Here is a 287,398-nt window from a genome sequence, read left to right as displayed (position 1 = left end):
TCTTTTCCCTCTTGTTAGTATTATATCTATCATAATCTAACATATGTTGAAGCAACCTTATTCGCTGATGCAGCTTTAGTGCAATTACACACTTTGAATATTCACTAGAGACTCAATAGAGGGTATTTGGCAAGGTTTGCTAAGCATCAAAGCATGTTTAAAAACGCAAGTCTGATAAGCTTTTAGAGCATGTGTGGGTGAAAAGAGCAAGCAAGTCCTTGTATTAGAAAAGTTTCCTGAGTTTTTTCCAAATGTATTGTAACACAAGTATAAAATCCCTATCACAATTTAAAATCAAAACAAGAACATGGGGGGGGGGGGAACCATGAAGAAACAGGAGCAGGAAATACAGAGCATAACTGTGCTGCTTGTCTCCAGCAAGAGACTGTAGTAATGCTAAATACTCACGTAAGGTGAGTACAGCTCTCCTGTATCAGTAATGCCTCCAGCCATGTTGAAGCCGATGAGAGATGTCAGTTCCTTTTGATCCAACCACTGTTAACCTGAAAGAAATTTTATCAGCTATTTACAGGAGTCAACAAAGCAAGCGGTAACTGCAGTTCATCACTGTGCATTAATGCAAGTCTAGTAGTACTGCTGCCTACCTTCTCTGGAAAGAAAAGTAAACAGATTTCCCCAAATCAGCTAGTTTGAATTTGAAATCAGAATTCTTCACTTGCATTGCAAATTGCATAATTATCACTAAAGTCCATAATCCTTTTAGAGAATCTAGTGAAATACCAGCCACATCAAAAACAAGGATCAAAACTAAGGTTCTCCTGTCACTCTAAAAGTATAAAATCTAGCCAGATGATATAGTAACACACTTTAAGGAATTTCATTTAGAATGAATGGATTATAATCACTAAGGGGTAAATAGATTTAAGATCTCTTATTTAAATTAAGTCACTTACTTTACAATTTACACATCTCCTGAACAAGCATTCATGACAATTGGTTGCTAACGATTAAATATAATTGTTAGATGTTTTACTTGAAGGCTACAGTTACAATCATATGCATAGTTATTTGAAAGTGCAACTGAACCAAGTGGGACTTAGTTGAAAGAAAGCCTGCTAAGTCTGGTGCCTTCCATAAATTTTGTACTGGGAGTTATGGCCTAAATATTTGGACAGCACTAGGTTGGTGAAAGCTGTGTTACAGGGGTTCAAAACTTTCTGGCAGCCTTATCCTCCATGAATTTGTTTAACCTTTTTTAAAGCCACCCAAGTTGGGGGCCATCAGTGCCTTCTGTGGGAGTGAATTCTATACTTTAACTATGTGCTGTGTAGAGAGTAACTTTCTTTTCTCTGTCCTGAATCCTCCAATATTCAGCTTCAGTAGATGTCCACAAATTCTAGTGTTAGAAGTATATAAAATTATGTATGACATGGAGAACTCCTATCATGTTGCCTCTTACCTTTGCTCTAAACTAAAAAGCCCTGAATGCTTCAACCTTTCCTCATACGAGAGGTGCTCCATCCCCTTCATCATTTTGGTTGCCCTTTTCTGAACCTTTTCCACCTCCACAATATTATTTAAGTGGTGAGGCAACCCAAACTGTACATGCTATTCCAAATGCAGCTGCAACAGAACTTGAAAGCTTACTTTTTGTGCCATTTTTATTGGCCCTAATAAAATCTCCACCCAAACAGAATTATAGTATGCTACTGGAGCAAGGCTTAAATAGGCAGGAAAACCTCACAGTCTACACAGACCTTTTACAACAATGAGGAAAACACCATCCATAACATGCTACCCCACGTGATGAGTTTCTTCATGCAAGTGTGCGTGCTGAAAAATTTCTAAATGTTTACATGGGGGGGACCGACCCATACTGTACTGTATGAGTTGGCACTAAGATTCTTATCTAACACATTAGCAATTCCACTGAACCAAAAAGAGAACGAGAGAGTCAGAAAAAGTTACAGGCAAAGTGTAAGTACCATGGAAGGCACTGCATGTGCCTGAATACAAAAAGCAAGGATTTCCAAGGCCCTGCTTTCTTACACCATATCATTTACTCACAAGTCCCCTTCTTTGGCTGAGACTGGGCTCTTTGTTGAAGAAACCACTCTGTCCTGAATTTCCTAGCTCCTACTCCTTTTGCATCTTAGTGCATGGCATAGGAAAGTTTTACCTGGACTTTATATGGCTACTCACATTGGATGTATGCAATTACTGCCGTGAACAGAAAATACTATAAAGAGGGCCTCTTATCAGAAGACACTCAGAATGTACTCCTAACCCTTTCAATCTCTGCTGCTGGAGGAAGAGGAGGATAAGGTAGAGGGGACCCTCCACCAGCTCCTGCCAGCCACCGCTGCTATACCCTGAGAAATAGAAAGCTACCAACAGTGATTCTACCACTATAAGCCATTAGAGAGCTCTGAAATAAGGCATTTTGAGGCAGGGCCTGGCAGCTTGGAATCTTCTGGTTCCAAAGCCCTGCAGGTTTCAATTCTTGGGCACTCTGCTGAGCCTGCCTGGAGCTTTTATAGCCCCCCCCCCCAGCCACCCACCACTTTTGATTCTAGTCACTATAAGCAGTAAAGCTTGGGATGAAGTGGTTGAGCTGCTGTTCTGTTGCTCCCTGCAATTGGTTAGGATTGCTCCATCAGTTATTTGAAGCACAAGACTACAAGGAGCAGACAAAGCAAATGTTAAGGAATGATATTTGGAGTCAGTGTCATGCCAGAAAGCCTGATTCAAATATAATGACAAAGTAAAATCCGCACATGTAACTGTCCACTTAGATAGTTGGGGGTGGGTGGGGGTGGAATACCACTTGTATTTTTGCTCACTGGCCTAAAGGCCATAGGTGAGCAGAACCTCTATGAAGGCATGTGAATGGGTGGGGAAGGGGGATTGGTTTCCATACTAACAAAAGAGGAAGTAAGAATGTTTCCTTCACAATCAGCAAAGAAATGTAGCAAGTAAGCATAGTGGAGATGAATCACTCCAACCTTTCTTCACCATTCTGCATATTATTAGTCTGCTAATAGGAGGGGCTGCCCCTCCTCCACAGCCAGCCTGGAAAAGCACCTCACTAGCCTCTTAGTAGGTTAATAAGAACATCTGCAGGTTAGTAATTTTTGTGGCCTTATTTACAAGGCTGTGTTTCATCCTAAAAAAAGACTGGAAACTACCAGCTTCTGCTTTACTTCAGAGGCTTCTTACTCCACCAGTACACTATGCAGCTGCCCCTCCCCCCATAAAGTAAAAAATAAAAATACTCAAAGTAGAAATTGTAGGGAGATTTTGACAGATTTTTTTCCTGAGCACTTGGGGTCAAAAGAAAGCAATTTAAAGCAACGGTTGTTGGGACATTTCATTCCAAATCTGCTAGACAGAGCCAGCCAGCCAGAGGATGACAGGTGGGTGTCCTGCCACCCACCCCCACAACATAAATCCTGGCTACGCCCATGGAGAGAGATGCACCCACAGGCAATTGCATGGACATTTCCCTCTCCCCATATATGCGTCTGTGAATTCACACACGCACACGTGTACTGGGTCTCCGAGCAGATACAGACAGCCGCGTGACCACCGCCTGCACCTGATAGGCAGCAGATCTTCCTCGCTGTTTGGGAAGATGCTCACGCCGAGCGGAGGAGGCACTTCTGTAGTCCTCTGCGCGGTCTCCTTCAGGGGGGAACAGCCCAGAGGCAGGCAGAACAGTCACACACAGCCTGCGCCTATTTAAAAGCCTCCTCCGGAGAGCCACGGGAGAAGAAGCGTCGTCGGGAATGCCACGTCTTCCCCGCCAACCCTTTCCCCGGCCCGCCTCAGGCCGCCAGCCCGCTTCCCCTTCTGTCGCCATACAGAACTTCGCCCCGCCGCCGCCACCGGAGCCCGCTCTGCCACCCACTCAAAAAAAAACCCCTCCTCACAACAAGCCTCTTTACCCGCCACGCCGGCGCTCCTCGCTCGGCTCCACGGCAACGTCCGGCCCAGCAACTCCCAACCGTCGTTTTCCCTCATTACCGGCGCGAGCAAGGGGAACCCGCCGACGGCGCACGCGCGCAAGCGGAGTCGCTGAGGGAGAGTAGGCGGGGCAGTGGGGAGGGAGGGAAACAGAGCTTCTACGCCAAGCAAAAAGCCGCCAACAGCCGAGCTTTCCGCGCGCGTGACCACGACTTCTCGAATCGCTTTCTACGCCGATTGGTCCCTTCTCTTGAAGGCACGTGACCACGGGGGCGGGGTGTGTGGCTGTATGCGTCGGTCGGTGGTTGGGAAAGACGCTGGTCGGATTGAGACTCGGCGGCTGCCGTAGCGCGACCGGGAAGGAGAGTTTGGCCACTGCGCGTGCGTGCGTGCGGCTTGTGTTGGGATGGTAGAGGAGCGAGGTAAATAGGCGCTCGCGTGGCTTTGGGTGGGTTTAAGGTGGAGCTTGTCTTTCTTTCTCTGGTTCAGGTGTAGATTGCGGCCAAATGCTGCCTGTCTGGAGATTAGGAGTAGTATGTGGGGGAAGATCTCTTGCGAAAGTGGCTCCCTGATTGAAGCCTCTTCAGTGTTGCCTCTGGAGAAGTTACATGCAAAGTCTAATTCCTTTTTTTTTGTAACTCGCTTTGAGGTTTGTTTGTTTTCTTCAAGTGGTGTATAAATGTTATGGAATAAATTCCATGCAGTGCGCAAGCAAAATTGTGGAATTTATTTCCAGGGAATGCTGTCGGTGTGGTTGCACCCGGACACTCAACCACCTCCTGTTTTAACTTCTGAATCCTGGGTGTCAATTATGAACTGCTGTAATTATCCTGTGTTTCAATCACAGTGTAGCAAATGCTTTATAGCTGCATGACTAAGTAGTCCGGACCTCCTTTGCAGTTGCTTCATAATTCTTGTACTACCACTGTAGTTTTTTTCTTTGTTATTAAACATTGTACCATTTCTAGTGGGGGTGGGGCAAAGAGAAATATTAAATAAGTAGGGTTTTCTTGCAGTTCATCAGCTTCAAGATACTCTCGGCAATTGTTTTGGTCAAATTACAGATTATATCTCTCACAAATGAACCATGGTAAACGACATTTTATGTACACAAATATATTGCAGCTGCCCTTTAAATTGTGTATCTTAAACTTTATTGTATATAATTGGACCAATTGTATATTAAAATTGATATGTATGATTTCTCTGTATAGCATTGTTATATTTTGCTCTCATTTGTTGTTGTTCATTCTTATTTCAAATCTGAACCAATAACATTTATTTTGAAAAAGTGTATCACTAACATAATCTTGTTTGTTGCAGGCTTGGAGCTATGAGAATTAACCAGAATACTGTACTGCAGGGAAAGAGGGTGACCCTGGTGCCATATACCTCTGCTCATGTACCCAAGTATGAAACAGATACTTTGCCAAATCTCCAGTTGGGGGGGGGGGGACATTGACTTTAGAGGTCTGGAATGTTAAGTCATCTTTACATATTTCTTTGCAAAAGATTTTTTTATATATGTGTGTTTGTAATTGTGTTTGTTAATTTGCATTCCAAGTGGAACAAACAGATAAACTGCTTGAGCCATAAGCACTGAAGTTACCTGTAACTGCTCTGATCTGCAAGTATTAATGGATCAGTTTATTGATATTAATTGGGCATATATGCAAAAGTTGTGGGGGATTTTAACTTTTCTTTTTTAAAAAATTCAAATTTTCACATATGTTCATAGGAATATTTTTGATAACACCTCCTACATTTTGAGATAACAAAACTGCAGGTATGTCCAGGTCTGAAATATGCACAGGTGGGCAAAATCAATCATCTGTGCTTGGGGGCGGCGGGGGGGGGGATGATGGTAATGGTAACCTCTTGTCTAGACTACCAAGAACTTATCACTGCTGTCTGGTGCATGTTTACTGAGATGTACATTCCACTGAGTGTGGTGGAGCTTACTCCTAAACTAGTATGCATTAAGATTACAGCCTTAATTTTTAACTCTGCAGGCATTTGGAAACCTCATTTGTAAGCAGTAAGAACAATAAATTTGGGAATTATTAGAAATGGACATATTTACTGCTTACTGGTAATATATCTGTCATTACTACATGAGAGATATGTGTATATGGAAGGCAGGGCCTGGGGCACCCTCTCAGTAAAGATCAGGAATAGAGGTTGTATTTTGTCATAAATACATTATCTCCAGGTGCAGCTCCCATCCCCCATTCAATAGCAGCCTAAATACAAGTGGAATGAGAGTTAAACCTTGGTGAACCCAGCCATTAAGAATAATGTCTTCTGTCTGTGCGGTGCCTATTTCATGTTGTGAAGAAATAAAATAGAATGTTGGTATTAGTTTGCCTGGACCAGTCATTTCATGCCTCAAATGGATTCATGGTGGAGATCTTGTTTACCATTCCAACAGAACATAGTAGGCAATGTTCTGAAGAGGAATATATTCCCTCTCTGGATTTTCTCACCAGGTACCATGAGTGGATGAAGTCTGAAGAGCTGCAGCGTCTGACTGCATCAGAGCCATTAAGCCTTGAGCAGGAATATGAGATGCAGCGCAGTTGGCGGGAAGATGCAGACAGTGAGATTTTTGAATATTTGTCAGGATTTGAAGATGGGGGTAGGGAGCACATATGTTTCCTAGTTTATTTAAAGGTCCATTCATATAAAAGTGATTCTTCCATGTTAAAACTTCAGCTGCTGATCAGTTCAACATGGTAATAACTAATACTGATAATTTGGACTGTGTAGAAATAGATGGCAACTTTATTCTGAGCAAAATTAAATCTTGGAAGGTACTCCGGGCCAAAACCGCAGAATACACAAGTACCCAAGAATCACATGGGTAAAGATAAAGGGACCCCTGACCATTAGGTCCAGTTGTGACCGACTCTGGGGTTGCGGCGCTCATCTCACTTTATTGGCCGAGGGAGCCAGCGTACAGCCAGCGTCATGCGGCCAGCATGACTAAGCTGCTTCTGGCGAACCAGAGCAGCAACGGAAACGCCGTTTACCTTCCTGCCGGAGTGGTACCTATTTATCTACTTGCACTTTGACATGCTTTCGAACTGCTAGGTTGGCAGGAGCAGGGACCGAGCAATGGGAGCTCACCCCGTCGCGGGGATTCGAACCGCTGACCTTCTGATCGGCAAGCTCTAGGCTCTGTGGTTTAACCCACAGTGCCACCTGCGTCCCTATGAAGAATCACATACCAGCTACCTAAACATGGTATCTATAGTTATCCACACTTAGATAACTTTCCATGCAATGTCCTCTGGATGCTGTGGAAGTTCTGCTCTTTAGCCCAATACCTGTGGTTAGGTACACAAGAACTGAACTATAACACCCTTCTTACTTATGGCTACCACATAAAAATTCAGATGGGCCTTTTTTTATTTCCTGCGAAGGGGAGCGGAATAGGCCCACCAAACACTTGCCCATTTGGTTTGACCCAAATTGACATTAGGTGAGATTAAATTCTTCCCAGAGTTCTGTATTTTCCTAAGGGCTTGAGGGACAGGAAAAGAGTTGCATTGGCTTTTGCACCCAGCCTGAAGCAAGAGAGCTCTCATTCCAAGTCAAGGAGGAAGCTTTTTACAACGTGCTGGTTGCCATTAATTACTGCATTAGTTGACCCTGGTTTCATTTAAAATGGTTTTAAATGTTCTCCATTGGGCCTGCTTCTTTTTTAAAAAATTCCCCAGAATGCACATTCATAGTGCTTGACACAGATAAGTGGTCTAAGCAGACAACCACGGAGGAAGACTGCATGGTGGGCGATGTGAACTTGTTCCTCACAGACAGTGAAGATCCAACACTCGGAGAGATCGAAATCATGATTGCAGGTAACCTAACACTTCTGGGCCCATCAATATTTCAGCCTTTAGCAAGTTACTTCAAAAGATTGTCTCTTCAGCAGAAGTGACCAAAGCCAACAAAAAATAAAATAGGTTATAAACAAACATCCTGTGCACAAATGTCTGGCACAACTATTGCAACCTGACCTAGCGTCATTCCTTGGTAAGTCAGTGCAAGCTGCCAGGGTTGTATTTTGTCAGTCCTGAATTTTTCAGAAATGAAGCCTAAATCTTAGTAATTGTGCAAGAAAGGAGCCTCTTCTTCTTTTTTCTGCACCTATCCCTGTATCCCTTTAGCCTGATTGATCTTTCTGTAAAAAAATAATGTTGCATATCTTGTACCTTCTGGTCTTAAAAAAGTGCCTAGAATTAGGAAGATTTTAGGGTGCGTGAGAGATACCCATTCCAAATTCTAGACCCTCCTGTTGGCCAAAGGTTCCCCACCCTTCTTCTAGATGAACCTGGAAACAGATAGACTTCTTAATTCTCCCCTGCTCCTCTCTTTCAGAGGCCAGCTATCGTGGCAGAGGATTTGGCAAGGAAGCCACTCTGATCATGATGTCCTATGGTAAGAGTGTCTGGCGTAAAGTTGGAAAGTGTTGGAGGTGCTGCATATGCATGGAGGAATAACTTCCATGTACATCAATAGCAGTAGAAGATTTCCATTCCAAGACTTTGAAATTCTGCCATAGAGTTTTAAGATACCTTGCTAATGAGTTTACTTTTCTGCTTATACAGTGGTGCCTCGCAAGACGAAATTAATTCGTTCCGCAAGTTTTTTCTTCTTGCGAGTTTTTCGTCTTGCGAAGCACGGTTTCCCATAGGAATGCATTGAAAATCAATTAATGCGTTCCTATGGAGACTGCTTGCCAGGCTGGCGGTGCGGAGAAGGGCTTTTCTCCCCACCGCAAGCCTTCAGGACAGGTACGGGAACAGAGGGGAAGACGCGCAGCGCTTCTCCTCTGTTCCCGGGGCTTGCGGTGGGAGGAGGGTTTTTCCTCCCCGCGCCAACATTCAGAACAGCATTCTGAAAGTTGGCGGTGGGAAGGAAAACCCTCCTCCCACCGCAAGTCTTCAGGACAGCCATCCGAAGGCTGGCCCGGGGAGAAGGTCTCTCCGCCCCACCGCCAGCCTTCGGAGGAGCCATCCCAAGGCTGGCGGCGGGAGGAGGGCTCTCCGCCCCACCGCCAGCCTTCGGAGCAGCCATCCCAAGGCTGGCGGCGGGAGGAGGGCTCTCCGCCCCACCGCCAGCCTTCGGAGCAGCCTTCCCAAGGCTGCCGGTGGGGCGGAGAGACCTCCTCCCGCCGCCAGCCTTCGGAGCAGCCTTCCGAAGGCTGCCGGTGGGGCGGAGAGACCTCCTCCCGCCGCCAGCCTTCGGAGGAGGTCCGAGGACAGTGGGGAAGACGCGCTGCGCTTCTCCGCTGTCCCGGAGATTTCCCTATGGGCTTTCGTCTTGTGAAGAAAGCCCATAGGGAAATTCGTTTTGCGGAGCACCTCCAAAACAGAAAACCCTTTCGTCTAGCGGGTTTTCCATCTTGCGAGGCGTTCGTCTTGTGGGGCACCACTGTACTTGGAACACAGAGCCTTCAATCGCCTATAATAGTAGAAACATAGGAAGCTGCCTTATACCGAGTAAGCTCATCACTTCGTCTCACTTAGTATTATCAACACTTGCTAACAGTGGCTCTCAAGGGTTTCAGACATTTCCAACCTTACCTGGAGATGCCAGGGAGAGAAAATGGGACATACTGCATGCAGAACATGTGATCAACTTTCCCAAATGAAATTGACAAGAGTAGAGACAGTAGCTTATTTCTAATCTTCTATCCTGTAGGAATGACTCGCCTGGGACTAAACACCTTTGAAGCTAAAATTGGATTGGAAAATGAAGCCAGTATTGGCATGTTCAAAAAGATTCATTTCAAGGAGGTGCGCTAATAAGTATTCCTCATGTAGCAGAACCATCTTTAGTTGACTCTGTATTTGTGGCAGACCCTAAAGTTAACTTGGATTATTATCTTGTGCACTCTCTAGGTGGGAGTAAATGTCGTCTTCCACGAAGTAACACTCAGACTGAATGTGGATGAGCAAGAAAGGCAGTGGCTGCTTGAGCAAACCAGCCACGTGGATGAACAATTTTACAATGTAACGAAGCTACAGAATCGAGTTTGTGACAGCTAATGAGGCTTAGCTCTCTTTATACAGACTCCAGAAGCATGGGATCTCTGCCTCCAAACTGCATCATGGCCTGGATCTATGGTGTTAGGGACCAACCGCTGGAGTAGAAAACGCTGCAGGCTCTGTACTGGGTCAGCAGTCGACTTGCTGTTGCCCATCATACTTTTGTAATGTCTACTGCAACTAGAACAAACTATCATCTTAGGGAAATGGTTGCTATTGGTGAAAATGGCAAAGTGTGCTGTATATAGAGCGAACTGAATGTGTTTGGGCTGCAGTGCTACTAAGGGACAGGAAAGTTAAGCTTGTCTCCTCTGTTACAAACTGACAGTGTCATCATTGCCTTACTAGGGTCCTTGATTAGGGCCTGTTTCTACCAAAAACAAACTACAACCTACTCTTATTCCAAGGGAGAGTTAATCGGCAGCAGTCCTAAAACCAGGTGGTTAATGTTTGGTTGAACTGAAGTACTAAATGGGCTTCTCTCAAAGCATTGCAGGCTCCCATACAGCCTCTCAGTTATTCAATGAGACAGCTCTTTTCTCACTGGCACACACCAGGAAGTTTGTATGTTTCTCTTTACTAAGATGAAATGTGAAAACATAAAAAGTGTATACTCTTTTCTCTCACTGCCAGTATCTTTTCTGGGCTCAGGTCTTGCTGTGTGTGTGCCCCCCCCCCCATTTGCAGAAGTATAACAGATGTAAACCTACGATGAAGGGTTCATTACCGGTGATGCCATTATCTCCTGTATGTGAAACTACTTACAGGAACTTGATGAAAAATGCTGATTGCATTGTGCTATTACAAATGCTCCATCTGCACAAGCATATCCGCTTCCTCTATGCTGTTCTGGAAGTCCTTGCCCCCAAACCCTAAGCCAATGTCAAGGAGAGAAGGGGGAGAGGCCCTTTGTGCAAGGCTTCTGCTGGCTCCTGCCCTCAGAGGCTAATGAAGGACTTGGTAGTAAGCATAGTATGTTGGACGTATGTACTGTTTTAATACAGACATGACAAGTTCTCAAAGGCTGTGATTACAGATGTATTTTTGCAGCAACTTCAAGAATGTAATGCTTAATGTAGCTAGCTAGAAGTTCTGCTCCCTTAGACTGTCCCATAGAATACTGACACACACACATCCTCTAACCAGACAAGCAAGAGGCATTAAAGAATGCATTTCAGTCAGGCAGAAATATACAGGAGTGCAGCAGGGCCAGGGAGGGTGGGGAGTTGGTAAGGAAGATGTGGCTTGGAGAGAGTTTGAAAAGCCTGATAAAGAGGCCTGGAGGCTGCATTTGGGCCCTTGTCCTGAGGTTGCCCATGCCTGTCCTAAAGCCTTCCTTGCAGGTATTTCATTCCAAACAGTAGTACAAAAATACAGTAGGATTGCACAAAGCTACTGTGCTAGATTGTAAATAATGTACAGTGGTACCTCGGGTTAAGTACTTAATTCGTTCCGGAGGTCTGTTCTTAACCTGAAACTGTTCTTAACCTGAAGCACCACTTTAGCTAATGGGGCCTCCTGCTGCCACCGCGCCGCCACTGCACGATTTCTGTTCTCATCCTGAAGCAAAGTTCTTAACCCGAGGTAATATTTCTGGGTTAGCGGAGTCTGTAACCTGAAGCGTATGTAACCCGAGGTACCACTGTAATACACTACAAAGTACTTTACATGCACCATTATAATTCTAATTTTCCTGTGCAGAAAACTTAAGGCGTTCTAGGCAGAGTTCACCCAATCTGTAGTACCCTGAAAGATAGCAAAGGTAAGGAGGTTAATCAGGACCCTACTTCTCCAGTGAGTTGCATTATGTGAGTGAAGCACGAGGAGGGAAAACAAACGGGTACCGGCTCTTTTGCTCAGTTAAACCCACACAGAGGTTGTCTACATGTCACCTGTTCCTTCGGTCTGCCAGGCTCTCCTCTTTAAAGGGATCTGTCTCTGAAGCACGTCGCAACACGGATATCCCTGCCCTTCCTCACTCCTGGGTCTCTTTTTGAACAAATGGCCCTGCCAGGGAAGAGTGCTTCGGAAGATGTGGCCTGAAGCTGGAGGGTTGCCCACCAGAACCTTGTATCGAGTTGAGCTTTGCTGAGATACAGCATCCTCCGGGTGCTGCTTGCCCCCTTCAGTGGCACTGCAGCTGGAAATCCTGACATGGTGAGCTCTGAGCCTGGCTAAGGCAGACTCTGAGAAGGTGCTGTAAGTTCTTGGCAGCCCTAAGCTGGTACTTGAGGCGAGTGTTGCTACCTTTTCCATGGGATGGCTTTTCTGCCCCTTCTTCTTCTTCTTGCAAATTCTCCTCTGAGTCTCCTCTAAGCTGGTCTCAAGATGGCACACATCCTCCATCAGCTTTAAGACCCTGTCAAAGCCGTCCAGGAGATTGTTGACTGCGGATGGCAGGTGCTCCAGGTAAAAGTCTACATTGCAAGGATCAGGGGTGGGGCTCTCAGGAAGCACCAGCTCTTCAGAGCTGAAGGAAGAAATGGTTGCAGTAGCACAGTGAAAGTTGGTGCCCGGAGAAGGAAGGCGAGAAGGTTTGGAGTTTCCAGAAGAGTGGGAAAGCAGGGAGTCCATCCCTTCAAATTTCACCTTGTGGCGAAACTGAAAGGCAAAGAGGTCAAAATCTGTTGCAAACTCTTTTTCCTGTTGTCTGGGAAAACTAATTCAGCCATCATGGGGACAAGCTAGGTTGCCATTCTTTATATAGATTGTGGTGTGAGGTATAAAGGTCTCTCAAAACTGATTCTGAAATCAAGCTTACAGAGTTATCATACTCAAGTCTATTTAGAGGAGAACAGCTCATACAAAAGAGACATTCAGATGGTCATCATATTTATGTAAACAGCTGTTTACAGCTGGAAAGCTGCTATGCATTAATAGTTCAACCCTGTGAAGCTGCCTTCATGTGGCTTGTATTGCAAGTTACCACCACATCGTAAGTGGTGATAGGGCAAGCATAGAATAGCACCACAGAGCAGCCACATTCTCACTTTCCATCTCTTCCCCTTGAGACAGGACTGTGCGGAAGAGTGCTGTATTCCCCATTCCCTTTTCCTTCCTTTCTTTTCTCCCCACCCACCACCTCTATTGCTTTGGGTGTTTTATCTCGCTTACCTCTTTGGTTTTGCTGAGTCCTAGCCACAGCTTCAACCTTTTCACCAAAAACTCAATCATCTCGTAATCCTGAGGCTCAATAGCTGGATGGTAGATCTCAGAATGGACAGTACGGTAACTGTTAAGGACAGAGGCACAAAGGAAGCTCTGCACCATCCAGAGCACGCCAGCTCCATAGCTTAGGATGTATGTTGTCCCCAGGATAGGGGAAACCTGTATCAAAGACTGGAGGAAAGTGATCTTCCCACAGAGAGTGGAAAGCAGAGCTGAAAAGGCACAAGGGAGTGTCCTGAACTCTTCCACAGTTGAAGAGAAGGCCTGAACAATGAAGAAGAAAAGAAAAAGGTTGTGGAGATTATATATATATATATATATATACACACACACACACACACACACACACACACACACACACATATACATATGCATACACACACACACACACACACACATATATATATATATACACATACACACACACACACACACACACACACATATATATATATATATATATATATATATATGGTAGGATCAGTGTTTCCCCTCCTCCCCCTATTTTGGGGTGGGCAGGAGAAACCTTAGAATAGCATGCATCATTTCCCCATGCACTGACTTCTCATTCTCATTCTCCCTCATTCTTTTTATAACCTACTAAACAGCCACACTTGGCACAGATGAAAAGGAAGAAGAGGAAGATGAGTTTGATAGCCACTAGCTCCCTCAAGGCATGCTGGAGGGTTTTCCCAAACACAGACCATCTCCGGACAAAGCGCAGCTGTTGCACCATCTAGAAAGAAAAAGAAGAAGCTAGTTCAGAGACTTGCCTCTTTGAAGGGAAGAAGCCGTTGAGAACACTTTCTCTGTTCCCTTATCACAGGAAGAGAGCCAAGGAATATTATCGCAAGGCTACATCAAGATAACAAACAGCAGCCATCATCACAACCATAAGCATTGGTCAAGGGAAGCAGCTCTAATGCTTGGTGTCATAGTCCAATAAATGAGAACCTCAAAGGGAAGATTCTCAAAACTAGAGAAGCCATTTTAGCTAATAAGGCCTGGTTGTTGGTTTGGAATATAAACGTTGAGTGTCACATCAGTGATAGGAGTGAAAATATTGTGGGTACAGCCACCTGAGTTTCTTGTGTATGTGAAGGACCTAAGGAAGTTGGCTGCTTCAATTTAAGGACATAAAGGCTTCTTTGGGGCAAACAGCAATACTGTTTGTTGGAAATTCCCACCCACGAAAATTCTCAGCTCCCCGACTGTCTTTCCTGCTGACTTCACAGCCGAAGCTTTGGGCAGCCTTTATTTATCTGCTCTGTGTGTTCCTTCATTGTTCATTAAGGAAACAAGAGGCAGCAACAAAGCTCTAATTCGAATACATCCAAGCTTGGATGGAGCAGATGGGTCTCCCTGTGCAGATTCATTAGGCAGCACATGGAAAGGAATGGCACCAAGATTATCCCTCGGTAGCAGCTTCAATGACAATTATAAGGTCATTACAGCATCATTTAAGAGGCACGTTAACAAGAACCTATGCATCATTGTGATTGTTAATAGATCTGGCTCGGTGCTTTCCAAAACAGACATTTTGCTATACACGAAGGGGACCATTTTAATAAATCTTCTCTTTTATAAGAGACGGAAGATGTATTCCGAAATTGTTAACCAAGTGGTTGTGGCCAAGAGGAGAGAAGGACGTGTCATGGTGAAGGGAAAATACATGGTCATGCTTGCTCAGGTGTCGAAATTCAAACAAAGGCTGCAATCAGTGGCACTGTTTGTGGGTGGCCTCTGGGGCCCAATTCTCAGCTCTCTGCAGTGAGCTTTATATCTCCTTTTTCCTTTTTCTGTTTTGTTTATTTATTAATTAACAATATTTTTACTTTGCTTGCAGGGAGGCTAACCATGCCTATAAATTGTTATGTGCTAATTTGTGTTGATCTGTATCTGAAATCTTTTAAGTACCTCACAATGTTCCTGGCTACCATCCTGGAAATAGTTATTTCCGGGATTGTCCTGCTGACTTAAAAAGGGACAACATTAGGCTCTACATTACAGGACTGCAGCCAGAGTTGCCAACCAGTCTGTCTGGTTTGGGGGAGAAAATTAACCATTTCGTCTATCTATATAAAGCCAACTCCCAACTTTCTGAAATATACTCTGAGTTGAGAGTGGATTGCATGCTCTTTATTCAGCTCATAGTGGTGAGGAGGAATGAATGTCCCCTCAAAGTATCTGCTTTATATACATTATTTACACAATGGGCTGTACATGATTGACTAATTCCGGAATTCTCCTGTAGGCCAATCAGGTTGTGGATTCATTTCCATCTGGAGCCGGATTGGGTGGCTCCTGCAGACCAATCATACTGCTGCATTGTTCTAGGACCAATCAGACTGCTGCATTTTGGATCCTATTGTTCTAAGACCAATCAGACTGCTGCATTTTGGATCCTATTCACTCAGTACATAACACTTTCCATTTCGCAGTATGAGGAAACAGAACCCAAAGTGGAGCTATGTAGTGAACGAGCAGATTCAATTCTCAGTAAGCAGGGACAGCTTAATCCCCATATTGAAACCAGTTTGTGGGGGGGGGGTTCCCTCCCACATATTTAGAAATAAAAAAATTGGTTGTATTTAGTTTTACAGTAGGAGGTCTGATAGAACAGTGTGTTGTTGCCTTAGATTGCTATTAACAGTTTGTGTATATGCACACTGTCTCTAAACTCTGGGAGAAATAAAGAGGACAGTCACATCATAAAGATCATCTTCTTCACCAGCTTCACCAAATTCTGGTTCATTTCCAGGCTATGTTCAAAGTGCTGGCCATTAACCTTTGACTTTTGGTTAATGGGAACACATAACTGGGTCCCTCTATTGTCACATCTCGGCCATGGAACAGCCTGCTCTAGAATATCTATTGGCTTCCTCCCAAAGAACATTTCATTCCAAACTAAACTAACTTTGGCTGCCTGGCTGTTTTATGGTGCTTTCTGCCTGACTTCCACTTTAAAAATATTTTATTGATATTATCATTATCATTTATTAAAGATAGTAATAATATAAGATACATAAAACAAGCATAAAATATACAGGCAACCCCCATTTGTGTGGGGATTGCAGTGGTGTAGCGTGGGGGGTGCAGGGGGGGCCGGCCGCACCGGGCGCAACATCTGGGGGTTAGGGTTAGGGGGCGCAAATCCACGGGTTAGGGGGTGCAAATCCACGGGTTAGGGGGCGCAAATTACTTGCCTTGCCCCACGCTACGCCACTGGGGGAGTGTGGTCCAGGTCATCGTGTGCAATGGAGGAATGCACATAAGCCAATCCCAGCTTCTGTTTGGATCCCAGAATGTGCTGTTATTGGCCTGGCCCTCTGGTGCGAGTTCAGAGTGCCAGACCAAAAGATGTTCGCTCTGGTGCAAGCCAGCTCTGGCATGACCCTGCTGACAAGCACCAGAGCACTGGATCGGAAGGAGCACCGCCCCTCCTGACATCCCAATTTGGGGCACAAAAATGTTGGAAGGTATGCATTCATGTGTGTGCCGGATGGAGATGGCCTTGGGAAGATTTCTGTTCCCCCTCTGCTCTTCCTCACCTTCAGCATGGTGATCGTCAGCAGCAGGGCGCAGAGGATGGCTTCTATGCGAGCCAGCACTGCCACTTCGTAAAAGCTGGTGAAAGCCTGACGGTGCTTCTGGGAATGCAGCAAGCGTGCCTTTGCTAAATGGTTGTTGGTGAAGTGCAAGGCAGCAACAGTGATGGAAATCAGGGCCAGGAGCAGCCGGAAGCGACTGTGGCTCTGCCATGGGCATGGCGGCTTTTCTGGAGGTGTGAAGGACAGCTTTGGTAGGACAAAAGCTCCACTGAAGAGAAGCAGGCATATCTGCAGCAGAGAAGGAAAAACCACAGGTTTTGTTGGTAAATTGTTGGATTCCTTGCCTCCAGATAAGGCGGAAGTTGGTGTCATGGCCCAAAGTGACTGGATCCAGTATAGTAATACAGTGGTACCTCGGGTTACATATGCTTCAAGTTACATACACTTCAGGTTACAGACTCCGCTAACCCAGAAATATTACCTTGGGTTAAGAACTTTGCTTCAGGGTGAGAACAGAAATCGCACGGGGGCAGCAGGAGGCCCCATTAGCTAAAGTGGTGCTTCAGGTTAAGAACAGTTTCAGGTTAAGATCAGACCTCCAGAACGAATTAAGTTCTTAACCCGAGGTACTTTGAATCCTAACAAGGTTAGTGCCAGGCTATCTGAGATATCACCTCCTCCCATATGAGCCCACCCATAAGATTTTTATCTTCTTCTGAGATCCTTTTTTATGCCTAAAGTGACTGAGGAATCCCATTTTTTGCCATCTTAAAGAGAAGGTTGGTGTCTGTCAGGTATGATTTGTAGGACACCTATAGAATATATTAGGTATTTGTTTAGAACAGTTTCCCAAACCTGGAGCTCCAGCTGTTTTTGGACTACAGTTCCCACCACCCCTGACCACTGGTCCTGCTGGCTAGGGATGATGGGAGTTGTAGTCCAAAAACAGCTGGGGACCCAAGTTTGGGAAACACTAGTTTGGAAGGTATTGAAGGCCCGGTTCTATGAGTATGTGTGACATAGTAGTCAATGTGATATACTAGGATTGGGGAGATTTAAGTTCAAATCATTGCTCAGCTGTAAAGCTCACTAGGTGATCTCTCTCAACCTAACCGACCTCACATGGTCTTTGTGGGAGGAGGAAACCTTGTTGACTGACCTGACCTCCTTGAAGGAAGGAGATATTATAAATGTAATAAATATATTAAAATAAATAAATAGTGACCCCAAGCCTACAGGAGAGGAAGATGTGATGTGTATGTACTTTTGCCACGCCACACTGTGTACTGAGTTCCCTTGTGCCAAGAAGTAGCCCCAGAGTGCGCTTATCAATGCAGGATACCTACCATCATGACAAGGCGAAGGTCCACATTGTGACCTGACTTTAACATTGGGAAGGGGAATATGGACACTGAAGCAATTGCCGGCCTGTCCGACGAAAACTCAAACAGGAGCATCACAGTCACATACAGATTGACATCAGCATTGTACTGAGTGAACTCGACAAGTAGAGCTTTAGTCCTGTCATGAAAAGGATGCAGAGGAGAGAGATCTGTGAATATCAAGCTGAGGAACAAGCTATAGAGAAATGGTTTTTTCGCTAACAGGTAAAGATTGGATTTTGGAATATGGCGATATAAAATTGGTTAGATTCCCCTCCCCTGAAGGGTTTTGACAGACAGGGTCCAGAAACTGAGAGGGAGAAGTGCTTTTTCCCTGACCGCCACCATCCCAAAGGGAAGATGACAGTATAAACATTAACATCAGGCATGCCACATATCACACTACTTTACACTTAGGACACAACCACATGACACATTTGATCCAGTTTCAGACCTGGTTAAGTGTCACGGCTTTCAATTGAGTCCTGAGAACAAGCTAACAACCTCCTTCCCTTGCAAAGCAAGAGCAAAAGCCCCACAGGGAACTGATTTTGTTTCTACTGGAAGACTTGAGTTTCAAACAAAAACAAAAGTCTTGGGCAGCTTACCTTTTGTGAACCCAGTTGCTTGCTTGTAGGTCATGCAATATCCTCTGAGCTTCTGCAGAGGTGTTCCCAAGCTCCTTTGCGCAGCCATCATTCGCATGGTAAAATCCTGCATGACCCCAGATCCAAAACCTGCCGAAAGAGCCACATTGAAGGAACATGAATTTGAGAGTGTCAGAATGCCTTGGGGGCAATGTAAACCTTCTCTTTTCTCCTGTAGCCTTTTCTAATTCCCTTTGGAACATCCTCTACCACATCCTTGCACTTGGAACAAACAGTCAATCCAAGCTAAAGTATAGTCAAACTTTAAAGCAATGATCTGACCACATGACAAAGTTAGTGTAATGGTGTGTGTTTTTTTAAACATACCTTTGCAAGCAAAGCTTTGGTCATAACTAATGATTAATTATTTAAAGCAACAAATTATCTGAAGCAACAACGGACAACTTAAAAGATTGCAAAAACACACAGTTACATATCAAAATGTTACATTAATACAAAGTTGCAAATACATAAAAATCAATATCAAGTCATTTTCCTTCTGACACACCCTCCCTCTCAGCCTCCAGATTCTCAGTCCAACAAACTCTCAGCTCACCCACAAAAGTCTCACAGTGAGAAGAATTCCTGGAAACAGTGGACATTACCCTAGTCTCTCACTCTAGACTTGCTTTTCATGGGCAGGCCCAAGATGCATAGTACATCCTCAGGCTGTGTCCCATTCAGATGCCCTCTCCACACCCAGGTCCAGGTCCTGCAGGTTTTGTTGTTTCCCTGGGGATCCAAAGGATGGGAAATGGGCCCCCCTCCACCCGCAGTTCTTTCTTCACCCTCTGTCTCTCCTCCTCCTCAGCCTTCTTAGATGATAACTGCCCAATCCACAGAGACATCCACGTGTGGCATTGCCATTCACACAACTGGTTCAACCTGTGGCAGCCTGTCTGGGCGTCAGCACAGATAGACTGAAAGCTGCCACATGCTGATAGGGGTTGTGAGAATGGGTCTTCAGAAGAGAAATAAGAAGGAACTACAAGGGAGAAACCCAGAGGTAAGCATCCCCACATCAATTCATACCTAATAGAAGTGTGCTCAGTTGTGCCAGGGGGCATGCATGCGTTTTTATTTGTATCCCTAGGAGCTTCTGATCTGGACCCAGACAGGTGGCACAGAGGACAGGGGCGGCTGGCAGTACTGAAGTGGTATATCTGAGATGCAATTCCAGGCCGGGGAAGTCCTAGGAGGCACAGAAAAATGTACAGGCAAAGCTTTTTTATTATTTTAAAGAATCTCAGATGCCACTTGCTAGATATTATGCCTTTCAACATGTACAAGTGATTTTCTACAAGCTCACACTCTCCAACTTAGTAGCCCAACCTATATTCACCCTATTTCTCCTTTAAACCCCTGGCATACGTTTGGGGGTAACCTTATTGCAGTCCCACAAAAGTCCCTCCCACTAGTTCAGGTTTAATGTACAGTACATGTCACCTTGGGGCTTGGGGCTTCTCTCAGATCCGGGTTACATTTCCTCCCCCCCCCCCCGCATCCCAGCTCACTTTCATATTTTTAGGGCTTCGCCTGAATGTTCCCAATTTCCTCTTTTCATTGTTTGTCAAATGTGTCCATAAAACCAAGCCTGACTACATTAGCTCTACTGAAGTCTCAACCCTGACATTTTTTAAAAACCCAACTTTGTTATTTTGTTCGTTCATTTGTTTTCTTCTTTTGGCCAGACACAATCTCTTACTGCCTGTTTGTCACTTTACCACCCAAGAGAAAAAGATGATTGTAGAAGAATTCACACCTAGATCCATCATTTGGCTTGCGGTGGAGCTTTGTAGCTGCAGCTGAGGCACTCCTACTATTGTCAGCTTTGCGTTGCCATAAAGGTATTTCAGTAGCACTGTGTCAATCCATTCCAATGTGTCGGAGTAGCTACAAAATAAGAAAAAGGAGAGAAAAAGGACCAGTGCAGTTCTTCAACCAAGTGGCCTGTTTTTAAAGCAAATCACAGTAAAGAATCCCTTTGCAATCCTAGAATTCTCTGACAATGAAATCCATCCCTTTGTAAATCAAGAAAATTTTTAATAAAAATACATTTTTAAAAAATCCATCCCTGCTACAAAAATGCGGGTGAGACGAAATAAACTGATTGCAACTGAACACATACTGGAAAGTTGTTCTATAGGAAATAAAATTTCTTGCCACCCCTGTATGATGATTTCACCCATCAATGGACTAAGGAATCCATCTGTGGGTGCAGCCAGCCAGTTCCAGTTTGCCTTTACAAGGAGGTATTCGCCACAAGACCCAGAGGAACACTGAGAACAACCTGTGGACTCCCCTTGGCCTTCAACCATCAGGGATTTGAGGCTGCTCTGGTCTCTGAAAGTCTTAACATGAACAAGGCTCAGGGTGAAATAACTAGGGCAGGAGTCACTTAATGAACATTGTCCATGGAAGCCATGTGCAAAGGAATTTCCCCCATGCCCCACAAAACTGGCCCAGGAGGGTGTCAGAAGAACCTCCAGAACAACACACAGCTGGAGGAGTGAGCAGTGATCATTCTGAAATACTTGCATGGACGATGTGTGTCATTAAATTTCCAGATGGATAATGAATGCTCATTTTTGGGTGCCACACAATGATTTTACTGCAACAGCCTACTACAGCAACGTTCCAGTCAAGAATTCAGTGACCCTTCCTTGCTGGAGAGCCTTCAAGCACTTGCTGGGTAGAAATCTCTCAGGGATCCTCTGTCTTCCCAAACGGAGCAAGGTTTGGACTAGCCAGCCTGACAAGGCCACCTCAGCTCTTATGACTACAAGAAGATGGAAATGCTGCATTGTTTTTCTATTTTATCTCAGCTTGCAGGATGCATTTGCAGCAGGGTTTTTTTTTTGGGGGGGGGATTAGTAGCACTTTTACAATTTGAAGAACTTTTAAAAAATGTAAGGTGCTTTGTGTTAGAATGCCTTCAAGCACTTTGGGGAAAAAACGGCACACACTACAGTACAACAACTGCTCTAGTGTGAATATACTGTATGTAGCATCTGGCAACAATGACTGACACAGACAGAAATCTGGCAAGATGGACAAGCAGTTGGGCCATGTCTGATTGTATTTGCAGCTTTGTTCGAAGACAACTTACTTGTTCTTTGACACATTTGACTATTTGGTCATGTGGTGTCTTCCTGAAATATACTTTTTATTATATTTCTCTAGAGATGGTGAGCTGCCTCCTCTGTCCATGTCCCCCCCCCCTCTCTCTGGAGAGCTCACCTGCGCACAGAAGTGAAGTTCAGTCCTTTGTCGTTTGTCACAGAGATGGCCTGTTTGACAGCAGCATGCAGGAGGTGGACGTTGTTGTCATGGAAGCATCTCTGGTAATTGATAGTCAGCACAACCAGAAAGAATAGCATATGAGTGAGGCAGTTCTGGAGAGGAGGAGGTGGGAGAAGAAAGCAACAAAAGTGATGGAGCATGAACAGGGATGTCAAGTACTGCCAATAAGAGAGTGATCAAAAACCAGACTGCAAAGAGGTGAAAACCCCAGTAATTGCTAATGTGCATTTATTATTTAATTTAAACACAGAAAGATGTAGTGTTTTCCAACTACCTAACACTACCATTGAGTGACAACAACAAAAGGATTTAGGTTGCATTACTATTTATTTTTATTATTATTATTATTTATTTATTTAAAACACTTTTATGCTACCCTTAAATTCGATTTCCGTGTCGTTTAAAGTACAAAACAATATTGGTCAGATCAGTTCAAATCCAGCCAGGCAGAAATTATCCATAGAATGGAATATCCTATCCTATAAAACCAGTCCAGAACAGCAGCAGGATAACTAACTTCACTGAAGCCCTGGTCCAGCCATATGAACTTGTCCCTGCGCAAGACAAGTCGCTAATGTTTAGGTCAAAGCCACAATCTTATTGGGCAAACGTTTTTCAGAGAGTTGAAGGTGCTACACATCAAAGCAGCCTTTGCCATCCTGGTGCCCTCCAGATGTTTACGGCTACAAACTCCCATCAGCCCTAACCAGCATCCCTATGTAATGCCAGGGCTAGTGGGAGTTGTAGTTCAAAACACCTGGAGGGCTCCAGGCTAGCAAAGGCCAAGTTCCATCCAGGATTGCTCTTGAGGTGGACAGTTATTTCTTTTGCCCTGTTATCATCTCTGGTCAAACTGGTTTGGCAGAGCTTAGGGGCACCACAAGAAATCTACATACCTGTTTGAATCACTGATGCACTGCCATCCTAACTTTCAACTTCAAATTATAATCGGTCTCCAACCTTAGCTGCCATTATCAATAAAGTTGAAATTTAAATCTGTTCTGACACCTAGTGGTCAAAGAAAATCCTCACACTTGCAATCTCGTTTTTTCTAATTCACTGATCATCACCAGCTTGTGGGTCAGGGACCAGGCCCACTGTTTGGTTGTAGCCTGATGTAAACTGAGAACACAAAATAGATAATAAACCAAAAACAAAACAATAACCCCCCCTCCCACAAACACACTCCTCTTACCTTGATTGCCACTACCTCTGGCCACTGAGAGAACAGGATACAGCACTAGATCTAATCTAGGAGGGGTCTTCCTGTGTCCTTAGGTATCTTCTTCCTTTAGCCATCTTTATTCATTGCTCCATTGCTTAGAGCGGCCTCAGTCCAGTATAGCGTCTCCACCCCCATCGTTCTACCCGGACACTGAGGTCCAGCACCGAGGGCCTCCTGGCGGTTCCCTCGCTGTGAGAAGCCAAGTTACAGGGAACCAGGCAGAGGGCCTTCTTGGTAGTGGCACCCGCCCTGTGGAACACCCTCCCAGCAGATATCAAAGAGAACAACAACTACCAGACTTTTAGAAGACATCTGAAGGCAGTTCTATTTAGGGAAGCTTTTAATGTTTGATGCATTACTGTATTTTAATATTTTGTTGGAAGCCACCCAGAGTGGCTGGGGAAGCCCAGCCAGATGGGCGGGGTATAAATAATAAATTATTATTATTATTATTATTATTATTATTATTATTATTATTATTATTATTATTAGAGCGTCATTGCTTAGAGCCTAACTGAATGTTCTATCAATTGCACCATTCTTCTTTCCCACCTCCATCATTTGTGCGGTTCCTCAAGCCACCCATTCCAACATTTTGCACAAGGGAAGAAGTCACTTACCCACATCAACCCTTTGAGAGCTCGGACTTTCTTGGCCTCTTCCTTGGCCTGCAGCAGCCCATAACCACAGGGCACGCGCACCTTCCCAACTCGTTCGGGCATCTGCTTCACCAAGGGCTTCTCCACCAGCCCATCAGCTTCGCTCTCCACTGGCTTGCTGATGAGAGCGGCATGCAGAGCCCCAAAGAGCACCTGAGAAAGCAGGTATATTCTCAAAGGCATTGCTGGAGGGGCAGAGGAAACGGTCTTCTGCCAAGTCAGCCCATTTAGTTAAGCACTGTCAACACTAATTGGTGCCAGCTTGCCAGCGTTGCACCCCAAACCCCCACCTACCAAGAGTCTTTCAATCCCTGGAGATGCCAGGGAATCCTAGTACAGTGGTACCCTGGGTTACAGACACTTCAGGTTACAGACTCCGCTAACCCAGAAATAGTACCTCAGGTTAAGAACTTTGCTTCAGGATGAGAACAGAAATCGTGCTCCGGCGGCACAGCAGCAGCAGGAGGCCCCATTAGCTAAAGTGGTGCTTCAGGTTAAGAACAGTTTCAGGTTAAGATTGGACCTCCAGAACGAATTAAGTTCTTAACCCAAGGTACCACTGTACAGAATGTGTTAATTCAATACACAAAGCTGTTCTTTCAAGATTTCATTGGCCTTCTCTCTAGACTTATGAGTGGATATCATGGCACTTCTTGACTCTGACCAAGAATATACTTCACAGGCAGCCTTTCTGCTGATTTCTTTTTTTAAAATTCACTAGTTTTTCTTCCCAGCCTTTTATTAGCAGGCCAGTTGTACAAATAGCCCTTACTTTGGTTTAGAGGGAAACTACGCATTAAATTGAAAAGTCATTAGATTTCCCATAAGCAGGGGAGGGGGATTTTGGTCAGGAACATATAGAATGGGAAAGAGACTGTTAAATGCACATCCTTCCCAGTGCCACTGCTTAATCTAGGAACTATCTCATTAAAAAGAAAGCATTAAAACATCACAGATCTCCCACATCATGCATAGTTTGGCCAACTGTGTCTTAAAAGAACTTAAAGGCTTACAGGCTGATTACAGAGTTGTTTGCAATAAAGTTTTTTGGTTTAAACATTATCTATACAGTGGTACCTTGGTTCCCAAACACCGAAAACCTGGAAGTAAGTGTTCCAGTTTTCGAACGTCTTTCAGAAGCCGAACGTCCGATGTGACTTTCGGCTATTGTTTCCGGGGCACCTGCACCAATCAGAAGCTGTGCCTTGGTTTTTGAACATTTCGGAAGTCAAATGGACTTCCGGAATGGATTAAGTTTGGCACTTTTGTTTTTGCTATTTATTTTGCGTTTTTGTTTTTGAGGCTTTTTAGGTTAATTTGTTTTTGTGACTGGGTGGTACCCAGTTCAGCTACTGATTGATTGATTGATTGTGTGACTACAGAAATGGATAAAAGGCCCCCATCCAAACAATGACCATCATCGGTGCAGGTAAGATTTTTTTTTTTTAATTTTAACTTTTAATCATCTACAATACTGTCTTATTTATTTTACAGTACATTGATTATTGCTTTCATTTTATGGATCAATAGTCTAGTTACATAGTAAAATTCATGTTAAATTGCTGTTTTAGGGGGTTGTTTGTAAAAGTCTGGAATGGATTAATCTGTTTTGCATTACTTTCTATGGGAAAGCGCGCCTTGGTTTTGGAACACTTTGGTTTTGGAACAGACTTCCGGAATTTGAGAAACTTCCTTAAGTTTGAGAACCAAGGTACCACTGTAAATATATAGCAGGTGTGACCGTTGAGAAAATTCCAGCAGTGCCAATGAATTTTGTTGTGCTATTACCTTCATTGGCTCCAAAAAGATGAAAGATGTGGCGAAAGCAAAGGCAGAGGAGATTAGCCACATCAAGGCAGTGTGGTCAAGGAAGGAGGAGCCATATAAGATATTGATGGAGAAACAGCCAGCAAGCAGCAAGAAGATGGCTATGTAGATAGCTGGGAGCATCCTGGCAGGGAAGAGCCATTCCTGGGGTCTTCGGGGCACCCCTAAAATGAAGACAACCAAGCACCTGGAGTTACATCCCTTTTATTTGGAAGAATCCTAGGATCCTTCCTCTTCTCAAGAGCTATGATTTCATCTGTATGAAAGCAGCCATGGGCATTTTTATCTCTTTTAGGTGAACACGGCATTCATCTATTATATCAATCCATCCGAGCAGGGCAAAATTACCCTTGCTCCAAGTACTTCTAAGCCCTGTATCGCCTCCTCCTAACCAGAAAATGCACCTTGCCCAATTTAAGAAAGCAATCTCATCCTCAGTGCCTCATGGTCCATAAGGGGACATCACTCAAGTGAGACCATATTCATTCTGCATTTCCACTTTAAAGTGTCCAATTTATTTATTTTTTAAAAAGAAACAAATAATATTCCAAAACAATGTATGTAGCATAAACACACAGTGTCCAACAGTATTAACGCCAGTGTGTTCCCAACAAAATAAATTCAAAACAATAAAATCATGTAAAATCACAAAAGAAGAAACAATAATATACTACTTTGGGAAAGCATATACAGTTGTACCTTGGTTGTCGAACTTAATCCGTTCCGGGAGTCCGTTCAACTCCTGGAACTGTTCAAAAACCAAAGCGTGCCTTCCGATTGGCTGCACGTGCTTCCTGCACTCAATTGGAAGCCACGTCGGACGTTCGGCTTCCGAAAAATGTTTGCAAACCGGAACACTCACTTTCGGGTTTGCAGCTTTCGGGAGCCAAAACATTCAAGTACCAAGGCATTCGAGAACCAAGGTACAACTGCATGAATACAGAAACTCAAAGCAACCTCCTACTGCCATTTATCTGCTTTTTACTTTAACAGTATGCATAAATAAAATTGTTTTCACAGAAAGATATTATGGAAAGGGGCAGATGATCTTCTCTGAGGAGAGTATTCCAAAGTCTAGATGCAACAACAGAAAGGGTTAAGTTGTCAGGGGTAAAATTTGACCAGGATCAAACGCTGCAACATCCTATCCTTTGTCAGCCCTTAAGAGTGCCATGAAAATGGCATGTCTTTTTGTTGCACAGGAGTCCAGGCATTATCTTCACCTGGTCAATGAATTATGTGAAAAGAAAAACAGACTCTGTTTCTCCCCCCCCCCCCTGCATTAGTTAAAAGGTAAAGGTAAAGGGACCCCTGACCATTAGGTCCAGTCATGCCCGACTCTGGGGTTGCGGCGCTCATCTCGCTTTATTGGCTGAGGGAGCCGGCGTACAGCTTCTGGGTCATGTGGCCAGCATGACTAAGCCGCTTCTGGCGAACCAGAGCAGCGCACGGAAACGCCGTTTACCTTCCCGCTGGAGCGGTACCTATTTATCTACTTGCATTTTGACGTGCTTTCAAACTGCTAGGTTGGTAGGAGCAGGGACTGAGCAACGGGAGCTCACCCTGTCGTGGGAATTCGAACCACCGACCTTCTGATCAGCAAGTCCTAGGCTCTGTGGTTTAACCCACAGCACCACCTGCGTCCCATCCTGCATTAGTTAATCCAGAATAATTACCGTATTTTTCGCCCTATAGGACACACCGTCCCATAAGGCGCACCTAGTTTTTTTGGGGGGAAATAAAGGGAAAAAAATTATTTCCCCCCCCCCAGGCGCGGGGCTGGGGCGGGGGAGGCCCGAGCTTCCCCCGACCCCAGTCCCCAAACAGGCAGCTCTCTGCAAGCCGTGGGAGCCCAGGGCTGGCTCCCGCCGCTTGCAGAGAGGTCCGCGAAGCCTGGACGCACTGATCTCAGCGGGCGCAGGCTTCGGCATGCAGGCAACTCTCCGCAAGCAGCGGGAGCGCTCCCGCCGCTTGTGGAGAGGTCCGCGAAGCCTGGACGCGCTGAGCTCAGCGGGCGCAGGCTTAGGTATGCAGGCAACTCTCCGCAAGCAGCGGGAGCGCTCCCACCGCTTGTGGAGAGGTCCGCGAAGCCTGGAGAGTGGGAGGGGTCTGTGCGCACCGACCCCTCTCGCTCTCCAGGCTTCATCGAAAGCCTGCATTCGCCCCATAGGACGCACACACATTTCCCCTTCATTTTTTGAGGGGAAAAAGTGCGTCCTATAGGGCGAAAAATACGGTACTATGTCCCAACTCAGAATAAAATTCTGATTCTGCCTTTAAACAACTGTGCAAAAGGTGGAAGAAGCAATTTAGCTGCCTTGATCATATGTACAAAAGAGAAATTAAAGTGTGCTAAGGGAAATCTAATCTATGTTACGTCATATTACAGGTGCCCCCTGTCCCAGCACTGAGGCTCCCATAATACAAGTCTATGAGGACATATCCCATTAGTGTTCACACATACCAATCCGGGTAGAAAGCGAGGAAACAGTAGCAGGCGGAAGTTCCAGGTCAGAAAAGAAAGCGCTGCCAATATTGGTCATAGCAGAGACGTAAGAGAACGACTTCCGTAGTAAGCCCCAGCTGCTTCCATGCTGCACAATCCCATCGGACCAGCCACTACTAGAACTTTCCATTCTGCCAGACAAGGGAACAAAAGAAGAATGTGCCAGAATTAGAGGCGAAGGATGTGTCTCAGCCACCAGGGAAGGTACAACAACACATAGGAGCCATTTCAGAAGGGGGGGGGGGGCTACAGGCAGCTCACAGCCCTGTCCAGGCTAGGCTGGCACAGACATGTCTAATTTTCAGGCTAATGCAGGTTTGCTGCTATTGCACCAGGATGAGTCTGAACTTAGGGTCGAATAATATGTGTTATAATAATATAATATAATATAATATAATATAATATAATATAATATAATATAATATAATATAATATAATATAATATAATATAATATAATATAATATAATAATATAATATAATATAATATAATATAATATAATATAATATAATATAATATAATATAATATAATATAATATAATAATATAATATAATATAATATAATATAATATAATATAATATAATATAATATTAATGACATATAGAGTTTTAATTCTATAAACGATCAAATCGTGAAGCTGAGGCTCCAATACTTTGGCCATCTCATGAGAAGAGAAGACTCCCTAGAAAAGACCCTGACGTTGGGAAAGATGGAGGGCACAAGGAGAAGGGGATGACAGAGGACGAGATGCTTGGACAGTGTTCTTGAAGCTACCAGCATGAGTTTGACCAAACTGCGGGAGGCAGTGGAAGACAGGAGGGCCTGGCGTGCTCTGGTCCATGGGGTCACGAAGAGTCGGACACGACTAAACGACTAAACAACAACAATTCTATCAATGTTTCCCTGTTGTTTAATTATTATTTTCTGGTTTTGGTGGTTTTTATTTGGTGGTATAAATAAATATATAATAATACTTTAAATATATTATTTTTTAATAATAATAATAATAATCAGGCTTAGCTTGTTCAGACTTCACTTTGAGATACACTGTGCTTGGGGTGCAGTTACATGCAATCTAAGTGCAGCAGAATCAGTTTGAACACAGCCTCTCTGCCTAGAAAAGCAATGCCTCAAACCACTTTCACCACATATTTGTCTGTTTCCATTAACCAAAATATGCTTTTTTAACTGAAAACAACCCAGATGAGAATGAATGACTATATTTATGTGTATAACTCAATTGATCGAGATATTAATTATTATGAGTTTGGGCTGTCCATCCATTTACTTTCTTAAAGGCCTTGTTCCCTCCGCCCCTGCGAGCCCCCATCTCTTGAGTTGAATGGCTGCTCAAGGCAGCAGCAGACCAGGCAACATACCCATCATAGATGAGATCTGCTTCAACTTGAGGTGAAAACCGGCCACTGTCAGATGTGACACAGTCAGAGATGTTCTCCTGAGTTCTGTCAACAGCACAGTTGAGCAAACCTTCCGCTGTGGGGACAATAAGAAAAACTGAAGTTATAAAGTAGGCCCTACTGGTAAGCCTTCATGCAGCTAAGCTTCCTTTTCACCTTCCCAACCCCATTTCTGAAGCCAATTCTCTCACCTATTTTGCAGCCCTGCTTTGCACCCCACTTTCCACCTTCATCCCTATGTCCATTCCTCCTACCGCACAGTACAACTACTAACCACCTTTTTCATTACAAATCCTCCAATGGGGGGTCTGCGTGATGACAGCCTTACATTTTTATGTATAGAGGAAGAAGTAACTCATTATGAGGGAGGCCAACTTTCAAAGTTCCTTTTCAGAATCAAAATAGCATAAAAAGCAAACAAACAAGTGTACCCTAAACCAGCTAGAAATTGCTTTCACTTATGATTGGCCCAAATTTATCAGTAAAAGGATGCAGTGCAATCCTACACATGTTTACTCAACAGCGAGCCCTGCTGTGTTCAGTGGGACCTACTCCCCTAGTGAGTATTACTTAGGATTGCAGCCTAGGTTTGGTTCATTTTTTTACCACTGCCAAACTTTTACTCATAAACAGGAGCGAATCTATGTGTGAGATAGATTGAGTGCAAGGGAGATATAGTAGGGAAAATGTGGTAGGAGATTACCAGAGTGATGGCCACAGCTTGACCTCCTACTGTCCTCAGAATCTCTGAATGAAAAGGACAGGGGGTCATCATCAGAACTGGACATGGAGTCAATTCCCAACTTTGCCATTGCCTTCTTCCTCTTGAGAATCCGACTTCCATTCATCAGGGGGTCAGAGTTCAAAAGGTCAGGAATATCAAAGATGCTGTTGCATGAAGGCCATTGATTGGCAGCCCTGCAGATTTTTGAAAAGGCACCTGAATAAGGTCAGAACCTTGGCCAGTAGGAAGCTCACACCTTGTTTAACTAGTTGAGGGTGCTTCAACTGTAGCTAGATAATCTGAAACAGACTTTCACATCCCTGACCATTGCCCCTTCTCGCTGGGGCTGATGAGAGAGCCAGCAACCAACATCATTGGTAGGAACTGGGTTAGGGAAGGGTGTTCTAAGGTGAGAAAAGATTCTTGTGCCTCAAGAGTCTGCTCAGACAAACCTACCAAAGCCAGGATGCTACTATAGCTAAGTGATTGGATATGCCAGCAAAAATCCAAGGTTCCACTCAACTAAGAAGGTTGCTGGATAGCTGTAAGCAAAGTCATAATTTCTCAGGGTTGTTTTGTGGCTAACTCACCACTAAGGGCCAAACTAAATGTGAGATTTATTATATGCTTTGTCCCAATGCGTGCACACCCACCCACATGAGATGAAGCAACATCATGGGAGAGCTGTTTCTAGGACCAAGGTGAAACTGTCATGCTCCCTTGCTATTTTTGCTATTGCCATGCAGTATTGTAACAATACCTGTCGTTGCCTATGAAGTTCTTCTGGTTGGAAACTGGCTTTCTACTAAAGAGGGATTCCTGTAAAGGACAAAATAAAACAAATAAAAATGGTCAAATGGGAGGGAAATACCAAGTATGGATGCCACATAAAACCAAGAAATGTAAACCTCAAAGGAACCTTCATCCCGATTACCATTCAGGGTATATAAGTAAACTAATCTCTCTGCTACTATGTCATATTGAACGGAAGTCAAACTGAGGGTGACTAGATGAAATAGATGACAGGGCACCACCTTTTATAGTTATGTAGAACATAAAATAAAGGTGGATACTATTTTTCTTTACTCCTGCAAATGTATCACACGACCTGAAGAATTTATTCCAGCAAAGCAGCTCTTTTAAGATGGAAGTGGTTGACAAAGGCATCACAACAAAGAATTGTATTTTGTAAAAAAAAGAAGCAGCAGCAGCTTTGAAAATGCAACATGTCCTCTAGATACCCTTGGTAGCCAAATTCCTTGCAGTGGGATGAGGAGGCGGGAGTTTAAACCAGGAAATCCAAACCTCTCCTCAACTACAAGCTCACTAGCTGGTTTTAGGTATGCCACAGTTTCTCAGACTCAGCTCCTGCATTTGCAACATGGGGGTGATGATGATGTTGATGATGATGATAAGAAACAAGCAATCAAACTACCTCACAGGGTTCTTGTAAAGGCAATCAAGATAATATATGCATAGCACTTTGAACATTATATATTGATATAAATGCTTTTTAAAACAATAGCTCAAGCCTGGGGAGGTTGCTGGTTGGTTACAGGATCTCATGCAAGTTCGGCATTTGGCTGTTCCATATAACACTGTGGAAATTCTTTCTATTGCCACTATGAGGCCCACAGAATAGCTCTACTCACACTGCCAACAGAACCCATATCCACAATGGACTCCATTCTTCCCGGGACAGATAAGAAGGAGGAGCTACCCAAGTTAGAGCAGTCAAGAGACACATCCATCTCCACAGTCTGGCAGTCCTGAGCAGGCGGGTCAGGATCTTCTATTACGATCTGTTGGACAGAGGGGACATGTTCACACACCCTAACCAAACGTTCAGTGGGGCCCTTGTCCTGCTGCCACCCACTTGAAAGGCTGGTGCTCCACTCAGCACTTGCTTGGCAATTTCTAATTCAGTTCACAATGTAAAGGAAACGATTCATGACTCAGCGGTCCCTTCCATCTCTAACATTCTATAGCATTTGTATTCTTCCCATTCTTATCAGTTATGTCTGTTTTTGTGGCTTTCCTTCCTTGGTTCCTGGTTAGCTTTCTCTCCATGTTGCCTTTATGATTGAAGGAGGTACCTTACTGCGTGTTTTCTGGAAGAGAAAACTGAAGAGTAGATGTATTGGGTAAACCACGACTGCTGCAGTTATTCCAACCACAATGCTCTCTGCAGTCAAAGAAATCTGTCTTCCAACAGGATAGCTGCAGGGGGGGAAATGTAGATTTAGCCATTTAGCCAGAACCTAGAGTAAGTGAGCAATGATCTGAATAGTGTCATATTTTATGTGGACTCCTTTCTGAGGGCACAGTTTTTAGACCACACACACAAACATGATATGCATGCATCAGATGGTCAGAGCTCGAAAGGAGCCATCTGATTATAACAATACAGCTAAAGCATCTCACTCTCCTCTCCCCCAGGCATCCTGGGAACTGTAGTTTGTTAAGATGCTGGGAACTGTAGCTCTTCAAGCTCTTTGGCCATAGGTCTAACAACAACAACAACAACAATTTATTATTTATACCCTGCTCATCTGGCTGGGTTTCCCCAGCCACTCTGGGCAGATTCCAACAAAATACACTGGTACCTCGGATTAAGAACTTAATTCGTTCTGGAGGTCCGTTCTTAACCTGAAACTGTTCTTAACCTGAGGTACCACTTTAGCTAAAGGGGCCTCCTGCTGCTGTCACGCCGCCACCGTGCGATTTCTGTTCTCATCCTGAAGCAAAGTTATTAACCCGAGGTACTATTTCTGGGTTAGTGAAGTCTGTAACCTGAAGCATCTGTAACCTAAGTGTCTGTAACCTGAGGTACCACTGTACTAAAATACAATAATTCATCGAATAGTAAAAGCTTCCCTAAACAGGGATTCCTTCAGATGTCTTCTAAAAGTCATATAGTTGTTAATTTCTTTGACATCTGGTGGGAGGGCATTCCAGAGGGCGGGTGCCACTACCGAGAAGGCCCTCTGCCTGTTTCCCTGTAACTTCGCTTCCCCCAGTGAGGGAACCGTAAGAAGGCCCTCGGCGCTGGACCTCAGTGTTGGGGCAGAATGATGGGGGTGGAGACGCTCCTTCAAGTATACTGGGCCGAGGCCATCCCCCACCCCATGATTTGGGGGGAAGAGAGAGTCATGTGTTTTAAATGGATGGTGTGTCAGTAACATTCCACTGAGCTCATCCTTCCTTTCTGCTTGCACCTGTTGCGCATTCCCTCCCTTGCTCCCCGATATGCTCACCTGTGGCCCTTAACTCCAACTGCACCATACCAGACGGCGCACGTAGCTAGGAAGAGCTGAACCATGAGCAGGCAGCAAGTGAGCCTCTGTACCCGGGTAAAGCGGCTGTTAGGAGGACGGCTCCAAACAGAAAGCCAGATGTGCCAGTCGGAAAACCCAAGGTGCATCTGTGCAGGGAAAATTCGGGAAAAGCATCTCAGTTCCTGTGGACCTGTAAACAATAACAGAAACCAAATTCACTGCCTCCTAGTTGCTGCCGACAGCATCTCTTCATACTGAACCATCCTTATTTCCTCTAGCCAGCATCACCACTGTCATAATTATTTAATTACTGGACTTGTCACTAATTTTGGGCACCTGTTGCCTTGTCAGTGGTGCACAAAACTTTTCATATATGAAAAATTGAAGAATATCATGCAAAATGTCACAGTGTTTTTCACAGAAACATCCCCCCCTGACCTTTTTCATTTACTCAGGCCTTTGGTAATTAAATAGGCCCCTATGGTGGTGCCTATCCTTTAATGGATTGGTTAGGACTTGTCCTTATTAATATGTTATTGGATGAGCATTTTGTGTATTTTTGCATTCATTGTTTTAACTTTTCCAGTTTTAATTGTTTTATCTGCAGCATTTTATCCTGTTAAATCATTCTAAGAGTCCCCCCTCCTTTTGTATAAAGTGACCAACAAAATTAATAAACAATAAAAACACAAATAATAATAAAAACATTCCAGTTCCGCAAAACCCACATTTTTTATTTTATTTTGTGAGGGAAAGGAAAGTTTGGCTGGGATTAAAGCCCCCACCCAGGCTCTAGGGACAAGAATAGCTTCTGAGGCAGGCTGAGGTCTAGCGATAAAGACGCCACAAGTCACCATGTGATTGATGAATAGATGCAACAGACTGAGAAAGAGGAAGTAATTTAATTACAAGGAAACTCAGAAGGGAGGGATTTGAGGAAGTCAACCAAGATGTTTAAAAGGTTGGATTTCTGAAGAATTAAGTTTGTTGTTATTGTTTATCTGTTTATTGTTCCCTTCGCCCCCTTTCTTTTTCTTTTTTTGTTTTTGTGTATCATTTTGCTTTGTGGTTTGTGTTATCATTGTGGAAAATCTAATAAAAAATTATTTTTAAAAAAGAGAAAGAGGAAGTAAAGTGAATGAGAAAGCGCTCCAAGAAAGTAGTTCAGACAAAGAAGAAAATGAGTGTGTGCGTCAAAACAGATTTGGCTTTAAAACGGGGTGGGGGCAAGGTGCCCACATGGTTGGCTCCCATGATTGGTCTCTGCCCTGTTAGGCTTACCTGTTAGCAGTGGCAGACTCTGGGAATCCACCAACCATCTAAATTACCCACAATCCCCCTCAATAGTGCAATGATTCTCAGACCAGCTGCAGCCAAGAGAGTGGGTGGTCCCAGCAGCTGCATGAGGGTGCTGATGCTGGTCTTAATATTAAGAAACTGCCCGGTGTTCAAGGCAAGATGTACGCTATGTCAACTCATCATTACAGTCGTACCTTGGTTTTCGAACAGCTTAGTTCTCGAACGTTTTGGCTCCCAAATGTCACAAACCGGAAGTAAGTGTTTTGGTTTGTGAACTATTTTTGGAAGCCGCATGTTCAACGGGTTAGGGTTAGACTTCCAAGGTACAACTGTATAGTACTTTGCTCTGGAAATGGCAACTGTTTTTGTAAACTGCATTGAGGGTTCTTTTTTTTTACAATCAAGCGGTGTATAAATTTTATGAAATAAATAAACGAGGGCCAAGAAGGGTGGACTAATGTAGGATACCAGAGACTTGATATCCCATACTGGTTTGAACTACCCAGCCAATTTTCTAGTCCCGTGGTTACCAATACCTATGAAAACTTCAGTGCTCAGGACACTATTCCCACAGGCTATCAACTCACATGCTGCAAGGACCTCTTTTTCCACCATTCCCTCATTCTTTTCATTTTCCACAGACAGCCAGTCCTCCACTAGGAAGAAGTACATATTGTCTGTCTGCTTGTCCCATACAATAACGTGCTGCAGGTACCAAGAGGGGTCCAGACCTGGTCATAAAGAAAGATGGTGAAGCGAACAACCTCCAAACAACTAGCTGAATGACAACTGTTCAGGACTGTGGCAACAGGGGGCACCGGAGCACACAAATGGGTGGGTGCCCAGAGATGGGCTCCCAGAAACTTTGCTCCTCCCTGGTCCCTTTTGACTGTTTTTTTTTTTTTTTTTTTGGATTTAGTTTGCAGTTAAGGAGGAAAGAACTTAATCCCGAGTCCTGGTTCAGAAACCACACCAAGCCAAACTTTGGCATAGCACAGCGCAGCAGCTGAAGGGAACAGGGAAGAGCATAGCAATTGTGAGCTCCTCTCTGGAGTCCTTTATGTTCACACAGCTTGGCTTAGCATAGTGGTTCTCAGACTTATTTCTCTGGGTCACACTTTAATATAAATTTGCTTGTGCCACACTGAATTTTTTATTGATAAGAAATACATTTCAAAATACAGCTAGTATCCTCAGTATCACTTGACGCTCTTGCTCTCATTTTGAAGATATCTATCCATATTCTGCAAATAAAATAAAAAAATTCTTTGATACTACACTATACAGAAATGTTTAAATGTTTCTTTGATTGTCCTTGAATCTTCTTGCCACATTTGTGGTCTTCTCCCTTTGAGAACCACTGGGTATAGTGTAATCAATTTATGGCAAGCAATACTACAACATTTGATGATGGAAACTAAACTTAACAAATTCATGGAAGGAAGATCTATTAAGGGCTATCAGGCTGCATAGACACCATTCATTTAAAGCACATGGCTTCCTCCATAGAATCCTGTGAGTTTATCCCTCAAGGAGCTACAATTCCCAGCACTTTTAGCAAACAAAATTCCCAGGATTCTTTGGGGGAAGTCATGTGCTTCAAGTGTGCTTTAAATTTATGGTGTGCATGCAGTCTTATGCTGAATCGTTACATGAAGCAGAATGCCAGACTCAGGGACAAATAACCAGGGAAAGCCAACACCATCACAACCTGCTTGTGAACACTCAAAGGTACCTGGCTACCTAGAAATTCTGCTGTCCATAGCAAATTCCAAGACTGGGCTTTCTGGACTGTGGGCACCTTGCTTTTTGCTATGCAGTGTAATGTAGTGGTTAGATCACGGGTAGGCAAACTAAGGCCCGGGGGCTGGATCTGGCCCAAACACCTTCTAAATCTGGCCCGCAGACGGTCCGGGAATCAGCATGTTTTTACATGAGTAGAATGTACAATGGTACCTCTGGCTGCAAACGGGATCCATTCCTGAGGCCCGTTCGCAGCTTGAAAAGAACACAACCCGCGTCTGCGCACGCGCATGATGTCATTTTTGCGCATCTGTGCATACGCAAGCGGTGAAACCCAGAAGTAACAGTTTCCGGTACTTGCAGGTCGCCGCGGAACACAACCTGAAAACGCGCAAGCTGAAGCAAATGTAACATGAGGTATGGCTGTATTCTTTTATTTATAATGCATCTCTGGGTTATTTGTGGGGCCTGCCTGGTGTTTTTACATGAGTAGAATGTGTGTTTTTATTTAAAATGTGTGGGAAAATGATTGCTTGTACATAAGAGCATGAGCAAAGTTCTTATTATTGCAGGGTGATTTCATAGCTAAAAGCATCCTTGGAGCATGATCAACGCGTGAATAGCTCGTGCTGTCCCAAATGATTGGTCCACGTAACATAGCCTGATCGTCTACGTGGTCTAGTGCGATGGCCCTTATCTGCTAGCTGAGGCAAAGTTTTCTCCTTGAATTTGTATCTTTTCTTCGGCACACAATAAAGGTTGGGGCTGCAGCAGCTTCGAGAGAGAGCTGCGGCCGGATTTCTGCAACCCATCTTGGTGTGAGACTGATTATTTACGGATGGCGAGCAGGTTCTCGTCAAAAATGCACCTCTAGGTTATTTGTGGGGCATAGGAATTAGTTCATAATTTTTTTTTCAAAATATAGTCCTGCCCTGCTGAAAAAGATTGCTGACCCCTGGGTTAGAGTGTTGGACGAGAACTGGGGAGACCTAACCACTATCTCTTAACCTAAGGGTGAAATGGGAGGCAGGGGAATCATGTACATTTTCCCTGAACTCCTACGAGGAAAGGTAGAACATAAATGTATTTTAAAAATTTTAAAGCACAAAAAGAGCATTGATTGTCAAGTCATACCCGTGTTATCATGCCAGACGTGGATCTTCCAAATCTCTCCTAGGTTTGCATCCGTTTCTATTTGGAAAATATCCTGGCTGTTTCTCTGGAAGGCCCAGCCCTTGTCCAGGTGGCGAGAGCCGCTTTTGTTCAGCCCATATAATCGGATCCCTATATGGGCTGTGGTACCTTCAAAAGATGCGCAGGATAGCGGAAGGTAATGTTAAATTAAACTCCTGTGAATCATTAGCTCTTTACAACAAAGGGTCTCGTAGCACCTTAAAGACAAACAAATTTCTCAGGAGTGAGTGGAAGGTGCAAATACCAGGGGAAAGGGCGAGTACGGAAGCATGTTCAGTGGTGAAACGGGCTGTCAGAACAATACCCTGACTCTTCCCATCCATACCTGAGCCTCTTTTCCAGCCTGTCTTCACTATCAGCCAGTACTTGTACCGTCCAGGCTGACCACACCGAGGGATGATCCCTACCCGAGTGATGTCAATGTCGTCCAGCTTGTGGGATATCAGTGCTATCCCCAGGTAAATGGAGAAAAGGACGGTGCAAGTGATCAGTGCCAAGGGACTCTGCCAGGGATGCTTCCTCTGAAAAAGATAAAGCAGACTGGGATTGGTGTGCATAGCGGGGGAGGAGGGGAAGGCTCCAGGTTAACCAACCAGTGGAGAAACGGTGGTTCTCTGCTACACACACACACACACACACACACAATTTCAACATATCAAAACATATCATATTCATTATTTTTTCCCTTCCCCCCACCTCCCCAACGAACCCTCCCTCCCCCCCAAGACTTCTCTCAGTTCCTCTCTCTGATTTCTCAACACATATTGTTCTCTGCATACTGTAATATTGTATAAATCCTTATATTGTCTATCTACTATATTAACCATCAATAAATTTGTGTAGGTTTATTCAAAACCTGCCAAGGAGTCCAGTTCATTTTGTTGTCTTTTTAGATAGTTTCATTATTCTCTGAAGTCACAGTTGTCCTTATCTCGAAGTTTGTATGTCAGTTCAGCCAGTTCTGCATAGACCTTTATTTATATATTTGGGCACTTAATATACCACTCACATTTAAACAAATCTCTACATGGTTTACACACCACGCAATTCAACAGGAGTGAAATGCACCGCACCATCCTGCCCCCCCCCTCCCCAAGCCATCCCTTGCTTTGCTGATCTCACATTAAAGCCAAGCAGATGATGCTTCTTACCCATACTCTAAAGGAGACAAGGCTTTCTGTTTCCAAGTCATTGTGGATCATGCATTACAATATATCAGGCCACAAAAGCTGCAACGTAACTGTTTGTTTTCTGCTACTCTAATAGGCTGCACATATGTTTGATCTTCCAAGCTCCACAATTATTATTATTATTATTATTATTATTATTATTATTATTATTATTACTACTACTACTACTACTACTACTACTACTACTACTATTATTATTAAAGGTATCCTGCAGGTGTTTTATTTAATTCTTCCTTTGGATTAGTGTGCTTCATTGGTCATCCTAATGGATGTTACGTCACTTCATGCTTGACGCCTGAAGTTTGTTGTGTTTTGGGAAAACTGATTAAACAGCTTGTGATGCGCACACAACTCATACCAGCCACAGGTGATAGCTCACAGGTACCACAGGTAGAAGCACCACAGGTAGTACCACGAGTAAAGAATATATAAAATCCTGGGCATTTTGGCTTGCTTGCCTGGGACTGCCAAAACAGCATTTGGTGGGTCTCTCTATACATGGCTGGAGCCTGATATTCAGTGAGGAGGATCCCATGTAGCGCAGGCCTGGAATATCCTCCCCATTAGGGCCATGCATATCTCAAGAAGATCAATGTTAACAAGATGTTGCCCACCGACTGATGGGAGTCTTGCCCACTCATCTCCCCTCTGCATGCCAAACTGAAAAGGAAGTTCTTACCGGAGGCAAGAAGACAACACTGTGAAGAGGCACAAAGAGGCTACCCCCGAAGACAGTGAGATGCTCCGTCAGGCAGACAATCTCCTTGGGGCTGGTGGCAGCTGTTGGGGTCACTCCATCTGCACTCCACTGCATGCTGGGAAAATGGAAGTACTGGCAAAGGCTGGCAAAAACAGAGACGCTGGCACGGACGGGGGAATGGCAGAAGCGACTGGTGATGTTGATGTAGTATTCCTGATGAGTCGCACTGAGATGGTGACTGGATGGAAGAGGTCGACAGCCACAAAATTAGCAAAAGGGCATAACAGTGAAGTATCTGTAGCTACCTCTGGATTAACTAACACTACAGGGAATGTAAATAATCTCTGCAGCTTTGATCAGAGGGGACAAGGAGCACTGCCCCAAGGAGAACATGCTTTCATGTACTTTGAATGCTCGATATGTGACAAGTATCTGCTCAGAAGCAGGACCAGATTTAGGTTTGATGAAGCCCTAAGCTACTGAAGGTAATGGGGTCCTTTATATGGCCAGCTGTCCTTTGTCAACAACAAATTGTCGCTTTTTTTTGTGTTGAAGATATGCTATATGGTAATTTATGGACCTAATAGGTATCTAAAGCCATTTGCACATAACAAAATATGTATTTTATCAAAGCAATTGTTGAACTGAAATACAATTACAGGATCAGGTTTAAGGTGCTGCTTTTAACCTTTAAAGCCGTATACGGCCTAGGACCCTCGTACCTACGGGACAACCTCTGGCCCGGTGGAATGCTCTCTCACAAGAGACCAGGGACGCTAGGAGATTTGACATCTTTTCGCAGGGCCTGCAAGACAGAGCTGTTCTGCCAGGCCAGGGTTCAGTCTGACTCATTATCTCTTTGTATGAACAAGTACAAAGGAGGTTTCCCAGCCCACTCACAGGTCCTTCTAATATCAGTGGAAATAGTTGGTCCTGGCAAGTATTAACAGCTTTCAATCTTAACTTGAGGATGGCCATTTGTCCAGTCTCCCCACTTTGGCTCGAGGGTTCAACAGTGACAGCAGCTCAAGGAATTGGGAATGGGAACAGCCTCAGGGTCAGACATGCTAGGTCCATGAATAACCATAGTTTAGAGGTCCCAGGCCCTAAGGAAGTCACACTATCCTCCACCAGGGGCAGGGCCTTTTCAGTGATGACTCCGACCTGGTGGAATGCTCTGTCCCATGAGACTAGGGCCCTTCAGGATTTAACCTCCTTCTGTCGGGCCTGTAAGACAGAGCTATTCCGCCTGGCCTTTAATTTGAATTCAGCCTGATCTTTTATTTCCCTTTTCTTCCTTCCCCCTCCCCTTTTATGAAGATCACCCACTCTGAGACCCCACAGCTAATTCTCCCCTGACCTCCTTGCTGGGCCAAGTAGGACCAATTCAGCCAGCTAGCCCTGGGGATTATTTAATTGATTTTTGATTTTTATTGTTATTCATGTTTTTATACTGTATTTTATACTGCTTTTATAATTAAGTGTTTTAAAGTGTTTTAAGTTTGTTGTTTTCCACCCTGAGCCCAGTTTTTGAACCAGGAAGGGTGGGGTATAAATAAAAAAATATTATTATTATTATTATTATTATTATTACTATTATTATTGTTGTTGTTATGAGAGAATTTGAGAGAGAAAAGGGGTGTCTGGATAGGCAAACAACACTTACAGAGGAGAAATTAAGAGGGTGACGTCCCTATTGCGGTTTTCCTCCAGACCATTAGAAAAGGCAATTTCCTCCTTCAAGGTGTAGTGGAACTCATTGGGAGATGGAGAATTATGTCCGTAAAGATAAAGGGAGGGAACCTTCTCCTGGCTGAAACCAAAGCCTGGAAAGAAAGGATAGGATCGTTTCAGTCCACTTGCACGAGCTAGAGAAAATTAAGTATGAAAGGAGAGATAAAACAGGTTTGGAAGAGGAAGTGCCACATTGCTGCTCACCAATGGAGTATAAGGACATTGTGAAAAAAACTCCTGAGTCTCACTTACCTGAGCATTCTCCACTATTCCCCTCCAACTTTTCGCTGCCGCACTTACCCTCCATCACAGTGAAACTGACATGGACGTGTGTCCCTGTCACGTTGCTGCCTGATGCAACTTTCACAGTGAAGTTAACAGAATCTCCTGGTGCGATGACCAATAGTGTTTGGGGCAAGTCTTGCAGCTTCTGCTGTCCAGCAGGTAATCGCAGGCTGATGGCTCTCTCCTTAGGCAGGTTGGCAAGTGAGATCGGCGCACCTGCTGGAGTGGTGAACTCCAGAAGTGCAAGGCGGGTGGATATGGCAGAGTTGGTGTAGTAGTTGAAAGGGAAGGGGTTGATGGCAAGGTCCATGGTGACCTGCACCACCTCCTGGCTTTCTGCCAGCTGTTTGGCAAGTGTCCTGGGCACAGAGAAGAGGCACTCCGCAGAGGGGATCGTGCACAGCAAATTGCTGGCATCTGCCCTTTTCCCCTGAACGTGGATATCGGAGACGGAGAGCGACAGAATCTCCTCATTCAGCACTCGGGACTTCATCAAGGACCTCATCAGAGCACGAGTGAGATTGAAAGCCAAGGAGACCCAATTCCTGAGGGTTGGTTCCTTCGACACGCGGTCGTTCGCCACCATGTGCAGTCTCGTGTCTTCAGTAGTTAACATTATTCCTAGGAGCAACATGATAACATATCAAGAGATGCAGTCCTTTATAGCCGCTCACTCCTATACCTGTTTTCACAAATCTCCCTTCAAGAGATTATGTTTGCTTAATGACCTGAGAGAAGGGCCCACTCACAGTAGGTTTTCATTGTGCCTTGAAATATGCTTGGAGTCGAGAGTGGATTTCATGCTCTTTATTCAGCTCATAGTGGTGAGGAAGAATGGAAGTTCCCTCAGAATGTCTGCTTTATATACATTATTTACACAATGGGCCCCACAATTGGCTAATTCCAGGATTCTCCTGTAGGCCAATCAGGTTGCGGATTCACTTCCACCTGGAGCTGGATTGGGTGGCTCCTGTGGACCAATCAGACTGCTGCATCCTGAATCCTATTGTTCTAACACCAATCAGACTGCTGCATTCTGAATCCTATTGTTCTAGGACCAATCAGACTGTTGCATTTTGGATCCTATTCAACTCAGTACATAACAATCTTCTCTGACAAGTCTGCCAGAAAAGGTAGCTTTTCTTCATACCAACTGCACATAAATAATAATAAAAAATAAGGAAAACAAGAAAGGCCAGAATTCTTTAAGTAGCTCCCAGAAATCCATGTGCATATCGTCTGGCAAGAGACCATTGCTCAGCATGGGTGTCATGGCCATTGTTCACTGTTGCTATGTAATGTAATGATACGACTTAGGTATTTGACTTTTTGGAGTCAGCCCTTGGCGTTGATAAGGAAAACAGATGCTTATCCTTTCTTTAAGGGGCAGCGTGAGAACAAAGGCAAAGGATAAAAGGAAGCCATGGGAGAAATTTCTTATTAAGAGTTGGTAGAAGAATAAGTTGTTTATACACAACAGAAATATAATTTGGGAATACAGTGGTACCTCTGGGTGCGAATGGGATCTGTTCCGGAGGCCCGTTTGCAACATGAATAGAATGCAACCCGCAGCAGCGCATCTGCGCACGTGTGGGTTGCGATTCACCACTTCTGCGCATGCCCGTGATGTTATTTTGCACCTCTGCACATGCGCGAGCGGCAAAACCCAGAAGTAACCCTTTCCAGTACTTCCGGGTCGCCGCGGGACGCAACCTGAAAAAACATATCATGAAGCAAACGTAACATGAGGTATGGCTGTATTCTTGGAAAGAAGCCACACCAGGAGAAAGTTCTGTCCACTTTTTTCCTTCTGCCCTATTATGAACAATTTGATGAGTAGAGGGGAAGACAGGCCATGGGTATAATGTAGCTTGACCTGAAGTTTTATAACCTACAAAGCCCACCCTAGTCCTTTAGGTTTGTGGTGCCATTTTAAAAATCTAAATAAAGGAAGCCAGCAAGTTGTTTTGCTTCTGTTGGCTGCAGGGGCTAGAAAGGGGAGGACCAGGGGCAGGAGTGGAGACAGAGATTGAATCACAGCTTCAGTACAGCCCAAGTGCTACCCCTGTAGTTATGGCAGTCATCTGCCCTTTGTTGCCTACCCAGGATTGCCAAGATGTTGTTGCCAGCGGAGGTGGGGGTTTCGTGACCTTCTTTTGTCTCGCTGTGGATAACTTGGATCATTCTCTTGGCAGCTTCCAGCATTTGGGTACGAGATCCAAGGCTGAGCTCTTCTGGGAATGCCTGGTGTTGCAGGGGGGAAAGAGGACTTCTTCACTGCTTGCCCAAACACACAATTGCTCTCTTTGAAAGGACACATCAAGTGAGCCTCCAGCTCCCCCAGACCCCATTAGTTTCCTTCCATCACTCAGAATGATTTGTTTGTTTGTTGCATACTAAAATAAATCAATCAATAAGGCTCTAGGCATCTTACAAGCGGGGTTGTATCCCATGGGACTTCCCCTTCCTCTCTTTCTCTGTTCGCGAAATCTGCTCTGGTCCTCCAGCTGGGTGTGTGTCAATGTGTACATATGTGCAGGTGTGCAAGTGAGAGGAGAAGAGGAGAGAAGTTGCATTGCACAAGCAGAAGTCTGCTGCATGAGCAGAATGGCAGCACTGGCGAGAACCAAGAATGATAAGATGCTGCGGGAGGCAGATGGTTGCTCTTACTCTGAGTGATAATTTTTTCTCTTCTGCTTAAGGAAAGAGAGAAAGCTCCTGAGATGGGCAATGGCATGTCAAAACTAACAGCTCAGCTTTAGCTAGCGAGGGAGGGAGGAGAAATTCAGCATTTAAAGCTGAGTCCATCAAATCCACACTTTCTAGAACAATATGCAAACTGAAACACAAATATCCAAAATTCAGTTCTCCAAATTTTGTGATGCACTTCTCCAAAGAGTGTTTCCAAAAACGGATATTTATGGGGAAAGTGTACATAAACATGAATATGTCTCTGAAAACAAGATATGAAACTGCATTAAATTAGGAAATGCATCTTGCAAAAATGTCCACAGTCAAAACTACATATATAAACATGTTTATTGGGAGAAATTCACACTAAGGGCTAATCCGGACTGCCTCTTGCCTCTCTACTTTCCTCTGGGGAAATCCACACTTTAGCCCTCAGCTGGAGCAAACAGCAATTGTCAGGTGGGATAGCTCAGTCAGTAAAGCGTAAGACTCACAAGGTTGTAGGTTCGGGCCCCACGTTGGGCAAAAGATTCCAGGGACTAGGAGAGTCTGGTGGTCCCTTCCAACTCTACAATTCTATGACTCTATTTTCTAATTTAGAGCTAAAGAGTGGGGTTTTCCTGGGAAATGAGGGGGTCAAGCAGAAAACCACTCAGCCTCATGCTTTCTAGGCATGGGGCAAGCAGAAGTGTGGCTGAGACCATGATAACAGAGGAATTATCACGCATCACTTTCTGCAGGATTTGGGGATATATCACAAAACGCTGTGAAAAACCTGAATTTAAGATTGGGAAACCAACAGATCCTTTTATATCACTAGCTCCAGCACAGATTTCTTGGGGAGGGGATTACTATGAAAGGACAGCAAATAGCACTAGTCAGCTTATTGTTATATTTACTGCCATTTGGATTTTCTGCCACAGGGTCCCAAATATTGTGGGCCATCATTGCAACACCTTCTTTGACTCCAACAGAGCAATGACAAAACATCTACTGGAGGAGTCCTACCACACAAGCCCTCAGTGCAGCACTAAGCTGAGCAACATCCTTCACACTGGAGATATTCAGGGAGGCCAGAGCTGCTGTGACATTGCTGCGGATGGAAATGCGGTCCCTCAGCTCCTTCATGCTATACCCTCTTCCAAAGTCCTGGAAAAAAACCACATGTGGCCAAATCATAAATAAAGTGCTTTTTATTATTAATTATATTTTCATATCACCCTTCCTCCCCAAAGGATATCAGGGCAAAGTAGAACATGGCCTGACAAAACTTGAATAATTCAATCGACAGTGAAGATACAAAAAACAGCACACCAGCCAATTTCCATATCACAACCTCATTCACTGTCGGGCGCCAAGTTCACTCCATCCCCGCAAAGCTAGGGGGAATGTGTCTTCGGCTGGCACCTAAGTGTTAACAAAGAAACGGGCAAGTGCAAATGGAGGGAGTGCCACAACCGGGGTGCCACGGTGGAGAGCACCCTTTTTCCTAACTCTGCACAACAGATCCTAGCTGTGGATGGGACCGTGAGCAGGGCCTCCCTTGAGAATCTCAAGTTCCTGGGTGTGCAGGCATTGTTAACCTGTACGCAGATATAAAGCATTCTCCCCCACCAGCAAGTGCTTACGTGATTCAGCAGGCTGATGAGAGCCAAGGAGTACGGAATCACCTCCTGTGGGTTTCCTTGCTGGACCACACCCCACAGCTCCGACTGGCTCTTCTTCTTCAACCAGCTGGTTATGGTGTTGAATCCTGAAGGGAGTTCAGGCATGGTGAGAGTCAGGGTTCTGAAAGGGAGAGTGGACAGAATTTGCAAATACACTTTTAAGTGCAAACACATTTTGCAAGCATCCCTCCCTCCTCCCTGCCCGTGCAAACCACACTTGGAAAGGTTTTGCTACCATCCTCAAGTACTGAATGCCATAAAGGTAAAGGTAAAGGGACCCCTGACCATTAGGTCCAGTCGTGACTGACTCTGGGGTTGCGGCGCTCATCTCGCTTTATTGACCGAGGGAGCCGGGGTACAGCTTCCAGGTCATGTGGCCAGCATGACTAAGCCGCTTCTAGCGAACCAAAGCAGCACATGGAAATGCCGTTTACCTTCCCGCTGGAGCGGTACCTATTTATCTACTTGCACTTCGTGCTTTCAAACTGCTAGGTTGGCAGGAGCTGGGACCGAGCAATGGGAGCTCACCCCGTGGTGGGGATTAGAACCGCCGACCTTCTGATCGGCAAGCCCTAGGCTCTGTGGTTTAACCCACAGTGCCACCCACGTCCCTCTGAATGCAATAGTAACCTCATAATCAGGAACTGTCCTCAAGGAAGTAACACAATGACTGCAGCTTTAATCTCTCTCCAGGTAGAAATAAGTCTTGCAAAAGCAATGCTGTCTGCCAGTGGCAGTGCTGTGCTGCCTCCATCTTGACAGCAGCATCACTGCCGTTTCCTAGAACAGTACAGGGGGCAGATGCTAGCAAGGTTAGGGCTGCGTGGGTGTGCTGGAGGGAATGCCAGATTGGCTCTGCTTGTGCATCAAGGCACCCCAGGCTTTGCCACCCTCCCCCCATACTGTCCTGGCAAGTGGCAATGATTCCACTGTTAGGACAGCAGCACAGCACAGCACAGCATGATGTCTTCTCCTGCCTGTTCTTTTTTTCTTCCTGAGTCCCTGGAAGTACAAGGCACAGAGATCTCCTGCTTGGCCCATCCCAAAGAGGTCCCACATTTACTGGTTCAATGCCAAGGTCTTTGCTCCCCGTGAATCCTCCAGCTCAACTAGGATGTTGACGCTGGATTGATTGCCAAGAGCGCCTGCGGGCAGGAAGATGCTGAAGGCAGACTTGACCCCTCGGTACAGGCAGGAGTTCCAACAATGGCTGCTGTGAGGGGAGCACATTTCGGCAGTCAGGGTGTAGATCAGCTGCTGCTGCTGCGTTGGGCTGCTGTCCTCATCCATCCAACCTGAAAGAATCAGAGCAGGAGATGCAGAAGGATATCTGATGGAGGAGGTGTAAAGGTATACATCACTTCAGCTTGGTCACATGAGAATATGAATCAATCTGGCTCCAACACAGCTGTATATGCCTGAGCCATGAACGAATCCCATGCAATGCTAGTCTATGTCTATACTCACACACATATACATAAATTACTGTCTAGTGGTCTGGCAGGCAAAATTACACATGACCCAGGTACCTACGGAGCCTAAATGACAAGACTGCCCTCCCTGCCTGCAGCTTCCACAAAAGTGGAGCTCAAACAGCTTCCAAAGGACAGCTCCTTGAGTTGCAGCTGTTCCAGTTCTTTAAAGGCACTGAGATCCCCACTGGGGAAATCTTGTTGCGTTACTTACCCATGCACTGAAATCTAACCGGCGTCTCCAAGATGTAGATATCGTTTTCCGGTCTCAGAATGCAGAGCCCTCCCCTGGGTGGGTGGTTTGGGGTGAGGGTGATGCCGGCTTCTCCCCAGAGCTGTCCTCTAGGCTGAGTGACCAAAACGGTGAAAGTGTAGTTCACTCCATCCTGCAGGACCCCCTGCCTGATCACCAGGTCCCGATTGGAGTCCCCAGTGGAAGTGGTCACATTGTCCAAGGTCAAAGGCTGGCCATCAGAACTCCAAGCTCTCCAGCTGTACTGCAAGGGCCAGACAGCACAGATCACAATACATCAGAATGGCGCCTCTTTTTAAGCGCAACTAAGCCCCTGCTGCTCTATAGCCCTGGAATCAGAAGAGAGCATCTCACCAGCGTTCCATTGTCGCAGCTTTCGCACCGTCCAGACAGCGTGACATGGATGCTGCTGCTGACCTCGTAGCTTGACAAAGCACTGCAGGAACGGCACTCCAGGGTCACAGGCAGGATCTGGCTAGATGTGATCGAAACCTGCTGGTGGACACCAGAGTCAATATTAAAGTCAGCCCCAAATCAAGACACAGCAGGCTAGTTGGTACAAATGGAGCAACGCGACCCTACAGAAGAGGAGCAAGATGTCCAGCAATGGAGGAGTCCCTTGGACCTCTCCCAGGCAACGTAACAGAACTGTGGTGGAGGGTCCGTCAGAATGTGGACAAAAGCCAGTAGAGTGTCTAGGGGGTTTGCCCATACTGCACTTGTCCCTGAGCACTAAATCCTAACATTTGGTCTCGACTGGGCTTGCCAGTTTCATAGCAAGCATATGTACATTTGAGTGTTATTCCAGGGCTCGGTGCTTTCCTTGCCATTTGGCATCCCTACGTACATTATGTTTCTTTGTCAAAGAGAAAAGAAGAGGTCATTCAGCAAGGCAGTCTTTGATCTACCGTATTTTTCGCCCTATAGGACGCACTTTTTCCCCTCCAAAAATGAAGGGGAAATGTGTGTGCGTCCTATGGGGCGAATGCAGGCTTTCGCTGAAGCCTGGAGAGCGAGAGGCATCGGTGCGCACCGACCCCTCTCGCTCTCCAGGCTTCAGGAAGCTATCCGCAAGCCTTGGGAGCCCGCGGGAGTGCCCACCAGGCTCGCAAGGCTTGCCGGCGGCAGCCTGCAGCACGAAGCATGGGGCACGCTCCGGAGCGCACCCCGGGCTTCGAGCAGATATCAGGCAGCCCCACAAGCTCGGGGGACAGCGGGGAGGTGGAGCGCCGCCATCCTGCTATTCCCCGACCTGGTTTGGAGGCTGGCGGTGGGGAGAAGCAAGCAAGCTTCTCCCCACAGCCAGCCCCACAAACTCGGGGGACAGCGGGGAGGCGGAGCGCCGCCATCCCGCTATTCCCTGACCTGGTTTGGAGGCTGGCGTGGGGAGAAGCTTGCTTGCTTCTCCCCACCGCCAGCCCCACAAGCTTGGGGGACAGCGGGGAGGCGGAGCGCCGCCATCCCGCTATTCCCCGACCTGGTTTGGAGGCTGGCGGTGGGGAGAAGCAAGCAAGCTTCTCCCCACTGCCAGCCCCACAATCTCGGGGGACAGCGGGGCAAGCTGCTGCCCCACGGAGGCTAGGGAGGCTGCCCCTGTCCCAGAAGAGGGAGATGGAGCGCTCCATCTCCCTCTTCTAGCTTGGGGATGGCTGTGCAAAGCCTCTGCAGGCTGGGGGGGGAATCAAATTTTTTTCCTTGATTTCCCCCCCAAAAAACTAGGTGCGTCCTATGGGCCGGTGCGTCCTATAGGGCAAAAAATACGGTATGTCTTTGATACAAGAAGACAGGAACTAACTGTCCAAGTCAGCTGGGAGGGATCACTCCCCTTCAGGAACTCCCTAGTGTAGCTGAGGGGGCTGGATGGAGCGGCTTGCATTGAGACTGTGTTCTGTGGAAAGAAAGAAAATGCTCTGTTTTTAAGCAGAACTTTCTCTTTCTTTCTTTCTTTCTTTCTTTCTTTCTTTCTTTCTTTCTTTCTTTCCAGAGGAAGTGTTTTGACCACAAGGCACTTTTACGCAGAGGGTAAAATGTTTCACTTTTAGGAGCATTTCCCCCTCAGCAAACTCTTCAAAAAGACTCCCTATAAGCAACCACCAGCGACTGCCACATACTTGTACCTGCACTACATGTTCACTGTGTCCGTCTGTCTGTGTCCGTCTGTTTCTATCAATTTATATGTGGGGAAGTCAGAGTGGCCACGTGAGACTAGAGAAGGTAAGAAAGCCAAGCTCACCGTCTGTGTCACCCAACCAGGATCTTTGCCAGGCTTCCTCACAGTAAGGTTGAAGTGGTAAGTTGCTCCTGGATTCAGCACGGAGTGTGGGACAATCACTCTGTCCAGGCCTGCCATAGCAGGGAAGCCACATAAAGTTGTGGACACATTAGGTGCCTGTGGCAGAGAGAAGTTCAGTTAAGGGCCTTTTGAATTAACTGTTTCAGCTCTGATGCTGAAATTGAGGCTGCCGGGGGGGGGGGGAGGAGTGTAAGGGCCCTGGTGAAATCTTATGAAACAACAGACTTTTGAAAGCTGGCATACAATTAAAGTAGAAAGTTGTGAGAGCTGAGCCTGGCCTTATGTTCTGAAGTACCTGGAGGCTCTTCCTCCCAGGTTCTCTGTCCCAGTGCCCAAAAGTTAGGACAACTCTGCAGGCCCCTGTAAAGTGAGGCTCAGTCTTCTCCCTCATACAAAAGAAGTGAGAATGGACAAGGGGAATGCTCTCCTGGTATAACAGCTTTTAAAGGGCAGGAAAGCAAAGGAAACAAAACAGGTTCTAGGCAGGTAAAGCCATAGCTCCAAATGCAAAATGAACTGGGAGCATACTCAAAGTACACTGTTGTTTCTTCATTTCCAGCTGCTAGAAATTTGGTGCCTTCTGAATTTGACATAGAGAGGCACCAAATTCACAAAGTGCTGAATTCAAGCCATGGCTGCAAAGTTTGAATCACCAAGCAACGTGTGACGGCAGGTGACTGACAGGTGGGCAACTCCTCCCACCTGTCAAAGTGGCCTCTGGGGAATCGGTCGCTTCTGGATTTGGCCCTCCAGCAGAATCCTGTTTCACCACCCCTGCATTAAAGTCTTCATATAAAGGAAACCCCACCTTTTCAGGTTATGCTTTGCATTAGTTAATCAGCACCAGGGTTTCCCAAACTTTTTGGACTACAACTCACATCATCCCTAGCTAGCAGGGTCAGGGATGGTGGGAATTGTAGTTCAAAAACAGCTGGAGACCCTAGTTTGGGAAACCCTGGTCTAAACAATGTGTCTTATTGCTGCCATTCCAGGTCCTCTTCTTACCTCCAGTTGACAGTCCCAGTGGTACGCCAGAGAGGAGTTCCCACCCTTCTCCACATCAGGGTCATATGACTTGCTTCCATCTAGAACCAGATCCATTTTGGCTGTCCCTCTCCTCCAGGATCCTCCTTGGATGACTGGAACTAGCTTGCTGGAAAGCACAGTCAAGTCGCTGCAAGTCATCTGGGCCAAGGGTGTGTTCTCCAGAGAGATAGTGAAAAGCAGGCAGTGAGGACCAACGTCCAGGGAGAGCTTGGGGAGCACAAGGCGAGGAGTTAGCACATCTACATGCGGTAACGAGACTGCATCGGTCTTGGACAGAGTATCACAGTTGCAGCTGCGAAATATCTCCCACTGATACAACGCCCGGTAGGCTGTGCATTGTTTCAAGTCCACATCAGCCTCAAAGTAGGTCGTGTAAGATTTGGAGATCACAGAAAGAGGCTCAACCAGCTTCAGAGTAGGGCTTTCACAGAGCAGCTGCTGCACAGTCACTTTTGACTGGGCCAAGACAAAACTGACGTTGTTGTAGACTCTCACTTCTACCAAGAAATCACCAGCTTGGCGATATTTGTGAAATACTCTCTGATCTCCTTCACTGGCAAAGGTTTCGGGTGAGTCCCCAAAATTCCACTCCATGTGAAGGTTGCTGCCGCTAACTGCTATCACATCAAATGTCACGGTTTGATTGACAAATGTCCTGGAGCCATTGCTGGACAGGTCTACAGTCACTACCGGCACCTCTAACGTTCTTACCACCAGGAGAGTGTCTGCACAGAAAGCATTGGTGGCCTCAATCAGAATGGTCAAATTGTCTTTCCCAGAGGGGGTATATGTCACCTGCTGGCCTGTGACATTATAGTTGGGCAGCCCAGGGAGCCGAAATGCCCAGGAGAAAGCAATGTTCTCTCCAGCTTGCACGGCTGCTTGGAGTGTAAGTTCTTTGTTGGCTTCCAGAATGGGCGGGCAATCATCTAAGAGATGCAGCCCCTTCACCTTCTCCAAGACCTTCACCGTGACAGTATCTGTCTGATTACTAACGTTGTTGTAAGCAGATGCCAGCACCTGGTGGTCGCCTTTCACTGGAAAAGGAAAGTGGAAGATCCCCGCAGGGTTATCCACCTGAATCCCCAGCAAGGGGAAGTAGAGGGCAAAGGTCACTCGCGAGCCCTTCAACACACGGAGTGTAAAAGTAACCTCATCATCTGTGCACACTGTCCTCTTGTCCACTGTCACAGCCAGTCCAGCCACAGGGTCTTGGATGGAGATGGTACCCAGAGCTGTACTCTCACTAATGTCATTCCAGACCCGCAGAAACACTCCGTAGTCTCCAAACTGCTCAAATCTGTGAGAGATGTTCTGCCCACAGGAGAGGATCAGCTTCTCCTCTTCCCCCTTCTGTAGCTGCCATTCCCATGCAAGGTCAGATCCTGCATCCACCATGCCCAGAAGCTCTACTGAGGTGCCTGACTTCAGGAGGAAGGGCCGCATGATTCCTGCCATGCTGAAATTTGCCCCAGAAACAGGTTCCTGCACTCTGAGTTCTGTGGAGCCATTGCTGAATCCCAGGGCATTGTAGACTGTGACAAAGACAAGCTTGGAGCCCAGGGTGTTATAGATGTGCGAAAGGGAGGGTGTGGTGGTAAGCAGCAGCTGTGCGTCCTCCTGCACCTTCCACTGATAAAGGAGATCGGTTCCCGACACCACAGAAATGTTCAGGTCCACTGGCTTTCCTACTGCAACATTATCAGTGGCCGATTGAACCTTCACACCATGAACTCTCTCCAAGACTTCCAGGGTAAGGCTGGTGGTGACTTCACCCAGTGCATTCCCAGCCTTCACCTCCACCAGGAGCTCCCCACTTGTATTGGGGCAGAATAAGAACAACTGTCCTTCAGAAGTAAACAGCGGATGCTTTCCTTTCAAAGCTGCCCAATGGAAGGTGACATTGGAGCCCTGAGCAACCTCGCTGGAGAGAGAGAAGGCTTCTGCAACGGCCACATACTTGTCCTGCACTACATGTTCACTGTGGATTTTCACCCCTTGGACTCTTTCCTGGACCTCTACGGTGACGTTTGCCTTCTCCATGCTCACAGCATTCTCAGCTACGGCAAACACCACAAAGGTGCCAAGAGTGGGGAAAGTGTGAGTGAAAATGGCCGCTCCCTCTTGGAATCCAGTTGTTTCACCAACAGCCCAGCGATAGCGAACACGATCCCCTGCAGCTAAAGAAGATCTGAAGGTGACTTCCTGCCCAGCCTCGCTCACTGGTTGCTCAGCATGTAGAGTCAACAGCTTGACTGGAGTAAGCACCGTCATGGTGAGTGTCGCTGTCCTGTGACTGACCAGATTCGCACCCACCACCACGATGGTAAAATCTCCTGCTTTCTTATAGGTGTGGGGGGCTCTTTGACCCACCTGATGAGGTGAGGCGTCTCCAAAGTCCCACTGAAATGCAGCTGTAGTGTCCCAGCTGACTTCAGCCACAAAGTCGTAGGGAGTGCCCACAGCTAGAAAGATGCCCGTTTCACCGCTATGGTGAATGGAGATGGTATTAATGGCCTGCTGAGCTGTGATATTTACCGAGGCATTTTGTTGGCTGACCATGTTCCACACAGTCACAGTTACCATATACAACCCAGCCTCCAAGTACACAAATGTGATTTCTGGAGTTTTGGAAGGCACTGGGTCTTCACCGATGCCAAAATCCCAGTGGTACCTGTACTGGTGCTGAGGGTCGGGTCCTGGATCTACCTCAGCCAAGAAGGAAAGCGGTTCCTCTAAGGCTACAGCAGACATTGGAGCCAATAGCTTAACTGAACTGATTTTGTCCTCTACACAAACGGCTAGTTGACGGGAAGCGCTGCTCATTGTGCCATAGACAGTCAGATTCACCTGGTAATTCCCAGCCGCCATGTAGCTGTGAAGGACCGTGGGGTCTCCATGACGAACAGTGGGAGGGCGGCCATCTTGGAAATCCCAGCAGAACATAACCCCTTTAACTGGCCCTGTCACAAAAGCTTGGAACCGGGTCAGCTCCCCACTGGAGAGACAACTAGGAGCCAGGATGCTGCTAATACGCAGTTTGTAAATGTTGGCTATGGTGGATGCCTCGGTATAGGCCGCAGCACTGTGAACTGTCACTGTTATTGTGTATTTTCCTTCAGCCGCAAAAATGTGAGAAACAACACCGTGTGACAGATTTCTGTAGATGGATCCATCTCCCATGTCGAAAGACCACCTGACATCTGTGCCAGAGGTAACTGTGGCATTGACAACTGTGACTGAACCGAGTTCACTGGGCCCACTGCACACTATGTGCAGGCCCATAATTCCTTCCCTGACAGACACCGATGCCCATGATGTTATGTCACTGAGATTGTTATTGACTCTTAGGGTCACATTATAAATCCCAGCCTTTTCAAAGGAATAGCGCACAGTAGAATTTGGTCCCTCCTGTACAGGTGACCCATCACCAAAGTTCCAGGAATACCATATGCCATAGAGGGAAGGAGAAACCAAGGCCTCAAACTGAGTAACCTCCTTAACCAACGGAGAAGCTGGACTGGGCAGTATGGTCACCAGGGTTATGGGAATGACAGCACAGACTCTGGCCACTTGGTGAACTTGCTCATACTTGTTGAGGGCTTCAGCTCTAACAGTGTAGTCACCTACAGAAATAACAATGAGTACGTATCACTCAGGAGTGGTAATAATTTTAAATCTAACCCTAGAAAAACCACAAAAGCTGTTGAGGTAGATTGAAGTGATTGGCAGGTGACAGCCAATTTAGGTGCAGGGGCCTCAGGTTCCCCGCGGCTGCCACACAGCAGGAAAGCTCCTTCCTCACTTTACAATGCACCTCATTAGCTTTGCTTCCCTTCCCATATGTGCATTCCCGTCTTGGTCTCAATCTCCTATGATGCTTTTGCCTCACCTGTTCTCTTCTGGTCTCCTAGATTTCAACCTGCTGGTTCTTAGTCAGCCTATCCTGGCACCTATTTTCCCACACCATTTTTAACCTCTCCCCACATAGCTCTCTCAGCTGCTATCTTCTCATCCATCTATTCTCCTCCTCTTCATTTCAGGGAGAAAGGCGTGACTTGAAGCTCCTTGAGCTCCCTAAGTTATCTCCTAGTATCAAACCCATTTTCCCACCTGGCTGAATAAAGGCATGGGTCACCCTTGCTGACACTTGAACTCGTTCTGTCTGTGGATCTGGTCGTGGCAGCTGAGCATCGTAAGGAGGAGCCAGGTTGGTCTCTGCCTCTGGGCTGCCATCACCAAAATTCCACCTGCAAACAGAAATACAGACCACAAATAATGTATTGGATATACTGCGGGCAACCGGCAGAGGTCACAATGAGAGCGGCAGTGTTTCCTAAAGCATCTGCACAGAGTGACAATTTGGCACAGAATTTCTACCAGTGATGCCTGTTGACCTGCCTTTCCATGAACAAAGGAAATCTGAAGGGAGACTCCAGCATGAAACTCTCTGAATTACATTTTATCAGGAATTCAGTTCTATCATCTGTGACTTGAATCAAGATTTTTATCACACTATATGTGTTTGCTAACTTACCAAGGCCAGGAAGTTTCTGTTATCACCAACACAGCTATCCTAATTGCCACTTTAACTGTTTTATTAGATGTGATTATTACTCTCCATTCTTTTTGCAATTTGCTTCCCTTTGATCTCAGTGTTCTCCATTCCCATACACTTGTGTCCACAGGCCAAACAACACAGGAGAACCCATATATTCCCTGTTAATTAGGGATTATAATTCTTGTTGCTGGTGAATTGGATTCTGGCCCATAAATCCATAGCAAATTTGTTAGTTGCCAAGATGCCGCAAGATATGGAGTACTGAAAACAAGACCCAGAAAGTTCACCCTATCTCTGCCTGAGATTGGACTGGACTCAGCAAAGGCAATGATAAATTCCTTCCCAGAGTTTCTTCAGTGCCCCTTATCACATCACCCCCTCTGGTACATCTCCCACATTACTTATCACCACCTTTAGCCCCTGCCAAAAATTCTGTTTTCCACAAGATGGATACAATGTTTGCTGCCAAAGGTCTGGAAGTCAAGCAATTTGCAAGTCCTGGTTGCACAATTTGTTATTTCAACACCCCAAATGTCTTTTCACTATATTTATTCCTTTTCCAAAAGCCATCTCTGGCATAGTAGTTCTTGCTTGTGGGGTACACTAAAGTGGGGACATTACAGGTACCAACAGAGCAGGTAACTCCAGGGTACCTTGAGAGAGCAGGGTGTTGAATTAGAGTACAGTGGTACCTCGGATTAAGAACTTAATTCATTCTGGAGGTCTGTTCTTAACCTGAAACTGTTCTTAACCTGAAGCACCACTTTAGCTAATGGGGCCTCCCACTGCCGCCGCGCCGCTGCTGCACAATTTCTGTTCTCATCCTGAAGCAAAGTTCTTAACCCGAGGTAATATTTCTGGGTTAGCGGAGTCTGTAACCTGAAGCGTATTTAACTTGAAGCGTATGTAACCCGAGGATACCACTGTATCCTTTTTAAAAATTTTAAGTTCAGTGATTCTCCCAGGCACTGTCATGTTCTGACTCTGACTTATAGTTCGATCAGAAACAGCTTTCTCCAGAGCAGATGAACTGGTTATTCTGATTTTTGTTCGTCTGCCTTCCCCTGAAATAGGTGACTTGTCTTGCTTACATTATTTTAAGAAATTTGCTTTGCTGGCCCCTGTAACACCCCCCATTTTAGTGTACCCAGTGGTGGTCTACTGTGATCTGAATTGGACTGTTGCCCTGCAACAGCCTGGTTCTTGGGTATCTTCTATGCCTCGTGGTTCATTTTCTACCAAACCAGTGTGGCTTTCATGCACAGGCAAAGTCACAGATGCAGTTTACTACACCTCCTGAACATCTCCGAATGTGCCAAAAAAGAGGGAAGGGGGGAGTACTACGAATTGTCATATATTTAGGGGAAGATACCAGGTCAGACTGTTTGTGCATCTATGCATAGGATGAGACTGAGTTGGTAGCTGCTAACTGAGCCATTACATGAGTTAGCGATTCTATACTAAAAGCTAAATTGGGATGGATTTAGCAGAAGTGTTTGTAAGTCAGCTCAAATGAGGGGTTTTTCTGCAGAAAATGATGGTGTGAATTGGCCTTGAGTAGATACACTGGCTGTTCCCAAAGAGTTCTTCCCTAAGATTGTGTGTTCCTTGCAACTTGGATTTCGGTGATGGGCAATCACTTGAAAGCACCTATCCAGACTTCCTTGTCTTGCTTCTTACCTCACCATGACATCCACGGCAGTGTCTACTTCCACCCTGAATATCATAGTCTGGGGAACATTGACTTCCACAATTCCAGGGAGTCCCAGCAATTCAGGGTGAGCCAAGGGGTTCATGGCTTCAGCTATGAGCATCAGTTCCAAAGATTTGAAGCTCACTGGGTTCTTTGCTGTCAACTATGAACAAAGAGGAGAAAACCAAGAAACCTGTGATCCCAAACCAAATAAACCACCCAAATCCCATAAGTCACTGAAGCATCTTCTGATAATGCTCATAGCTATGCATTTGCTTCTGTAAGGTAAAGGTAAAGGGACCCCTGACTATTAGATCCAGTTGTGACTGACTGGGGTTGTGGCGTTCATCTCGCTTTATTGGCTGAGGGAGCCGGCGTACAGCTTCCGGGTCATGTGGCCAGCATGACTAAGCCACTTCTGGCGAACCAGAGCAGCGCACGGAAACACTGTTTACCTTGCCGCCAGAGTGGTACCTATTTATCTACTTGCACTTTGACGTGCTTTTGAACTGCTAGGTTGGCAGGAGCAGGGACCGAGCAACGGGGAATCGAACCGCCGACCTTAAGATCGGCAAGCCCAAAGCTCTGTGGTTGAACCCACAGCACCACCCGCGTCCCTTATTTGCTTCTGTAGAGAGAAACAAAAGAGAACAGCTTGAGTCAGGAAGTCCCTGGCTCAAAGGAACTCACAGATAAGCTGGAGGCAAGCCCCCCTCTCTGTTATGTTACAGTCTCTCCCCCGCCTCATGTCCTCACCTTTCTAGTCTTAGTTCAATTTGCTTACATCAGTTTGTAATTTTTAAAAAAATCAATCCATGCAAGAGTGCACACAGTTTCATTACATATATTCATTTTTGTATGCAATTTTCACATTCTGACATGTAATGTCTCCTAATAAACTGGACTACCTTATAGAGCTGTTGTATGACATACTGAGATAACAGATATAAATTGCTGTACAAATACTACAGTACTTCTATTCCTTGAAATGCCCACATGCGCAATGCTCTACTATGGGGTTGCTGTTATTGCTGTTGTTGTTGTTGAATGGCTTTGGTTTCTCACCTTTAGCTTATACGTAGCAGGTCTCTTAAATGTGACACTGTAGCTCTGACCATTGTAGGCAAAAATATCCATGTTATCAATCACCCAGGTGTAAGAGACAGAGGACCCCTGGCTGATCTCAGCAGTAAATACCTGGTTAAAGCAAAGAAGTTGCACGATGAGAATAACCCATATATTGGCTATAATGGCTGAACTTTGGGCTAAGTATTGGGGAGCAGTAAATGAGTCTGGCTCTGGGTAGGATACTTCAGTGACCTGGGACTGAGGGGTCTGTGCACTGCCTAACACGCCAATAACTCAATATCATGACTGCATTGTTTCCTAGTTCAGAGGTACAGTCCTTGCCAATTCTGCAAAGCCACAAAAATCAGTATAGGGTATGCATCTATGTACAATATATTTTTTTCATATAAGAATAGCTAGTTGTGCCCTGGGGTCACTCCAAAAACAATGACAACCAGTTCTTCTGTAGCTTACCAGTTGGAAAGATGCCTCTTTCATTTGCGGTTTCCCCCCTTGTGATGTTGTTGCTGGGGACTGTTTGGTTAACTGGAACGGCCAGAGTATCAGAAGGTCCCTGGACCACTATCCTCAAAACATGACACCAGACATCCCTCACATAAAACAAAGAGTTAACTTTGGAAGGAACATCATAACCCACCTGTGACACATCCACTAGCATCCGGCATGGTCCAGGAGGTACCACCCTGAGTCCATCAATGGCATCATGTGACTGGATCTTCACAGACAACTTCTGGGCACTGACCTCATTGGAAACAAGGATGTCTAAGATCTCCTCCTCTCTTGGTTTATCCATGACAAGCTTCACCGAGGAGAACCAGGTGTCTGTGGTCTCTCTGTAGCAGGAGGGGACACGCAGCACAATCCCTGCTGGACAAGCGGCCACAAACGGCACCCCAGCCATGTCCACCGGGGACATCCAGTTAGCCACAGCCTTGCAGCCGGAGGTGATCTTGACGACCAGGAAAATCTCCTGCTTTGTGGGTATGTTGAGCTTTCCGCTGAGTGGTGTGGGGTAGATAAGCTGCAGATCGCTGACTTTTGACTGCACTTGCACTGAGCAGCTGGCCTGTGAGCTGCTGACAGCATTTCTCACTGTGGCGGTGTAGGTGTAGGTACCAGACTCCAGCCTTTGGGCCAGCATTGGAGGGTTTGCCAAGCTCTTCATTGCTTGAGCAAAGGTCACTCGTAGGTCACAAAGCATGCTGTCCACCCAGGTAGGGTTGGGCGGCCCAGGGATACCTCCTTCCCACCAGCCCTCCTTCATGAGGCTGATGTAACTCTGTCGCCAAGGGGAATGTGTGTGGGGATGGCACTGCAGGAACGAGCCCCTATCAGCGCTGTGCTGTATCCCTATGATGTCACCCGGATTGACAAAGATCTCTTCTTCTGGCAGGAGAACCTGAAACGCACAGACAGCTGAAGCTAATCAGAATCATTGGGAGGCAGCCTCCATTTAAAGTACACACACCTGGTCATTCAACTCCTTCCTACAGTTGTGCACAAGAAGCAGAACAGTGTACCAGCAAGTAATGCTAATCCATATAAAACATCACAAGACCACCACAATCTGACCTTTTAACATATGTGGTGGAACTGTAAGGTATTAAAAGAATTCTGGGAAATGATATATATAATGAATTGAAAAAACTGTTTAAAATAACGTTTGTTTTTTTAAAAAACCAGAAGCCTTTTTGTTAGGAATTGTAGGTGTAGAATTACCGAAGGAACAGAAAAGACTGTTCATGTACACAACGACAGCCTCCAGGATGCTGGTAGGCCTGGAAAGAAGACAACATCCCTACCAGATTGGGATGGCAGACCAAACTGTTGGACTATGCAGAAACGGCAAAAATGACCGGGAAAATCAGAAATCAGGAAGATCAAAATTTCAACAAAGAATGGGGGGAGACCACTGTAAACATTTGAACTCTTTCACAGGTTTAAAATAACTCTTGTAATGTAACAATGACTTTGGACACAATGGGCAACTTTAAAAATTGGAGTGTCTTAAAATGTGTAGTAGAAAAGTTTAAGTAAAGAAACCATGGAGAGGTAGAGGGAAGTCTAAAGATTTGGAAGAATCTTGTTTATTTGTTTTTATCTATGATTTTGAATGTAAACATTAATTTGTAAAAACCAAATAAAATTTTAAAAAGACCACCAAAATCTGAGCAGCACGTATCGGACTGAAAACAGGGGTGCCATGTAGCTTCTCCTTATGACTCATTTGTAAAAGCAGATCTGAACAAAAACATTTTGCATGGCTGCCGAAATAGCAAGGTGGGCCAGGCTAAAAAGAGGCTCTCAAGGTGAAGAGGTCCCATGACCTGGGAGCTATCACAGCAAGTGTTTTCCATGTGGAACCGCAGAACCACTTCCTGTATACCTAAGGCAAAACAAGATATGTGAAGAACCTCAAAGCATAGAGCAAACATTGAACGAAAGACAAGGGTAAGGCTTGTTTACAACCCCAAGGCAACTCCTGAATACACTTACGTGAATGTGGGTGTTTTCATTGCTGGGGGCGAGCAATAAAGGCAGATCAGCCACTATGGAATAGAATGGTGAAGCCCAATTGTACCGCGGAGGGTATGGGAAGGGCTGGGTGTGAGCAGTTGTGTTCTCAAAGGCATATGAGCTGCAAGGGCTGGAGATGTTCAGGCAACGATCCTTCAAAGGGCACCACTGTTGTCCACTTGGGCATTCACCCATGGCATTGCAGAGTGGCTCAGAGTGGCAGCAGGCAAAAGGTGAATGAAGCCGTTTGCACCCTGAGGAACAAATAAAAGGGCACCGAATCGCACAAAAGATACAAAACCAAAAAGCCATATGTCATTTCTATTTTAGGAGTGTGCATCAGCTCTGTAACATAAAGGTAAAGGGACCCCTGACCATTAGGTCCAGTTGTGGCCAACTCTGGGGTTGTGGCGCTCATCTCACTTTACTGGCTGAGGGAGCCAGGGTACAGCTTCCGGGTCATGTGGCCAGCATGACTAAGCCGCTTCTGGCGAACCAGAGCAGCGCACGGAAACGCTGTTTACCTTCCCGCTGGAGTGGTACCTATTTATCTACTTGCACTTTGACATGCTTTCGAACTGCTAGGTTGGCAGGAGAAGGGACCGAGCAACGGGAGCTCACCCCGTCACGGGGATTCGAACCACCAACCTTCTGATCGGCAAGTCCTAGGCTCTGTGGTTTAACCCACAGCGCCACTTGCGCCTGTACGGGGGCTCAAATAACAAGGCAAATTGGGATGATTTGCAAATCTTTCCCCCTCCCAAGCTGATGTCCAAAAGTCGCATGTTGCCCTATCACTCTGTTCTTTCTAAGCTTCTCTTTATCTTATAGCTCTAATTTTTCCTATATTTTTTGTTTCTCCAGGTCCGTGGACTTTGCAGTAAGTGAGGCTGCTCAAAGTTTTGCCAGTGGCACACTGAAGACTGAGTATTTTTTGCTAAAGCAGTTTTTTTAAAAAAGAAGAAGTTAAAAACTTCATTTAAGGGTTTTCTTTAAAATCCTATCTTGTTCTGCTTTAAAACAAAAGACAGAGCTCTCAGGCAGTTTTACAGATGGTCTCATGCTGTCAAGCCTATCAGAGGAAACAATCAGTCACTGGAAAGCAAAGACCAATGCAAAGCTGCAAAGTTTTTTGAAATGTGCAGGGGAGAATACACCTGGCCACATCTTAGTTATTTTAAAGAAAGAGCAAGAGGCAAACATGCTCCCTCTTCATTATGGGGGAAAGTGAATCACTTTTATTTACCCCACAAAAAGCCCCTGGATCAATCTGTCGGCAATTTGGCAGGTTCACTGCACTCTGGAGGGACTACTCTGCCAGTAAATGTCATCTACCTTGGTGAAAAACAGGGGGAAGTTATAACATTTTATATTATATATGGTAGCAGATGGGGAATACAGAGTTTTATTTTTTTAAAGGGTAGTTCAGAACCTAAATTAGAGATCGAAGCAGAGAGAGTACAGAATGACTTAGAAACAGATCAATATCGTTTTAAACCACGCAGATATACAGATGCAAGGTGAATGTTTGGGCCCACGCACACACTTTTATCAAATTTATTACTGTGATCAGCATATGCAAAGGTTGTAACTTAAGTACCGCATTTTAGAAGAAATGAGTGTGACTGGAAGGCAATTCCAATTACAAAAATGAATTAAATGGTGGAATTAACAAAGGGGGGGGGGGAGAGAACTGTAAAAAATCTGCAGCAAAGCCATTTTCCTCAGCTGAAAACAAGATGTTGCTAGGGAGAAATGGCAACTTATTTTTTAATTAAACTGGTTTAAAGAATAAAGACAGAATCTGTTATTCTTTGACCTAAGGGATTGCAAGGAAGGGAGCAGAAGGGGTTTCTCCCTTACCTGGTGGAATCAAATGTTGACTGGGACTGCAATATGGACGGAAAATCTGGAAACGGGCCTGGATTGGCTTATTTGTTGCTTGCATAGCAAAGTCTAGGGAGGCGACTGTTCCATTGTGGCTGAACCAGAGGCCTGGAAAGAGCATCAGCTGCAAGACAAAAGCAAGTCAAGGGTAGCTGGGGGGCAGTATAAGATGGGTAGAGGGTTTAGGGCCTACAGTGAACATACTGAGCAACAATGGCGCCACAGTTGGTTTTTTTACATATGAGGTAAGCTACAAGAGACACATCAGATTTGGAAATCAGGGTTTCCCATGAACTTCTAATACTGGGCTTTCTGGGCAATTTTCTACTTACATAGATGTTGGATTGTATAATGCTGAGATCACTGTCAAAAAGCAGCAGATTTCTCAAGGTCCCCCAGCAACATCTTGTGGAATAGAATATGTATTTGAAGCATGAAAACAAATCAGCCCTGGAAATACATTACCTCCACTTTGCTGCCCCCTAAGAAAGGAGCTGCTTTTCTGGTGCTGACATTCTTCACTTCATAGATAGTGCTAAACCTTGGCATTCCCGTCAGGAAGAAGTTTGGGCTTGGAAGCGCAGCTGTAATCACAGAGCACATAAAAAGGAACTGACAATGCAGTCCTATAACATCCAATAGCGAGGCAGGGTGAGGCTGTGTTGCTCTGCTTGCTTCCCAACACTGCCTGTTGCTGCTGCTTACTAAGACGGTATGGGGAGCTCAGAATATAGCAATCAGGGTTAGAAGCTAGACTTGGCTGGCCTCTTGGCAGACCCTGCTTTCCGCTTCCTTTCAGCTCTCTCCTATTTCCTTTTTGTGTCCACCTTCTTCACCATTCAGTACTTCCTCATCAGCAGGAGCTCGCATTCAGTTTCATCATTCTTCCCACATCATGGACTAGAAGGCTCGTTTTCAACCCCTTGCAGGAGGAATTATTCTAGTCCATTACAGATGACCCATCGGTCTCTAGAGCAAGTTCACTGAGGTTTTTTTCAACACAACCTGCATCTGTCCTATACTCCGGGCTGTGTCTCCTAAGCTGCCTATCTTTCCCTGTTCTCTGCTCCTTGGTTTCCTCCACCAAGTTACCAACTCTGTCATCCCATGACTGCAAAGTTTTCTTATCGACCTTCGAAAAGAGATTTCATCACAAGAATTTCGAAAGTCCAAGTCTCTAAGGCTAATGGGATTGCCCCTTACAACTTTGCTCCAAGCTTCCTGAACAGATTAGAACTACCTGGTTGTCTTTCTCAGCTTCCTTCTAATGAATCTTCCTCTTTTGAGAGGAGTGATCTCATTCGATGAATAATAAAGATCAGCCTATTCATGTTTGTTTCTGCATTTATTGTTTAATTTATATGCCACCTCACATCAAAATAGGCTTCTAATCTGTTTGCAAAGTACATAAGCTGGTTACACAGACATTACAACATAGACACCCACAATGAAAATACACAGTAATACCACCCCATCAAAACATTTGAGAAAAAAAAACTCCATTAAAATAACAGAACACAAACTAGAATGCCTCCAGTACCTCCAATTGTCTTTTCACAGATGAATGGTGATTTCTCAGAGCATGGGTTACATCTCCAGTACCCTTTTGAATCCGCTAGAAGCATCTTCACACACATTTCCTTCCCTCCCTCGGGTCGGCCTGAGGACATCCAGTTCTGGAATGTATCTGCGAGGCCCCCGTCAACCCAGCGCATCGACCCAGAGGAGCCAAGGTCATGCAATCCAATCCAAACGGTGCCAGCACTGCTAATAAGAAAGACAAGGAAAGGCAATAACTCTGGTAACACCACAGACTGGGCCAATATTTGGAGACAGAACAGGATGAAGCCAGTGGTTTTCAACCAGTGTGCCGTGGCACCCTAGGGTGGCTTGAATGATGGTCAAGGCAGGCAACACTGGCCTGTGTCCCTCTTTCCTTCCCTCCCTCCTCAGGGAAGGGAATGGACAAACAAGTCACAGGCCCCTGTGGGGCAGTGTGATGAGGAACCTCTATTTGGGGCAGGAGGGGCAGCTCAGAGACCAGGGGTGGCAGCAGTGGCTGCCCAGAGGACTCCAAGGAGAGGGGAGGCTGAGGAAACATTCCACAAGGGAGGGTGTTTGAAAAAAGGTGAGAGGCTGCCAGTTCTTCAGGCAAGGGGTGACATAATTGGGCTCCTGAGCCCCACAGGGGTGCTGCAGAAAGAATATAGTTTATCAAGGGAGCCGTGGACTCAAAAAGGTTGAAAACCTCTGGGATGAAGCCATTGATCGTTGTCATGCTGCTTGACATTTCATTGTTTAGCTTGATTGCACTATACTTGCCTGATGCTAAGGCAGTCTGAGAATATTTTGAACAAACAAGAAACAAACAAGCTATGGTTGGTTTAAATAACCCTCATACTAACTTTATGGAAACAGCTGAACAATGGCTCATTGCTAAGCAAAATGCAGTTTGATCAGCAAGCAGACAAGTGTATCGGCTTCAAGTAAAGAGGATCAGAAACAGGATTGATTAATCTGTCCCTTTTGGTTCTCTGTTTCTCATTTTTCCAATCAATTTCAGGTCTTCACAGTACTGCATATATTTTTTTTGTTTTTTGTTTAAATACCCTCACAAAAGTTCTTCAGCATATTGGTGCATGTTTTTGTTAATAAACACATTTTTGTATGCAGTTTTGAAATACACATATTTTTGCAAGCAATTTTCTGTAATATACTGCATTTTTGCCTGTTACTTTCACTAATAATTGAATCTATAGGCACACTTTACCATAAAATACATTTTGGTACACGTAACATTGTTGGAGAATGGCACTGAAAAATTAGGAGAAAGGTGAATTTTACAGGATGGTTGTGTTCTGGTTGTGAATTAAATAGGTTCACCTTTAAATATGAACTAAATCCAGTTGTCCTCAGTCCTTATGCACAACCCAACATGCTCATCCCTCAGGCCAGCTATTGCTACCACCTGTCTGTACCAGTGTCCATTCCTTGGCCTAGTAAACATACTTGGGAGGGAGGCAGCCATGCTCAGTCTGTGGAAAGCAGCTTCCGCAGTTGCCACCATCTTCATTTCCTGGAGTGGCACCATGGTGGCACAAGAGGGAGGACAGAGACCATCTTGCCCGGGGCCACCTCAAAACTTGGCATCAGCCCTGGCAGCTAATCTGAGCATTAGTTGCTGCTCCGGATGTACAATGGTATGTTGGACCTTCTGGACCAACTGAGCTTGTGCAGCAGCTGGGACGATGGAATAAAAACTTGCCTGCAATATCTTCGCTTATATTTATTTTAAGAAATAATCAAACAGCTGCAAAAACACCCTTCTCACCACTCCACACTCCCCCAGCAGAATACAAAGCATTTGGTCAGCTTAAATACAGTTTTCAAAATAATCAGTTACCCTGTCATATCGCTGCATTTGGTGCAGCAGGTAAACTCCACCTCTAATTAGTTACATTATTAAGATACAGGTGTGCTGAAATGTCGATAGCTCACAGGTGTGCTGCCATGCAAATCATTATTACAAACACATACCACTGAGTAGCACTATTGACCACACCAATGTCAAGAAAAACCAACATGGTATGGTCTGTTGGACCATCTAATCTCCAGGTGAATGGTTTTAGAAAGTATTTCAGAGACCTGGATCACGCATGCCATATTACAATACAACAAACCTTCTGTCCCTGGGGCAGGGTAGTCTAAAAAAGGTAAAGGGAACCCTAACTGTTAGGTCCAGTCGCGGATGACTCTGGGGTTGCGGTGCTCATCTCACTTTACTAGCCGAGGGAGCCAGCATACAGCTTCAGGGTCATGTGGCCAGCATGACTAAGCTGCTTCTGGCAAAGCAGAGCAGTGCAGGGAAACGCCTTTTACCTTTCCGCCGGAGCAGTACCTATTTATCTACTTGCACTTTGACGTGCTTTTGAACTGCTATGTTGGCAGGAGCTTTGACGTGCTTTTGAACTGCTATGTTGACTGAGCAATGGGAGCTCACCCCGTCGCAGGGATTCGAACCGCCGAATTTCTGATCAGCAAGTCCTAGGCTCTGTGGTTTAGACCACAGTACCACCCGTGTCCCTGGCAGGGTAGTCTATGCATTAAAAAAAAGAAAGAAAATCCTTATGATGCATGGAGTTGGGAAACGTTTACAAATGAGGCACATGCTAAAGTTACTTACTTAGAAAAAGATTTCTGGAGGTAGCTCTGTACCTCCAGGGACCTCACCACCACCAGGTCTCCTCCAGGTACACCCTGGCAGAGCTTCCTGGCATCCTGCCATGTCTCCTTTGTCTCACCAAGCCAGTAACAGTTCAAGTTCTGCAAATTGATTTGTCCACCTCGTGGGCAAGAGGAAGTATCTGAATTAAAACAACAACAACAACCACTCAAGCTTAAGAGAACACCAGAACATGCTGTCTTGAATTGCAGAAGCCTCACGTGTTTTTAATGCTATAAGCATTTTTTAAAATAAAATAAAAAGTTGGGCTTTTTCTTTCTGTTGGTGAAGAACATCTAATATAGTATGACAAGGGTATTTGTTTTAATATTATATACAGTATTGGAATAGAGATTTCTAATGCGAGACCATATTGATAGCAAAACCCAGGCCCCCAAGACAGCTAAAGTAGGTTACAACTCAGCCGTTGAAAACAATAAAATAAATTAGTCATCCCTGATTTAAAACCCATTGCTACAAACACCATTTTGATTTTGGTAGGAGCAATTAATTCCATCCTACACAGGCGTTATAGATTCATAGAATTATAGAGTTGGAAAATGACCCTGAGGATCATCTAATCCAAGCTGAATATGCTGCAGTCTCATGCAGGGATCGAACTGGCAACCTTGGGGTTATCAGCACCACACTCGAACCAACTGAGCTATCCTTAAGCGGAAGCTATATCATGAGATCCTTCAGAACGAAAGGAGCCCTTGACAGAGCCCATGTTTGGAATTATAATCTGCAGAAAGCAGATCTGGCAACACCAAGCCTGAGCACCAATATCCCATCCCTAAGAATGCATGCAGGATTAAAAAAAAAAAAAAGTTTAAAGAAGAAGTTACAACCCTTCATTAATAATTGTTTTTGTATAATGGACACACACTTTTCCTCACAAACCCAACTATCTTGGCAACAACAGGAGGCTAGTTGGCAGCCCGCTTGAAAAACTCGTTGTCATGACAACCTTAAACAAAGTCTGATCCATTGCTGACCCCATAAATCCTCCCAACTATACAAATCAATTTTTAAAGGCTCCCCACAGCTCTCCTTTAGGTGCTGGCATTCAGGTGTCCAGAAAAGGGCTTTGTTTGGGTCTTTCAGCCCTCCCAAATGCTGCCCAGTAAACTTTGTTACTGTTTCTATGGAGCCTGGCTTTCAGTTTCTGCCATCTTTTTCCAAACGAGAAGGGGAAGAGGGTGGTTTATAAACAGGTATTCTATGGTGGGTAGCTGTCTCAAGAGGAGAAGCATTAACAGTGCAGGCCTATGTGTGTCCGCTCAGAAATAAGAGCTATTACGTTCAATGAGACCTGCTCTCAGGTAAACATATTGGATTGGATGGTTGGGTGGGTTTTAAACAAGATTTGAAATCAGGGTTTGAAGTAAATTTACAGGCCCTTCCTAAGTGGGAAGCTGAATAGTGCTATTAATTGGGACCAGCATCAATGCTGATCTAACACTGAACCATGGTTAAGTCTGGGAAGAGGATGGAGCACACATGCACATGACCAACTCCCAATTGCTTAACCAGGGTGTTAAGAAACATGGCAGTGTTACTGCTGACCATGTCAAAGAAGCTTCTTAAAGGTGAACACAGAAAGCAAAGTTTTGGGCCTGACAGGCAAGGATGCTCAGACTTTCCTTACATCTACAAGGAGCATCCACACAATGTCTTTTAATTGTGGCTAATTCATTCAGACTGATAACATCTCCTCACCCTCTTCTGACAAATACTGTACTAACAAAGATCAGCTTCACCCTTCTGCTCTTTAGAGTATGATCTCTGAAATGTATACAAAACAGCTGCATTAACCATGCCCTGTGTATTTTAAGGATGGATTCTCCACGCTTTTTAGTGCTTCTTGACGGGAATGAGTTTGAGCATGCGTGAATGAGTTCTACATGAATCCTTCTCTTTTAAGAATAATTTGCCTGGAGCATTTTTCCATAGTCAAAATGGGTTGGTGATTGCTTTAAAGCGCCATTTCTAACCAAAACGACCCCTTCTAACCATCCTGATCTAGTGAACAGAAGGGTGGTTAAATCATGCTGAAAACTGACAAACGCATGCTAAGAGATCTAGCCTTGTCATCCCACTGCAGCTATGCTTTTCCAACACAGAACTCCCACTTTGTAGAAACACTGCTTCGCCTACCTGTGTCCCCTTTGCCCAGCAGTAGGAACAACAGCCACCATGGTAGAAATCCCTGGGATGCCATCCGCAGCAGAATCTTGGGGGTGGGGTGGGGAAGAGGGGAAATGCTGCAGCTCTAGGTGAGGTTAGCAGCTGACTTCTCACCTTCTGTCCACCATCACAGCATCCAGGCTGAGACAATGGCAACATTAAGAGTGACCCCTCTCACACTCATAGCATCAGACGGACCCGACAGTGCTGTGTGCCTTCTGAGATCAATGGCTGATATTGCTGGCTGCCTCGTGCTGCTTCCCTGGCTTCCTGCCTCCTCTCTGGTCTTTTTATAAGGGCTCTGCTGCTCTACAACTCTCTCTCTCTCTCCCAGGGGGAAAAATGCCTTTTTTCTAGCTGCCCCCTAGTCTCCCTGGTTACACATCTGCTGTTCCCCTTCAGCCTTCTGTAAACTGACAAGTTCGCTTTCTCTAGAGCCTCTGCTCTGCTGCCTTGTCCCTCTTCCTTCCATTTTCCTAATATCCTAACATGAAGTCCAAGTGTCCCCATCATGCTTGCAATAACCTCTCTTCCCGCAAGGTCAGTTTCTCTCATAGACATGCTTCAGATCCTGTGAGATTCCAAAGGTTTGGTGGAGCCACTTTAAGCCAGCTTTAGAGCCAGTGTGGTGTAGTGGTTAAGAGCAGTAGACTCGTAATCTGGTGAACCGGGTTCGCATCTCCGCTCCTCCACATGCAGCTGCTTGGTGACCTTGGGCTAGTCACACTTCTCTGAAGTCTCTCAGCCTCACTCACCCTGTGACAGAGTGTTTGTTGTGGGGGAGGAAGGGAAAGGAGAATGTTAGCCGCTTTGAGACTCCTTCGGGTAGTGATAAAGCGGGATATCAAATCCAAACTCCTCCTCCTCTTCTTCTTCTTCTTCTTCTTCTTCTTCTTCTTCTTCTTCTTCTTCTTCTTCTTCTTCCACATCACCTTAACTCCAGCTCCTCCCTTATCCACACTTAAATAACCTTGATCCACTTCAGATTGTCTCCACCATAAATCCTGCACCTTTTGTTAGGGGCCATATACTACTTATTTGCTCTGATCTCCATTTTAGACAGCTTCCAACTTTGCATAACATTTAGGAGAACACTTCCTTTGAGGTTGGTACCAAAATTTTAATACCTTGGAAGCTTTATTCAAAAATACACCCTTGACAAACATACCATGGTCTTCCGCTTCCACAAGGGTAGGGAACCTTCAGCCTGCAGACTTAGTTAGGCCTGACATAGGTCCCAGTTTGGCCCAGGAGGCCATTCCCAACCCACACCCTCCTGCCCCACAATGGACATCAGATAGTGATGACAGGTGATTAACAAGTGGACAGGACTCACCCTCCTTTCAAAAGAGCCTATCGAAGGTGGGGTAGGCCAGAATCCAGCACACCAGGATGGAGGGGATGGCACGCTACTTAAAGCATCCATGCTTAAGTCTACCTTTGACTCAAAATAATGGCCAGCTTCCCCACCCACCCAAGTGGGACACAGACAGACATCTCTCTGAAGAATCACTTATCTCACCAAGAAGTTCCTGGCCTCCTGGATCCTTCATTTTCCAGATGACAGACAGATCAGTACCTTCTTGGACATGGATCCAGATGTCTATGTTGTTCTGGTGTCTTACCACAACCTTTGGACACTTAAGGATTACTGCTTTCACGGGCAGGACCATGTGAATAGTAGCTCTGTGGAACAGACTCTTTCCAGCAGTCAGGGCCTCAACCATCACCATATAGGTACCAGGAAGATACGCATGTAACACTCTTGGGTTTGTGGTGTTGAGACCTCCATCACCTCCATCTCCAAAGTCCCAGATGTACAGAATGCCAGGCAGTGAGATATTGGCAGCGAATTCAACAAGTTGCCCATGGTGTTGCCGTGTGGTGAATGAGAGTTTCACCTAAACAGAAAGAGCAGGTAGGAAGGTTTGACTCAGGTTTAATTTCCCTTCCTCCAACCCAAAGCATAAATAGGATGCAGGTATAATTTTATGTGGGTTAAACCACAGAACCTGGGGCTTGCCGATCAGAAGGTCAGCGGTTCAAATCCCCGTGACGGGGTGAGCTCCTGTTGCTTGGTCCCTGCTCCTACCAACCTAGCAGTTCGAAAGCACGTCAAAGTGCAAGTAGATAAATAGGTACCACTCTGGCGGGAAGGTAAATGGCGTTTCCGTGTGCTGCTCTGGTTCGCCAGAAGCAGCTTAGTCATGCTGGCCACATGACCCGGAAGCCGTATGCCGGCTCCCTCGGCCAATAAAGCGAGATGAGCGCCGCAACCCCAGAGTCGGCCACGACTGGACCTAATGGTCAGGGGTCCCTTTACCTTTACCTTATAATTTCATGAGAAGGGGATAATGTCCCTCACTCATTAATAACATCAGGTTATTCCTAATTCCTGCAGCTTGTACAGCACTCACCTAGAGGCTGTGCAGATGATAACATTTTGAGTAGTATGAAGAGGAGATCTAGATCAAAGGAGTGCTGTGCATTAACTGTAACTGTTCTCATAGTACTGCAGCAACAAAAGGTACAGAAGTCCTGTTTTGGATGAAGCATATTTGCCAAATGTCTGCAGCAATTAAAGACTCAAAGACACTTTTGAAGACCAGGCATTCCAGAACAAGCATGGACTGGTTACAGTCTTGCATGGCCTACTTAATTTTTCAAAAAAATTAAACTCCCAGTAATGGTCCAGCAATGAGTTTTAAATTTACAAAGTGCAATACAATACAATAAAATATAATAAATAGAAGAAACAATAAAAAATATGAATATGAGTATTTAATGTACTGAATGAGCCATCTCCCATCTTCAGCCACAAATCCGTACAAACACACTGTGGACCATCTGAACAAAGCACAATTTGGGAGCCCCTGTTCTAACTCTAAAATCAGTGACTGGGTTTGGGAGAGACAAGGTGTCCAGCTTACGTTTATGGAGATCAAGGAAGAGGAACTGTTTTAGAACTTGAGCTTGCACTGCCAATTTTAAAGTGGCCTTTGCCCCTCACCACTGACTCTTTTTATTTTCCATCACTGGCAGGGGCGGCTTCCATTTCCCAGGACCCTTTACAAACCCTCTAGAAATTCCCTCACCATCTGATGTGAATATGTGAAGTTGCTGAGTTAGAGACCACTAGCCCATCAAGCCTAGTTTTGTCATGTCTGATTGGCAGCAACTCAAGTTCACTAAGGTCCCAGTTCTCTCATCTGAGATCCTTCATTAAGCTAGAGATGACAGGGATTGAACCTGTTGTAGACAAAGGACGTGCTCTGCCAAGAATCTGCTCATCACCAGCATCACTTAGTAAAGAAGGAGTAGCTAACCTGTGGCCCTCCAGATGTTGCTGGACTACAGCTCCCATCGTTTCCTGAGCACTGGGCTATCCTGGAGTCCAACAACATCTGGAGGGACACAGATTCCCCATTCTTGTAGGGAAGTAATGAGCTGGATTTCCTAACCACAATTCCCAAACACGAAATTGGGCAGAAATGCTATTAGAACTGATTCCATTACCTGAATTGGGTATGCAGCATGGATGACTGTTTTATTGCACACTTGGCTCTGGATTTCATTGGAGCACACCTTCGGACAGTCCACCTCCACTTCACTGCCTAAAGATCCACATAGGCAACGATCCAAAAAATCCATTGCATAATAGGTGTACCCTTTGCTATAGCAGAGTTCAAGGCAGGACTTCTGTGTGTGGATACCAGTTGAAAGGTAAGAATAGTGCAGGACTGCATCACTCCTGGTCAGGGTGTCCTTCACACAGGAGATAAAATCAACAGCTGGGAAGGGAGGAAGAGAAAACGCACAGTAAACGTTTGTGTTTTTTTAAAAAATAATTTTTATTAACTGGCCAATCACATCAAATTAAATCACATCACATAAATTCCAAATTACAAAGCCAAATTTTTAAATTTTGTTGGGGGAACCCATACTTCAAGATCCAAAGGGGGATTCAAATCATCTTCTTATTACTGCGTTAATGTCCAAATCAGTCCCAATCAGTCCAGACAAAGTTCATAATTCTATCCAGTCTTATCTTGGTGTTTCCACATCATATCTTGTTCATATAATTTCTCTTTTTCTTTTACGATCTCTTCTGTTAGTCTCCTTAAGCCGATAAGCAAATATAATAATCCTGTGTGAATTTCCCGTTCTTCCAATCTAAGTCCAGATGGTTTCCATATATTTCCTTCGTAGATAACATCGCTCTTTCCATCATAAATTAGGCATTTGTCACTCTTAAGTCCCACTGAGGAGTTAATCCACGATATGTAAACAGCTCTATTTCTCTCTTTCTCCTCCCAGACTCAAGAGCTCCAACAATGCCTCCCAAAATGGCGACGGCATTTTTAACTGCGTCATTCCAAAACTCTTAACTTTCCAGCGTCGTCTTGAAACATTGCTTTGGTTCGAAAGTTTATCTCCACACAGCCTTAAATCCACAGCTTAAGTCCTTAAAACAACATTTCTGACTCGTTAGGGGAGGGGATTCTTGTTTAATCACATAAGAAAAGAGGAAAGTTTTTTTTCCCCTCCCCCCTCAGTAATTTGCCATACCGTATCTTGACGTATCTTCTCATATTTTATTCTTGTCTTGTTATCAGAGATCTCTTCTGTCAGCAGTCTTTACTCCCCCTCCTTCCTTGAAGTATGTGCAATTCTTCTCGTCCAAATTGTTTCTTTTGAAGATTCTTGCAACTAGAGGCGCGAATCAGAGACGGCGTCCAGGAGTGCCGGAATCCCACAGGAGGGCTTTGTGCCTAGTGCCCCCACCCCCACAAATTCGGGGGTGGTATAGGGCACAGCAGGCAAGGGCCATCCCCCCCACAATCCTGGGGGGGTTAAGGAGGCTAATTACCCCTATCATCGCCTCCAAATTACCTCGTGTGGGTCGGAGAGATGTTATTGTCAGCCATCTTCCGATGCGCCACCTAGTGGCCCCCGCACAGTAAACGTTTGAACCACTTATGGACAGATGCTTGAAAAACTCTGTTTCGGTTTCTGTTTGCACAGCTTTGTTTGTTTACACTTTACAAACGATTCCAGCAAAACAGACAAGAAAGCTCTCCACATTTTGCAGAGTAAACACTGAGATGGATGCAGACACAAGCAGAGTCCTGCTGAATCAGTCCAGAAGCAACATTCTGTTCTTGCAGTAGCCAGTCAAATGCCTTTGGGAAGCCCAGAAGTCGGACCTGAGAGCAAAAGCACTCTCCTGCTTGTGATTGCCAGCAATGGATATTGAGGCAAGCTGCTTTTGACATTAGCGTGCTGTACTACTGAGCTAGGTTTTCTCCTGAAGTACAAGGCCAGGAGTCCAACAGAACTGTCCACAACCTCAACCAGACTCCAGCTCCAGGATTCTTTGGGCAAAGTGATATGAAACTGATATAAATATGTAGTCTAGAAGGAGCTACCTCAGACAACAGTCATTTCCAATTTGAGTCTCTGGAGTGGGATTGGGGAACCTCTGCCCTTCCAGAGGCTGCTGAACGACAATGACAACTCCCATCAACCTTGCCCATTGGCCATTCTGTCTGGGGCTGAAGGGAGTTTGAGTGCAACAAGATTCAGAGGGCACCAGGTTCCTCACTAGGACCACAGCTTTTGTCAGTAGCTTGTTTTGTTTTGGTTTATTTTACAATGCAGATTTTGTGAGAGTAGGCAGACATCTGATAGACTAACAGTGCACGTCTAACCACAGTGTTGGCTTTTACAGAGGAGGAGAAGAAAGCTACTGACACGCAGGGCTTTGGATGAAACTAAACTCCCTTCACCAGCAATTGGTGGGGTGGGAACTCCCAACAATCACATATTAGATGGATTCCTACCACAGCTACATCCATAAGGCACACCTGAGATGCTCCACAGGGCCCCGAGGTGAAAGAAGAAGAAAAAGCATTGAAGGTGACAACAAACTCTTCCATCTGGCTGGCCAAAAAGGTATTTTACTCACTGTGGGTCAGTGATAAGAGATCCAGTGGTTTGGCGCTGCCAGCAGTGGCTTCCGGGATGCATCGGAGCAATTCTGTGTTGCTTATGAGAACGTGCCTCTCTTGTGCCCACGTCATCAACCAGCGTAAGGAACAGTCATATGTGAAACTGTTGGAGATGAGGTTGCTGTCAGGAAGAAGGGGAAGGAATTAGGGCAAGAAAGTCAGTCACCTACCTCAGGCTGTATGGCAAACCTGCTGCCACAAAACACACATACCCCCCAAAAGAGAGCGGTTGCCACCACATTAACTCTGCTCCTTTAACTTCCACACCATTTCAACAGATCATTGTTTAAAGCAATCAGAAATCTCTGTGTTTACTTTGTCTGTGTAAATAATTCAGTAGGTGAGATGCATTCAGTGACTGCTGTCTAAGGATAAATGATCATGTTTGTACCAAAGCCCCAAATCTTCAATAAGTCCACTCGCTTGTGTATTTGCCATTTGGTAATATTCCTTTTAACAATATCTAAATGTGGGGTGAGACACAAGTGCCCCTGGTGGGCCTAGAGAAATCCTCCACCCTAAAATGGAAAAGAAAGCAAGATCTCCACCTTTGAACAGGGCACTACCAAGTCTCTGTTCAAAGCTTTTTAAACAGTGGGCTATATCAAGATGAATATATGTTTGCTGTTCCGTAGGTACAAGTGACACCCACAACAAAAAGCTGCAGCACATGGAATGCTACTGTTCAAGATCCCTGCCAGCGTTGCCCTTTTCCCAAAATACCCCATTCCATTTTTTGTACTTCTGCAGACCTTGGGCTTCCCCTGAGCCTGAAGAAACCTCCCTCTCATGCATGGCTAATGTTGTTAGACTGCAACTCCCATCATCATGGACCACTGGCCCTGCTGGCTAGGAGTGATGGGACCAGTGTCCAACAACACCTGGATGACCACAAGCTCCTCACCACTGAGCTAAACCTATCAAGGCAACTACTAATAAGGGAACAAATCTGCTTGACATCTTTCTGTAATGACGCCACCAGGGAACCACTAGCTTTCCAGATGTGGCTGGCGGCCATCATACCTGGTCATTGGCCATTATCTGGCAGGCCAAAGGGTTTCCGCATGTGGTTTTAGGCAGGGTGTGAGGGTTAGGTAAAGGGGGAAGATTCATAGAAGAGATCGTGCCAGATAATGGTACGTACAGAGTCCTCAGTTTGCCCAGGTAGTGGAAGGCTCCCTCCTCAGTGGTGTGGATGCAGTTGAAGCTCAGGTCCCTGCAGAATTTAGAGCACAAAGAAATGTTGGAAGAAATTGCAAGGTCCAGAGAAAATGTCCATCAGTGCGAAGCACCATGATGATAATCAGAAAACTTCAAGTCCTGTTTCTTGGTGCAGTAAACTCCAAAAGAGAGTTACTGTGACTGAGTACACACAGTGCCTTTAAAGAACATACACACACAGCTCAAAGAATTCTGGGCACTGTAGTTTGTTCTGCACAGAGTTACAATTCCCAGCAACCCTTAACAACCAACTAACAACCAGAATTTAGACATTCTGTTAGCCGCCAGATTTTGTAATTAAGACTAAATTGGAAAATCATTTCTATGATTGCAAACCTACCAAGTTCATTTCAAACTCTACAGTTTGGACTCTATTATTATAAGTAGGTGTGTGGAACCTGTAGCCCTCCAGGTATTACTGGACTTCTATCAGCCCCAGCAGGAGCCCCCAGTGGGAAGGGGCGAGGCAGTGGGGAGGCTGGCGTAGTGTGAATGAACCAGCACCTGCACTGAGCCAATCTCCCCACCAGCTGTTTCCCTGAGCCTCAGCCAGTGCGACCAATGTTCAGGGATAATAATCCAACAACATCTGGAAAGCAACAGCCTAGGCACCCTGGATTATAGAAGCTGAAAAGGAAAATGGTTTTTTTGGTGCATATTGACATTTCTTGGGTATTTATAATCCCCATATTCACACAGTTGGAATGGGGACAGTAATCTTGGGATTTCACAAATAGGGATGGTGTGGCAAGTGATTTGCAGCACTATGCTGGAGGAGTTTTGTGCAGGAATTCACTTACAATGTTTGGATGTTGGGGTAGCCAGCAAGCTCCTCTCTTCGGACTATGCTCAGGCGGTTATGTGAAAGATCACTGCATTCAAAACCAAGAGTGACATTTGTTAACAGCATCTCACAAGCCACGTCTGGCAAACAGCAGTTTGGTTCAATACAGTACCATGCCACATTGTTCTCCATGGTGATCAGTTCACAGTGCAAACTGGCTCCCTATTGCTGAGGCATTCCTTCCTATTCTTAACATAATATGAACCCCAGGTGTTCCCTTAGATATGATGAAGAGAGACTGTCAGCCATGCGGATGTATGAGAATCATCTGATTAGTATCATATAAAAGCTGGGAGGCTAGGCAGCTCAAGCAGGACAAAGTGGAATTCGTGGAAGCAACGTGGGCATGTGAAACAAGCCCCGCAATGTCAAGGCATAGTCCTGCCTTAAGAGAACTTTAAACCAGGCCTCAGTCCTGTATACCTGAAGGATCATCTCCACCCCCATCGTTCAGCCAGGACACTGAGATCCAGCGCCAAGGGCCTTCTGGCAGTGCCCTCATTGCGGGAAGTGAGGTTACAGGGAACCAGACAGAGGGCCATCAGATCTCAAGGAAATAAGCAGCTATCCTATTTTTAAAAGACATCTGAAGGAAGCCCTGTTTAGGGAAGTTTTTAATATTTAATGCTGTATTGTTTTTAACACTTGATTGGGAGCTGCCCAGAGTGGCTGGGGAAACTCAGCCAGATTGGAGGGGTATAAATAGTAGCATTATTATATTATAAAATGCTGAGTGGATGTGATTGTGCTGGTAACCCAAACTGTAAATCACACAGCATCCCAGATCATCAGAACTGTACAGATACCCTCCTTTGACTTTGATTCTGGCCCTGTACATGTGATTACAGACCTATAAATGAGTGGATGTGGGATTCCCTTGTGAGGTACACATCGGGGCTTTGTACACCCTTTCAAGGGTGGTTGCTCAGTGGTAATTTGCCTCAAAAAAATAACGATGGCTGTTTTTCCCCCGGTCCCTTTCCCTGAGGGCTCTGTGCCTTGAGCCAAGGGGTCAGGAGCCAACACATGCAGTCAGAGGAGCAAGCATTCTTTGGCAAGCTCCTAGGGTCAGCTCCATCTGACCCAAACATTCTCGCAATGCTTACTCCCATGAGACGGCACCACTCAGCACCAGTGAACATGCTTCAGCTCCCTCCCTGTGAGTCATCACAGGCTCTCAGGGAAAGGAGCATCTACTACAATCTCTAAAGCATCCCCCCTCCCCCCCTCCATACACACTGGATATCGCTGAGTAAAACCATCCCAGCAGCTTACTTACAGGATTGTTTTGTTCAGTGAGCAGGGATCTTCTGTTGGGATTTCCAGCAACCCCAGATGAGAGCAGTTCACCGTTGTGACTGTGCAGGCACACTTTGCTGGGCACAGGACTGCCAAGGCCTCTTCCTTCTCCTGTTGGCATCTGGCTCTTAGCGACAAGGTCACCCTCTTCATTCCTCCAAAGCTCTCTGAAACCTGGTGCCTTTCCTTTTCCCTCAGCCCCTGGCTTCGGCCTTTCCAAGGATCTACTACCTTGCATTTAGCGGAGCTCCACTGCTTGAGTGGCTTTGCCTTAGCTCCTGTTTCCGCTGCTGCTGATGGTGCAACACTGTCCCCTGGAAACGTTGACATTTCACCTGTGCAAAGACTGCAAAGCAGTAGGGCCACACAGAGGAGGGCACTGGAATGGCAGAAGATAGCCCTGTGGTCAGGCGGCCTACTGGCTACTGTTTCTTTGGAAGGCCAGAGCTTATTTAGTGTGGTGAAGCAGTGCAAACCCATGGTGAGCAAAACCAAACAGCGCAGAAGGAACACAACACCCAGCGTTTTTCAGATCTGCCCCACTGCTGCCAAGCTACTATTTCCAAAGTATTTCTGGCTTAATTCGCAATGCAAACAAAAAGCCTTGCTTCCTCAAACCAATGGTCTCTCTAGTTCCCTGCCCTGTTTCTCAGGTAGGGCGATATATTGGATGGCACTGAGTTAACTAAGCAGAAGGAGGAAATCAAACAAAGGATCACTTTGCTGTAATTTGATTTCTCGGGAAATCCATGTAGAGAAGGCTATTAGATTTACAGTAATTTTTACCTTCCTGTTGGCCACAAATGTACTTTGCTACTTTGCTCTTTTCAAATTTCTGCCAGGTGGATTTTCTACAGCCCTCCGCTGCACAAATGTGTTTAATCTCACTCTCTGCTTCAAATCATTTTTAACAGAAGCAGGAGATAAGAGGCAGGGAAGGAAGTCAAGCAAGTCGCAATGAGTTTACTATAAATATGACCAAGTTGTGCCCAAAGCATGGCAGGTGCCTTGGAATAGCCACTTCATCATATCCAGACCCATTTGGCTTCTTCTCATCTACAAAAATGATGGCTGTGTTGGCATACATTCAGCAGTGCCACAAGTTGCACACTCCTTGCAAAGCGTCTTTTCACCACCTGGCATGCCGCCATGAAGGACTAATGTGGCAAACAATATGTCACACATATGCACAAAGTGCATTAGCTGAGACTGCCTTCCAGCCTGTCGACCCTGTTCAGCTCACAAAAGCAACAAGAGAGGAAGCTGTGATCCAGCTTGACTGCTCCATTTACTTCGAAAAAATGCGGAGAAATTGTTATTTCCCCCACAAAGGTGGGAGACAACTTCTAATGCTGTTTGTTGACTTTTCATCAGCTCAGGAGTTTAGATTAAGGGAGTCCTGCTATGCACAGATGCTCACACCCACCAAGTTATACCTTATAAATCCTTTTTCTTCCTCATCACCTCCCTTCCCCAACCGCTGTCATCCGTTGTCCTCAGTTGGCATGGCAGCATTATTGCCATCCTGCAGTTAAGCCCAGAAATTATATTGCATTCCTTCGATGCGTTGTCCTGGTGCTCTAGTTTAAAAGAAAAGAGCCTTCCAAGAATTAAAAGCACACTTTGAATCCTCCATCTAGACTTGGCTTGGCTACATAGTGGAGATGGCCTGGCTGCTTCGGGACTTGCAGCAATTCCCAGGGAAGGTCAGCAAGTCTTGTAGGAGGTTGTTCCTGATGTGCTGGCTTTGGTGTCCAGGTTGGAGCTGTGCAGTGGCTGACGATGAGCCAAAAGCCTTTCCTCGCACAACTGCTTTCTTTCCATCAGCGCTCCCTCTCTTTATCCACACACACCCACACCCCCCACACACAGCAGGGGCCTCTCAGAAACTCCTACACGCTTTGTCCAGCTACTTTCAGACCAGCCAGCGAGAGCTTCCAAGAGAAGTGTAGCCTATTCACTCCCCTGCTTAGCATCTCTCCCTCCCTAGCAAGCAGACAAGCAGTTTCCAGCATACAGAGCTGGCAGAGAGAGAAGAGGCAGGGGGATTTGAAAAGATTCATTGCACGGAAAAAAATTCCTTGATGTGTTTGAGACTTGACCTTGCACTCGCTGGCCTGAGGATATCATTGAAATCTAAGGAGCCTACATCTAAGCAGCAGGCGTGCAGAAGATCGCACCACCGTCCTCTTAGCCGGCAAGTTACTTTTACCTACAAAAGACAGAAGTTTAGGGCAGGGATGAGGAGCCTCAGGCCAAGGAATGTGGCCTTCCAAACTTCTTTCAGTGTTTTTCCCTAGCTAGAATGTGTCTTTGAACTCTGATCATGCCTCTCACTTGCCTTGATGGAATGAATATAGAGGGGGTTGGTTGTGTGTATGTGTCCAAACTAGCCTGCTGTACAAAGGTGAAATTTGTATTAATTACTCCACCCATGTTTGCCTCTGGTCTTGCCTACCCATTGGCATGCAGCTCCCAGAAGATGGCCCCTGGGCTGCAAAAATGTTCCCCATCCCTGGGTTTAGGAAGGGCCATTTTTAAAGTTGTGAATGAAGCCAAATGGTTCACAACCACTCTTTGGCTGTGTACATGCACAGTGCCAGCTTAAATCACAGCTAAGATTCCCCCCCCCCCAATTGTGGAAAAACACATCAAAATGCAGTATTTCATAAGAAATAACAGGACAGGTACAGGAGAACTATGGATTGTGGCTAATGTCATAAATAGGCCACTTCCCAAACTAGCAGTGAGACTGCACTGGTTGCAGAGTAAACAGGAGTGTGTACACAGCCTCTAACAGTGCAAATGTGTGTGTGTGGACTTGAGAGTCAGTGGGACTTGCTCTCAAGTAAATATGAATAGCATAAAAATACTTCCACATGTAGGATTTATTGAGGGGTGTCAGGCACAACAATTCATTTTCCTAGCACCTGACACTTGCTGCCCTCACAAGGACCAGGCTGACCTAAGAACATTTGCATAATACACACAAGAATTTCTACAGTAGTTAAAATTGTTAGCAGGATTGGAATATCACTTGTAGTTTAAGGGTGAATTATGGACACAATGGAGATGTAAAAGATTTGGATCATCATAAAAGATGCAGGAGGAAATAATAGGACCGACAAAGGGGAGGATGGAAGTCCAGGAGATTCCTTGGAATCTTGTTTTTATGATTTATGTTTGCTATATCTCTGTAAAATTTTAATTTGAAAAACCAAATAAAAAATTTATATAGAAAACAGAATTTCTACAGTCATGGGTTGTGTTGCAGAAGGAAATGATGTTAAAGCTCTGGGGTGTGCCTCCTCTTACTACTTACTGGCTATTTTTGCTTTTTAAGAAACGGGTGTTTGGAGACTTAGGGAACTTAAGCAGGAAAAAAATAATAATTTTACAACAAAATTGGTAAAATGAACGCTGTGTTGGGAAATAGAATGCTTTCAAGAAAGTGTGGTTGTTGTGTGTGTGTGTGTGTGTGTGTGTGTGTGTGTGTGTGTTTTCACTCACTCACTCACTCACTCACTCACTCACTCACTGGTTGTCACAGGCTTCTAATTCTGAACAAGATGTTAAATAAACCAGTGTTTCCCAACCTTGGGTCCCCAGCTGCTTTTGGACTACAACTCCCATCATCCCTAGCTAGCAATACCATTGGTCAGGGATGATGGGAATTGTAGTCCAAAAACAGCTGGGGACCCAAGGTTGGGAAACACTGAAATAAACAACTTAAGATTTTCTCCAGAAAATCTATCCCCCCCTCAGGCTGAATGGAGACCCAAGTAAAGTGTTCCCTCACAACTCCACTTCTCCTGCCTCAAATTCAGCTTCCCAATTCTCACTTGTCTGTTTACTATTAAAAGGCACTATCTTTCACTCTAAGCTTAGAGGGTTCTTTTTCTGGCTGTAGATATTTCCTCAGGGCGAATTACACACACACACACACAGCTCAGAAGCTATACTCTTATCCCTCTTATCCCTCTTGAACCCCAAGAACCAAAAACTCTCAGCTGCCTTTTCTTTTTCCCTCACGAAGTGCTTGTCTCCACCCCCTTCTAGCTAGCTGTACCCACAGCCAATCAGAACGAGGCTCTGGCCCAGTACTTTGTAAGCTACATCACTCTGGTGGGATTCCATGGCACTGCACCACCAACCAACCTCTGGTCTACTTGGCACTTTCCGTCACAGCAATCCTCAGGAATAGGAAAATGGCCCTGGACAGTTGATGCTCTCACCCCTGTGCACCCTCTCCTGCTTAGCAGAGTCCTGTGAACTCCCTGGAGTGACATGCTTGCTAACCGAAGACTCAGAACATCCCCACTAAACTGGGATTGTCCTGGCTCACTAAACTGAAGCAGCAGCAAATTGCAGAAACAGATATTTAATTGGGTAAATAGCAACCCCAAATGGCTACAAATCCAGATAAGAAACAGGTTTGTAGAGGCAGTAGGGAGCAATCTGTTTGTACCAGGCTGAATAGGCTCACTTGTTGATGCCATCTCCTGACCCAGAAGCGAATTCCCTAAAAAAAATCCAACACTGCTGCTATACTCAGGTCCCACAGTTAGTGGCCTGGAAAGCCCATTTGTTATGTTTCTGCAACCAATAGATTTGGGAACCACCAAAGATTCCTTACTCCTGAGAGCCGGTGTGGTGTAGTGGTTAGGAGCAATGGACTCGTAATCTGGTGAACCAGGTTCGCGTCTCCGCTCCTCCACATGCAGCTGCTGGGTGACCTTGAGCTAGTCACACTTCTTTGAAGTCTCTCAGCCCCACTCACCTCACAGAGCGTTTGTTGTGGGGGAGGAAGGGAAAGGAGATTGTTAGCCGCTTTGAGACTCCTTCAGGTAGTGATAAAGCGGGATATCAAATCCAAACTATTCTTCTTCTCCTCCACATCTACTTGCATTTGCCAAAATGCCAGTCGAGGATGGCTTCCCCCAAAAGAATCTTGAGAAGTAGAGTTTCCCCAGGAAGTGGGATTGACTGTTCAACCACTCTGAGAATTTCAGCTCTGTGCAGGGAAAAAAGGGGTCTTCTAACAACTCTCAGCAGCCTTAACAAACTACAGTTCCCAGAATTCTTTGCAGGGAGCCACGGTGGTTTAAAGTGGTACGATACTGCTTTCAGTGCATAGTATCAAAGAGGCCTTTATAAATATGGGCCAAGCACGTGCCACAAGGTGGCAGCCGTGGAGCAAGATACGTGTTCCAGCTCCCAGGAGGTGCTACTTTAAGGCAAGGGGAGGACAAATAATGCCATGATTAATGACTAATTTATATATAAAAAAATATGAAAGCAGCTGCAAAATATTTGGGGCACACAAAAAAGTTTCATAGAGATGCTTGAAAGTCAAAAGCAAGGATGCCTGCTTCATTTCTGCTGGAAGAGTGCTCCACAGCATGGGACTTGCAAAACAAAGTACCTAGCAGACCAACTTCCAGAGCACAGAGACCAAGCCAAGACTGAAGATCTTCTGTGGAAACCCTGTTGGTCACTCTGTGGCTAGTGGACTGTCACTTGGCAACAATATGTGAGTGGGATTTCTTCATGGAACAATGCTGAATTGCCATTTGTTCTGATTCAGTGTTAAGGAGCAAGTTTTTGTGGGGAAAGCAGCACTGGGTAAAAAGAAAAACAGCGCTTGGACACTGCTTTAAAGCGCAGACATGTGCCTAGAAAGCAAGGGGCAAAAAGTGGTATGAGCCCTAAGTTGGGTGCATTAATTTCAGTAGGTCTATTTTGAGTAAAACTTCGTAGACCACCATCCAGAGTTACCCTGTCTACTTATCAATAAAACATCCCTCAGGACTGCCCAGCTCCCCCACTAAATGTCAGCCAGCCAGTCCAATTTTATTGTTGGGCGAGAGTGGTTAAAAAGACTACAGATGCAGTTAAGAGACAACACCACCCTAGATCAACACAGCAAGAATACAAATGGTTTGGCCCACGCCAAAACAAACCGATGCATTGCACTTGCAGATTGAAAGTCCACAAAACTTATCCATAAGATTGCACAGACTACATCATCTGAGGAACATGACCCTTATAGGTTTTCCCTGCTGCAAGTTATGCGGCTTTCGGGACAATCCTATGCACATTCCATTACTCAAAAAGAAGTTCCACTGTCTTCAGTGGGGCTTACATTCAGGTAGAGCATGCACAGGAATATAGGCTTTGTTGGGAGCACTCTGTGTATACTCTTGTCCAGTCAAATCCATCAAAGATCTTTGTGCTTTTTATTCTACGGTTTATTCACACCCATTGAAAGCCATCTGTCTTGATGTGCTTAATCTGGCAGAAATGCATTTTCAGCCCCAATGTATATAAAACCCTGATGGGCATCTACAAATAGAGATCATCTGCTTCTGGAACAAGGGCATTTAGCTACTCTCTACAGAGAGCTTTTCTCCTGATCAAAATAGCAGCAATGGGGGGGGGGGCAGAAAACCCAGATTGGGGCCACGGATGTTAGGGGGGAAATTGTTAAACCCAGTCTTCCCTGCTGCACCCATGATATGGATTCAGATATGGAAATTATCAACGGGACAAGGGAAATGGATTTTCCGTGCCCTAATGGTGGCCAAGAGATTGATATTGAGGAACTGGAAAAATAAAGATATGATACCCTTCAATCAACTGACTCGTGATATGACATCACTGGCAGTTTATGAACTGACTGTTTACAGGCACAGACTCTGTATGGATAAAATACGATAACATTTGGAATGAGTTTATACAAAATGTAGCAGGCTATTAACATTTGCATAAGCACTAGGACAATAACACAATTCCACTTTATACAGGAATGTATGGGAATATCATATATTGCTCTTTTTTGTATATTTTCGCTTTTAATAAGTAGCCTTGTTGTTTTTCTCTCTCTCACTTTCCTTTTCTGTATCACTCTTATTTCTTTTAACTGAAACCACCTTAATAAAATATAAATGATAGGGATTCAAATATGCACACTGATGCTATTTATGTTTTATTTTAAAATGATACAATTACTAATTATTAATTGCTTGTAATCATTAAAATTATATTGTTAACCGTAATAACTTATTCACCACAATAATGAATTGTGTGATTATTGCCACATTTGTTATGGTCCCAAAGAGAACTGTCAAACTTTGTTGTTTTTTTAAAAGAATGTACGGTACCTATTGCCTCTCCACCCACCTATAGTGGACTCTCAATATATGCCAGATCTCTCAGCCCTTTTGCACCACAGAGTTGCATTTATCTATAGTTGGCCAGCCATCATTGTTCAGTGGGGCGGCCACATTCCTAGACAGGGCATTTTGCGGGGAGGTCCCTACAGAGCATCTTGTGACGCCAATAGAGTTGTGACAGCTTGTAACCGATGCCTCTCATATTGTCTTTAGGAGCAAGCATCCCACGCTAAGACTCTCTCCGTGCTGCAGGGGGAACGCACTAGAATGATCAGTGGAGCTTACGGGAAGAGTTCTCTGGGGAGCTATCCCAGTCAGGGAGAGATTATAGAGCCGATATAGCCAACCTCCCTCCCCTTTCCTAACCATGGGGATTAGAGCGCTTTAATAATCCACAGACATTATTAACCCATGGAAAGGCTGGCTGGGCCCCCTCCAGCCCCTGCTGTTTTTGTGACTGAGGCTAATCACCTTGGGATTAGCATTCTCAAGCAATTATTCTGCATCACGTATAAATTTCGTCTACAAAATCAAAGGCGGAAAGGGTAAAATGATCCCGTTTTGTCGTTATGAGCTAGGTGGACCAATGGTACATATAGAAAGCTGACCATTGGTCCATCTAGCATGGTCTGGCAGCAGCACTCCATGGTTTTCTGACTGGATCCCCCCCCCCCAGTCCACTTGGGAGATGCCAGGAATTGAACCCAGAACTTTCTTCAGGAAAAACTGGTGCTCTACCACTTTGCTATGACCCTTCCCTGAATAGAATCGTAGAGTTGGAAGGGACCTTGAGGATCATGTAGTCCAGCTCTCTGCAAATATGCAATTGTACCGTACGGGGATTGAACCTGCCTCAGTACAAGGGAGCTTCCTTGTGCTTCTACAGCAGGGAAAGGCTAGCCAGTCAGAAGCATTCTCATCTGGACCAGTTGAAGAGTATTGGTTTGCTTCCACCTTCTGCAGAGATATTCAAACCTTTCAGCTTACTAAAGGACTCTCCTAAACTGTGACTCTCAGCTGGGAATGAGGATAGGAACCTCTTGGAGTAGTTTTTAGTCTTTTGGACTAAAACTTCCCATCAACCCCAGCTAGCACAGCCACGGTGTAGCTCAAAACATCTGAAGGACACCATTACAGAATGAAAATCCCCTTGAAGGTAAAAGAGACAAGTGGCCAACACCAAAAGGTCTGTCACCTCTTGCAGGGGATGGAGGAATTGGAAAATGGGCCTCAGAAAGATCTTAAAGAGGCAAGTTGATGTGAAAGTAGCACTGGCATTTTGAATTCTGCTAAGGAACAGACCTAAGGGACGCAGGTGGCGCTGTGGGTTAAACCACAGAGGCTAGGACTTGCCGATCAGAAGGTTGGTGGTTTGAATCCCAGCAACGGGGTGAGCTCCCGTTCCTCAGTCCCTGCTCCTGCCACCTAGCAGTTCAAAAGCACGTCAAAGTGAAAGTAGATAAATAGGTACCACTCCGGCGGGAAGGTAAACAGCATTTCTGTGCACTGCTCTGGTTTGCCAGAAGCGGCTTAGTCATGCTGGCCACATGACCCAGAAGCTGTACCCCGGCTCCCTCGGCCAATAAAGCGAGATGAGCGTTGCAACCCCAGTGTTGTCCATGACTGGACCTAATGGTCAGGGGTCCCTTTACCTTTAAGGAACAGACCAGGTGAAGGTTTTTAAACAATGGTCAGGAAAGGTTGTGCTACTGGTTTCTCCCCCCTCTTCTCTGTGTGCTTAAAGTGCTGCCTTTTAACATTGCCAAATGCTGTGTGGATTTGTTTTAACTTACTTCCTAGCATCCTTCCTGTACATAATATTGTTCCCCACTTCTGGCTCAGGGAGCAAACAAATGTAGGGTGCCTTTGGGCACCAGCCTCACAGTGTGTCCTGAGAAATCACTGGGTCAGCACTTTGTAACTGGAATGCTCTCTATTTTACGGCTTCATCTGTAGCAAAAGAGAAGACCTGGCTCTGAACTGTGGTAGGCTCCACTGCAGCTTCACACACTTGAATCAGGGTTAGACAGTGGCAGAGAGAAATTGCTGTTCACAATCAGGAACCTGCAGTGATACTTTGGAGGGGAGGGGAACACACACACACTAGCAATTTTTAAAAACTCGCACCTATATGGCCTGCAGTAATTTATTTCTTAAAACATCCAAGCTGTTAAAAGTATTCTACAAATTGTCCCTTCCCCCTCCCCTTTTTTAAAGGTGCCAATGAGAATTTTGCTTGGTTGGTGCTTTTATTTTATATTTTCAGTCATTTATTAGCCATGCATAGCACAGAATTAGCCATTCGGTCTCCAGAGCAGAAGAACATGTTGATGCTTTCAGCAACTCACAAGTGGCCTCTTGGCAAATTTGCTTTATGGTCTAACCCACTGTGCACTCTTTGCAACTGTACGAATTTACCTGCCAGTTCTGCCGATTAGGCAGCCTTTTGGAATTGCCAGTTGCTCTGATTCAGTGGTAAAACACAGGTTTTCCCGGGGAAGGTGTGGGACACACACACACATGGAAAACCCAGACCTGTTTCCTAAAAATGCAGCACAAAAGGAAGTGTGGAAGAACCCTGAGTTTCTTATTATAACAATTTATTATTACGGTCAGAGACCAGCTTGAGCCTGATTTTCCTGGGTAACAGCTGCTCTTGAGCTCAAAGCACGGCATTTTACAGCCCACTGGGTTCTCTTTGTACAAATTTGTTGTTGTTGTTATTAAAGAAAGAAAGCTGGTCAAGTTCTACAGAAGCTGTTGGTTCTTCTCTGTACAGCAACAAACAAGTTCTCAGCTGCAACAAAGGAGCAGCAGTGTAAAAGATTCAATAGCCACTGCGGCTCTCAAGAAACCCACTGCTTTTAAATCAGTTGGCGATCCCACAAATGCAAATCCGCCTCTGGACAAAACAACTCCATGCCCCCCAGTGAGCACATGAGAAAAATGGGTGGCACGGGATTGGGTGGTAAGACAGCTCCCCCCCCCCCGGTGCATTTCCTTGCCAAGGCTTTTCCTAATGGCCACCCTAACGATATGGCTTCGGCCTGAAATGCATGGCTGTTGCAACAGCGAAACTGTGCATGCCTTCCCCCAGGGGAGGAAAAAGTGTTGCAAAAGCAAAACAAGCTTCTTAGGAAGGGCAGGATATAAACTGAAATAAGAATGGTGGTGCCGATTGTGATTGCTATGCTTGGAGATTGGTATAGATTCCAACCCACTCTCAGAAACATCCCCACTCTCCATCTCCACCCTGACCTGCACAAATGGACATCGTAAGTTGAACCAATAAAGATTCTGCTGGAGGGGTGGGTGGTGGCATTATTGTACTGGAGTTCATCCTGTTGACATGAACCAGCTCCTGGTAATGAATTGAGAGCTATGGAGAGCAAGGCTGGAAGGTAAGGAGGGGTTGACCGCTCACATGCTGTGCTGAGCTTTCCCACAAGGCTCTGAAACTTTACAAAGATTTAAACATAAAATAAGCACACGCACACACAAAATCAAGGTGACTTTTTTCCTTCTGGTAAACAGGGTTCTTTTTTTTTTTTCTTCTCTTGCATTTTTCATAACAAACAATCAAGGAAAACAAGAACAAAACACATCCGTAGAGGAGGAATAATTTCCATAACATACACAACAGACAGAGGAGAAAGAGAGCTATAATTAGAAAACATTCCAGAAAATGAAACAGTTTATATATAAACTGTTAATTAAGCATTATCATAAAAAAACCAACCCTGATTGGCTCCATCTCCAGGAATGAGAGTCGAAGACAGGATATTATTTCCTGGCTGCTTTCAGTTGCTGTATTAGACCAGAAGATTCCCCCCTCTCAGCCAAAACAAGAACCACACCACCCCCCACAGGATTCCAGTCAGAGCAGTTTCCAAGGGTTCCGTCTTACTATCAGAAAGCTTTGAAATACATACAGGAAGTGGTGCAACAAGTTCATGGGTCTTGCTCCATAGATAATTTTACCATTGATTGCTTTAAAGAAAATTCTTTTTAAAAATAAAAATAAAAATGGAGTGTCAGGGACAGACATTCCAGTCAAAGGAAAACGGTTCCTTGTGAAGAGGAGAGGACGTGTGCTCACAACCCCCACCCAATGGCTGTTGGAAGTCAAAATTAGGGTTTTAAGCACTCAAATTTAATGAAAGGCTCAAGTCAGCTTCCAATAGGGTATCTCTGCAATGAGAACCTACATGGGGCTATTGGTTTTAGGTGGCTGGTTTCAGATACCACTTTGAATTTAGGAAGGGCTAAGCACCACAAGTTTTTCTCCTCAATCCCCAACCCTGGCAACCTCAAAAACCTTATTGTGAACATGTGTTTCCCACAAAAAATCCAATTGAATTGGGGGTGGGGAGAGAACAAAAGATCAGCATGTTTCTCCTCAGACCTAACGGGCCATAGTACGCTCTCCCTCCACCCCCTCCATGGGCTCAATATGGACACCACATTAGTTTCAGGCTCACAGAAACCCTCACCACAAACTCACATGGAACTTACTCAGCTATTTATAGACAGTGTATAAAAGTGTCTCGTCATTCTCTTTTTTAAAAAATAGAATTGCTTCTCCAGAATTGTGCAGGAGTAGTCATGATGCCATTTTGTTTTTCTTCAGATTACAGAGGACAGTGTACGATCCTGCCCCTATTTCCCTGGCAAAGAGAGGGGAAGAGGGGAGTGGGTGGGTGGGTGGGGGAATAAACCCCTCCTCCAGGGGGGGAAAATGGAGGGGCAGGAGAAAAAGTTGGCCAGGTTGGCTGGGCCTTGCCCCTGCACCACCTCCTCCCGTCTTGCGGGATGGGATACTTCACAGGTTGCTGAAGAGTTCGTTTTTCTTGCTCCAGTCCATCTGCGGCGCCCTTTTGCTGGTGCGTTTTTGGTGAGCTCGCTCCTTGGCCACCGCCAGCGGGATGTCCAAGTCAAGAACTGGGTCGGATACGGAGCTGTGCTTCTCTCCCTTCTCTTGAGAGTTGAGCTGCAAGGGTGACTGGGCAGCAAAGAGAAAAAGCAAGAATAAGTTGGCCAGGAGGAATCTCTGCGGACCCCACCTAAGCTTCCACGTACAACTCAAGGCCAAGGCATCCAAGGTTTTTTTCCACACAAGTTTCTAGTTTCCTACCACTATTGCTAACAGGGTTGTTGTTGTTGTTGTTAAATTAAGAGCATTAGATTGGATCAGGCCAACGGGGGCCCATCAAGGCTTAGCATCCTGCTCACACAATGGCCAACCCAATGCCTCTGTGAAGGCCACAAGCAAGACCTAAATGCAACAGCCACCCTCCCAGTCTGTGATTCCTAGAAACTGGCATTCAGAGGCATGTTGCCTCCCAGGAGTGGAGGCACAACGTATTTAATAGAATGACAATTAAATTGTGTTGTTTTTTAAATTAATTTTTTTATTGACGTTTTTATCTCTACAAAATAACAGAAATAATAATAAGCTGTGCGTCCTAGCCATCCCAACTGCACCTCCCCCCCCATACACACCCAAGTCAGAAAGGAGTATCATGCCACAACTAGTTAAAAGCTAGAGTAAGGAGGGGGTGGACACGAAAGGTCTGCGTTGAAATAAGTAGGTCCAATAATTTACACTTGGTTGCCTGGCAGAATTAAAAGTGGACCAGCCATGCATATTCTGCTCCAGTCACCAATGAGGAAATCTTGTCCAATGATGTGGATTTCCACACACACACACACACACACACACACACACACACACACACACCCTGGCTCTCTCACTTGACCTAGATCTAGCAAAAGTTCCAGAAAACCTCTAACCCGCTGCTCCGGTTAAGGGGCTGCAGGTGTCCTTACAAGTGCTCAATGAAACATGTAGTTCGCAAAAGTCACAGGATATATAAGCCCAATGTAGATGGTTGCGTGGAGTGTTATGTTCAGCGTCTCACAAGAATTCTCAGGGGGAGAAGGCCACAGAACTATTCCAGAGAAGGGACTGATGTAATTCAGTGTTGATCATTTGTTCTGTATTTAATTATGTTCATATGTTGCAATTAAAGCTTGTGTTTTCACAGGCTGTTGGGCTAGATAGGGCAAGAACTGGATGTACACCCAACAAAGGTGATTAGAAAAGTTCTGCTGGAGGCCTTGCCTTCTTTTCTGATCCTTCCCGCACATGTTACCTGAGCACTGCTTGGCTAGAGAAGACTCCCCTATCCCAGATTCTATGCTGCACAACAGACAGAGCAACCCAACACAAGCTCCTAACAGAAACCAATGGGATTTGCATTTAACTCTGCGGTTTGGTATGCCTAAATCTCATTGAAATTACTAAATGGAACTTGGTGTGTGTGTGTGTTGTGTTGCGTATGCAAAACTTTTGACTGGACCTACTTTGATTCCTATGAATGCTGAGGACAGTGTTTAGTTTCTTGTTTTCTCCTTTTACCCCTTTGCTTGAAGACTGCCCTTCACCAAATTGCCCCATATTAAAACCCTAACATTAAAAACCACAGGCCTCACACAGTAACAGAACTAACAGAGGAGTGATGAAGCGGGCGGTTGTTGACAGAGAGCCCTCCTACACAAACCCGACACTTGAGGCTGCAACATTGCACAACAGCAAACAAGGAAAGGTGTCTCCAGACCCATTAACATGAACAGGGTTCATTTTGCAGGATCAGTCCCTGCTCCTCCTTCCTTTCCCTCCCCTCTCCATACACCGGCCTCATGTATGCTGCAGTGGCGTTGTCTCCAGCTGCCATGTCCAGGACACTTTTCTAAGAGACCAGCAGCACAGCCTGGCTTGCAACACAGGCCCTTGTGCATAACTCTATTGACCCACCAGCCTTTTGTGTGTTCATATGAAGTCTAGTTTGCCTGGAATTAGCAGCAATATGTCCCTCCCTTTGGGTTCCTTGCAAATGGCCAGTAGGACATCTGTTTCTATAAAGGAAGCCATCAGAATTCAACATCTTTGACTAGAAACGTGTCTGGTTTTTTTAACTGAGAGGCTGACATTTCTTCCAATTAAACCCCTGTGTTGCAAACAAATATCAGTAGTATCCAAAGGCAACACGATGACCAAATGCAACAATGCGATGTCAATATAAACTCTCTATATAATCTATACAGAACATTGAACAATATGAAGTATATGAAATATGCACTCTCTGCAAAACCAAATAAACAGAAATCTTCTAAATCTCTGAAAGTATAAAGAGTTTATATTGACATCGCATTGTTGCATTTGGTCATCATGTTGCCTTTGGATACTACTGACATTTCTTCCAGGCAGCCAGCATCACAATTGCTTCAGGGTCAAATTATACATTATTCCAACTTTAGAAAAAACGCTTAATGGTGTCACATTGAGGGTAATATCCAATGCTAATCATACTCAGAGGAGAATCATGGAGGGGTGGTGGTAATCATTGAATGGACTTATAAGGACACTTTTTTCAATGGGCCAACTTTGGGCAGGGGTAGTGAACCCAGCATCTCCAGGTGCCATTATACCTGTGAAGGCTTCCAGTGGTGCCCCTGGGCAAATGCCCCAGACTCTGAGCTTTCATTCTTTATTTTAGCAAAGTTTACTTTCCTTAAAAGCTTCTAGCCTTCCTAAAAAAGAAAGTTATGGGGTGAAAAGTGCAGGCACTTTCTAAGCGATTTCTGTGAAATGAATGTGAATGTGCGTGTGGCCACCTTGGATATTTTTCCTGGTATTGAGGAATGCTCTCCGTTATTAGAGAGCAACAGAAAGAGAAGCCACCCAGGGCCCCAAGCTTATAAGATCCTCCTTATCTGGATCAGGGCCCTGCCCGTTTCCTCCCCAGAACTGCTCTCTCTGGCAGCTGTTTGGCATCTTTGGAGCAAGCAGCAAATGCATGAGGGTCCTCATTTGGTCTGGGGCCCTGCATAGCCTTTCCCCTTCAAAATAATAAGTAGCAGCATTAAGTATGCTTTAGGAAAAAAAAGTACGAACAAAATATGCAGTTTTGTCCTTAAGCAGATTTGATACAGAGCGCCTGGATTATAATTCAGCCATTTAATTAAAAACTGGACATGGTTCCAGTCAGGGACGCTAAACATTCATTACTTGCTTTGTAGAAATTGAGGCATCTGCCCATTTGAAAATGGGAACACTGAAGACCAGGGCAAATTGCTGTTGTTGCCAGGCAAACTAGATTTTTACAGCACAAAATGACTGGCCCCACAGGGGAGCAGAAAGAATGGTAAAGCTCTGAAAGTTTGCAAATGGTTCTCTAATGCACAAACTGGAACTTCTCTAATCATTTCTGCTGGTCTTTGGCAAAGGAAAACTCTGTAGAGAATCTGGACTCTTAACTACATTGTGAGCAGGACTCAAGTATAAACCATACCTTTAAGATTTCTGTATTGAAAGTGGATTTAAAGGGCTGTGCTGCCCTCGGATGCACTTAAAAGCACGCACAGACTTTTTGCAGTTTGGAAAGCGATGGGGAAATGCACCGAAAAGTGTGGGATGAACAAATGAATAATGAGGAATCCATGGAAACACCCTGCAGCAAAATCAGGATGAATGCTCAATGAACAGAGGGGGCTCTATGCCTGTACCACATGTTTAGGAGTCCCCATTTCTGGGGTTTCCTCCCTTTGTGCCCAGGCTGCTTTCATACCTCATTGTGAGGTTCGTTCAGAATCGGAGAAGGAGACACCGGCTCAGGGCTTGAAGGACTTTCCAAGACAGGCTCAGGCTGGTCATCTCTGATGATCTCCTACAACAGGGAAGGGAAGAGAAACTTGAAACAAAAAAAAGGGGGGGCAATCGCTATATAAATAACACGCTGCATTTATTTATTTGTAAATTGCCAAAAGTAGAACTCACTGCATCACTTCCCTGAATCCACCCCCAATTCTAGTCAGTTCCACACATTTTTGTGCAGAAGAAAACATTCCTCCTCCTCCTACCCCCTTTGGCATGATTTAGGGAATGCTGCCATCATCAGCTGCATACGGCTCCTTCACAGCTCAGGCCTCTGGGACAGTGTGCTGGACCGGCTCTCAAACATACCCAGAGCTGATGGGTACATCACAACTGGCCCTCCCTCCCTCTAATGCACCAGTTGCATATTTCAGGGCATTGAGAAGGGGCAGTGGGAGCAGCTCTGGTTTTAGGGAAGAAGCTCCAAAGCCACACGACAGGATTCTCCAGAGGGTCACAACTGTCAGGAGAACCCAACAAAAGAAGCCTGGGAAGACTCTTCCTAAAACTGGGGAGAACCCAATGTTCTCAAAATGGCCTCTTCTCCGCAGTGACCAGAGACCAGGTCCTACAAGTGCTGATTTATCCCAGCCTGCCCCTTCCTTGGAGGGAACCAGGGAAATAAGGAGTATGAGGAAACCCACTTCTAAGCACATAATCTGTTGACAGGCCGCAGGCTGATAAGCCTGCTCTGGGCATCCTCCAGCCTCTTTATCCCTGAGAAGGATTAAATCCCAGCTGTGTTCTTTCTCTAACAAGAGGGGGGTGGAGTATAAGGAAGAAACCACAGCAAACTACTCCCTATCCATTGTCAGAGGCAGTGTGCCTCTGAACAGCTGCTGCTGCTGCTGGGAAGGGCTCCCCCATAGGTATCTAGCTGACCACGGAGAGAACAGACTGAAGGGGTAGGTCAAGTTCGGCAACCTAAGGCCCATGGGCCACAAGCAGCCCACGGGGGTCGTTTAACCAGCCCACGAGCAGCCCCTGAACTGAGCCACCCACTTGGTGAGTCCCCGTGTGCTGTGGTAAACCGGTGCGGCGTGGGGACTCGCTTCCATGGCCCGGAAATCGCATCTGCGCAGACGTAGACACCGGAAATCACGGGCGCGCACAATCATGCATGCGCATGATCCAGCCCACAGAGTGATCTCTGCTGGAGTGAACCGGCCCAAGCAGCGTGAACCTTGCCGACCCCTGGGCTAGGTGAATGGGCCTTTAGTCTGATCCAGCAAGGCTCTTATAATGTTCTCCATATCTTTTCAGATATCAGCTACTTTCCATCATTACAATACAATTCAGTGTATTTGTTTCCACCAGAGTTGGTAAACTGTCCTGCTTTTTTTCTCAGAAGACAAAGGAACAGCAGCTTTCTGGACATTCCATGTGAGATTTATTCATTATTTTTTTTTAAAAAAAGGACAAGAGGCACATGGACTTAAACTGAAAGGAAAGCTGCACACTTCTGGCTGCTTTTGAAGCTACACCGATAAAGGCAGCGGCATTTGCACTACTTGGGGACAGAGCAGAATACCATGCGCTTCTCTGTCAATGCAAGAATATAAAAAAGGAATCGGCCCTTCGCAGCAACATAAAAGAGTTTCTGTTTTGCTCCAAGTCGGGTAGCATCTTAAGACGGCCTTTATCACCTCCATTAAGCAACAGTGTAAGCAATTGCACCATCACTCTCGTGAGCAAATTTTCAGTGACAACATCACAGCTAACTTATCTGCATGCAAAATATAGGGTGTGGGCTCTTCCACAGCCCACTTTCTGAGATGTCTCTGTGACAATATAGCGCTATCTTGAGACACCCATGTTCATAAAGTGGCAAATAAAAAGGGCACCCCTTGCATGAAACCAGCTCCAAAGGAAAAGACCCATGGGCAGATAGCGATCTGGACGATGTCTACTGAAGAAGAAGAAAAGTCATGAAGGTGTGGCTAGGAATCCATCTTTTGAGATCCAACTGAAGCCTAGTGTTAATCCTCTGCAAAAGCAGTAGTTAGGTACTGAGGGTTGAAATCTACTTTCCTCTTGAGAAAATGGGTGCATGCTCACCTGTGGCAAACTGACAGGCTGCATGCAAGCCAGCAAACAGAGAGCTATCTACAGCCACCGAATGGTGCCAATAACCCCCCAGTAGGGAAAGCTGATTAGCAGCTGATGCTGAGTCGGCCTGCGCTGGAAGAGCAGGTTTCCTTTCATGTTTATGCCAAGCAAAGACGAGATGACAAGATATAAGTTATGACAGCCGCGTAGGAAAGTGGTTCTGCATGAAGAACATCTGGAGTTATCAGATGAAACTGGTTTAAATGTTGAGCAAGGGAGCTTAAAGCCAGATGAGCAGGACTGAGAAGTGACTGAAGGCAGCAAGGAAGCAGATAGGTCCTTCTTATTCCCAGGCTGAGAAAATTCTCTGCATTCAGTTGGCAGAACTGCTGCTTGACATCCCCGTTCAATGGCTCTGGTCAAATGCAACACTAAACCTTGATTCTCAAACTGTTAAGCACTTCTACCTGCCTCACATTCTCCCCACTCCAAGTGTTTCCATTTTAGTCTAACCACATTTTAGGGTATTAAAGGTAAAGGGACCCCTGACCATTAGGTCCAGTCGTAGCCGACTCTGGGGTTGCGGCGCTCATCTCGCTTTATTGGCCGAGGGAGCCGGTGTACAGCTTCCGGGTCATGTGGCCAGCATGACTAAGCCACTTCTGGCGAACCAGAACAGCGCACGGAAACGCCGTTTACCTTCCCGCCAGAGCGGTACCTATTTATCTACTTGCACTTTGACGTGCTTTCGAACTGCTAGGTTGGCAGGAGCAGGGACCGAGCAACGGGAGCTCACCCCGTCGCGGTAATTCGAACCACCGACCTTCTGATCGGCAAGTCCTAGGCTCTGTGGTTTAACCCACAGCACCACCCGTGTCCTTATTATCCAAACCCTAAACTGCAGTTAAGATTAACCATGGTTATGGAAAGCAAAGCCTGCTTCATGAACCATGGTTTGCCCTGGTTTGAATGACAGCAAGTTGCAGTTAAATCAAAAACAGAAACAAGAGTTTCTGAGCACCTCCTCGAGGCTATGATGGAGGAGAGGGGACAATAAGAGCCAGGGCAGACGGTGGTAGGCTAGCTTTGTGCTTATAACACTAAACTGTGGTTCAGCAGCATATGCAAACCAGCCTGCTTTCAGCAAGATGCTAAATTCAAATGAGGATTCCGATAATTTTTGCATCACCCCAGCAGACAGGCATGCAGGACAAAAGACTCACACTAGGAGAAGGTTTGCAATGGGCAGGGAAGAAAGGTTGTCCACAGTACTGGAAGCCAGATACACTTGTGCTTCAGAGCGCTTTATACTTCCAAGTTTGCACAAAAAAAATGTTTAAACAATTAACACCCTACTGCACCCCATAGAAGCGGGATTTATTTATTTACGATGCAATGCAGTCAGGCTGCTTCTTCCCAACTGCCGTTCAGACCTACAGGGTAGACAAGTTGCATGACATCTCTCTATCCGGTTTAAGCTTTAGCCTGGGAACATCCTCACTCGGCCCCCTTAATGTATATTTGAAATCCCTGCCTCCTGCCCTCCTGTCTTTTGAGGTTCCTAATGAGGCTTCCTCTTCACTCTGGGTTTAATTAGGTTTTGTTTTTTCAAAGCAGACTGGAAGTAACACGGCCTTTTGAAACAGCGGCCCCCACTGCGAGAGATTCCACCCACAGGGTGAAGAATGGGCCATTCTGTTCTATGACAAGAGGCAGGCCCGGGAAATTGAGCGACGTGCCTGCAAGGGCTTTGCCCTCCCCTCCTCCACTGAGAGGTCAAGCTCTGCTTGGCGGCATCAAGGCAGGCTGCAAGGCACTCCTAGCAGCATCAGGAGGGAATGGCTTATACTTCCACTACGGAAGGCAGCTAAGGGCCTGAAGCAGCTCTTACTGCACGTAGGTCTCATGCACAGTGTCCACCAGCGATGGACAGAAGGCAGATTAGGAAGCCGCCTCGTAATGTTGGCCCATCCTGCTTAGTACTGTCCACCCCAACAGTCAGCACCTCTCCAGGGTTTCAGGAAGGAATCGTTGACGGCCCTACCTGGACATGAACCTGGGAACTTTTGCACTCAAAACCATGTGCTCTACAACTGAGCTATGAGCCGTAAAAGGGGGACTTGCAGGAGATGAGCAAAGGGTTTCTAGCTTCCAGCTGTTTTAACAGAAGGAGCAGCTGAAAAGATCCCCCCCCCAGCCCCAGGTTAGCAGGTAAAGGTAAAGGTACCCCTGACCATTAGGTCCAGTCGCAGACAACTCTGGGGTTGCATGCTCATCTCGTTATATAGGCTGAGGGAGCCGGCTTTTGTCTGCAGACAGCTTCTGGGTCATGTGGCCAGCATGACTAAGCTGCTTCTGGCAAACCAGAGCAGCGCACGGAAACGGCATTTACCTTTCCGCCGGAGTGGTACCTATTTATCTACTTGCACTTCGACGTGCATTCAAACTGCTAGGTTGGCAGGAGCTGGGACCGAACAACGGGAGCTCACCCCATCACGGGGATTCAAACCGCCGACCTTCCGGATCGGCAAGCCCTAGGGCTCTGTGGTTTACACCACAGCGCCAACCACGTCCCTATCCCCAGGTTAGATTGCTGGAAAATAATGCTTTGGCGGAGCAGGGGGTGGAGAGAGAAACCAGGCATGTGCAAAAGGCCCTATAGGCTTGGTTCTGGTGCTGATTGCAAAACGCCCCAGCTGAGACAAGAGGCATCTTGTTTCTCGCATCTTAGCATAAAAACCTTATTCTGAAAGGAGAGCCTGCTACCCTGGAGTCTGTGCACAAGCACTGGGAACAAGCACTGGGAAGCTGCATCCAGTTTGCAGCTTCTTAGCCCACGCAGGCCCAGTGGGCCGAATAGATGCCAGGAAAATCTGTATACACAGTTTTGGTGCTTCTTCCCTTACACGTGCACGCTCAGCAAACCTGTACTGTTGAAAGGGGCCTTCACATAACATAAGAGACCATCAATGAACCATGCACTTGGCATAACCTTTACCTTCTCCACATCACCATTGGCAACTGGTTCTGGCAAGGGACCTGGAGGGGAACAAAACAACAACAACGATATGCAGTTAGTGAAGTTTCTTTCTTTCTTTTTAGTTTTTTATTTATACTTTTCAAAGTTATACATTTCATTAGTTTTACAATCAATTTAACATTTCAAAATTTGACTCCCTTCCCCCTCTTTCTGCAGTTCCTTAATTTTTTAATATCTTCTGCATATCCAAGTTCATTTAACTTGCTCATTTAATTATCTACTATATACACACTCTCTCTCTCTCTCTCTCTCTCTATCTCTATCTCTCTCTTATAAAACTGCAGGTTATTACAATAATCCTGCTAATGTTTTCATCTGTTTACAAATTATCTGTAAATATTCAATAAACCATTTCCATTCTTTTATAAAAAGTCTGCTATCTTGATTTCTTATTCTTCCAGTAAGTTTTGCCATTTCTGCATATTCCATAAGTTTTTTTGTATCCATTCTTCCTTTACTGGTACTTCTGCTTCTTTCTACTTTTGGGCAAGTAACGTTCTTGCTGCTGTAGTAGCATACATGAATAAATTTCTATACGATTTAGGTAGTTTTGCCCCTATAATTCCTAAAAGAAAAGTTTCTGGTAGCGACGTTTGTTTCTTTTAATTGGATTTCTATAACCCAAAAGGGTGGGCTTCGCTAGCTGGTCTGACTGCCAGCAGCCAGGGAGATAAGCTAGGCAGCCGCTACTGTTGTCTCCCAGTTCTGTCACAGCAGCCCAGCCCCAAGAAGAACCCTTGTTATTCACAGCTGCGGTAGCCCATTTCCCCCATGGCAACTTCCTGTCCGGTCACTGTATGGGTGGGGTATGAACACCCAAACCACACGGTCATGTGGCTGGTTTGGCAGACGGGTGGGAAAAGCAAACACAATTGCTCCTACCCACAGAGTTATTACCGTATCTACTTTTCTTTTTTTAACTTGGCTTCCCTCCAAAGAGCCCAGTCCGCAATATCAGCTCTATCATATCCTCATAACAGCCCTTTGTGGTAGGGCTAGACCAAGAGAGAGAGGGATGTGTGAAGGAGTGCCTGGCCCAAGGTAGACCGGTGAGCTTGATAGGTAAGTGGAATTTGAACTTTTGATCTCCCCAGTCCTGGTCCGAGCAGTCCTGGTCCACTAGATCACACCAATTCTCAGCGGTACTCATGGCAGCTATGTGGAACTGCTCCACAGGGAAGCTGTTTCCACATGGCTGCGGAAAAGAACCACCCCGCTCGCTCCAGTTTGTTTACAGGAGCCCAGTTTCCGACTGATCGCTGTGTCTTTGCTTGGGGTGGAGCAAAGCAGATGGGCGCATTGCAAGGGGAGGAGGTGCAAGAAGACATGTACTGTACACCCAAAGTTCTGGGTTCAATCCTTGTCGACTTCTGGTGGAGCTGGAGCCAGGGAAAGGAGCCAAACAGCAGCTATAGAACTGCTCTGCTTAGCTGCTAATGCAGTTGTGTGAAGTAGGGAAAAAACTGATTGCAAGTCACCAGGTTCAATTCTCAGCTCAGCTAGTGTGCTTTAAAAACAACCACCAAACCCTTCTGTAAGGGACACACATACACAAGCTAACCTTGCCTCGGAGCAGTTTACATGTGCTACAAACTCTAGGGTCTTTGCGGTCACACACCTCTATCACCAAGACCCCGGCAATTAACTGCTCCTGCCAAACCTTTTTCCTGCAATAATTCCCATTATTCATTATCCCGTTATTGCCTTTGTGTTATAACAACGATCCACGTGATGCAAGCCCTGAATAACCTTGTGTACCTGCTGCTACTGTTAATATTGATTAACTAGTATTGTACCTGCTCTTCTGCTCTGCTTTAAGCTCAGTTTTCCTCAAGCTGGTGCCTGCCCTTCTACAAATATGATAAAACAGTGGGCTTCAAAAGAACTGGGCTCATAATCTACGTGCTGCATTTAAAAGTTTAAGTTCATGGTGAAAATACAGACAGTATGGTCAGGGTGTTTTATTATGGCCAGGATGGGTGTTTTTGCAGAGCACACAAGACTGCAAACTCAGAACTGGAGTAAGATGACTAAAGAGCTGTTTTAAAAGCAGAACAAGCCCATTCTGAACTGCAGTCGTACCATGGAAGTTGAACGGAATCCATTCTGGAAGTCCGTTCGAATTCCAGAATGTTCAGAAACCAAAGTGTGGCTTCTGATTGGCTACAGGAAGCTCTTGCAGCCAATCAGAAACTCTGGAAGCCCCGTCGGGCGTTCAGGTTCTAAAGAACATTCGCAAACCGGAACAATCACTTCTGATTTTGCAGCGTTTGGGAACCAAAACATCCGAGTTCCAAGGCGTTCAGGATCCAAGGTACAACTGTATAGAGTTGGAAGGGTCCAACCCCCTGCAATGCAAGAATCACAGCTAAAGAATCCCTGACAGATGGTCATCCAACCTCTGCTTAAAAGCCTCCAAGGAAGGAGAGTCCACCACCTCCCAAGGGAGTCCATTTCAATGTTGAACAGCTCTTGCTGTCAGAGAGTTCACGTCAAAAGGATTCACAGAGCAGAGGGAACTCTTTGTCCCTTTGACCTCCCCATCTCCTCCACTCCATCCTAGATTCTCTGCTATTCCGAGGAGCCATTGACAAATATATGTGTACACCTGCTGAAGCCCTAACTATAGCACCAACAATAGGCTATTTTGGTGAGAAATATGGGAGGTTAATAGGATTAATTAAGAGATTCCAGAGAGCTTCCTCCCCGCTTCCTTGTTGCACGGCTCCCGGGAGACCTCGCAAATTAATCACTCAAGCAGCACTCAGACCCACCCACCCATCCCCACAGGGGTTCCCGCAGCAGGTCCTGGAGGCTTGAGAGCCTGTTGTTGCATAACGAATGCTCGGCTGGTCACACACTGCAAGAAGGAAGGTCACGTCTGGGCCTTTGGCAAGCTCTTGCAAACAAGTCCATTTCACAGCTGAGCATGCAAAGCCCAGTTCATAGGCATACACAGTGCCTTGCAAACATTCTCCAGGCTGGATTCTCAGCACAGAGCGAGACAATTGGTCAGTCTAAATTAGCATTATCTGCACTAATGGACTGTGGCTTTCCAGAATTTCAGACAAGTATTTCCCAGCCTTATCTGGGGATGTCAGAAATTGAACCGGAGATCTTTTGCACGCAAACCAAGCTGTACCTTTTCCCAAAAGCGCACCATGCTTTCCAGGGATAATGCTTAGAAAGACCCCATCTATACAACTGCTCAGTTTTTGGTAGTTACGCAAACAAAGAATTCTAAGGTCACCGTTACAAACCTATGCATCTCTAGCCTCTTGAAGACCTGCAAACAGGTTACAGGTAAAGGGACCCCTGACCATTAGGTCCAGTCGTGACCGACTCTGGGGTTGCGGCGCTCATCTCGCTTTATTGGCCGAGGGAGCCGGCGTACAGCTTCCGGGTCATGTGGCTATCATGACTAAGCCGCTTCTGGCGAACCAGAGCAGCGCAAGGAAACGCCGTTTACCTTCCCGCCGGAGCGGTACCTATTTATCTACTTGCACTTTGAGGTGCTTTCGAACTGCTAGGTTGGCAGGAGCAGGGACCGAGCAACGGGAGCTCACCCCGTCGCAGGGATTCAAACCGCCGACCTTCTGATCGGCAAGCCTAGGCTCTGTGGTTTAACCCACAGCGCCACCCGTGTCCCTCATCTCTAGCCTCTTGAAGACCTGCAAACAGGTTAGAGGGTTTTATATGTGTGAGAGTGTGTGTGTGTGTGTGTGTGTGTGTGTGCGCGCGTGTGCGTGCGTGCGTGCGCGCACAGTGCCTTTGTATGCCTTCTCTATTCTGAGACTTTGAAGCAGTATAGCAGAGATGAGGGAACCTGTCGCCCTCCAGAATTTCCTGGACTCCATCAGCCCTGACCATTTGGCGAAAGGAGCTGGAGTCTACCATCATCTGGAGCTGCACATCATTCCTGTACAAAGTCATGGTATAGGTTAAGATTCAGGTTCAATCACCCACCTGTACCTCTAATTAAATGCTCTCAGGTTGCAGAGAGATGGAAGATTTCCCCCACCCCATTTCCTTTCCAAATAGAGGGCACGAACAAGAAGGCAATCGTCCCCATTTGAACCTGCCCAGATGCCAGCACCTTTCTTCTGAGGCCATTCTCCAGGAATGCCGCCTTCAGAAGCTAAGAAGCTGGTGACCAGAGGAAGAGTGTTTCAAATGTAGAACCCCCCTCTTCCAGCACACTTCCCCCAGGAACAAGCCAAGACATCATTTACAAAGCCCTTTTGAATTTGCTGCAGAACAATACCATACTGACCCGCCTGCTGTTGTAATTGTGTTTTAATTCAGGTCGTATTTAATTAGTCTTTTAAAAAATGCTGCATAAAATGCCCTGGACATTTTATTTAAACAGAAAGGTGGAGATTCAAATATTGATTTTAAGTGAAATAATCCACCCCAAACTGAAGCTGCTGGCATTTAATACATACTAGGTCCATCTACCGTGGCATTATTGCTTGCAGGCCGCTTTAATCACAGGGAAACAACTCTTGGAAAAAGCTTCTCCACCATCAACAATTGCTCCCCCTCCCCTTTTAAAAAAGAGGAACACACACACAATGGCTGTGCAGGGTTTTCTCAACTGCACAAAAAATCAGTGGCCTTTCTTAGCAGAGTTCCTGCAGTTTCAGAACCGGTTTCATAGAACTATGGAACTGCAGAGTTGGAAGGGACCCTGGAATGCAGGAATCTCAACTAAAGTATCAATGACATGTGGCCACCCGCCCCTCTGTTGAAAAACCTCAATTTCGCTATCCAAAACAACAATGAGCAGCCCTGATTAGATCACACCAATCCTTAGGTCTATTCCTGCCAGAATGGGTGCCTCACCTTTCAGATGTGCTTCAGAAGGGATGACATTGCACTTCTTGAAAAACTCGTCCGCTAAGCTATCCACCACTAGCAGCTCAGTCTCATCTCCACCAGATCTTATGGCCGAAACGACGTCCGAGTGTTGCTTGCCTTCCATGCACACCCCATTCACCTGCAAGGAATGCAATGCGTTTCTGAGATTAGATAAAGCAGCAGGTGGTCTGGTAGGTGGAAAGAAAAGCTGTCACCTTAGACCAGGAGTGGGCAACCTTCTTGACATTGAAGGCCATTGAAGGCATCAGTAGGTGCCCAATTTGGTTGCGGGGTGTTTGTACGTCTTCCCATTACGTTCATTCTAAACTTTTCACTTGCCTTCATTTTCCTAACTGCAAAAAGGTTTCTCTCTCTCTTTTAAAAAAGTGAATTCCTTGCACTAAGGCGACAGAGGACTTTAACCCACTTTCACTGCTCAAGCCTAATTTTCCAGGATGGGCTTGAATTGCTCCCGCAAAACACTGACGGTCTGGAGGCACAGACTGAGAACTGCAAATACCAAAAGTACAACCCAGATTGGGTCGCAGGACCACATTGTGCATTCCAGGATGGAGACAAACTCCTTCAGTGTTTAAAAACCTTTTGATAAGGACTATCAAACCAGAAAGTATGCAAACCACTCCATGATCAAAGGGGTGCCACTAGAACAACTGAGCTTCCTGAGCACTTTGAGTAGCATACGAATCAGGAACGAAGGCGGGACCATTGATATTTGGGGCTTGGGAGAAGCTCAGCACTGGCCTGTATTAACTCTCTACCATTATCCCCATCACCAGAAGGTTCAACAAAGACGGAAATGTGGCTACAGGAGTCTGCTGCAGATTATTTTATCATTCAAAACCACAAGGCCTGAAGTTCCTATGCGATTCGAAACGTTGTATTCCAAACATTTTGACCTAGAGCATGAAGCCAACCAGAGCCACATCCTGGTTTGTTATCATTGGAGACCAGTACATTGCCATGACACAGCAGGTAGGTTGAAGGGGTGGCTGGGTTGCAGCAGCAGCAGCAGCAGCATCAGGAACAAAGTAGATTTGCACAGAGACCAGAATACCAATTCCATGTCCACTGTGTGCAATCCTCCTTCTTGCATACTGGAACAAGTGATGTGTTGAAAGAGCAAGCTACAGTCAAGCAATGTAACTGAGATCATAGAATCGTAGTGTTGGAAGGGAACCCGAGAGTCACCTGGTCCAACCCCCTGGCAAATAGACATTATGTTATGGCGACTGCAACCTAGATTTATAAGGCACCTAGCTTATATATATATATGAGTTTCTAACACTGGTTCGTGCCCTGTCAAGAAGAGGCAGTTGTTCTCCATCCTCCATGTTCATGAAGGTACCAGCCCAGGTCTCCTCCAGAGTGATGAAGCAACCCACCAATGCTCTCCCCACCATACCTGAAAGGTGGAAGCAGAAGTCGCACAACCAAGGCACCCATGCGCTTGGGCCTCATTGTGTCCGACCTCCACTGTCAGAGCCAGCAAGCCTCTGAATACCAGATCCTAGGAATCACCAGTAGGGAGAGGGGCTGCTGTGCTTAGGTCCTGCTTGCAGGCCTTCCCATAGGCAATTGGTTAGGATGCTAGACTTGTTGGTTCCCTGTTGGCCGGAGGGTTCCCACTTTTAAAGAATTAACTGGGGTACCAATGGATAAGACGGGAGGGGAGAACAGCCCGTCACCAATCAACAGATGGTGGGGCTGACCACATGGATATTTACTAGCCAAAACACTGTCCACACAAACTTCTGGTGTAACGTGCAATGCTGGCTTCACCCGTGGACACAGCAATGGGGCTAGGGAGGAAGCAAGACGGGCATTTAGAGCAGCAACCGGTTTGTCAGAGGGAAGAAGAATCTTCTACAAACAACACACAGGCAACAGCTTTCTAGGCAGCCTCCCTGTCAGTTTGTACACAACGTCACGTGCCTGGTGTGCAGGCCTGTCATCTAGCCTGTGTGCATCTCTGGCCACACAAACCTGGCAGCTTTGCTTGTGCAATCCTGTGCTAATCGCTTCAGGGAAATCTGATTTTAATGAGGTTTTGCTGGCTTCTCTGCTAATCCCTGAACGGCTCCGGCATGAAAGATCTGGCTGTAATTGGTGCCAGGGCAACTAATACATTTGTCTTCCTCTAGTTCAGCAGTTCACAAGCCTTTTAGTGAAACGACCCAATGATGGAACTCTTATTTGTATTCAAGGCGCACCGTCTCACAACTTGATCCAAAAAACCCCACCAAAACCCTTTTCTGCCAATAGATTCTCAGCCCACTGCACTGCTTGCAATATCTCTCCTTTGCTCCTTAAAAAAAGGGCCTGTCGGTTTGGATTTGAGCCAAAACTACCAATATCCAAATACTAACAATACCGAAGGAGACATTTTCTTTGGTGCAGAGAGTGAACACTGAATGCACAATTTCTTAGTTACTTTTGACCACTCCTTCCTTCCTTCCTTCCTTCCTTCCTTCCTTCCTTCCTTCCTTCCTTCCTTCCTTCCTCCCTTCTTGCTGGTGCCTCCCCATAGAACATGTCAGATTTCATTTCATGAAATGTATATACCGCTTGATTCTAAAAACAAAACTCCAAGTGATTTACAAAAACAAATGTGGAAGCTCCTCGGGGCAGGGACCTATTTTGTTTGATGGTGCTTTAATTAAAATGAGAGCAGCTAGGAATCCACAAGACTCTGAGCAAGAAACATGGAACCGAAGCTGCTGCATCAGCCAGGTGGGCCCTGTTACTAGGGAAGAGAGAAAGAGTGGTGGTACCATGCTAAAATAATCCTTTTGCATCAGTCCACACTGACACACTGCTGCCCATGACTCTCCACACACTGAAGTCCCAGAATAGTAGCTGTACAACCCAACCCCCACCTTAATGTCAAAGTAAAGGCCTTTGAGAAAGAAACACAAGAATTACACATACCTAAGGCAGGTTAAACTGCCAAGTTACGTCCGTGGGGAAAAATGGAGGAGGGGTGCGCAGATCTGTAAAACCAGAATGGCTTTCAAGTTGGGAGATGAGAGCTGAACTCCTCAATTTTTGACGGCATTTAGGTTTAATTTAAAAAGTGGGTGTGCAGGGAGAGAAGAGAATTTGGAAAAACACTGCACTAGCTGCCCTGCTACTATCTCAACCTGGATCACAAGCTACATTTATAGCCAACTCACAAACAGCTAGGTCACTCTAATTTTGCTAATTCCTCTATGGCAACCCCTATGAAACTCCATTAGCTCTTTGGTTTGCTGAACAATTATGGAAGGAAACTCTACCGCACCACTATACAGGGAAGGTGACACGGGAGCTCTGGTTGCAATGGCCACACGTGAAAATTGAGACACACCCAGTTCCAATGTAAGAAACCATCATTTGTTGTTATGATGACCACAAACCTCTGACTCGTGTGCTCCCAACTCCTCCTTTGCCTGTGAGAGGAGAAGACTGCAGAAGCTTTTGCAGTTTTCGGCAGCACCCAGAAACCAGGGAACCATGGCCTATCCACTCAAAAAAGGATAAAACCACTGCTTGACACCCTGGTTCCATTTTAACTAACCATGGTTAGAACAAACTACAATTCAGAGTTGGGACATGACACAAAGCTGTAGTTTATCCCAAAGCGGATAAGAGGGAAGCATGCAAGTCAGTGGCCCACCACAGTTGGCTTTTGTAGCACACCATGGTTTGTTACACCTGAACAGAGCCATATAGTTACAGGTCACAAAGGAGTGAGAAGTCACCCCAAGGATTTCAGTCACGCCAGTCTGTTTGCTAGGTGACTTATTTCCACACCACTACAAGGGACCTTGTTTGGGGCCTGTGCACATCTCACCCCAACCCCGTATACCTCTATAATGCGGTCTTGAGGCAGGAGTCCCGAGGCTTCAGCTGGCGAATCTGGATCCACCGCTCGTACATACTGGCCCGGCTTGGCCTTGTCGCTGTGGAGGTTGAATCCATACCCATTGGGGCCCTTCTTCATTCGGCAGAGGCGAGGCCGCAAATCTTTCTAAAGGGGAGAAACACAAGAAGCATTGAGACTGCAGTTTGTGGTCATTTCTCCATCCTACTCTCAACTTCTCCATTGATCTCTTTCCAAATTGTATAGCCAGGACCACCTGGAGACAGAAATGCAGATTTTTAAAGTGTGACTTGCAATCCATAACTCTGGGTCTGCAGAGGATTACCAGTGCAGCTCTGGCTAGCTAGCCTGGCTTTTGTATCCTAGGGTCACACTGAAACCAGTGAGACCAGGAATGTTACCCTCTCCCCCCCCCCCAACTGCATGATATCTAGGGCAATAGTGTCTCATACCAAATGTAAACAAGCTGTGAAAAAGTCTATAAATGGAAAAATGAAGGTGCTATATGTACTTTTCCCTATTTGTTTTGTAACGCAAGAAAATCTCTAATAAAAATCAATTAAAAAAAATACTGCACCCCTTAACTGACCTGTTTTGCTGAATACCCATACGAAACAGCAAGAGAGCTAATGCTTTAAATAATGAAACCCTGTCATTCCCCATATACATCCATATATATTTGTACAAAGGATTAGCAACCCAAACAAGAGTGTTTACTAGGAACTTTAATATCCACAATGACAGATGGTAGAAGAACACCCAACCCACCCATTATTCATTTATTTGACTCGTTGGGCACCCTGCCTCCATGCTTCCTCTTTGAGTGGAGATAGGAAAGCTGGGCAGTGATGGAAGAACACATCATTCACAGCCATTGCCCACACTGAGGAGGAGCTGGCACACCCAGCAGCTGGCACAACTTCACCCTCCTCAAACAAGGAAGCCAAGTCCATGACGAAGCTTCTTTGGGAAGTGGAACATCCAGTAATTGCAACATATTCCTGCAGACATACAGGGCAGAATCCACAGCCACCCTCAATCACCTCACTCTTCAATATGGTGTGCTCAAAGGACACCCATTTCTGCAACTCGTGTGGTGCCTCTCAGTTGGCCTATGATCAAATAAGCATGTCAAATGCTCACCTCACTGCCATGTCTCTTTTTAGGAAACAGCAGGCGGATCTACCACCTGATTCCTATGTCTGCCTATGAGCTACTGAAAAACCCATCTTCCTCCACTGCTCATGCTGGTACAATGTTTTCCCCCAGTTATGGAGCTCTAGAAAAAGAAGGCACCATACCCTAATATTTAGTCTTATATTTTTATTTATTTATTGACCGCCTTCACCCGATGATCCCAGGGCAGGATTCCGCATAAAAACACAATGTTAGAAACCAATTTAGAACAACCTGGCAGTGATCTTCCTACGCAAAGGAACAGAAAAGAAAGACTAGACTATTCTGGGGAGGAGATAAAGGAACTCTTCCCGTTAAAAGTTTCCAGGTTGATGTTAGAATTTCTTCTGCAAGCCGCTTTGGTATTTTATATGAGCAAGAATCCAATGCTGCTATTCATTATCAGATTTAAGACTGTGAAAGCTCTATACTGAATACACTGTGGGAGGAGACTTTTAAGTGACTTTTTTCAAAGCTGCGAAACACATGTGGACCATCATGTCAGAAATGTGGTATAGGAGTTGAGGGCAAGCTTCAATTTAAACAGCTGCCCCTTACTCTGGAAGAGGAAAGAGGGGTGGGGGACCTGTGGACTCCTCCAGCTATTGCAAGACTTCCATCAGCTCCAGCTGATGTGGCCAATGGCCAGGTAATGAGGAGAGTCCAGCAACACCTAGAGAGCCGTCACTGGTTATTCATGCCTGTTCCAGGAATTCAAAGAATATAAGCAGATGAACCTTCCTTTGGAATTTTCTCCTTAGGATAGATGTTGACATGTGCTGAAATACCCAATTCCTCAGCCATTTACAGCACATGAACTTGTCTCAGAAGCTTTAGCCATGAGGGCACACTGACCCACAACCCTACCAACATGTGTCCTCCACAGACTTGGCGGGGAGCGAATCTTCTCATGCATTGCTTGCCAGATGACGAAACACACAAGCATTCCTCAAATTATACTACAGCCTCTGATGCATGCTGAGGGTTTTGAACGAAACCCCAAGTTTTAAGATTTGCATTTGCCAGAACAGCTTGTTTGGTATGCAAGGAGGCAGGGTGGGTTATAGCTATGATTTAGAGCTGCAGTGTCTCTTTCCTAACCCCGTCCAAACTTTTCCTGCGAACCTACTGCTCAAGGAGGCACCCTGTGGATCCTGTTGCTGGAAGAACTCTGTTTATGATGAGTGGGTTTGGGGAAAGGGAGGGTCGGGTCATCCCCCTTCCTCCAGTGAAAGAACCCGCTTGACTTCGTTTCCCAATTATGGTTCAAATCTTAAGAAAACATTTCATCACAGAATGCATAAAGGCGAAAGTTCTGGGAAGTCTGACGTAAGGACAAATAGACAGAAAACAGAAGATCACTGCACCAACACACCACCAAGGGTAGCAAACAGAGTACAAAAATTGCACATCATCCATCAGACAGAAAGATGGAGGAATGTATTGGGGGTCCCACGTGGGCAACCATCAAGAGGGTGAGTGGAATCCTCCTAGAGATCAAAGCCTTTGTTCCTCAAAGGATCACAGTATGACAGTATGCCATCACTCCCCTCTTAATAGACCGGCTATTTTAGTTGGCAGTCACTTGCCTCTAGGGTCCCCACTTTTAAATTCCCAATGGCTCACATGCTGTTACTTTAAATAAGAGTAAGAATCAGCTCGATAAGAGAAAATGCCCCCGGTTACAAGCACTTTTTAATGCAAGCCAAGAGCAGGGCTGGGCAATATTAGGTTTTCAACATCGCAGTGTATCACCAGCCAAACATTGTGGTTTGGCGATATACCACGATGTTGAAAAAAGCTGTGTTGGTCCTGGCCCTTGAGGTGGGTGAAACTGCCACAGCTCTCACCATGGGAGCTGGGACCCTTTCACCCCACTGCCTTGCAGGTCAGGGCCAATGTCCAAGCCCACTGCTCAGCTGGGGGGGAGGATCCCGCCTGACAGCTGAGCAAGCCAGACCACTCCCCAAGATGGAGGGAGCCCTGCAATGGAGCCTAACAGCCTCCGTTAGCAGGGCTCCTTTGTCAGCGAGCCAGTGGCAAGTCTAGGGCTCCATAAAACTGCTTGGCTGAGGTGAGGGCAGCTGTGCTCTCCTCAGCCAAGCATTTTAAAGACACGGAGGAAGGAACAAGCTGTATCAGCGCCTCACCAATGCAGCCTGTTTCTCGCTCTGCACTAGGTGCTGGAGGGACTCAGGAGTGGCGGCGGTTTTACCAGCGATATACTGCTGAGTGAAACCGCCATCGCGGTTAGCCCCTCATAGTGATATATTGCTCTATTGCCCAGACCTACTCAAGAGCAGGCTTTTCTCCAAAATTCCGCCACCTTCCACAATTTTCCCTTCTGTGGAAATCTGAAGTGCCCTCCTATGCAAGAAACAGCCCTGTTTAAAATGGCCCTTGCAATGAGAAGAATCTGGGCACTGGATATCAAACAGCATTACTGTTTTCAGTTATGGCTGTGAAATAAACCCCTAATCCCGCCTCCCTTGCAGCGCCTTAAAAAAAGAAGACAGTCTTCTCATAACTCTCCTCCTCCTCCTCCCTGAACTCAAGCTCATCAGGGATGAGTTCAGAAGCCTCTTTTCTCCATATTTCCCAGGACTGGATTGCAGAGTACAACTTGCACACCATGCAGAATTGTCACCATGAATTTGTTTAGTCTATGGTTTTTCCAATGAAAAGGAATGAGCCTTCTATCTCTCTCCTCCTGCTTTCCTCCCCCCTTTTCAGCATCACTCATTACAACTACCCAGCTCAGAAACCAGAGACACCAGAGACACCTTTCTACCAGCTCGGGGGGGGGGGGGGGAATACACTTTCATTTCTACTGTGTACCTTTTTTGAAGTTTAGCTAAATTAAGGGAACGGTTCGGCAGCTGAACCAAGCTCTTCCCTTGCCTGTATGCCTCTAGCCCTCTGCCCCATGCACAAAACACATGGCTGTCGGTGCACCCTCCTTCCCTTGCTTCTGCACTCAAGACATTCTGCCCTCTACTACTTCCTTAACTCAGTTTCTCACCATTGCAGGGGGCAGCCTATAAGAAAAGCACCTCATCTCCATTTAGCACCAATGCATTTTGGAAGAAATTCCAGAGGAAAAATAACCACAGATATTTGCGTTTAAGAAAATGTGTTCTGTGCCACATTCTGTCTATGCTAGTTATAGCAAGAACTTTAGCTATGCAACCAATTGTAGCTTTTTGGCATGGCCATAAGGAAAGGCCTGAAGGTTTTTATAAAGAATTGGCAGGCAGTTCCTTTACGATACCTACTCCCAGGTGCACCGTGTCCTGCTAGCACAGACATGTGTACAGTACAAAAACCCACAAAAGCAGGCACATGCCGATAAATATACACCCCCCTCGAAACATTCCTCCTTTGAAATAACACCACCACCGCCTCACAAAAACAAAACAAAACAAAACAAAACAGGGCTCTGAATATTATCCCCCCCCCCACCTACACCAGCAGCTTTCCAGAATTCTGCTACCCAATTCTATATAGTGTGTAGGTTGGCTCTAAGAGTCCAAGGGCAAAACAGTGTGCAAATTTGTGTCTAAGGGTGCTAATGTGAGCATGCACACAAATAATTCTGTCAACCGACGTTCCCCTTTTATTTACAGTCTGGTCTCTCAGAGCCAAGCAGGCAAAATAATCTAAACATGCCTCATATTAAAATAAATCCAATGCAAGCAATGTATTGCAGTGCTTAGAGCAGAGGGGAGGAGCCCCCAGCCCAAATTTGGCCCAGCACAGATCTCCAAGTTGGCCCGTGGTGCAGCTTCCTCAAAACCACAGGCAGTTGCCCCAAACGTGATGTCATATGTGATGCTAGCTTCAGGCAGGTAGAGAAACAGCTGGAGCATCTGCAGAATAGAGTTCTCTGTGTGGAACACTCTTACACTCTGCTTGGCCCTTGGGAAGCACAGAGCCCAGGGCTTGCAAATCCACAGTGTTTCCCAACAGCCGAGCTGGCTGCTGGGCATTTGGGAAGCGCCATGCAAAGTTGTATTGCAAAGGCCAAGCACAGCTATTGCCTTCATGAAAAGAAAAGCAAAACTGGGGATTCCCAAAGCGACAAGGCAGATGATCCGTTTCCCAGAAGAGTTTTAGCAAATGCCAAGACAATCTCTTTTGTTTTAACACGCTTGAACTGAATAAGGCATTCCACTGCTGTGTATACCCTGCAGCTTTGAAAGAACATTCCTAAGCATATGCTTTTCCAATCAAAGATTTACGGGAAGTGTAGTTTACCCATGAGTCACAATTCTCAGCAACCCGTAACAAACTACAGCACCTAGAATTCTTTTAGGGCAAGAATGTGCTTTGGGTGTTTCAAGGTATTGGGTGCATACAGGACAATGGTCCATCTAGATCTGCATCATATACTTTAGCATTCCTCAACCCTCCACATGCTGCCTGGACTACAGCTCCCAACCAGTTAAGGAAGGCTGGTCTGCACTGACTGGCAGCAGCTCTCCAAAGTTTCAGAAAAGAGACGCCAGGGGTTGAAACAGATCCCTTCCTGCATGCAATGCATGCGCTCTACCCCCGAGCTATAGCTCTACTCTTGCATGTAGTTATTTACAACAGAACCAGTTAATTCTCATCTGGGTTATGTAGCCCACAATGCCTCTGATTTTCCAAGTGAGGAACTGAGGCAAGGAGCCCATTATAGTGGGCTGGCAAAGGCCACCCAACATGCCTTTGCAAGTTGGGATTTAAATGTACACCACTGGTTTTCAGCAAGAAGACAGCCATTACTCTGCTTGACACAAGGGCCATCAATCACCTTCCCAACTTTTTCCAGCTCTGTGCCATTTTGTACAAAGCCTCAAATATTTATATATAAAAAACCCAAGCACTTAGGAAGTCACTCCCCTGACAGCGCAACTACAAATTGCACATGATCTCAATTTGCATGGGAATGCAAAGGTGAGGAATCCCTAAAAGCAGTGCTAATGGAAAAACTGAAGGATGACACTGGGCCACGGGGAGGAATGTTTACAGCTTGAACCTGGCTCTGTTTAGTCTCCATTTACTGCTTTGGAGCCATTGTTTTACGGTGAAGGAAAGCAGGCAGTCGCCAGCACTTGCAGGCATGGGGCATCTGGAGCTGGGTTATCCAAGCCAAAACCATCCATGAGCCAGCTAGCACAAGAAACTCTGGGCAGTTTCAGACTGAAACTTCTAAGGCTAAACACATTAAACCAGAAAAACAGCTTTGTGCAGAGCTTTCAGGCTGATCTTCATTGTGGGTTGCAGTCCCATAACCCCTAGTCAGACTTGGTTACAAGCAGACTAGTGACCCAAATGGTTGACTTGCATTCACTATCATGCAATTTATTGAGGACTCTGGAATCAGATGGAATGAAAGGGATGGAAAGAAGCAGGACCTAAGGATGAAAATTTCAGCAGGGTATGTTACCTTTCCATCTTGGGAGGCAGCATCTCCTGCCCCCTTAACCCACAGAATTGTAGAACTGAAGGGTTGGAAGGGACCCCGAGAGTCATCTAGTCCAACCCTCTGCAATGCAGGAATCTCAACTAGATCATATGTGACAGGTGGCCATCCAACCTCTGCTTTGAAACCTACAAGGAAGGAGAATCTGCCGCCTCTTATGGAAGTCTGCTCCACTGTCAAACAGTTCTTACTGTCAAAAAGTTCTTCTTGATGCTTAGTTGGAATTTCAGATACAGCATTTAGCAGCCAGTACCTGCAGATGTGGGTGGCGCTGTGGGTTAAACCACAGAGCCTAGGGCTTGCCAATCAGAAGGTTGGCGGTTCGAATCCCCACAGTGGTCCCAGCTCCTGCCCACTTAGCAGTTCAAAAGCACGTCAAAGTGCAAGTAGATAAATAGGCACCACTCCGGTGGGAAGGTAAATGGCGTTTCCGTGCGCTGCTCTGGTTCGCCAGAAGCGGCTTAGTCATGCTGGCCACATGACCCGGAAGCTGTACGCTGTCTCCCTCGGCCAGTAAAGCGAGATGAGTGCCGCAACCTCAGAGTCATCTGCGACTGGACCTAACGGTCAGGGATCCCTTTACCTTTACCTGCAGATTAAACATCCCTTTGAAACAAACAAGCAAACAAACAAAGTATTTTTAAATGTCACTATTAGACTTGTGCAATGCCATTTTGTGCATAATGGGGGTGGGGACTTGCCCAACTCAGCATCCCACCTCCACCCAAAGTTTCTTCAGTGGAAGAATGTTAAGGAGAGCAATGCACAGTTAACTTTCCCTAGCTCACGGCTGCACCTTATGGCTAGGCTAGGCTCTGTCCTACCTGTCCTGTTCCCCTCTTACACCCAAGCACTGCATGGCACAGGCAGCTCAATCCTATCCATGAATCACCACTGAAGTCAGTGAGACTTACTCCTGGGTAGAGGGGCTGCGACAAAAGGTAGCCTCTCTGCACAATTCTTGCACTGTTAGCATGAAGAACTATTTGGGCAGGAATGTGCCTGCCAGCCCACACAAAGTTTACTTTATTAAAGGAAGGAAAGCAGCATAAACTTGCATTGTGGTTACTTGCTAAAGAGAGGTGGGAAGGCAGCTTCCGCCAGTGAGCAGGCTATCAGCAGCCTCAGTGCAGAACACTATGGTAATCATACCTGCCCACTTAACATCCTGGCTGCCAATGACAGCAGAAAAGCAAAAGGGCCAATTCTTGCAACCACTCGGTTTGCGGTTGCCATCTGGCACTGGTGAGGCTGCCTGCATCCTGTCCATCACCGATTACACAAAGCCACAAAGTCACATGTTCCATAATGCTTTTTAATGCACTCTACTGCAAGTTTCAGCTGTTAAACACGTTTGCACTGATGCACAAGCCTTCAGAATTTGCTCGTGCAGGGCCCACATACAAATGTCAGGCCATGGGCAGAGACCATACACACAGCTGAATTTCAAACAGAATTTTTACAGGGTGTTGGCCTTAATTATCAAGTTTCTATGGAAAAACCAAAGAAAGAAACTGCCCAGCTTTTGACTCAAAGCTTACTGACATGTTAATAGAATTGTCCTAGCTCTGTAGAACAGTAAGGGCAGACAATCACCACAGCCACACCAAAAGTGAAACAATCAAATCCTATTGCCTGGTTATGTTCCAGAGACTCAACTGCTAACCAGTGTTAGTACCTCAGATATATAAGCTAATTGCCAAATGGCACCTTAAACCTAGGTTATGGTTGCCACAACGGAATATCTAGGTGTCATCCCACCCCCGCACCCCCAGTTGAAATATTATTATTAAGAATAAGAACAATTTCATTTCTACACTGCTTTATATTTCAAAGAACAAATCTCAAAGCAGTTTACAACACATTAAAACACTGAATAAAACAATCCAGAATACAGTGGACCCTCTGGATACAAACTTAATTCTTTCCGGGGGTCCGTTCACCCCCCCCAAAATAATGTAAACAGAGGTGCGCTTCTGTGCACGCACGCGGTGCGATTGAGCACTTCTGCACATGTGCGCGTGGTGAAACCCGGAAGTATACACTTCTGGGTTTGCTGTGGCCGTAACCTGAAGATTCTGTATCCAGAGGGATACATAAGTAGAGGTACGACTGTAAAACAAATTCAAGCTACTGGGAAATTATTTCAGATCCTTCTCTAAGCGACATTTTGCTTTCCCCAGTCACCAGCCTGGCATCCAGAAATCTCTCAAGTGGTTGCAACTGGACCTATGCCAGTTGCAAAATGCGCTTGGTCCCTGGCTAATTTCTAACACTGTTCCCAACACATTCAACACTGGCTGATTTTTTAGCGTTTGCTGTAATCCACACAGAGAAGGTGTTCCAAAGCCTTGGTGCAGCCCACAAAGCAGCCCTTTGTCTCTGATACCCACTTGCTTGGTCATGCAAGGACAATGGCACAGCAAACTAGGATGGCAAAGCTGATCTGAAAGCCCGGGCAGGTTGCTATGGGGGCAAGTGGTGCTTTAGGTAACCATACCCAAGACCATTTAAAGACTTAAAGGCCAAACCTTCCATTATAAATTAAGCCCAGAAATGGACAGGTAATCAAATGAAGTCGGAACAAATCGGGCTTCCATATTTTGGGCCAAGTTACACTTCCGAATAGTTTTTAAAGGCAGCCTCACGAAGAACACATTGCATAAGTCTAGTCTGGGAGTAAACAAAACATAGATAACTAATGTCTTCAAGAAAGAACTAAGTTGTTGAATCAACCAAAGCTGATAAAAACCACCAGGGTCCAAGTGTATGGCCCAAGCTGCACACTTGCTCCTACGAGGGCAGTACAGCCCCATCCAAAGTAGAATGAATACCACTTTTTGATACTAGCCAAAATTCCTGGCAAGCCAACAGTACTTCTCTCTTATCTGGGTTTCCTTTCATTTGATCTCTATTTGCTGGGTGCTGCTACCCTCCTGCTTTCCTATAATGCAACACGTCACCCAAAGAATGGATGACCCACTTGACCTTCCACTGCAGAGTCCACTTCGTCTTCTGTTCTTCCCTTTTTAATTCCGGGTACATATTGACTTTTGATTAAAGGGCTTCTTTGGAAAACTTGAGCTCTCCAAGAGAGACCTTGCTGACAAGGATTTTGAGCCAAAATAGTCATCATTGCTAGTAAAGGCACAGTTCAGACGGTTGAAAGGCTATTTTAAATCTAGATAAGCACTAACATTTCATGCACAAGGACCTTTCCTTCATTCTAGGAAACCCCATGCCTAGGATTCCCCAATGTGACACCCAGGGTTCCAGCAGACACCCCCCTCTGACACCCACAAAGGACACCTGCAGACTCTCAGTTAAAAAACACTGAGAGGGATATTTTTGATTGTTTCATAGTGGATGGTCTGGTATTTCTGTGTGCTTTACTTGTTTCATAGGTATTTTGTCTGGTTTTTTGCAGGGAGAGGGTTCTGAGCATTGTCAGCTTTTCTTCTGTGAAACAGGTATTTTGTGGTGCCCCTGACAGTCCACTTTGGCTTGTAAATATTTCTTTACAGTGCTTTTTAGCATACAGTGGTACCTCTAGTTAAGAACTTAATTCGTTCCGGAGGTCCGTTCTTAACCTGAAACTGTTCTTAACCTGAAGCACCACTTTAGCTAATGGGGCCTCCTGCTGCTGCCGCGCTGCCAGAGCACGATTTGTGTTCTCATCCTGAAGCAAAGTTCTTAACCCAAGGTAATATTTCTGGGTTAGCAGAGTCTGTAACCTGAAGTTTCTGTACCCCAAGGTACCACTGTATTACATTGTTGTATTGTACTTCAATATTTTATTGCAAGCCACCCCAATAACTTATTGAAAGAACAGAGTATTAATCACTACTGTCCAGAGTGGCTAGACATGGCTTCACCTAGCTTGAAACCACCTACTATCAAGACCCAGAAACATTTAGTGTTTCTGTCCCCATGCATACTCCCGGCTCCTCAAGCACGGAGCACACATCTCAATTGTTTGCTTGCATCACAGCAAGGCTTATCTAGGATAGTTATTCCTTGAATGGCATATAGGTTGTTTAGACTATCACAATCCCCTGCCAGGATGATAACCTCCTACAGCCCCTCCTTTCTATTGTTCATTAATGAGTTGTACTCATTATGCTATGAGAGGAGTCATAAGCAATCCCCTTTTCAATACTATTTGCACCTGCAAATGTTCTGGGGTTGTCACACTGCTTCATTTCCTGTCAGGGCATTTCTTCTGCTGAAATCCTGCAACTTTTTCCTCACACCACAAATGTTCTGAGTGTTTCTCATCTCACTTTTGTTGAGCTGCACACAGCCCCTCTAATGCAGCAACACTGGGGGAAAAGCATAGCAGAACTAAGAAGGCAGAACGAACCCACCTTAAATGCACCATTATGTTGTGCCGAGAACATGTTGCAGAATGCACAAGCTCAATAAAACAACGCTCTGAGGGAAACGGCGTTGGCTCCTCGCCTTGTGGCACTAATCTCACTAGGATAACGCGGCTCTCTTGAGTGATGCAAAGGGACAAGAGAATGGCTGAGCCAGACAAGTCCCTACAGAAAACGGGATCTCCAGCACAAGGACTCCGTTCTCTCTGCTGTGCAGTCACGTGACTTTTGAGAGAGGGATTCAGGCACGCTGGCTCAGTTTCAGGCCTTGGGCCTAACTCCACCTTCAGTCTTCAATAGCGACAATAACTTTAGAGCATGGGGAGGGAGCTCAACATTCAAAAGCTCCACTTCATTGCCAAGCCAGATGTTCCTGCTTTCAAGATGTTAGTGTTTCCTCTGTAACCAGTCTCTCCCCCCCACAAACACACAAAGTCTCAGCAGTCTCTGTGCCTTTTGGGGGTTTAATCCAAAAACCTGATTTATTCCCCTGTGTTTATCAGGGGAAACTGAAATTAATAACAGAATTGTTTAACCTGGACGGTTAAGTCCAGTCAAAGGCGACTATGGGGTTGCGGCGCTCATCTCGCTTTCAGGCTGAGGGAGCCAGTGTTTGTCCATAGACAGCTTTCCGGATCATTTGGCCAGCATGACTAAACCGCTTCTGGCGCAATGGGACACCATGACGGAAACCAGAGTCACAGAAACGCCATTTACTTTCTTGTCACAGCAGTACCTGTGTATCTACGTGCACTGGTGTGCTTTCGAACTGCTAGGGACAGAGCAACGGGAGCTCACTCTGTCTTGGGGATTCAAACCGCCAACCTTCTGATTGGCAAGCCCAAGAGGAGGTTGGACTAGATGATCCTCAGGGTCCCTTCTAACTCTACAATTCTATGCTTCTATGAATAAGCACCAGGATTGGGAAGCACCGGGGCCACAGATATTTTAAAGCTAGGCCTCTCAAACCTGCAGCATTCATAATTTACTGAGTAAGTACACACTAAACCAAGAATCTAACCTTGTGAGTGCAGCTTTAACACACCCTGTGAACACAGCTCAGGCGAATAAGCCCAATGAGATGTTATTTATACAGAACATTCTGAATTAAGACAATGGAAACCTACCCCTCACACCCTCATACATTTCGTGTCCTTGATCAGAAAGTAAGAACTAACCTGCTCCAGCTTAAATTGTTTGTTCAACCACCCTGGGACCCGTGCCAAGCTTTGCAAACACCCAATGCAAGGAGAACTACTTTTGTTAACGGGAATAGAGCTGCTCAAATCTGCTGTATGGCTTCCCACAGGTGGCTGCGCATGAGATAAGGGGGGAAAAGGCAGACAAACAGGAGGAACAGATACAAGAGACTGGCTCCTTCTGAAGGATCAAAGAGCTGCAACATCTGTCCAAGGAGAGCAGTTGAAAAAGACAGCAGTCACCTTGCTTTATCCAAAAGAATTCACAGATGAATCCAAGGAAGCAATTACTTAAGCTGCCATTTTACATTTCCCATCATGTATATTGACAGAGTCAGAATAGGTTACTGTGGGAAATAGCCATCTAGCACAGGGCTGATGATGGCCGGCCAAGCACACATGTCAGAAGGTGTTAATGGCAGGCCAGCTTATCCTCTCAGTTGTACATTCATGTCAGAATGTGCCCTCTTTGTAAACACACAGTCAGAGGTGAAGCCGTTGATTTGAGATAACTCTCAGTTACCTAGCCTCTCTGATGACCCTGGGACTCCTTATCATGTAAGCAGGCTCAGGAAAGTGCTTACGTGGAAGTATCACTTTCATTGTGTAGAACTGGGGATCAGTTACACACAGACCACAATAGGGAACAAAGCGAGATGTTTCAGGCTGCATCCATGCTGGGGCTCTGACGTTTAAAAACATACGGAAATGTAAAGGTTGCAACTCTACCATGTCAAGACGATAGTATTTAGCGCAGGGCGGGGGGGAAACCCTAATCAAGAGAAATGAAGCCCCTAAAATGCCTCTCCTCTTCTAGGCTGTGCACTGACACAAGAGTGATATTTTGATTTTTTTAAAAAAATGTGGAAGCATAAAGCATGCTAATTATGTAACTGCATGCAGATGCATTCAAATTTCCAGCATTTATTCCAGTTACAGAATATGTATTTCTTGGCACAGACTCTGCAATGCTTTTAGTACAGAAATTTAACTACATTATTGTGAAAACTAAACCAGCTCAGTCAATAGAACACAATACTCTAATCTCAGGGTTGTGGGTTCAAGCCCCACACTGGGGAAAGAGATTCCTGCATTGCAGGGGGTTGGACTAGATGACCCTTGTGGTCCCTTCAAACTCTACAATTCTATGATTCTGTAAGCATGGTGACTAGATCTGTGCCTTTGGGCAATCTCCAAAAAAGACAAGTGGCCAGCAGGCAGGCAGATAAAACTTAGCTTTTAACGCCAAGTCATTGTGTTAGATCACTCAAGCCTGTTCGAGATTTCCACCAGGCACATCTGCTGGGAAACACTTTTCAGTTCCCCACCTGTACTTTTTAATCCCAGGTGGAGAAGACCAGGAATGTTTAAGACTTTTCCAAGGGAAGAGTTCAATGTCCTCCATTCTCTCTGATCCCTGTTTTCAAAGGCAGGGAGGAAGTCAGTAGTAAATGCATTCTCTTCTCCACCTATCCCCTGCTATTTTTCACCCACACTGGAGTCTCACCAACTGCAGACCAGACACATATGCCATTTAAATACTAGGAGGAAAGATTAAGGGACTCAGGAAGTTGGCTGGTTGGCAGGGGTGAGGAGGTCAGTAGAGCTTGAGGCACAAAGGCAGGTGAGGAGGTTTCAGGTCAGGATGCTACATGAGTTGCTATTAAGTGCAGAGAAAGAAGTGTGTGGGATGTGCTTAAGAAACTCACAACAACCTATTGCATCAACTGCAGGAATGCAAAAGCCGAGCTACAGAAAGCTAGCAACTGACTTGCTCCTCCAAACTTCTCAAGCAAAGACAGGCTCTTCTCACCGTACAAATTTACATAAAGCAGCTAGAGTTGGTACCAAAGTACAGGTAAGCTTCAGCATCCTGCTAACAGGCCTGTTCTCCTGTTGCAACAGCTGTGCTCTCTGTTTTGCCCAGTCACCAGAAATTTAGCTAAACACTGTCATGCCATGCAAATAAAGCTACTGGTTCTTTTGAGGCCACAACAATATTTGAGGCCGCAACAAAGCTGAAGGGCTAAATTTGCTTGCTGAGGAACAGGTTGTTCTGTGTGCTCCCTTTGAAAACTTATATTGTGATACGATTTAGCCAACTCCTCCATGGTCAATTTGTCAAAGGTGTGAAAGACACACAATTCTCTGCTAATAAAGGCCAGGAAGCCCTCAAGGGTTTTGAAGGCAGATCATTGAGTAAGAACAACCTGACCCAGCTGGGGAGCTTTTACAAAGCAGGAATGATCACCCTGGATTTTATGGGGAACAATACACAGCCTGGTTGAAAACAAGAGGATCAGAGTAGATATATTAAGTGTTTCTTAGTGAGGAAGCAGCCACCTTGAGCCAGGCACTGTTTCTTCTGAAGTTGCTATAAATAAACTAAACTCCAGGCCCCATCTGGGAGCCACACAAAACTTTGTGCAGGTTATCAGGATACTATAAAAAAAAAAAATTATATATAAGCAGCAGATAAAAGCCATAAAAAAGCATATTGAAATAATGAGTTAAGACAAGTGATTTTAAGGGATATTCATTATATAAACATATATTCATTATGTTCATTATCTGGTCTAAAATGAAATCTGAGTTTAGTATAAATACGCTAAATCCAACATTTCTCTTAAAACTGAATTCAGGATCCTCTAACAAAAGGCTTACCAAACCTTTTGGACCAGCGGGCACATTTTGAAATACTGTGGGTGCCAGTCGCAAAATGGCTGCCATGAAGTGGGTGCATATTTGTATTTTCATACTAGGAAAGTTTAAACCTACTGAATTTCTGCCTACCATGGAGCTCTTAAATACAGCGGTACCTCGGTTACGCTTCAGGTTACATACGCTTCAGGTTACAGACTCCGCTAACCCAGAAATAGTGCTTCAGGTTAAGAACTTTGCTTCAGGATAGGAACAGAAATCGGGCTCCGGCAGTGCGGCAGCAGCAGGAGGCCCCATTAGCTAAAGTGGTGCTTCAGGTTAAGAACAGTTTCAGGTTAAAAATGGACCTCCAGAACGAATTAAGTACTTAACTTGAGTTACCACTGTACATGCAAGAACCCTCCCTTCCAATGCCAAACCTTAAACCAAAACATAGGCTGCCATCCTATGTTCTCTTACATGGGAGTAAGCCCCATTAAACACGAAGAGACTTACTTCTGAGTAGACATGTATACAATTGTGATGCAAGTCAACCATATGGTACAATTGGTTTTAGCTCCTGCACAGTAGGAGAAATGACCAAGCCTCTTTGTTTTTACATGAGCTGGGGGACATTCTTAAACATCCATACATCCATCTTGTGTAATAGTATTTGGAGAAAATAACCATGTAGCCTGTATGTCAGTTTGGACTCACAGCTGTCCCTGGAGGCACAGGTCAATTCTGTGCCCAGGGCAGCTGTCTACCAGCTCCATCTGATAGGCAGGCTGAGACCCTACCAGCCTGCGGACTGTCTCGCCAGAGTGGTGCATGCTCTGGTTATCTGGACTACTGCAATGAGCTCCATGTGGGGCTACCTTTGAAGGTGACTCAGAAACTACAATTAATCCAGAATGCAGCAACTAGACTGGTGACTGGGAGCAGCTGCCGAGACCATGTAACACAATGGCTCCCAATACGTTTCTGAGCACAATTCAAAGTATTGGTTCTGACCTTTAAAGCCCTAAACAGTATTGGCCCAATATACCTGAAGGAGCGTCTCCACCCCCATCGTTCAGCCCGGACACTGAGGTCCAGCACTGAAGGCCTTCTGGTGGTTCCCTCACTGTGAGTAGTGAAGCTACAGGGAACCAGGCAGAAGACCTTCTCAGTAGTGGCGCCCGCCCTGTGGAACACCCTCCCACCAGATGTTAAGGAGACAAGTAATTATATAACATTTAAGAAACATCTAAAGGCAGCCCTTTATAGGGAAGATTTTTTAAGGTTTAATGTTTTACCATGTTTTTATATATGCTGGAAACTACCCAGAGTGGCTGGGGCAACCCAGTCAGATGGGCAGGGTACAAATTATATCTGAACTCAGAAGAACCTACCACAAGAAAGACGCATCCGCAACAGAAAGAGACAGGCTACAGAGATTCGAAGAGCCAGAAAACAAGGCAGAAGCAGGAAAAGTGCATGAAAAGGGAGGAGAAAACAGCAGCTCTTTAGGACACCAGGGATTCCTAATGCCCTGTGTTCCAACAAGTCACTCATCACTCACAGCTCTGAGTCACTCATTGGCTGAAAACACTGACAGGAGTTTAGCAGACATCACTTAGAAGGATATGTGCATATTTTGCCTCACAACTTTCTTTACAGGAAATCTGGAGACTTAAAAAAAATGAATGCTTAGAGTCAGGGGCCTCTGCTTGGGGGTGCCAATGAAGACCTTCTCAAGTACCATGGCATACATGGGCAGTGCATAGGGAACCCCTGCTCTGACACATAGGGAGGGAAATAACAAACTATTTATTAAGAAATGGTTTATTGAATACCTACGAACAAATCACAAACAGATCAAGACATTAGCGGGACTATTGTAAAAGCTTGCAGTTTCTAAAAAGTAACAGATAAAAAAAAGAATAGGTTGAAACAATTTGGGATATGCAGGAAAGACAAAAACAATGTTAAGGAACCGCAGAAAGAGGGGGAGAGAAGTCAAGATTGAAAATGACAGAATTACCGTTGGTTGATTTGTGAAATGTTTTCTTTGTTATAACTGAAAACCATAAATAAATATTTTTAAAAAAACAAAACAGGGAGGGAGGGGTGGAGACAGGAGAGAACAAATAAAAAGTCTGCTATTCTTTGCACGCAGGGGGCATATTTCAAGGCAAGCTTTATAAATATCATCCCATAGCTCATGTTTGTTGCATTTATTGCCACCATTTATGACTATCAAACAAAGTTGACATTTACTTTCCATCTCATGGTGAAACATACACTGCTTTGCCAGCAATTATTTACCAGCTTGGCTTCTGATAAAATCCGGAGCAACCGATTGTGGGGCAGCCCTGTACTCGGTCGTGGCCCCTTGTCCTCAACGGAGTGATCTTCCTATGCACTAAAAAATAAATTAATTCCACTTCACAACTGCTCCCTTGCCTCTAAGCCATGTGCACTGCATGCCCAGACATTGTGGTGGTGTAAAAGGCTTTCTTTAGTTGCAAAACCAGTATGTTTCTAATCCAGCTATTATGCCTGCTTGTTCAGGAAATGCATGATTTACAAAAAGGGCAAGGATTTAACTAGGTGTTTTCTCAGAGCATACTTAGACAGGTTCACTTCCAGTTTGAAAGCAATGCTAGGTAATTGGGCTCCAAACTTTTTATTATTATTAATCCTTTGAGAATGTTTAATTTTTTGCTCACAGTTTTGCGTGAATCAGGGCTGCAGCCCACACTATTCGTGGCTTTGCTTGCAATTCCATTTGCAGCCTAGGTGGAACTTAAACAGCTATTAGAAGTCACCCCAGAACTAGCCCTGCTAAACATCTTCCAAGATAATAATGCTCACACACACTATAAAGAGCTCATAACCTACCTACTCTCAGCAGCCAGAAACAACATAGCCAGACACTGGAGAAACCTGTCAGGAGTAAACATGGGCCAATGGTATCAAACTATATGGGAAACAGCCTTATTAGAAAAATTAACCAATAGACTGAATGAAACTGTCACGGGGACAAATAGAATATATGCCTTCATTCCAGTATGGCTCCCCTTTATCACATACACAGCCCAACAAGACTACAAGAACTCACCGACAGCATTTGAATCAATATGGCTGACCTGGCCCAACAACCCCCACCGCCATGAACAAATCTAACTGCAGCCAACTAAAGATAACCAACCATGCCCTAGGCTCCCCCAACCTCTCTCACTACCAAGAAAAATGTATGTGTGTATACATAATATATATATATAAAAGGTAAAGGTAAGGGACCCCTGAGAGTTAAGTCCAGTCGCAGATGACTCTGGGGTTGCGGGCTCATCTCGCTTTACTGGCTGAGGGAGCCGATGTTTGTCCACAGACATTTTTTCCGGGTCATGTGGCCAGCATGACTAAGCCGCTTCTGGCACAACACGACACCGAAACCAGAGCAGCGCACGAAAACGCTGTTTACCTTCCCGCCAGAGCGGTACCTATTTATCTACTTGCACTTTTTTTGGCGTGCTTTCAAACTGCTAGGTTGGCAAAAGCTAGGACCAAGCAACGGGAGCTCACCCCGTCGCAGGGATTCGAACTGCTGACCTTCTGATTGGCAAACCCAAGGGGCTCAGTGGTTTAGACCACAGCGCCACCTGCGTCCCTTAATACATGTACGTATAAAATAGATGAATTAGTGAACCTGCTTAAGTGACACTGGCATAAAACCCCACAAATATACTAAATATTACCACCCCAGTCCCCTCTCTCCCCCACCTTATACAGAAGAAGGTGGGGGAGAGGGGACTGGGGTGGTTAATATTTCTCACATCAAATGTAAAAAAGGACTATACGACTTGAGAAAAGACAATGCACATTTTTTGTGAAGCATGAAAATCTTTAGTATTTTTTTTAAAAAAGCCTGAAGCTTAGTCAGCCATGCACTTATTCCAAAGACTAGGAAAGCTGCAATATGCATTAATGCTGATCACACACAAAAAAATCCATACTACTTGTACAAAGCAGCCGCAAGAGGAATATGCAATAAACGTTATTCTGATGAAGTGATGCCTGTTGGGCAGTAAGAAACGTTGACACAAGGTTTGCCCCACTCTCTCCTTCCCTTGATCCAGATTTGTTCTTAGCACAGCTATTTAGGTCACCCAGAAGAAAGAAGCAGAAGCTCAGGGCATTGAGACCTACTTCCAACAAGATCTCCCCTGAGCTTCCTTCGGGACACTGTGTCCCAGAATCTCTCTTCCCAAACTCCACTTGCAGTTGCTCTTGGCTCTCTCTTTCTAAAATAAAATTTGCTTTTGTGACAAAAAAGTAAACACATATAACTAGCATATAGCTAAGAGCATTGCTTGTATCTTTGTTTTACTGTAAAATATTTGTTCTTCTTTACATATGACCAGAATGACCCTTCTTTGTTTACGCTGGCATCTTATACAGCCATTACACATAGGCTGTGTGTGGCCTATGGTTATCAGTTATGTTCCTTTAGTGCTACGTATTTAATTAAGAAATACCATGCTACTTAACATTTTCCTTCTGCCTTTTGAAAAATTGTTCCTGTCCTTCACCTTCTGTGTCAGTTTTTCCATCAACATAATTGTCCCAAGTTGTCTCCTAACTGTTGACCTTCCAGTTATCCTCAAGCATGCTGCTGATATTAATAATTTTAATAAGCCTTTTTTGGTAACATTTTTTACTTCCGTCATCAAAGATGGATAACACCATCCTGGACTCTTAATTAGTACCTGACCCGTTATAAGTGCCATTTTGTAAAAGGTTACCACCCATCCTGAGAATTCCTGCATCTTCTCACCTGACCACCACATATGAAAATAGGTATCTGCCCGTCCACAGCCTCTCCAACATAGTGGGCTATTTGTACTTGAAATCTTGCTAAGAGTGCAGGGAATCAGGCACCATCAATGAATAACTTGAAATGGGATTAAGTTCCAGATTTTGTTCCACTTTATGGGGTCAATTTTAACCTGTAAGTGCTGTTCCCACAGTTCAATGTACAAGTGGATTTTTTTGCCGCAAAATCTTGAGAATTTCAGATAAGAGTTTTAAAATTAGCTGTTTTTCAGGGAACCAATGAACCTAATTATCCTAGTTCCCCCACTTCATGGTCTGATCTCGGTTTTAAATAGTTTGAGACAATGACAAGCAAAACCATCACAGAAACAAAAGGAGTCCAATGGCTCAAAGGGTCAGTGCATCTGGCTGTTAACCAGAAGGTTGGTGGTATAAGCCCGCCAAAGGACAGCTGTGGGCAGGATTCCTGTACTGCAGGGGGTTGGACTGGATGACCCTCAGGGTCCTTTCCAACTCTGCAATTCTAGGATTAAAATTTCCAGAGCCTGCAGCACCCAAAAGGGATTTAACCAGACTCTAAATTGTCACACAGGTGGAAGTCTCTGTTGGCCACAGATGCAGCCTTCCAGTCACCTTAAAATGTTATTTTGCTGAATTCAGTCCTTCTCATTCCAGAACTTCTTCCCCTCTAGTGTACAGTGGAACCTTGGTTTTCAAACATAATCTGTTCCGGAAGACTGTTTGAATTTCGAAACGTTCAAAAACCGAGAACTCGATACAGAAACCTCCAAACGGAAAAATTAATATGAAAAACTACGGCGTTCGAGTTCTGAATCGTTCGTCAACGGAGACGTTTAGAAACCGAGGTTCCGCTGTACTAGGAAACAAGTTTCATCTTCTAGATGTTGGTTAAATTCTGACACTTATTTTTATTTACATTGAAAATTTTACAAGATAATACACACTTTTAAAACTTGGGCTAACAAGTATTAAGAAGTTTCGCTTGTGAAGGAGAGAGTTCCCCTTTCTCTCCTCCCCCCCCCAACCCCAATGCTGCGTACTGATGGAACATGGGACTCCGCTCTATGATGAGTTCTACAAAATAAAAAACATACAACACACACAAATTTTAAAGTGTGAATTAAACACCAATTAATTCAGGGACCTCAGGCCTGGCAGGGCAGGTGCGACCCTCTAGGCTGCTCACTCTATGGCACTTGGAACTTTCCCTTCCCTTCTCTGGCGTAGTTTTGCACTCAGCTCGTTTTAGCCTGACTGGAATGTGTCCTTGAACTTGAATAATCCTTCTTGCTTGCCCGGATGGAGGGTGGTGTGGGTGTACATGCAGAAAGGTAAAATTGACCTTCATCGATCTGCTCTTTTATGCTTCTGGCCCCGCCTATTGCTGGCATACAGTCCTGGAGGTGATGGAAAAGGTTCCCCAATTCCACAGCAGAGTGATGCCTTCGCTTGGGGGAGGGGAGGGAGGGACAGGGAGACCAAAGCCAAATGCAAAAGCCTCCATCCTCCAGCTCCACTCCCCAGCTGACCGAGCTGTCAGTCACCTACCACAACACCCTGGCAGAGAAATGCTTCCAGCTTGTTAAGCAAATAAAGGCCAAGTCCAACCCCACAGAGTAAATAGGACTCTGACACATTCAAATATCTCAGCTGGAGAGCAGGACCTGGAGCCTCATCATTAACTCCAGCAGGAAAGTGGACTTTAAAGCCTGGAGAAAGTGTCCTGCTCCCCAGATAAGCAGCTGACAAAAGCATTTGCTCAGCTGGCACACTGCACAGTCGCTTTCTGGATCACGGCCTGGCCCAGGTGCACAGCTCAAACCGAAAATGCCTGTGCTAAACTGAAGGCCTGTGGTCCACTAAAAATGGTTAGAGAAATGGAACTCTGAATGGCCAGAGCTGACAGTTCATCCACAGAAGGACGTGTGAAATCATGCAAGTATGTGAGGATATATTTTTGGCTTGCTGGATACCTTCGTTAAATACTGGGGCTGCCAAATTCACAGCTTCAGCAGAAATAACCTATCTCACATGAGACCCAAGAGCATCAATTAACAGCAATAGGGTAGCTCTCTCAACATGGATAGAAGCTTCTGAGATTTCTCTTTCACTTAGAATACTCTGCACAAAGTAAGCCCAAGTTCTCCACCTGCTTATTTCTCACATAGTATTGAATTGAATTGAGTTTATTACGGTCATAGACCAGAGAAACATAAAACAACAATAGTTTACAAAGGGAATAATGGTGTCAATTTAAAAAAATTGTAAAATTATACATAAAAAGCAACACATATGCACACACACACACACACACACACACACACATATATACACATTTATGCACTGCAATATATGTATAGGCTTAAAAGATAAGGGGGCTTGTCCAGGGGTCAAGTCTTTTACTTTTTTACAGCTAATGCCCTCCGCTTGATCGCAGCCGCAGAAAATTTGGCCACTTTCAGTGTTACTTCTGGGTTTTTATCTCCTAGTAGAATTTTCAGCCGCTGAAGTTCAGATCGACCTGGAAATTTCTGAACGATGGGGGAGATAAACAGTGACCTAATATCCCCGTAAAGGTCGCAGTGTAGCAACACATGTGAAGCCGTTTCCACCTCTTTCAGACCACATGGGCAAACTCGTTCAACATAGGGTTTGCCCTCGTATCTGCCCTTTAGTAAGGCAGATGGCAGTACATCAAATCTGGTAAGGGTAAACGCCCGCCTGTATTTTGCGATTTGTAGATCCAGCAAATATGGTGTTAGATTAAACCCTTTTCCATAATCTTGGATAGCTGGATATTTATCTATCTTGCTCATATGATCCTGAAGCTCTACATCTCCTATTCGCTGGCTCACCATCCTTTTAGCCTTTTCAAAACCTGAGGCTATAAGTTCTTGTGAGGAAAGCCCCAGGCCCTTCAATTTTTCATAAAGCGACAATCTCCATTTAGATTGGAACGGGTCTAATAGAGTCAATGGAGCCGTTCTCACATAGTAGACTTAAGGCATGGATGAGCTGCTCCTTTCTCTGCCCAAGGGCCACAGTCAATTCTAGGCAACTTTCCAAGGGGCCACGTACTATTTGTAGGTGGGACCAGAAGCAAAAGTGCAACAAATTTGAATTGCACTTTTGTATTGGAGGCTAGCTCCCATATATTCTCCAACTAGAGAAGCAAAGGGCATTAATGGAGTTCCAAAACACTCAAGGAAGGTTAAAAGCAGGGCCAGTGGGGGGCTTGGCATGGAGAGTGTTTCAAGGGCCCAGAGGCAATCTGGTTCTAACAGTTGATGCTTTCTGCAGAATTTGTAACTTTTGGACAAGGGAAAGAGCAGAAGAAGACTAAAAATGGAGAAAGAGATGCTAAGGGCAGCAGCCCTGATCATGAGAAGCACTATACAGACATTTCCAAGTTGTGTGGAATAGCTTTTGACACTGGAGCCAGGATTTACAAAACAGCAAATTCTGTTCTGCATAGCATATACTGTGCTGGTGAACGGCTGGGAGCAGACTACACAGTGTTTCCCTGAACTCAGTTGCACTTGAAGTGGATAGCGAAGGAGGTTCTCCATTGCGCTCCAAGTGTGTTGACCCTCTGCAATTTCCCCCACTGAGGGTAACTTGACTGCATCATTTGTGGTAGATTGCAAAATTCACTCCAGCGCAGCTCTACACACCCAACTATTTCAGCATAACCCTGAGAGTCCGCACCCAAGAGAGTTGAGAAATCACAAGCTCTACAGCTTCGGCTCCACAGCTCCAATTCTTCCTTTCACTCTACTGCAAAGCAGAGCTCAAACAATTGCCTGCGGGTGGGTTGGAGGGAAGAGCTCAAGCAAGCTCCCTTCATTCGATTTTGGTCCCAAGAATTCCAGTTCATTTGCTCAGTTGCAATTACCAATAACATCTAGAGTATCGAGCAGGGGAATAACCTTAAGACTGCCTTAAGATCTGAGAACATGACACATCCTCCTTGAATAAGTACAGATCCTCCTTACAGAGAGGTTGTCATAGCCTTAAAAGTGACTCCACAGGGATATCAACCAGTTTATGCCTGCCTCCCATGTCTTCATGCCACCACCTCTCACACTCTGATAAGTTCAAGTCATTGAGGCAAACCCTGAGGAAAGGTTTGATGAGGAGGTCCCCAATTGCAGGCTGTAATAGTCCAGTCAGTAGAGCATGAGACTCTTAATCTCAGTGTTATGGGTTTGAGCCCCACGTTGGGCAAAAGATTCCTGCACTGCAGGGGGTTGGACTATACCTGAAGGAGCATCTCCACCCCCCCATCGTTCCGCCCGGACACTGAGGTCCAGCGCCAAGGGCCTTCTGGTGGTTCCCTCACTGCAAAAAGCCAAGCTACAGGGAACCAAGCAGAGGGCCTTCTCGGTAGTGGCACCCGCACTGTGGAACGCCCTCCCACCAGATGTCAAAGAGAACAACAACTACCAGACTTTTAGAAGACATCTGAAGGCAGCCTTGTTTAGGGAAGCTTTTAATGTTTAATAGATTATTGTATTTTAATATTCTGTTGGAAGCTGCCCAGAGTGGCTGGGGAAACCCAGCCAGATGGGTGGGGTATAAATAATAAATTATTATTATTATTATTATTATTAAATGACCCACGTGGTGCCTTCCAACTCTACAATTCTATGATTCTAAGGTGACAACACAGGTAATATGGCCCTGCAGGTAATAGTGGAGGTAACTGATTAGTCCTGAGGCAATCCTGCATGCCCACAAGAAGCTGCACACAAACCTGGGTGGTTCATCCCTGAAAGTTTATTATGATTACTAGTACTGCTACTTCTATTACTACTGTAGTCATCCAGATACTGATGTTGTTGAAATTCAAGCAGTCCAACTGAATTTACACAAAATTCGGTTTCAGCTAAGCAAACTCGCAAAACCATGCAACTCACATGGCAGCTGAGGAGGAGTTTAAGCCACTAGCCAAGAACCACAAGCCACTGTGTGCTATGGGCTCAGCTCAAAATAAGCTGAGAAATGAATTTGGGCAGGAAGGGAAGTGTGCAGATAATGAGTTCCCAGAGGGGTTGCCGTGAACTGCACAGTAACGAGCCTCATGGCCCAATAAGAGACGTACTTCCTGGTTGCATGAAGGGCAGGAACTGAGAGCATGAACTTTAGGCTACCTTTAGGCACTGAAGTCTTGTTAGCACTTACCAGTTAAAGTTTCATGACAACACCTTTAACCGTCACCTTGACTGAAGAAACGATGTCCTGCAATCATTTGTCTATTACAAGGCTTTGCAGGGAACAAGAACCCGGAAGTGGAAGACACCAGATCTACCCACCCTGGAAGAATGGCAGATGAAGATGACAGATTATATGGGACTGGCAGAGATGACTGGCAGAATCCGAGACCAGGACAAAGAGACAGTGGAAGAAGATTGGAAGAAGTTTAAAGACTATCTTAATAAATATTATAAAATTAATGAAGGCTAGAAAGATATGGGTTTAAAAATTAGTGGTTTGCAGGGGCGTTGATTAAGGAAAAAGAACAGAATTATCAAAAACTATGGGAAATATGGGAATGGATTTGCTGACAAGATAAATGAGATTAGAATACAGAAGGGGGAGGTGTGAGGAGGTCGGGGAAATTAGGTTTAGAAAATAAGGTTTGAATTTATACATGTTTTTTGTTTTTGTCTATGTATGTTTTCATTGCTGTCTGTGTTTATATGTTTTTTATTGGAAACTTTAATAAATATCATTTTTTTAAAAAAAAAGGAACAAGAACCAGGAAGTAAGGCTGTTACTTTGCTGTTTCATTTTAAAAGGCCCTATTGAGCAGTTTATTGAAGCATATTTAGTTTCAAACAATGACTTGGAAAGCTAAGAAGAGGTCAGGTAGCCCCCTAACCAGAATCGCATGTCAACAGGAGAAGGGGGCTTTTCCAAGAAGTCTTGGATTCAATGTCCACACTCTCACCAGAACCTGCCCTTAAAGCTACAAATCAGTTTTCCCCAAGTTTGTACCCTGCCTTTCAGATGCTGTTGGACCTCTACTCCCAGCATGCTCAACGGACAGGCATGATGGGAGTCAAAGTCCAACAACATCTGGAAGGTACCAGATTTGGGGAGGCTGCTTCAAACCATGATTGCCCAGCCTCAGCTGTCACAGGAGCCACATCCCCACATTAAGCAAATGTTCTCCCAAAATCGCAATGTCTCCAATGAGGAGGATGCAGGAGGGGTATAAGGTACAGCTCAGTTCTCAGTAAAGGTGGAGGGAATAAAGTCTCACTAAGTTCATTGGAACTTCCCAAGAACACATGTACTGTATAAGATTTCAGCCCCAGCCAACACCTTCAAACCACTAATCATTCCCTCTGCCCTTTCTTTGGATGCTGGAGGAAGAAATTCTGATCTCTTCTTCAGGATTCTAGAACAAACAGAAAAGGACTAACTTAGGACAGGGGGCCTTCTACCACCTGGAGTGCTCTATATCTCTGCAATAAGCAAAGTCATTTTTCTTTACCCTTCATGAAAATACACACACACACACACACACACACACACACACACACACGACCTACCCTCCCTAGGACTGTTGCAAGGTGGGGGGGGGGAGAGAGAGAGATGATTCCTAGGGAATGATTAACAGGCTACCAGATTAACATGGTAGAGAATTTTGTGCAAATTCAGCCATTCTGCCTTGGTAACATTTTCCTTACAAGCACTGTGATCCGAACTTGGACCCTTAATCAAAGCATTTTGCTGGAGGCATTCCACCCACGTCTTCCCAAGAAGGATATCTGTACCAGAGAGGACCCTTTTCCATCCCTCCACCCATCATTAATAGATGGGGGGGGGTGAAGTACAAGATCTTTATAAATGACTCGCGCCAGATAAGGACTTCTATCTTAAACTACCCCTAATTAACACAATCCCTCTTATGGAAAGTCCTCATAGGAAGTCATCCTTCTGGCTAGAAGGACAAAAGGCTTGCTGACAGGGGATTTTGGGAAATACAAAACCGAAATTCACTATTAACTATTCGCCTTCTGAACTGATTAAAAGGGTACACATGAGCAGTGATAAATTTAGGAACCGTATATGCTAAAAGTTACAAGCTAAATGCAGCATCAGTTCCTCAGCTGAATTTGTTTTGAATAAACTACTATTTAAAAGAAGCAAAGTTCTGCCTTTACTGAAGAGCCTGATTTGTTTTTTGTTTACATTTAAGCCCTCCATGAGCTTTTCCATTATAGTGCAGCTATGCCAATTAAGCATGCTTCAAACTGAAGCAAGTCAGCTAAGACTGATTTCCCACTTTTCCAACAAAACCAAGGAATCCATGCTACTTAGAAGGATATGGCTCAGAGTTTAAACTCAACATGAAACTGGCTAAAGAGTGAACCACCAGATGCAACATCACATCACCAATTTAATAAGATTATTCCCAAAGCAGAACCTGAAGACATCTCCTCCTCTACATTACTGTATTATTCAGTTTAATCCCATCCTTCTTCTTATATGTTGAGCATGGAGAACCTGTGGCCCTTCATATGTTGATGGACACCAGCTCCCATCGTCCCCAGCCAACATGGTCAATAGTCAAGGATGATGGAAACTTTGGAGTACAACATCGGGAGGGCCACATGTTCCCCACAGCTGGACTCTTCTCCTTTCCGCCATTTTAGCCTCAAAAGAATTATCAGGTAGGTTGGGCTGAGATATAGTGACTGATCCAAGATCACCCGAAGAGTTTCATGGCCAGTGTTCAAAACCAGCCAGGCGCCAGGCATGTTTTGCTACTGGTGCAGGTCTAATAGTGACTATGTGGAGATTTCTCGGTGCCAGGATGGCAACCACAGTTTAAAAACTTTTGCCTTAATCCATAGTTAATACCATTTCCATTTCCACTGAGTGTGTTTTTCCTACTTGCATACTGGGACAAGTGAGCTGTTGTAAGAGCAAGTTGCAGTCAAGCAACATAGTGGAAATCATAGAATTGTAACGTTGGGAGAGATCCTGAGGGTCATTTAGTCCCAAATTGCCTGGTGAATAGATATTCAATTTTGGAGACCACAACCTAGATTCCAGGAGCTATTTGGTGCTGACTGGTTTACAGTATATACCTGAGTTTCTAACACTGTATCATGGCCAAGGGAGAATTTGCACCTGGGTCTCTCTGGTCCTAGTCTGACACTCTATAAACCACTATTCCACACTGGCTTTCATTAGCCTTTAAGTTGAAACGCCCCCCCGCCCCGCCCCCCATACCTTACTCCTGCCAGAGAGGTTTCCCCTCCTGCCACAAAAAACCATGGCAAGCCTAGTTTCTTTCTAACAGTGGAAAAATTCAACCACGCGCTGTGCCTGCCACTCCTAACACGGAGATCAGAAGGCAGCATCAATGTTCTAGGTTAAAGTCCAATAAGGAGAACGATTAACAAAACTGCATATAATCATAAACTGAAGAGGGCAAGAAGTGATGGCTTAGCACGGACAGCAAAGTCCATTGCCCCTTTTCCATCACTGCCCTTAAGATCACCTCCAGCACAAACAGCATCTTATAGAGTTGGAGCGTTTAATTAAGAATGCCACACAAAAATCCCCCCAACTCTGCCTACAGGACTCACTCCAGCGTTAACAAAGTGAAAGATATCTTCAAGCAACACTTCAGGGCTTTGGTCAGAAGTCCACAGGATGAGATAGGAGACGTTCAGACTTCTACATTGGATGTAGTGGGGGGGGGTGTAGCAGTCTTCCTGCTATCATTGTTAAAAACAAATGTGAATCCATACCCCACATGAAGGCCACTGTGAGTGCTTATCAGAGGATGCACCAGCAACTCAAATAAGGACAAAACCTGCAGTAGTGATTAGTGTGTCGGACTAGGACAAGGGCCAGCAAACTTTTTCAGCTGGGGGTTGGTCCACTGTCCCTCAGACCTTGTGGGGGGCCGGACTATATTTTTTTGGGGGGAAATGGAATTCCTATGCCCCACAAATAACCCAGAGATGCATTTTATATAAAAGGACACATTCTACTCATGCTGATTCCCGGACCGTCCTTGGGCCGGATTTAGAAGGTGATTGGGCTGGATCCAGCCCCCGGGCCTTAGTTTGCCTACCCATGGACTAGGACTTGAGAAACCCGGGTTCAAACCCCTGCTCAGCCATGATGACCCTGGGCCAGTCACAGTCTCTTCAGCCTAATTTACCTCACAGGGTTGTTGTGAGGATAAAATGGTGAGGAAGAGGCTACCTTGAGCTCCTTTGAGGAAAGGTGGAACATAAATGCAATAAGTAAGTAAGTAAATCACATGTTTACTATTCAAGACAGCACCATTGCCCCTCCTCCCCTTTTTTGCTTGCCTAATATCTTATTAAGAGTTCTGGAGAGCTTGAACCCTTACTCGCTGTTTTGCTACATTGTGGCTGATCTTAAAAATGGGGGACCTTTCACCCTCCACCAAAGAAAGCTTACATCCAGCAAACAGGAGATGCCAAGCAGCCTGGGTTCTTCTTTATCTCCTTGTTGCTGTTGATTAAATAGTGCAAATGTTTGCGCAAATTTACTACCTTAGTTTAGCCCTTTAGCAGCAGACCTCAAAAGCATCTTATGACCCCACCTGGGAATCAACAGAGACAGCTTTTATAAGGAAAGCAGGATAACAGATTAGCACCTCAAAGGCACAGTACAGGAAGGGAACATTTTAGGTAAATGTAGTTCTCACAGGGTTATTTAGCAGAAATTCATTAACAAGATTCAAGGTTATTAAAGGGCACAGCTTGAAAGGAGATTTCCTTCCTCTATTCAGAGGCATGCTAATGGGGAGTGTTCCAGATCTTGCACTAATCCATTACTCTATTAACAAAGAGCATTCTCACAACTGTCAACAGGGGTGTCACCACTTCCGCAGAACTATTCTCAGAGGCCTGCTCCCAATATATCAATGGGAGGATCTAAAAAAACAGTGCTCTAGTATCTATTACTGTATTTTACCATCACCACCCAGGCTGCTTTAAGAAAGTCTGGTTAAAGGAGAGTTGAGGTTTAATGAGCTCGTTCGGAGGGGGCATCGTGAACACAGCTCTCTGTCTGCCTCACTATTAAGTAAATATTTTGTCTTACAAAAATAGAGCCTTGAATTTCAATATTCAGCTGACACAGCTACTCAAGGAAATGTCATTTGAGGAAGTCTCTGAGCAACCACAGGCCATTCTGCTCAACAGTAGCCTGGGCAAGAACTTTTCCTTTGACAATCTTCTATTCTAAGCCCCATGAATTAAGAGCACAATGCAGCCTTTGCAGAGCCTCACCAAAGGCTCTAGTTTTAGCTTTTTAATATGAAAAGAGAGCAGAAATCAAGGCAATGCACAGTTCTCAAATATTCCCTCTCTCTCTCTCTGCTCTCCTATGTGAAAGTAGCCCATGTCTCAAGGCAGCCTTAATATAGAGAACAGTCAGCAGCTCACAATTCATCGCTATAACTGTGAAATCTTTAACAAGTTACACTCCTGCCCTCCATCCATAAAAATATTTAGACTGAGCAGTGATCGTAAAATCCCTCCAGGTGATAAAAATCAAGCTTCTTCAATTTAGTTAAGTACAAATGTTCACAGGATAGCATATTCAAGCAGCAGTCATTCTTCACAGATAGTTTGACTATACAAAGAGGACGCAGGGGCCCTGTATTGCAAAGGAAGATGAATACTATTCACTGGGACACTGTACACAACCCCAGTGTTGGGCAACGCACACTGACAGCCAGTCTATATTCTGAGCTCCGCATGCATTTCTGAGCAAACGGCAGTTCTGCTCTAACTATAGGTGATACCCAATTATTAGTCATGCTAAGGGCAGATCCATTAACTTAAGTCCATTGGTTTCAATGGGTCCACCCAGAGAATGACTAATGTTGGGTATCACCCATCTGCCACCCAACACAGATAACTGATCCCAGGGTGATTCACCATTATTATAAATACAAACCATGATTTAGTGCTATGTGGTCAAGCCCCATGTTTGGGCACTCCAATTTCCCCACCGCTTATACAGTTGTACCTTGGAAGTCGAACCGAATCCATTCCGGAAGTATGTTCGACTTCCAAAACGTTCGAAAACCAAAGTGTGGCTTCTGATTGGCTGCAGGGAGCTCCTGCAGCCAATCGGAAGCTGCGGAAGCCCGGTCGGACATTCGGTTTCCAAAAATAGTTTGCAAACTGGAACAGTCACTTCCATGTGTGCAGCGTTCAGGAGCCAAAACGTTCAGGAATTAAGCTGTTCGACTTCCAAGGTATGACTGTGTTATATTTGTGAACTGTCTACACCATGGAGAATTGCTTATGGAAATGTACTCCCATGGAAAACAAAGTTGATGATGTGCTGTAATTGCCCCCTTGGAATAATTCAGTGAATTATCTCTAGCTACTCCACACAGCAGCAGTGGGGAACCTTCAGCCCTCCAGATATGGCTGAACGGCAATGTCCATCACAAGCATGCCCAGTGCGGCCAGGGATGGGAGCTGTGGTCCAGCAGAATCTGGAGGGCCAGAGGTTCTCCACACCTGCCTCACAGACTAGGCTCCAGTTATTTGTACTTCAACCACTGGTTAAAACTAAGGCCCGGGGGCCGGATACGGCCCAATCACCTTATAAATCCGGCCCGCGGATGGACCAGGAATCAGCATGTTTTTACACGAGTAGAATGTATGCTTTTATTTAAAATGCATCTCTGGGTTATTTGTGGGGCATAGGAATTCGTTTTTTTTCTCCCCCCCCAAAAAATATAGTCCAGCCCGCCTTGTGGTCTGAGGGACAGTGGACCGGCCCCCTTCTGAAAAAGTTTGCTGATCCCTGGGTTAAAATGTAACTTCATGCAGCTTGTGAGCTATAATCAAAACACAGAAGAATACACATATTTACAGAATGTATTTACCCCCAACTAGCATAGCAGTTGCATAAACATGTGGTGCTCTTAAAAGTGTGGCACTTTGAGATGTAATCTGAACACTTGGGAGTTGAGAGTCAAACAAGCAGCTTAATATCCTCAAGGAGTGTGTGGATGACCCAAGTCAGTCACTTGTACCCGTTTTAACGACTGACAGCTTTCCATCAAGCACATGAGAAAGTCTTGCTGTACCATGGATGCATGAATTCCTGCCTTTGTGTATCCTCCCTCTATGGCAGGTGTGGGGAACCTTTGTCCCTCCAACTACTCTTGAACTACAACTCCCATCATCCCTGGCTATGCTTGCTGTGGCTGATGGGAGTTGTAGTTCACCAACATCTGGAGGGACAAAGGTTCCACACATCTGCTCTATGGTGCTCAGACCGTGGGGGACTGGACTATATTTTTGGGGGGAGGGGGGGGGATGAACAAATTCCTATGCCCCACAAATAACCCAGAGATGCACTTTAAATAAAAGGCACACATTCTACTCATGTAAAAACACCAGGCAGGCCCCACAAATAACCCAGAGATGCATTTAAAATAAAAGGACACATTCTACTCAGGTAAAAACATGCTGATTCCCGGGCCATCCGCGGGCCAGATTTAGAAGGCTATTGGGCCGGATCCGGCCCCCAGGCCTTAGTTTGCCTACCCAGGTTTAGACAAATGCATGGAGGACACAGCTATCGAAGGCTACATGCCACAACAGCTATGCTACTCCTCCTGCCAGAGGCCAGAGGCCTATGAAAAGCTGTTGCTGGGAATTAAAGGGTATGTATTTCTATAAACTGAATAAATAAAAATAATGTGTTTGTGGGAAGGGGGCAGTATTGTTTCGTTGTTGTTTTTTCTTTTAACAATTTGCTTGTGTTTTTACCTGAGGCCTTGTGATGAAGGGAGGTATACAAATTTAATAAAATGAATAAAATAATAAAGAAATAGGAGGGCAGAGCTCTTCTGCTTGGGTCCTCCTTGCACAGGGATCTGGTTAGCTAACGTATGAACAGGATACTAGACTGGCCTCATCCAGCAGCCATCTTCTTATGGCATACAGTACCTTGCCAGTACGTGCCATTCCTCCAGAGGCCTGGCGTCTTGCCAGCCTACCCGCTTCCAGAACCCTGAAGGTATAATCCCAGAGTTCAAGGCAAGAAGGTGTCCATGCACCAGCTCCCCACCACAGCAATAAACCTTTCAGTAAGCAGATTGAGAATTTCCCCCAGGACTTTGATTCCTGCAATTAGTGTCAACCTCCCATGCAATGCAAATATTACTTTTTTATGTGCCAGGGCTCAACCACAGAAACTGCTTTCGACACAAGGGCTGAAACCTGGAATATGTATAAGGGAGTTACCATTGACCTAACTGCAGTCTAATTGTTGATTTCATTACCGATTCTCAGCCAACTACTCCAACATTTAAATGCTGCTGCTGCTGCAGCAACATCCTTAATAGCGGCTACCATTTTATTTTGCAGGCTTGGCACTCAGTGCAAGGCAGGAAGTGAATTAAATAAAAATAATCACTTTAGAGCCTTTGCAAAGCTCCTCTCCCAACTGCAGCTTGTCTCCACACACTTGTTTAATATACTATACGCTGAAATCCAATATGGCTGCTCCATTCATGGAACGGTTCCTGATCCAGTAGAGAACTTCTATAATGTAAGAAAAGGCGGTCGGGGAGTGTGTGATTTTGGCTGAATCTCCTTCCACTTGCACCTGTCTCCCCACAATGTCACCTTCCTCAATGTTTGGGGTGGGGGTGGTTGTCTCCCAACCCTCTGAAACATATTTGCCTAGGCCTGCCATGGAAATGAAGAATCAGCCAAAATCACATCACCCTTTTCTTACATGTGCCATTCAGTAAGTGGAACAGCAGCACTGGCTTTCACCTATTTTCATTTTTGTTAACCCGCTGCTACACCACAGGGTCTCCCATCCAAGTTTTACTTCATTAAAAACACATTTGTTCAAAAGTTACACTTCAGCTTTGTCCACTGCCATAATACCTCAGAACGATCACTCCAATCCTCAATCCTTCGTCACTATATTGTTGGGTTCCTATTAAAGGGTATCTGGTGAGCCAACTACTGATCTGGTTTACAAGTAGTTAGGTCCACACCTGCTTAGCTGATCAAACCATTTCCTGGGCCTGGTTCCCCACACACTTGCAGAGCAGGCTTCCGCTAAGGCAGTGTTTCCCAACCTTGGGCCTCCAGCTGTTTTTGAACTACAATTCCCATCATCCCTGACCACTGGTCTTGCTAGCTAGGGATGATGGGAGTTGTAGTCCAAAAACAGCTGGAGGCCCAAGGTTGGGAAACACTGCGCTAAGGCACAAGGCAAAACATCTGCACTGGTCGACACAGCAAAGCCCCTCTCTTTTTGGAGAAGTTAAGAACTGACTGAAAAACCAGGTGTGGTGAAATAAAAATCACACCCCCACACACCCAACTGCACCACAGATTTCTATGCAGCTATATATTCAACAAGTCCAGAGATTTACAAATTTCAGGCTATGTATTCATGGTAGGCAGCTTTCATAATCTTCTGTTTTTGACTAGTATCCTGGAGTTCCAGGTGCAAAATGCAGGAGGGGGGGATACAGAATTAAGAATCAGGTACCTTTGAGGACGGGACGCGGGTGGTGCTGTGGGTAAAAGCCTCAGCGCCTAGGGCTTGCCGATCGAAAGGTCAGCGGTTTGAATCCCCGCAGCGGGGTGCGCTCCCGTTGCTCGGTCCCAGCGCCTGCCAACCTAGCAGTTCGAAAGCACGTCAAAGTGCAAGTAGATAAATAGGGACCACTTACTGGCGGGAAGGTAAACGGCGTTTCCGTGTGCTGCGCTGGCTCGCCAGATGCAGCTTTGTCACGCTGGCCACGTGACCCGGAAGTCTCTCCGGACAGCGCTGGCCCCTGGCCTCTTAAGTGAGATGGGCGCACAACCCTAGAGTCTGTCAAGACTGGCCCATATGAGGACATTTCTCAGCCCAGGAATTGAACAAGAGTTCACAGTCCTGTCACACAAAAATCCACTCCTCGTTTTCCCTCCCCCACTTCAAACTCTCCTCAAGTCAGCAGCCTAAATTAAGGGTGGGGGAAGAGAGCTTGAGAAAGCCTTTTAGTTGTTGCTCCTGTTAAACCACAGGCAGTCAAAAACACTTGCTAATCTACCACTGGCTCCCAGAACTACCTTCTGACCACTTCTGATAACAGTGGGCAAGTTTGGAGAAATAACTATTTCAGATGTCCTAGGGATAGAAATGTTTCTCCACCAATGTCATACAAAAGCTTCTTAAAATCACTCCAAAGCAAATAAATACCCCCCCCCCGCTGTTCCAGTTCTTGTATATTCAGTTCCAGTTCTTAACGGCCTCTTCTCTTCTCATTCTACTGTTGATCCTTTGCCAAGTCTGATATAAAAATGCTTAACAGCACCATCCTAAGTTCAGTGGGGTTTGCTTCCCAGTTAAGTGTGCTCAGCAGTGCAAATTCTGTATCTTTATTTCTACTATCAAATAAGGTGGTTTAGTATTATTATAACTCTTTCCATTTTACACACACACAAAACTGAAGGCGACAGGTAAATAGCAACTTCCTCAAGGCTGCGCAGAGGGCCCACAGGAGAAGCACATCTAGGATCCTCCTACCAGATCAAAGGCTACCTTTTAAGCCACTGGACCATTTTGACTCTGGTTTGAACCTGCCCTGTGGACAAAGGGCTGCTGCAGAGCAGCTTTGAGCTACAATCATTAGGACCTTGCTCATTTATGTTAGTAGATCATATTTCAGTGAAAATATAGGTACCTTTGTAATATTTTATAAATGGTGAGAAGAAAATTTTCAATATCCAATAAGTGAAAACAGGAGGAACTGATGAATGCTAGTTTCTCCATACCAACTAGCACTCGATTAATTATACAATTAAATATTCACTGATCAGGCCTTCAAGGTAAGATGTTATTGGCTTAGCCTGTAATCTGAAGCCCAGATATTTGGGAGGAAGCCCCACTGAATTCAATAGGACTTACTTCTGAGTAGGCGTCTTTAGGATTGCACCACTAGTTAATTAATTTTGTTGTGGCTGTGCAGGACTAACTAAAATGTGCTCGCTAACTAAATTTCGGGGGTGTTTCGACGTTTAAAGTGTTGAATTTTGTGTTTTGTATTGTTGTTCAGCATGCTGTGCTTCCTGCAATGTGGGATTATCTTTACAAAAGGAAAAGGGATTAAAAAGATTACATGCATAAATAGTTATCCCATCTTATCCTAAAAGGTTCAGAATGGGTGCAGCAAGTATGGTTCCTTTATTTAGTAATATTTTTCAACAGGCATTAGATTCCCTCATTTGAGTTGGGGGGGGGGGAGTGTGAGAAAAAGCAGCAGAGTGAGATAAAGGCCACAATCCTATATCCACTTGTCAGGGAGTAAACCCAGATGAATACAATGGTGCTTACTACCAAGTAGGTAAGTACAGGATTGTGCTGTAAGCCACAGGCAAAAAAATGCTTATAGCAATATCAAAATTATTCTAAGATAATCTTCCCCTAACTAATGCCCCCTGGGTGTATTTGGTGGACTGCAATTCCCATCATCCCTGACCATTGGCCATGGCTTCTGGGTCTGATGGGGGAGGGGTAGTCCAAAAAACCTGCAGGGCCCCAGTTTGGGGAAGCCTGCTCAAAGAACGATTTACAAAAAGAAAGAAAACAAAGAAAAAGAAAATGTTTCATCTGAAGCCAAGATTGTCATCTGCAGTGAACCTCTGCATGTACGGAGGAAATGACAGTTTTGCTGCGCTACCATAAGAAAAACCACAGTTCAGGTTTATACCAGAAAACGAATTTGAACAAGTCGAAGAGTACCAGCAAATACTGGGAAGGTTCTTTCTGCTTCACTGATCTAACACTAGAACAGAACGAGAAGAAAGTTACCACCCCCCCAAATGAAAGTCTGGCACTGCTTTTTAAAGGAACACCTTGAACTTGCTCAATTACACTAGATTACAGGAGTGCCCAGTTTCCTGCCCACTGGATACCACCAGAATATTTTTGACTAGAGTCCCTTGCAGAAGACTTATTTTTCTGCCTCTGTTCAGAGGACATACTGCAAGGCGTCTAATATTTGGAGGGGTGGGTTTTTTGTTTTGTAACCCATCTCTCTGTTTAGCTCTCAGTAATTCTCTGCAAGCCAAGACTCAGCGGCATTCCGGACTCATGTGGGTGCCAGCAGGGCTGGCATTCAGATCACACACAGCGGAAGCGACCCAGCTTTCAAGAGGTCACATTTCATAATGAGAGAGGGAGGAGGAAGGGAGAGGGAGAAAGCAGAGCCGAGTTATTCATCAGCACCCAAAGAAAAGTTAGCTGAATCACACCAAAGAAATCTTCGGGAGGTGGGAAGGAAATACTGTAGTCTGGTGTTTCAGACTATTTATCCATCAGGAAATACATAATATAAATACGCAAAGAAGCCAGTAGCTGCATCTATACTAGGAGTTACAGCCAGGCTGCAATCCTAACCGCTTTCCTGAGAGTAAGCCCCCTGAATGGAACTTGTGAGTAGGCACAGTTAGGATTGGAGCCCCAGTTTCCCTAGGTTTAAGAGACTGTCCCCCCCCCCCGCCCCGAATCCATCCCAAGTCGTTGTATGCGTTAGGGTCGCCACCACCCACCCAGCCACGGCAGCGAGAAAACCTGTAAGAGCGAAGCGACAGGCAGAAATTCAGCTGGTGCAGCGCGGTTCCGCCGACCGCGAAGGCGGGAAAAGCCTCGGGCGTTGCGAGAGGAGCACCCATTCAAACTTTCTTGCCGGTGCATTAACGGAGAGACCCTCACCGGTTGAACTTCTGCCTGCCACTCCGTTGTTTAAAAGGCGATTATCTCCCATCACACAGCCTCTGTGCTTTTAAAGCTACCCCCCCCCCGTATCTCCTCCTGCTTCTCCCAGCCTCCTTCCCCCGCTTCCCTTCCCACCCCCCTGGGGCTTTCCTCAGCCCCTCTTTCCCGGGAGTGACCTAGATTCTCACCCGCTGGGCAGCGTGGTTCGCCTCCCCCTCCTCCTTCCCGTCCGCTTTCTTCTTCTTATCTTCCTCCGCCACGTCCGGCTCCCGCTGCGCAGCCTCCCGCGGCTCCTGGCCGCCGCTCTTCGCCTCCTCCAACTTCTCGTCGGGAAGCCCCCGGACCAGGTCTTCGGTGCACTCGAGGCCCAGCTTCTGCAGCCGCTCGTCCGTCGCGGAGTCCACCACCAGCAGACGCACGGAGCCCGGCGAGCCTCGGATGCGGTTCACCACCTGCTGGTGGCTCTCCTTCTCCACGTTGTCGCCGTTCACCTCCACCAGACGGTCCCCGGCCCGCAGCCCGGACTTCTCGGCCGGGGAATCGGGCTCCACCAGCCGGATAAACTGGCCCACTTTGCCTTTCTCCCCGTGCAGGTGGAAGCCGTAGCCGTTCGGCCCCTTCTCCGGGCAGCACAGCCGGGGCAGAAGCTCGCTCCCTCCCCCGTTGTCCATCATGCTCTCCGTCCCTTAAGGCTGCTCGGACGCCCCGGGAAGAAACTCGACGGCAGGCGAGTTGTGCAGAGTTGCCTGCAAAGTGCGATAATAGTCCCGGGCAGCAGATCCCTAAAGGACAGGCCTGGGGAACTTCGGAGCAGCAGCAGGTGTTCCCCGGGGCGGGCCCGGAACGCTCTGCGGGCAATAGGATGCTGATTGCGAGTGTAACAAATAGGCACCGCTCCGCCAATCGCAGCTTTACTCGGGGTCTGAGCGTTCCAGAAGCTGTCATTGAGATTTTACCAAGGGGGCGGGCGCAGCTCCCAGAAGGGTCTATTTTGAACCAATGAGATTCGGGGAAAGGAGGAGCGAATACGCCCCGGGAACGCCCCTCGAAGGCAAAGATAGGATCGGAAAGCTGGAATATGCAAATAGGAAAAAGGCAGCTCCGCCCCTTCCTTCTTCTTTAGTTATCTTGAGCGCGCAAAAATAAAATAAAATGGTTTTTTTTCTCTCTCTCCTCTCGCCCAGGAAGGCGGAATGTTACGAAGTGGCAAAAAAACGAGACTTCTGTAGGGGTTGGGCGCTTCCTTCCATTAGGCCTGAATTATATTAAAAGGACAAGGCTGGAGTGATATGAGCAATCAAAACTTCATCTTGGAGTGTGTGTTTTCACTATAGACTTGTAGGAGAGGAGACGGAGGTTCCTGGAAGGGAAACACACACAAACATCAAAGAAGTAAATTCATAGACTCAGGCCGCCTGAGTATGCACCTACTCAGTTTTAAAAAAATAATTGTGACCCTCACGGTCCACTTGCATTTGGATTATAGCTTCGTGTAATCTGCTCAGTCGCCAATTAGCTGAGTGGCTTTAGCAAGCCGGTAGAAGCATTCCCCGCCCGCTTTTCAGCGCAGGACGCAAGAGAAAGGGAGGAGGCCAGTCGCTCCAAAATCTGAAATAATTAGGCATGCATTAGGTTGTTTTGCATGTTATATCGGTTAAACCCGGGACTGCCTCCGAGTTAGATCACATTGACACAATATGTTTAAAGCACTCATACCTTTTAACGGCTATGGCTTCCCCCCAAATAATACAGTACTGAGAACTGTAGCTAGTTAAAACAAAATTTAAAAATAATTCCTTCCAGTAGCACCTTAGAGACCAACTCAGATACACAGTGTATCTGAAGAAGTGTGCATGCACACGAAAGCTCCTACCAATAAGGAACTTGGTCTCTTAAGGTGCTACTGGAAGGAATTTTATTTTATTTTATTTCGACTACGGCAGACCAACACTGCTACCTACCTGTAACTGTAGCTGGTTAAGTTTGCTGGAAATTGTAGCACTGTGAAGGGTTTCCTGACAACTCTCATCACCCTTAACAAACTATAGTTCCCAGGAACGCCATGACAGTTAAAGTGGACTAATAGTGAAGGCCATAGGCGCCGACTCCATGGGGCCTGAGGGGGCCCGAGCCCCCTCAAAAATTCGTTTGGGGGGGCTCTGCCCCCCCAATAATTTAAGAAAATTATTAGTTATATTATGCTTTGTAAAATCACAAAATTATGTTGGTATTTTTTATTTTCCTTGTTTGACGATAGTTACCTTTTAAAATACATTCAGTAATGAGTTAAAACAAAGCCACTCCCGATCTAGAGAGGGGGTGGGGTTGCGGGCTCTTGACCCATCAACAATCTCGTGGGGCTGGCGTCAGCCCCGCGAGAAGCGGGGATTCCCCCTAGCTCATTAATATTCACCGCCCACGGCGGCAGCCAATCGGCTGCCGCAAAGGGCGGGCCCTCACAGGTTCACTTAAGGTCGGGGCAGCCCGGGGCTCGCCCCTTTCGTTCCCCCAGCAGCAGCGGTTTGGAGGTCTTGGGTCCCCCCAATATTTTTTATAAGTCGGTATGGGCCCCCGCCCCCCCAATATTTTTTATAAGTCGGCGCCCCTGGTGAAGGCATGGTGTGGATGGCAATCCCTAATGGGCGAACATGTCTTTGCAAACACAAACTTGTATCTTTGTTGTATTCTTAAACAGCTAAGGCAGGGAGGGGAAATCTCTCTCTCACACACACACCCCCCCCCCCCCGTTGCTGGACTCCTGTTCCTATCAGCCCCATCAGTATGGCCAATGATGAGGGATGATGGGAGTCGTAGTCCAACAACATCTTTCAGGCCACAGGTTTCTAGTTCCTGGTTTAATATGTGAAGAAGGGAGAACCCATCGTGCAGACTAGGAGGGCGCAGGGAAAGGGGAAAGGCACATGCTACTCTCTAAGCAGACTGCAATTTCTCCAGCTGATCATCAGCACTGGAAGTTTCGTTCAAAGGGAAGTGGAAGTACTAGCGTAAGAGTTTGGCACTGTTGTTGCTGTGCCATCAGTGCTGATCCTACATGGTCATTGTGGACTGGCAGCAACCATCCCTCTGCTGCATAGTCCCTCTGTGACATGGTTTGTGGGTGTCAGAACCAGGGCAGTTGGTTCCTGCCTACATGGAGCCCTGAGCTCCTTTGCCTTCGGCCCACTTACAGCATGGTCCCAGGGTTTCTCCAGATGACCTGTTTACTGAGCACTCACCCTTATTTGCTTGCACAAAGCTTATGCAGAGGTTAGACTATCTCCAGTCTCTGCTGAACATCTGTGTAATCTCTTTGTGGAGAGGTTCTACAACAATGAGCACTCAACCTGATTTCATTCTGATCTGCTTGCATTTATGTATACGTCTTACTGATAATTGTTTGATCACCCAACACTTTTCAGTGTATTTCCCTCTCACTTCCCTAACCATAAAAAGGCAGTTGTTGTTGTTGTTGTTGTTGTTGTTTTAAAAAAAGGTAGAAGTGCTTCACCAGGATCACATAGTGCTTTAACCCACTATAATTGCACAAACCTAAATTTCTGGTGTGGGCTTGAATCCGTCACACAAAATACAAGCAAGTCTGGAGGCTCTATCAAACGGGCCTTAAGTTTCTCCCACATTGCATTTGTGCAGCAAGCATATGACACTCCCTTTTGGGGCTCACAGCAACACATTTGATGCAAAAGGTTTGTGCAGATTTTGGATGTAACTGGTATAAATAAAAGCACTGAGCATCTGGTGTTATGTCTGTGGGAGGAATTCAACACAGCACTAAGCAGATCTCTCCATCAGGACAAGCATGGTCTGCCCACTCCTCCTGCCCCCACGTGCTGTTCCAGGGGCTCTCCAAACCCTCCCCCTGCCAGTCTGGGTGGGTGCAGCGGGAGGATGAGGGAAAAGCCCTGCTGAGCTAGACATGCTTGCTCAGGTCGACACTGGCTGGCGGACTTTGTTAGCTGGATCCGGCCTGTATGTTTTCATTTCCCTTTAAGGGAGAAGCAGGAAACATTCACAGAAGTTTTGCATAGAGGCAGCAGATTTTCCTTGAGAATCTTTTGTTTGTTTACTTTGCATACTTGCCAGGAGCTTGTATATATCTTGTTATTTTGTTGACCGTGAGCGTGCTTGTTTCCAGGCTGTAAGAAAAAGAATTTACAATAGCTGCCACACATTGCAGTATAAAGCTGACTAAGCAGCAAACAAAAGGCATGTGTGTGTGTGCAGCAAGGGAAAGAGAAAGAGAGACACAAAGAAAGAGAGACCGAACAATTATATATAACAATTTGTGGCTGGAGTCCAAAGACCCTGTTGGATTCAAGCAGGGAAGCATAATAACAGTCCTTAAGGCTGCATTCCTAGCTGCAGCAGCCTAAGTCCCATTGAACTTGGTAGACACGCACAAGACTGCATTGTAACTTTGTTTTAAAAGTTCAGAAGAATGCCATAGGATTTGGTGGGTGAGGCCAAGCTAGGTCTTATGAACCCAGGGCTACAGAATTTTCTTGATTAAGGCTAATCTTGCGGGTGGGGAACCATTTTCAGCCATAGATCCGCATTCCCTTCTGGGCAACTTTCCAGCTCCCACATGTCAAGGTGGGCAGGACTTGAGGCAAAAGCGACCAATTGGACTGTTCCTTTTCTTCAGTAGTCTAGTTTCTACACACTCACACCTGCCTACCCTCCACCCAGACAGACAGCAGGCATCATCACAGCCGCAAGGACGGTTTGCCACCAGGAAAAAGCACCCAATGAGGCTAAAAAAGCATGGACAGTGAGGGGTGTGGCATTAGGACAGCCCCAGGGGCCACATAAAAAGGTCTGGAGGGCCTGAGGTTGTGCATCCCTGGACTAATCAGCTGCCTAGACAAGTGGGTCAAAATGGGGTCCCTGATTAAATGGACCACCAGCTGAACTGAAGTAGTTTTTAATGCAAGTACTGTACTTTCAAAAATTGTGGCACTGCTCCATAGGAGCCAACTCCTAGGGGACAAGGTCCCTCCAGCCCCCACCCCATAAAATATTTGAAGGGGCCAGGTTCCCCCCCCACCCCCAGTTGATGGGCATTGCCATCCAAATGGTGTGTGTGTGTGCCGCATCTTATGATCGATTATGCTTATCTCTCCCCCCCCCCAATATAATATTTTATTCAGGATGGCACCCTTGCATTGCCCCTAGAGGTGGAGATGTCTTTGCTACAATTAGGCCTTATGCAGCAGAAGTGTGCATTATCAAAAAAACCAAAAGAAGTAGGCCTGTTTCTCCAGAATCATTATTTTATTTGAATGCCAATTAATCAATTTAAAATGCTACTAATGTAGTTGATCGACCAAATGTGGTGACAGCTCAACAACTCTAACCCTCCTATAATGCTTGTGCAAAAGGAAGTTTTAAAAACAAAAGAATAAGAAGCTGGTAGCAGATGTACCTTTGTCATACAGAAATCTCTGTCGGCATGGCAAATGAAATGTGATTGCCATACATAAGGAATTGTGCATATCGCAAGATATAAGACTTGAGCCTTCCAGTGGTTTGGAAATGCCCCCTTTGGTTTAAAAGGTCAGGGAAACTGGGTCACCCCCTACCCTTCTACCTGCTCTAGTTATTTCCTTCTACAGTATTTTAAGAGGAGCAACATCCGCTGGGCATGGAGGAAATGTTGCAGCTGAATGTAAATAGAAACCATATAGAATTCAAAGGCAAGACTTGTTTGTGGAATTGAAGGGAGGTCTTTCCAATACAACCACGTAGTCCTTTCAACCACCAGGGTGGCTTTGCACATTACATTTTTGTGGTCGTATGCAAAGCATTTTATATGTACCATAAGACAGTTATGTAACAAATGTCTGTGACTGCAAAGACACAATTTCTTTTTCCTGAATTAAATTGGAAAGCACACTTCAGCAGCTGGTAACTTTTCAGCTGGCCACCAGAGCTGCCTCTTTAACCATCAGGCTGGTGCACATAATGTTTAGCTCCAATCTGGGAAATGATTTACCTCTTCATACACAACAACAGCAGACCTGGCCAGTTGGGGGATTTCTCGATAGGAGGCAATTCTAGTTATTTTTTATTTACTTTATTTACTTATTTAAAAGCATTTCTTCATGGCTTAATATTCAACATCACTAACCAGTGTAGAAAGATACAAGAAAACTAGCAGAACGGTACCATAAAAACAGAGTTAAAATCAGAAATCTAGCTGCATCAGGGTCCAGTCTTACGAGTCATTTAAAGCCTGGGCAAAGTGGTACATCTTTACAATCTGAAACTACTGATGGATGATGCTTCCTGCACAGCCGATTCCAGAATGTGGGCTAATGGCAGGAAATGCCTGCTTTTGGGTCACAATTCTGTGACAATTATCTCGGGTGCAATGCCATGAGTTAAGTTTCCCCAGATGATCAAAGTAGTGTTACAGGTTTATGCAGGGGCAGTCCGTCCTTCTGGTAACCTGGTCCTTAGTTGTTTAAGGCTGTTATTATGTTAGTAACAAGACCATGAACACGGCTAGGAAACTACCTAATTGGTGGCCAGTGAAACACCTTCAGATCAGGTCCTCCACTCAGCAGCTTGGCTGCTGCATTATTCACCCGCCTCAACTTCTAGACCTTTAAAACAGCTTTATGTTAACAGCTCACCTGGTAGAATTCCACGCAGGTGAGCTGGCTGGTGGTGGAGAGGATAGCTTGGCACTAATCAGGTATCATTCCAGCATCACATAAAGTGATGCTGGTGGCTGTTTCTAAGCACATAGGCTGAATGCTTTTGCATCATCAGTGAGTAATCATACAGCTGGGCTCTCTAGTTTAGGATTAAGGGGTATGAGATGTGACTTGAGCCTCAGGGTCTCTCTGTAGGAACTACTCCCAGGAGGCACATTCCAACAGGGCTATGCTGAAGGAAGGATAATATCTTTAATACCCCCCAGTGTACCAAAGTGGTGCTGAGTCAGAAACATGAACCATCCCTCTGAACGAACAAGAAGTCAGGTCCAGCGGTTGTAGCAAAGAGCTGCAGCAATCACCCAAAGCCTAGGCAACTCTCAGTGTGCTTTCTACAGTACAGTGGTACTTCAGTTTACAAACTTAATCTGTTCCGGAAGTCCGTTCTTAAACCGAAACCGTTCTTAAACCAAGGCATGCTTTCCCTGATGAGGCCTCCTGCCGCCAGTGCCCTTCCACCGTTTCGATTCTGTTCTTAGACTGAGGTAAAGTTCTCAAACCGGGACACTATTTCCAGTTTTGCAAAGTTTGTAAACCAAATCGTTCTTAAACAGGACTGTTCTTAAACCGAGGTAGCACTGTGCAGTAATGAGGAATGAAGTGTAACTTGGAACCTTAACTATGATCGGTGGGATGGGGGTTGCATTTGCTATAATTCTGCCGTACCACCTGAACAGGGATCACTCAACAGCTCTTGGTGAGGTAAAGAAGGGTCAACATCTCAGCTGAAGAACAGAAATGCATTTTCTAAGAGTCACAGTTTGCGTCTCCCTCAGTCCGGCAGCAACAGCAGCAATTCTGTTGGTGGGATGATAAAGGTATTTGGAGAATGCTGGAGTCTGCAATATGAGAACAGGAGGAGGAGGAGATTGTGGGTTTTAATTTAACAGATTATGTTTACTCCCCCCCCCATCACCTTTGGACTATGAAACATTTTGTGAAACTCCCGAGGGCGCCTTGTGCCTCCAGCTTCTCCCACACCCACTGAGCATGGCAGCACAAATTCCAATAAGGCGTAGCGTCTCTCCCTTGCTCTTGCAGTTCTCTGTGTTATTATCACAGAGTTTGATGAGACATGCAAGCAGCTCGATTGCATATGTGTTTGCTGGGAAGCAAGTCTCACCGTGTCCAGCAGGACTTTCTCCTGTGAGCATAGAGTTGCAGTCATAAACTTCAGTCCTATATCGCTCCTGCTAACAGCAGGCTCAGGTGGTGGAGTGCTGATAGTATTGTAGCCAAAACAGGACCACTGAGAAACAGGGGAGGGATGTACAGTGGTACCTTGGGTTACAGACGCTTCAGGTTACAGACTCCGCTAACCCAGAAATAGTACCTCGGGTTAAGAACTTTGCTTCAGGATGAGAACAGAAATTGTGCTCTAGCGGTGCGGCAGCAGCGGGAGACCCCATTAGCTAAAGTGGTGCTTCAGGTTGAGAACAGTTTCAGGTTAAGAACAGACCTCCAGAACAAATTAAGTTCTTAACCCGAGGTACCACTGTATTGAACCCTTGGGTTTTCATGAGTTTATATAGAATGTAAAAATAAAGAAAAGCAGGTCAGTGAGAACTGGGCATGCTCAGTTGCTGCAGAATGTTGTCAGATGGAAAAGAAAACCCAGAAACATAACAGAATACAGTATTCTAGAACAGGCAGGCTGAAAGCCTGAACCAGAGTACTATTATTACTAAGGATACAATGCAATATTTTACTTTCTGAATTCAGTGGGATAGTGCAATGTATTTGCAGAGTAAAGAAAATTGTTCCCTTGAAGGACCAGGCACACACATTGACTCTCTCCAACATACTGATGTTTAATTCTGTTAACTTGCAACCAGAAATCCATAAATAGCAGCCAAGACAAAAAGTGTCACTATATGTCAAACCATGTGCTCAAGAGTAGGGAATTCTCTGTTTAGAAATGTTTTTGCAGCAGAGAAAGCCACACATACAGGCTCGGAGAGCTGGCATGGTGCCATAGTCAGCATCAGAGATGTTGAACTTCAGAACTAAAGATGGCAAACTTTCTGGAACTCTGTGCAGAAGGAAGTAATAAGCAAAAACATATGAAATGCTTTTTTAAGGCTGTTTATTGCTAGCTAACATAATAAAGTGGCAAACTAGAGTAGTTTCAGTTGTTCACAAGAGGTTAATGTCCTGGTGCAATTCAGTGGAGGAAGTTTTTCTGTCAATAATGGTAAAATCAGAACCTAGAAAGAAGAAGTAAAAATACAGTACAGTCCTAAACGGAGAGTCAGCTTTTTATTGAGACCTTGGGTAACATTTATTCACAGGCTCAGGCTGGTTTCCCACAGGTTGGCCACTGCAAGAACAGGATCCGGGAGTAGATTGGTCTGATCCAGGAAGTTACAAGTACTCTTATGTTCTCATGAACTGAAAAAAAGGATAGCCATTCTGGGAGCAGGGCTGTGAAAAAAGGTCAAAATATTTGCCCGTGCAGAATGAGGGCAAGAAGTACTGTCCGTATTCAGATTTTACTCTGAGGTGTCATCACATAGGTGCCCTGAACAATATTGTCATTGTGGAACAGCAAAATATACATTTATACTTCATATATATATATATATATATATATATATATATATGGGTATATAAGGGTACCTCGGGTTACAGACGCTTCAGGTTACAGACTCTGCTAACCCAGAAATAGTACCTCGGGTTAAGAACTTTGCTTCAGGATGAGAACAGAAATTGTGCTCGGGCAGTGTGGTGGCAGCAGGAGGCCCCATTAGCTAAAGTGGTGCTTCAGGTTAAGAACAGTTTCAGGTTAAGAACGGACCTCCGGAACGAATTAAGTACTTAACCCGAGGTACCACTGTAATGGTATTGTCGTGGTATTGCCAATAAGCATGCCACACCAACTAAAGCATGGTTACAGAACAGTTGGCAGACAGGCAGAGGAGTGAGCAAGCTTTGTAGGTGGAAAGCGGCCCAGGAGAGCTGTTTAATGGAGGAAAGAGATGCTTCAAAGAGCAGTTCTGCAAACTGCTCTGTAGAGCGCCTCTGCCGCTCAGTTAAATGCAGCTGCATCGAGGTTTGCATCTTTTGTTCCATTTGCTTTTTACAAATATGTAGAACTTTCCCATTTCCCCTCCCCCTCCATTCTTTAGAAGAACGGCTGCTAAGATTCATGGGATCCTGTGGGCCCACGGGAGTGCAGGAACAAGACATTTAAGACAATAGGCAGGCCTGGATTGAACAGGAAGCAACCAAGGAGTAGGCCTTGGGATGCACCACCTAAGTCATCCACTTACACTACTAGCTCCAACAAATAGAGCACAGCAAATAGTTTTCATTTAAATGTTAAGCTGGCGGTACTGAACTGTTTCCAGGATTGCATTAACATTTTGATTTTTTGACCTCCCGTAAAAAATTAAGGTGATTGTAATATTGATACCCCATAAGTCACTAAACACGAAACTTTTAAGTATCAAACTTATGTTATTGGCAACAAAAGGGGGAACAGAATGCTTTAAGTAACATGTTTTACATCTTCTGCATTGACTCAATTTTTCACTAATCTTCTAGAATGTTCTGAACCTTTGTAGAATCATGTGGAGATGTCCAGACTTCCTTCGTCCTTCCATTTTTCTCTAGCCTCCTAGAATGTTCTCAGCCAGATTTTCTTGTGCAATTGTAAAAGGCTATTGATATCATTCTTAACAAACGGAGGAGAAGGTGCTGAAGGTGTTTCTCCCCGTAGGTGACATTTGGTCTTCGATCAGCCGTGACAATAGGTTTTAAGATAGCCATAGAGGACGACTAGGGCTTGACGGTTAAATGCATAGGTCTTTTCCTTTGACCACACAACCCCTCCCTCTCCCCCCCCTAATCTACTCTGGTGGCTGAGATATTAGTACAGAATGAAGAACCTCTGTGTACAGGCCTATGGCAGCCTGCCCTGGGGAGACGTCACACATGACATCAGTCAATGGGCCAGATTCAAGGATTTACCCCTCCACTTGTAGGCTGAGAAATGCACAGTCAAAACAAGCAGCTCCATTTCCCCCCCTTGGCAAAGCACTTACTTTTTTCCTTTCCTGTCAGGTGATGGAGAGTGGAGGAGTAAAGATGCCTTTTGGAAGCACTGACTGCACAAGGTACTTCTCCAAAAAAACAGAGGCTCAAACAAGGAAAGGGCTTTCAGACAGCCCACTTGCCCTTGCTCCTGTTTGAGGCCTCAAACAGAGCTGTGCTTTGAAGTCCCAGCAACTGGAACTTCAAAGTGCAACATCACCCAATGCCATAGTGATGTCAGGTGATTAACACCTGGACGGCCTTGCCTGTCTATCAAACTCAGCTTGCCACAAGGAGTGGAGAAATGACCATCTAGACCACTGCATTAGTGCCAGCTGCCTACATGTTTTAAGGTCTTTTCTGAGTAATCATGAGGACCTGAACACAGTCTGTTTTAATAACAAGAGCCAATGTAGTCAAGATTCTCCAGTATATAATAGGTTCTGCATTAGAAGCAATGCACCATTAACTACAATGCAATTATGGTGTTAAAAAAAAAAATACCTACAGACTGGCCAAAATATTGTGAAATTGTAGAATATGATGGTGAAAAGCTGAAACTACAGAGTTTTGAGAAATTGAAACCTAAAGTCCGAGACTGGTTACATTATTACCAGATTAATGAAACTTTTAAGCAGGACAGAAAACTAGGATTTCAGAAGGAGAGGTCAAAGTTAGAAACAGAATTGCTAGAACCCAATACTAAGAATTTGTCTAGAATGTATAATCTGCTGCTAAAATGGAACACACAAGATGAAACGGTTAAATCAGCCATGATTAAGTGGGCACAAGATATTGGTCATGATATTATGTTTGCTGACTGGGAGCAGTTATGGACCACAGGTATTAAATTTACGGCATGTAGTGCCCTGAAAGAGAACATAATGAAAATGATCTATAGGTGGTACATGACCCCAGTCAAGCTTGCAAAGATATATCATTTGCCCAATAACAATTGCTGGAAGTGTAATGAATGTGAAGGAACTTTTTATCACCTTTGGTGGACCTGCCCAAAGATTAAGGCCTACTGGGAAATGATCTATAATGAAATTAAGAAAATCCTTAAGTGGACATTTGTAAAGAAACCGGAGGCTTTTCTCTTGGGCATGGTCGGCCAATTGGTACCAAAGAAAGATAGGACCTTTTTTATGTACGCAACAACAGCAGCAAGAATCCTTTTGGCGAAGTATTGGAAGACTAAAGAACTACCTACTCTGGAAGAATGGCAGACCAAGGTGACTGAATTTATGGGACTGGCAGAGATGACCGGCAGAATCCGTGACCAGAAGAAAGAGACAGTGGAGGAGGACTGGAAAAAATTTAAAATCTATCTTAAAAATTGTTGTAAAATTTCGGAATGTTAAGATGTCAGGGGATTGGACACTAAGAATTACAGCTATAAATCGAAATTTATAAAGCAGAAACTCTTTTTAAAGAGAATTAAATATAAAAATGGGATGAAGAATTGCTAAAAATTTTGAAATTTGGATGCAGTGAAGGGGAGGTTTGGGGAAGTCGCATTATGTTTGTTTTGTTTTTTCTTTATGTTGTAAAATCAATAAAAATTATTATAAAAAAAAAATAAAAAAAAAAATACCCATGATATCAAAACATGGATAGGTTTGGCTGAATCAGGAAATGGTACTGAGACAATGAAACATTCAAATGCTCTATTACATATTCTTTGTTTTTCATTTTATGCCTTTGGACGGTCAGTGACTCTGATATTGGGAAAGAAAAAGTAGACGTATTTGCATTATGTACAGATACAGAAAGGAAATGCAGTGCCCACACAAACAAAGCCAGGAGCTTGTGTTAGTCACTGCTCCAACTTAAAACCACAATTTTTTACTATGAATCATCCAATAGACACTGGACTCTTTATTAACCTAAAAGCAAAGCTACGAGGAAGATGTGCACGAGTAATTTGAACCATCCATGGAGTGGGTCGAGACTAAGTTAGTTGAACTTAGTTCGTGTTGAAACCAATGGGACTGAAGTTATGAATATCCTGTCCCACTGAATTTTAGTAGGATACAAACCCAACCAAGGTCATCTGGATCTACGCCTTTATTTCTTCCTGCTTTCTTCTTTCTAGGGCCACAGCGATGAATGATGCATAGGCTTTTAAAAACTGAATGATCATGCTGTTTTTAGCAGCTGCTGAAATCAGAGCATAGGTTCACCTAGCTGAGGACAGCCTACACCCAACAAGCAATGGAGCCTCAGGGTCACAAAGGTCATTGCTAACCTTGCTATTAGAGATTCTTCAACTGGGTATGCTAAGACCAGGGGTGACTAACCTGTTGGCCCTCCAGATATTGTTGGTCTCTCATTCACTTTAGCCCCAGCCAGTGGGGCCAGTGATCTGGGGGAAAGATGCAGTCAGCAAGATGAAGGTGGTATGGTTTGGAGGTTCCTGGGTTTGGGGACTGGGTGACTGGCTTCTTTCTGAAAGGTCTTGCATAGTCTAGGTGTGCTCCTTGATTCCACCTTGTCACTGGAGGCCCAAGTAGCCACAGCGGCACAGTGCCCATTTTCCGCTCTGGCTTGTCTACCAGCTATGGCTATTCCTGAATAAGGTTAGCTTAGCCACAGTGTTCCATGCACCAGGAACATGGACAATTATAATGTGCTCTGCATGGGGCTGTCCTGTGGTGCAGAATCCACCCCGAGATTGTTCTGGAAATAATTTTGTTGGTTTTTAAAGATGTGTAGCATAATAACGTTTTGGAATAAACATTTTGCCATCACCAGCACCACCATCATAATGGAGTCCAAGAACATATGGAGGCCCAGTGATCAGCCACCCCTGAAATACAGATTGAATGTAGGATTCTCTGAATGCAAAACATGTCCCTGATAGAATGGGAGGTAGCTAGATTGTTTAAATTCTGAGGATTCGTGTGATTTTGGTTGTATTTTGATTAATGGCCTATCACATCCACTGAATGCAAGATAGCCTCTGCTTACAAATTACAGTGGTACCTCGGGTTACATATGCTTCAGGTTACATACGCTTCAGGTTACAGACTCCGCTAACCCAGAAATAGTACCTCGGGTTAAGGACTTTGCTTCAGGATGAGAACAGAAATCGTGCTCCGGCGGCGTGGCAGCAGCAGGAGGCCCCATTAGCTAAAGTGGTGCTTCAGGTTAAGAACAGTTTCAGGTTAAGAACGGACCTCCGGAACGAATTAAGTACTTAACCCGAGGTACCACTGTACTAAGTAGGTGGGGCTCAAGCAGGAGAGGGATAGTATGAAACCATGGGATGGGATGTCTCTCTCTACATATTCCTGTAGTGTCTGGTTCATCCCTTACGGAATGATGGGATGCCGCATTATAATTGAGAACCAATCACAGAAATATAGACACAACACGTAGGCTAATAACTGTTAAAGCATATATAACAGAATAATGATATCATTCAAAAAGTCTAATAGATTTATTTCTACTTTTTGGATGATATCATTATTCTATTATATATGCTTTAACAGTTATTAGCCTACGTGTTGTGTCTATATTTCTGTGATTGGCATTATAATTGAGGAGCTTTAGAAATGGAGAAATGGGGGGGGGTCCTCTTTCTATGCATAAATACAAGTTGAGACAAAATCCTCCCAAGAAGATTCCGTTTAGGGTAGACTTGATGCTCCCGTCCAGCCGTCACTGTAAAGGCAATTGTCCCGCTTCCTCAGGAGTCTACCGCCTTGGGGGTGGTCGGTAAGAATGGTCTCCACATGCAGAGATCAAAAAGGGCAAGCAAAACTAAGGGCTTTACGTTTTGTTTTTTAGAACATGAAAACAAAATTCTGTTTAACTCGTGTATCACAACGGAGGTGTCTTTTTGGCTGTGTGTATGCATCAGGTGTGTAAAAATAAACAACTTACCAAGGGCATAATAGCATCCCCTGTATTTAATGCCTACTTTGTCAAGCAACTAGCTGGCCACAACATTCATGGGCTGCACTTGGTAGATTGTGAGTTGCAGAGGCCGGGTATAAATCAATTAGGAAGAAGCTGCTAGCCAGCTAAAAAGGTGCTCCTGCTGCCTTACAAACAAAGGTGGATCTTTGGTTGGAAGAAAAATAATAACGCATGAGCAGCCCCTAAAGCAGACAATAATTTTCCTGCAATTTTCCTCCCAATGGCTTCATTGTGCTTTTTCCTTGACATATTTACAGTCATTACTTTGAAGCTTTCTGGTGCAAAGTCCACTTTACTACCTTCAGCCCTAAATTAAACGATGGGTTGGGCTCCCAAGGACAGCATAGGATCAGCCAGCTCTGAGTCTGGGCCATGGCACCACTGTTTTTACTCTACACGGAGCACCAAAGAAGGGGTTGTGGGACATGTGAAGAATGTTGTTTTTATCCCCCACTCCTTCCAGGTTAAGGGGGCATTACTGAGGGTGCCTTCCTTGACACCCCCCCACCCAATAAAAATATGGGCACTAGCACTGTTGGTAAGCTGTGTATGCCACCAAGGGAATGAATCAAAGGGCATTGCAGAGAAGCAGCTCTTTCATGGGGCTAACAATCTCCATTTATTCCCAAGGTACTGACTGAGTCTGCCTCCAGCAGCAGCATGTAACCAACATGGCTGGCCATGGAGAATTCTTGTCTGGTCCAGTGGCAATCCACACCGATTTAGGAACCCACGTTTTATAGAAGAGGACCGAAGGGGATGGGGAATGGGGAAATCAACTTATACGTTGCCTTTGGGGTGATTAGCAACAACGACAGCCACCTTCCAAATGCAGAAACCAAAACATGAGAACCCAGACACGAGAAATTCTTCAACAGCCTAAGGGTTTGTGCCACATCAATTTAAACACAACATACACCAGTGGTGTATTTCCAGAAAGCAGAGCTAAGGAAATATGAGCATGATGCATGTGACGAGAAGACAGTTTAGGCTGCATTGCATAGAATATAGCAAAAGTGCTCAGCATACTAAAATCCTATTGAAATCAAGTAAGGCTGCAGTCCACTCAGGGCTTATCCACACTTGTCTTTTGCCCTGCTCATTCCAGGCATAGGTCTGTGCTTTAAAGCTCTGTGACTAAGCACTCTTGGGTTTGTGTTGTTGTTTTTTTTGCTCCAGAGCTTTCCCCAAGAAAACCCACTTACCGCACAACCAATGGAAATTTGGGTTTCCCGCAGATTGCTGTTTGCTCCGACTGAGCTTTCAAGAGTGAGTTTTCGCAGGGGACGCTCTGAAGCAAAAAAAATTAAAATAAAGGATGCAGAGCTTTAAAGCATGGGCCATGCCTAGAATGCGCAGAGGAAAGGGAAGTGCGGAATATATCCCATTCACTAGGAATATATCCCATTGAACTGAGTGGCACACACTTCAAAACAAACATGCATATGGCCAAGCCTTAACCGCACACAGGGATCTTTGGATCGCATAGGAATCTAGGAACATAAGAATCACAACTATTGCTTTGTGTGGATTTGCTGCTTCTGTTGTCTACGGCTATATTTGAGCTACAATAGCACTCTTCTTATATGAATAAGGCAGGAGGAGGGCTCCAGTTACTGTCGTCCCCACCCAGTAAGAGCAATGGCTGGGGACGACAGGAGCTGTAATCGACCAACATCTGGAAAGCCCCAGATTCCTTATCTCCGCTGTAAGGCATGATTCCTGAAAACACCTCTGCATCACACTGGTGGAGACTTCTGACACCATGCTGCATGGAATGGTGGGAGTTTGTACAAGATGGACAAGTATTGCATGGGCCCAAATATAGATCTCCGGGGGCTTATTCTTTCAGCAATGCTGCTTGGCTGGTATGAACTTGTGCAAGGGAGCTTGCTTCTCTCCCAGAAACCCAGGCCTGCTTGCAAGAAAGAAATTGAAGGAGCCCAGGGTGGGGGGAATCACCATATAATACTCCACCACTTTCCAAAGCAGACAGCCTCTGAAGTAGCCAACTTGTGTGTCTGAACGGAGCAGCCTTGGCCAACCTGGTGACCTGCTGGACTGAAACTCTCAGCGGCTGAGGCTGATGGGAGTTGTAGTTCAAGACATTTGCAGGGCACTGGGTTGGCCAAGGCTGGAACAGAGGGAGCCAACTTTTCTCCCCATTCTGCTGCGCTGCCTTTCAACTTACTGGGCTTCACTTTGGCAGAGGATCCTGGTTTGACCGGAATGAAAAGCAGAGTCGAGCTTTCTAAAGCTTTCCTTTGTTTCTAGCCAGTAACAGATATATTTGCGCAGAGCGATTTCTCTTCCAAACAAACTGGGGTCGGCAGCATTTTCCTGACGTAACAGGCACACTAGGAATAATACTTGGATCCCTCAGTACTTTCCTTGGGGCAGAGGGAGGAAGGGAGGAGAAGGAAGGCAGCCCTGACTGCAGGATCTTTGGGTGTGGGCAGCAGGAAAGAGCCAGAGGTCAAAGGAAATGTGTCTACTTTTTCTTTACTGGACACTCCTGCTAGTTTCATTTTAACATCTAAAGCGTCACCTTTCTAGGGGAAGCAAAAGGGTTGCTGTCTCTCTCTCTCCCCCCCCCCCCCCCCGGCCAGTCATGTCATTAAATTAACCCTTTAGCTCAGCCGGACCTCATCCAAAACGCTCCTACGGACATTGCCAAAGAACACCTCCCTCTGCGCAGATCCTGCTTCTGCATCTGAGGTCAACCTAGCTCAGTCCTGCTGGCCTGGGAGAGGTGGCCCTGTCTAAATAAGTCATGATGCTCTGTCCAGGAATCTTGAGTCCAGGCCAATTCCTTGCAAAGACTAGGCCTGGGCAATATTACAGATCCTGACCAGCTCCACTTTGAGCACAGGTCGGCCGGTCCTGGACTCGAGTGCATTTGGCCTTTGAAGTAACACTTTGCACAAAACCACACACTCACTCACTCTCTCTCACACACACCCCCTCCTTCACACATGCCTGCAAGCGCACATACACCCGCAGCAGCAGGCATGACCTCATTTAGAACCTGGAAACGGTATTCTCTTAAAAGGATTGTCTTTGGAGAGCGTCCGCAACACAGCTCCTGCCCGGCGTTGCTGCCAAGGTGCCAGTTCTGCTTCTTGACCTCTTTTGCTGTGCACTTGGCTTCCCTTGTGTCCTCCTCCTCCTCCTCCTCCTCCTCCTCCTCCTTGTCCCTCAAAGGAAGGCACAGCAGCTGCTCCTCTTCTTCTGAGACTCTATATAGTCGTGGATTTGGAACCGGGGCTCCTCTGGCTGCTTGACGGCTCGTTGCTTGAGCTCTCTGGAAGCGTAAGAGCAAAAAAACCACCACTCAGGGGCTGTTTCCACTGAAGGGTCCCTCCCTGCCCAGAGAAACAAGCAACTTGGCCTGTGGAAGCCTCGCATCAGATAAGAACAGAGGGCAATGCCTTCCACTGAGCCAGACAATTGGTCCATCGAGCTCAGTTCTGGAGGACTTGAGACGCTCCCCAGGGTTTCAGACCAGCCCTGCCTGGAGGTGCCAGCGATTGGACCTGCGACTTGCCACTGAGCTTGCAAGTCATCCCTTGATTTACGGATGTCAATGGCAGTCTAATGGGGTGACTGGCCACATCACTGGCACAGAATATCACAAGGTGCTCCTGGCAGTGACATCACTGATGTATACCAAGGTGTCTGTGTGTACAGGCAGGCAACAGGGAGGTTGGGGTGGTTTGGACACACCAGTGGAAGCACAGGATTGGCTCCGCTGCTGTATCTACACCTCCCTGACCTTATCCCTGGTACCCAGCAGCGATGCCATTGTTGGCCAGGACTGCAGAAGTGCCCTGGCTGCTCCTGCTGTTTGGATATGCTAGACCAACCTTCCCCACCCCAACCTGACTCCTGGCTCATGTCGTTGGACTACAACTCCCATCATTCCTGACCATCGTTCACGTTGGCCATTCTGATGGGAGTTGGCGTCCAACAGCATCTGGGGTGCACCAGTCTGAGGAATGCTGCTCTAGACCACAGAAATGAATGCCACCTCAGTCCACTTGGCCGACATATTGTGATAGGAATTTTGAGGTCTTAGATATATGGTAATGTTCATAAGTGTACCAACCAACCACGTACATAGATCAGCACAGGAAGATCGACTTAGAACCATTTTGATTCCTAAACTGAGCAAATGTTTTCTCTGCAAGGTCAAAGTGGGAAACCTCCCATTGTCTCTTTCCTCACAAATCCTGTCTTAAGGGCACATTTAAGTTATGAATAGGATGTGAGCCTGTGAGCCTGTGACCTGGCCCAGGAACTAAGTATTTATCATTACAAAAGACTGGCCAGGCTACCCATGCAATCCAATCAAGTAACCTGCCAGACAGGAGATAAACAACGACAGGAGAAAAACAACATTCAAATTTCTGTTTTAAGACCGCCTTTTCTGTGACGTAGGTATCATGTATCTGAGGGGTGGTCTTAGGTTACACCCCTTCTGTGATGTATGTATGATGTTTCTGGGGATGGTCTTGATCTACAGGGTGGCAATTTTAAAAGTCTTTATAAGGCCTTGCGTGCCATTGTTCTGGGTTCCTCCTCTCTCCTGCGGGTGAGCGGAGCACCCTGTTGCAACAGTTCAATAAAGATCAAGCTTACTAGCTGCTTTGCTTCTCAGTATTCTCTGGTTGGCCTCTGTTATTCTCTCCTACCAATAGGGAACCTATGTAAGGACTCTATATGGGCTCTTGGATAAGGGAAAAGGGCAATTTTTGTTTACAACAACATCTCATGGCAGAACGTGATAATCTGACAGCAAGGTGGTCTGTTTCACTCTTATCGCTACCTGCTAATTCCAGGAAGCAGAAGCAAACTGACTACAGCCTGTTACTCACTTTGCAATGGCCAGAAACGCCAGCTCCACGTTCATGCCGGTCTTCGCACTGGTCTCCATGAAAGGCACTCCATATTCCTGAGGAGAAAGTGGATAAATATTGAGGAGATCTTGCAAGCAAACCTGGTAAATCCTTGCGGTGGAGAATTCCACCCCCCGCCCTTTTATTTAATTCAATGTTGTATCCCGCTTCCCCAACAACTCAATGGTAGCAACAACAGAAGCTAGCAAACGTTAACAGACGCTATAGCCATATTGGCAGCACACTAGAATATAAAGGCAAACGAACAAATTCGTCACACAGTTAACTCGATCCAAACATAGTGATTCAAAATATCAGAAATGTTTGAACACCAGCCCTTTGCCAGCTGCCATGCTCTGTCTGGGAAGGGGCTTCTTCAGCCAGTGCAGCAGTTGCACACTTCCAAGCAGCGAGATATTTCTTATTGTGTACTCTCGGCTTCTTTTCACCCTCAAAGAGAGAAATCAATCACTTCTATGTTGTTTCTGGAGGGAAGGGGAGGCAAGGGAACCTTGGAGTCTACCTCCCCCCCCCCTCCGAACTTTCACCTTAAAGGGTGTGGGTGTGTTTGGATATACTGCATTTTAGTGAACTGTCTCTTTAAGAAGCTGGCTCAGCACCACAGGGTCCACACCGGCAATTCAGTCCGAGGCACAAGTGGTTCTTGCATTAGTTCACTCACCCTGGCTAATGATTCCCCATCTTCTGTTCTTATCACTCTCTCGCTGCTCACATCAGCCTGCCAACAAAAGGGAAGATATTCAAGAAGAGATAGGATCAGAAGAGTGGCCAACAGATCAAACCTCTAGGAAACTGGCTGCTCCTTGGGATCTTTTGATGGGAAGTGCCCTCCTGGTGGATTCTATTATTTGGATAAATCAATAAATGGCAGTTGGACATGGCCACCCCAGAAGAGTAGTGACTTCTTCATCCAAGTAGGTCTTACCTCCAACAGAGGTGTCCTCTCTGATCTTAATATCTATGGCTTTCATATACTAGACCGCCTCCCTCCCTGCAGAAACAATACAATAATCCCGTATTACTCAAACTTGGGTCCCCCAGCTATTGTTTGACTATAACTCCCATTATCCCTAGCAGTTGGGGATGATGGGAGTTGTAGTCCAACATCAGCCGGAGACCCTGGTTTGAGAATCACTGCTAAGCATGGCAGCAGCAGCCCAAGGAGGCTTCTTCTCATGCCACTGAAGTCAGGGTTAGGTCCAGGGAGCAGAGACAATTACACAGATCCCTGCCGCCCAGAGGGACAGTAGGGAAAGAAATCTAGGAATAACTCATGTGACCAGCCCAGCACACACAGTTCTTGTGGCAAGGGAAGAAGCCACTCAGAAGGGGCTCCTGTGCTGCTGCTGCTGCTGCTGCTGCTGCTGCTGCTGCAATATCTGGGAGGAGTGGCTTGGCTGGGAGATGTGCCGCTGTGGACCTGACCTCTTGGCAGCGGTGCCATTGCTGGGTACAGGGATGGTGTGGGGCAGGGTGGTGGCGAAGTCAGCATGGTGGAGAAGAGAGCCCAGTGCTCCTGCTGGTGCATCCAAACTTCCTGCTTCCCTGACTCCACACCGTCCTGGTACCCGATAGTGATGCTGCTGCCGGGAGGCCAGGTGTGTGGTCCGCTGACATCTGGCAAGCCCGCCTGACATGCAAAGGCTTGCCTAGTGCTGACTCCGCCAACAGAGGGTGATGCTGACATGAGGGCTGATGCTTCTGCTTGTTTCGAAAGATAACAGGTGCACTTCTGTGAAAAATTAACCGATAATGATAAAACTGATTTATGTCTGCAGCACATGAGCACCTATGTGACACACAATATGCCCAGAGTCATTTTTGGATTGTCCCTTTGCAGAGATGGAATCCATATAGTCAGACATAGGATTTTCGAAGAACTTTGGATGTCCATATGTTCCTTAGTGTCTTTCAGATAAAGTGAATGATGGCCTGCTGAATAGCCTCCAGTGTTGGGCACCCTCTGCTGGCTGGTCTTGGCCAGGAAGGCCAAGAATGCATACAAACACAACAGTAGCTACAGTGGATGCTTGGTTTGCGAACGTGATCCGTGTGGGATGCACGTTCGCAACCCGCAGCATCCGCATCCGCAGCCTGCAGTGCCGCATCTGCGCACGCATGGGTTGTGATCTGCCACTTCTGCACATGCGCAAAGTGCATAAGTAACCTGTTCCGGTACTTCCAGGTTTCGGCGTGTCCGTATCCCGAAAACGCATAACCTGAAGCGTCTGTAACCTGAGGTATGACTGTACATGCAAAGGTGTCTCATGTATGCTTTACAGTACAGTGGTGCCCCGCAAGACGAACGCCTCGCAAGACGGAAAACCCGCTAGACGAAAGGGTTTTCCGTTTTGGAGGTGCTTCGCAAAACGAATTTCCCTATGGGCTTGCTTCGCAAGACGAAATGTCTTGCGAGTTTTTCCGACTTTTTTTTCCTTTCCCCCCCTTTTTCTAAGCCGCTAAGCCACTTATCAGCTGATCCGCTAATCCGCTAATCCGCTAAAAGCCGCTAAGCCGCTAATAGCGCTAATCCGCTAAGCTGTCAATGGGCTTGCTTCGCAAGACGAAAAAAACCGCTAGACGAAGAGAATCGCGGAACAGATTCTTTTCGTCTTGCGAGGCACCACTGTATTCCATTTCTTGTTTCCCCTCCTCTCTATATTTAATTGCATGCTTTAACCTCGTCATAAAGGGAGCTTCTGTACCCAATCCATCATCATCATCACAATTAAAAATTGTATACCTGTAGATCTTGGGGCAATTCACAGCATTAAAATTGCAATATAAAAAGCACAGAATACATAATAAAATTAAAAACAAAGATGACCCAATAATCCCTGCCCCCATTCCACAACACATTTTAAAAGGTCATTATATTAAAAAGGGCACTAAAATATCGACCGTTTTCTGTCTGTTGGTTATTTTATATAACAGCCCCTCTTTATCTAATGGATTCAGGAAACGTTACATTTCAGAAGTACACTTTTAAGTCCAAGTCACAAAATAATTTTGGCATGCTATCATGTGGTTTGCTGTTCCTGCAGTGATTCTTCCACCTGCCCTGAAGTCATCCTCTGCTTGCTTAACTAGGAATACAGGCGGCAGAGCTACAATGTCTTCCAGAAGCACTTCTAAGTGAGAACAGGTTTACTTACAAATCTAAAATTTCCCACTGACCAGAATCAAAGATAAGCAAAATAAATAATAACGTTAATTTCTATACCACCCTTCACCTGAGGGTGATACAGTTTACAATATAAAAACAAAAAATGCACAGTTGGGTGATTTAAAACAGGCTCCACCATCCTGGTGTCCTAAATCTGTTTTGGACCACAAGTGCCATCAGTTCCACATCAGCTCTACTTCCCAGCAGTCTCTCTCCATTCCACATAATAAAAATCCCCAAAAGTGTCTCAATCCTTGCTCAAAATCCAGAGCCATCTTGTATGCATCTTGGTGCTGTATACATTTGGGCTCTGCACAGAAGCATGGCAGGGCCTGCATTTAACAGCCTTTTGGCCCCCACTGTTAAGAAAATTGAGTTTGGGTGTGTGTTTGTTTTTGGTGCTGTTCCGATAGCTGCCAATTTAAGATGCCGCTTGATGCATCAAATAATAATAATAATAATAATAATAATAATAATAATAATAATAATTTATTATTTATACCCCAGCCACTCTGGGCAGCTTCCAACAGAACACTGAAATACAATAATCTATTAAACATTAAAAGCTTCCCTAAACAGGGCTGCCTTCAGATGTCTTTGAAAAGTCTGGTAGTTGTTTTTCTCTTTGACATCTGGTGGGAGGGCATTCCACAGGGCGGGTGCCCCTACCGAGAAGGCCCTCTGCCTGGTTCCCTGTAACTTGGCTTCTCACAGTGAGGGAACCGCCAGAAGGCCCTCGGCGCTGGACCTCAGTGTCCGGGCAGAACGATGGGGCTTTCACCACAACAACTTGTGCTAAATGCTACAGGGCTCTTTTATTCTTCATCTCTTACTGGATTAGATACAGAAATCCAATCGCACCTCTGCCACTGAGACTGCTGGGAAGAGCAAACGCAGAGTGAGGGATGGCGGCAGAAAGGCGCCGAGGGCATGTGGAAGAAAGAAGCCTCTTCATGGTGCTTAAAAAAAGCAAGTGCTGGAGGGAGTTATCAAAAACCAAGAGGTGCCAGGATAAAGAATTCCTCCAATTATGTGCCGACCACAGAAGAAGACTGTGCAAAGCACGCTAGGAGGAGATAGCTCAGAGTCAAGGGGAAAAACGGGGGAACTATTTGCGAAACCAAGAGCAGGTCTGCATCACCTGTCAGGAAATGACACGCACCTTGTTGCCTAGCAACATAATGACCACATCCTTTTGGGCATATTCGTGTATCTCTGTAAGCCAGGCCTGTAAGAGGGGGGTGGGGAAAGGGAAAGAGGGAGAAGAGAGAAAGTTTAGTGTGGTGTGTCATGTCGTGAGGCAAAGCACTGCATTCAAAAAACGAGACACGGGGCAATGGGAGTTCCATGGGGCCTTAACATTTGACATAATATCAACAGGTCACACACCACTCATCATGGTCTAGACAAAATAAAAAAATTCCTTCCAGTAGGACCTTAAAAAGTAAAGGTAAAGGGACCCCTGACCATTAGGTCCAGTTGTGGCCGACTCTGGGGTTGCGGCACTCATCTTGCTTTATTGGCCAAGGGAGCTGGCATACAGCTTCCGGGTCATGTGGCCAGCATGACTAAGCTGCTTCTGGTGAACCAGAGCAGCACACGGAAACGCCGTTTACCTTCCCGTCAGAGTGGTACCTATTTATCTACATGAACTTTGACGTGTATTCAAACTGCTAGGTTGGCAGGAGCAGGGACCGAGCAATGGAAGCTCACCCCATCGCGGGGATTCGAACCGCCGACCTTCTGATCGGCAAGTCCTAGGCTCTGTGGTTTAACCCACAGCACCACACACGAAAGCTCATACCAATAACAAACTTAGTTGGTCTCTAAGGTGCTACTGGAAGGAATTTTTTTATTTTGTTTCGACTACGGCAGACCAACACGGCTACCTACCTGTAACTAGAACCATGGTCTAGAGTCTCTTAAGTGGCTGGACCACCATCATGACAAGTGCATTCAGGCTGCAATTCCATAAGTGCTTACCTGGGAGTAAGCCCCATGAAACCCAGTGGGGCTTGCTTCTGATTAGACATGCATAGCTTGCACTGTTAAGCCTTTATTTTAGTTCCCTGTCTGGACCATGCAGACAGATGTGTTGAGGGAGGAGGGCTTTGCTTAAAGGAGTGGGGCAAAGTAAGGTTGCCCTCAACGGCATTCCTCCATCCTAACCAATACATCAGGGGTAGTAAAGCCAATGCCATACTGTCCTATCTTACATTGTAAGACCAAGCTTGGATTTAGCCCCACTGGTGACCCCTAAGTCAAGGGGGGAGGCATCTCTAGCTCACAGGCCCGCCAAGGGTTCAAATTTGGCTCGCAAAGCAATTTCAAGCCACACCCACCTGCTCCAGAGCTGTCATCATGTGGCTACAATGCACAATCTGGAGCTGATAGTCCATTGGTAGGGGAAAACAGGTAGAGGCAAAGCCTGCTGAGTTGGCTCCATGAATGAGCTCTATGCAGGGAAAACGCTAACACACCTTATACCTGGGCTGCATGCGGTGCTTTGAAGTCCCAAAACGGGGACTTCAAAGCACCCAATCACCTTCTGTAAGGCGATTTGACCCATGATGCCGGGATCTGATAAGGATCTGGTCCCTGGAGCCAAAAAGGTTCCCCACTCTCCTGCCTATACCCCACCTTCAAGCAACTCTAAGTATGTGTAACAGAAACAAATGCATATCTTTCCACTGCTTGCCCCACTCTCCTTTCTCCTGTCCTCCTCCTTCAACTCTCCTATATAAAATTGAGACTGCAAGCTCCCCAATCACGTTCCTAAAGAATTACCAGCTTTTCAACTGCAGCTATGCTTTGCTCAGCCCTTTGATGTGCAGGTGATAAAGTTTTATCTCCTCGCTGTGAAAAGATCCTGTTGTTTTCTGCACATCAAACTGTGGGGCTGATGCAAAAGAAGCCCAGGCTGGGATTTCCCTTTCCTTTTCTGGCTAGCTGGCAACCCTGAGCTCTTATCTTGATGCTTTGATGAGCAGAGGAAGGTCTGGGCAAGTCAGGATAAGCAAGTGGGATCATCATACTTTAGCACCGGATTACGTGGTTCAAATGCAAGCGTTAAACACCCACCCGGATATTATCAAAGGACATTTTGCTGGTGATGTCATAGAGGAGGAGGAGTGCTGCAAGAAAAAAAGAAAAATGTTTGTTTCCCTCCCCCAAAATGATCAATTTTTATTCCAGGTCAAACCACTGGTCTGCGTACCCCAGTATATTATATTCATTTTATAAATTTATACACCACTTCATTGTAAAAAGAACCTCAAAGTGGTCCACAAATAGACTCTGGGGACAGCGAACCTGCCACCCTCCAGATGTTGTCAGACTCCAGCTTCCATGAATCCCTGTCAGTGTAGCCAATCGGTCGGGTGTAATGGGGGCTGGACTCAAGGACAGTTTCCCCACTCCTTTTTTTATAATAATTTTTATTAGTTTTCAATTACAGTCCAATAATTGCCTCATTATAACAATGCCAAATGATAATACAATTACTAATACCAATCATTCATATAGCAAATTATATAATTTAGGTGTGTCCCATCCCCTGCCCCGGTGTGCTAGAATTGATGGTTTGGTGATTTTCTTTAGTTCTGCGTTCGAAAAGCTTATTAATTTCTTTAAAAAAAATAATTTTATTGATTTTCTTTTCTCATAATAATTATTCAGTATCATCATTTAACATCTATTTTTTGCTTTCCCCCCTCCCTGTTGACTACCCCTGACTTCCATTTCTGGTTTGTTACAGCAAATGTTACATTCTGCTGCTTATCCGAAAGCTTATTAATTTCAATTACACTCCACTCAAGATAACAATCCCTTACACAACAACTGCAATATGAACAACTTCCATTCGTATTGACACATTAAATGATTTACGAAACTACAAGTGCGGCACTCAAACTAAATCCTTATTCTTCCTGTGTGTGGCAATTGTTCTGTCCATCATGGACAGGGGAAATGCAGATTCCCCACTCCTGGTATACTCTGATTGGCAGTGACTTGTCGAGGTTATCAGCCAGGGACACATTCCCAGCCTTGCTGCCTGCGATTCTTTTAATGGAAAATTACGGGGTCACATTTTACAGCCGAATTGCGAGCTGCGCCATAATAATAATAGCATTATTACTGGATTCTAGCAATGAAGAGCTGCTCTGCTAAGAATACCAGCTCCAATGCAAGACACCCAACTGGAGGACGTACCCTGTGCGTCTCTGTAGTAAGCATGAGTCACGCTTCGGAACCGCTCCTGGCCTGCCGTGTCCCAGATCTGCAACAAGGCAAAGTCGGTAAATCACGAGAAAGACCTTCACGATATTGCATGAGCAGGAACCTCAATGCCAAGCGAGTGGCAGTGTAGCGGGAAAACACACATACACAAACGAAGCAAAACGGTAAGGAACGGAACAGAAATTTTCACAGATAAGGTCTGGATGGTTCCTTGCAAGGAGAGGGTTCTGCTGGGTTCTATCTAGTGGAACTCTGCAGGGTACTATGTCCTATAAAACCTGCATATAGGGCCAGATGTACACTCAGGTAGGTGAATCAAAACCAAGAAATTAAACTGAGACAGTGATGAAATTGGATGGTATGTAATCTGACCAACCTGTGGCCAGAGCTGTTGGATTGCAGCTCCCATCACCCACAACTATTTGCCACGCTCACTGGGGCTGATCGAGGGTTGTGGGGCCCACAGGTACTTGTTTTAAAAGTTGTGTTTTATTTGTGGTCTCTGCTTCGGTCATGTTTTATACAATGTATTATTTAATATGACATTGTGATTTTGAACTGCAGAGAGAAACAGGGCTTTCCCCATGGTGGGGCCCTGGCTGAGGGACGCCTTAGATAAATGCAATAAAAGGTCAGTGGGCAGAGAATAATACATCAGGAATCATTGGGTACCCAAACAACGGCATAATGAGAATTCATAAAACAATAATATACGTAAAGGGCTAGCACGGAGGCTGTACTCCGGCAGGGACAAACACCAACCCATGTGCATACCAAAATCCCTCTAACTTATTTGGAAGAAGTTCAGGTGATAGGCAACATCAGTGTAATTTCAAGAGACCTACCTGCAGTTTCACCTTCACACCATCCACGGTCACCACTTTGTTCTGAAAGAAAAAAATTAATAAAAATAAAACCATACTAGTGTATAAAGCGGAATAAATGGCAGGAACTGGAAAGTCTGCTTTGCCTTTGCCTTTAGACACAGGAATCTTTACAGATGCACCTAATGGTCATCAGAAGGGGAGTTGCTCCAGGATAGATACCAGTTTTCAAAAGTTTAAAAGACAGATAAATGTTTCACAGGAACAGACACAGTGACTCTAATCACTATACCACACTGACTCTCTGGCGGTTATTGCTGTGATTGGCTGGGAGGTTTGATCAGCAGGGTGAATCATTCTTGCCACTAGCAGCACCCCCATTGTTCAGTGCCCCATTGAATGACCTTGCTACGGCATAAGGCAAACTGAGTTGCATTCTTCCCACTAAGCACAGGACCAACACTATGAAGAACAGGCTAACCATCTCATTCGTTATCGTTATCCCAAGTCCACCAGTTGTCATTTCTTATAAACTTAGGAATGGGGAACCCTTGCCCTTCCAGATGCATGACCATTGGCCATGCTGGTTGAGGCTCATGGGATTTGTAGTTCAACAACATCCTGAAGGCTGCAAGTTCCCCATCCCACTTATATACGTTAGGGAAGTGTAGAACAACGCATTAACCCCAACGCATTAACCCAGTTAATATCAATTGCTTCCATCAAACTACTGTTGGTGCTTATTTGTAACTACTGAGGATGGGAAAAATCTGCTAAAAAACAGTAGAATCATAGGAGAGTTGGAAACTCCCTGAGGGTCATTAGTCCAACCCCCTGCAATACAGGAATCTCAACACAAGGTTCCCCATCCAGTTTGAAACCACACTAGACCCTGCTTAGCAGTTTTATTGCTGCGCCACTAGTCATGCCGTGTGAAAAGTATCTTGTAAATTTGATGGGTGGAATAAAGAAGAAGAAGAAGAAGAAGAAGAAGAAGAAGAAGAGTTTGGATTTGATATCCCGCTTTATCACTACCCTAAGGAGTCTCAAAGTAGCTAACAGTCTCCTTTTCCCTTCCTCCCCCACAATAAACACTCTGTGAGGTGAGTGGGGCTGAGAGACTTCAGAGAAGTGTGACTGGCCCAAGGTCACCCAGCATCTGCGTGTGGAGGAGCAGGGAATCGAACCCGGTTCACCAGATTAGGAGTCCACCGCTCTTAACCACTACACCACACTGGCTCTCAGTATGCCACAGTGGCATATGGCACATCCTAGAAGGGGCCATATCAACAAAAAGTCTCACATCCAGGCCACCTATTCTGGGGGAGAGGAATGCCCAGATTCCTGGTGCCTGATACCATTGCATTGAGATCTGGGGTCAGGAGGATACATTACCGTGCAATGGAAAGAAGCCAGCGAGCCTATCAGATCGGTTTATCTGCAGATGAACGGCACATTTGCTCGCCTGCCACTGTCGCCTTAACTGAGGCTATGATCAGGAAACCGCCCTGCCGTTTGGTGTGGGAAGCTTTCTACGCAGCTACCCCAGTTCAGTGGCGTAGCGTGGGGGGTGCAGGGGGGGCCGGCCGCACCGGGCGCAACATCTGGGGGGGTGCGCTCGCCGCCTCCGGAGTCACCGAAGAGCCTCGGGCGCAGGCTGTAGCAGAGCCCCATGTCTCGCAGAACCGACGAGCTGTGCGCACGTCGGGCTGAAGGCGTCCGGCAGGCAGCGGCTCTCAGCGCTCGCCGCAGTCCCCGCGCGCCAGGGCCGTGGAGGCTGCGCCAGGCAGCCCCTCCTCACAGCCCCGCCGCCGCCGCCGCCGCTGCTGCAGCTGCTGGGCCATGTTGCATTTTCCTCACCTCTCTGCCCTCCTCCTCCTCTGGGCAAGCGGCGTCATTTGGGCGGCAGCGGCAGCGGCAGCGGCAACTCGCCTCAGATCACCTGACACGGACCCGCCGCCGCCGTGGCTACCTTACCGTAAATACCCCAGCCCAGGCAGCAGCAAGAAGAAGCTGGCAGCGACGGCAGGTTAGGGGTTAGGGGCGCAAATTACTTGCCTTGCCCCGAGTTAGGGGACGCAAATTACTTGCCTTGCCCCAGGTGCTGACAACCCACGCTATGCCACTGCCCCAGTTACAACGTTCCCAGTGGCCCCGAGTGAACCAGATCCATTCTGGCCCAGATGAGCAGCAGCCACTGAGAACAATGTAGTCCTGCACCGGAAAAGCTGGGTGAGAACAGTTCTCCGTAGTCATTGGAAATAATAGAAGCAAACCATTAGGGCTCAGCATGCCGCTTTAAGTGGTTCTCGAGTCCTGTAAGGGATGTTTGGTCACAAGGTATTCTCCGCTTCCTCTTTCTTGCATTAACAATGATCGATGATATAAGGCCACCAACGGATTCCCCTCTGCGTTGCTCGCATTAGGGTTACAAGGCAAATCTGGGGCTGACAATCATCTTCTAAAATACAGCTCCTTCTCTAAAACAGAATAGATCCAGATGCTTGCAGTCCTGCACTGTAGCACTCGTGCGTCTATATTATAGTCACGTGCTATTGGAAAGCAGCCATAGATTAGGCAGACAGGGCCTGACTTCATGTTATGGGGACTGATGCAACCCCAGCCTCATCCAAGCAGAAATTCACAGTGACATTTGCTAAACGAGTCTCACATTTCTTTTACCCAACGCTCCTGGAGAGTTGCGTGGGAGTCTGCAACAGCCACACATCCTCCGTGACACAGATTTAGCCCCCAGAGGATGGCGTGAAAAGATCTCCCCCTACTTAAGCAGAATCAGAACCCGAACATTGTTTGGGGCGTGAAGTAGCACCGAGACACCTTTCCAAATCACTGTCTCTTCTTTGGGCTCATCCACACTTCCGCTTGCTCCGGACACAAAGGCAAAAACTGCTTGGACCCAAGTCTAGGAAGCACAGGAGCAGAAAACTGCTTGGACTCATGCTTTCTAGGCTTAAGAGAAGTGGAAGTGTGAAGCCTTGCAAGGCCAACATTATGGATGGCTCTGATATCTCATTCCTCATAATGCGTTTCACAAAATGTGAAGATGGGTCATCACTCAGTGGCCGAGCATCTGCCTCACGTGCAGAAGGTCTTGGGTTCAATCCCCGACATCTCCCCTGCCTGAACGCCCCCTCCCCAAGAACAGCTGCCAGTCACTGTAGACAGACTAAGCTATATGGGCCAACCGCTTGATTCAGTACAGTGATACCTCGGGTTACAAACGCTTTGGGTTACAAACGCTTCAGGTTACAGACTCCCCTAACCCAGAAATAGTACCTCGGGTTAAGAACTTTACCTCAGGATGAGAACAGAAATCATTCTCCGGTGGCAGCGGGAGGCCCCATTAGCTAAAGTGGTACCTCAGGTTAAGAATGGTTTCAGGTTAGGAACGGACCTCCATAATGAATTAAGTTCTTAACCCGAGGTACCACTGTATAAGGCACCTTTGTATGTTCTATGTTTCTAAATGTTGTGATAATACAAACTGATGATAGCAATCCCGGGAGAAGTGAGTATGAGAAAGAGCACATCTAAGACTATTTTCTGAGGAATGGTAATGGGAAGCACCCCCCTAGTCATCATATGCATGGGCATAGCCAGGATTTATGTTGGGGGGTGCATGTTGCTACTGCTGCTGCCCAGGACTGCTGCTGGGAGCCTGAAGGGCCCTGCCCTGCCTGTCTCCACCTGGCTTGGGGCGGGGCCTGACAGGCTCCATAAAGGACTGCTGCTGCTCAACAGAGAGGGCTCCTTTTAAAAATTGTTTTTATTTTTTATCTATGTCATTTTAAATTGTAGTTGATATTAATGTTGTATTTTTAGTTTTAGATTTTATGATTTATGTGGAAATTGTTTTCCATTTGGTTGTGTAACTTCTGATGTGTTTTATTTATTGTGTATGACTTTTGTTATGTTGGTAATTATGTAAATCTTGCCATGTTGTAAGCCGCCTTGAGCATTGTTTTAACCATGGAAAGGTGACATACAAATAGAAAGATGATGATGATGATGATGATGATGATGATGATGATGATGACATCCACCTGTCACCATCCTCTGCCTGGCTCTGTCTTACTCCCAACAGATTTGGAATGAAATGTCTCAACAACAGTTGTTTCAAAGTACTTTCTTTTGACCCAGAAAAATCTGTCAAAACCTTTCTACAATTTCTACTTTTGGTTAAGTATTTTCATTTAGTTACTTGATTTAGGGAGGGGGCTGTTGCACCCCCTGTCCATCCCCTGGCTACACCCATGTGCACGTGCTTGTTAACAAGAGTTTACATTTGCTTATTTATTTATTTATTTATTTATTTATTTATTTATTTAAACAAACCCCCACCCATCTGGCTGGGTTCCCCCAGCCACTCTGGGCGGCTTCCAACAAAATATTAAAAATACAATAAAACACCAGACATTAAAAACTTCCCTAACCAGGCCTGCCTTTTTGCACGTTCAGAAAGCAGTGTGCCTCCAAACTGCTTAAGTGCTCTATAATTTAACAGAAGAAGGGGGTCAATGGGCCTGTTGAAGGAGAGCTTCTCCCCTCAGAGTGTTGTAGTGGCAGGAGAGGTTGCTGTCCCCTCCCATAGATCCATTAGAGGCACCAGATCAAGGTACAGGAATCCTATGCCATGTGGAATAGGTCAAATGTATGGCTTGCTCATGCAATATTTAGGCAATGTGGTAGTTGGCAATTGTTTCCATATGATTCGGGTCCCAGGTTACAACACGGATGTATTCAAGCATTGACTCTGCCAGATAGTAGGGGTTCTTTGTAATGTCAGGCAGGTGTCACCAGCACCCAAGGAACATGCAAAACTGGTAGCAGAATGCGACAACAAATTGTCACTGTTTTTGTGTTGAATATATGCTATATGCTAATTTATGGACCTAATAGGTATCTAAAGCCATTTGCACATAACAAAATGTGTATTTTATCAAAGTAATTGTTGATGCAATTAAGAACAAGTATATTAATAGTAAAACACAATTATGAAGTAGTATATTTTTGGGGGGCCCCCAAGAGAGTGGGGCCCTAAGCTATAGCTTGTTTAGCTTATACAGTGGTACCTTGGGTTACATACGCTTCAGGTTACATACGCTTCAGGTTACAGACTCTGCTAACCCAGAAATAGTGCTTCAGGTTAAGAACTTTGCTTCAGGATGAGAACAGAAATCGTGCTCCGGCGGTGCGGCAGCAGCAGGAGGCCCTATTAGCTAAAGTGGTGCTTCAGGTTAAGAACGGTTTCAGGTTAAGTACGGACCTCCGGAACGAATTAAGTACTTAACCCGAGGTACCACTGTACGTCAATCTGGCACTGAAACTAAACATTACCCTAGTTGGAAAGAATGAATGCTTTGAACACATAATACGATGACCTGCCTTACCAACGGAGGGTTCTGTGGATCTAAAAAACACTTGTGTACATTAACTTGAGTTGGTCCAGTAAAGCTTTATGCTGTGTCTACTTTGGCCCTTATTTTACCCTTTGCCTGCCCTGTTCTCATCTCAGGGCTGAGCTCCACATCGTGTTAATTGTGTGGCTTGCAGCCACATGTCAGGGAATTTTAAACAACAACATTTTGATCCTAGGTGCAGGGGGCTCGACATTCCATTGGGACTGCAACATAGAGCAGGGGTCAGCAAACTTACCATGCCTCGGGCTGGTGTCTCCAGCGCCGATTGCACGGCGGGTGGGAGCGCGTGCCCATACACGTGCGCACATGCTATTTCTGGTGCACTTCCGGGTTTGATGAGCACTGGAAATAGCTTGTGCGCATGTGCATGGGCCTCCTCCGACCTGAATGTGCACAGGAAATAACGCTTGCACATGCGCAAATAAGGCTTGTACATGTGCAAATAATGCTTGCACATGCACACAAGCTATTTCCAGTGCTCCTCTGACCCATGCAGCACAGTGCCGGTAAGAGCGGGTGGAGGCAGCGGGTGGCAGGGGTCACCGCGGGCCGGATAAACGAGTCCCTCGGGCCTTATCTGGTCTGCGGGCCTTAGTTTGGGGACCCCTGACATAGAGGGAATGGGGTATTTCCTCCCCAGCTACTATCCTAGTGGAAATCCCCTCCCTGCTCTGCAATTGGTCCTAATGGGACTAATGAGCTATGCATTCCCATCACTACCAGCAGTGTGTGCGACAGAAGGGTAGGGGTAGCACTTTTAATTGGGATCATAGCTGAGGAGGAAAGGGTTAAAGAACCCCTCCTTGCATGCTACAACCCCAGTCACATAAGATTACATTAAAAAAAAAAAACCTATGCAATTAACATAATCTCAGCCATTCCCTGCGCTGTAACAGAAGCATCTCTCTGCATTGGTTGGCAGCTGTAGTGCTCTCACCCGGAAGTCTATGCCGACAGTGGCTATGAAGGTCCCAGAGAGGAAGGCCCCGTCTTTGAACTGGATGAGGAAGCAGGTTTTCCCCACGCCTGAATCTCCAAGCAGCATCACCTACAACATGGGGTGCAAAAGCCCATTAATAGTGCAAGGGACAGCACATACCTTCGGTGGGAGCTGGGAAGTCGATGGGAAATGGAGGAGTAGGAGGAAGAGCTGAGTGCTCTGAGGTCCAGGGCCTGGTAAGGGATGCCAAGCTCAAGCAAACACAAGAGCAGGCTGCTCTTTGCTGTTTCAAGAGTCAGATTCACTTCCTGGCTGATTGCTTGGCTCCTGGTGTTACATAACGGGCCAATGCCCTATTGTTTGAAGACCTATTTGAAGTTCCACTTAAATAAGCTTCCCCCCTGGATCGCTAGATGGTGGGGAAATCTAATCTAGCAAGCCAGGAGGCCAGCCAACAGCAGCAAAACAATCATAGGAAAAACTTAATCTTTACTCTCGTGTTAGCTCCCCCATCAGACTTCTCTGGGTCAGCCTCACAATGTTGACAGTGGCTATTCCTCAACATGGGACACATGCAACAGAATGCTGTCAGCTCCTTGAAACCTGTTTGTTTCCCTCCTGCCTTAATGCTACTGCTATCCATTCTTAAGGAAATCAGCCCCGAGTGCTCACTGGAAGAACAGATCCTGAAGCTGAGGCTCCAATACTTTGGCCACCTCATGAGAAGAGAAGACTCCCTGGAAAAGACCCTGAAGTTGGGAAAGATTGAGGCCACAAGGAAAAGGGGACGACAGAGGATGAGATGGTTGGACAGTGTTCTCGAAGCTACAAACATGAGTTTGACCAAACTGCGGGAGGCAGTGGAAGACAGGAGTGCCTGGTGTGTTCTGGTCCATGGGGTCACGAAGAGTCGGACACGACTAAATGACTAAACCACCACAACAAAGCTTGCAAGCGATGGTCTGGGGTTTTATGACCAAGCCATGGTCCCTCTGGGTTCACTGTAGGAGGCAGTATGGCTCTAAATACCATCTGCTGGGAGTGACAGGTGGGCAGAGTGCTGTTGCATTTAGGACTAACTTCTGGGCTTCTCACAAGCATCTGGAAGACCACTTTGAGAAGAGAATCTTGCGCTAGATGTACATTGCCCTGATCTAACAGGGATCTTCTCATGACCTTCCAAGAGGTCCTAAGAAGTCTTCCTACCTTCCATGCTGTCTCAAGAACTGTGCATTGGGACATGTAATCTTCTGCCTGTAGATGAGCAATCTTGAGGGGCACTAAGCCCACAATTCTCTGGAGTTCCAGGCCTCTCTTGCACATTTGTAATCATCTCTTCTTTCTCAGGATGACTAGAAGGTTATAAACCCTCTTCCCTGACTGGTTGCCCTCATTTCCATGACTTCTACTACTTTGCCACTGTTTCCCCTCTCCTGACCAAGAGAGATGGTCTGGCCTGGAGCCACTCCAGCTGCCAGCTGCCAGCTGCTACTGCAATTGCTTATTCAATGGGCAGAACACTTTGTCTCAGTATATTCAAGCTGCAAGCAACATGCTCCAGTTCCTGCTTTTGCTCAGTCATCTAGCCACCTTAGGGATACAGGAGATCTTTGGTTCAATACCTGGAATCTCTTGGTAGGGCTGGGTTCTGCAGAGCCACTTCCAGTCACTGTAGACCAGGACTTCCAAAACTTGGGTTGCCAACTGTTTTTGGACTACAACTCCCACCATCCCTAGCTAGCAGGACCAGTAGTCAGGGATGATGGGAATTGTAGTCCAAAACCAGCTGGAGACCCAAGTTGGGGAAACTCTTCTGTACTGAGCTAAAGGCAGCTTCCTATTTTCCTTATATTCACCTCTGGAAAGTCTTTAGTCAACTTCTTTTACAGCGATAGAACCAAATATGAACAACCAATGGAGCTGTGCAGGGCCACATATTTAACTTTGGTTTTGAATGTTCTGCATTTTTTTATTGCAGACAACAAGGCTGTGTGAGGCTTACCTCCATATAAACTGTCCATAGGACCAAAGACTTTGGGGTGGACAGTTTACCCAAGACGAATCTGTGATTTCAAAGAAATTCCCTACTAGGGTCAGTGCTCCTCCTCCTCCTCCACTCCTAGGATTTGTTCATTGCCTTAAACAAGCAAGTTTTTCCCCTTCCCATCATGAGCAAACAGTGTCTCTGTAAGCTCCAAGCCTTTGTAAACCCCTCAAGTAATCTGCAATGGCCCAGCTGAAAACAACACCTGCATCTCAGGTCTTCTTTGGCTGGAGCCAGATTTGTCATTGATATATATGAGCAGGCTGTGATTAGGGTCTCAAGTCTGTATACAGCAAATAGTCCCTTCGCTCTCTTCCCCTTTGTCTGTAGAATGTCCCCTAAAAGTCACTGTGGCTATAAATGCACATAGGCTCCACCAGGGCTCACAGAGGCTCCACTATGGCTTGAGGACCTCCCAGATAAACACCTGAGAGGTACCATTACAGCACTTTACCCAGGTGATACATGTCATGAGCTAACTCTGTTTGATCTGGGACTACCCCCCCCAGCCGCCTCACCCATGTTGCCAGATAGCTGAGCAAACACGCAAGCCAGCATCCACTCCTCCTAAGCAAACAGACCTCAGCTTAGAAGTCCTGGTTTTGTTGGCAGCTCTGGGTCCATTTTCTACACTGGGGAGAGGAAGGTGTTATCTGAGCTGTTTCTGAGAAACAAAGAGGAGTCTTCCTTGTGGCATCTTTAAAACTTATTTCCCAAGGGGGGTAGCTGGCTAGTCTGATGAAGCAGAAGCAGAAGAAGAAGAAGAAGAAAAAGAAGAAGAGAACAGAAAAAAGTATTGTCTCTTCTTAAAGACTAACAAATTTTATTATGGCATAATGGGCTGCAGTCCATGAAAGCTTATGCTATAATAAAATCTGTTAGTTTTTAAAGTGACACAAAACTCTCTGTTGTTAAAGACCAATAGTGATAATATCATCATCATCATCATCATCATCACCATCACCACTTTTCTTCCACAGGGTTCAAAGAGGCATACAAAGTTCTCCTCCTTCCTGTTTCATCCTCTCAACAACCTTGTGAAGTAGGCTAGCCAGCCTTTCTCAACCTGTGGGTCCCCAGACGTTGTTGAACTACAACTCCCATTACCCCAGCTAGCAAGGCCAGAGCTCAGGGATGATGGGAGGACCCACAGGTTGAGAACTGCTGAGCTAGACTGAGAGACAGTGCCTGGCCCAAGGTTTCTCACTTTCACGTCTGAGTGGGGATTTGAACCCAGGTCTTCCCAGGTCCTACTGCACCACCCTATCGTAAGCTTTCATGGACTACAGCCCAGTTTTCATCCAGTGATCTCTAGACCACAGGAATTTCTGCTGCAATAAACCATTTGTAAAAAAAAGACTTCCTTTCTTGCGTTCCCAATGTAACAGACTAACAAGAGACGCACCCCCCACCCTACCCCGGAATGTGTCCTTTGAAAAATGTCGATCAGCAAGTGCTCATCCCCCTATAAAGAATGGTTCTGCCAGTCTACTCTGAGATAACAGCAATCTCTTTTCTGTCACTAGGGGACAAGCCTACGTTCAGATATGTCAGCAGCCCTTGCAGGAAAAGCAAACAATGAGGTCAAGACTTTTGAAGTGTCTTCCGAGCTGCTCCTATTCCAAATGGATACAGCCCCATTCCCTAAGGCACAGATTTCCACCATGAGTTAAAGTAGGAGGCCTGCTTCACATTTACACATTGCAGAATCTACGAGGAAGACTTGTCCTTGGGGGAGCCAAACCCATGGGGAGCCAAAGAGGGGAAAGCACCCGAAAGGTTTGAGGTCACTAGCGTGTGGGTTGGTGTGGCTCAGTGCGAACCAGAGAGTTTTGAGGAAGTTCAGAGGTTGCCTGAAGTAGAAGCCAGGAAATGGCAAGAGGCAATGCAGAAGGAAATGAGCTCAATGGAGTCTCTAAGTGTGTTCTCCATCATGACACTACCAACAGGCAAGCAGGCCGTGAGCAGCCACTGGGTTTACCCTCTTAAGCCCACAGCAACTGGAGAACCACAGTACAAGGCTAGACTGGTAGCCAGAGGGTTCACACAGCCAACACATCAGCACACGCTGTGTTTTACTCTGCTACAGTCCGGAGAAGCTGAGAGGCAGCAGATGAGGCAGCAGACCTCATATACTCCACAAAACCCCTTCCGTTTTTATGCTTATTGGAAGGAAGCAAGTCCCAGAGCACCAACTTATGCAGAGAAGGATGTATGCAGAGAGTTGGGTTGGAAGCTGTCATCATTTTGCTGTCTCTGTAACACAGGGGTCGCCAGTTTGGTGCCTGTGGGCATACATGTGCTTGCAGAGGCCTTTCCTGGTGCCCACAGTGCCCCCCTCCATTAGACTTGAAAGAAGCAATAGGTTGTGGTGCATGTCTGGTTGCCGTGTGTGGTTCTTCAGCTTGCAAATGCGCAAAGACCTGTAGAAGGTCAGGGCGATGGGAATCTAGGGTGAGTGTTGGGGTTTGCATTGTCAGGCATCTGCCAGGGCCTGACAATGGATCCTCCAGGGATCCTTGACCTTGCTTCTACTCCTTTGTGCCACTGTGTGGATCACTAGTGAAGCCCAGCCAGATGGGCGAGGTACTAGCCCAACCCCTGCGACCCAGGATTATTATTATTTTGCCCAAGCTGGGGTTCAAACACACAACCCTGAGGTTAAGAGTCGCATGCTCTACAGACTGAGCTATCCCATGAAGTGGCCCTTTGCATGGCTCCCACTACTGGTGGGACTGGTGGGGCAGGAGACAGGGCAACAGTGAGACTAAGGAGACAGCTGGCAGGTAGTGCCTTGACTGGGTGTAAGAAGGCAGCCAGGCAGGTGGGGGCAGGTGGGAATGACCTCCGCATTCAAAAGAGCTCCAGCTTACTAGAGGCTCACCCGAATCCCCAGATGACAGAAGACCTGGGCCTTGCCAGGCTTGCAAGGCAGGCTATTCATCAGCCTTCCAATGCTACCGTTTTTCATAATGAGAGTGGCTTGTCAGTGGCATCCTGTGAAGGTGAAAAGACAGAACTTCCATCCCCCCCGTTAGCTTTTCATGGTTCAAAGCTGGCTTTGTACGAAATTGACAGCAAAGACCAAGCTGGACACCTGCAAAGGACTCCTTGGAAAGCCACACTGAAAAGCTTTGACCAGCACCCAAATCTGCTACCAGAGGATACAGCTGGCTCTGGTTATTTGTCTGTTAGCAGAGTTCCTCAACTGGGTGCTGGGATGAGGAAAGCTCATCTACAATTAACTACAGCAGCTAAAGGGCTCTGCAGTCGACCCCAGCGACCTTTCTGGGAATACGTTCTCTTCGTCGCTGCGGCAGAGAGGTTTCCCAGAGCTCACACCCCTAGGTTGAGGAGAGCCATGAAAAAGCTGCATTTGAGGAAGCTAACCCCTTTGCCCTGCATAAAGCTTCTCTCTCTCTCTCCCCCCACCCCCTGCTGCTGCTTTCATTCTGAGAGATGCGTCTGCTGACCAACCTCCCCACAAAGCCCACTTTTAGCAGCTTCCTCCGGGTGTGGTTTGAATAGGAACTGCTCTGTTGAAGGAAAGGAGAACACTGCATTGCTGTGTCAGGGAGATTCATTTTAAGTTGCTCAAGAACGAGAAGCTGACAAGCACCCCAACCTATAAACAACCTGCTATGATGTCTAAATGGAGACAGGGTTTCGCCTCAGTCAGAGATTGGCAAGGCCTCTGCAATCAAGGCTTAGAAGCCTAGAAACCAACCAGTGGCTGTTTTCAGTTTCATTTGCAAGCTCAGCCACCTTTGCTGACAGAGTGGTGGAAGTCGGGTGACAGGTAGAAACCCAGGCTGGAAAAGCAGCACCTGTTGAACTTCTACCACCTGTGTAGGTAAACTTTTTAGCAGGAGCCAGGGCACTCCATTGTACAGACTGGCAGTTGATTCTTACTGGCAATGGAGCAGAGTTCTGCCTCATCCACCTGAGGGCAGCAGGGCAGGCCAGGTGGCTCAAACAGCACTGCCTGCTCTCTGCCCTATAGCATCTGCACCTGAGGCAGCCACATCACTGGAGATCCTAAAGTCACCGCTTCGTTTTTAGAATGCAGGAAGCAGAGTGCCTTTGAGCACATGCAAATTTACTTTCCTGGTCCCCAAATGGCTACAAGCAACCTCCAAACATCTGGGGTGTCTTTCTAAGCAGGGTTGAGTCCCTCCCGCACCTTTCACTTTAGAAGCTGGCAGGGGGGGGGCAAGAAAGGCCCCCCACTCTTTGCCCAGGGATGCTGGCAGAGTGGGACCCAGGCAGGAGAGTTTCAGAGCTGGAAGGAGAACGACCAGTGAATAGAGGAAACTTAAAACTACGTCCCGTAGAGAGTGGGCACGCCATGTGCGCCACGACGAAGGCGAGAGGGCAGTGCCCGCGTCCCAATAGCGGAGCCCCCTCCCCTCCAGCAGCCCCCTCCCCTTCCCTCCCCGCCACACCCACTCGCGCCCCCTGGCGCCCAACCCGAGCAGGCTCCGACCTTGCCGGCGACGTCGTAACTCCCGCCCAGGGAAGCGGCTTTTCTCAACAGCGGAGGCGCGGGGGTCCCGTTGCGCGCGGGAGGGGCGCCTGCCCCGTTGCTGATCATGGTGGCTTCAGTCCCCGGCCGGGCAGGGAGCAGGAACTACCTGCGAGAGGCTGGCCAGCTCCGGCCACGCTGCTAGTGCTGCTGCTGCCGCCGCCGCCCCTCCCCGGCTGCCCGCAGAACCGCCCCTTTCCAAGCCCCGAAGTGGCGGCCGTTGCGCTCAGGAAGGAACCGACGGGGCGAGTTCCAAAGCGGCTCACGGGACAGGGCCGGAGCCTTCACCCCGCCCAAGGCCTGCCGTCGCAGGATTTACTCACTTTACGCACACGTTTTGTCTACCTCGCTTATTAAGGATCGGGCAGCGGGGTAACTGCTGAGAGTGGCTCAGGGGAGACGCCCCCTTTCCCACGCTTCTTTCCAAATAGACCCCGTGAGTGGGAACTCTACGGACCTAGGGTCATTCCTGGCCCTTGCATTCAGCATCACCAAGAATGATTGGAATAAGCATCACTGTCTGCCACACTTGCTAAAGATCCAAAGTTCCCGAGAAACTGGACCCTGAGATTGAATGTGTTGGGTGATTCCCCATTCTAAGATCAATTGATTTCCGTGAAACTAAGCAGCATTTAAAACACAAAGCCTCTTCCATCTAAAATCCGCAGAGGCACATCTTTTCCATCAGTTTGACCTCTGATCTCTACGGATTTTTTATTTTAAAGACTTTGGTTACATGCAGCATGACATTTAAACAATATCTGAGAAAGAGTAAATTTGATTCCAAATGTATTCTCAGATTTCATTCAAATCTTCTCTAATCTGAGGAAATCCAGTAACAGAACAAAGTATGTGTGTTTCTGGAACTGCCAGGAATTCCTTGCTCAATTTGCACAGCAGTAAGGAATCGCCTTACCTAAACAACATCCTTATCTAACATCTCTTAAGTGAAGTTCTTTTCTTTGTACAAAATCATGCTCATAGGAATTGCGGAACACAAGGCCTCTGGCTAGAGCTAAAGGCATTTTATTCTACCCAAATATGACCAAATCTGCAGCTGGTGGAAATCAATTCTAGATTTATGATCAGAACAACCCCTTTCTTCCGCTCCCCATCCTCACCAGGCTGACTGAGAAGAAGATTCCTTCGGTGGAAATTGCTTTATATTTTCAGATCCCTGGGATTAAACAGAAACTAGAGATTGCCTGAGACAACTCTGGGGCAACAGGTCTCCAGAGAACTCTTTTATTAAACCTGTTAACCATTTTGTAGTTCCTTGGAAAAGAACATGATAAAATGCTTGCAATGTAATAAAATAAGATGAATATGAAAATAGTCAATGCACCCAAAGAGACATAATTCAGCTCTGTGAGGTCACAAAATCCTGAAAGGTGCTAAGTCATGCTGCTCCCTGGGAATTTTGTGGGTGGGTCAGTAATGGATCATTTCTCCCCGGTGTTTGTTCTGTTGTTTCAGCTGCTCTAACAATGTCTACATTAAAGAGGAAATAGTGGCTTGCCAGTAGCATGCTATCGCCTTTTTGTCAAATAAGAACCCCGTCTTTACCTGTACAGAGGTACCTTGGATTACATATGCTTCAGGTTACAGACTCTGCTAACCCAGAAGTATTACCTCGGGTTAAGAACTTTGCTTCAGGATGAGAACAGAAATCTTGCTCTGGCGGCACGGCGGCAGCAGGAGACCCCATTAGCTAAAGTGGTGTTTCAGGCTAAGAACAGTTTCAGGTTAAGAACGGACCTCCGGAACGAATTAAGTACTTAACCCAAGGTACCACTGTATCTATTTATGTATTGATTTTCTCAATTCTCATTCATGATCTGCAGATGCTTCAATTTTTGATACAGCCAGAGAAGGAAGGGAGCTACATACAAATACTGAAAGCTTTAACTTTCTTTCCAATAAAATAAAAAAATTACTTTTAAAATGTTAATTTAAAATCTGCACATGTTTCATTGAAATGATAGAATATGCAAGCGCCACATTCCTTCCATGGGAATTTTCAAATTATGGTTTTATCACGTTTGTGTACTTGCCCTTCTTTCAAGGAACTCAGTTTTATACATAAGGCAGTTCCATGTTACCCACTCAACTGCTCCGTATGAAAAAGTGAGTGACTCATCCTGTTAACTGAGTGAATATTTAAACAGAGGTCTCCTCTGTCAAACTCTAATGCTTTGTTCATCATACCAACCTGGCCCCTAGTTTGGCAATTCAATGAATGCCCCAACCATCTTAACTCCCACAGAGGACATACAGAGAGAATAGCATTTTCTTTCCTATGTTGGAGAATCCTATATTGGGCTAAGTGGCCACGGGTGGCTAACCAGTGATCCTCAAGCTATTGTTGGGTACCCCCTGCCCGTACGGGCCAGTCTTGACAGACTCTAGGGTTGTGCGCTCATCTCACTCTAGAGGCCGGGGGCCAGCGCTGTCCGCAGACACTTCCGGGTCACGTGGCCAGCGTGACAAGCTGCATCTGGCGAGCCAGCGCAGCACATGGAACGCCGTTTACCTTCCCGCTATAAAGCGGTCCCTATTTATCTACTTGCACCCGGGGGTGCTTTCGAACTGCTAGGTTGGCAGGCGCTGGGACCGAGCGACTCCAACTCAAATCATGGCCAATGGTTAGTCATCTGTAGCCCACAGTATTTTGTACCATTGTTCTTATGAAACTCCACCCTTACTCTTAAAGGGACAGCAACCAGGAGGAGATCATCTTCTTTGAGAACTACTAGGTTAAGTAGTAGACAAGCTTCAACTGTACCTCCCACCTAGAGGCTGATGAAAGATCAAAAACTCTGGAGCGTGTATTATTTTTAAATACTATTACTTTAAAATAAAATAGTGTTATTTTTAAAAACAACAACCTTCAATCCTATTTCTCTCTCCGAACAGACTCAAGACAGGTAACAAACAGTAAAACAAACAGGATAAAAACAAACATAATCCCTTTAAAAAAAACCTCTAACACATACCCAAATTAATAAGTCAACAGTATACTTAACTAATAATTCTGTCAGTTGCAGTTCTGCCTCTCAACCTCCTCTATGCTAAAAGGGCAACAATGAGACTAAGGTGGAAGCAGAGAAGCCAGGACAACCCCCTGGACTGGTTGTAAGGCAGGTAGCCTTGGAGAAGTTTAGACTTAGGTTGGTGGGGCAGTGCCTCACTGGCAAATTGGGCCCTACTGGCAACTCTGTGGGTTTCCAAGCGATATCATTCTGGCGTTCTTAGAGCTGCCTATATTTGGTTTTTCAGATTTCAGTTTTGCAAACACATATCCAACATACAACATAAAAACAAGATTCCAAGATTCCAAATAATCACCTGGACTTCCCTCCTCCCCTTTGTGGGTCCTATTTTTAGCCATTTCCTCCTGCATCTTTTATATTATAATAATCCAAAACTCTTACATCTTCATTATGTCCAAAATTCACAATTAAACGACAGTGGTACCTCGGGTTACAGACGTTTCAGGTTACAGACGCTCCAGGTTACAGACTCCACTAACCCAGAAATTGTACCTTGGGTTAAGAACTTTGCTTCAGGATAAGAACAGAAATCATGTAGCGGCAGCGGGAGACCCCCCATTAGCTAAAGTGGTGCTTCAGGTTAAGAACAGTTTCAGGTTAAAAACGGACCTCCAGAACGAATTAAGTACTTAACCCGAGGTACCACTGTACAAGTGTTATTCCAATCCTACTAACAATTGGTTTACAATGGTTCTTAAGATAAATTATAAGTTTTCCCCACTCCTTAGGGCGAAGAACATGCCCTTCTACTAGTTCCAAGATTATTGCAGAGCTCCTGTGAAGTAGCCCCACACTTAATCTCATGTTTGATTAGGAATCAGAACCCATACATAGTTCTCTAAAACCAGACCAGCTTAGACTTGTTTGCAGATCTGCCTCCTAACAATTTAGATCTTGTTGTGCAAATGAGAAGTTGCAACGCAGAAGGTCCCATTGGGTTTCTTAGGTTATGTGACTGTCAAAAGTAAATCCATTTAAAGAAATAAATAAGCAGGGAGAAACTATGTGCAGTTCAAAGTGACAGTGCCCTCCTATACATCTCCTCAGAAGGAAGTCCCACCGGGTTCAATGGGCCTTACTCTCATGTAGGAATGCAGTTTAAGGTTTTTTTCCTAAGTGTGCAGCAATGCCCTGTCCTTTATCCAGAAAGTAAATGGTGCATGGAAACATAAGGATATGTTCCATTCACGCATTTATTTACTTATTTTTGCTTGTCCGAGCTACTCTCCAGGTCTCCAAGACCTTATATTTAGCCCTGATTCCCCACTACCCTTCACTAGAAGAACCTGTTTTTCCGGTCTCTGTACCAATGCCGCAGAAAATATTCGAGAAATGTAAAATCCATCAGATCAGGAAAACTGAATGTAGATTATAGTTCCTTTGGCATAGAATCATAGAATCATAGAATCATAGAGTTGGAAGAGACCACAAGGGCCATCGAGTCCAACCCCCTGCCAAGCAGGAAACACCATCAGAGCACTCCTGACATATGGTTGTCAAGCCTCTGCTTAAAGACCTCCAAAGAAGGAGACTCCACCACACTCCTTGGCAGCAAATTCCACTGTCGAACAGCTCTTACTGCCAGGAAGTTCTTCGTAATGTTTAGGTGGAATCTTTTTTCTTGTAGTTTGGAACCATTGCTCCATGTCCACTTCTCTGGAGCAGCAGAAAACAACCTTTCTCCTCCTCTATGTGACATCCTTTTATATATTTGAACATGGCTATCATATCACCCCTTAACCTCCTCTTCTCCAGGCTAAACATGTCCAGCTCCCTTAGCCGTTCCTCATAAGGCATCGTTTCCAGGCCTTTGACCATTTTGGTTGCCCTCCTCTGGACACGTTCCAGTTTGTCAGTGTCCTTCTTGAACTGTGGTGTCCAGAACTGGACACAGTACACCAGGTGAGGTCTGACCAGAGCAGAATACAGTGGCACTATTACTTCCCTTGATCTAGATGCTATATTCCTATTGATGCAGCCCAGAATTGCATTGGCTTTTTGAGCTGCCGCGTCACACTGTTGGCTCATGTCAAGTTTGTGGTCAATAAAGTTTGTGGCAATAAAAGATCAGGCTAAATTCAAATCGAAAGCCAGGCGGAATTGCTCTGTCTTACAGGCCTGATGGAAGGAGGTTAAATCCTGAAGGGCCCTAGTCTCATGGGACAGAACATTCCACCAGGTCAGAGCCATCACTGAGAAGGCCCTGGCTCTGGTGGAGGATAGTCTGACTTCCTTAGGGCCCAGGACCTCTAAACTACTGTTATTCATGGACCTTAAGGTCCTCTGTGGGGCATACCAGGAGAGGCGGTCCCATAAATACGAGGGCCCTAAGCACGGGGTTTTTGAAACACCCAAAACGAGTGAAGGCTTCTCATAGGCGTTTCGCAAGTGGCAATGATGAAGGAATCCACAATGCAGAGAAAAATCTATGGTCTTCGCACTGACCCTGCAAATTGTTTTCTTGCAGTTTCATGAGAGAATAGTAACTTTCTGCTCCTGACACCTGTGCAGTCAAGCAGGTGCTGAGTTTTGCCCAAAGGCTTTGTAACCCTGATAACGGAGTATGGCAAAACTCTGTCCTTGCAGGGCAGGACAGCTGAAAGTGAGAAGGTACAAGGAGTAACATTGTCTCTTTGCCAATTCAAGGCATTGGGGTTGAAGGCCACATGAGGTTACCAATGCCTCCTAGCCATGATGGCTTGGCTCTGCCCCCACAGTTCAAGGCAGTAATGCTTCTGAATATCAGTTGCTAGAAACCACAGTGAGGGGGTGTCTTTGTGCTCAAATCCTGCTTGTGGGTTTCCCGCTTGAAGGAGTGTCTCCACCCCATCGTTCTGCCCAGACACTGAGGTCCAGCGCTGAGGGCCTTCTGGCAGTTCCCTCACTGCAAAAAGCCAAGTTACAGGGAACCAGGCAGAGGGCCTTCTCGGTAGTGGCACCCGCCCTGTGGAACGCCCTCCCACCAGATGTCAAAGAGGAAAACAACTACCAGACTTTGAGAAGACATCTGAAGGCAGCCCTGTTTAGGGAAGCTTTTAAAGTTTGATGCATTATTGTATTTTAATATTTTGTTGGAAGCCACCCAGAGTGGCTGGGGAAACCAAGCCAGATGGGTGGGGTATAAATAATAATTAATAATAATAATAATAATAATAATAATAATAATAATAATAACCACCACATGGGCTATTGGACTATAATAGTAACCACATGGGCTATTGGACTGATCCAGTAGGCTCTTGATGCACCATGACTGGAAGGGGACGGGGTTTCTTCTTTTCCTTAGGCGGTAAAATGTCTCGGGCTGGTTCAGGATTGTGAACAAATTAAATTGCGATTCTTGACATAGGAATTCAATGGTTCTGGAATGCAGCTCAGGACTGAACTCTGAATATGGATAAATGGCAAAGAGCTGCCCTTAAGAAAGAGTTTTTATTTTATTTTGCCCCACTAGAAATCCTTTATGAGAGCAAGCAGCCAGTGTTTAAAATTCCACCAAGCCCTCTCCCCTAGTATTTACTAGTATTTGGTTTTAGCTGTTGAAAGATCTTTAGTGTGGTTTTCCAAGTAGATAATAATAATAATAATAATAATAATAATAATAATAATAATAATAATAATTTATTTATACCCTGCCCATCTGGCTGGGTTTCCTCAGCCACTCTGGGCAGCTACCAACAGAATATTAAAATACAATAGTCCATCAAACATTAAAAATTTCCCTAAACAGGGCCGCCTTCAGATGTCTTCTAAAAGTCTGGTAGTTGTTTTCCTCTTTGACATCTGGTGGGAGGGTGTTCCACAGGGTGGGTGCCACCACCGAGAAGGCCCTCTTTTCCATTACATGCATCTCCTTCTCCCCATCTTATCTTCACAACAACCCTGGGAGGAAGGCTAGGCTGAGAGGATACAGCTGGCCCAAGAGCACTCATGGCTGAGTTGGTGATTTGAACCTGGGTCTCTCAGGTCCTAGCCCAACTCTAATAAATATTAGGAAGCTTCTTGGCTTACAACAAATGGGGTGAGCCATGGGAGTCTTCTAGCTGTGTCAGATAAAAGGGGAAATTGCCTTCATGGTAGAAGAAACCTCTAAGAGCGTTGCCAACTTCATTTTTAATTGTGCTTTAAAAAAACCCACAGATTTAATTTATTGCAGGCCTGGGGAGTGAAAGCGTGGCAGTGAGCATTTTGAATTATAGGCATGTTTGGAACAAACGCTGCTAAGACCAGTAAATATTTAAGGAAAAAAACATTCTGTACTGCTGAAAGCTTCCTTGATAGTACAGTGCCTTTTATTCCAGAGACGTGTGATTTATTAGATTTTGGGGCTTGTGGGTTGGCTCGTTGCCTTTTTATTGGCTGAACAACACTTATTTTTATTTTACCGCCTGCTCTCTGCAATCAGCAGGAGAGGCTCTTTTCTGTGTCCCACATAGCGTGGATGGTAGCAAGTGAAAGGCTGATTTTATTTTATTTTTTGAATATTTTGAATAAATAATTGCTTTCAATTGTTTTTACCAATAATTTTATCATTTTATACTTTTTTGTAAACCACTTTGGAATTTTTTTAAAAAAATAAATTTTATGAAATGAATGAATGAATGAATAATACCTTCAAGCAAGTTGAAAAGGCAATTCTCAAGATCAAACCTTTTTTGCCTAAAAGTGCCACAAGGGGGCAGGCTTGCGCTTCAGAGCTTCTCAGAATTTATCCTATACAGTACTGCATATTTTGATAGCCAACTCATTCTGGGAGCAGGGAACCTCATGTAACCCAAACATCCTCCTCCTCACACTAGAGGAAGGTATCTGCAGCCTTGGGGAAAGTCTAAGGTTTGCAGAGTTTACTAAAACAAATTAGAGGCAAAAACACCCTAATGACAGCTGAACATGTTTAGTAGCTGCTGAACAATGACTAATTGGGGCTGGAAGGAAAACCTGGGGGACGGGGGGGGGGGGTTTAAGAAAATTAAATGGAGTTTTCCTGAAAAGGGCACAGTTGGCTAGCATCCTGAAAAGGAGCACTCCACACATTTTCTTCCAGGTCCTATGTGCTTGTTGACTATCTCAAATAGCAGCACTTCTGCAGAAATGAGTCATGGTCCTTTAAAAAGTAACAAATTAATCAATTCAATTAATAATGACAACAGTTTTTGCATTCTACCATAACTTTTTCCAAAAATGTTCTCCCACAGGAGGAAAATATTTTTGCCAAAATCACCCCTCCCTCTAGCAAGCAATCTAAGCGTACATTTGTTGCAAATTACTCTGCTGATTTCATTCCCTCAGCCAGAAAGGGGAAAGGTCTCTCCTTTGTTAGGTAAAGGTAAAGGGACCCCTGACCGTTAGGTCCAGTCGCGGCTGACTCTGGGGTTGCAGTGCTCATCTCGCTTTATTGGCTGAGGGAGCTGGTGTACAATTTCTGGGTCATGTGGCCAGCATGACTAAGCCGCTTCCGGCGAACCAGAGCAGCGCACAGAAACGCCGTTTACCTTCCTGCCGAAGCGGTACATATTTATCTACTTGCACTTTGACGTGCTTTCAAACTGCTAGGTTGGCAGGAGCAGGGACTGAACAACGAGAGCTCACCCCGTTGCAGGGATTTGAACCGCCGACCTTCTGACTGGCAAGTCCTAGGCAATGTGGTTTAACCCACAGCGCCACCTGCGTCCTCCTCTCCTTTGTTACTTTTCATCAAACAGTAAGACAAGCAGTGGGTAAAGGTTATGAGATAGCCATTTATAATTAACAATCCTGGAGTGACTCCCGTGACCATATCAAACAAGAAAATACGACACATACCATATTTGGAATCTGGGTGACCATAACAGAAGAAATCACCTACAAGTGGATTGTGAACATGGAACATTTACATCGTTATGGGAAGTGGTGCCAGGGATGGTGGCCTTCAACACATAGGCCCATAAAGCAGTTCCCCCTGACCTGGCGCCTTCCAGATGTTTTGGACCACATCTCCCATCAGCCTCAGTCAGCGTAGCCAACGGTCAAGGATGGAGGGACATGCATCCCAAAACATCTGGATGGAAGGACACCAGGAAATGCTACTCATGTCATGTCACACATGCCCCTGGTTTTTGAAGAGGTCTTCTTCATAAAGCTGTGGGACGTGAGAGCCTACAGTTATGAAGTATTTCACAGCAGTGGCGTAACGTGGGTTGCTAGCACCCGGGGCTGGGAGGGAGGGAAACAGATAGAGTACACATGCACATTCAACTATCTAACAGTATCCACATCACCCAGGAGATTGCAACCACAGAGATAATAAAAGAATAGTTGTTCCGTTGTCTGGAAAGGTCACTTCCTGGTTTGCATGAAGAAGTTGTTTTCAACGGAGCCCAGTGATGTAATTGCGTAGCTGTATTGAGGCAGCACCAGGTGTTGAAACTTTCCATCCCTAACCATTTTTGGCGCCCCAGTGGCTCCACCCCACGCCATGCCACTGTTTCCCAGAGCAACGCAAGAAGTGCCACCATCTTGGGCTGTGGAAGAAGAAGGTTACAGACCTGGCTGGTGTGCTGTGCTGTGCTGTGCAGGGTGCCTCTGGGATGGGGCGATGTTTGCTCACAAGCAGCCGATGGAGCCCAAGGCTGAGTGGAATCCATCCAGGCAGGAGAGAAGGAAAGGCAGGAAGCAAAAGGCACGGACAAGGCGAGGAGGCAGGGCAAGGCAAGGCAAGGCAGGCAGGCAAGCTAGGATCACAAGGCAGGAACACGGTGTGAGCAGCGGTTAAGCAGGACTCCTCAAAGGGCCAGGGGCTACCAGGAGATAGCAGGAAGCTGACACGTGACTTGACTCTAGCCAATCAGGGGCAGAGGGAAATGGCCCTCCGTCGCCCTTTCCTTCTCTGTCTCCCAATTCTTTCCCCCCAAGCCAGACCCAAGTGGTGACACATAGAGCAGCCGTGTTCTGGCCTAGGAAATGTTTGGCCTTTTCCTCAAGTCCTCTCCTGGGTCCGATGCCTGCCATGAAGGGCTACTGTACCTGTCACTCAGTGGCAAAAGATAATAATAATAATAAATTTTATTCATACCCCGCCCTCCCCAGCCAAGACCAGGCTCAGAGGACCTAACACCAGGTGTAAAAACAATTGATTAAAATTCAACTTAAAAACAAGATTTAAACAAGATGAAAAGATGAAAGCCATTTATGCACAACTAAGTGTGTGTGTGTGTGTGCGTGCGCGCACACGCGTGTGTGTGCACATCCTAAAAATGTACCTAGCCATGAGGGCCCAGGGACATCTCTGCTCCCTGTGGTTATTTCATTCCTTGCTCGTGGTAAATGGGTCATCTGTCTCATTTGGAATAAAATTGTTTGTTTGTTTATTTCCCCGCCCATTTGGCTGGGTTTCCCCAGCACCTCTGGGTGCCTTCCAACATATATAAAAACATAATAAATTGTCAAGCATTAAAAACTGTGGGGTGTTTTTCATGTTTCTTTTTTTAAAAAAAATATTTAATGATAGGCAGGCCTCACATTGTCTTCTTCTCCCCTAGGGGTCTCTTCGGAAAGTGAACTGCCTTGAATAGTGGATGGTTCAGTAGTTCAGACTTTAAAAGGCCTAAGCTTACAGACCTCCCAAGTGTCCCTATTTTCCAGGGACAGTCCGGGATTTACAAAAGCCACCCCGGTTTCTGTTTTGATACTGGAATGTACCACTTTCCCTTAGAACGTCCTTGTTTTCATTGGGTAAATGTTGGAGGGTATGATAGGACGTCCCTATATTCATTGGAGAAATGTTGGAGGGCCTGGAGTTATGCAACCACTGAGTCAAGAAGTAACTATACAACCTTTAAAAGACGTCTGAAGACAGTCATGTCCAGGGAAGTTTTTTTAATTTTCAAAGTTTTAATACATTTTTACATATGTTGGAACCTGCCCTGAGTGACTGTGGCAATCCAGTCAGATGGGTGGGATGTAATAACAACAACAACAACAACAACAACAACAACAACAACAACAACAACAGTAATAATAATAAAATAAATAAAGTAAAGGTAAAGGGACCCCTGACCATTAGGTCCAGTCATGACTGACTCTGGGGTTGTGGCGCTCATCTCGCTTTATTGGCCGAGGGAGCCCATGTACAGCTTCCGGGTCATGTGGCCTGCATGACTAAACCGCTTCTGGCAAACCAGAGGAGCGCACGGAAGCTGTTTACCTTCCCGCCAGAGCGGTACCTATTTATCTACTTGCACCGGTGTGTTTTCAAACTGCTAGATTGGCAGGAGCAGGGAGCGAGCAACGGGAGCTCACCCCGTCATGGGGATTCGAACTGCCGACCTTCTGATCGCCAAGTCCTAGGCTCTGTGGTTTAACCCACAGCGCCACTCGCGTCCCTAATAAAAGAATAGGAAGTCACTATTTTTATCACAGAAATGTTGGAGGGTATGAGCTTATCCTGCCAGTTTTAGAGTTGGTCACGCATCCTTCTCAGACAGGTTGACAGGAGCAAGATTGCTCTGCACGCACACACACACACACACACACACACACAGAAACAACATATAAAGCAGGTCACAGGGTGGTTGCTGTGCATCTTGGGGTGAAGACACTTTGCAGCTATCCACACATTTTGGGGTGGGAAGCAATGGCTGCCAAAGGGGCATAAATGTGCCTTCTGCCCTGTTTATCTCAGTCATTGGGAGAGCTTTGCATACGTCAGCACTGCTCTTATCACTTAGTTTTGCTAGCTGTGTTATTAAAGAACACCTTGTGTGTGGGACACGCCATCGTGGCTCAGGCACGGTGTTGCTGCAAGATACCAAACAATGAAAACAACGACGAGGGTGCTTTTTTGGGGGGGAGGTGTGGTCTATACTGTATACATTGTGGCAGGAGCAGAAATAAGCCAATTAGAAAACCATTTAGCAAAAATAATATGTGCTTGAGGGGGCTTACACATGGCATGTGCATAAAAATCCAGGGTGCTGCTTCCGCTAAGGAAAAGGAGATTTACGAGGGGGCAATTTTTGGTAGACGTTTCTGCATGTGTGTGTGTGAGAGAGAGAAAGTGGAACAATTTTTAGTTACTTAATGGAACTTCCCCTCCCTTCTCACCCCTTTCTCACCCGCACTTCCTTTGAATTTGCTCCAGACAGCTGGGGGGTTGGGTAGGGTGGCTGAGCAGGGGAAGGAGATGGAGCTCCATTGCGCACAAGTGGAAGTTGTTCCATGAATGTAATGACTTAAAGGAAGGTAAAGGGACCCCTGACCGTTAGGTCCAGTCATGGACGACTCTGGGGTTGTGGCGCTCATCTCGCTTTATTGGCCGAGGGAGCCAGTGTACAGATTCTGGGTCATGTCGCCAGCATGACTAAGCTGCTTCTGGCGAACCAGAACAGCGCACGGTTACCTTCCCACCAGAGTGGTTCCTATTTATCTACTTGCACTTTGACGTGCTTTCAAAGTGTTAGGTTGGCAGGAGCAGGGACAGAGCAATGGGAGCTCACCCCGTCATGGGGATTTGAACCGCCAATCTTCTGATCAGCAAGTCCTGGCTCAGTGGTTTAGACCACAGTGCCACCCGTGGCCCTATGTAATGACTTGGTCAGATACAACCCCCAGTTCCTGTTCCCCCAACACACAGAGGGCTGATTTTCCTCTTGTGGGGCTCCAGGCAGATATTTGCAGGGGTAAATATGCACCTGGGGGGGAAGCAGTTTGCAGGTGGCGATTGCAGTGGGAAAGGGCTGGGCAATGGGTAGGGTTAAGCAGCCCTTTCAGCAGTAGAAGTAACCATCAAAAGTTTCCTTAGGTCTGAGACTGAGGGGCCTTCCTTTCACCTATTCTCTGGCAAGAGACCTCCTCTTTTAGGGGAAGGGTCACAGCTCAGTAGCTGAGCATCCGCTCTGGATGCATAAGGTCCCAGGTTGAATCCTGGCATCTCTAAATAGGATTGGGAGAGATTCCTGCCTAAATTGCTAGACAGCTGCTGTCAGTCCATCTGCAATACTGAGCGTGAGAGACCAATGGCTCGGTATAAAGCAGCTTCCTCTGTCCTCTGCTGCTGGGCTCTGTTTCTCTCTCTGTAATTTTACGCAGACGATGCCAGAGCGAGGGCTAAAGACCCATCTGTCCACCCAGGCATTTGTGAGGGTTTGTGAGTGGTATCTGATTGGTCTGCTATGGATTATAATGCATTCCATTGTATTTTCATGTGCTGATTCTATTGGAATGGCATTGTACGTATTGATTTGTTGTGTGCCTCCCTAGTATTACTGATGAGGAGTGGTACAGAAACGTTTTCAATAAATAAACACACACACACAAATTTCAAATAAACAAACACGTGTGCGTGTGTGTGTGTTGGTGCCTAAGGCAGAAAATGTATCTGATGCTCTCAGTGGTAAACATACAATAACAGACAAAATAATTGACAATGTGCTGCACTTTGGTGGTACTACACACACACACACACACACACACACACACACACACACACACCCTTGCATAGCAATAAGGCAAGTGGAAGTCCTAACAGTGCTCATTCTTTTTCTTCTGTTTCATTAGTAGGGGCTGACGATGGAAAGGGGAAGAATTGGACAGAAACTTTCCAATGCTTATTACTGTCCTTTCCACGGGGTCAACCACCTGTGCTGAGATTGGGTTAATCTAGGCTGTGTGCTCTGACTGGCGGGCAACTTGGAAGGACTCCTCCTCCATGTTTCTAATGGATCTAGGAAGAGCCTCATGAGGCACCAGCTTCATCAGCTGCAGTGGTGAGAGGAAAGGAATGGAGAAAAGGAAGGAAAATAGCAGGAACAGCACAGGGTTCTAGGACTGGGTGAGGGGTGGTCTAGAGAACCAGACACTTCTGTCCAGGACAGCCATAGATCTGGTATACTGAGCAGGTTCTGGCTCCTACCACCAGATTCTGTTGGTACACCTCCCATCATCCCTGGCCACTGACCCTTCTGGCTGAGGCTATTGGGAAGTGGAGTCTAATAATACCCATGAAAGGTAAAGGACCCCTGACAGTTAAGTCCAGTCACGGATGACTCTGGGGTTGCGGCGCTCATCTCGCTTTACTGGCCAAGGGAGCTGGCGTTTGTCCGCAAAGAGTTTTTCCGGGTCCTGTGGCCAGCATGACTAAGCCACTTTTGGTGAAACCAGAGCAGCACACGGAAATGCCGTTTACCTTCCCACCGGAGTGGTACCTATTTATCTACTTGCACTTTGACGTCCTTTCGAACTGCTAGGTTGGCAGGAGCTAGGACAGAGCAACGGGAGCTCACCCTGTTGCGGGGATTCAAACAGCCCATCTTCCAATCGGCAAGCCCTAGGCTCTGTGGTTTAACCCACAGCTCTGTGGTTTAACCCATAGGACCACAGATTTCTCACCCCCAACGTAGTGATATCTGGAACCCCATAAATAGGTGTAACATCCTGGTGTTTAGACCAGTTTCCTGATGATGCAGTCTTCAATTTAATTTGCTACCACCATCTGCTGGGCTTCATTGCACAGAAAGCCAGATGTCAGTACATGTACAGTGGTACCTCGGGTTACATACGCTTCAGGTTACATACACTTCAGGTTACAGACTCCACTAACCCAGAAATAGTGCTTCAGGTTAAGAACTTTGCTTCAGGATGAGAACAGAAATTGTGCTCTGGCAGCGCGGCAGCAGCAGGATGCCCCATTAGCTAAAGCGGTGCTTCAGGTTAAGAACAGTTTCAGGTTAAGTACGGACCTCTGGAACAAATTAAGTACTTAACCCGAGGTACCACTGTATAGTAAAGGTCTGCCCTCATTTAAGTAACCATTCTCAAACATGCCTAGAGTAGCCAAGTGGCCCTTACGGTAAATCCGATGCCCACAGTTGCAGAAAAAGAGCCTGGTATGAACTTGCCCTGGTCAAACTGAACCAGCAGTGATGTCTTCCCAACTCCGCTGTCTCCAACCAGGATAGTCTGTGGGAATCAGACCAAAAAAAATCACGTTAGCGTCCGAATTAAAAGGACCGAGGCCCCATTTCTCTGTTCTCAGTGTACAAATGCTGGCAGCAGATTAATTGGTAACTTTGTAATACTGGAGAGACGTGGTTAGACATGGGTTTGAGAGTATGACACCCACAGGAATATTTCAGGGGGAGAAGCAAAGTAAATACAGCCGTACCTTGGTTTTCGAACAGCTTAGTTCTCGAACGTTTTGGCTCCCGAACGCTGCAAACCCAGAAGTGAGTGTTCCGGTTTGCGAACATTCTTTCGGAAGCCGAACGTCTGACGGGGATTCTGCGGCTTCCAGTTGGCTGCAGGAGCTTCCCATAGCCAATCAGAAGCCGCGCTTTGGTTTTCGAACGTTTTGGAAGTCAAACGGACTTCATTCAACTTCCAAGGCACGAATGTACTCCAAACAAATAAATGCACATCATTGACATCTAAGAACAGGCCCTTCATTTCTGATAAATCAGCTGACGTTGCAGCACTGAGTCCTGGGTAGACCTGGCCTCTGAGAACCTTGTGTTCCAAGTCTCTCTCATTTCTCAGTGGGGTAGATCAGTAGTCCAGCAACAGGAAGACCTAGCATCCAAACAAAGTATTTCAACGTACCACTGCAGCCCTCAATCCTGTCCTTGCCTCCCTTCACCTGTTTGAGCCCTTCATTAATTGCATTGCATCTACAACCAGCTTCATAGCCCAGCCCCACCTGTTCTTCCATTAAAAAACAAAAACAAAACCTTTGACAAAATTGCAGACGGAGAGTACAAGATTTCAGTCACGCTGACACTTCTGCTTTTTGCTTCCGACAGCATTATGAGAAAATGAAATTCCTGCAATGGCCAGGGCAGGCGAAGGGAATCAGGAAGAAAGCAGAAGCAGAAGAAGAAGCCTATTCACCCTAACTCAAGTGGATGGGGAGGGGGAAACAAAGCACCATAAAAGAGAAGTAGCCGTGCATTCAAAAGAGCAGGCACGGAAGAAGAGATCATGCAAGTCTGCGGCGATGGTCAGCATGCGGCAATGGCACTTCATTGTGGGAATGTTATTCTTCAACCTAAAAGGTGAGTGGTTTGTGTCTGCCTGTTTACCCTGAACGGTCAGGGACATAGAGGGTAAGATGGGAATTGGGGGTAAGCGTGTGATAATTTCTGCAATTTAGAGGCAGCCTGACCCATACACAAGAGATATGTGCCTTCAGAGTTTGCCTTCTGGCAAGATGCAAGGAGTTGCAGCAATGCAAAAGAGCCAATTTTGCACTGGCTCCATAGCTTAAATTTATGGACTGTGGGGTGGAATTTCAGAATTTAATGCATTCTGCCAATACCTTCAGGGCAGTGGGGGAGGGGGCTGTTAGGAAGGAAGCTGCGTGGACACAGACTAATTTCTGTGGAGTAAAGAGAGCAATTCTCCCCTTGTCACAAGCTGCCCATCCCTGGTGTGGAGAGAGTCTCTCTCTACACACTCTCCACACCAGGGATAGGCAGCTTGTGACAAGGGGGGAATTGCTCTCATTACTCTGCAGAAATTGGTGTCGTTGACACAGGGCTGAAGAGATTGTACTGTACCCTCAGCACGACCATTTCTGCTTGCCTGGTGGAACAACCTGTCCTCTCCGTCCCCTGCACGCTGTTCGGTGGTTCCCCCAGCCAGCCACCCGCCCTGAGCCAGTTTGGGGACGAGGCACGCAAAGGAAGGAGAGGAGGGAAAGCCCTGCTGCACTACTAGAAGTCCTTGGGTGGATCCAGCCCACTGAACTATCAGATGTGCCCAGCAGCCCCTACGGCTTTGTCTCCTAAGCTGGTTGGGGGAAATGAAGCGCTCTGCCTGGTCTTTTAGAGGACCCTGTCTAAATAGCAGTGCTTTATCTCCTGTTCTTGGCGCTGATGAATGATCTGTGCAAAGGAAAGGCAGCATTTCCAGGCACCCCAACCTCAGCGCTGGATTAGGAAAGGATGGAAATGCTGGTTGTGTGTGCATGTGTGCACATGCCTGTCTCTGCTTGTGTGCAAGAGTGAGCAACTGTGTGAGTGTAAGATATTGCAGTGCAGTTTCTTGTGGGGAATGTGCATGTGCAAGAAGTGTGTGTGTGTGTGTGTGTGTGTGTGAGAGAGAGAGAGAGAGAGAGAGAGAGAGAGAGATTTGTAAGTACACTGTATGTTTAGTGTACATGCATGTGTTAGCATGTGCACATCCATTAAGCGATGTTTACCGTTGGCATGTGGCATTTGCAAAGTTGGCTATCAATAAAGGTTCTGGGCCCAAAGGGTTAACCACCCTAGATATAAAAAAAATGAAGTTTAACACTCATTATCTTTTCAATATGAAGATTAAGAATTTCCCAACAATTCACATGATCACCACCTCCTGCCAAATCCTAGCGGCTGAGGGGTCTTCACCCCCCCATAAAACAGTTGATGGGCATTGCCATTTAAATGTGTGTGTGTGTGTGCGCGTATTCATTGTGTCATGTGATCGATTATGTGGGGCGGGGCTTTCCTGTCCCCCATATTTTATTCAAGTTGGTTGGCACCCCCCCCCCCCGTAGCAGTGACTTTAGTGTATACAATCAACTCATCAATCATCGACCCCAATATGAATGATTTAGTAACTGCACCTTCCCTGGCCTGATCAGATCCCCCTCACTCGCTTGTTTATTGCCTCCATACCCAAAGACAGCAGAAGTCAGGGGCCAACACAGTTCCTGCTCAACTAGTAAAAAGAGCAGCAGATTTAAGCCTTGCAGCGGGGATAGGGGAAACCTGTGGCCCTCCAGAAGCTGCTGTTAACTCCCAACATTAAGTACCATGAACTGACATGCCAGAAGAATAGAGGTGGAGTGGGGTGGATTATTGGAGTTCTGATCCAGCCACGAAGATGTATAGAGTAATTTTATATTTTTTTCTGTGATACCAGAAGGGTAACATTGGAGAGCTAACGCCTCACTCCAGGTTTATTCTGCTTTTCAGGTTGCATGTCTGATCTGACTGGTCCTGAAGCACTGAGTGGATTTTTGGGCAGGTCACTCTCTGTGAGATGCAAATATGATGTTGGGTATAGAAAATATGAAAAATATTGGTGCAAGGGAAGTTCATGGAGCCATTGTATAAAAGTTGTTCGGACGACAGGATCCGAAGAAGAAAAGACGGCTAGCAGACTTTTTATAAAGGATAATCATTCTCGTTTGGAATTCAGAGTCAGACTGGAAAACCTCACACAGGAAGATGCTGGGATTTACTGGTGTGGCATATCAAAAGCTGGCTCTGATCCTGGATTCCGTGTAAATATTACTGTTCTCCCAGGTGAGTCCTGTTTCCAAGCACCACAGGAAACTCAAAAGCCAAATACAGCTAAAAGGGAAAGAAAACCTCAGAGGGGGGCTACGTTCTGTGCACATTAACCCCAAAGGTGGTTACTCCTTGGTAAGCATGCATAGACTTGCAAATATAAAGGAGAGTTGCTACTTTTATACTTTAAAAAATGACAGGCAGTGGATATTTTGATCATTTCTCACTTTCCAGAATGAAGTTATTTTATCCTTTAAGCAAGGAAATAATGCTAAACGAAACAAATTTTGTTTTATGTTTTTGCCAGCTGAGATGGCCCAGTTGGTAGACCGTGAGTCCCTTAATCTCAGGTGCACATTGGGCAAAAAGATTCCTGCGTTGCAAGGAATTGGACAACTCTACAATTTTATGATGCAGGTACAGTCAAACCTCAGTTGTTGAACTTAATCCATTTCAGAAGACCGTTCAGCAGCCGAGGATCAAAGGGCGGTCAGCAAAGTCAATGGGGAAAAAAGGAAAAAAAAAACTCCCCAGAGAAAATCATTTGAAAACTGGAGCAATTACTTCTGGGTTTTCGGCATTTGGGAGTCAAAGCGTACGATAATGGATGCGTTTGGGAGCCGAGGTTTGACTGTATAACATTCACATTAAGCAAATCTATGCTTGCAGAATTGTCTCCCGCAATAGATTATCTGCCAGCAAGGCTGCCTGAACTGACTGGAATGAATTTGAAATTTCAAAGGACATGCCTGCAACACAGTCGATTCCCAGGTTGACTGTACAGCAGCCCCATGTCAACACATGAGAAAACCAACGCCACACTTAGGATTTCTCCCATCTCAAGTAAAAGTGTCAAACTGGGAGGAAATGTGCTTGGATAATTCCTACTAGAATTATCTACCCAAGTTGTTCCCTGTCACTCTGTGATAAAAGTGACCCTGAGGCCATTTGTATACCCCATAATAAAATGGATCAGGGCAACATGGATATTTAAAATAAATAAATTAAAACACGCCACTAAAATTTGGCATCCCATCAGATCTCACAATTTCTGTGCTATGCTACAACAGGCATTTTGTTATTCATGGGGTGTTATATAGCATTGATCTCTCACAAAAAAGCTCACAGCATCTTACCTTTGTTTAAAAACATTTGTTCACCCTCGCAGCACTTTCTTTACCACAGTGTAAAGGTAAAGGTAAAGGGACCCCTGACCATTAGGTCCAGTCGTGACCAACTCTGGGGTTGCGGCGCTCATCTCGCTTTCTCGGCTGAGGGAGCCGGCATACAGCTTCCAGGTCATGTGGCCAGCATGACTAAGCCACTTCTGGCGAACCAGAGCAGCACACAGAAACGCTGTTTACCTTCCCGCCAGAGCGGTACCTATTTATCAACTTGCACTTTGATGTGCTTTCGAACTGCTAGGTGGGCAGGAGCAGGGACCGAGCAACAGGAGCTCACCCCGTTATGGGGATTCGAACCGCTGACCTTCTGATTGGCAAGTCCTAGGCTCTGTGGTTTAACCCACAGCGCCACCCACATCCCTTACCACAGTGTAGAGTGAACCTATTGCTCCTATATGGTAGCTTGAGAAAATGCTTTCTATTACATTGCAAGATTGATTATCAGCAACAACTTCGTAAGGAGGGGAGGGGGACTTGGCTGTTGACTGCCCAGTGGATACCAGGCTTCCAGATGACCTGTTTACGGAGCATTCATCCTGATGTGCTTTCAGGGAGATTGGATGACCCTGGCTATTTGATGAGAATTCATTCCGATTTGTTCACAGAGGGGTTAGATGGCATCGTGTCAAAGCGAGTGCCATCCCACACTTTCCAATTGCATTTTGCCATCACTTTTCCTCTTTTGGGAAGCAGATTTATTGCACATGGCCTCCCAGTCAACTATCACTGTGCAACCTTAAGTTTATGCGTATGTGATTAAATCCCACCCCCAAATAGTGACTGCCTGGAAGCATCCACAGTCAAGAGGAAGCGTAAATAAGACACTAGTGGTTGAAACAATGTCCTGTTCTATTCTCAGAGGTTTTTTTTTTTGTTTTTGTTTTTTACTACGGTACGTGCGTCTTGCCAAGATTGCGGAATGTACTGCGTGGCATCATCGTGAAATTTGTTGTAGTGCAACTCCTCTGTAGCACAAATATATCTCTGTCAGAAAGGAAGCTCCTTAATTCGTAAGATGCACTAGCTCAGTAGTTCATTTACCGGGCTAAAGTTGAGTAGAATTTCCCAGAAACGGAGCAACATGGGTGAGAAAGGGAAGTCTGGGGGAATCCCAGTGCTTTGAAGTCACAAGCATCTGAGTAAGATGTTGCAGAGAGAAGCATCTCTCTTATGGTGTGGCTTCAAGGTGTTGTGTGTGTTTGTTGCCTGCCCCGTGTCCTCCTTCTTTGCAAATCTCAAGTGAAGGAGCACAACATTTGAGACTGGTTTTTGGGGTGTGCTTTTTGGAACTAACAGCCCCACTCCCAATGTTCTCTGATGGTTGCTGGTAGGAATATTGTGTACCATGTGCACTAAGACATAGCACTGGTAGCATTCAGTGGAATATTCACAGAGAGCTAACCTACTGACCAGGTGTCTCGTTTTCCCCCCTTATTGGTAAGCAGCTGCAGAGATCTCCACATCTGATCAGAGCAACATCCCTGGGGGAAAGGTTTTAGGTCCCATTTCATGGATACAAATATCCTCTCCAGAAGCTGCTCTTAAACCTTGTAGAAGTTAATGAGAGTGATTCACTGTGGGCTCTTCCACACTTCTCTTTGTCCCGCAATTTCTTCCTTTTGGTCTTTTCTTTTGTCCCACTGTTTCCCCAGGAAAACCCGCTGAGGGCTCACTTCTGCTTGTGTTGTGCATAAAAAGCACAGGTTTTGCCTTTGCCCTGCAGCTTTCTCCTGGGAAAAACAGTCCTCTTTAGTGCTAAACCGGAACAAAGACAATCTGTGGAAAATCCAGTTGCCATTTGTTCTGATTCAGCACTAAAGATCGGGTTTCCCCAGGAGGAACAGCAGGGCAAGCTGAGGTGGGGAGTAAGCCCTGAATTGGAACAAAAGTCGATCTGCAGAAAACCCCAATTGACATTTGCTCTGATTCAGTGGTAACTATCAAGTTTTCCCTGGAAAAGCAGTGGGACGAAAGAGAGACCTTTCACACCCATGTCCAGAAGTCACCAATCAAACATAAATGCAGATGAGCCCTGTAAATCAGGCAAAATGCTCATGATTTGGTAAACGTTTTGTAAAGGGGGGAGGGGAGAACTGATTTCAGCTGGATTCTAGCAGCAGACTGACATGATCCAATATTCGCAGACTTGCTTGCTACTCTGAATGCACTTCCCAGAAAGATTACGCATATCTGAGGATTTTGCAATTTCATTTTGGTGCACTAAAAGTGCATATAAAAAGATAGTTTCCAAGTTAAAAATGACTGTGTACTAAAACATGCATTTTGCATTGAAATGCATTGGAAAAAATGTGTATTTTTCACACAAAAAACCATATAGAATGCATAGGTTTTAAATGTGGACTTCTTTTCCATTCCTTCAAAAGTTCTGCACAAAATGGCATGGAGCAGGACTATAACTGAGCACCAGCTAAACTGAAACAGGATTGAATTAGGCTGCTGAGTCCATCCTTAATTCCCCCCTACGCTTCCTCCCTCAAACTATTTCAGATGTTGCATGCCTCTCAAAGATAATATTCTATAGAGAAGTGAAAAGTGACCTATGTGCAAATTTAGATATTAAGCTTGCCCTCAAAATTCAAACAACATTCCAGCTGTTGAGGGAGGAGAACAACTGTATATTAGTGATCACAACGCAGAGCCTTTTCTGTCACATTCTCCAGTTCCCTGTGGCAGGTAGACTTAACAAAAAATCCTGAATGTTTTCCTAATCACAGGTGACTCATGAAGTTTTGTTTTGTCGACACTTGCCGATTTTATTAATGGTGCTGTGTTTTTTGTTGTTCCATTTTTTTCATGTTAATTTAAAAATTAACTATAGTTTAATACATTTTTTAGAATACTTTCACAAACCAACCATCCCACAAGCAAACAAACGCACAAGCTCTCTCAGTGTTGCAGAATGCCACAGAATATAAAATGCAGAAAGATAAAATAAAGGCACATTTGCGCCAGCTAGCTATTTATGTGAAGGAAACGAGTGGTTTAGATGCTGCAAGGGGAAGGAAGCAGCAGAACATACTGGGCAGCTGCAGCCACTGTAGAAGAACAGACAGCTTTCCTGGAGCTGAGTTCGTTTGCACAAAACTGGTTGGAAAGGGCTGTGAAGCAGCCATGCAGCAAGAAACCTAAAGAGTTATTAGGTGTACCTGAAACACTTCTCTTTGTTTCCGGTGAGCAACTCATATTTCCCCCCTCCATGGCATACTGCTTTTATTAAATATTAATATTCTTTTCATGATATCTATTTAACATTATTTTTTTAAAAAAACAAGAACACCAGATTTGCTTTCATCAGTGCCTTTTTTAAAAGACACCGAGAAAACCTGGGCAGAATGTACATTTGAAGCTCCTCCCTGCCTTTTCCTTCTCACAGCACCTTGTGGCCCTCCATGCCTGGGGGCCCCTCTGAGAAGGTGAGGACTGGCGGAGGAATGGGGTTGCGGGGGGTGCAGTCCGCCCCGGGTTTCATCCCTGGGGGGGGGGACATTGCTCTGCCACCCCTGGGACACTGGCCCCGCGGGCAGCTAGCTCCGCCCCTGGGTGCACAGCATGTGTGCCGCTCCGGGTGCCAGAGCAGCTAGCTAGTCCCGCCTCTGAAGGCAAGGAGCGTGGCAAGGAGCGAATGAGCTTTCTCAGTGGGATCTCCTCTTTTGCGGAATGCGCTCCTCAGGAAAACATGCCTGTGGCACAACGCATTGGATAAGACATTCCTGTTTGCTCAGAATTTTTAATTTAAGATTGCACAGCAATATAATTTGTCACCTCTTTGTGTTCATCTCTTAGTGGAGTTGAGTAGGACCCCTCCTTGATGTTATTAAATTATTATCATCATCATCATCATCATCAACATCTGTTACAGTGGTACCTCAGGTTACATACACTTCAGGTTACAGACTCCGCTAACCCAGAAATAGTACCTCGGGTTAAGAACTTTGCTTCAGGATGAGAACAAAAATCGCACGGCGGCAGCAGGAGGCTCCATTAGCTAAAGTGGTACTTCAGGTTAAGAACAGTTTCAGGTTAAGAACGGATCTCTGGAAAGAATTAAGTACTTAACCAGAGGTACCACTGTAGTCACTTTATCTTGCCCAAGGCAACTCAGAGCGACTTACAACCCAAAAAAATATATATATCTAGCCAGTTTGCATTGCATGAAGTGCAATAATAAAAGGTATGTCACAAAATCGGTTGGCACAGGGTGTCCGTGTGGGTAGGAAGCGCCTTTAAGATACAACCTCTCACCTCAAGAGATTTGACTTCTAGAGCTCTGCCGGTTGCTAAGGTTGTTCAGTTGTTGTTGACTTAACAACTTTTGGAATCTTTATTTTATGGTGTTTCATTCTGTGTATTTAGTTTGAAATTATTCAGAGGATGTTTGATATGCTATATATTTGTTAGTCACTTAGGAAAGTTTTGGGTTGGTTTTTGTTTTTTTTTGTAGAAACAATGAATAAATGCAATAAATAATGACAGTACCTACTCAGAAGAAAGCCCTCACTGAGTCTCTGCCCACTTACCTGGGAGTAAACTTCCCTGAATTCAGTGGGACTTACTTCTGTGTACATATGATTGCAGTGTTAATGAAACTTATCCACTGTTGTATATTTCTCATATTTATGATTACTCCAAGATTATATTTTCTATTGGCATCTTGTGTTGAGTAAGAACGCAGTACATGAAAACTGGCACTAACTGATAGAATTCCAAACTAGCCCCCCCGCCCCCGGCCTAATGTCCCCAGTGTTACTTTTCCGTGCAGAAGGAGAGGGTTGTGAGTGTTGTTTACTCTGTTCTTTTCAGGTCCTTACTCTGGATTACCCATCATCAGTAATAGTACAGTGAGTGGACCCGTGGGTGGGTCGTTATCTGTCATATGCCGTTATTCAAAAGCATATGAATCCTATCTCAAATTCTGGTGCAAGGATCTGAATTACCAGTGCAAGAAAATTATTGAAACAACAGAATCATCTTCCCTAGTGAAACAGGACAGATTCTCTATCAATGACAATCGTAGCCTCTGCCTATTTACAATTATTACAGAGAACCTGACTCTGGAGGATATTGGGCGATATCGGTGTGGGATAAATATACCACTTGGGTTTGAGGATTATTTTCCAGTCACTGTGGTTGTCTTGCAAGGTAAGTTCTTGCCCTGACTTTTTGAGACAGATTGGAAGTCAATATTCATGTTAGTACAAAAAACAAGGGGTACATGTTATCAGCTAAAAAGCAAAAAGTAGACAAAAGGCTGATTCAAAAATTTAATTTATGTGAATAGTAGTGTTTTTGGCATCAAATGCTCATGAGCCAAAAACAGATGGGGTAGCTAGGATAAAGCACCCAATTCCAAATACATCCTTCATCATTGTACATACATATTGCATAAAGGGGACCAGGAAAGATTTTCTTTAGTGAGGCTTGTATGATCATATGATTGCAATATGTATATACACTGATGAAGGATGTATTTGAAAACGGGTGCTTTATGCTAGCTACCCTGTCTGTTTTTTGCTCATTAGTATTTCATGCTGAAAACACTCATATTCATGTTAGGGCATTGGGTACCAGAGGAGGGGGCCCAAGAACTGGCCCTCCCCGCTTTTCCATTGCTATTCTCTGGATACAATGATTTTGCATGCAGTCGATGGTAGCAGTGGCTCAGGGCATTGATCCCACCTTAGTAGTACAGTTGGTTCAAATGTTCAGGAAAAGGACATTTTGCATTCATCCCAGACCAACAGGCAGGAACTGCAGAGAACTAGGAGGCTGTAGAAGCCTATGTCGTGTGAGGATGAACAACCTAAGAATGGAAATATACTTTGCAATCCAAAAAATTAAGTGCTTGTCACACAACAAGCAACATCCTTTCTCAGTTACAGATAGGTAGCCGTGTTGGTCTGCCATAGTCAAAACAAAACAAATTCCTTCCAGTAGCACCTTAAAGACCAACTAAGTCAGTTCTTGGTATGAGCTTTCGTGTGCATGCACACTTCTTCAGATACACTGAAACAGAAGTTTCCAGACCCTTCTATATAGTGAGAAGGTGGGGAGGGGTATTACTCAGAAGGGTGGTGGGAATGGGTGATTGGCAGATAGCTGTGATGAGCCTGTTGACGACTCTTAACGACTGCAATAGGTCTTACAGGAAAAAGCAAGGGGTGAAAAGGTGAAAAATGGCTTTGTCATGTATAATGAGATAAGAATCCAAGGTCTTTGTTCAGACCAGGTTTTTCCATGGTTTTGAGTTTGGTGATAAGTTGTAATTCAGCAGCTTCTCTTTCCAGTCTATTTCTGAAATTCCTTTGTAGTAAAACAGCTACTTTGAGATCTTGTATAGAATGTCCTGGGAGATTGAAATGTTCTCCTACTGGTTTCTCTGTCTTGTGATTCCTGATGTCCGATTTATGTCCGTTTATTCTTTGGCGTAAGGTCTGGCCTGTTTGTCCAATATAGAGAGCTGAAGGACACTGTTGGCATTTTATGGCATATACAATGTTAGACGATGAGCAATTAAATAGTCCCGAGATGGTATGAGTGATGTTGTTGGGGCCAGTAATGGTGTTGTCCGGGTGTATGTGGCAGCAAAGTTGGCATCTGGGTTTATTGCAGGCTCTGGTGCCAGTGTCCGTGTTAGGTCTGGTTGTAGTATTATTGTGGGTTAGGAGTTGTTTAAGACTGGGTGGCTGAAGTTAGACAACAGATCAACAGAGCCAGACTGATACCCAGAGAGAACTTGCTGCAAGACAGACCCAAAAAAGAAAATAACAGAACACCTCTAGTCATCACATACAGCTCCCAAGTTAAAACAGTACAACGCATCATCAGAGATCTACAACCTCTCCTGGACAATGACAGTTCTCTTTCTCAAGCTCTGGGAGGAAGACCTTTCATTGCCTACAGACAGCCACCCAGTCTTAAACAACTCCTAACCCACAATAATACTACAACCAGACCTAACACGGACACTGGCACCAGAGCCTGCAATAAACCCAGATGCCAACTTTGCTGCCACATACACCCGGACAACACCATTACTGGCCCCAACAACATCACTCATACCATCTCGGGACTATTTAATTGCTCATCGTCTAACATTGTATATGCCATAAAATGCCAACAGTGTCCTTCAGCTCTCTATATTGGACAAACAGGCCAGACCTTACGCCAAAGAATAAACGGACATAAATCGGACATCAGGAATCACAAGACAGAGAAACCAGTAGGAGAACATTTCAATCTCCCAGGACATTCTATACAAGATCTCAAAGTAGCTGTTTTACTACAAAGGAATTTCAGAAATAGACTGGAAAGAGAAGCTGCTGAATTACAACTTATCACCAAACTCAAAACCATGGAAAAACCTGGTCTGAACAAAGACCTTGGATTCTTATCTCATTATACATGACAAAGCCATTTTTCACCTTTTCACCCCTTGCTTTTTCCTGTAAGACCTATTGCAGTCGTTAAGAGTCGTCAACAGGCTCATCACAGCTATCTGCCAATCACCCATTCCCACCACCCTTCTGAGTAATACCCCTCCCCACCTTCTCACTATATAGAAGGGTCTGGAAACTTCTGTTTCAGTGTATCTGAAGAAGTGTGCATGCACACGAAAGCTCATACCAAGAACTGACTTAGTTGGTCTTTAAGGTGCTACTGGAAGGAATATCCTTTCTCAGATTACTGGAATTGCCCGAATGCTGGGGAGCTACAGCTAGCCCAGGAAGGTGGCGGCAGATGTGAGGAACACCTAGCACTAGCACTGTACAGTTGGAAGGGACCCTGAGGATCATCTAGTCCAACCCCCTGCAATGCAGGAATATGCAGCTGGTCCATACAGGGATCGAACCTGCAACCTTGGCGTTATCAGCACCATGGTCTAACCAACTGAGCTCTCTGTTTCCCCAGGAAGTTCTCTTGCTTTCATTTTGAAGTTCTTGTACAATTCCTCACCTACCAAGCCATAGAAAAGCAAACCTCAGTTGACCACAACTGTGTGTCAGACACATGACCATGGAAAGAGCTCTGCGGTCATAGTTGGAACACATATTGAATGTGGGACCATTGACATTTGCCTTCTGTCTTATGCAATCGGTATGGGAAACCACTTTACGTTACGAACTCCCAGACCAAATTGGTCCTTGCTCAATAAATATATGTTGAAACAGTTCACAACAATTTGTTTCATGTCGTCTACTCTTCATATTTGAATTCATATTGAGGGTGACAATTGCTCATGCATACCCTCCAACTGTCCCTGTTGTAAAGGAACATTCCTGGATTTAAAGAAGTCATCCCGGCTTCTGATTGGATCCCGGAATGTCCCAGGGATAAGTCAGGGCTTGAAGCCAGTGCTGGCACTTGCTGTGGTGCTGCGCTCTTCCGTGAGTGAGCTGTCTACGGCCACACTCTGGCATCCCTATTTTCATCAGGGGAATGTCGGAGGGTATGCTAACATTGCTCTAATCTACCACCACTTCCCTCACTTCTGTACCAGCTTCCCTGTAGAGCTTTCTGTCCATTGTGCTTTTTTGATTTTGACTTCAAGCATTGCAGTACATGTGGTTACTAGGCCCCGTGATGGGCAAGGATTACAGGTGTTTTGTTTTTTCTTCTTCCTCAACCTTCTGCTCTGCCACTCTGAGGCTGGTGCCAGCATGAAGGTAGGTTACCTGACTCCGCTTTACCTGTGAGGCTGAGATCTGAGTCAGGCAACCTCATGCAAACAGTTGGTTGTGTGTAATATCAGAGGTTGCACAAGATTCTCTCCCAATACTGTTCTTACCACAGAAGAGGAACAGCGAACTCATGCTGGTCCCCAGCCCTAGCCACTACACCGCTCACATCAGTAAACGGTTGAAGTAAGCAGCTATTTGCACAGGAAAGAAAGCTGATGTATCATCTAACCAGGGCTCCTTCCAGACTAAGCTATTTTATGGTCAGGATTCAAACACAGACCAGGAAATTTAGGTGGCACAACCCTAGTGAGTTTCATGTTTCTCTGCAACAAATCCACTCTCCCGGCAATTTGACTTTTTGCAGGAAAGAAAATGCACTAGAAAGTGTGCAGTAACACTTAATTTGACTTGACGTCACACAACTTCCCTGGAAAGGATTACGAATGACTGCTCAGCGAACAGCTGACATTGTATAACCTCCTTGCAAAGTTTATGCAAACAGATTGGGATGAATGTTCGACTAATTGGCCATCTGGAAGTGGCCTGGCTCTTAGAAACTGAGTGAGGCTCAGTTTCAATGATGACAGATGTAGGCGGCCGACCAGAGGAACTGGTGGACTCATGATGCCTTCACACATGCACTCTTGATTGTACAATATAATGGTATATACATATAGAGAGATAGGATGAAGTCTGTGTTTTTGTCTCTGTTTTAGAGCCTCTCACTACTACAGCAGCAGCGGCAGCAGTAACTACCAGAGGCCCAGACTCTGAACCACCAGGGTAAGGACTCACACAGAACAACAGATGTCTGTCAAAATGCTGGTGTAGGGAAATCTAAGACGTGCAGTTCTTCATTTCCATTTGTGGTTTCCAGCTTCTGTTTGCTTCTGCTGTGACACAGTGCTGCTTTGTGTAAGGAGCAAAAGGCTAGCTAACCACTGAGCAGCCCATGTGAAGTATTTCACATGTTATGTTAATTCTGACACGGAACAGAAAACATTTGTTCTCCTAATTGCCAATTGGGGATTTGGGCAGGATACTTTCAGAACAGGGGTGAAGAACCAATGATCCTCCAGATGTTGTTGGACTACAGTGGTGCAGTAGTTAGGGTGTTGGACTAGGGGCCAGGAAGACCAGGGTTCAAAACCCCACTGAGGGATGAAGCTCAGTGGATGTCCTTGAGCCAGTCGCATTCCTCACACCATTGTTTGAAGATAAAATTGGGAGTCGAGAGCCATGGATTCCACCTTGAGCACCTTGGAGGAAAGTGGGATCTAAGGTAATAACTAAATTATTTTCAACATCCCTGATCATTGGCAATGCTGGCCAATGAGAGCTGAAGTCTAACAATATCAGGAGGGCCACTGGTTTCTCCATCCCTGATGTAGAAGGAAAGAGATCTGCAAGATGAAGGGAGAAGGGGCATTGGAGATGTCAGCTCCCAGTCATGCAGCAGCAAAAGTAGGGAGTGGAGTTTATCCTTCCCCTTTATCACAAACTGAAGGGGTTTCTCTCCCGCGGAGGAAGATTCAGAGCTTCCAAATTCTATCCAGCAAGGTCCCATTCACATTGCAGAGCTACGTGCCAAAGAACAAGTAGCAACCAATGCACCATGTCTCACATACTTCCTGCCTTTTTCATATCCCAGCCTTTTCATCACAATCCTGTTGCCGGTTATTTTTCTGGTGCTGGTGGTGCTCTTAGTAGCAGCCTTGCTGCTAATGCGGAGCCTGAAGAAGCAAAAAGGTGAGTGGATGTGTGCAGGAAGTCCCTGCATTTTATCTTTCCTGTCTCATCCTTTCTGTCTGTCCCTACCTTTCCATCTCCCATGCCTCTCCACTGTCATTTCTGGTTTCCTCCATATTTTCAGGTCATTTGAACTTTGCATGACCTCAGACTCCTGAAATCTGGTTACGCGTCTGTTAAAAACTAACTGAAGACCTCCAGTGCAACCCTGTATATGAGCTATCCTACCGGGCTGGCATTGGAGTGGGACTAGGACTTGCCGATCAGAAGGTTGGTGGTTCGAATCCCTGTGACGGGGTGAGCTCCCGTTGTTCAGTCCCAGCTCTTGCCAACCTAGTAGTTCAAAAGCACATCAAAGTGCAAGCAGATAAATAGGTACTGCTCTGGCAGGAAGGTAAACGGTGTTTCCGTGCACTGCTCTGGTTCACCAGAAGCGGCTCAGTCATGCTGGCCACATGACCCGGAAGCTGTACGCCGGCTCCCTCGGCCAATAAAGCGAGATGAGCGCCGCAATCCCAGAGTCGGCCACGACTGGACCTAACGGTCAGGGGTCCCTTTACCTTTACCTTTAACACAGTGGTGTGGAATCTCATGTTTTTAAACTGAGTATTATACTGCTGTTCAAAGCCCACCCATTACAATGAAGGGCCTGCTCAAAATATTTTAAATAAGTGAACAGATGTTTCCTTTGGCTGAACTTGTATACAGTCATAACTACAGTTAATATATTTCTCCAGCTATAGCCCCTCAATGCAGCTTTAATTGCCTCAATATCACACCCAGGAGCTACTTATGGAGGCCTTGAAAATTGTTTTATTTGTGGCTACCTAAAAGTAGCAGTGCAGAAGAGCAGGCGGCAGAAGTGAAACTTCCTGAAAAAATAAACTGGGTTTCTAAAGCACGTTGCTGTTTAGGTGATGCTGTGCTGAGGCAGAGGAAGGAGGTGGAAGAACAGAACAGCCCCTTCATGCAGAACATCTGCCTCAACCCAGACCAATACAGAAGTTGGATTAGGAGGGCTGAGGAAATCTGTACCCACTTTCCACAGCCAGCTACCCACATCTCCTTTGAGAACATTTCCTTCCTGCTATGTGAAGATACTGTGGAGATGCTCATTCTTTCCAAATGCTTGTTTTCCTATTTCCCTGACCTGCTTTTAAAATGAAATGGGGAAAAAATAGTTTTAAGACACTGATGTGACATTGCAACCTATTTGCTATCTTTTCAGCTGCCAAAGCATGTGGGGATATCCTCCTGTCTACGGTAAGTGGCAAAAGGACTTCGCCCTTCCCTTCCCTTCCCTTCCCTTCCCTTCCCTTCCCTTCCCTTCCCTTCCCTTCCCTTCCCTTCCCTTCCCCTCCTCTCCTCACTTTTGCCTCCAACCTCAGCAGGCTTGCTGAACCAAATTCTTGCCCTTCCCAGAATGCTAAGAGTAGTTTCAGGGAAGAGTCACTTTAAAAGGCCACTTCCCTTGACCCACGCTGATCCACTCCCAGGGCATCCTGTTACAGCTTCTGTGGAACTCGGTACAATAGGGTACCATTTTCTTTCAGGTAGCATACTGTGGTGCTATACTCAGACAGTTCTTGCACCTGTTGTGAACTAAGATTGCAGGCGATGGCTCCGTGTGTGTTTTTTTGGCCACGTGCAAATGTCTTGGGGAAACATATCCTAAGATAATGCTACAGATACAAAGGGGTATGGGGGTGGGGTCTGCTCAAAGATACCAAATGGGACACCGTCTTGTTTTTGGTTTAATTTCAGGCTCCTAATCGTGCAGAAGGCAATACTTCTGGTAGAACTGAGAAGCCAAAGCAGAGACCTCACCACAAGCCAGCTCCGCCCAGCTCCCACCAAGCAACAAACCACACAGAAGAAGTGGAATATGCAACCGTGATGAAAGCTTCGACTTCTGCTTCTCAGCCAGAGGTTCTTCCCATGAGTAGAAAATTTGCCAATGCTTTTTGCTCTTTTTATATCCCACCTTTGATCTCCATGCATGTTAAGGGGGCAGCGCCTAAAAACGTATATCGTTTTTGAGCACATCACAAAGAAGGTAGTTTTGGGGGAAAAAACCTGTTGCTTCGTGCAACTGATTTTCCTGAGTTAGTGATTCACAAAGAACCCTGGGGAAATGCATACGCCATAAATTACAGCTCAGACCACCACCACCACCACGTAATAGGCTTTTCAAAATATATGCCTCTGTTTGTAGTGTAAAATGGGTCTTAGTTCATTTTGGTCTGCATTAAGTCTGACAATGCCAGGACTGCATAAATAATGGGCAAGATCCACACAAGCTCTCTTAGGTCCAGTGCAGGAGCATGTCAGTTTCTATGCATGTGCCCCAAAGTGTGACTGTCACTGCTCATATTGGACTTTAAAGACACATTCTGTTGTCTTTAAGTCACAATGTGGCACTGCAGTCAACAGAGGTTTTTCCATGATGCAACAAACTCCCAAAAGAGTGGGCCAAAGCAAATTTGGGTGGATGTTGGTTGCAACACCAGGCATTCCCCACCATCCCTTTGGGTCTTCCCTCTTCTGAAGCATCGCTGTTGGCCAAAGCTAGACATGGGATGCTGAGTGGAATGAACTTCCATGGCAATAGCACTCCTTCATAGCAGGGAGATCCTGCATGTTTACTCTCTGTACCACAGCAGTGATGTCTAGAGTCTCCAAGCCACTACTAGCAAATTCTGCCCAAGTACAATCTTGCAATATGTTAGGCAAACCAAGACTGTGTGCACTTGTGTTGCATGTTATTATGGGATTATCCTGCCCTTCCTCCAAGGAGCAGGATCTGTGACGGGCTCTGAGAGGCTTGTGGGCTGACTGTCGTTTGAGAGCCTGCCTCCCTGCTCTTTCCATTAGACTGTTTGCCAGTGTTGAAGAGATTCCCCCTCCATGTTTGAGACTTGGGGCTCCCTGTCAGATAGGCTATGCTGAGAGAAATTAGACCCCCCCCAGTTTTCTGGGGCTTGGGTTTGACTCTCCCCAGTCCAAATCGAACACACTGCCCATTATAACAGGGGTGGAGAACCTGTTTTAGCTGGAGGCCCACATTCCCTTCTGCACAAACTACTTGCGAATTTTACCTTGTTTCTACACACATTGAGCACACCCCCTTGCACACCTTCAACCAGGGAAGCAAGAGGCATAATTGGAGTTCACAGACATATTCCAGCCAGGCAAAAACACTCAGTGAGAATGCAAAGCTTAGCCAGTAAGTGGTGTGGCCTGGGGACAGTCCCAAGGGCCAAAAAGAGAGGTGTGGAGGGCCACATTTGGCCCCTGGGGCTGAGCTTCTCCACCCCTGCACTACACGACGCTGGCTCCTTGCACCCTGCAATGCTTTCTCTTCTTGCAATAGTCCCTGCTTCCTTGACCAGTGCTGGTTTTTTTTCTTCACTTTCTAGGTTCCTACAGCTACAGAACAGGTGTCTTATGCGTCCTTAAGTTTTCAAGGTCCAGTTGAAGAAGCTACATATGCCAATATGTAGTAAGCACCCAGTCCAAATCCTGATGATAGCTATCAAGTACTGTAGACTGAAAAGGGGAAATAGTTGGGACCTTCCTCGTGGGACACTTTCCCTTTCTGCTCCTCTCCCCCTCCAATAATGGACTGTTGCAACACCTTGTCACTTATAGTGGTGTGACTGGACTCCACACACTTGATCCCCAGTGGCCTGTGATGAGTTGTAGCTGATCCTTACCACTGCAGGAACCTCGGAAGAAAGCTACAGTCAAGAAGCCATGTTAAACCAAGCCTGCCTGCCTGCCTCAAAGTAGCAGTCTAATAAGCTGTGATGTTTTCATAGGTCCCTGACAGGGATGGAACATTCTCATGCTCAAGTTCTTTCCTAAGGCCATTCCATTTTTGTGCTTTTTTTTAAAAAACAACAACACAGAAATTTATTTAAATATTTTATCACAAAATAATATTTAAACACATTCTGTTTCATTGCAAACATCTGGAATCCTAAAGTATACATTTAAAAAGCCTGTGAATTTTTTAAAATTATAAACCAAGAACTGGATCGCAAAATCTGAAGAAGTGCAAAATCTATGGGACGATCTGGATGAGGCAGATCAGATCAAGTTGCATTGAAATCAGACTTCTCAAGCATCCCTTGCTCTCCACACCATTTCTGTTACATCAATGAGTTTTACGTTCTGCCATGATATTGTACGACCGCTGCTGTGTGCTTGCCTGTGAGTCCACTGCTATATGTAAGGTACGTTTGATATCAAGAGCCAATGAAGTATCACAAGCTGTTTGGAATCTGTGTGCATTTCTGCATGATTGTTACTGCGGTGCTTATTCGAAACTTAAGAACTGCTGTTGGGAAATTCTCCTGGGATGGGTGCAATTAAGAAACAGGACACAAGTGGTTTCTGATAGTGAGACGAACCAATCAAAAGCTGAAGTCTGGAGTGGGGAGGAGAAGAGGATATGCTCAGCCTGGAGGCTCAGAACAGTTCATTGGTGGGTGCTTGCTGGCTGGGGGATTGGCCTGTCTGCAGAGAAAGTGGAAGTATCCAGGCACTATTGCCCAAGAGGCGGTTTGGAAATATCCATGGCGGCGTGAGCTTGAATTTCCTTCTGTAATTGGGAACAGATACTCTGTTAAGTTGCTCCTTACTTGAAGAGGACGCTGGATCTTGTGAATGGCCCCAGGAGTCCTCATTAAAGCAGGCAAAACTGAACCAGCAGAATACTGAATTCTTAAAGAGCCAGGTCTCCCTCCTCAGGCAATTCTATGGACACCCCTTCCTTATGCGTATCATTTTAAAAGCATATTGCATTTCCATACTTCGCTTACTGAAAACATCCCTCTTGCTGCTTAACATAGGAGACACTAATGGTGCAATCTTCTATGCGTATGCACCCAGAAATAAGTCCTATAGTCTTCACACTCTAGTACAGGGGTAGCCAGTGTGGTACCCTCCATGTATTTTGTTGGACTACAACTCCCATCATCCCTCCCCATTGACCATGCTGCCTGAGGCTTATGGGAATTTGTAGTCCAACATCTGGAGGGCACCTGTAAGCTATCCCAGCCCAAAGTAAGCGCGCCAGGACTGCAGGAGGCTGCTGCTACCAATGACAAGCTGGGTTTGGACCTTCAGAACTCGCTCCACATGGTCTTGTAGCCTGCCCTGCAGTATTGAACTCACACTCCCATTTCCCTAATCATCACAGAGAAAAACAAAATTAAGGCTATTACACACTTACCTGGGAGTGTGTTATTTAACTTAGTAGACATGTATAAGATTGCCCTGCACAGTTGCCTATTCCAGCCAGAGGTGAAAACGAAATTACGAGTTCTCAAATGCATTAGAAGCATTACATCGGCTTCAAAGGTGGAAAGAAGCAATGATCCCGACTAGGGAAGAATGGCAAGCCAAACCGCTGGATTATGCCGAAATGGCTAAACTAACTGGGAGACTCAGGAATCAAGAAGATAAAGACTTTCAGTTGTGTCCCTCTCTAGGTGTACAATTGAAAGTCTTTATCTTCTTGATTCCTGAGTCTCCCGGTATGGCTCCCCTTTATCACATACACAGCCCCACAAGACAATGACAATAATCCACCGACAGCATACAAATCAGTATGGCTAAAACCCACCCACCCCACTCACACATGAAAACAAAGACCTCCACAGCCAATCACAAGCAAGCAACCACACCCTAGGCCAACCCCAACCTCTCTCACCACCAAAGGAACACAAGTGAACAGCAGAGAACCTGCACAAGCAACACTGACACCAAACCCTACATACATTAAGCAAAATAGAAACATCGCCACCTGACCCCACCCCCACCCACCATCCCCCCCTCCACCTTTTCTTCCTAATGTCTCAACAAATGAAACTGATTTGTAAAAATGTTACATGGAAAAAATACAAGAGAGAGACATTACACATACTTCTGTAAATCAAGAAAATATTTAATAAAAATACAAAAAAAGAAGAAGATATAGACTTTTTAAAATAATGGGAAAATTTTATAACCTATCTAGGAGACCATTGTAAACGAATTAAAACATTACAAGTGATTTTTAAAGTCCAGCTAAAGTTACAAAGTTTATGCATAATTAAGAAAAAAGAAAATTATGGAAACTGCATTGATGTGTAGACTTGGAAAAATAGTTATTAGGATCCATGTAAAATTGGGGGGGGGGGAGTCAAGAGATTAAGAGAATCTCACGAAAGGATTATATAAATTTGTAAAAATCAATAAAAATATTTTTAAAAAATTAAAAAAGAAGCATTACACCAGCTTCTTTCCTCCGTCCTTGTTTTCTACAAGAAACAAAACCCCATTGAGCCATTTTTCTAATCCAGGGGCTCCTCTGGATTACCTATTTATTGAGCACGTGCCCAATTTGTTTTCACAAAATTTGTGGGAAGATGATAGATCCACTGTTTATTGGGCTTTTGTTCGGATGGCAGACATGAGATAGCACCACATTAAGCAATTTTACCGCACTTTCCAGTGTACTTTGCCATCATTTTTTTACTGCAAAAACTCGGGGGGGGGAGTTTCACTTTTTTGCTTCTTCTTTTTTGGAAGCAGGTTTTCCACAGAAGAGCACCAGATCCACTTTCATTACACAACTAAAATTTGGTGGTACAAAACTGAATCCAGCCCACAAGATAGTGACAGTCTGGAAATGGTGCAGGAACATTCTTGTGTACAACACACTGGAGGAACGTTTAGTACTTCAAGCTGATTGGAGAAGGCAGACAGGAACCATACTGACTGGGGCTGATGGGAATTGTAGTGTGGCCATATCTTTAGGGCCACAGGTTCCCCACCACCAAAAGAAGTAAAGACCTCTGGAAAACAATGCATGGTAGCAGGATACAGGCAGTGGTTGCATGCACCCAGCCTATACTTTCAAAGCACATTCAAAACGCAGCCTTTCCCTCAAAGAATTCTGGGCACTATAATTTACCCCTCACAGAGTTAGAATTCCCAGCAACACTCAACAAAATACAATGCCCAGAATTCTTTGAGGGAAATGGTGTGCTCCAAATGTTCTTTAAACAGTATAATGTGCACATAGCCAATGTTTGCGTGGACAGGCGGAGTCCCCCCAACCCCAAGGCGACCCCCGAGCGGAATAATGATTCAAGACAACGTGCTACGGGATTAAAATTGACCACAACTTTATTAAATGTCAGGTGCAGGGAGACCTTGGCTCAGGCATTGGGCGTTTATCCTTCCCAGTCCCCACCTGTGGATCTGGGGGACACCAGGGTTATCCAGAATGTGTGGGGTTTGGGCTGGCTCTGGAGAACACATGTTCAAGCAGAGAGCCCGCCCCTTGTTTCGCCGCCCTTGGAGGGGAGAGCAATGACAATCTTTCAGTGTATGGCCAATGCCTCCCCTCAAGACCCCTTTAACAGGGAACCCTGGTATCACCGCCGCAAGGGGGGCATGGTCACCACTTCACCCCCCCCCCATTTAAGAAGATAGACTAAAGGATTCTGCCCAAGGCCTGAAACTACCAAAGTTGTGACGTTTTGCTACGGGAAAGGCAAAACCTGCCAATGCAGGAAAATTCCTTTCCGGCCCTTCAACAGTGACCCTGATGTAGCAGTGGTACCTGTGGAGAAGAGTTTAACCTGCAAGAGAAGACTTAACTGAGGGAGGGCAGGGTGGGAGAAGCTCTGGAGCCAACTGACGCTTAGCAGGTAAGATTCACCTTCTGTTGTGTGGGCAGGGTGGTCCCTCCCCTTACCTGGCCAATCCCCTGGCAACGCCTCCCCAGGCAGGATTGGGTGATTGGCTGAGGTATGTGGTGACCTCCAGGTATCCAGCCTGGGGAGGATGAAGCCAGCCCAAATTACCAGGAGCTGCAATGGGATCTGGGGGGCTGCGTGCAACCACACAAAAGGCACCCCCCATTTGATGTGGGGAGCGGTCATTGTGTGTGGGCTGTCATTCATTGGTGCCAAGGTGTCCAAGAAAAGAGGAAGAGAGGAACTACAGCTTGGCTCTTTGTTCTCTCCCACATCTACTCAAATGTGTGGTGATTTTTCAGCCAAGAAGAAAGGGATCGCGTCACAGGAGGGACTTGATATTTGCATGTTCCTCTGTGCAACACATTGTTGCACTTTCAAGAGGACTGATTAAAATCAACAGGCTGCTCTCCAGCTGTATTGATAAGAGCTGGAAAATATTCCGCAGCTACTCTGAATGGTGTGGGGTTCAATCTCCCATTATTTACCTGCAGTTCACTTAAACGATCTGGATCACTATATCACCAGGGTGGCTTTCAATATTCTGTTCCTTAAATATTAATCAAAACCATTAGCTCTCAAGTGAATGGAAACTGCATGCATGCAGGGCTCATAAGTTCTTTGGAAGAGATGGGAAACCAAACATCAATAGTATATTTATATTTGGCCCATGCATACGCTATTAGCCGGCATAATGACTTAATAGTAGGTGGCTTGTTGTACTAGCATTAAAGCAGCATCCAATATAATTCCTCTGAACGGAAAAGATAGGTAGGCAGATGGCAGCTCCCAAATATATTACATTGGAATAACTGCTACTCACATCCTTGTTTGGCTTGACAGCAAGCATAAATCGGCATAAACCCCACAAGGGATCTATATGAGCCAATTCTGGGTTTCAGGTTTTCTCCTATACTTCTGACAAAGTAACCCTGACAAATTCAGAGTTTACATGTCTAAGAATTGCCACCTCTAACAGTGTGTTCCCACAAGGTATAAATTTAATCCCTTGGAAACGGGCTGGGAAACTGACCATGGCCAAAGACAGAACATAAAGGTTGTGTGACTTAGGCCTGAAAACAGGTTCTGATGCAAAATAGAGCAATTAGGTTTTTCTGCCTCTGTTTTGGAAGACATTCGCCATCTGCAGAATGTTGCCATCATAACCCTCCCTGCCTGTAGACTCCCAACTGGGGTTATTACTCCCAAGTGCTCCACAGACATTATATGAGTGAAGCTCACAAAGCCCTGAAATGTAGGCCAGTTTTATCTACATGCATGGATGGTTCAATCAACAATGGCTCATTTAAGCCACTCCTGCAGGGATGGGGGACCTGTGGCCCTCCAGCTGTTGCTGGGACTACAACATCTATCATCCCTAAATACCAAGGTTTCAGACACAAAATCTCTCCCAGTCTTACCTGGAGATGCGGTACATTGAACTTGGACTTCTGCGTGGAAGGAAGATGTTCTGTCACTGAGATACAAACTTTCCCCTAAAGAGAAAGCTAGCTACTTCTTTGACCTTCTCACTGTGGGGTGTGAAACACAGAGCAGTCAAATACAACATTCCTAGAGTGGACAAGTTTAGACATGAAGAGGGATGTTTGTCCAGACAGTAGATAAACTTCCTGTTTCCTCCTGGGCTGGGACAAACTTCCTCTAAATGTGACCAGAGGTGGGCATGACCTCACCTGTGCAGGTAACAAAAGCACAGGGCTGGCCACAACACCTCTCTCTTCTCCATTTTGCTTTCATCAGCCTGAGATGCTCTCTTGGCCAAGAGAGGACAAAGGAACTATCTCCTTATGGGATAGATTCCAAGTGTATATATTTGTAACTTAAGTCTGCCTTCTGGGATCCATCTGTAAACAGAATGTGTGAGTAAACTATTTATACCTTTTATACAATACTGTCATGTCTATTCCTTTTAGGAGGGAATAAAGGGGAATTACCAGGAAACTTATTTTAGAAACTTAAGCAAGCCTGGCAAACCTATCCGCTGTGTAAGTTTAAAAGGGGAATGTTACTCTGTTAAATTATAGAACTTGTTAATGCAAGTTGGAAAGGATATAATTAAACAATCCTTTCCTGCCTCCCTGAACATTCCCACACTCACCCCGTACCTCCAGCATGTCCCAATATCTGCCTCCACCCTCTTTTATTCCATTACCATGTGGGTGTACCAGTTTCAGCATTTTCAAGTTATGCCCATGTAAAAGATTTAGTAGCAATCCTATCCGCATTCAGCTCATGTAACTCAAAGACAGAACCGCACTGATATTTCCCAAATTCTCCAGCTTAATTGGACTATAGATCAGATTATTTGATGTCCAGTCATGGATGTCAGTTCACAGTCTTCCTTGTTCTCAGCTTCACAAATTCCCATTTTGACATAATCATCCAGTGTCAACATGCACATTTTACATTGCTACCAAATCCCAGAAACCCTGTATTTGGGGACTGCATTGTTATGGGTTTCCCATGTGGTTGCTATGAATAGGCCTAGCACTCTGGGTTTGCATTAAGGCAAGAAACCCTTTCCTTCTGCCCAGAGCTACATTGCCTCAAGGGTAACCTGTCAGCAGGATTGAATCAGTAGTGGGTGTCAAAGGCAATGCCTGGCCAGAGTCTTGTACTTGACAATGGAATGCTAATAGCCCAGGAGAGTCTCTCTGTAGGAGCTAATTGTTAGACAATTGTTTCTTGGTACAGAGAGCTTGGAGCATCCTGAATTACAGAGAAACCTCCGAGATTCTGAGAGGTGACATACTCAGCTACCCAGTAAAGACATGCATTGTGTGCATGTGTGCATGCAGATGTAAGGCAGACCCTCCAAGTGTCCCTATTTTCCAGGGACAGTCCCAGATTTAAAGAAGCCATCATGGTTTCTGATTTGACCCCCCAGAATGTCCCACTTTTCCTTAGGGCATCCCTATTTTCGTTGGAGAAATGTTGGAGGCTATGGAGTTATGCGACCCTCTCAGTTGAGGAGATAACTATAAAACCTTTAGAAGATATTGGAAGACAGCCCTGTATAGGCAAATTGCTTTTAATGTTTAATGTTTTATTATGTTTTTATATATGTTGGAAACTGCCCAGAGTGGCTGAGGCAACCCAGCCAGATGGACAAGGTATAAAGAATAAAATTATTATTGAATTGGACATTCCTATTTTCATCGGAGAAATGTTGGAGGGTATGGTAAAGGAACAGAAGAGAAACTGCAGTTTTGAGGCCAAGTTAACCTGGGAGAGATACACAGAGAGGGATGAGCTGATTTAAGGGTTCTGTAAGGGATGCGGGTGGCGCTGTGGGTTAAACCACAGAGCCTAGGACTTGCCGATTAGAATGTCAGTGGTTTGAATCCCCACGACGGGGTGAGCTCCCATTGCTCAGTCCCTGCTCCTGCCAACCTAGCAGTTCGAAAGCACGTCAAAGTGCAAGTAGATAAATAGGTACTGCTCCAGCGGGCAGGTAAACACTATTTCCGTACACTGCTCTGGTTTGCCAGAAGCGGCTTAGTCATGCTGGCCACATGACCCAGAAGCTGTACGCTGGATCCCTCGGCCAATAAAGCGAGATGAGCGCTGCAACCCCAGAGTCGGTCATGACTGGACCTAATGGTCAGGGGTCCCTTTACCTTTTTAAGGTAACAGGAGATGGGAAGGGAGTGTTGCTGTCCCTCTGAAGAGAATTTGTTGCTGGAGTGTTAAGCTGTCTGCCTTTGCCTATGCTCAGCCTGCATATTTGTAAATAAACTCATACAAATCCAGATCATGGTATATGTTGCCTCCCCTTCAGGAACTCCACATTAATCATAGTAGTGGTTTTTTGTGTGCTTGTATATTTTTTAATTTTTAATTTTTTAAACTGCTTTAAACTATTTTAAATTGTTGTAATCTGCCCTGGAACCTTAGGGTGGGTGATAAATTAAAATCCTCCTCCTATTTTTCTGGGCAGCGCTGGTGCAAAATCCCAGCCCTTCTTAGGACTGACACCAAGCCCAAGATAGAAAAATCCAGGTCATTGCACACAGACTCATGTAGGATTGTGGCACTGTCACAGTCTCCCTGCAGGACAAATACACAAACATTTCCACACAGTTTCATTATTACATACAGTATAGCTCTCTCGGTAATTTTGTCTTCTCCCCCTACAAGAATATAGAGTTGCAAAATTAAACACATGAAGCCACCTTTGGTAAGCAGAAAGTAACATACAGTGCTAACCACAACCTTTGGTTGAACTTCGTTATATTATTCAGAATTTTATTTTTATCACCGAATCATGCAGCTCAGTCAGGTTTTTCAGCTGCAAACTGCAGTTTCTCCAGAAGAAGGAAGAAAGAGAGATGCTAGGAGGGAACGCATTTCTTCAAATGTCTTAAGACATATCTGCTTCCTCATATTCTCAAGGTGGTTTACAAAATGAAGAACACAATTAAAATGGAAAAGCAAAAAGAAAAACCCACAATGAACTAAAAGGTTACAAAATAATAACATTCTAACTTTAAGTGTTGAGTTGACACGATTTTACCACCATCTTTTAAAATGCTTGGGGAGATATTGCAAGGGAAAGAAGAGCTGATCAATAGTAAGGTATCCTTTAATTGGAAAGGGCTGTTGCTCTGCAGTAGAGAAGATACTGGCCACCAGATAGTCCAGTTTGGAATATGTTCTGATTTGCTTTGACTAATGCAGTGGTTCCCAACCTATTTTTGGCCATGCCCCACCTAAGCATCTCTAAAATCCTGACCCCCCTACCCCCATGACATATAATTCTTATTATTCAAAAAGTGAACTATTCATGTGGAGGAAGCCTAAAAGGCCATTATCTGTTAATAACTCATTCTGGAATTGCACCCCTTAAAAATCAAATTGCCCCCCTGTGGGGCACATGCCCCATATTGGGAATCACGGGACTAACGGTTAGGCATTTATGTATTTATTCAGTAACTATATAGGCCACCCTTCACTATGAACTTACAAGGCAGTATCTAGTAAAGGTAAAGGTACCCCTGCCCATTCGGGCCAGTCATGCCAGACTCTAGGGTTGTGCGCTCATCTCACTCTATAGGCTGGGAGCCAGTGCTGTCCGCAGACATTTCCGGGTCACGTGGCCAGCATGACAAGCTGCAACTGGCGAGCCAGCGCAGCACACGGAACGCCGTTTACCTTCCCACCAGTAAGCGGTCCCTATTTATCTACTTGCACCCGGGGGTGCTTTCGAACTGCTAGGTTGGCAGGCGCTGGGACCGAACGACGGGAGCGCACCCCGCCACGGGGATTCGAACCACCGACCATGCGATCGGCAAGTCCTAGGCGCTGAGGTTTTACCCACAGCACCACAAAATGCAATAAAAGTCAAATGCAACACAAATGATACAACAGTCAAAGCAGCACCCATAAAATCACCAGAATCACAAAACTGAGCAGAGCCATAGTCCCATTCTCCTCCGTTCTACACAATAACATCCATGTAGCTGGCAACATAGTGAGATATCCCACCTCATCTCACCTGACCTATAAAAAATAGCAGTGCTACCCTGGAAGCATTCGTTCCTGGTTTCCTGCTGCGCATTGCCCAGGATCCTAACATTAAGTCCCACCAAATGAAGTTGGCATCAGAAGTTTCCATTTGATTGGGCCACATGCTTGGAGTTTCTTCCCAGTTTGCTCATGAAACATAAGCCCTTCGGTGTGCTCTGCTCACCTACCGTTCTTGCAAGCTCATTTGCACTGTAATAGGCAAGGAAAAAAGTGAAGGGAAAGTTGCTGGAAATTGAGCAGGAACTTGCACTTAAATAAAATGCATGCACCAGAATATATAGCATACAGTGGAACCCAGCAGCAGTATTTCCATTCGGCCAATTCCCAGAGGACAAGAGTGTTCTTTTAATCCTAGAGTTTCTTTGGCACTGAACCTGAATTCCTTAGTCCTCGGAGCTGCATTGGCAGTTTCACTGCAGGGTTGAGCCAGCTTTGTGATATCAAATCATTATAAGGGTGAGTCTCCCACAGTACCCATCTCACCAGACCCAGAGAACCTGAACACTGCAAAAAAAGAGAGAGAAAGACGAGGACCCTTTAATAACCAACACCTCCAAAGGAGGTGGGACTCACTACATGAGAAATCCAGTCAACTCATATAAGGCTCCAGCTACAGAGATAACCGTTTGCACAGCTTCAAAGACAGTAATTTGTATAGACAGGAGTATAGGACTTTGTGAGCTCTCCAAGGTCCTGCACGTACCTTGAATTCCTGCCAACACAGAGCAGACACTTCTAGGCTTCCCCTGTGAGGATAGTAATAGTGGCAACTTCCTGTTCCACTTCCTGTTTGGGCATTGCCACTGCTGGAGAAACTTGCCTTCCAAAAGTGTGTCAAGTCCCACTTGTTCTCCAAAATGGGGCATTTCACTCAGCTGTTTTGTGGGCTTTGCAGAAATGCAGAAATGTTAACAAGAAGCCTACAGCATATCCACATCAAGTTTCTTTTTTTTTTACAGCTCACTTCTCCATACAAAGCACTCCTCAGCACAGGAGCTGGTTAAATCAGGAGCAGAAGCTGCACCCCACATCAATGCTGCATCAGTTTTAAAAAAAGGAGTCTCTCATTAATTATCAAATGTGAAAGCAATTTGAAGAGGGTGGAGAGGACAGAGAAACTTAGGTTTTCCCATCTTATATTTTCCTTCACTCACAGTTTGAAACCTCCCCTCCTCCCCTTAATAGGGTCCCAGGGGCAGCCACTACTATTGAAAGGACAATGTGCCAAATACTAAAGAAATATTCCTAGGAGTAAAGCAATTGAAACCAGGTTCATGCAGTTCATAATCTGTTTACCAAATTGAGTATTATGAAGGATTTGCTGATGACTCAGGATATCTCCACATTTCATTTGCCTGCAGAGCATGAAACAGAGTTTGCTTGCTTTGTTAGTTTTTCTAAAGCAGTGTTTCCCAACCTTGTGCCTCCAGCTGTTTTTGGACTACAATTCCCATCATCCCTTGCCACTGGTCTTGCTAGTCAGGGATGATGGGAGTTGTAGTTCAAAAACAGCTGGAGGCACAAGGTTGGGAAACACTGTTCTAAAGGTCTCCTCCTCACCTAAAGTCACCTCTATGCTGGTCTACCCTGCTTTCTTCTGCTCTCTGACTCTGGACCTTGTTGAGTGGATGAACATAACCCAGGGTGGGGAACCTGTGGCCTTTCAGATATTGATGGACTACAGCTCCCATCATTCCTGACCAGCGGCTATCCTGACTGGGGCTGATGGGAGCTGGAGTCTGATAATATCTGGGAGGCCATGGGTTCCTCATCCCTACAAGAAGGTCCCGTGTTTCCTTATTTCCACCTTGCTTGTCTTCAAAAGACATTGAGTAGTTATTAACATACCAAAGCAGCTGTTGCCCTTCTTCCTATAGTGCCCCTTTATATTCCATTTATAGGAGTGACTTCTACTTTAACTCTTTCCATGGTGGTGGTAGCATTTTCCTTTCACAAGCAACTGTTACCATTTGCACCTTCAGGAAACCCTACCAGTTTGGGTAGTGCCTTCTACTTGAGATCCAAATACAAAATCACTCACCTACTAGTGGTTCCCAGTGTGACTAACATTTTGGGTCACCCAGAAGACAATTTGGAGACATGACAATTCTAAAGAAAACTATCAGCAGCATAGTTGGTGCTGCACCACTACAGGCTTACAACATGACTGAAGAATCTTCCATACAAAACAACAGCAACATCCTCCTCCACACAGGAAATGATGTCAGGAAGAATTATAGTCTAGCGCTCTCCCCAACATCATTGCCATACTTACGTTAATATGTGGACGGCTTTCTTTATTCATTTTTGTATCTAGAATGGAACATTCAAATCATGTGGGCCTCCACCTGCAATCTGAAATGGTACAGTCCAGACACATGCTTACTTTCTCTGTGAGGGTCCGATCCGATTTGACACCTGTAACTGTATCTCTCGCATTTTTTAACTGATAAATTCATCTGCAGGAGAACTAGATTTGTACTGGGGCTGTTGATTGTAGCACTGGGTGAACATTTTTAACCATTCTCCTCCCCCCTCCCATGCCATTTCCCTGATATGAATTGCCTCCCCCCCAGAGCTAATATTTGCTCCATGTGGGGGGGGGGGTGTACCTGTAATTCTACCTCTCCTATCAGCAAATTGGGACAGGGGGGTTAATGAGTCAAATGGAAAATCAGTGAAAAGGGGGGAAAGTAGCCTTAGTCTAAATACCACCCTCACTCAGGTGGCTTCATTTAGCATTAAAAAAAATAAATAAAAAATCACAGAAGATATGATTATGGGTTTCCCAATGTCACTTCTAGTTGGCCCAGAGAACTAGGCCAACATTACAATGAGCTGACAGCTAGACTGCCGGTGCTCATCCAACTTCATCAGAAGGCAGGGGGAACGATAAACGAAGCCTTAAAAGTTTGGTACTCCTGTAATTGGTCTGACAAGCTTCTGACAAGGTGCAGGCTTCAATAACCCATTTATACCAAGACTTATAGGGCTGATGTAGCCACAAGAGGGAAGATGAGCCAGACAATGAAAGGAAGCTATTGAATTTCAAGACAACAACCAGTTTTCAGAGAAGTCCAGGTCATTAAACGTACACATGTGCACTGGGGTTTGACTTCAGGTGGTATACAAGAGCCCCATCATCTCCTTGATTATAATAACCTTGAAAAGCTCTCCAAAGGAATATTTTAAAAGTGTCTAAACCTTGCTTCTGTTTCTTTTAAACAAAGGATTGAACTGAACTGATGCTTCTGTCCTAGAGGCAGACCAACCCACAGAAAGAACATGTCACACAGCAAACAAGTTATCACCTAAATTTTAAAGCATGTAATTGTCAAGGAAGCTGATGGGGGGGGGGGCAGACGACACCACAGGTGTGCGTGCACACACACACACACACACACACACACACACTAATAGTGGGTTGCATCCCATTAAGTTTTTTCTTAGCATAGACCGACTGAAATTAATAGACCTAAGACAGAATAAACCCATTGAAATTAATGAACATGCCTGAGTAGAACTAACACAAGATACAACCCAGTATTTTCACATATCACAGAACTTTCCCAACACTGGACTTCATGAGTCAATATTTTAAATATTTAAAACTCAGTAAAATATTATAGACACACACACACACACACACACATACCCTGTCACCCTGTCTGCCTGGGGCTGATGGGAGCTGGAAGGGTACGGGTGTTCCACCCTGCCATAAACCATCACTCATTGCTAATGAAAATCCAAGGAAACTGAAGTCATCACTCCAGTATACCTGAAGGAGCGTCTCCACCACCATCGTTCTGCCCCGACACTGAGGTCCAGCGCCGAGGGCCTTCTGGCGGTTCCCTTGCTGCGAGAAGCCAAGTTACAGGGAACCAGGCAGAGGGCCTTCTTGGTAGTGGCACCCGCCCTTTGGAACACCCTCCCACCAGATGTCAAACAGAACAACAACTACCAGACTTTTAGAAGACATCTGAAGGCAGCCCTGTTTAGGGAAGCTTTTAATGTTTAATAGGTTATTGTATTTTAATATTCTGTTGGAAGCTGCCCAGAGTGGCTGGGGAAATCTAGCTAGATGGGTGGGCTATAAATAAATCATCATCATCATCATCATCATCATCATCATCATCAGGGATATCGCCATGGAGTGTGATGCATGCAAAAACAGGTCCACCACAAGGCCCTCCAAATCGGCTGTTGCTTCTGTTCAGACAGGCACTGCAGCAGTACCACTTAAAACCAGGAACCATGAGCATGATGTTGATGTGATGACAAATTCCTACACCAGCAGCAATAGCCTCCTCAACATCCATAGCAATCTTATTAGAAGCTGCAAGTTTGCTTGCCTGGAATTTTGATTTATTTATTTTTATCACCAACTGGGGACAAGGGAAACAAGGCAGCCTGGCAATCCACCTGGGTCACAAACACCCAAACCGCAGAGAGCATTTAAAGATTCAAACTCAGCATCAATACATCCCAAGAGCTAATCTTATGGAAGCAGCAGCCACACACCTTAGATACATAGGACTGGATGATGGGAATAGGTACAAATGGATGCATTTGGAAGCAATAACTTACTACTGATCAAGAACCCTGCATGGCTGAAATATGCAGCCATCAAACCCATTAAGTTGAGTTAATAGAGGTGAAGCCTTATTAAATTCAGGAACTATTAGAGTCGTAAGGAATAAGTGGCTTGAGGACTGCAGGCTATTAGAGAGAGAGAGAGAGAGAGAGAGAGAGAGAGAGAGAGAGAGAGAGAGACTATAGAAAGATACAGAACACAAGGATGACAGAGACACAGCAATCCTGTTATCCAGAATAGAAGCTGCCCAGGCACTATAAGAGAGGGCGCCCACCCAAAAGACTCTGATTGCAGGGTGGAACCACATAGTTCACATGACAGGTTGCCAAAAACTCCCCTTAGGGTCGTTTTAGACAACACACCCTATTTCTCTTTAAATTCAATGATTGTTTGTATCTCCTCTTCAAATTATCCTAATTAGTCCTTGGAAATAAACAAGGGGCCTAACTAACAGTTATTGTTCAACAGCTGTGTTGTGTCAACAACACAGTAGACAAAAACATTTCCATTCCCTGTAATTTGCTGGCAAATTGGAAGTTTCTTGCAGTGCTGTTCTTCATGGGGTTCTATAAATAAGCCACAGCCTGGCATTAATGTCCCATCACGTTCAGGACTCGTTCTCGCCATCTTTTGGGCTCTCCAAACATTGCAGATATTTACTTGGATAGTTCAAGAGGGAGCTCGGAGGAGCTGCTATATGAAAATATGCAAGCTTGGGACCAGAGTTCTTTTTTAAAAAAAGACAGTGCACAAATCATGGTTTAGTTTCCACAGCTGATTTCCATTTGATGGATCTGGTTTAAACTTCCCTCCCCTCCCCTATAAAAGTGCATGCAATTGCAATGAATTTACATGCAGCACCAAATTCTCTCCTATCTCTTTTACTTGCTCTCCTTAAGAACTCTACAGTTTTTGTTGGGGTTCTTTTTAACCATAAGAAGATCCCTGATGGATCAGACCAAAGACCCATCTTGTCCAACATTCTGTTCCCACAGTGGCCCACCAGGTGCCTCTGGGACGCTCACAAGCCAGATGTGAAACACTTCCTGTCCCATACATTCAACTTCTAAAGCACCAGGCATAAACGATAAAGATCACATTGAATAAGCCTCCGTCCCTCTCCTTTGTACCATAGCGTTCTGTCTCCTTGATGTTGTTTCATGCAGTGGTTCCAATTTTAACTCTTTCTCTGCTCTGCCCTACGTCCTACAACTACCCTCCCTCCCTCACACACAGAACACATCTGTACCTTGTGCAAAAGGTCCTCATTGTAGTAAGTGCTGCTTTGGATGCCAGTCCCATTGGCACCCATCCCCGAGTAGTCATAAGGGCTGCCAGCCCCGCTCTGATATCCCCAGTACGTCTCCATTTCTCTTCTCCAGGCTAATTTTATTGCGTCAATGCTAAACGCGCCGGCTCCGGGCCAGACCTCAATGCAGCAAGCGAGCGCAGCAGTTCTCCGGACTCAAGCCTGCTACATTTTCCTCCTCTCCCGGAGAAGGAAAAGGTGCGAAAGAAACGCATCTAAAGAGAGCTCGACCTGAAGTGAAGCTAGGCTAGAGGTACGGGAGGCGGCGGCGTGCGGGAGGGAGGGAGGGAGGGAGGGAGGCGGTTGTTGACGATCTGGGTTTCCTGGGACTGCGAAGTGCTGAGCAAGCGAGAACCTTGCCGCTTTTACTGATCCATAAAGCTGCAGCGCCTGGACAGGGTTTCAGCACCAAGGCCAGCTCCGGCAGCACAAGAAGACCGGAAACTCCTCGGCCAAGAAGCACCACGGAGACCTCTCCACCGCACCCGCTCTAAGCACAGATCAGCACTAAGGACAGCACCCGCAACACCTGGGAGACTAAGCCGTCAGCTACATCCGCGGCGAGCCCCACCCAACAGATATTAATGCATTGTAATAAAGGTTTTTGACGTCGTCCCTTTAAGTGCCCAAACTTGAATAAACACTCTGCTTTTCCTCTTACATCACACTGCCCCCTGGTTCCTTTTCCGGCACTACCAGCAACTTTCAAACTTATCACTGCGGATTTCAGAAGAAACCAAAGGAGTGAATGTGTCTGAGAACGTCCAGCTACAGTTTTCGATCATATATGGTGTAAAATCTGGAAAGATTTTTCGCCCCCAACAGCTTTCAATATCCTTCTTTCCTCCAGGTGCGGACAGCCTCTTTGCCGCTGTCAGATGCTCATGGGAACTGATTTTATCACTGATGCAAGCAGAGCCACACAACTCCGGAAAGGAAGATGTAGCACAGATTCCTAAATAAAAGTGAGCTGCCAGAGGCAATCATTCACTGAGAAGGTGCTTGGAGCTTTTGTTCCAGTTTGCCTCTCGTTTGCATTTCAAAGGGGGGAAGGTAGAGTCTTACTTGAGCGATTCCCTTTAGATACCAGAAACAGATTCCACTGGATATTAGGTAAAGGTAAAGGGACCCCTGACCATTAGCTCCAGTTGTGACCGACTCTGGGGTTGTGGTGCTCATCTCGCTTTGTTGGCCGAGGGAGCCGGCGTACAGCTTCCGGATCATGTGGCCAGAATGACTAAGCCGCTTCTGGTGAACCAGAGCAGCGCACAGAAACACTGTTTACCTTCCCACCGGAGAGGTACCTATTTATCTACTTGCACCTTGGCGTGCTTTCGAACTGCTAGGTTGGCAGGAGCAGGGACTGAGCAACGGGAGCTCATCCCGTCGAGGGGATTCGAACCGCGACCTTCTGATCGGCAAGTCCTAGGCTCTGTGGTTTAACCCACAGTGCCACCCGCGTCCTGGATACCCACTGGATATTAAGAGACGTTAAATCAAGCATTCAAATACACAACCAATAATATAGATGCTTTTTGTTTGCCAGGCAAATTCAGGACCTGAAGCAAAATTTATCGCCATAATTATTATTAAACCCAATGCAAAAAGCAACAATTTTCCAAACTTTGTTTCACTGGGAAATTCCAAGACAGTGGTTGACAGTTGTTGCCCGCAGATCTCTGCCTGAGTAACGACTGAAACTCCCAAGAAAAAGGGATGACTGACTAGGTAATGCTGAGAGACAGTGTGGTGTAGTGGTCAAAGTGTTGGACAGGGACTGGGGAGACCACGGTTCAAATGCCAGCCTGGCCATAAACCTTGGGCCTCTTCCTGTCTTTCGGTCTTGCTCTCAGGGTGGTTGTTAGGTGGTTATTAAGAAAGGGGAGAACCATGCATGTGACCTTGAGCAGCTTTGAGGAATGGCATGATATAATTCTGTTTATTTATTGCATTTATATCTCACCTTTTTTCCAAGTAGCTCAAGGTGCTGCACGTGGTTCTGCCCCTCAATTTGCACCACAAAACCCTTTAAGGTAAGTTAGGGCTGAGAGGAAGTGACTGGCCCACCCAGTGAGCTTCATGGCCAAGTGGGGATTTGATCCCTAGTCTCCCAGGTCCTAGTCCAACACTCTAACCACTATACAACACTGCCTAAATGTAATAAAACAATAAATAAGATGTAAGATGCAGTGAACAGGATATAGGTCATACAAGCTGCTGCTTGAGTTTGGGAATACGTAGTATGACAAGTATATTTAATTCCTCTTTTAGAAGGTAAGGGTAACTATACAAGTGGAATTGATTCTGCTGTTGGTATTTCTTTTCCAAAATCTGGGCATGACTTAAGGCAGCAACTTTCTTTACACACAATTATTCTTCCTAGTATGAGACAGAATGACCACATGTTTGAGGTAACTGTGCCTATCCCTAACAATATCTTGGAGCATCAAGCTATTTTTCTCTTTTTTAAAAAGGAATATTGCTGGAAATAAATGTTCAGTGCATTTATCCAGATCTTGGTTATTTTTCTAAATTATGTTGTTAAAGCACAGGGATGCTCATGTCAGTTTACAGTCAAAGAGGAGAGTTTATCCATATATCTGGTCAGGAGGAAAATGGGAAAAGGGGAAGTTCCAGAGCTAGCTCTTTAAAAGGTCAATTTCCATTTAAATTAGATGGAATATTGAATATTTAAAGAGCCCTTATAATACTTGATGTGTGTGTGTGTGTGTGTGTGTGTGTGTGTGTGTGTGTGTGTGTTTGCAAACATACAAGCAGAGCATATTGGAAGCAAGCAGTTTCTTATAGCAGAGAGTACAACCACTAATCATGTACAATTCCACCTGGCTTGCTGATGCTCAGAACAAAGTTTCTCTCTGGCAATCACCTGCAGCTCTGCAGGATTTCATTATGCTAACCAAGAGAGTGAAAGAAAATGGGACCATCATTTGTGCCATAGATTTGGCAGCACAGAGAGGATAAGCATGGATTAGCCGTCACAGGGAAAGGAGCCAACAATAGCGAGCTTCAAAGGACAGGTAAAAAAAGAGGTAACGTCCAGTCAAAGGTGACTATGGGGTTGCAGTGCTCATCTTGCTTTCAGGCTGAGGGAGCCAGCATTTGTCCACAGACAGCTTTCCAGGTCATGTGGCCAGCATGACCAATCCACTTCTGGCGCAACAGAACGTGACGGAAACCAGAGCGCATGGAAACGCCGTTTACCTTCCTGCCGCAGTGGTACCTATTTATCTACTTGCACCGGTGAGCTTTTGAACTGCTAATTTGGCAGGAGCTGGGACAGAGCAATGGGAGCTCACCCCGCCACAGGGATTCAAACCGCTGACCTTCCAATCGGCAAGCCCAAGAGGCTCAGTGGTTTAGACCACAGCGCCACCCGCGTCCCTCCCAAAGGACAACAATGAGGTAAAGGCCTGCTGAAAACTAACCCTGGCCTGAAATCTTGCCAAGCCTACACACTGGAAGTGTGTAGGTAACAGTGAATGATAGCCTTCATTTTGGTCAGGCTGCACCCCTCTGGTTTTATATGGCCTGTGAAACTATGGAAGAAATGCTCCAGCTTTTTATTAGATCTACTGTAGAGCATCTAGAACTGCATGTCTTACTCAAGGTATGGACACACACAGTTTTCTATTAGGGCACTCACAGAACTGATCTCTTTCCTAATCGTTGTTAGCAATGCTTGCCCTTCAGACCAATGAAGTGCACTGAAAGGATATTTTTAGTCAACTGTGTGCCTCCAAGGGGTCTCCCTTATGGTAGCTAGTTATGTCAGCTTTCCAGCTATGATGCTGGAACATTTGACAGGTTGGTATAGACCAAGGAGTTAAAAAAACCCCCCACAGTATCTTAATGTCTTGTTTCAAAAGGCAGCAGGGACAATTTTATCAGAATACTAAACAAGTAAACATTAAATGTGTGACTTTCTGGAATGTCTCTCCCTGGGAGACCTGTTCCCTGCCTTGCAGGCCTTTTCCCACCTGGACCTAGGAGGGTGGGTCTGTACTGACTCCAGCTACAAAAGCTGAGACTGCTGAACAGACTCTTGGGCTGGAGTGCTATTTGGGGGGGGGGAGTTGTTGCTGTTGTTTTTTTGGGGAGGGTATCTATTTTAGATCTTGTTATTTGGAAATTGTGCAGTTTTGTTGTGTATTTTTAATGCTTTATTGTTTGTGACTACTTTTGTTATGTTGGAGTTATGCTTTTCATATTGTAAGCTGCCTTGAGCTTTGCTTGAACTGTGGAAAGGCAGCATACATACAAAATTATGTATGCATGCATGCAAATATGTATGTATAAAAAACAACATTGCAGAGGTAGGCGTGACCACTTCTGTGTACTCTCCAACCCTATAGCTGGTGCTGCTTCCATTCAACCTCCAGTTTCTATCACCTGGACCAGTTTAGTAAGTGTATTGTAATGGGAGATCACATTCTAGGACTGCCAACTTTAAACTGACCTTGCTCCTGTGTCTTCACTAGTGAGCCAGTGTGCTGAAATTAAGTCAGTGAAGCTGCCCCCATAACCTCATCTGCAAAAAGCATCACCTGCTAAATTTCTGCCTGTCAGATTTCTTTTAAAAACAGGCAATCCAATGTTGGAACTAGTGTGTGTTGTCTCAACTTGATGCCCTACAGATATTTTGGACAACATCTCCCTCTAGCCCGATACTTATGGTCCAAAATATCCATAGGGCACCAAGTTGGCGAAGGCTGATTTGATGCAATGGTCTTTGCTCAAAACGTCTCCCCTTGTGAACATGTCCTGTACTTCTGTTCTGCCTTCTGCTTCTGGGAAACAGATTAGGCGGCCAAAGACCTTACGGTCTTACTCAGTGGCGTAGCGTGCGGGGTGCAGGGGGGCCCGGCCGCACCGGGCGCAACATCTGGGGGTTAGGGTTAAGGGGCGCAAATCCACGGGTTAGGGGGCGCAAATTACTTGCCTTGCCCCGGGTGCTGACAACCCACGCTACGCCACTGGTCTTACTTGAGGATGTAGAATTATTTCAGTTGCTTATTGACACAGACCTACATATCCTGCTTAGCTAGTCAGGCATCTGTACATGAGTGCAGTTTCCCACATCCTCTTTTTTTAAAAAATGATATTTTATTAAATTTTTAACAAAAAAGAAGTTACAAGACAATAAACAATAAAAAGCACCAAAAATACAAAAACCAAAATTTAACATAAAGAGAAAAATAAAAAAATAAAAAATAAAAATCCCTCTTTTTAGTTTCTTACCGTTCATTTACTTATTTTCCTGACTTCCTCACACCTCCCTTTTTTGTATTCCATTTGAAAATTGGTTCAGCAAATTCATACCCTCTTAATTTACCCTTAATTATTAATCCTCACGTATTATAGCTTCAAATTTTCGTCTAATATCAATCCATTCTTACAAATTCTTATTTTACCTTATTACTAAAACCACTTAATTTCATTTCATTATCATTAACATTCAAAAAATTTACAATTCAATTTACCGTTAATTTCTTTAACCTTATCTTACCTTCAAAGCAATAAAATTTCAAAATTTAAACCATATTTAAACTTAACTCCTTCAAACCTTTCTCCTAAAGCCAATTAATTCCTTTCCAGCACATTCTAGTATTTCATTAGTATTACACTAATTCCAAAAATAAAAAGATATATAAAAAGGAATTCTCATTCTAGTTTTATCCAACGTCCCTTCTTCCTGGTTTCGGGTAGTGTCAGTCCTTTCACCATTATATCCTGTCCATCAATCTGGTGTTCTGATATCTGAGGCTCTCAGGTCCCTTCTATGCCCCCTCTGCAGGTTTTCTTGTTCCTGTTTGTACTTGCACACATCCTTGTCCCTTGTTGGGTTCTTACGTAGTTTCTGCCCTTTCTCCTTGGGGAGTGTTCCCACATCCTCTTTTAAACCCAGTTACTGGTATCTTGTGACAAAATACAAACTCTCTTCAGTTTCTAATTTGTTTTCATGAACAAGGGCTTAAAAGTGGAATGGCAAATGAGCCAACTGAGGGGAACTGAGGCCACGTGAAATTAGCTCCTCAATCACACTTATTTTTCCATTACGTAAGACATGCCATTTTTCTGAAGGGACAGGACTTCATGGCACTTTCTTGCTCGTGTAGCTGACTCAGGTTCTTTGCAATAGCTACTGTTAGGAGGATTGCAGGCAACATAAGAAAATGGATTATTTCTACTTGCCCCATCTAGAGCACAGCTATAGTTGTGCGGGTGAAGGTTGCCCTTCCTACTGAGAGTCAAAGAAGTTACGCTATACCAAAAGACCATCCTATCTACGATGTTTCCCTTTCAGCACTTCTTTTGTATGGCAATTAACAGTCTCGGGGAGTGTACACACATCCTGCTTATTCTGCATTGGGTGCTTTGACTGTTGCTGTGGGAAGTGGTGCACCGCTGGTGTTAACCATAATTCACATCTGCCCTTCTGGGTTTGTTTTTTTACAATGAAATATTGCATTTTGAGGTGTTCCCCTCCCCCAACTCAGCTTTGCTCTGAACTGAAACAAAGAGTAACCTAGCTGTGTTTTAAGTCAGTAACGTGTCAGCCCAAAATATTGCCGCTCAAGATGAAGAGCAAGATGGCAGTACCCAACTTCATTTTGCACCTATAAGTCAATGCCTGGAAGCCGATTTTTGCTTCAGCACAGTTGATGGGACAGTGTCCCCAACCACACCAGAGGGTGGCAGGCTAATTTTGATGGGCCCAGGGCAGACAGTGAGGGCAGGGCAGGGCAGCCCTGCCATCCAACAGAGCAGAAAGCAAGGGGGATCAAGGGGAACAGCAGAAAGGCTGCTGCTCCCACACACACATTCCAATATTTGCCACCTGAGGCCACCCCCTTACTCTGCCCAATGGTAGAGCCGGCATAGTCTAATAATTTCAGCATGGTCTAATAATGTTTTATATGCTGCCCTTTACCAAAAGATCCCAGGGTGGTGGACAACATTGGTGTACATCCACATGACAATGGCAGCTGAAATCATTAGTTTGTGTGTTCTCATTGGCATGAGATGGGAAGCGGAACACAGACACACACACAAACTATACTTTGTAGTCTGCATGGAAGTGCCTTTGAAAGCCTCCTGGCAAAACAGGCTTCGCAATGTAGCCTTCATAACAAAGCCTGCATGCACAATTCCAAATCCGACAAGGGAATCTCCCTTACTGGATTAGGGCAAATTATGTTTACAAGCGGTTTCTTTTTTAAAGTTATAGATCACCTTAGCATGAATTGATCTTTTTAAAAATTAAATCACACAGTACTGTAAGGCAAGGCTTAGGTTTATATTTTATTTATACACAGGGCTCTTTTCTAAGTCACCTTCCCCCATCCTCATGCATGCCAATTCCGAGAACCATTTCTACATCTGTGAACTTCTAGCTCAATGACTGTTCCTGGCCAAGTTAATTATGCCTGCCTTTTTTCTCCGCTCTCTCTCCAGTGGCATAACTGCTTGGATCAGGAGAGTGGTCTCAGCAGCGAATGTAGCACAAAGTGAAAGGATGGTAGCAAGCAGGGAAGAAGAAAGGCTCTATCATTTCCTAAGACTGAGCTGCTATTTTAGTCAGCTGTAAAACTCTCCTTCCATCAGGGGAAGATGTATGGAGATGACAAACAGCAGAAACCCAACAACCAGCAACCGGAAATGAGAATTAAGAACTAGGGAGTCCCGTAAAATGCAAGGCTAGGAGGGCCTAACCATTTAATAACCAGCCTTGACATTTCTGTTTAAACATAGATTTGATTGACACCAAGAAAATAAACAGGCACATAGAGAGCCATCCTATGCATTATACAGAATGGGAAGGTAGCATTCTGGGCTGAGCCACTTCAGGTGAAGGTTTTTTAAAATTATTTTTGAGAATGCATCAAATGAAATTCTGTGCACAATGCAAGCCTGAACCTCAGGGAAGAATATTTTGCACAGTCCTCTCCTTTATCTGCCAGTTTACTGTGTGCTTGACCAAACTGCGGGAGGCAGTGGAAGACAGGAGTGCCTGGCGTGCTCTGGTCCATGGAGTCACAAAGAGTTGGACATGACTAAACAACAACAACTGTGTGCTGTGAGCTCATGGGGGCAGTCGGGGGGGCAGGGGTCAGCTGCCCCCCCAAATCAATACAAATCTGAGGTTCTGCACCCCACACCCCAACAAAAATCCTGGCTACGTCAATGTGTGAGCTTATGACACAGCTAATGTTCAAAACACACTCACACACACTTGCATTACAAAGTGGTAGAGTCAGAATCCCATCACCCTTAGAACTATGATAAAATAAAGACAATCCATTCATTCCACAGCAAACCTTCCAGAATTGGTAGAAACATGTCTATTTTTCTTTTCTCCTTTCAAATGTCTAGAAGAGTGAGCCATTAACATCCCAGACCCTGAAACCTTGTCTTGTTTTATTTTCCACCCTGCTGCCAAAGTTTGTGAGGTCTGTCCTAAGCAGATTTAATGGATCAGCAAGTCGTCTTACTGAGAGATCAGACCCTCTCTGTGTCTGCATTCTGATGCATAAAATAAGTAAACCCAAGCAAGAGATGATTGGATGACAGGCCACTGGCTTATGACATCATGATTTGCAGGAGCAGGTACACCTGTCCTGGTGACCTGGGTCCACCACACAGCAGCAAATGAAGTCATAGGGTGGTGAAGAAGTAGAATGGACTATGCCATTTCAGACTGCAGGTGAATGGTGACATTTTTAAATGTTCTACTACAGTGGTACCTCGGGTTAAGTACTTAATTCGTTCTGGAGGTCTGTTCTTAACCTGAAACTGTTCTTAACCTGAAGCACCACTTTAGCTAATGGGGCCTCCTGCTGCTGCCATGCTGCTGGAGCACGGTTTCTGTTCTCATCCTGAAGCAAAGTTCTTAACCTGAGGTACTATTTCTGGGTTAGCGGAGTCTGTAACCTGAAGCGTATGTAACCTGAGGCACCACTGTACATTTAAATTGGGTCTCTTTCTCCTGCTAATTTTTAAAGTCTGAAAGGCAACTCAGCTCCTTCCCCCAGACTTAGTGAGATGCATGTGGTATCCCTTTGTCTACTACTTCCAGAGTCACCTGAACAGTCTGTCCCTTCATAACATCCGAAACCAACTTGAACTTGCACCCTGATTTTTAAGGAAACTCAGCCACCAGCTCCCTCCCCATGCTGTGACATCCGTCTTGCATCATATTGGCCGATAGTAAACGCCTTTAAAATCTTCATTCGGAGGACCTCGTGTTTGGCAGATCAAGAGAGTGACTGTTGCTATGTGGGTGGCAATAACTTTAAAGTGACCTCATTGTGAATTTTAAGAAACCATCTGAATTCCCTGGACTCTCACTCTTGTCATGAGCATTCATGTTTGGCTATTTATAGAAACCCCCTCAGAATGGCACTGAAATATTCATTTATTTCTACCCATGCAAACTCCAACAGAGTAAAATGCGAAATCAGACGCATAGCAAAAGAATACAGCACACAACGATTCCTTATTTAAAACAGAAGATAGCTGTATATTATAGCCTGCATTAAGAGCTACAAAATCAATGCACACGCATCTGAGAGCACAGTCTGGACATCTTCAAGTTCAGCAATGGCTGACACTACATTATGTTTCCCCCTGTTAGTGAAGGCTTAAGGTCAGGATTGGCTAACCTGTGGTCCTTCAAGTGCAGTTGGACTACAGCCCCCCTCAGCTTTGACCACTGGCCATGCTGGCTGGGGCTAATGGGAGAAGGAGCCCATTCTCTGGAGAGCCCCAGGTCACCACAAACAAAGACAGCACACCAGCTAGTAATCTAGACAAGAAATTCATTGTCTCTTTATTGTTTTCCTATTAAGGCACTGGGCTGGTGCAGAAAGTTTCCCTTCATTCTAAGGTTCCTGAGTGCATTTTCCTCTGTGTTTTACACTAAAACAAATTGATCAGGAGTGTGCCTTCTGGCTCAAAGGAGAGGAAGGGAAGGAGAGGTGCCCACAACCCCAAGGATAAATTTGGCCCAGTAGCATTAACAACAGTTGAGAATAAAATGAAAGAATGCACATGTCATTATTATGAGGCTGTAATTCAGTTTGGGAAGCACAGAATAAGCAAACAGGGCTTGGCAATAAAACAAGTAATTAGTTTGTATCATGTCAGCGCAACTGCTTTGAAAGTAATGAAACGTTGTGTATCTGCACCATCTGAGGAGCTGGCTGAAATGCAACAATCTTGTTAAATTTAGGCAACCTTTGACTAATAGGAAAATGCAACAGATACAATCTCTGTTGGAGACCCATTGAACACAAGCTGTTCCTGCGTCTCTAGTCTCTCCATCACCTGAGATTTCTCACTGGCGCCAAGGTCCTTATGAAGTAATCCAGTTAGCTAAATAAATGCTACACAGCTGAAATCAATGAGAAACAGCATCCCTTCCCAGTGCAATGCCTTTCCTTTGAGTATGGATGAACAAGCAATGCTTGTTGACCATTGTTTTCATTGGTCAACAAATATATACGCGAAAGCATTTAACTATTTATCAGCTTATATTGGACAACTCGGCATCCGAAAACAATAAAGGGCAATTAATAGACAATACCAATTCTGTTTTACAAGAGTTGTGATGGCAGAACAGGGCATGCTTTGAATTAGCCAGGAACTGGGAAGCTCAGGATGGAGACAGGTTGCTATTGCCCACAAAACAGCAGGTCAAACTCAAAGCACTCTGCTTTTTAGGTCTCTGTACCATCAGAGTGGGACGTGGGTGGCGCTGTGGGTTAAACCACAGAGCCTAGGACTTGCCAATCAGAAGGTCGGCAGTTCGAATCCCTGCAACGGGGTGAGCTCCTGTTGCTCGGTCCCTGGTCCTGCCAATCTAGCAGTTCAAAAGCACATCAAAGTGCAAGTAGATAAATAGGTACCGCTCTGGCGGGAAGGTAAACGGCATTTCCGTGCGCTGCTCTGGTTCTCCAGAAGCGGCTTAGTCATGCTGGCCACATGACCCGGAAGCTGTACGCCAGCTTCCTTGGCCTGTAAAGCAAGATGAGCGCCGCAACCCCAGAGTTGGCCACGACTGGACCTAATGGTCAGGGGTCTCTTTACCTTTACCATCAGAGCAGTCAGCAATAAGGGAAGCCGATTTCCCAAATGACCACTAGAGGTCAGCCATGCGGCAAAAGTTCACTATGGCCATACATAGACTTTAAAAGCTAGCCTGGAATCTGAACTGTCAGTACTTTGCACAAGGAATTTGAGAGCGTTGCCCTAGTGCAGCAAACCTGCTTTTAAAACCACCCCCCGGCCCCTCCATGGCATTTCGTTTTTGTGGTTACAAAGCAACAAGGAGATGCAATGGAAACTGTGGGCTGAACGAATTATTAACAGGAAGATGTATAAACACTGTACGCTCATTGTCATGGCAAGTCCCCGCAAACAAATCAGAACAAATACTCAGTAAAGACTGGGCAGGCACCAACCCGAATGTAAGTTTTGTGCAAGCAAATCAGGATGAATTCCCAATACAGTGGTACCTCGGGTTAAGTACTTAATTTGTTACGGAGGTCTGTTCTTAACCTGAAGCACCACTTTAGCTAATGGAGCCTCCTGCTGCCGCTGCGCCACCGGAGCACAATTTCTGTTCTCATCCTGAAGCAAAGTTCTTAACCTGAAGCACTATTTCTGGGTTAGCGGAGTCTGTAACCTGAAGCATATGTAACCTGAGGTACCACTGTAAACAGGTTTTGTGGAAGAGCCCTAGATGCAGTCAAGCTAAAAGGCAGCATGAATTCCAGCTGCTTCTTATGGCTTCTGCTTGATATGGCTGATTAGTTTCTGTTTGGTTCCTTGGCATGAGAGAAGAACAGGACCTATGAACTCATTCACTAGTCTTCTGGTTCCAGATCCTGAGAATCCTCCTGTACAGTAAGGTGTAATGCAACAACAGCAACCTGCTATGTTACTGGCAAAATGGCTTTTCTAGGACTGCCTAATGAATGGGAATAGGTGGGAGCTATCCAGGGCCTTTGACAGCAAACCTGATCTGCAAAAACCAGCAAGTGAAGCTTTTCACACTGCCCTAGGTGCCAACTCCCTGGGGCCCTGGGTTCCTAAGCACCCACAAAATTCCCCATGAAGAGTCCGGGCACCCACAAATTTCAGTGCCAGAGCTGCATGGCACCCACAGCCCTGGACACCCATGGCTGTGGGGCCAAGCTGGCACTCCTGCAACAGGCTACTGCTAAAGGCACGTCAACGGCAGTGGCTTCAATAGTTGGTGCTATCCAAACAAAGCCATCTCTCTGATAGTTTAAGAGCAGGGATTCAATTCTGAAAGGGGGAAAAAACTCACTACTTTTGTGTAAATATGCAAGTAGTGCTGCAAACTGTCTGAGCGATCAGCACCTTCGAGACAGAAGATGCAAAAGCCAAGCTGAGTTCCATCTGCAGCTAGAGCTTCTTGAAGTCTACATTGGGATGCCTCAAACAATGCACACCTACTGGATCTAGTAAGCTGCTTCTGAAGTGCCCCCCCCCCCCCGTTTGTTCTTTAGGAATATAGGAAGCTGCTTCCCTGCTGACTCAGACTTGTGGTCTACCTAGCTCAGAGAATTGTGAGTAGAGGACCCGCCACCTGCATAGGAGTATAAGATGACACAAAGACACATTATTTTAGGTTAATGGGCAAAATTAGGCCACAACTTTTATTGGTTACAGCCTGTGAGTAGTATTGGCTTAGGCATTGGATGAAACAGAAATACCAGACTCCACCCCGCACAGCCAGGAGTCATATCAGGGTTCACAACCAATGGGAGGAGCTTGTTGATGCAAATACAGTGGTACCTCGGGTTACATACACTTCAGGTTACAGACTCCGCTAACCCAGAAATAGTACCTCGGGTTAAGAACTTTGCTTCAGGATGAGAACAGAAATCGTGCTCTGGTGGCGCGGCAGCAGCAGGAGGCCCCATTAGCTAAAGTGGTGCTTCAGGTTAAGAACAGTTTCAGGTTAAGAACGGACATCCGGAACGAATTAAGTACTTAACCCGAGGTACCACTATACAACTGGAAGCTCTCCCCCATGAGAACAGACTGGGAGCAGAGTGCTGCCGCGGCTGTTTAAATGCGGCTAGCCCCACCCACCAGCCGGCCCTATTGGACGGTTGGAAGGCTTGGCTGTGGCAGCAGAAGCAATCAGGACCAGGGAGCCGAACACGCCTCCCTGCCCCAGCAATAAGCTGTTCCTGCTCACAACCCCTCCCCTCTGGGAGGAGGAGAGGCCTTGTCTATGTACCAAGACTGGCAGAGAGCTGTCTAGAGTTTCACACAATCTCTCCCAGCCCTACCTGGAGATGCTGGGAACTGAACCTGGGACCTTCTGCATGCAAAGCCGCAGCTCTCCCTCTGAGCCATGGTCCTTCCTTACAACAGGGCTGAGAAGAACCCTGTGGCCTTCCATAAGATATGGGACTTCAGCAACCATCATCTGCAGCCATTGCGTCCAAGAAGAGCCATGGATCCTGCAGCCTTGACTTAGAGTACTGGTAGGCAGCTTGGAGGATGTTTGCCAGACAGAAGGAACCCCCAGAAGAGGAAAGGGCAACAGCATTTCACTCACTCATTCTTGCTGCTATTGTGCAGTCGGTGAAATCAGGTCAGTTTTCTTGAGCAGCAGCAGCAGAAAAAGTGCTGGGGGCTGAGTATAAGCAACCCCTAGCTGGATGCTTCTTTGAAGTGCCAATGATCTCATTTGTCACCAACAGCAACTGTGCGATCTTGTTTCTAGCTACTAAAGAGGTTTGTCTTCCAGAAGTGTGAAAGCACAGTGGGTGAGCGACTGGGGGAATTGGATTTTCTCTGTCCTGAGTTTGGGCTGCATTCAGGAGGTTCATTTGGTATAAGGAGAATCGTAAAATTGTAGAGTTTGAAAGGGGTGATCATCTGGTCCAGGGGTCCCCAAACTAAGACCGCAGGCCAGATAAGGCCTGAGGGACTCGTTTATCTGGCCCACGGCGACCCCCACTGCCGCTGCCTGCTTTTACCGGCACTGCGCTGCACGGCTGCCCACTTCCAGGTTGGAGCTTGTGCACATGCGTTATTTCCAGTGCACATCCGGGTCGGAGAAGGCCCGTGCACATGCGCACAAGCTATTTCCGGTGCTCCTCCGACCCGGAAGTGCACCAGAAATAGTGTGTGCGCACATGTATGGGCATGCACTCCTCCGGCCCGCCACACAATCGGTGCTGGAGACACTGGCCCAAGGCGCGGTAAGTTAATGACCCCAGATCTAGTCCAACACCCTGAAGAAAATCCTGTATGACTTGTTCATTCTTCTGTGCCATAGCTCAGTTGGTTAGAGCATGGTGCTGATAAGGCCAAGGTTGCAGGTTCGATGGGACAGCTGCATATTCCTGCATCGCATGGAGTTGGACTAGATGATCCTCAGGGTCCTTTCCAGCTCCAGCATTCTATGATTTTGTGATTGATTTACAGTGGTACCTCAGGTTACATATGCTTCAGGTTACATATGCTTCAGGTTACAGACTCCGCTAACATAGAAATATTACCTCGGGTTAAGAACCTTGCTTCAGGATGAGAACAGAAATTGTGCTCCGGCGGCGCAGCAGCAGCAGGAGGCCCCATTAGCTAAAGTGGTGCTTCAGGTTAAGAACAGTTTCAGGTTAAGAACAGACCTCCGGAACGAATTAAGTACTTAACCCGAGGTACCACTGTATTGAATTTGTACACCACCTTTCTGCTAAGGAGCTCAACGTGGCTCACGTGGTTCTCTTCCTCCTCATTTTATCCTCACTACAACCCTGTGGTTTTCATATGGAAAATCTTTTATTTTTAAAAAAGAAGTCTCTAACAAGTATCAGACTTACAACCTGTGTTTAAAAATATCCAAGAGAGTTACAAAACCGCTAACAGGCCTAAGAAAAAGGCCATTAACAAGAATAGCAGGGAATATTTAGAGTTCTTACAGGAAAAAAAAAATACAAATGATTTTATACAATTCTTTATCTTGTGGGTCAGCTGCAGCCATTTCTGGATACGACTGATCTTGCCATCTTTATGCATGCTCTAGGCACTTCGAAATTAGATTAATTACAACATACTTTCCAGGACACTGCCTTTGAGAAACGTTCATAAACACTGGGGCAAAACAACACTGCTAATGGAAGCCTGGTCTTTTGTCCATACAACAGCAGTATTACATTCGCTGTGCTGGCTCCCCAGTTCTTTGGGGGCTCAGTTCAAAGTGCTGGTTATCACCTTTCAATTCCTTAGACGTTTGAGGCCAGGGGAGTTAAAATACCAGCTCCTCACACATGAATCTTCGTGCCTCCCTCCCTAAGCCAAGCAGAAGCTACCTGAGCTTTGGAAAGTAGGCCCCAAGCCTCTGACAAGATGCTGAAGCCCTTCTGCCTCCCTCCCAAAGCTGGGATATGCCATTTTGGACCAAATGGGGGTCCATACAAGTCTGCCTGTATTTCTGCGGTTTAAAACTAAACCAGCAAGTTCAACAGCCAGGCCTAGGATAGCCCGTTGTGGGTGGACTTAGTTGCAAGTGGGTTTATGACCATATTTCCAGTTACAGATAGGTAGCCGTGTTGGTCTGCCATAGTCAAAACAAAACAAATTCCTTCCAGTAGCACCTTAAAGACCAACTAAGTCAGTTCTTGGTATGAGCTTTCGTGTGCATGCACACTTCTTCAGATACACCCTGTGCATGCCCACGAGAAGTGTGCATGCACACGAAAGAAGTGTGCATGCACACGAAAGCTCATACCAAGAACTGACTTAGTTGGTCTTTAAGGTGCTACTGGAAGGAATTTGTTTTGTTATGACCATATTGTTCAACATGATCTGAAGGCCATGTGGTGAACATGCTCCTTTATAACATAGTTTGGCAAATGTTTGTTTTTGTTTTTTTAAACTGACCCTCTGATTTAGATCACCTTTTCCATAAATACAGATATATGAGGCAGCTTGAACTGACCCAAGTTAATAAAATCTTGTGCCACACACCTCATCCCACCAGCATTTTCTGACAGCCACCAAACTTTAATCACATTTATAGCCCACATGTCTTCCAGGGAACTCAGGGTAGGTCATCCTATTTTATCATCCCTCAACCCTGAGAGGTAACTTAAGCCAGTGGTGGCTTGGTCCAAGTGGAGAGCTGTAAGAATATGTCCTGGGCCCATTGTTGTTCAATATCTTTATAAATGACTTTGATGAAGGTCTGACTTTGATGAAGGTTAAACCACAGAGTTTGCCAATCAGAAGGTCGGTGGTTCGAATCCCCGTGACAGGGTGAGCTCCCGTTGCTCAGTCCCTGCTCCTGCCCACCTAACAGTTTAAAAGCACATCAAAGTACAAGTAGATAAATAGGTACCGCTCCGGTGGGAAGGTAAACGGCGTTTCCGTGCACTGCTCTGGTTTGCCAGAAGCAGCTTAGACATGCTGGCCACATGACCCAGAAGCTGTACGCCAGCTCCCTTGGCCAGTAAAGCACGATGAGCACAGCAACCCCAGAGTCGTCCGTGACTGGACCTAATGGTCAGGGGTCCCTTTACCTTTACCTATTTATTGCTTATTACTTTTGTTATGTTGGTAATTATGTAAATCTTGTCATGTTATAAGCCGTTTTGAGCATTGTTTTAACTATAGAAAGACGGAATACAAATAAAATGATGATGATGATGATGATGATGATGATGATGATGATGATGAAATTGAGGGGATGCTCATCTAATCTGAAGATGGCAAACCGGGAGGAGCAGCTAATACCACAGAGGACAGAATCGGAATTCAAGAAGACCTTAACAGATTGGAGAACTGGGAGTAAACTAACAAAATGTACTTCAATAGGGACAAAAGCAAGGTTCCTACACTTAGATAGGAATATCTAGCTGCAGAAATATAAGATGGGGGGGGGCACCTGGCTTGCCGATAGTACAGTGGTACTGCTGGTTAAGAACTTAATTCGTTCCAGAGGTCCGTTCTTAACCTGACACTGTTCTTAACCTGAAGCACCACTTTAGCTAACGGGGCCTCCTGCTGCCGCTGCGCCGCTGCTACATGATTTCTGTTCTCATCCTGAAGCAAAGTTCTTAACCCGAGGTAATATTTCTGGGTTAGCGAAGTCTGTAACCTGAAGCGTATGTAACCCGAGGTACCACTGTACAAGTAAAAAGGATCTAGGGGTCTTAACAGACCACAAGCTTAACATGAGTCAACAATGTGAAGCAGCAGCCAAAAAAATCCTAATTGCCCTACCTGGTGGCGAGTCCTGCTGGTACATACAGCATGTCTAGTCCAAAGCCCAGCAGAGGTTGGGTGGAGAGGTTGCGTCCGGCTATGGCAGAAGCCAAGGCAGCGAGCAGGATGGATCGCGCTCACTGTTTTGGCTTCTTTAGCCTTGTGCAGCCTCCCCTGGCTGGAGAGGCTGCACAAGGCTAAAGAGGAAGCCAAGGATGGATCCCACTCGCTGTCTTGGCTTCTTTGCTCTTTGGGACTGGGGGAAAAAATACCCCCCCCCCCCGATTTCCCCCTCTAAAAACTAGGTGCATCCTGTGGTCCGGTGCGTCCTATAGTGCGAAAAATACGGTAAATGATAACTCATCAGAGGCAACTAGAGTTGCAGATGGCAGCAAAATATCTGTGAAAGGAAGAGGAGCAGGTTTGCTCAAGTGTGTTGCAGGTAGAAATACTGTTTGTAATGAAGTGAGAGCAGTCGTTTACTTGCTCAAATTAACAAATAAAAAAGTTTCAAGAATTTAGATGCTAGATTAAAATTGATTAATTCATTGAGAAGGGGATTGTAAGAAAAACACTGGGGCCTAATTTGAATAGTAGAGTGCCTGGTAGGCAATATCATCTCCTAATTTGAATAGTAGAGTGCCTGGTGGGCAATATCATCCTTTATTTCCACACTGTGACTGCCGACCAAATGACTCGCCAGGAGAGCTGTGAGATTCAGGTGAGGGTCAGATGCCTTGTCAATCCCAGCAGGTATATAACAGGAAGACCATCCTGGCCAGGCCTGCGTCCAAGTATAAGTGCCAGGGGTTGGGAAGGCCAGGATCATGGAGATCTGGTGGTGTTTTCCCAGTAGCATTTTATACTTTGAGAACATCCTTTAAAGAAATAAATTATCCTGCATTTAGCATAATACATTGGGTGTAGATACAGGCACAATTAAGTACTTTTATAAACAGAAGAACAATGGGAAAGAAAGGGAACAAATTTGCCGCTTTGGTGTGCCTGGAGAATAATTAAGTGTGTTAATTGTGCGCAGTGACAAATGCATTCCAATAACTTCGTTATGAACTGTTATCATACAACATGCTGCTGAGAAGCTCTTAACCTGGTAAACTGTTCCTCAAGGTTTTCTGCCTGCAAAGGCATCTGCAAATAAAATTGCATTTTATTATGGGTTCTCACCTCCATCCTTTATTTGCCTTGCCTCTCTGTTCTTGCTTGAGTGCCAAACTGCTGATTGTAACCTCCTTGGGTCGGGGAACTATCATTTGTGCTTATGCTCCATGAAGTGCAGCCAGTGCTCTAGAGCAGTGTTTCCCAACCTTGGGCCTCTAGATGTTTTTGGCCTACAACTCCCATCATCCCTAGCTAGCAAGACCAGTGGTCAGGGATGATGGGAATTGTAGTTCAAAAACAGCTGGAGGCCCAAGGTTGGGAAACACTGCTCTAGAAACAAATAGTATGAGGAATGAGAAACAAGCTATGTTAATATTTGTGGATGCAGAAAAGGCCTTCGACAATATATCTTGGGATTTTATGTTAAAAAAATTAGAATATATGGAGGTGGGGAAGGAATTCCTCAATGGAATAAAGGCAATATATACTGAACAGAAAGCTAAGTTAATTGTTAACAACGTGATTACGGAGGAAATAGGGATAACCAAGGGTACACGACAAGGGTGTCCACTTTCGCCACTGTTATTCATCATGGTCCTGGAAGTCTTTCTAAAATCTATAAGGGAAAATGGGATAATAAAAGGGGTTACAGTAGGCCGGAATGAATATAAGGTTAAAGCCTTTGCCGATGATCTGGTTCTAACAGTGGAAGAACCTTTGGAAAGCGTTAAAAACATACTTATAGAGGTGGAAAGATTTGGTCAAGTGGCAGGATTTATATTGAACAAGAAAAAGGCTAAAATAATGGCTAAGAATATGGATCAAGATATGATAGTAACAATGCAACAACAAATAGGTATAGAAGTGGTGAAGAAGGTGAAATATTTGGGTATTTGGATAACCCCTAAGAATATTGATTTGTATCAGAATAATTATATACCAGTGTGGAAGGGAATAAAGAAAGATCTGGAGGTGTGGGGACGAATGAAGTTATCGCTGTGGGGAAGGATTTCATCGATAAAGATGAGCGTACTGCCAAAATTGTTATTTTTGTTTCAGACAATTCCAATAATCAAAGGGACTGTGACCTTTAAAGAATGGCAAAGAGTAATTTCAAGGTATATCTGGCAGGGTAAGAAGCCAAGAATTCAATTTAAATTACTAACAGATGCTAAAGAAAGAGGAGGCTTCGCCCTGCCAGACCTGAAATTATATTATGAAGCTTCATGTCTCTGTTGGTTAAAGGAATGGGTGGCACGCATATTTATGGTCTGAAAAGAAGAAAATCCATAAAGGTTTTGAGAACCACATTTTCCGAAGATCGTTGAGAGAAATATGGGATAGGTATAAAAGCCTACTCGAACCAAAAACTCTGCACTGGTTATCTCCATTAGAGGTTATGAGTGTTAAAAAAAATCAATATGAGAAGGAATTGGATTACATATGGAAATCTGATTGTTAAGGAAGGGGGGAAATGGAAAATGAAACCCTATGAAGAAGTAAAAGAGTACACATATGATTGGTTGCATTATTTTCAAATAAATGAAATGTTTAAAAAGGATCTTAAGGAATGTGGATTTGTAGAGAAAGATTCAAAATTTCAAACAGAAATAATAAATAATGAATACAAAATTCTATCTAAAATGTATAAGATATTGCTGGAATGGCATACAAAGGATGAAGAAGTTAAATCTGTTATGATACAATGGGCCAGAGATTTTGGATATAATATACAATTTAATGATTGGATTAAACTATGGAATAAAAATATTAAATTTACTGTATGTACTGCGTTAAAGGAAAATGTTATGAAAATGATTTACAGATGGTATATTACACCGGTAAAACTTGCAAAAATGTATAAAACATGCAAGAAATGTTGGAAATGTAAAGAAAAGGATGGCACTTTTTACCATATGTGGTGGGAATGTAAGAAAGTGAAGAGCTTCTGGGAATTGATATATAATGAATTGAAAAAAATGTTGAAATATACATTTGTTAAGAAACCAGAGGCCTTTCTTTTAGGAATTACAGGAAATGAAATAAATAGAAAGGATTGTAAACTTTTCCAATATGCAGTAACAGCGGCAAGAATATTACTGGCCCAGAAATGGAAACAGGAACAAGTACCAACATTGGAGGAGTGGAGAATGAAGCTGATGGACTATGCAGAACTTGATAAACTGACAGGGAAGATCAGATATCTACGAGATCAAAAGTTCATCGAGGACTGGGGAAAGCTAGTGGAGTATTGGGAATGTATAAGTGATAACGAAATAATGTTAGTGGCATTTAAAGAAGCTCTGTAAAAACCTAAGAAATATTGTAAGAAAGAAAAACAGGTGTGGAAGGGTATGTTAAAAGGCAATTGAAAATTTAGGAAATGTGTAATTAAAAAGTTTAATTCGGATGATTGTCAGAGAGGCTGAAGGAAGTCCAAAAACGAGAAAATTTGTTAAAGTTGTAATGTGGTGCGATATGTATTTTTCTGAATGAAAATTAATAAAAATATTATATAAAAAAGAAACAAATAGTAGGATCTCAAGGAGAGGGATTGCAGCACACATTCAACTCTCCCATTTTAAATAAATGTGCTTAAATGCACTTGACTGTTGCCATATCCAATCTAATAACGGCAAATGGGCTAAGCAGAACCCCTAATGATATTTCCTGCATTATTTCTTTGCAAATTGCAATTTGGTTCAAAACCATCATGCTTCTCAGCAGGCATGAGATGTATTTGCATGAGCCAAGGTTTCCGTTATTTTTAAAAATGTGGCTCCTCGTATTACACACACTGCTCTGCTGTCCATCCCTTTATCTTCCTGCAATTCTTATTGCACTTGAGAGCTCCTATCCAGTAGTGTCACAAAGGATGCATGTCCATGCGTGCGTGTGCTTGGAGATGTTTCCTTAACATCCTTCCAAATTTCTGCATGAAGTCTAATTGCATCGCCTTCAAGCAACATTCTGAGCACTGACCCAAATAGTTTTACGCATTTTATTTCCACCAGATGAACAGCCATTTCAGTGATTAGCATGATGCTTAAGCAGGAGCTGCCCCCCTCCAAATCTAAAGATTCCTTTTCTCCAAAAGAAAAAAGGAAAAAAAGTGAAAACCCCAGACTGCAATTCATGGTGGTTAAGACATGTGTCCTTTGGTGACATTGAGCTGGGTTCAACAATGAAGAGGACGTCAGTTTACAGCTGTTTTGACGGTATAATATGATTCCAAAAAGCAGCGGCAGAAGGGAATCAGCAGGTATCATATTCAGGCTGTAAATTAAGGCAGGGGCGACTAATCTGAGTCACACAGGATATTGCTGGACTTCAATGTCCATCATCCTACACCATGGGCCCCATTGACTGGGGCTGATGGGAGACATGGGCGTAGCTAGGATTTTTGTTGGGAGGGGGGCCCACCCAAAGTTGTTTAGCTTTGCTCTCTTCTTTAAGGAAATCAGGGGATAAATTCAATTCAGTTCACATTTAAAGATGAATCTATCAAATTTGCACTTCCCCCCAAACAATATGAGTTCCCATACGCAGGCATCCTGCAAAATTCACACATCTGTGAATGTTGCAATGCAGTTCTCTGATCAAACAATGTTTACCGAAGCGCATATATTAAGGGAAAGTGTGCGGGGGAAATGAAAATATTAGTGAAAAGGGCACAGTAAATATATTCTATTAGGGTAAATTGTTTGAAAGCATCTGAACGTTAGTTAAAATTGCATACAAAAATGTTTATTAGGAGAAACTCACACTGAAAGAATTAATTTCCACCACACCAAGTTTTCCTTAAAAAGAAATGGTGGCTTGCTGCAGAAATGTGGAGAACTGAATTTAAGTGAAGAGGTTATTATAGAGGTATATAACATGATGCATGGTGTGAAGAAAGCAGAAAGAGAAGAGATTTTTCTCCCTCTCATATACTACTTGAACCCAGGGTCACTTGGTGAATCTGAATGTGGCAGACACAGGACAAAGAAAAGAAAGCATTTCTTTTCACCCTGCATAGTTAGAATATTTAATTTGCTCCAGGAAGAAGCAGTGATGGCCACCAATGGGTGTCTTTAAGAGAGGAATAAGCAAATGCATGGAGGATAAGACTGTCAATGGCTGCTAGCTATGATGGTTATGTTCCACCTCCACTGTCACAGGCAGTATATCCCTGAAGACCAGTGGGCTGGGAATCATGAGAAGAGTGCTGTTGTGTTCAGTGTGGTGTTCAGAGCCAGTGTGGTGTACTAGTTAAGAGCGGTAGTCTCGTAATCTGGTGAACCAGGTTCGCTTCCCCGCTCCTCCACATGCAGCTGCTGGGTGACCTTGGGCTAGTCACACTTCTCTGAAGTCTCTCAGCCCCACTCACCTCACAGAGTGTTTGTTGTGGGGGAGGAAGGGAAAGGAGAATGTTAGCTGCTTTGAGACTCCTTCGGGTAGTGATAAAGCGGGATATCAAATCCAAACTACTACTCCTCCTCCTCCTCTTCTTCTTCTTCTTCTTCAAGTCTTGCTGGCATACCTTCTACAGGCATCTGGCTGAAACAAGAGAGAAAAGGGAGATTCTGGCCAAGATTCTTAGGCAAGGTGGGTGAGGAAAAGCTGAAATGCTTCCATGCAGGCTGCAGAATTACAGCCAGGAGACAGAAGGATGCTGGACTAGAAAGACTTTTGGCTTGATCCAGCTCTTCCCATGTTAGGCTGCCAGGATAGGAACAGTGTGTACCTTCACCAGGGCATTTGACATCCCCCTGCAAGAAATCCTCAGGCTGCTCCTGCTCCCCTGAAGGATAGGGAAGTTCCCACGCCAGGACTTTTTTTTAGCTGGAACTCACCTGAACTCAGTTCCAGCATCTGTCAGGTGGGTCCCATTGCCATTATAAGAGGTGTTCTTGTGAGTTCTGGCATCTCTTTCTAGAGAAAAATAGCCCTGCCCCACACGCTATCAATGATCCAGCTTGCTAGAGGGATACTTGGGTTGGAGGCATTCTGGGAGAACCATAGTTTGTCCCTGACTCTGCAGCAGCGAACTGGGCTGCCTTCTGATGATGCTGGCCCGCCCAGCCATTTTAGGCTTCCGTGGCATGGTCCAGTTGCTGGCTCTGTTTAGTCTGGAGATGTGCTGGTGGACCTCCAAGCTTCAACAAATGTGAAGTGCTGTGGTACATACAAGTAGCATGAGCAAGATCAAGACATCCTGCAGATACAGTTAGAGAGTTACTATTGATAATGCAAGCATCCTGAAACATGGGAAGCTGTGTGGAGTCACAATAAGCTGTAAGACCCACATATATGAAAATATAAAGTACTTCAAAGAACAAACATTCTGAAAAGGACAATCAACAACAATACAAAAAGGACAATGAACTATAGATTTGATTTGACCCTTGAGACTTTTTCAAAGATGTCCACTTAGCCCTGAGTTCTTGAGAAAGGATATTAACCCAGAATGACGCTTCGTGCATCTGATAAAGTGGATCGTGGTCCACAAAAGCTCACAGTGGTTTATTGGGTTTGTTGCAGCAGACGGTTATGGCTACTACCCCTCTGAGAACTTTAAAAATCTGGGTACTTCTCCATTCTTACTATGACATTGCAGGGCCTCACGTCTCTCCTTCATAGGAGATTAATCATCATGTATTTTCATAAATTGAGCAAGACCTGGTGAGTTCTCCTCCCCTTAGTGAAAAGCCTTCTTTGACAAGGCAGGAGAAAAATGCCACAGACGACTAGACAGCAGGATTGGCGTTGAGAGATGCAATTAAAACAAGCTCCCAGAAGCTGAAAAACTAATTCCCCCCTGCGAAATAACTTACCTGAACAGAGGACAAGGACAATGGAACTGTTTCGTGGTCTGATTTGGACTTTTTTCCAAGGTGAGAACTAGAGGGGTGGAATAAGTTGGGCTTTCCACTGGGTGCATTCTGCTGGGGAAGATGCAGGCTCAGGAATCCCCATCTTTCCTCCCCCCCCCCTTCATTCTTTTGGTCAATGATAAAAATCTTGAAATCAAGGCTTGCGCAGAAATCTGTGGAGCTCAAGAACCAAGGATAAAATGCTTGCTCTTGAGCTTTCCACCCCAGAAATAAGCAATCAGAGATACTTGCATAATTGAAAAAGTGATTAGTATGGGGATTTTAAATGTTTGTTTGTTTAATGGATTTATATCCCACCTTTTTCTCCAAGGAGCTCAATGTGGTGTAGATGGTCCCCCCTATTTAATCATCACAACAACCTTATGAGGCAAAATGAGGTAGGCTAGGCTCAGAGGCAATGACTGGTCCAAGGTCATCCCGTGAGCTACATGGCTGAATGGGAATTTGAGCATGAGAATGGGCCATTTCTGTGGTGGCTCCCCATTTGTGGAAAGCTCTCCCCAGGGGTTTGTCTGGCACCCTCATTGCATATCTTTAAGCACCAAAAGAAAGCCTCTCCCAGGCCTTTGGCTAATTAATCCATCTATGACCTTTTAAACGTGTGGATGCATGGGTGGGTTGCTTTGTTTGTTAACATGTTATGTATTTCTCTGTTTTTATGCTGTTTTATGCTGTTTTATGCCCTGTTGTCCTCAGATGAAGGGAGGTATATACCGGTAAATTCAATATACAGTGGTACCTTGGTTTTCGAACGTAATCGTTCTGGAAGACCGTTCAAGTTCCGAAACATTCAAAAACTGAAAACTCAGTACGGAAGCCTCAAAACAGAAAACTCAATATGGAAGCCACATTTCATGTTCGACTTCTGAGGCCCTTTCAAAAACTGAAGCACTTACTTCCAGGTTTACAGCGTTTGAAAACCGAAACGTTTGTCAATGGACACATTCGAAAACCGAGGTACCACTGTATAAAATCATAAAAGAACATAGTCTCCAGCTTATTGTGTTCAGTCACATTCACACCATATATTTACAGCACTCTTATACCACTTGATGAGTTATGGAGAATGCCATGAAATGTGGTTTGTTAAGGGTGCTGACCTCACATACCTACAATTCCCAGCACCCTTAGCAAACTATAGTTCCCAGGGTTCTCCATGAAAAGAGTGTTATAAATGTGTGGTTGATGTAACTGAAGCCTTAGCAATATTCAGGATGGTTCCCCCTAAAGCATAACCATTAAAGCAACGGATTTTGAGGCAAGCAATATGGCTCCATCCATTTTGGAACAGACGTTTTTGTGTGTAATAGCTCTGAATATGCTTAACGTCTGATTTGTTCTGAGTGAAAAGTATTTCCTTTCTCTTCTTTGCAGTTTGTTGGACACTGGAAGGCCCTGAAAAAGTCACTGCACCTCTTGGTGGCTCACTGTCTGTCCAGTGTAAATATGGAAAGGAGGATGAAAAATCTGTCAAATACTGGTGCAAAGAAGAAGGTTTGACCCTCTGTTCTAGTAGCCACACTGTCCGTACAACTAGGAAGGAGGCAGAGGGGATGAATGACAGAATGTCCATTAAAGACAACCACACATTCCATAAATTCACTGTGACCATGGAAAACCTCACTAATGAAGATGCCGGGACATATATCTGTGGGGTAGAGAGAGCATATAACATCTGGCACCCAGTGGAAGTTATCATTACAGGTACACTTCCCCACTGCTGCATTTACTCTTATAGGGAGAGGGCCATTGTGTCTACAAAAGAAGCTAATGCACTCCAGCAGAGCCATTCCTTCCATGAGGCAGGGGGAGGCATCTGCCTCAGGTTGCAGATTCTGAGGGGCGGGAAGTGGCTAGAAATGTGTGCCAGCTCAGTGCCCTAGGATGCAGTGGAAGACGCTGTTCCGTCACCAGGGCTACAAGTCTGGTCAGATTTTGAGCATAGAATGTGGAATGCGCCATCTTGTCCTTCACCTTGGGCGGCAAAATGGCTTGGGCCACTCCAGACTCTAGCTTCCTAAAGCTGGAATTGTGTGATGGTTTGATACGGGTTGAACTCAGAACCTTGAGAATGGCACCTTTCTTTCTAAACAAGAACATGCTTCTGGCCCTTGAGAGCTACAGAGATAGATTAGAAGGTGTGTGGGTAGTGGTGGTGACATCTCAGAAGTGGGGAGAGTAGCAGGCCTTGGAAGAATCCATAGGAATCTAGGACTATCGGCTTGACTAGCAAAAGCAAAGTCAATCCCACCAAGTATTTGGGGTGTGTATATTGGTTGAAGCATGCAGTCTTTTTGGCGAACAATTTTACTTGCTTTGGCCCATCATTTTACATAGGCAGGTTCAGCTGCTGTCAATGTTTTGATCACTTAGGCTAAGCCTTTTTTATTTTCGAAGGCATTTGATAGGTGACCGGTGCTTGTTCTTATCGACTGCTCTTTCCGTTTCGTATAATCTGAGGGCTGGATTCAGCTAAATAGCTGTTCTAGTGGGAGCCAGCACAAGAAGTCCCACTACTACAACAGGGCTTTCCTCCCTCCCCTACCCATGCCACCCTCCTCCATGACCCCCTCCACATCACCCCTGGGGTCAGTAGAGGGTGGGTCACCCCATCAGTCAAGCAGACATGCTTGCATTGGTGTATCAATCTCCTTAAACTCTACTTTGGGCTTCACCCTAAGGCTTGATTTTACTGCTGGTAAGCTTTTAAATGCAAAGGGTTTATTTGTAAACTGCTTTCAATATTACTGGGATTTGTAAACTGCTTTGAATACTATTTTATAACAGGAAAGCAGTATGTTGTTGTTTTGTCGTTTAGTCGTGTCTGACTCTTCGTGACCCCATGGAACAGAGCACACCAGGCACTCCTGTCTTCCACTGCCTCCCACAATTTAGTCAAACTCATGCTGGTAGCTTCGAGAACACTGTCCAACCATCTTGTCCTCTGTCGTCCCCTTCTCCTTGTGCCCTCCATCTTTCCCAACATCAGGGTCTTTTCCAGGGAGTCTTCTCTTCTCATGAGGTGGCCAAAGTATTGGAGCCTCAGCTTCACGATCTGTCCTTCCAGTGAGAACTCAGGACTGATTTCCTTAAGAATGGATAGGTTTGATCTTCTTGAAGTCCATGGGACTCTCAAGAGTCTCCTCCAGCACCAGGAAAGCAGTATATGAATGTTTAAATCACACACATGCAACTTTTGCCACAAGCTCTGATGGATCAGGGCACAGATCTAGCATTCAGTTGCCTCTTCATTTAGTGTTTTCCTTTTATTTCATATTGCATGGCTGGCTCTGAGTAGCATCAACTTGCAGACCATTTGAACCCACACCAAAATCTCCTGGTAAAAAAAATAAATCTGAAAAGATGAATAAATTTCCCAGGTTAGGATTTGACTGTGCATGTTTTTCACCCCCCTGCAGATTCTGTTCCTTCAACCCATTTTGGACGCATGGAACAAGCAACAGAAGAGCCAGCTGTATCTCCCATAGATCCTGAAAGGTGCCATAACCCTTTACACCCCGTATGTTCCAGGGAGGACTTCCAGTGTAGCCTATTATAATAGCTGGGTGCCAAGTCCAGCTGAATGCCAAGTCTAATTGTAGTGAAGAGCCAGGGGCCATCTTTCCCACCCATGGCTAAAATGTTATGCATATTCATTCATTCTGCTTCTAATCTACCTTTCTTTTTCTTTTCTTTTTTATCTGCCAGCATCTATCTCTTTTTTCTTAATATTACAAATTTTTAAAATTTACAAACACCAAATTTACAAACACCAAATTCAAAATCCATATTCATTTTCTAACATAAGCCTATTACATAGATGGACAAGATGGAAGAAGTAAAATATTGAGATCACACATGGGTGTATGTACATAGATTACCTAAATTAAAATATATCTAATTGCTCTAAGCTTCCCGTTGTAAATACAATGCAATTAACAAATTATATTATAAATGATATTATAGATTCCCCTCACTCCCCTTCACCCATGTGTGATCTCAATATTTTACTTCTTCCATCTTGTTGTGTTGTTTCTAATCTACCTTTCTACGACAACAAAAAAGCCTCAAGGCAAGATAAAAATAAAATTAATGCACATTTAATTCATGCTCATACTGCTTACATTATGGCAGTGAATTGAAAGAAAGAAAGAAAGAAAGAAAGAAAGAAAGAAAGAAAGAAAGAAAGAAAGAAACTAGTGGAACATTTCTCTCTTTAGAACCCAGCCTAGCAACACCGATTTCCTGATCCTGGTCATGTGGAAAATCCCCGTCTTCCTAGCTATGATGGCCGCCGTGGTTTGGGTGCATGTATGGTACAGAAAGACCAGAGGAAGCTCCAACCCCAAGGCTCCAGAGACTGAAGAAGAGCTTTAAGGTATCCCATCTAAGGGTAACCAACTCTCACTGATGACTCAGTCGTGTCATTAATTTCCAGATTTCCAGGGATGTTGTGAGAAAGTGAGAAGGTGGGAGGTCTACCTGGCAGTTGCATACTTTGGCCCTGCCAACACTGATACCCAAGAGATAATTTACATGCCAAATATAGAAAATCCAGGATCCTATTAAGAAACTAGTAAGGCCTTTGCTGCTGCAGTTAACAAAATTTATTTTTCCCTATTCCTCCTCTCAGTACTTGGCCAATGTGGGTTTTTTTATTATCCTAAATCAAGTCAGGTTACTCACACTCCAAAGGCCTCTTTCACAAATTATTGCACAGCCCAAATCCATGTTTTCCAGATGCTGCAGAGAAATGTTGCTGATTGCAGATCCCTGGCAAATTACTAGCACAACACACCAAAGGTGACCACATGTGTTAGACAAGCATGTGCAGGTGTGATGTGTTTACAAAGCACATGTAAAATGTTTTGCATTTTGCCTGAAAAATGTATGGAACAGCCTGGAGCGTTGGGTGGTTTTATACCACCAAGCTCTGCTTTCTTCTGATATTATTACCTACCTTCTGATATTATTACCTACCTACAACTAATCCAGAATGCGGCAGCTAGACTAGTGACTGGGGGCGGCCGCCGAGACCATATAACACCGGTCTTGAAAGACCTACATTGGCTCCCAGTACGTTTCCGAGCACAATTCAAAGTGTTGGTGCTGACCTTTAAAGCCCTAAACGGCCTCGGTCCAGTATACCTGAAGGAGCGTCTCCACCCCCATCATTCTGCCCGGACGCTGAGGTCCAGCGCCGAGGGCCTTCTGGCGGTTCCCTCATTGCGAGAAGTAAAGCTACAGGGAACCAGGCAGAGCGCCTTCTCGGTAGTGGCGCCCGTCCTGTGGAACGCCCTTCCAGCAGATGTCAAAGCGATAAACAACTACCTGACATTCAGAAGACATCTTAAGGCAGCCCTGTTCAGGGAAGTTTTTAACGTGTGATATTTGATTGTATTTTTGCTTTCTATGGAAGCCGCCCAGAGTGGCTGGGGAGGCCCAGCCAGATGGGCGGGGTATAAATAAATTATTATTATTATTATTATTATTATTATTATTATTATTATTACTACCTAATAATCCAGAGTCAAAACCAGATAGTAGTCCCACAAATAACTTCTATGTTGTTCCTCCTTCAAACTAATTTTAACCCCTGATTTTTTCTGTACGAACAAGAGGTTTTTCTTGGGATAAGCAATGACACCAAGTCCAAGATAAGAAAGAGGAGCCCAACAAAACACCACAGCTCAGGTGCTGCTACTTTAATGTGGAATTTTCTTGTTGCTTTTCTGTAGCTGATGAACCATCTCTTTCTTAGCCTAGGAGTCGATCAAGGCATGAGCAGCATCCTCCCAGTTCCATGCACAGAAATTCAGTGACCACCTGCAGGAGGAAGCTTTCTTCTCATTTCTCAAAGCAGAAGGCTTTGACCTAAAACGCACTATGGAACTGTGACCTCTTGGTTGTTTCAGAGCCCTCAGAAACTTGTGCGGTGGTGGAGCAGGAGTGAACACTCTCTACAACAGTCCTAACATTGCTGAACTCCTTTTCCCACAGCTGTGTCTTGTGCCTTCACTGTACAGTTTCCACTGAACGCTGAGGTTTCACCTCTTTATCCAAGCCTTTGATACTTGATGTGTCTAATTTTTTTTGGACCCACCCAATTCTTGCAATTTGTTTTTAACTGTCTTCAAGGTTGTGTTTTAAACTGAGACCCTCTCTAGGACCTTAGCACGAGGGGCAAGTAATAAACCAAAGCAATCAGAACAATACGAGAGGAAAGCAAAGCCTCAGCTCATCATAATTCTCCTTCATCAAACATGGGCAAAAAAATACTAAAATATTGAATAGCTTGGCTGGCCTGCTGATTGACCACGGGGGCAGCTCAGCTCTAAGCTGTCCCTGTTTTAGGCAAGCCTGCCTTTTTGCTCAAGGAAGCTGTGCCAGCCAAACAGCTGCCTCCTAGCTTGCCATCCAGCTGGCACTCCTTACTTGGTTCTGAGAGTCAAGCCAGATCATCTGGCTGCCCTAATACTCTTCCACAGTGTCTCACGATGTAACTCCTCTATCTTCTTTCAGAATGATTTCTTCCTGCACTCCTGGTCGACTTATCAAGTTGTGACAATGACAAATTAGCCAAACAGAGAGAGACCCATTAAAATTCCTTCCTGGCCCGAACAAATACCTGAGAAGTCGGGGAAGGAATACATATAAAAAGGCGTGTGTGGCTTGGCCTAGCTGAGAACCCCAAGTGATGATCTGTAGGGGCAGAGCTGGGTTTAACCAGCCCAGCTTCCAACACTTTCTGCCCAGACAGAAGAGGATGGATTTGCACCGTTGATACACCCAGACCCAGTGTCTGCTCCTCGAGGCCCTGCAAATTGCCCTCACCTGGTGACATGGGCGTATCCAGTATTTATTTGGGGGAGGGGCAGGCAGAACCTCAGTTTGCTATGTATTTTTTATTGATGGGGGGCAGCTGCCCCTCCCTGCCCCCTCCCCTTGGTGAACTGCTGCTCAGGCAGAGGGGCCTCCTGCAAATTTACAACAGCCTTTAAAGAAACATTTGGGATGCAGGTGGCACTGTGGGTTAAACCACAGAGCCTAGGACTTGCCGATGAGAAGGTCGGTGGTTCAAATCCCCGTGATGGGATGAGCTCCCATTGCTTGGCCCCTGCTCCTGCCAACCTAGCAGTTCGAAAGCACGTCAAAGTGCAAGTAGATAAATAGGTACCGCTCCGGCAGGAAGGTAAATGGCGTTTTTGTGCGCTGCTATGGTTCGCCAGAAGCGGCTTAGTCATGCTGGCCACATGACCCAGAAGCTGTACACCGGCTCCCTTGGCCAGTAAAGCGAGATGAGCGCCGCAACCCCAGAGTTGGTCACGACTGGACCAAATGGTATGGGGTCCCTTTACCTTTTACTATGTTCTTTTAAGATTTTATACAGTGGTACCTCGGTTTTCAAACATCTCTGTTGACAAACATTTCGGTTTTCGAATGCCGTAAACCTGGAAGTAAGTGCTTCAGTTGTCGAACAAGCCTCAGAAGTCAAACATGAAATGTGGCTTCCATATTGAGTTTTCTGTTTTGAGGCTTCCATACTGAGCTTTCAGTTTTCGAACGTTTCGGAGCGCCACAACCCCAGAGTCGGCCACGACTGGACCTAATGGTCAGGGGTCCCTTTACCTTTACCTTATAGAAACATTGTCAATGCATTTTAGCATAACCAGCCAGGAAGGCTGTTTGCTGCTGCATTAACAGTAATTATTTACCTATTCTTCTTTGTCCAGACCAAATCCTTTATAGCCTATCAAAGCATCAACTGATTTGCAAAAGGTATTCTTCAATTTCAAGGTTGATCCTGGAGCTCTTTTGCCTTCTGGTGTTCCTTTCAAAAAATGTGTTATGGGTTTCTTTAATAAATGTGTATGGATTTAAAACACACGTGCACGCACACACTCTACACCAAAAGTCCTCAGACAGCTTTCCTTTCTTCAGCTATTGGCCCATAGCTCTGTCGACTATCATCTATACAGAACAGGATCCATACCTGTATGCGTATGGGGCACCACGCAAAGAGATCTCTGGTCCTTGTTTGCTTCTGGGATGGTTGGAAGGAGGGTGGGAGAGACATAAATGAAGTTGTGAAAGAGGTGCAAATTAGCAAAATTTGGCATATGCCCAGTGACTAAAGCCTTACTCATTAAAAAAAAATGGTGTTTCTTGCAGTGAAAATGCATAAAAGGCAACTTGCCATGAGGTGTGTGGGAGGCTAAAATAAAGAAGTGTAATTCCTGCAATGTCATGTGGTATCAGTGGTTCAAAGCTATAGACAGGCAGGACCACTTTAGACTGGGGAAATCTTCTCGCTGAAGGAGCTTGAACTTTGCAATTCACATCAGCCAGAAACATCTGGACATTTGTTGACAGTGGCAAGAGTTATCATAGCTAGGAAGTGGAAGGGGCAAGCTGAATATGAAATGAAGGAATGGTATAGGCAAGTGTGGCAATTAATGATAAATTGATGTGTGCTATTAAAGTAAGAAGGGGAATGTGGAAGTGAAATCATGTTGAGGAAATATGGAAAATACTTGTGGAATTTGCATTGTTAAAACAGAAAGGGGTCAAACCATCTCAAGAAGTGTTGAATTTTTGGAAAGTTGGATAATTATGATAAATAATGGTTTTGGAGTGGGGAGCACATTTTTATTTGTATTAATACTTTAAGAAATAATAAGAATAATTTGGGGAGGAAAAACACATTTGGAAATTCAGACACAACAGAACCAATACATATGAAAAGCTGAAGATTGCTAAAAAAAAAAATTAACTATGTGTGCTTAACCTCTAAGCCAAGAGTAGCCAACCCAGTTACCTCCAGAAGTTGTTGGACTCCAACTCCCATCAGCACCAGCCAGCATGGCCACTGTTCAGGGATGATGGGAGTTGAAGTCCATTAACATCTGGAGGCCTATTTAAGATCTTCCAGTAGCTTATGAAAGGACAGGTGAGCTCAGAGATGTTTCTGAAAGAGAAGGTTTTTTTAGCCACAAAGGTTGAAAAATCCAGATTTCCCTTTCTTGTTCAGCAGAAATCACACACTCTGCACTAAACTGGTGTAGTTAGAAGCGTACAGAGTCGTCTAGTGGTGGTAGAATAGATTTGCGATCAAAGTTAACATGGACTGAAGGGTGAATTCTAGACACTAAAAACTGTGGGATGAACAAATGATTAAAGGGAGGGGTGTGCATAAACTCAGAATGAACACTCATTGTTGTATAATAACCACCCTGTAAATCAACCAGAAAGAATAGTCAGTTAAGACTGAACATCATCTAACTACAGTGGTACCTCGGGTTAAGAACTTAATTCGTTCCGGAGGTCCGTTCTTCACCTGAAACTGTTCTTAACCCGAAGCTCCACTTTAGCTAATGGGGCCTCCCACTGCCGCTGTGCCGCCACCATGCAATCTCTGTTCTCATCCTGAAGCAAAGTTCTTAACCCGAGGTACTATTTCTGGGTTAGCGGAGTCTGTAACCTGAAGCATCTGTAACCTGAGGTACCACTGTACCAGGTAAGCTTTGTGCATGCACATCTGGATGACTGATGGATGAACAGCATGTCTGAAGATGCCCTGCAAAGAATAGAAGAGAGATAGGAAGTTTGGTAAGAAAGTTAGTACAGATACAAAGGGGAGGGGGAGAGAGAAAGAATAACAAAGAGTCTTGTGGCACCTTAAAAACTAACAGTGAATTGTGTGATTATCATATATGTACTTTCTGTATCTTATTTACTTCTGACCTCACTGTTTACAGTTCCCATATGCATATATACTTGCAGCTGAGTCTATGTTCTTGCAGCTTCATGTATCTGGTTAGGTGAACTGCAGTCCACGGAAGCTTGCACTGTGGTAAATTGGTTAGGGTCATATTAAGCTAAATCGTTGCACTAGCAGAAACCAGTGCAATGATTCCCCTTAGCAGTGGTGTAGCATGGGAGGGCCACAGGGGCGGGTGCCCCAGTTGCAAAACTGTATGGGGTGCAAACTTTCAACGCCTGGTGCTGCCTCAATACAGCTGTGTGCTTCCATTGCTGGGCTCCGTTGAAAAGTACTTCTTCATGTGAACTATGTAACTCTTCTTTTCTTATCTCTGGGTGACATGGACGCCTTTAGGCCGTCGAATGCACATGCATACTCCGTTTCCCTCCTTCCCACCCCACCATGAGAGCCCGGGTGCTGGTATAGCATGCTATGCCACTGCCCTTTAGTGCAACAGGGCTTCCCCCCCAGTCTCCTCCCTCACAGCCCCCCCAAACTGCTCCAGAGGGTCAGGAGAACCCCCCAGAACAGCATAAAGTGGGAGGGGAGGGGAGGTGGTTTCATCAGGCCAGCAGAAACAATTGCACTAATTGAATGGTCTCCCTAGCACTACTTTGAATACAACCCTTAGTCTTTTGAAGTTGTCACAAGACAACTTCATTGGTTTTGCTGCAAATAACTAAAATGGCTACCCCACTGGGGAAAGACAGAAGAGGATGTCAAGTTCTAAATGTTAGCAACGATGCTTCCAAGCCAGAGCTTAAAACAAAAAGAAAATTTCCCCAAGAATGTAAAAAGCCAGGGAATTAATATGGCTGACATTTATTTACCAACAATGTTGTGTGGATGTTTTATGACTGCATGAGGAGCACAGATCCCACATTGAACAGATACCTGGAAGCACCCAGAAAGGTATTTATACTGACAGCAGAAGAGAAATAAATATAAATGCAGATGATGCAAGAGCGTTGTCATAATTCTTAAAACGGCACTCACAGGAAGTTAAACAGATTTTAAAAAAGACAGAAAGAAAATGTGCATGTCAAAGAGAGAAAGATGACAAAGGAGAACAATATTGTGCTGAAGTGGAGCATATTCAAAGAATACAGTAAAGGGTTTAGTTATATTGGGGGCTGTTTCTAGAAAAAAGGCTAAGGAAATTGCTGTCTAGCCCTAGAAAAGGCAATTGCAGTTAGGCAGAGGCAAGGCTTTTTTTCTTCCCCCTCCCTCTCATTGCTAGGATGTTCTATCGTAAATTGTTTTGAGACACAGAACTATCTCCACCCGGCTGGTTGTCATTACAATAGGCTGGTTGTACAAAACAACAATGTGGGAAAAGACATGGGAGGAGGCCAAAGGAAGTGATGAAGCAATGTGAAGAAAGAAGAAGCAAGAATTGTTTGCCTCCATGACAGGCAATATTTGCAGATAATTGTTTTTAAGTGTCCCAAAGAGAAGTGAGATGTGGGAAGGGAGCAGCTGTCTAGACCAGACAATGCAGCCACTGTCCTTGCTCGGCCTGGTATTCCTCCTGCCAGGTAAGATGGTTGTTTTTATTTTACCGCTTCCAAATTTAATCAAAGGTTAGCTTGCCTGTGAATGAGAGTTGCTAGCTACAACTAATTACAGTGGTATCTCGGGTGACAAACGCTTCAGGTTACAGATGCTTCAGGTTACAGACTCCGCTAACCCAGACATAGTACCTTGGGTTAAGAACTTTGCTGCAGGATGAGTACAGAAATCATGCAGCGACAGCGGGAGGCCCCATTAGCTAAAGTGGTGCTTCAGGTTAAGAACAGTTTCAGGTTAAGAACGAACCTCCAGAACGAATTAAGTTCTTAACCCGAGGTACCACTGTACAGCTTTCATAATGAACGCTGTCTGTTATTGCAGGACAACACTGTAGACCATGGGTCAGCAAACTAAGGCCCTGGGCCGGATCCGGCCCAGTTGCTTTCTGGACCCGGCCCGCGGATGGTCTGGGAATTGCCGTGTGGTTCAGCGTGGATCTGATAGTTCGGGCTGCACCATTTCCCCCTCCTCTCCCTCACACCGCGGTGGCGCCTCCTCCCTCCCTCCTCCTGGCTTCTCCCCGCCCTGCCTAGAGCAGAGAGAAAGGGGGCGGGGCTTTGTTGGTGCCAGCAGCAGCAGCATGAGGGAGCGCTTGAGCAGCCACCATTGTAAGCTGGCTGAATTCGGGGTTTGTTGCTGCCAGTGGCGGAGCTTCATGCTCCGGCACCGAGGGGCGGAGAGCAGCCGCGATAGCACCACACTGGGATCGCACTGCCGGGTGCGAAGCGCTCCCCCTGCACTTCCTCCGCCAGTGGTTGCTGCCAGCCCCTCTCCGGAGCCCTTTCGTGCGCGGCTCATCATTCCGCTTCCGCCAGCCCCTGCCGCTCGCAAGACACAGGTAAGTAGCCACCAGGGCTTGTCCATTCATTCATTTCCCCCCAAAAAATTTAGTCCGGCCCCCCACAAGGTTTGAGGGACAGTGGACTGGCCCCCTGCTGAAAAAGTTTGCTTACCCCTGCTGTAGACTCTGGTGCCAACTGATAGGCTTTCATATTAGAAGTGGGAATGGGGTGGATGCAGAGAAGATGGGAGAAGCTTGAACAGTCACAATTAAGCCATACCTAACTAATCTTACTGGGACGCGGGTGGCGCTGTGAGTTAAACCACAGAGCTTAGGACTTGCTGATCAGAAGGTCGGTGGTTCAAATCCCCGCGACGGGGTGAGTTCCCGTTGCTTGGTCCCAACTCCTGCCAACCTAGCAGTTCGAAAGCACGTCAAAGTGCAAGTAGATAAATAGGTACTGCTCTGGCGGGAAGGTAAACGGCGTTTCCGTGCGCTGCTCTGGTTCGCCAGAAGCGGCTTAGTCATGCTGGCCACATGACCCAGAAGCTGTACGCCGGCTCCCTCGGCCAATAAAGCGAGATGAGCACCGGAACCCCAGAGTCGGCCACGACTGGACCTAATGGTCAGGGGTCCCTTTACCTTTAACTAATCTTAATGAATAGAGGCAGCTTTATGGTCTGTGGGGCCCTATGCACAGACCTTTGGCAGGAGGCGATCGTTCAGCCAAATAAATGTGACTATGTCAAAATTAGAGGTGTATGAGAAGATAACAATGGAATTTAGGAAAAAGGAGGGGGTGATGATAAAGCCTCTGCACCAGGCCTCCCCACCCTGACCAGCTTTGGAATTTAGACACACACACACACACACACACACACACAGAGTTGCTGGGGAGAAGAAAGATTGTAACCTAGCCTGCTTCTTTTTGTTCTTCAGGATGTTTCTCTGACTTGACCATCCTCAAGATGCACGCAATCCTGGGAGGATTGGCGTCTGTGGAATGCAGATACGATGAACGGTATAAGGGAAACCCAAAATACTGGTGCAAAGAAATGAGCAAAACATCCTGTGACAAAATTGTCGAGACTTCAGGTTCAGAAGAGCCAGTGAGGAAAGGCAGAGTCTCCATCAGAGACAACCATTCATTAAACCAATTCACAGTGACGATTGATGAGCTGACCAACAGTGATACCGGCATATACAAATGTGGCGTGATTGTGCAGGGAGGTTCGGATCTGATGGTTCCAGTCAATGTGACAGGTAGGTTAATGAGTCCCCCTGCTCTGATTTTAGCCCAGGAAGCTGAATCACAGCTGAAGTGATGGTGAGAATAGAGAGAAGGAGAGGGCTGCTTTTCCCCATTGGACTGAAGGAGCGTCTCCACCCCCATCATTCTGCCCAGACACTGAGGTCCAGTGCCAAGGGCCTTCTGGCAGTTCCCTCGCTGCAAGAAGCCAGGGAAACCAGGCAGAGGGCCTTCTCGGTAGTGGCACCTGCCTTGTGGAACACCCTCCCACTAGATATCAAAGAGATAAACAACTACCAGACTTTTAGAAGACATCTGAAGGCAGCCCTGTTTAGGGAAGCTTTTAATGTTTGACGGACTATTGTATTTTAATATTTTGTTGGAAGCCCGCCCAGAGTGGCTGGGGAAACGCAGCCAGATGGGTTGGGTATAAATAATAAATTGTTGTTGTTGTTGTTGTTAATAATCAATAATTGCTGTAGGACAGCCTTCTCCAGCCCTAACATTCAATTGGTTTCATTCAATTGGTTTGATTGTTCTCCAGCAGCCTTCCTTGGTTCTCAGTCCCCAGAGATGGATGGACTACAGTGCTCCAATCCTTGACCTGGCTGGAGATGATGAGGGTCATTGTCCAACAACATCAGGGGACCCATGCATGATGGGAGCATTAGGGCTGTCCAAGGGACCCAACCGTTTAATGCAACTTCAGAACATATGGAAATATTAGGCTTCGCCTAAAGTTGTATTAAGCCAAATGTCACCATCAAAACAGGTCACAAGTTTCTGTGTTTTTCCTTTCCTCATTCTTTTTTAAAAACTGAAAGTCTAAAGGATTGTTTCTAAGTTGGAAATGAAAGTGTTACTAAGAGTCTCTTCCCATACCTCCATCCAATTTCCTTTGTAGCTTCTGCTTTTTTATGTTTGCCTTCATGCTCAAAATTTCTGAAGAATATGAGCATAGCTGTCAACCGTCCCTTATTTGGCAGGAAAGTCCCTTATCTCAGCGCTGTGTCCCGCTGCTGTCCCTTATTGATGGTGTCCCTTAAATTTCCCGGGTGTCAAAGGAAGCAGCTCCTCTCCCTCCCTCCTTGCCAGCCAGGGAGGCTCCAACTGTGATGCTTGGCTGCATTGCTCACCCAATAAGGAGTCTAAGAACAACTGGGGGGTGGAGCTTGCATGCCTTGTGCCAATAAAATCGGCCGCATTGCCTGGGAACTTGCTTTTGCTCAGCGCTTCCCAGCGGAGAGGTGACGGTGGTTTTCCTTGCTGCATCCCCTTTGCCGGGTCGCTGCGCTGTGGGAACCACCACTTGACACTTCGTTTGGCTGCTGGCTGGGCTTTCTGCCTTTGGCTCGGAGGGGCTCAGAAGCTGAACATAACCTGTGCTTGGAAAATCCCTTATTTTGGCTGCTTATTTTCGAGGCTGCTGGTCCCTTATTTTCAAATCTGTAAGTTGACAACTATGAATATGAGTGACCCAGGCAGTATCGTATTTTCATCCCATTAAAGCTCTCTTTTTTCCAGTTAATACCTTCCTTATATTGTTTTCCACCTGATCGAACACATGTTCATTGTCTACAGCTTCCTTAAGTAGGAGTCATGTTGGCTTCAGTCAAATCCTATATGCGTTGGCCACTCCTGTATAAACTATAGCCCAGGGGTCAGCAACCTAAGATCCATGGGTCACAAGCAGCCCATGGGGTCGTTTAACCAGCCCACGAGCTGCCCCCAAACCGAGCCGCCCCCTCAGCAAGTCCCTGTGCACTGCGCTAAATCATCACAGTGCGGCTCGGGGACTCACTTCCACGGCGTCGGAAATTGCGTCTGCGCAGAGGCAGATGCCAGAAATCACAGGCCCATGCACGATCCAGCCCACAGAGGGATCTCCACTGGAGTGAACTGGCTCAGGTGAGGTAAACCTTGCCGACCCCTGCTGTAGGCCATGCAGGATAGAGATTGGAGAATGGATTGTTCTGGAAAGACTGAATGTAGAGGGAAACTTAATCCATTGATTTGAGTGACAGCAAGATTCATCTATTCAGGCTGAGATCAGGTTTATATCACTCACAGACTTACTGTGGAGCAGCCCAATTTCACACCTTTGTCTTCCATTCTTCTTCTTTCTATATTAGAAACTACCACAGGACCAGAAGACACCTTTCACAAGGATATCAGTTCTATCAGGTGCGTGAACTTCCTTCACAGCATCTCCTGGTTTGAGCCACTCTCTCCCTTCTGACTTGTCTATGTGTTCTGCTTCCCAGAGGAACAGAATCATTTATTTATTTGTGAATGAGATTCCATTTATGAACCTCTTCCCCAAAAGTATCTGAACGCAATTTCACAGTAAAAACATCAGCAATAAAAACAATAAAGAACAATTCTATATGTAAAAAGCAAACCCAATACAGATGCAGACAGGAATAAAGATCTCCAGTTTAAAGACTGCAATTGAATGTCTGCAATCTCCTGCTACTACACACACACACACACACACACACACACACACACACACACACACCCCTTTGTGCTTACACATGCAGGTTGTGGAGCCCCTGCTAACAAATTGGTACAAGGTGGTAAATCTTAAAATAGTTAATTTAGTGTAACACACACACAATAAGCTGACATATCCAAAGAAAAACAAAAAAAAAAAATCTTATCTGAAATCTTTCCCACCTTCATGCAGTTTTTACTGAGTCTCTTCAGGTAAATGGGAGACACCTAAGAGAAACCTAAGATTACAGCGAACTGTTCTTGTGCACTGAACAACTTAAAGATAAAGGGACCCCTGACCATTAGGTCCAGTCATGACCGACTCTGGGGTTGCGGTGCTCATCTCGCTTTATTCGCTGAGGGTGCTGGCGTACAGCTTCCGGGTCATGTAGCCAGCATGACTAAGCCGCTTCTGGCGAACCAGAGCAGCGCATGGAAACGCTGTTTACCTTCCCGCTGGATCGGTAAGTATTTATTTGCTTGCACTTTGACCTGCTTTCGAACTGCTAGGTTGGCAGGAGCAGGGACCGAGCAACGGGAGCTCACCCCGTGGCGGGGATTCAAACCGCCAACCTTTTGATCGGCAAGTCCTAGGCTCTGTGGTTTAACCCACAGCGCCACCCGCATCCCGCTTCAGGTAAATGGGAGACACCTAAGAGAAACCTAAGATTAGGGCGAATTGTTCTTGTGCAGTGAACAACTTATAATTAACTAAATGGACTTCTTTATTCAACCTACTCATTTAAATCAGGTATACCTCACATGTTGCTAATAGACCAGGTTAATTAGGTCAAGTTATTCCTTCCTGCATTTCCTGAGAAATTCAGAGTTCAGTCCTTTTCAGCAAAATAGCACCTAGCTGAAAAATAAATCTGTGTGGCTGGAAATGCTCCACTGCCTGGGACTCCATATTATGACATGATAATTAATTCATGCAGCTTAAGATACCCCAGGAACTTAGAGCACATGTTTTGAATATTTTGGATAATTGTTATATACATAACAGGCAGACAGAAAATCAGAAGACCCTCTTTTTCCTTTCTGTTATTTCTCTTCTTATCTTGCTTTTCTAATGACCTTTAATCCTTGTTTTCTCTCTGTTAATTCAATCTATATTTATGCTTTGCTTTTTTGAAGTCTCCTATCTTGGATTAATGAAGATACACACAGGAAGGTGGTGGATGGGAGATGAAGGGCAGAGCAGAGAGCATCTCCCAGGGTGAGAGGCTGGGGGAAGAGGGGGAGGCTCCCAGGTGAGAGATGGGAGGGTTCTCTCTTCCTTGTCTCTTCCTCTTTTTTTCTTCCTTTGCTTTTTTTTTAAATATTTTTCATTTTCACAATTTACCAACATTTTAGGATGCTAAACAAAATTCTTACAAATTCAATTTACATTTCCCTCGCCTTTCCTCCCCTCCTTTCTGCGGTTACTTAATTTGTATCTTTTTGTTACTGCATATCCAATTTGAATCTGTTTATTAATTTTCTCTTATCTTCCTATTTGATTATTTCTTACTGCACAGGTTTATATCATCCGGCTAATATTTTAATTCCTTTGGCATATTCTTGCTTCTTTCCTATTTATCTTCTTTAGATTAGTTTGTTTTTTTGTTGTATTTTATGTTGAAAACTCTCAATAAAAACAAAAACTTCCATAGCACTCTACTTCATGATGCTCTACCCACAGTGATGCTCCACTTAGGCTTTATTTGGAGTCCTTCCTTGCCTCCCCTTCTCCTTATTTCCTTCCCTACAAGCCATGCTTGTTTTTGTTTTCCAGAGTAGTCAGAACCCTGAAATAGCCCCAGAGCATATTCTCCAAGAGAAGGGTCACTCTATTTTGGACTAGCTAAAAAGGGTTTCTCAGGAAACCATGATAAAATTTGTAAAATGAGATGAGAGACAGGAAGGAGGAATTTCTTAGCCTCCAGGAGGCTCCTTTAGATTATTTGGGTTCTGTCAGTCAAGCGAGACTAGCAGTGGCCAATCATCAGTCAGTCCCCCGATTGTCATTCTGCACAGATACCTTTTTATTGCTAATTGTAATGGGGTTTGGTGTTGCTTGTGCGTAAACCGCAAACTGCTCCAGGCTGGGTTGTTTGGCAAAACTTTCCCTTGGCTGGACAGCCTTTACTCCGTGGCTGTCTCAATCACTGGCAGAATCCGTCAGTGGGCGTTTTGTGAACTTCTTCCAACATAAAAGTTCTTTGACACCAAGTCTCCGCCTAGCTTCCCTGCGCGGAAGCTTTCTGCGCAGAGTGGGCGTGCCTAGCGGAAGTCCTGCGCTCTCCCCGCTGGTCGAGTCTCAGAGCCCTCCCTCCAAAGCTCCCTCAGCCTCCCCTTTCTTCCTGGCATCATGCTTATTTCCATCCCCAGCGGAAGCTCTCCCTCTCTCCTTGCTGGTTCCCTCTCCGGTGTCATTGGGGAGGCTTACCTCTACCCTTGGCTCCGATGGCAGTTCCCTGACACTAATGATCATCAATCCTTACTCTGTGTGAATCTTGAAGGCATAAAGCAGAGGTCAGCAACCTTTTTCAGCTGTGGGCCGGTCCACCGTCCCTCAGACCATGTGGTGGCCCGGACTATATTTTTTGGGGGAAATGAACGAATTCCTATGCCACCAAAATAACCCAGAGATGCATTTTAAATAAAAGGACACATTCTACTCATGTAAAAACACCAGGCAGGCCCCACAAATAGCCCAGAGATGCATTTTAAATAAAAGGACACATTTTACTCATGTAAAAACACGCCGATACCCGGACAGTCCGCAGGCCAGATTGAGAAGGTGATTGAGCCACATCCGGCCCCTGGGCCTTAGGTTGCTTACCCCTGGCATAAAGTAAGGGACAGAGTTTGTACAATAAGCCCCCAACTCAGTAAGCCATGCTTTGTAGCTTCTGGGATCTTGGTGTATGCTATTCAGAGCCACAAGGCTTCTTGTGAGAGAATGGGGGGTTATTGCATCGCAATCTACTCCATTGAGGATAATATTCTGTTTCTCCAATGCAGATACCTGGTCTACATGTCCTTCCTGGTTTCAATTGCCTTGAAAGTCCCCATCTTCCTGGGTATGATCCTTGCAATTATTTGGATGCGCAGTAAGAAGACATAGCCCTCTGAGGAGGTGACGTCAGAAGGACCACTGTGAGAACTATCACCATTTCCTATCTGGACAATGACTCAACCCAACAAGAAAAGAGGAAACAAACTATGTAAGAAGGCATTTTTCTCAGCTTGTTCCGTTGTCATTCTGCTGTGTCCTCAACTTCTGCATCTGCAAGTACCGGGATCCGAAGAAGCCATCCAGCCTCAAAGTCACTGTGAATTTGTCTACTCTGAAACAGAGATCAGTCAGTGTCTTGATTCCCCGGACCACTTTTTCTGACAATCATTTCATTTTATCAGTTTCACTTGGAAATTTTATTACATGTGTTTGTTTGTTTGTTTGTTTGTTTGTTTGTTTGTTTGTTTGTGTGCATGCTGGTGGCATTTATATTATAGTAGTCTCTCTATATAATAAAAAAATCCATTGGAGGATTTGTAATACTATATCACAATCCTGGCTTTTCACAAAACCAGGGTGGAGGAAGAGAGCAAAATGAAGGCAGGTTACACAACAACAGTGGCCATGGAATGGGAATGAGAAGGGAGAGACACAGAGAGGGAAAATTATGATTTAAATCAATGGCAGAAGTTTGAGCAAAGCAGGGATGGAGGCATACTGAGAGGGAGAGAGTGGGAATTATAAGCAATGGCAGAGGTTTGGGTAGGGTGAACAGGGGAAGACACTGAGGGGATGTGGCAGTTTAAAACAAGGTTTGAGTACAGTTTCGTACTTAATTCGTTCCGGAGGTCCGTTTTTAACCTGAAACTGTTCTTAACCTGAAGCACCACTTTAGCTAATGGGGTCTCCCACTGCTGCTGTGCCACCGCTGCACGATTTCTGTTCTCATCCTGAAGCAAAGTTCTTAACCCGAGGTACTATTTCTGGGTTAGCGGAGTCTGTAACCTGAAGCATATGTAACCCGAGGTACCACTGTACAGAGAGAAGGGAGTTTAGAAAGGTTGTTTTTAACTGGGTTTTAATGTTTATTTTATATTTTCAAAAACCACTTAGGTTTTCTCACAATCAAACGTGTGTGTGTGTGTGTGTGTGTGTGTGTGTAAAATAAATAAATAAACATTCAGCCTGCAAGTTCTTGTGATTTGCTTATGGGGTGTTTATAATCATCCAGTTCAAGGCCAGAGCATGATGTTCTGCTGCTAGAGGCAAAAACCCAATTGCCATCCCCTGTGACCCCTAACTTCTCGCTGCCACTGGGCACCCACCACCTAGCACTCGCCACTGTTAGATGCATGCCTCCTCCTCCTAGTATTCCACTGCTGTGGCCACATCTCCCCAATGCATATATCAAAAGCTGTTATTGCTACATATACTGGCGAGAGCCAGTGTGGTGCAGTGGTTAAGAGTGGTAGACTTGTAATCTGGTGAACGGGGTTTGATTCCCCGCTCCTCCACATGCAGCTGCTGGGTGACCTTGGGCCAGTCACACTTCTCTGAAGTCTCTCAGCCCCACTCACCTCACAGAGTGTTTGTTGTGGGGGAGGAAGGGAAAGGAGAATGTTAGCCGCTTTGAGACTCCTTTGGGTAGTGATAAAGCGGGATATCAAATCCAAACTCTTCTCTTCTTCTTCTATATAAAATGTTGTGATGATTATAGTCCTTCTATGCACATTTGCAGTTATTCGCAGTGGGGCGATGTGCCTTGATCAGATTGGGCAGTGAGCTGTGTTGGCAAAAAGGAGGAGGTACATTTCCTCAGCTGTCATCACAACCCTGGAGAAGATAAACAAGAGGGGAGTTCAGAGAACCCCCTCATAGTTGGAAAGAATATGTGAGGGTGTCATGAGGACACATGAAGAAAAGTAAAACCCTACTAGGATCAGACCAATGGCACATCTAATCCACCCCTGGAGTACTGTGTCCAGTTCTGGATGCCACAATTTAAGAAGGATATTGATAAGCTGGAATGGGTGCAGAGGAGGGCAACCAAAATGATCAAGAGTCTGGAAACCAAGCCTTCCAACGAGCATTTAAAGGAGCTGGTTATGTTTAGCCTAGAAAAGAGGAGACTGAGAGGAGATATGATAGCCATCTTCAAATATCTAAAGGGCTGTCACATGGAAGATGGAGCAAGCTTGTTTTCTCCTGCTCCGTAAGATAGGACTCGAACCAATGGCTTCATCCTACAGAAAAGGAGATTCTGACTAAACACCAGGAAGAACTTTCAGACTGTAAGAGCTGTATAACAGTGGAAAGAGCTAACAGAGCTTTCCTTTAAAGTGGTACCTCGGGTTAAGAACTTAATTCGTTCTGGAGGTCCGTTCTTAACCTGAAACTGTTCTTAACCTGAGGTACCACTTTAGCTAATGGTACCTCCCACTGCCACCGCACCGCCACCACACGATTTCTGTTCTCATTCTGAAGCAAAGTTCTTAACCCGAGATAATATTTCTGGGTTAGCGGAGTCTGTAACCTGAAGCGTCTGTAACCCAAGGTACCACTGTAGTTGGAAACAAGGACTTTTCAGTCCTCCACTGGGACTTATGACATGTTGCAATATTCTGTAGAAATTGTCATGATCCTACTTCCCCCTATGATTCAAAGGGCAATTCAAGGTGATCAGGCTAGAACGTGTGTGGTTTTTTTTAAAGGATAAGATATGTTAATGTAGAATAAGCCTCCTCAATACCTATTAACTATTGTAGTAAAAATGGAACCTCTCTATACAGTGGCAGTATATCCCTGAGTACCTGATGCTGAACAATGAATATTTCTTCCATTCCTCCTTGTGAAGAGGCATCTGGCTGCCTGCTCCTGATCCAGTACCATCTAACCAGGCAGAGCATCTGGTATTATTAGAAACATGCTAACTTTTGAACTTTCCAGAGGCATCTGATTGGCCACTCTTGGAAAGAGAGCTTGACGGACACTTGGCCCAATCCATCGAAGCTGCTCTTCCTTTTCCCATTCCGCCTGCGCATGCCATAAAAGCAGAACTACACTAACCACAGTCTTGCGCATCAAACATACAACATAGAAGCCTTCCTATTTCCACTTTTCGAAGCTCTGCCTCATGATCCGCTTCATTTAGCCAGAGATTATTCCAGCAGTTGGATTCCAACACATTGTGGTGCCCCTCTTCCTCCACCGCAAGCTTCCTGGGAGACTTTGTCTACTCTCCAGCTCCCTCTGGCTTGAACAGAGAAAACAGCAGGACCATGAGGCTCTGGAGGATTTTGACCCTCCTGATCTGGGGGCTGCTTCCAGGTAAGGAACAGAGAAAGGTGGTTGTTGTGAAGCAAGACTCCATAAAGGGACGTGAGCTGTGTATGGCAATAAAAGGTGGGATCAGAGGCAGGGGAAGGCATGGCTTCCCTGCAGCTCCAGTCTATGCACGCTGCCATAGTTGAAGGACGCTATTGCCAGATTCCTTAACCTGAAACTGTTCTTAACCTGAGGTACCACTTTAGCTAATGGGGCCTCCCGCTGCCACTGCACAATTTCTGTTCTCATCATGAAGCAAAGTTCTTAACTCGAGGTACTATTTCTGGGTTAGCGGAGTCTGTAACCTGAAGCATCTGTAACCTGAAGTGTCTGTAACCCGAGGTACCACTGTATCTGCCTACTCTGCCTTAGCTGTTGCCTCCACATTATGCTTTCTAATTTTCTTTATGGCTGTCTGGTATACAGGCAACAACCAATTTACGCGCAACAATTGGACCCAAATCGCAGCTACACAGAAGTGGCTGGAAATGGGACGGTATGGCTGGTGGAACAGGGTATAATGGGAAGGAACAAGCTGATGAATGCCCTACCATCGTGCATGATGACCCAGAACGTAAAAATCGGTGGTTGCCTGTACTTTAATAAAAATTAAAAAGCTTTTTCAATGAAAGTCCTGGGTGCCTGCTGATGGCAGTCCTGGCTTCCAGTGACAGGAATGGATTCTTTTTTCTTTTTTAAAAAATATTTATTTAAATTTTCAGGGTCAGTGACAGGAATGGATTCAAGGGAATACTCCCAAAATTATCCTTCAGAGGGTGTGCAACCCCATGCAGAACTGATTGAACACTACCTGTCCCATCGGAGCAACAACATTATTAACATTATCTCTTTTCTTCTCTGGGTACTGGTCACACAAGCAGCCATTAAGAAATCTCTACCTATGCATCCTTAGTGCCAAGGCCACAGTTCTCATCCGGATACAGGGATGTGTAATTTTATATTTTTCTGCTATACGAGAGGGATATTAGTTGGAGAGATGGTGCCTCATTCCAGGTTCATTCTGTTTTCCAGGTTGCATGTCTGTTCTGATTGGTCCTGAAGCACTGGGTGGATTTCTAGGCAAGTCTCTTTCTGTGATGTGCAGATATGAATATTGGTATCAGACATATAAAAAATACTGGTGCAAAGGAAGCTCATGGAACAAATGTAGTGTAGTTGTTCAGACTACAGGATCTGAGGAAGAAGTGAAAGCTGGCAGAATGTCTATCAAAGACAATCATACTGATTTGGAATTCACAGTCAGAATGGAGAGTCTCACACAGCAAGATGCTGGGATTTACTGGTGTGGCATAAAGAAAAGAGGCTATGATCCTGGATTCCGTATACATATTACTGTTCTCCCAGGTGAGTCCTGTTTCCAAGCTCTACAGGCAAATCGAAAACCAAACACAGCTAAAAGGGGAAGAAAACATCAGAGAGGGAATAAGCGTGACCGGGTGGCGCTGTGGGTTAAACGACAGAGCCTAGGACTTGCCGATCAGAAGGTCGGCGGTTCAAATCCCCGTGACGGGGTTAGCTCCTGTTGCTCAATCCCTGCTCCTGCCAACCTAGCAGTTCGAAAGCACATCAAAGTGCAAGTAGATCAATAGGTACCGCTCTGGTGGGAAGGTAAACGGTGTTTCCATGTGCTAATCTGGTTCGCCAGAAGCAGCTTAGTCATGCTGGCCACATGACCCGGAAGCTGTACGCTGGCTCCCTTGGCCAGTAAAGCGAGATGAGCGCCGCAACCCAGAGTTGGCCACAACTGGAGCTAATGGTCAGGAGTCCCTTTACCTTTTCCTTATGCACATTAACCCAAAAGGGGCTTACTCCCAGGTAAGTGTGCAAAGACTTGCAACGATAAGGAGAGGTGCTACTTCTATACTTTAAAAAACAGATAGGAAGTGAATAATTTGATAATTTTTCTCTTTCCAAAAAGATATTATATTGCCCGTTAAGCAGGTAAACAATAGTAAATGAAACAAGGCTTGCTTTTTGTGGCTTCATGATGCAGATGTAAAATTGACATTAGGGAAACCTATGTTTGCAGAATTGTCTCCTGCCACAGATTCCCCTGCAAGCACGGTTGCCTGAATGGACTGGGATAGAGTTCAAAATCCCAAAGGACATGCCTGCAATGCAGCAGATCCTCAGGTTGACTTTGCAGTAGCCCCATATTAGCCCATGAGGAAACCCATGACAGGTTTTGGATTTCTCCAATCCCAAGTAAAAGTGTCAACTTGGGAGGAAATGTTGTGCTTGGAGGCAGGGAAACAGATCTCCCACTTGAATTACCTGCCCAAGAAGTTGTTTCATGTCACCGGCTTGTTCTAAGGGTGCCTCTGAACCGAACTATGGGTACAGGGCCAGCCTGCCTATGTGGGCAAGGTGAGGCCATCACCTCAGGTGCCAGATCCAGGCCTGAGGAACTCACTGCCTCCTCTACTATTGCACCCTCCCTGCCCATGCTATGCTCACATTGCTGCCACAGCATCCTCACCACACCCGGGATAGGGGTGCAGCTCAGGCATCACGGCAGGGGCCCGGATCTGGAAAGAGTGGTGGTTGGAGGGGGGAGACAATGAGGCCTTTTGCCTCAAGTGGCAAGACACCCTGGACTGACCCTGCTTGCCATGGATTGAGGCAACTGAAAAGTCCAAACCAAATATATTTAAAAGACAAAACCGAACTAAACTGTGTGATCCCAACAAACCTCATAAAATCTCTGTCGCACTGCAGCAGACATTTTGTTTCTCCTCAGGTGTGCTTCATCACTAGCCTCTCACAAATATGTTCTCACCTTCTTGTTTTTATTCAGCAACATCGGTTCAGCTGTGTACTTTCTTTACAACAAGTGTGGGTTGAACATACCCAGAACACCCCATGCCTCGCAGCACACCCACATTACACACCCCACAAGCACCCCAAATCCTTCTTCTTTGGCGATCACTTGTAGCCAAGTAAGATTGTCTTCCATAAAGACGGTTTTAACAGTGAGTCCGTAATGGACAAAGAATCGGTATTTCAAAGCGAGGTTATAGGTAATGATACGAAAAATTTATCAAAAATGTATAAATTGTTATTGGATTGGAATCTGGTAGATGAAGAAGTTAAGTCGGTAATGATTAGTTGGGCAAAGGATGTGGGCCACAATATACAATTTGAGGAATGGGAAAAATTATGGAAGGAGGGCTTAAAATTCACGGCATGTATGACGTTAAAAGAGAACACGATGAAGATGTTTTATAGATGGTATATGACACCGGTGAAATTGGCGAAGATGTATAAGACATGCAATAGATGCTGGAAGTGTAAGGATAAGGAGGGCACATTCTATCATATGTGGTGGGGCTGTGGGAAGGTGAAAGACTTCTGGGAGAAAATATACAATGAGTTAAAGAAGATCTTAAAGTATACGTTTAGAAAGGAGCCAGAAGTCTTTTTACTAGGACTAATAGGAAAGGAAATAAAAAAGGAAGACTGCAAATTTTTTAGATATGCAATCACAGCCGCAAGAGTGGTATTGGCCCAGAGATGGAGACAACAGGAAATACCGACCATAGAGGATTGGAGAACAAAATTGTTAGAATACGCAGAGTTAGATAAATTGACAGGAAAGATTAGATATTTAAGAGACCAAAAATTCATCGGGGACTGGAAGAAATATGTAGATTATCTGGAATGCTTAAGTAAAGGAAAGATGACGCTTAAGGGATTTAAAGAAGCACTGTAAAAAGTAATAAGTATTGATTAAAGGGAATAGGAGGAAAAGAGATAAATAATGTCAATACAAGATTGAGGAATGCGTAATGAAAGTGATGAATACGGATGATTTACGGGACAGCTGAGGGAGGTTTGAAAGAAAATGTAGTGATGAAAATGATGTGAAACTACTGTATATATATATATATTATTTTTCGTTGTTGTTGTCGTTTGTCTTGTTTTATGTTTATGTTTCATGTTTCATGTTTAATAATAAAAATTATATGGAAAAAAAAAAAATTAACAGTGAGTCCGTAAGTGACTGTGGAGGCCAATTCTGGATCCACACGTCCTTCCACAGTGGGGACAAAGGTTTCTGGGCAGGAGTTGATCACGGTGAGGGTTTCCTCTTAGCACATTTCTCCTTTCATCCTGAATTTGAGCATCTTCAAAGCCTATGACACCTTTGGTAAAGGCTGTTCTCCAACTGGAGCGTTCGCAGGCCAGTGTTTCCCAGTTGTCAGTGTTTATACTACATTTTTAAAGATTTGCCTTGAGAGAGTCTTTAAACCTCTTTTGTTGACCACCAGCATTAAGCTTTCCATTTTTTAAGTTTGGAATAGAGAAGTTGCTTTGGAAGACGATCATCAGGCATCTGCACAACATGACCAGTCCAACAAAGCTGATGTTGAAGAATCATTGCTTTGACACTGGTGATCTTTGCTTCTTCCAGTACAAGATACATATCACCAGAAGCAGAGCTGAGGCCATGAGCAGCCAAAAAACACAAACATACCATTCCAAACACCACAGAACAAGCCCACAGGGATGCTGGTCGCAGGAATGACTCCAGAGACAGACATCAGATACTGCTTCCACCACCTCTCCCATGTTCCTAGGTGTTTGTGGGGCTGTTTGGAGGGCTGCAGGAGAGCTGAGTGTGCTCAGGACCAGCAGGTCTGGGTGGATCCAGATGGGCCTAGCCAATGCCCTGCCGTGGGCTGCATAAACTTCTGTGGCAAATTTCTTAAAAGCAGATCACAGCTTGTTTACTGAAGCTGCCCTCGTGCATTTGGGAGCATGAACTTATTCGCCAGTTCTCTCTTCACATTTTCTGAAGTTCTCGGTCTCTTCAGTGTCTCTTCCACAACTGCTGCTGATACTGTCCATTTCTCACCCTCTCTTGTCCCCTCCTCAGATCCAGAAGAAACAACAGCAATTAGCAGCCAGACAGACCTTGATCCCTCCCTAAACACTACTGACAACGCGTAAGTCATGAGATTCCCTCTGTGTAAACACGTGAGATCATTGATCTGTGGGCTCAGCAACCTCT

At 45.3% G+C, this 287,398-nt stretch overlaps 8 protein-coding genes and 2 long non-coding RNA genes across 19 annotated transcripts in view; 5 read left to right on the top strand and 5 right to left on the bottom strand.

The window, feature by feature from the left end:
• Positions 1–4,059, bottom strand: part of TMEM104 (transmembrane protein 104) — a 74,231-nt gene extending 70,172 nt beyond the window's left edge. Inside the window, exons 1-2 of one of the 2 annotated variants that reach the window (XM_081850811.1) lie at positions 3,894–4,059; positions 409–503 (exon numbers count right to left, since the gene is read on the bottom strand). In XM_081850811.1, coding sequence (XP_081706937.1) covers positions 409–453 — 45 coding nt within the window. In that variant the 5' untranslated portion in view covers positions 454–503; positions 3,894–4,059. The remainder of the gene's footprint in view (positions 1–408; positions 504–3,893) is intronic. The other variant, XM_081850810.1, reaches the window with a different exon arrangement.
• Positions 4,060–4,219: 160 nt separating this feature from the next.
• On the top strand, positions 4,220–10,609 carry NAT9 (N-acetyltransferase 9). 3 transcript variants are annotated; one of them, XM_081850932.1, is made up of 7 exons: positions 4,220–4,349; positions 5,251–5,337; positions 6,417–6,526; positions 7,650–7,790; positions 8,311–8,370; positions 9,637–9,731; positions 9,837–10,609. In XM_081850932.1, the coding sequence occupies exons 2-7, from the start codon at positions 5,261–5,263 to the stop codon at positions 9,981–9,983; spliced, it is 630 nt and encodes a 209-aa protein (XP_081707058.1). In that variant the 5' UTR covers positions 4,220–4,349; positions 5,251–5,260; the 3' UTR covers positions 9,984–10,609. The 3 variants fall into 3 exon arrangements, with proteins under 3 accessions (XP_081707058.1, XP_081707060.1, XP_081707059.1); XM_081850934.1 differs by having other exon boundaries at positions 4,322–4,375; XM_081850933.1 differs by lacking the exon at positions 4,220–4,349 and adding an exon at positions 4,386–4,576.
• Positions 10,610–10,956: 347 nt separating this feature from the next.
• Positions 10,957–79,913, bottom strand: LOC309335550 (polycystin-1-like). Of its 3 annotated transcripts, none has more exons than XM_081850617.1 (47): positions 78,754–79,913; positions 77,431–77,502; positions 76,554–76,625; positions 75,367–75,530; positions 72,915–73,189; positions 70,921–71,299; positions 67,170–67,350; positions 64,527–64,753; positions 63,452–63,570; positions 62,963–63,110; positions 61,079–61,353; positions 59,220–59,981; positions 58,559–58,690; positions 57,481–57,656; positions 55,353–55,489; positions 51,198–54,865; positions 50,133–50,288; positions 48,254–48,391; positions 47,861–48,143; positions 47,238–47,469; positions 46,136–46,295; positions 45,516–45,656; positions 43,919–44,060; positions 41,832–42,437; positions 41,464–41,623; positions 39,777–40,035; positions 38,233–38,428; positions 37,848–38,015; positions 35,558–35,701; positions 33,651–33,861; positions 32,490–32,613; positions 32,046–32,195; positions 31,154–31,212; positions 30,373–30,587; positions 29,631–29,745; positions 28,210–28,382; positions 25,707–25,909; positions 23,880–24,071; positions 21,972–22,126; positions 20,494–20,624; positions 19,764–19,923; positions 18,693–18,821; positions 18,049–18,223; positions 16,703–16,990; positions 13,753–13,887; positions 13,098–13,415; positions 10,957–12,584 (listed from the first exon to the last, which is right to left on the bottom strand). In XM_081850617.1, the coding sequence occupies exons 1-47, from the start codon at positions 79,251–79,253 to the stop codon at positions 11,865–11,867; spliced, it is 13,725 nt and encodes a 4,574-aa protein (XP_081706743.1). In that variant the 5' UTR covers positions 79,254–79,913; the 3' UTR covers positions 10,957–11,864. The 3 variants fall into 3 exon arrangements, 2 of the variants coding, with proteins under 2 accessions (XP_081706743.1, XP_081706744.1); XM_081850618.1 differs by having other exon boundaries at positions 64,527–64,750; XR_014153569.1 differs by lacking the exons at positions 10,957–12,584; positions 13,098–13,415; positions 13,753–13,887; ... (5 more) ...; positions 21,972–22,126; positions 28,210–28,382 and having other exon boundaries at positions 23,947–24,071.
• Positions 53,417–55,366, top strand: LOC309335747. The gene is made up of 3 exons (XR_014153704.1): positions 53,417–53,514; positions 54,362–54,453; positions 55,283–55,366. It is a non-coding gene; the product is annotated as an uncharacterized lncRNA (long non-coding RNA).
• Positions 79,914–85,425: 5,512 nt separating the features above from the next.
• LOC309335749 lies at positions 85,426–87,731 on the bottom strand. Its single transcript, XR_014153706.1, has 2 exons — positions 87,616–87,731; positions 85,426–87,250 (listed from the first exon to the last, which is right to left on the bottom strand). It is a non-coding gene; the product is annotated as an uncharacterized lncRNA (long non-coding RNA).
• Positions 87,732–89,451: 1,720 nt separating this feature from the next.
• NHERF1 (NHERF family PDZ scaffold protein 1) lies at positions 89,452–146,902 on the bottom strand. The gene is made up of 6 exons (XM_081850873.1): positions 146,154–146,902; positions 108,482–108,643; positions 104,599–104,752; positions 99,712–99,752; positions 94,579–94,677; positions 89,452–90,950 (listed from the first exon to the last, which is right to left on the bottom strand). Exons 1-6 carry the CDS (start codon positions 146,637–146,639, stop codon positions 90,771–90,773), a joined length of 1,122 nt encoding a protein of 373 aa, XP_081706999.1. The 5' UTR covers positions 146,640–146,902; the 3' UTR covers positions 89,452–90,770.
• An 11,507-nt stretch (positions 146,903–158,409) lies between these two features.
• RAB37 (RAB37, member RAS oncogene family) lies at positions 158,410–236,208 on the bottom strand. 4 transcript variants are annotated; one of them, XM_081850924.1, is made up of 10 exons: positions 235,846–236,206; positions 201,642–201,752; positions 180,194–180,304; positions 173,837–173,878; positions 172,965–173,031; positions 171,834–171,886; positions 169,915–169,980; positions 166,248–166,304; positions 165,545–165,621; positions 158,410–163,971 (listed from the first exon to the last, which is right to left on the bottom strand). In XM_081850924.1, exons 1-10 carry the CDS (start codon positions 235,963–235,965, stop codon positions 163,866–163,868), a joined length of 810 nt encoding a protein of 269 aa, XP_081707050.1. In that variant the 5' UTR covers positions 235,966–236,206; the 3' UTR covers positions 158,410–163,865. The 4 variants fall into 4 exon arrangements, with proteins under 4 accessions (XP_081707050.1, XP_081707047.1, XP_081707049.1 ...); XM_081850921.1 differs by lacking the exon at positions 180,194–180,304 and having other exon boundaries at positions 235,846–236,208; XM_081850923.1 differs by lacking the exons at positions 201,642–201,752; positions 235,846–236,206 and adding an exon at positions 186,875–188,110.
• Positions 202,466–222,177, top strand: LOC309335638 (uncharacterized protein). Of its 2 annotated transcripts, XM_081850847.1 has the most exons (8): positions 202,466–202,843; positions 204,749–205,081; positions 211,072–211,410; positions 215,666–215,732; positions 216,601–216,698; positions 217,927–217,961; positions 218,463–218,627; positions 220,118–222,177. In XM_081850847.1, the coding sequence occupies exons 1-8, from the start codon at positions 202,618–202,620 to the stop codon at positions 220,199–220,201; spliced, it is 1,347 nt and encodes a 448-aa protein (XP_081706973.1). In that variant the 5' UTR covers positions 202,466–202,617; the 3' UTR covers positions 220,202–222,177. The 2 variants fall into 2 exon arrangements, with proteins under 2 accessions (XP_081706973.1, XP_081706974.1); XM_081850848.1 differs by lacking the exon at positions 211,072–211,410 and having other exon boundaries at positions 202,480–202,843.
• A 23,810-nt stretch (positions 236,209–260,018) lies between the features above and the next one.
• Positions 260,019–266,579, top strand: LOC309331706 (CMRF35-like molecule 6). Its single transcript, XM_081844121.1, has 5 exons — positions 260,019–260,174; positions 261,549–261,878; positions 263,594–263,672; positions 264,395–264,552; positions 265,936–266,579. Exons 1-4 carry the CDS (start codon positions 260,135–260,137, stop codon positions 264,549–264,551), a joined length of 606 nt encoding a protein of 201 aa, XP_081700247.1. The 5' UTR covers positions 260,019–260,134; the 3' UTR covers position 264,552; positions 265,936–266,579.
• A 4,662-nt stretch (positions 266,580–271,241) lies between these two features.
• On the top strand, positions 271,242–279,486 carry LOC309335696 (CMRF35-like molecule 5). The gene is made up of 4 exons (XM_081850951.1): positions 271,242–271,475; positions 273,230–273,553; positions 275,672–275,723; positions 279,045–279,486. The coding sequence occupies exons 1-4, from the start codon at positions 271,400–271,402 to the stop codon at positions 279,145–279,147; spliced, it is 555 nt and encodes a 184-aa protein (XP_081707077.1). The 5' UTR covers positions 271,242–271,399; the 3' UTR covers positions 279,148–279,486.
• Positions 279,487–287,398: the final 7,912 nt, after the last annotated feature.

The sequence above is a fragment of the Podarcis erhardii genome (genome assembly GCF_964252035.2).
Source record: "Podarcis erhardii genome assembly, chromosome: 2".
NCBI classification, from domain to species: Eukaryota; Metazoa; Chordata; class Lepidosauria; order Squamata; family Lacertidae; genus Podarcis; species Podarcis erhardii.
Note: the sequence above shows the minus strand (reverse complement) of the source record. Positions and strands in the feature narration are given on the sequence as shown.

Coding starts and splice junctions, on each gene's coding strand:
- NAT9 (XM_081850932.1), top strand. CDS start 5,261: ATGAGAATTAACCAGAATACTGTACTGCAGGGAAAGAGGGTGACCCTG. Junction 5,338..6,416: donor ACCTCTGCTCATGTACCCAA/GTATGAAACAGA, acceptor TTTTCTCACCAG/GTACCATGAGTGGATGAAGT. Junction 8,371..9,636: donor TCTGATCATGATGTCCTATG/GTAAGAGTGTCT, acceptor TCTATCCTGTAG/GAATGACTCGCCTGGGACTA.
- LOC309335550 (XM_081850617.1), bottom strand. CDS start 79,253: ATGGGTTTGCACTGCTTCACCACACTAAATAAGCTCTGGCCTTCCAAA. Junction 67,351..70,920: donor AGGAGGCCAGGAACTTCTTG/GTGAGATAAGTG, acceptor GTTTTAATTCAG/ATACTTCCTCTTGCCCACGA. Junction 57,657..58,558: donor CTGCTACGTATAAGCTAAAG/GTGAGAAACCAA, acceptor CTTTGTTCATAG/TTGACAGCAAAGAACCCAGT.
- NHERF1 (XM_081850873.1), bottom strand. CDS start 146,639: ATGATGGACAACGGGGGAGGGAGCGAGCTTCTGCCCCGGCTGTGCTGC. Junction 99,753..104,598: donor TTCTGAAGCACATCTGAAAG/GTGAGGCACCCA, acceptor GTTCCCCTCCAG/GTCCCTTGCCAGAACCAGTT. Junction 90,951..94,578: donor TGAACGAACCTCACAATGAG/GTATGAAAGCAG, acceptor TTTGCTGCCCAG/TCACCCTTGCAGCTCAACTC.
- LOC309335638 (XM_081850847.1), top strand. CDS start 202,618: ATGGCCAGGGCAGGCGAAGGGAATCAGGAAGAAAGCAGAAGCAGAAGA. Junction 205,082..211,071: donor AAATATTACTGTTCTCCCAG/GTGAGTCCTGTT, acceptor TGTTCTTTTCAG/GTCCTTACTCTGGATTACCC. Junction 211,411..215,665: donor CACTGTGGTTGTCTTGCAAG/GTAAGTTCTTGC, acceptor TCTCTGTTTTAG/AGCCTCTCACTACTACAGCA.
- RAB37 (XM_081850924.1), bottom strand. CDS start 235,965: ATGGAGACGTACTGGGGATATCAGAGCGGGGCTGGCAGCCCTTATGAC. Junction 166,305..169,914: donor TTATGTTGCTAGGCAACAAG/GTGCGTGTCATT, acceptor TTTTGTTGGCAG/GCTGATGTGAGCAGCGAGAG. Junction 165,622..166,247: donor ATGGGGAATCATTAGCCAGG/GTGAGTGAACTA, acceptor CTTTCTCCTCAG/GAATATGGAGTGCCTTTCAT.
- LOC309331706 (XM_081844121.1), top strand. CDS start 260,135: ATGGAACTGTTTCGTGGTCTGATTTGGACTTTTTTCCAAG. Junction 260,175..261,548: donor GATTTGGACTTTTTTCCAAG/GTGAGAACTAGA, acceptor TCTTCTTTGCAG/TTTGTTGGACACTGGAAGGC. Junction 261,879..263,593: donor AGTGGAAGTTATCATTACAG/GTACACTTCCCC, acceptor ACCCCCCTGCAG/ATTCTGTTCCTTCAACCCAT.
- LOC309335696 (XM_081850951.1), top strand. CDS start 271,400: ATGTGGGAAGGGAGCAGCTGTCTAGACCAGACAATGCAGCCACTGTCC. Junction 273,554..275,671: donor GGTTCCAGTCAATGTGACAG/GTAGGTTAATGA, acceptor TTTCTATATTAG/AAACTACCACAGGACCAGAA. Junction 275,724..279,044: donor AAGGATATCAGTTCTATCAG/GTGCGTGAACTT, acceptor TCTCCAATGCAG/ATACCTGGTCTACATGTCCT.